Raw genomic sequence first — 288,358 nt, forward strand, 5'->3', positions numbered from 1 at the left:
ATGTAGATAATTTCTTTTAATAAAATAACGAAAAACCTTCTCAAAGATAAGTTCAACATGCTCGCATTCAATAAAAATCTCTAAAGCCTTCCGAGGTCGCCCTCCCCTCTTACCGAGTCGAAAGGCACTTTCACTTGAGGAATTCGACGATGGTGTGACGTCACTTTTGCGCAACGTGATGCAACCCGAACCAAATGAATATAATAATATGCATATGTCATATCTTACTTTATTAGATACATTCTTAATCTTACAAGATTATTCAAGGATCATATCTAAAGATTCAATAGACTTTCATTTGATTTAAATGTTCATCAGTTACTCCGTGTAGTATACTCATTTTTAAATTACCATATTTGATACTTGTAATTTGTTTTTTATTGTCCATTTTATTCTCTTTGTTGTGTTAGTCGAGTAGTAAATAAAAAGTTCGTTATATATGAATGGCCATTTATTTTGATGCAACATAATATTACATGATTCATAAAATCTACATTAGTTTGGTCCAATAACATTATTATGTACGCTGACTGCGTCGCATGCTTAAGATAGTAACTTAACCTATAACCCCATTAAACCAACACCATTCTAAATTATAAACTTTTTTACAATTTTACATCGGCGGACTACCGATGGAACTATTATTTTGTCCCGAATAAATACGAAGGAATACATGTCTATTTGGCACAAAATTTCAAAATTTTACATTCTTACAAGTCCAAATTGAACCGCCGCTGTTACAAGTTACTTACAAGTTACTAACTACACCTACATTGCAAGTGTCCCACATGTGCGCAAACACAAAAACACACCGTCAGTAACGACTCACGTGTCACGCAACATTTTTCTTAACAAAGCTAACGTCAATCGTTGCTTAAAATATAAAATAAAACAATTATTCTCGATTATAATAATGTTTTATAAATAATTAAAAAATTAATGAGAATTACCTCTTCATACTTAACCAACTCGAGCTTATGCTCAATTTTTTTTTTCACAAATTCGAACGTAATTATTTACATCGCTTAGTTATCTATAAGTTCATAGAACGTACTAGAAATATATCATAGATATATGGGATAAACATTACCAGCTTTCGACTGACGAACGAAAATCAATCATGAGAACTGATTACGAAACAAACAATGATGATCGTCGTCTAATCGCCGGTAAAAAAGAACTTAATACTATCTCAATCAATGCCTCCGTCCAATAGAATTCCAGAGAAAATTACCTTTCCCGAATTTTATGGAGGAGTGTTGATCGATGTTTTAGTCGCACCCTAGAACTGAAACATGTTCTTCGAGATGCTTTTAGAACATCGACAAACTCTAAAACTGCGTTGAATTTTACGTTACATCGCAAAACACAACCAGTTCCTCATTTTGTCCGCATTACCGCGGCTCTCACACGCCCTTATTTACAATAAATATTTACAAATAACTTATACTAAGTTATTTCGAAGTTCTTATAAGGAGTAAGGATGACAAAACTGGTAAACCAGCCTCTGACTCCTCTCAGTTTTCTTCATGATGCCTTTTTTGTAATACTGCCTTATACTTCTGGACAGTTTGTCGTAGTTCATCGCGGGCCTGTTTTTTCTCTTGCCCCACAGCCTGGCTACACGGACTGAATCTTCAATTTTGAATACTCCGTTACCTGTGAAACATGACATGAATTAACCATTTGTATATAGATAAACTATGATAATAAGGCTATTGTTTTGGTAAAACAAACGTGCAATACGTTATCAGATTGAGGTAAATTAACTTTCAAAATGGAAGTTTTAGGCTAACTGCCAAGTATTTTTAATCAAATAAATTTTCTAATATACAAACTATCGAATGACATTTGTATTGAGGTTACGTTTATTGTTTATGTAATATTAATATTATGCTTCGTTCTGATTAAATGACCCAGAATACACGAAGGACTAATCAAAATCCTATTCTCGTAACTATTGTAAGATTATTCCGCACAATCAATACAACTAAAATTACCATAATAACGCCGTTAATACCAAAAATAGACGTGTTAACAATAATAGCTGTAAATCTAGACGACGTATCAATAACGATAGTATATAGATTCAGTCACGAAGCAGAAAACTAACCTTTTGAGTATTTTATAGAGTACCTAACACAAGGCAAGTAAACGGCTCGTTCACCTTGGATTGAGAATGTCGCTATGGATATTTCAAGTAATATAAATACGAGAACACCTAACTAATATCAATGACTTCAGATGAACTGAACCATTTAAGGAATACCCAGTACCGATTCTGGGAATAATCAAAATACATCTGTAGATCATTTCTATGAATGTAGTATGTTAATTTAATTCAGTGAAAAACTAAATTGATTCAATATCAGCTTAATATTAAACTGAGATAATGTATGAAATTATGTTACGTGATGATTTGACTTGTTTCCGTGTTTTTTACCAATTAAAAGATATCAGTCAGCAAATTGCTGGTTTTATTATCGACTTGGAAACAATGTTAAACAAAGGAAACTACGACCCAAACGAGATAAAATATGCCATTACAATTTTATGTGGGTTTAATTGATTGGTGACGAATAACTTTTATACCATTTTTCGATATACATAGATGGATTTAATTAAATGTTCGATTTTAATATGAATAATAAGAAAATTGTCTTGAGGTTCCAACAATAAATCTATTTTTAATTATGTATCCAGCGTCTCATGATAAGTCTGATTCCCTAATATTATGAATTACGACTCAGAATGATTATGCTGATGAAAAATCGTAATGAAAAAAATTTAAACTTTTAATCTTTTAACTGAATTCTAATAAATATAATATATTTAAAGTTAAAGACGTAACTTACGAATCTAATTGTATTTCAATTGCATTAATACTTGATTTTATTACGGACGTCAAGTTTATTGCTTATAATCACAAATAAATCCTGTTTAGAAGTTTATGCATATAAATTATAAGAATCTGGTTTCTCCAGGTTTATAGCTATTCCTGCTTTTGTATTGTTATAAAACCACAATAGAATCTATAATTGAATCTAGTCAAACACGGATCTACATTTTTTACAAGGAAACAGAAAGTGTACGAACAATCGCAATCACTACTATGAAAATTAAATTAAATAATTCAATGTAAAGAAAATCCGCGAACAATTTAATAATTTATTTAGAATGCAACCTGTACTATCCACGTTTAATTATTCTTCCATAGAAGCAATGTTCTATCTAATTGCTATTCTGAATACTTCCATGAATTTGCATAGGTCGCTTAAACTCACTCCGAGTAGCATTGTAATTGTATTGTTTTATAGATTTACTAAGATATAAGTATCTATATTTTTTCTATTGACTAACTTAAACAGCTGCATATCATCAATTAAATAAAATGAATTAAATATTTTTATAGTGTAACATCTGATGCTTCGAATAGTACGTAAAGCTTCTGCTCCTAATTTTTGTTCAGTTGTTTTGGATCGGAATCCAGTCGTACTTTAAAGGTCAGACAATAGATATTTCACAATCTTTTGCTACGTAATATCGACTGCGTAGTTAGTATTTGATATTCGTTACAATTGATATTTTTTTGTCACAAATTCAATTAAAAAAGACGATTTTTTTTAAAGTTAAAGTCAACGTAAATATTCACATTTCAAGAGATAGAAATATTTTTCTACGTACGTTATCGCAGAGTTACAGTGTTAAGGTAATTACCGATATAACAATCTACATGAGTACTAACTAAATACTAATTTTAAAACATAAAGCAGGATGATTGGGCAACTTCAATCTATCAATCAACTAATTCATTGTAACTTGTAAAAAAAAGAGTTTGCGAATTATTTTATATCAATATTTTTTAGATTTTTATTTACATAATACAAAATATATATTCAATTCAGCCTTGTGGATTACACACAGTAGAGTTATTTGTAGTAACTTTTATTTTAATACCTTAGTCTAAAAAATATCTGCCAATATTTTCTTTAAAGGTTACTAGATAAGACCAAGTTTATTCGATATTTAAAAGAATAAGAATGTTTGTAAAAGACATTGATATATACTCACTTCGGTCTAACCACCGTATCGCGGATCCATGTATGTGAGGTGACGCTAGGAGCTCTTTCAGGAATTGCCAAAGGTGGATATGTGTGCTGCCTGTTTTCACCTTGCCTCCACCTTGAACTGCACTGGTTCCCGCTGATTCTGAGTCTTCATCTGCTTGCAAAATGACTGCTATTAGTAAAAGTATTCACATTACTTATATGTATATACAGATTAAATTTTAATATATAAGACTAGTGTATAAAAATGACCACATAGAATAGTGGCATGCCTGCTAATAGTATTGTCCAGTTGCAATTCGACTTTCGCCGATCGTCTGATCGAGAAATGAATCAACTCTCCTAATATCAGTGAGGCATTATAGGTGATTTAAATAAAAAAAAATATTTGTAGAATATTCTGGAAACAACCTGGATAAAATCAACCCGTTTTAGAGATAGCTTTCGGAGCTTATTCCACCACGCTTATTGACTGTGGTTTGGTAGTTATTTCAAAATATTTTTAAGAAGTGAATTAAACATTTATATTGCAATCATTAATAATCTTAATAATTAAATCATTAGCTGGCAAGTAATAGCTTAAAATCAATAAGATTTAATATCCTCAAACTTATACGTTGATTCAAGAGTACCTTTCGGTTACACAGCCTTACATAATAAACTTTCGTAAGACGTCATATTCACGCTAATGTATTGGAGTATTAATGTTTGAAATCATTCTTTATTTGGATACTTGAGACTAAAAATGGATAAGATACTAAAGATGGATAAGCTGTAGCGTCGATTTTTTTGCAGATATAATATTAAATATCTATCAATATTAGATTCCGATCTTTGCATATTCGTTATAGTTTTTAAAGCGCTTATAAAGCGCTTGGACTGACAATATTTCTCCAGTAGTATCAAAATAATGCGATATATAAAAATACTATAATATAAATTATCTCCAATCTGAAACTACAGTAAAATCATATTGAAGTTCCGTATCGATTGAATTTGTAATTTTTACGTGAATCCGTTATGAATGTTCATTGTCCATAGTGGCTTTATTATTTTTAGCATATTATATTACAAAATAATAATCTTCATTGTATAAAATAATATTACAATTAATAGACATGATTTAATTTTAAAATGTTTTCAATGATTAACATCACGAGTTCCGTAAACACATCTTTACCAATCAATATAATATATCATAAGTGCATTATTTATAAATGCATACGTATTTACTGTAACGTAACATACACAAATTAATGCGTTTATTTTTTTATACAACATAATTAATATGCTATTTTCGTCCACGGCCACCTTTCTGAAAAAAGGGAAGGCAACTGTTCTTAACATATAATAAAGCATAACTATATGTGCAATCAAAAGTACACTCTCCTATTTAAATGAGTAGGGGCACTATGAAATGGGTCACCTGATGGTAAGCAGCCACTAAGGTTCATAGACGTTGGTGCTATAAAAAATATTAAGCATTTCTTACATCGCCAATGCACCGCCATTCGCCAATCTTCAGAACTATGACGTCATGTCCTGCGTGCCTGTAGTTGCACTGGCTCTTTACGGTAGAATATGTGATGAGTGGAAAACCTACTCAGACGGGCTTGCACAAAGCCCTATCACAATAACTATATTCCTTCACTCTCATAACCCGATCGGTCGGGATAATTGACATAACTGGAAATTGTTCAGACGCAGGACTGGTTTTGCATGTTTCGCTAACAACGAGCTGACAACTGGAATTTGGGAAAGCCCTAAAAATGTTTTACTGTCCCGGACTAAATTGGGTCAAAGGATTTGCAACCTTATAATCTCGCCACTAAACTAACCAGACACCTAAAGTAGCGTGTATATGACCTTCGATTTGGGACGTATAAACCAACAGACTGTAAAACACTTACAGTAAACACAGTGGCTCAGATGCTATTTAAAGAGGCGAGTGATAAATTACAATTTTGATACAAACAGTTCTGTATCTTGTAATTTATACATATTCGCTATCTTTCTAGCGTTCAGAGTCAAATCGTGTAATGTTAATTAAGAATAATTTTGTTTTACAATTTATACTGGTTGTCCAAATAACATTTTAAACCTAAAACATGTTATCTAAGTTCAACCAATGTGAGTTTATCAATCTATTGATTAGATCTTTAACGAAACTGAACCAGTTTTTTTTAATATTTTCAAAAAACATTAATTTCATGTTTTCTTAAAAAAAATCTTCGACTATTTTAATATTTTAATGCTTAACTTAAGTAAAAATATTCTTTACCAAATACACAGGAAGATCCTATAGGTGAGTAAATTGTTTGATATAATAATACATCTCTAACTTTATAAGGCGTATCTTTTAGCTCATTAAACTCACCAACGCAAGAAATTACAACAATAATAACGCCTTCCTGTCGCATTCTAGATCAAAAGTACGTATCGTACGTATCAATTGGATTATATATACATTTTTATAATGTCAACAGTTTCATCTTGACCAATACATATTCGACCTTGCGGGTCCGGTGGCACAGCTCTCTGTATCTAGGTCTTCGAGAAATGTTATAAAAAGCTGGCTTGACGTATAAGGGCCTGCGTCGAGAGGAATAGAACTCATTGACTATGTGGTTGATAGTCTAACTGTATCTTTATATGCTCTTTAATTAATTTATAATATTTTTATATCCCATTGATTATGAGATAAAAATTGTGTGGTTTTTACGATGTGAAATATTATAATTCTTAATTATTTTCTTTTCTACGAACTCCAACAGTGTATGTGTAATAATTTCTTTTTATCCAAACAATTGACTGATTTGAATATATTTCGTCTAAACAAACTATTATTTACCAAACGTTTGTGTAGCTAACTTTATAAAGTATGACCTACACAATGTTTGGAATGCTGAACAGCTAGAGATAATTGCCCGTAGCTGTTTCCTGTGCTACTATCAATACTTTTTTTTTAAATGTCTGTCTGTTAACATCACTGATATACTCATTCTGTTAATTTAATAAGTTTTACGCCTCTAGTAATTTATCTTCGGAATTGACCGATTGAAATATGTACGTTTAAAAAACATTAATATTTTAAAGTTTTGTTAATAAAATAAGATAAATGTGAGTTTATTAATTAATATTGATATTTAAAATTTCGAATCGAGATAAGTCACTAATAAAATGTCATTTTGACATTAAGATCTTTAACGTGTCAATTTAATATAAGCATTTTATTATGTTTATGGGATTCTAGATAATTTCGAAGCTTTCCGCATTATCAATACACTGGTCGTCCTCTTTCTGTCTATCTACAATTCCCTCGTAAAGCAAGTGAATAGTTTCAACGTATAGCCTCACTAGGCCATATATCATTGAGTCGTTTGTCTCAATGTGGGACCTCGCATCGGCTAACGGTTATCACAATACAAGTTGATGCATTGCCGTCCTACATAGCATCGACGACTTTTGTGCTGTTTCATATTAACTATTGTTGAATTTTAAATGCCCATAAACAAGTAATATTATAGCTTATTCAATTGTTGGTTGAATTTGTAAATATCTTGAAATTAATGATTGGGTTAACTGTACCGGCATAGATACGATCAGTCTGGTGCATCGTTTCTAATTTAATTTAATTTTAATTAATTCTGTTTATATTTTAATCCATATTAACATTATAAAGTTAAATTTCGTTTGTTTGTATGTCCCCTACGTAATCTCCGGATCAAATGATCCAATCCTAAAAATGGTAGAAAGTACATTATTCCTGAGTGCTATAGGGTATAAATTCTGTTTATATCATACCATTTTCTTTATTCATAAATTGCACCCGTGTAAACTCGGGGCTGGTCGCTAGTTTACACATATATACATATGTGTAAACAGTCAACAGCCAAAACAATTAAGTTCCTTTTTCTCGACTATTTGTCACCGACTGATTTTTTTAAAATATATTGAATTTTAAAAATTGAATAGTGAACAAGCTTTCTTAACAAATTTAAGATATCGCTAGTACATATTAACTGGGTATATTGTGGTTGTACATTTTACTGCCTATATAATTATTGAATAATAACCAGCCATTCAACATTTATTTAATCGCCAATCAACAACGACAAATTATATAAATTATTGATAACTTATAAGAAATTCATATCTGTGCTTAATACTTAGCAAGATCACAAGTCTACCTTCTATTTAAAAAGAACAAAGGATGAAACAAAATGTTATCACATACCATCACTCATATCCTCAGGCGATGGTAGGCAAGGGGGGGCTGGTGTAGGAGAAGGTTGTTCATGTTCCACCCACTGACTCCTCCAGCTCTCGTGCCTTGCTGCTTTCCAAATCTCGAGCTGAGCGTACAGTGTGCTTCCGGCCTAAAACAATTGAATTTTGTTTAGTTAAAACAGTAACTAATATTTTATTTAAAATATGTTATGACGTTGTGTTTCATAGATATTGTTAAATAAAAAAAAGAAATGTTTAAGATATTATTTAAATTAATCAAATATAAATGCATATTATAAAGTACCAAAATTAGCGTTTGAAATATAACAAAAACTATTGAGCCATAATAACAAACACACATACTTATATAAAGATTCATTATTAATTTATAATAGCAATCATTATTATACATACCTATTTATTTTACAATAACCTACAGAACTCTCTCTGTGTGGACTTTGAGCGTACACACATGTAATTTGTTTACTAACTATTGCTGATTACATTTTCATTCATTTTCAAACGAAGAAGCAATTTTACTAATATCTTCAATTGAAATAACATGGAACCCCGTTTTGATGGCTTGGGATCGATTAGACTATTATCAAATATTATTATGACTAGAGAGACTCAGACTTATTAATCTTTATATTTCTTTTATATCTTGAACTCGTCTTGTTTACATCGATTTATGATTTGAAATCACAGATTGTTACAATTTGTATGCAAACATCGGTTGTAGCGATGTCGCGGAACTTTCATCGGCCTTGGAGAAAGTCGGAGCACTGACGCGTACGATGACAACTATCAAGCCGGGTGATTAGATTGAGAATACATCGTAACTACTGGAGTTACAAGAGTACTATAAAACTTAAGGACTAAAAAAACTAAATATGCCTGATATGTTGTACTTCATTTTTATGGATTAAAAAAATATATTAATAGAGCTCTAATAAGGTCTTCAAAATATAATAATCAATGTCGAATCGTTTTCGATTCATTCGAATAAATATCTTATCAAGCTTTTCAAATGGATTACGTGACTGTCAAGTACTAAATCTTTGTTTGATCAACTATAATGTTGAGTGCTTTAGAATAGAATCGCTACAATTGTTTCGCAACAAAGCAATTATATAAAACATAATTAAAGACTAAACGGTAGAAAGGTTTCTGCTGTTTTAATTATATTTAAACTGTCCTTTTACTCAGACGTGTACTTAAGCTTACTTTCCATTGTTAAAACAAAGCAAGACCGTGAAGACGTAACATAAAAAAAAACTGCATTTTGTGATCGCGTCGTATAAGAGCGTAATTGACGTCATACTATCCATGAATTAAGGCGAACAGTTATAACGAAATAATTTGATAACGCAATGATTGCGTTATGAGTTGAATAAATATTATCAAACTTACGTATGGGATTTCCAAAGTGCAATTACATTACGACTCAAGTTTTGTACTTATTACATAAAAGTTGCATAAACGTAACCCCTAAACGGATTTCCTTGTCGAGCGAGCCGTGAAGTCGCACTGCGAAAACTAGCTCGAATGCAATAAATAATTTAAATAAAGTGTTTAGTTATTTATTATTTAAAAATAAAAATATTAATTAGCTAAAAAAATTGACTTCAATATAATCTCTAAGATATTGAAAGTGACTAACAGAATTTTAAATTATGAACGCATCAAATATTCAGTCATCTCTATTTATGGCATACTTATATGTACATAGATGGAATTTTACTAAACTGTAAATAAAATTTTATTGGAGAAGAAATTTAACAATCAATATAAATGACGGTTCGTAATTTTTTAAGAACCTTACTACTTTATGATGTCGACTAACCTTAATAAGGTAGTCAAGCGTCTGTCAAAGCTCGATCGATGTTTTGTATTATTTTTATCTGTTATTCGGAAATAGATTCGGACAACTCTTAAATTGATGAAGATTCGGACAACTCTTAAATAGTTTTACACTAAAACACAATATATGTATCTAATTTGTATATTATATATATATCCGTACATAATAATGCAGTGAACACAAAAAATATAAACTTATTTTTGTTACTGCCTTCTTTATAATATACTTTCAAGATGTATCTTATTTGCCTGGTTTATAAGGTTAATAATTATGTAAAATCATAGTCATTGTTTATAGGAAGATCTCTACATAGAGGCTGAAAAAAGCTCAAAAACCTGCAATTTATACCACGATCAAAAATATAATCAAAAAATTCAAACACGCGGGCGACGACGTCGCGGTTTGTATTATAAAATACAAATATATCAAAGGAATATTTTGTTTACCAAAGCCGTTAATAAATAAACAAGTTATTATCAGCGTTCGAGTTTCGAACTATGTTTATCAGTGCCCTTAATCGCCCAGCAGGGTCACGTGATTAAAACTATTCCAAAATTAAACGAAATGTCAACATGACACTGATTAAAAACACGTTTACATTAAAACCGTCCTCGCTAAATCTTCAGAATGGACTTTGGATATACAGGTTGTACAATCGTTTTTGATTATGTTATAGAAACTCTAAAGGCTCATTCACACGAGGATTCTTTGTCGTATCGTAATTTTTCACGATTCGTGACTTATTTTTGACAGAGGGAATTGTTTATAAATGGCCATGTACACAAGAATCACGAAACCCATAAAATAATGGCTACGGCTTAAATTATTTGATCTTACGTTCGTCAATAAATACGAATCGCAATTTTTTGTGACGGATACACTGCTCCTGTTCTACCCAGAATTCATCCAGGACCGAACTCTGAATCCAGAATCGAGAATATCTATTCGAATATTTTGACCAATCGCATTGCCTGCAATGTAAACGTGCAACAGTCATGACGTATCGGTTTTTTTTGACAAATAATCAAAATAATGTCTGAATAATGACTTTTTCTTGTAATGGCCTAAAAGGCAGGTTGCCTTTTAGGCCATTATTATCCAGTAGACATACGCTGATTTTTATTCATCATCATTCATTCATCAATACAATCTTTACAATTTTTAATTGACATAATATATCATATAAGAAAACTATATTGACCTCGGTATTATTAATAACGTATGAATTTGTCAACAGAATATAGGATAAACAGATACCGTACTGTAAATCTATATACATATATAAATATATAAAAATGAAGAATTTGTTTGTTTGACCGTTCAGAACAGCTTTTTATTCCTATTAATTATTAAGATCAAAAATAATTTATTATATTTCCCTATTACTAAACATAACATTAATTATATTACATATAAATACAAATTTTAACATTTATGTATATTTTTAAAATAAAAAAAAAATAAAAACTTGTATTGTTACCATGTAAAATTTGGAACCTGAGACATAAAAACTGATCATTTAAAACAGAATAGCCGCGGGCTACAGATAATAAGATATTTATTGACTATACGATAAAGGTCAAAGAGACTCGTCATATAAATGATATTAAAAAGAAATTAATTGGCATTAGATTAATTTTATACGAAATGACTCATCATCAAGTTCACACGTGTCTAGTAAATTAATTTATATATGTATTATAGATTTCAATAGTATAATATATACTAATATGATAAATGAGAAAGTCACTCTGTCTGTCTGTTGCTTTTGCACGGCTTTGGTCGCTGAACTGAATTTGATGAAATTTGTTATGAAGCAAGCTTGAACTCCTTTATGCCTAACCTGGCGACTAACCTTTAAAACGGAAGTGAAACCACGGGCTGCAACTAGTATTAATTACGGCAAAAAAATATTGAAACTTCAACCACTGTTTCACTTCGAAATAGGAACAATTGAGCTATTTTGTGACAATTGAGCTATTTTGTAAATATGCTCCAAACCTTCTCCTCAAAGGGAGAGGAGGCCTTTGCCCAGCAGTGGGAAATTTACAGACTGCTAATGTAAGGTATGCATGTAATGTGACAATGGCTCACAACCATAAGACTAAATTAGCATAGCATTACTAAACTCAAAATCAAAAGCAACATGCGAACGGAAGCTCTCGTATTAATATATTATGTAAGGACACTTACTTGTGGTGCTCTTTGATTGAATTCGTCTTCAGTGAGCGCTATTAGTGCTGCGCCGTCCATTGCAAAGTATTCAGCAGGGACCATCGGCAAGTTGTAATGTTGGAGTGTAAACACGACCCACGATTTAACGTCACTTGTATTCCATTGCATTGGATCTGTTGAGAATTTTTTTATGTAGAACTATATCATTATAATAACTATTTCAATTAATGATCGCCATAAAAATATTTAAAGAAAAAAACTATCCTTTTTAGGTCATTTTGATTATCGGACTGGAAAATCGACCACCTGGTGGTAAGTGTATGGTAAGATGGTAAGTTAAACATTGGTTCCGTAAGTAATTTTAATCATTCCTCAAATCACCAATGCTACCAACCTTATGAATTGAAATGTTATGTCCCTTGTGCCTGTAGTTAGACTGAATCAAACACTCTTCAAATTGGAACACAACAATACTGAACATTGCTATTTGGTGGTAGAATATTCTGGTATTCAGACGGCTTATAAAAAGCCCGACCACCACGTAAAATTTAACATAAATTTGCTTATGCGAAAAATATGACATGATTTTATTTGCACAATGGATCGTCGATAGACGTATTAAAAAATGATCATTGCGTAATCAACCATTTTAATAAAGTTCTCAGAATCTATTTATAATCTTTATTTGCTGATGTAGTAGCTTAAGTTTCTACGAGGAAATACTTCATTTTTTTACCGTATTGCCGTAATGGTGACGACGTCATAGAGATTAATTATTCTGTCATAGGTTGGTCGTCGTGATTGTATCGCAGTGCCTACATTCTCACATGTTAGACATCATAGAAGAATGTTTATTACGGGACCGTTCACATATGTATGAATTGTATTTAAATGTTTAATAGTCAATGCACAAGTACGTGACTCACCTGGTGATATACCCAGTACGGTACAAGTATTGTCTACATCTCGCTTAGACTGTTCAATGGCCATTGTGAGCACGCGGTCTATGTCGGGCGCCACTAGAGCTTCGTCTCCGGCACCACCACTACTTTCTTCCATTTTGACACTTCCCAATTCTAACGGAATCGGTCTTAAATTAAGCCGCTTTTGGAATGACGTATCTTCCAGCGCTGATCGTAAAAGAATGTGATCTCTTGGCTCTTCGACTTCTATTTTAGGTGTTATGTAACTTTGTTGTACACTCTCTTGTAATATTTGATTCTCTTTCAGGAGCTCCTCGATATCTATATATTCTTCGTGTTGGGGTACGGGCGATGAGTATTGATTATGGCTACCGTACGATACACAAGAACCTGATGGCGATAATGGATAGGGTGACGCAAAGCCAGGAACTGATAATCTGTTTGGTTCCTCTTTGATAAATATCGGGGAGTATTGTAAAGAATTGTATGGGGAAGGAGGTTGGAGCGCCACAGTTGGTATTGATCCCTCGTCTGATGAGGGAGACGGAGTTGGATAACCTTCGAAATCGTACAGGCGTTCAAGGTAATTGTTATCTTCTGGATATGGTGGAGGTGGCTTAATATGTGTCGGAGGAGAGTGCAACATGGGTTCTGGTGGAGATTCGGCGCCGAGAAGGCGCAAAAGATGATGAATATCAGCGGGGGAAGTTGGTACCGCTCTCTCACCCTGGGACGCAGATGGGGGGCTGCACCCAGACCGGGGCACCGTCTGTGGCATCTGTGGACAAAGAAAAAAATTGTTAGATATAAATTAATATTACAAACATAAATTAAGAATGTACTACGCGTTTAAAATCTACGGAAAATCACAGCAATTCTATCTTGAATGATTGAGTTGATTCCATTAAACTAATCTTTGTTCTTCTCATATTTAGTAATTACATATATCTATGAATCCCTATATTTTGTTACATTAAACGTCACACTTAACACTTTAAAGTAATTAATTCTATCGATTGGATACTTATAATAATTTAAATTCAAGGTTCAATTTTTGATGAATAAAACGATGGTCAAATTTTATTAGTTGAAACCGTTTGAACGCTAAGATGCGAAGTTAGGTCAATCATTTGCGTCAAACTTAGCCTATGACGTGAAACCAGATGTCCTAAACAAAATATCCTCTACATTTTACGCTTTGTTTATTTATATAAACGTCAAAGTAATCTTAAATTAGAACTGACTCATTAGACGAAGCGAGATAAAAATAAACTGTCTAAATTTACATTATAGTACTAATGTACCCTATATTTATGCCCATTGCGATTTTTCGTCTCAACCACCTATATTTTTATAAATGCCTGGTAATGTGAGGAAGGCAAGAAAAATAACACTCACTCTCCACAGTGACAACCCCATCGTTGTTAGAACATCAGCTTACTCAGAAATTTTACGAATGCGTAATATTTCACTTAATCTCAATCACCTAACTTTTTATGATTGCCTGGTACTTTAAGTTAGTAAAAATGTCGAGCAAGAAAAATAGCACTCTCCACAGTGACAACCCCATTGTTGATAGAACAGCGGCTTACTGAGAAAATTTTCCTTTTCAATTCCAAAAGTAAGTGCAAGTTTAACCGGTCGGTTAAGGTAATCAAACGCAAAGTGTTTGCATGAATTATATCAGAACAATGATTTTCCCATGTGACATCTTGATAATTGCCTCACACAACGTGAGAACGTTCATACGATAAATTTACGCGTTTTATTCAAAGACAAGCTGCCTATGCAGCATTTTTCCCATTATCGACAAGAGATGCTTTGATTAACAATTTAAGATAAAATATATTCTACATTGACGTCATATTTAACCCCTATTAAGATTGCAAGACGCATATGCAGATAGCGTATTTATAAACGGTTCAAAGCGATTATTATGACATTTGTAATGTTTAAATTATCTTCTGAGAATTTTATTGTTAATTTATCTTAAACGATAGATACGATATCTCATCGCTGTCTTCAAGAAAATATATAAAAGGGAATAAAAGCACAATTTTTTTTTATGTTCAAATTCCATATACGTTTCAAGAAATGTAATAACTTTACTTAAGAAAAAATATTGATCGTCTGAAAGATTTATTAGTAAGTGATTGATTTTTTTTAATCCTTAAATATTGTATCATTCGAATGTCGAACTGGCCGCTCGTGTTACACAATTATATTTAATAAATAGATAAAAAACAACCTCATTTATAAATTACGCATTCGAGAGATAATTTATAGGCTTAAATATTTTTAAGGTCAGATGTCTGACTAGATATTTTAATGTCATTATTTAGAGCAGTGTATAAATCACGTGTCACGCTCAGCTCCGCCTCGCAGGCACAGGACCCCGCACACGGAAGTAGCCTGGTGTCTGCAATTGCGTCGAGCTCGAGCGACGAGTACTTCTCCCCGCCGACGTTGCCAACACCTGTACGTCGAGCGGGAAGACGCCGGCCACCGACGGGCTTGGGAGCCAGAGGCCAACCGGCCTCGAACGGGGTCCACGCTTCCGGTGGTGGTGTGCAGCGCATGCGATGGACACAACCCATTAATGAAAATGTCATGCGCGCATACTATGGGGCTACAGAGGGGGAACTAACCTCACGGCGTACCGTGTTAGGATGCTCTCTCTGTTTCAGGCGCTTGAACCAGCTATCAACGTCTCGGCTCAACGACTGTCGGATCAGGTGCGGGTCATTCTGCGTAACAACAGGCTGAGTGACACCGTGCTTGATCGGATTCGCTTAGAAATGTGTAATAGCGGTGTCACTTCCGCCCCGTCACAGCCCGTGGTTGATGGACCACTTCCTGCAACACCACAGGGCCCAGATCATGATGATGAGGGCGAGGGTGACATGGCTATTACAACAAGTAAGTACTGTGATCAACTGAGGAGCGCATTGGGGGATGCGATTCGAGAATATCGTAACACTGCTCGCGGATTATTTTGAGATCAGTGAAGATCTCGAAGATACGCACTCAATTCTGTTTTGTGCGTCTGTTGCAGCATGTCGTGTAGCCGGTGTTGTGTTAATGAGACCAGAGTGCTTATTGGAAAACTATATTGTTTTAAGGAAGGGAATACGCGTCCACGTGTAATGCGTTGGGTGGGGCGGGCGTTCTTGGGGACTGGTATCAGTCCACAAGAATATCCGTCCCATGTCGTGGAGCGTATTGACTTACTAAAACAAAAAGTTTATGCATGGGCGAGCCGCATCCGTCGGTACAGGCGGCGAGTGGACCGACGAGGACCTAAGGAGCTACTCCTCATTGATATGACCATTAGCCAACAGGTTCGTCGTTTTCCAAAGAGTCTGTCGACATGCTGGATAGATTACAAGAAGGCCTATGATTCCGTGCCGCATACATGGATTTTGAGGGTGCTGGAGTTGTATAAATTAGATACAACTCTATGTAGTTTCTTGACATCATGTATGGGGCAATGGCGGACAGTCCTTCGCTATCCAGGATGCCGAATGATTCATGGTAATGACGAACCGATAAGGATTGAGCGGGGAATATTCCAGGGCGATAGTTTGAGTCCATTGTGGTTTTGTTTAGCCTTGAACCCTCTAAGTACTCTGTTAGAGAGTTCAAGGTTAGGCTATTGTTTGTGGATTATTTATGTATGTATATTATCATTTAAGTTAAATATAATTACAGGGAATCGAAATTGTGACTCAAGGGGGAAATGGTGCTAACATTCCCGTCACCATTCCACGCGGTCTTAAATGGTAATACATACAACGTTTATATCGAAGTACATAGAGGACATAGAAAAGTTCATATTCATTTTGGATAGATAATTGCTTAAGTAAATGCTACGAAAACATCGATGACACTTAAATTATAAGTTTAGGTATTCGTCTATCGAATATTACACGTCAGTCCGATTATATTAATAAAAAAACGATATATGTAGTTTTAACTCAAGTTGTTAGGCATGCGGAAGTATTAGACATAGCAACGTGTATGAAAAGAATTTTGGGTTTGCACAATCGGAATCTAGGCGGAATAAATTCTTGTGCATATAATTAAAAGGCGTTTAGATCACGTGTATCATGAGCGAGAATCACGAGTTCTCTTGGTGGTAGGGCTTTGTGAAAAGCAAGTCATGTAGCCTTTCATCTTCAAATCATTACTTATCAAATATAACATAAGCACTGGGGACATAACATCTTAGTTACCAAGCAGTGCATTGGCAATGGTTAATATATCTTTCGTCTGAAATGTCCTTGGCAATGTAAGAAAGCCAAGTAAAGACAACGGAAAATACATGTGTTTAATGTCACATGTGTATTCACCATCCCATATTCGTGCAGATTGGTGGGATAACAGCGAGAAACCTTCGCCCAAAAAGGAGTTTGGCTTAGCCCGGTTGTGGTACATTCACATACTGTTACTCAGTAAAAATGATCAACTTAATAACAATTTTCATGTTTCAATGATATTGATAAGCCTGACTCTATTTATGCATCATCGTCAAATTTCAAAGTTAAGTTTCCGAACTTCCGTTGAAATTCGACTGCGGCTCTGACGTAATGTATATTGTGCTTGATTTTAGAGCAGACCAGGCATGCGCGTGATCAGACAGATCTCAGCCTTCTGTAACGATTTCGACAAGACCTTGGGTTTTTCACGAATGAGCTGTATTTAGACATTGTCGAAATATGTAACACGTGTAAAGATTTAGAAGTCATTTTCGACGTATTATATATTGTCTTTTATTTATTTCACAAATCTTACATAACAGTTTTCGCAATTCGTCTATTGAAAGTCAAATATTAAATTTAATGTTATTATCAGAAAGGGTAGCGCTTGATACGAAGTCTTTGTGCTAAACTTTTGCATAATACAACAATAGCCACACTAGTCTCGTTACGAGATGTCTCAGACAGATTAACTTAAATTGCCCATTAGTTTTGGCAGAACAGCGCCGATTTACAACCTTTATAGAACATCGTTCAAGCAAATTAGAACTCTATGTTCGATATAATAAAATTTACAATCTTTTACATCATAGTATTCGTAGTGTTTCAGTCTTTACTCCGTTTTACGACACTCAAATAAAGTTTGCAAAGCATTTAGAACATGTTTCGATCACAATAAATATAAGATGTTAAAAAATACAAAAAACAAATTGCCGGGAATCCCGCTAAGTTTGAGAATAATAAATTATAAAAATAACGACATGGACACCTTTAAAGTTAACTTAAGTCTAACTTTGATTTAACTTTCAAACATTTTAACACTGAAAGACTAATAAATGAATTAACCTTTAAATATTTTAAATTATAAAATACAATTTATGACACGATTTATTATCACCAGAAGTATAAATCATAAAAAATAAATTGCCGAACATCAAACACCGGTTTGAATATCGATATATTTTGATTGAATCGATATATCATAGATTAACTTCTCGATGTTGTTGCTGGAAGAAAATATCTTATCAATCGTAATCTAGTAACTCACATTAGGGTTCGCTCTTCAACGAAGAAAACAGTTCAATATCACTGATATTATTAAACAAAAATCCCCACTCACTCGAAATGTCAGCCGTGTCAGTGTTGAGCCTCTGTTGTTGCGTCCATGTTGGATTTTGAGGATAGGCTACACCGGCGACTGACTCGGCTGTTACTTAAGTTGAGGTTACGTAGTTTTTTTGGCCCATGACCGCGTGTGTACGGCGAGTAGATCACACAGCCACTGAGCTCTGCGTCCGCGCACACTGCCTTTGAATCAATGAAGGCCTGCGTCACGCCGGGAAATACGCTTCTAAACTAATATCGAACTTTAATAGTGTAATCTGAACAATACTACACCGTATACGTCATTATTCGTTTAATTATCGATGACGTTCATTTAAATAGAAATAAAAATGTAATTTGTACTGAATCATTTCCATTCAAACTATTCAATGATACCAATATAATTTTCGTTCTTCCTCTTTCCAACGCCTGAACCATTATTGATTGTTTATTATAAATTTCGCATTATATGCCAATATCTAAATGGTAACGGGAAATAATTATTTATTTGCATTTATTATATTTCCTGTTTATAAACTAAACAAGTCTTCGTTTATTTGATTGACAGGAAAATTGTAAACATAACAAAATAATAAATAAATTAAATAATTATTAGCGTTCAATAAATAATAATCCTTTTCCATATTGTACCTATATGGAAAAGAAATTATGCGTGAAATTTTATTTTATATATATTTTTTAATTTCATTTTAATTTTAACGTTAATTGTATGTTTATATATATATATTTTTAAATTACTTGACTGTTTTCTTCAGTAGTAACTACTAATCAAACCAAAGCCTTATGTGGACTTGATCGACTCACAAATGTCATTTCAAAAGTACTCGAAAGAGCCTACTCAAATAACATATTATTTGTATTGAATCACCGTTTATTAAGCAAATGAAGTTATTTGCTATGGCAAATAAAATTTAAGCTTATGTGATCGTTCCTATATTATTTACTGACTTCAAAATTGATGGCGCGGTTTTTAATGTATTTTGTCACCTTAACATAAAGGTAGAAAGTATATAAGCAAATAAAGGTGGTACTGTTACCAACGTGTACGTTTTTAACAATTTTATACAGTTCTTAATACATTACAAAAATAGTTTTAAAATAACAATAGTGGCTTCAACCCAAAGCATTCTTAAAGGACAACTGTATTTATCTGTTTTCCGACTAGAGATAATTATCTTTAACAAACAGTTTATGTAAATATAAAACACAGTTTAATTGAATAATGTTATATCGATTGATAATAAAACGAGATTATTGAATAAAATTATGTATCTAGTCACGTGATAATACCATTTAAATTCCATTAATTACTTATAAATTCAAACTGGTTATTCCTAAACGCCTGTATTATATTATTAATAAAGCTGAGCAAGACTTGAAAATCCCACAAAGGATCCTAGAATCATAATACCTAAGAACCATTATACAATTTCTAAGTATCTATATTAATCTGAGTGTATATATACACTTCATAACATATTCATAATATAACTGGTGTAGAACCATATATATACTTTTATCAAAGTAAAAATATACTTTCTTCAAGCAAGGCTGTCTGCGTAAGTACCTAGTAATCATAATCTATTCTGCCGCCAAGCACAAGGGCCATAACATCTCAGTTCCCAGCTTTGGTGGCCATTTTTTCTTAAGGACGCTAATATTTATGGAAAGTGGTGGCCACTTACAATCATGTGGCAATTAGCCAGTTCAACCTATACTTAAAATAAATATACTAAAAAAATCAACTGATACAGAATGAATATTTAAACTATTTACTAGTTTTCTCTTCGAACACGTTGCATAATAATAACATAAAAAGCCGTATAAAAATAAACAAAAGCTTCATAATGTCAATCGGATAAGTATTTTTTAATTAAATAATTTTTAAATAAATCATGATATTTTGAAATTTTCAGATCTTTAGGAATAACTTAATTACTTTCATTAACGAAAGAGAAATTGTCTTTAATATATGTATTAATAATTTTAAATAAAGTAACAACTATTATAAATATTATAAATCACGAATATTAAATGAATAAAGATTTAGATGAAGTATAGAAAAGCTAGACATAACATACCTGTGTTTAGGATATGACGTCAGACGTTATAGTTTTCTACAAAATTAGGTACATTTTTCTCTATCATAATCTACATAGTAGATTATTTTCACTTTATATCAGCGTGGCGTTAGTAACCGTTTTTATAGTTTAAGTATATGATAACATGTTATAAAATCACTTAGGTCAATGCTATTAACCAAATAAGACAATGATGACATACTGCTATATCTGGCGTCTATGTGTATTCTACTAAATATAATCCATATTATATAAGTTAACAAATTAATAATCCGATTCGATTTATTCTTGCGTTAGATAAGCGTAATCATTGTTGTAAATTTCGCCGTTAAAAAAAGTAGGTGTTGATGATTTTTATAAATATGTTGAAGATGACCAATTGACAGAAAATTATTTCAAAAACAGAACTTTATCCATTTGACAGTTAAAGAAAAACCAACGTAAAAATATAAAAACCAATACACTGTTATTTGTCAAGAAACAATGACGCCACGAGCCTTCATTTCATTCATAGTCTAATTATAAAACTGCCCAACACATACAAACATCTAATTACACACACAACCTCAGCTTTCATGTGACGTGAAACACGTGGGAAAAACTTTAGTTCGTGATATAATTGTTTACGGACACGACAACATGCTAAAAGAACTCAAACCCAATTGTATACAACGTAAAATGAACTCTATTTCAACGATAAGCAAAGCAAAATTTGATTAACGCGTTTTATATAATATATCATGAATATCATCCGTTCATCTTCATTGATATTCCTAGAATTATATGTGTACGTAATGTTTAGCATCGAGTAAAATCATCTCTTTTTTTACAATGATAGGAAAAAGGGTATGTTTTTGCGCGTCACGTACTTGTAAAATTTCAACACACATAAAAAAGACATCGACGAGCTTGCAAAAAGGCAAAAAGTGAAACACAAAAATAATAATTGTTGTAGATATAAATTTAATTCTTTAATAAATTTTATGTTTACTCATGAAATGACATTCTAAAATAATACAATTAATTCCAATGGAAAACGATGGTGGAATTATCTCCAAGCTTTTCTTTGCAGGACAAAATATCTTACACGGCAAAGCGATCTTGTATCACTTGATGTGATATCCTGCCTTTGTTTAAATAGATTATATGGATGTATTTATGAAATAAATTATTTTAAAATATATCGAAAAAAAATGATAAGTTATTGTACACTTGAGGTCAATTGAGGTTAAAGATATTATTTCAACAAACTGACAATGTAAGTAAAACAAATTATAAAATTATATCATTTGTAAAACAATACCGAACCTTATAATAATAATGTTTCAACGACCTTGAGCCAATGCAATATATAAAATCCAGAAATTTCCATTTAATACGTTAATATATAAGTTTGCCACAAGGGTATTATATAGGGTAGTTTATTACATTACGAGTTCACGGTACATTTTCAGTAAATATTTTGAAAATCGAGTGTTTTTCCGAAACTGTCACGTCATACAAAACTTTAGTTACTTATTATTTGTTTTTATCTTGCCGTAATTATAACCGTATTTGTTAAGATATATAATATTAAATAAAAACAATATTAAAGGCTACATTAATAAAATCAAGAACAAAAATATACTTTCTTCAAGTAGACTTGACCGTGTAGGAACCTAGCCATCATATTAAAAATATTATAGAATTTAATTTAATTTCGTTCGTTAGAGATAATCTACCTAAACTTGTCTTTGAAAATGACTTAATTTCTTAACAATAAAATTAAATTATAATTAACTATTTAATTTAATAGTTCACAGTAATATATTCATAGATATCGACGATTTATTTCATAACAACATAAACAACATTCAAAAACCCCTCACGCACATTCCATCACACGCAAAGATACTTATTATTGGATATTAAATTATCATTCAATGTTCCTATTCAACGAAGGGTCGAGAAAGGTTTGCTGAATCAAAAAGCAGCGCAGACGCACGTTTACAGAATCGCCAATAGATAAACATAATGCGTTATGTAATCGGAAATGCCATCTGACTAACGTGTGTTATTCTATTGGTCTCGTTGGTCTGATAGCTAGGTTTAATACAGCTTCAGAACTCGAGGTGCTGGATTCAAAAATTCAACAACAGTATTATTAATTTATTGATTCGAATACTATGCTTGTTAGGATTATGAGGCCCTAACTTTTTATAAGTACAGCGGATAAGGTCATAAGCTATTTTTAGTACTACACCTATTTATATAAGCAAAACAACGACACGCCCACTTTGCATTATAATGATACAACTACAAAAAAATAACATACAAAGCCTTTGAGATATTCATATTGTATTAAATAACTTTGCTATAATAATTAACATACAAGCTTTTATATTATAAAACAAGTTCACAGACTGAGCAATAGATTACCTGATGGTATGGTTAACATCGTTTATAGACATTGGCACCGTTATAATTGTTAAACATCTTACTTATGAAACATCCACATTAATACACCAAATAATTGAACGTGGCACGCCAATAAAATGTGATGTGATGGCAATATACCTTTAATTTTGTGTGTAGTAGGCCGACAAATTTTAACTAAAACTAACAAGCCATAAATACATAGCACGTGCATTCATATTTAAAATAAATTAATATTTAAAATTAATAACATTATTGCCGATTCTGTTGTACGCAATTTTTAAATGTAAGTATTAAGTATATTCGTATTCATTTCTCATTTACGGAGTTAAGAAAATCAAAATATTTTTTTATTCAAGTTCTCATAAAAGCACTTTTGAATCATGTTACAGTATTGATTTAAATGTAAAGCTACCACCAGTTTCAAAAGTAGATTCTACCGAGCAGAACCAGAAAATGGTATCTAGTCTTAATCCCGTCCAATTGATTTATATTTGATACATTGTACAACAGAAACTGCATAAATATTTATTTGCTTATTGTAAATGATTAAAAATTAAATAAAAATACCTGATGAAAATCTTTTGTACATATTTTGTATCTCCAGAATAGCATCATAACTCATTGGTAGAGAAATTAAACAATTTTAAAATCGACATAAATTAAATCTAATTATATTATATTAACAACACATTCGACGACATGCAACTAAAAATGTCGGATGGCACTTAGATTTTTTTTTTTTGTATTCACTATCAGAATTTATTCTAGAGTTTATCTGAGAGTTATCTCGGGAACAAAGTGCAGAGTTACTCGATAAGATAGCTTGACACCGCGCGTCACAGAAGACAATGTTATTAGTTTGACGTCAGCTAATCGTCGCGGATTAATATTTTTCGTATTGTATTTTCAAAAAAATATGTAACATAACATTAACCCTTTAGTAAAATCACTATATCTGTGTTTATGTTTAGCATAGTTGGTTTAATGGATAGATTATGAGAATATCCTCCTATCTAATAACCCGAGTACCTGGGTTCAATCTCGTGTTATGACAATAAAAAGTTTTTGAATTTTACTTTCAAGAACTTCTTAGTGGGAAGCCCTATGTTTGGTAGCCGGCAGTGCAGAATATAAATTGCACTCGTATCTTGGCAAATTTAGTTTAGGTTTCCTTGAGAATGGTCTTCGGGGCTGGAATTGGTCTGCGGGACACCATCATATATTAATTTTTATTTTTTTTTAATGTTTGTTTTATCTTGAAATTTAGTAAATACTCCTTAGGATGTTCTTTTTTTAAATACTATTAAGTTGTTTTCTTTTATTTTTGTAACACTTACTCCAAAGCCGTTTATTTACTCGATTTCAGTGTTTTTGTAAAACTGAAATTATTTTAAACCTACTCATGAACATGTTTGGGTCGCACTAGAAGTTTTTGTTTTTGAGATATATATATTTATATTTATTTAGCTTTTTTCATTTAGTATACGGCACATGGCTAAACAGAGTATATCAGCGATTATTTATGAACAAGCGTGAATTATTAATTTCTATGTTGTAATTATGTGAATACAATAAATATTAATATAATACAAATTTAAATAAAGAAACATTTTTAATTATACCTTAGTGCGAAGATACTTTTTAGAATGCTTTTAATTTAAACACAAATATAAAAGTTAAAACAGACAACAAGCTAGGAATTAACATTTAAATATGCTGCATAATTTATTTAAATTATGATAAAATCTAATAAAGGTAGGTATACATATATAAATACAAATAAACAAATACAGATATATATGTAATATGTAATGATTTATATAAAAAAACCTGATTCCTATATCGAATAATAGTATTATCTCATTTAACCAATTAAGAAACAATCTAAAGTTCTAATAAATTAAATTAACAAGTTTTTTTATCAAAAAATACAGATAAAAAATAACAATACGCTGACACGTGCCGTGTATAATTTCCAACGTTGCCTGTTTGTCTGTCATTGTAATAAAAAAATTATTACTATTGTATAGTTGTAATGACAATGCATATGACTTTAAAAATGTAAACCTCTTTCAAATATATATATCTAATATAATTATTAATTTCGTATTATTTCAAATATTCACAGCTTTGTTAATCTATAAAAAAAGGTAATCATATTTTATATTTGTATTAAGAGGCTTAAATAATCTTATTTGTTGTAAGATAAATGCGTAATCGTATTCAAACTTAGCTTAATCGGTCATTTGTTGGCACAAAGCTCAGTCCTCCGTCTGTAAGATCAAACAAAACAGGTCTTCAAGGCCCCTGGTTTTCCCGCTCACGGTGAAACAAGATGGCGTCTTATGTACGAGCATATAACGCCTTAACGAAAACCCATTGAATTTTAAATTCTATTTCTTTAGAGTTGGGCCTTTATTCGTTTGTATCGATATTACACTGCACGTATGCTATGAAAATTAAGTTTTTAAATATACATTTTATTTTAGTCATTATTTCTGTTTCATAAAGGTGTTTTTTCTATGTGTTTTTGGTGGTTTATTCGACTTAGCAACAGACTTTTATGAAAAGAATTATTTTTAAAATATTTTATGGCTTGTTTCAAATTAGGTATAGTCGATCATGGCGCCAAATTTATTTGTAATTATTTTTTAATGTTTTAATGAAGCAGAAATATTGGTATTTTAAATCAAGTTTTAGAATTCTTAACCTTTTCGATATCAATAATTAAGACTGAGATATTTATAGTTGTATGAGGATTTTTCTTTTAATTAATCTCTAATTTGATTGATGATGTAAAATAAATCTGAACGTTTCAACGTATCATCATCATCCTCCTGTCCTTATCCCTATTATACTTTGGGTCAGGGTCATCTTCTACCATACTTCTCTGTCGGACGTCATCTCACAAGTAACAATCTTTCTATCCATATCGTCTTTCAAACAATACATCGATCGTTTCTTTGGTCGTCCCCTACCTCTATATCCATCCACATCCATTCTCAAAACCTTTCTCACAACATGGTCCTCATTCCTCCGCATAACATGCCCATACCAAGCCCGTTTCCAGATAACTATTATATTTATACTATATCTTTTATTTTATTATTTAAATTAAATTAAAAATTATTTAATGACAATTATAAAAATATTTTACAGTAGGTACCAGTTACCATTCAGGTATATATATATATATAAACAAATCAAAGCATTTACCTTAACTAAATATTAATGAAAATTAATATATAAATATAGGAAATCATATAAGACAAAGGAACAGCAGACACTATTTGATATAGTTTAGTGCAGTTTCACAAGGTCGTTATACATACCTACCACGAATTAATATGACGCAAGTTCCTTTCACTCGTTCGATCAGTAACGCAACAATGTATACTAGAGAGTATGTACATGAGAACAATGATCATTTATTATAGTATTATTTTCGTATACGATATCCAGTGGAAAACTATAACCATCTCTTCCTTGCGTAGAGTTTTCTCGTAAAACTCAATTTAAACAATATGGTCTCTTTCGTACTAAATAAGCGTATTTTATTTTAATCTCAGAGTCTGGTTATAACCTAGAGTCTTATAGGATACTATCTCGAATTTGAACGACACAAACCGAAATATAAACAAATGTTCATGATAATTAATATTAATAATTGAGTGAATTTTATTTTATAAATAAACAAAAAATAATAGTATCTATAATATTTTAGAAATCAACTTAATATACAAATACATAATGTTATAATTGTTTAAAACAACAATAGCTGCAGCGGCTAATCACAATTATCTAAACAGGAGATAATTACGACATTGTGCGCACGATGCGTACGATGCGTCCGCGTGAACTCTATTTCTTCATCCATAGATGCTGAATAGATAAATTCATAAAGTAGATCATATGTATTTCATATGCACATGTAGTATCTTTTTATAATCTGTAAACGATATTGAATTAAAACTAGTGGAAATAATGAAGTCTAACAAAGAGTTCTATTGAAATAGTACCAATAAATCAATACATGAGATCTGTTACACGACCGGCTTCAGATGCTTTGGAAGGCACTAAAAAATTCTCGACTGAAAAACCCAATAATATAAAAAGAAAATTATGTTATCTACGAATGTCGGCGAATGTCTAATGAGGTAAAATTCCGCTATTATTATTTTTAGCGTTCACACGTCAATTGCTTTTAATGAAAAATTTTTTCGCCTCGGAATGAAAATGTTATCGATTATTTAACAATATCAAAAAATATAATGAACGAATGGTATATAGAAAAAAAGAATATGATTGCTAATGTAATATTAAATGTTAGGTGCACATGTTTTCGTTGTAATATCAAGTCGTACAAGAAAACATTAAAGCCATATAAATTTAAAACGGCACGCGAAGACTGGATGGATCGTATATCATGAAATTTGTGTTTGTTTTTTTTTTTATAAACGGTATCGCTGCAGTCTTGCACCCATTGCTGTTTTGAAAATTAATTTTGTCGAGGTATTTTGTTCTGCTACTTAATTTTATTTTGAGACAAGTATTTTTCCTCACGATATTCAACATAAATAAAGTATTTTAAAATTCAATGGTTACGTAAAAAAAATGTAAATCAAAGTCAAACAAGTTAATATTTCTGATATAGTCTTAAATTAAACTAATATCGTTTTGACCTCAAAAATCAAAGTTCCGAACGTAATAAAAACAAACGTGATCTTTTAATAAAATTACGCATTTTGCTATGTGTTGGAGTTGACTTGACTAAATGTGTTCATTTTATTCATTTCTGATTTACCTGTTAGGGCTTCGTATATTCGCAATATTGTGAATCATAGTCCGAGATGGAAATTCTAAAAGCCTTGCAAACTTGAAGAAGGCCGTTAGGAAATTTAAAACTTTTTTTTAAACAATGATGCAATTATATAAAAAAGTTACATTAATAATGTTTTAACAATGCACTTAATAATATTATTCCAAAAATAAAATTATCGCATTTTTATCGAGGATTAAATATTGATAGATTTTTCAAGTCTTGATTATTGATCTAAATTATGATATACATAATGATATTAAAAGACGTATCACAAATGAGTTCATCCGATAACATTTGAAAACTTTTTCTTATATTTTTATATGCAAGGAAAAAAATGTATGAATTTTCATATTTCGAACACCTTTTTTTGTTACCATTAACTAGTAACTTTATTTATGTGAATTATTTCGTAAAAAGGCGCAACTTTTTTGAATAATGTGATTTATTTTTTTGCATTTTAGAAATTATAATCGTATTCCAGAAGATAAAAAGTTGAGAAAAAAAAATAAAGGTATTTGTATTTTTTTATCGCTTATATATGTTGTTTAATACTTTTACTCCTGTATATAAAAACTCTCGAAATTTCTGACATTGTTCGGCTTATGAGTCATGCCGCATCCATATTCTTACATTAACTTAGACTCAGATCACGTAACTTAAACCAGAAGCGGTGTCCTCGACCCGAATAGAGACAAGTGAAAATCGGCTCGCGAACAATCGCCAAAATCTCTCTGACCGCTCACTGTTATGAAATATACGACACGTCTCATTGAATGATATTTTTTTAAACGTCTCCTTGGGTAAAACTTTTGTCACTGTATACGAATTTGTTTTGTCTATGAACTATTTGTTAGATAATATTTCTTAACAAATAACTTATGATTAATTCATTAATAAACAACATTGTACAACATATTAATGCCTAATTGCTCGTGATAATATACTAATTAAATATTAATTATAATAAAAACAGTGTTTAAACGTGAATTTAATCTTTATAATTAAGTTTAATTAGTGAAATTGGTGATCTATCGAGTTTCTTGTCGTCTTTTCTCGACATTTTACATTATGTACCGATTGAGGCTTATGTTTATTTATTTTGTAATATGACTTTCAAAAGTGTCTGACAGTCAATTTTGTACTAAATTTCTAGTAACTCTATAAGAGTAATACAAATAATAAAATCCATACAACACTAATTGCTTCAACACGAATGAGTGGTTCGTGTAATGTTCACTAGCATGAGAAAAGCATTTGAACTAGAACTCGGACACAGTTTTATAATCGCGGGAAAATATTTGAAACATTTTCATGCTCATTTTAAAATAGCGCACTGTCTGCGATTTGTAATTAATAAGCGTCTAAATAGAACAAATATAAAATGTATTCGTAGTGAAGTCTACTCCATTACTTTACTCCAATGCGGGTTTGAATATAAAATATTTGTTAGTTTTTATATGAAACATGCTTTCCCTCAAAAACAAACAAACGCTTCCAAATTTGAACTGAGCACAATCAGGTAAGATTCAAGTATTAAAACTATTGAGCCACCTGACAATTATGATGATGAACCGCTTTTATTATATTCTATACAACAATTTATATATTAACATCAAATTAGTTCTATCATTCTTAAAATATTCGTCCTAATAAAATTGACGACGAAAACGCTCTGAGGTCATTCTAAATAGTTTTACACTGAGTCTGAACTTTACACCCAATGACTAACATACGTTTAGATTCATTTGCATGTGTGTACTACAATCTAAGAGAAATTGTATAATTTAATTGCTATACGTTGCAATGTAATTTAAATTGTAGTTTATAAATGACATGCAATAAGATATTTTCATAGTATGAAATTATGAACTGTCTTTATAGTTAGTGTCTTTGTTTTTTGCTGTATAATATATAAGATAATAAAAAAAAACTCAAACTCAAACTCAATTTCCTTTATTCGATATAGAAGCATTACACTTACTTATTGATAGTCAAATTAAACACTAGCAACGGTTCGGAAAAGGAAACACCCCGACCTGAGAAGACCCGGCGAAAGAAACTCAGCGGGTCTTTTTATTTGTCAAACTAATTAAATACATATATTACACCCTACGCTCCATTCTCTTTACAAATAGTTTACTATTCGTAAATATTGAAAATAAATTGAATATTATAAGCCGATCTTAAAAGCTTTTATATTCTTTATTTCTATTAACTTGCAACGAAATAAATTATAATACTATAAACGACTTAAAGAGCCTCACATTGATTTAATCAACTATTAACGTATGACAAAGTAATATTAACAGGGTATTAATTTACATCTACAAGGCATTAAACAACAATAAAAATTAACCTATAAAAATTTATCACCTAGACATCTGCGAAATTTTGCAAAAAACTTAAAGTAGTAATCAAAGCCGTGTAGAAAAATGAACTTTAACACAACATGATAGAGTTGATATTCGTTTTGTTTGCTAGTAACTGGTTTGGGTAAACAACAAAGATATGGCCTTCAGTGCATGCTTCCGAGTTCTTAAGCTAAACGATCTGCCTACAAACTTAAGACTTGGAACGATACGGTAGCTTAAAAAAAAGATATCGGTTTTACTCGATACTTCGTATAAGGTGATTTAAAAGACCGAGACAAATGTGTCTTGGTCTTAAGTGTGTACTGCGTTGTTATTTTATTACTAGCATGCTTTTTATATCACGATAATTGGGATTTAATTCGTCACGTTGGACGTTGACTTTTAAATTTAATTTTTATATAATGTTGAGCATGAACTTTGAAAATTTTTCAAGGTCTGTTAATACTTAATGTGTTTTTAAAATCAGATTACTAAAGGCTTGATTTGTCTTCGTGTGTTATTTAATCATCGCTATACTTATAAATTACTATAACTAAGTGAGAAAAATATCGTTTTATGACGAAATAGTAACTAAACAGTAGGATAACTATATCCATAGATGAGTCTGCACGAAGCTGTCGAATGTCTTCAGATATTAAATTACTAAACACAATTGTAAAAAATTGAATAAGTTGAAACATTAGCAGGTTTGGATTACAGTGCGTTTTTTATTAATAAGTTCTTAATATACAGACACAAGAGATCAAATTAATTGATTGCGAGCAGTATGATTGATACAAATGTCGGAAGTTGTAATGAACGACGTACATAAATAGGGACCCTGAGATAAAGAATCAACATGAATTACAATTGTAAATAAAACGTAGTAACAAAACAATTGTTCTTTAACCGTTTTAACGAGTAGGCCCAAACAAATAGGACCCCTGGTGGTAAGTTACCTTCGCTTATTTACTTTACTTGGTGTTAAGGCAAGCCCGTTTGGGTAGATAAATACTCTTGTGTTCTAGTCTGTGACTGTAATTTGTTTATATTTTTATTATATATTATGTTTATATTTATATGTGGAAGTCATAGCAACTAAAGGAATTAATTTTAACAATTAAATTGGATTTAAACTAGTCGTCAATCGTAAATTTCTAACCTTTTGCGTGACTTTAATGTTTTATTTTTAGTACTCTCTCCTCATTAGTCATTTTAGAATTATTATTAAACATATTAAACACCTTATTTATTTCAAAGAATTTCTTGAAATAGATAAAGCTTAAATATATTAATATTTTATTCATCTCGAACTTACTTTTTACGATTAAAACGGCGTTACAAATATGATGAGATGCGCTAAATTTCAATCATTGGTCGTTATTTTGTACAATTTATTTTTATATTTAAATTGGCTACTTATCTGTAGAGGATAAATATAATACTGTGACGGTGTTTTGATGGAGTTCAATCGTTTTGAACGATGTTTATAAAAATTTTGAAACAAGAGATAATTTTATAACACTAATATGAGTCAAAACTATATAAACTAAATAATTAAGATAATATGCCTTTTATTTTTATTTCTAATAGTTAGCCTCCGTGGCAAAGACAATGTCCTGATTAACTAAACCTCTTATATGAGATTAAATTATATACTATGTTTAAGTTAAAATTCTTTTTGAAACAAAATGTATGCTGGGTAAGGTTGGTGCAATAAATACGTGTTTAAACAGTGGCACGCGTGTTAACGCTTTCACGAGTAATGGCGACTTGCAAACGTATATTAATGTGCCTTACTTTAATTGAGAGAAACAGAATAATCTATACATCATTATAATAAATCAAAAACAAGGCCATGCCTCTACTTAAACAATTTTATCGAGACTAAATACTATTCTTCCTTCTTCTGAATAGTCGTACTAATTCCTTTGTATACCATTTTTGACAGGACTGAACGAATTTCTATCTCTTTCTCTTGTGTGGAGTTGAAAAGGATAGCAAATCTCAGGATTAAAATTGTTTAAAATTCTTAATCAGTATTACGTATTCTTACGATTTTTATTTAAAAAAATTATCTTTAAGGTGAAAACTTTAAGAAAACCGACTCTAACGATAAAGCTGCAACCATTGACTTAGGTTGCGTATATTGGAATATAATAAAAAAATAAAATAAGTTATCCCGACTTTAAATGTAATTAGTAAAAACTACAATCATGTAGATATTATCTACATTTACACTGGTTTTCATTAAAAACTTGCTACCATAACGTGTCATAGTGTATTAATAAAAGTGATTGGTTTCTTTGTAAATATTACAGTATTTTATTAAATAATCAAAGGATTAAAAGTCAGTAATATAATCTTTAAAGAATTTTCTTATGAGATAGTAGATTTTATTTACAACTGTTTTTTTATAACTGTCATCTATCAAGACGGTAAAGTAATTTTCCTTAACACTTCTCGTTAAATTTATATTTGACAAGAAAAGCCTTATAAATGCTTTATAAAGTTTTATTACCGATACTGATTAGCAAGTGCTAGTCGGTCTCGTGGACTAATTTTCTTACAATAAATATGTCTTTAGAAATTTTGTACAATTAAAATTGTATTTTACAATATAAAAATTTTATCTACCATGTCGGAAAGGAACCGAGAGTCTGTTAAATATTTTATTTATTAAGAAAACTTAGTACAGAAATAAAAATTACAATTTAAAAAAATAAAAATTGAGATTATTGGTTTGGTCACGAGGTTTTAAAAAGTATAGCCATAGAATTGTAATTATATGTCAAACCAAACATAAAAAATGTTTTTTACACCTGAAAATATTTGCAGGTGTAAAAACTTAACCTAATTAGTATATACTAATTAGATATTGTTTTCGAGCAACGTATGTAGCAAAAAGGGTGATGAGAATAATATATTTTATAGATTTTATTTAATAAGTAGACACTAAAGTCAGCTCAAATGTTTTTGTTATATAAGTACGCATCGCAATTATCGGTATACTTCTATGGGATTTTTTAAATCTAAGCCTTAAATTTTAAGCAAAGTATTAATTGATAACTATGCTAACTAAGAAAATAATTATTGTTTAAAACTAAAATATTATATATAAACGCCATCCAAATAAAACATTTCTTATAAAATAATTAGTAATTTTTTTATATCATTCATGCTTAAAATAAATTTTGAATTAAGCCATTAAAAAGATAAATGTTTACATTCCATACATATTATATCAAGACCGATTTCGGCCATGGCGAATAATATCAAGGGAGCCTAGTAAACTACACAGGACATGATACTACATAATATATTTATATGTATATATATACTCTATTCTATAATTTTCATAATCCGACGGGACGGAATATCTATCACGGCCGGAACGAGTTCAGGGCATAACCATCGGCTCTACGTGCTTTCCAAGGCACGGGACACACACGAGATAAAGTCCATAAAGATAGATAGAAATAAAATAACATTATTTTTATTATTATTTCAATGTTTTTTTTTATAATCTCTATGTATTTATTTTTTGGTAAAGCCGAAATAGTCTAGTGGTTAGCATACGTACATCGTTACCGATGATTGCGGGTTCAATCATAGGCAAGCACCACTGAATTGTCACGTGCTTATTGCAATTTTTATTTATAATTCATCTCGTGCTCGGCGGTGAAGGAAAACATCGTGAGGAAACCTGCATGTGTCTAATTTCAACGAAATTATACCACATGTGAATCCACCAACCCGCATTGGAGCAGCTTGGTGGAATATGTTCCTAACCTTCTCCTCAAAAAAGAATGGACGCCTTAGCCCAGCAGTGGGAAATTTAAAGGCTGTCCATGTTGTTGTTGATGTATTTTTTATATTACAAAGTTGGAGAATTTGTAGAGGTGAAAACGCTAATATCAATAATTCCAGTCTATATATTGTTGTTTACGTTAGCTAGCCCAATTAATTCAGATGTTTATATGCTGTTTAACATCACGCCATGACTTTAACATACAAAGTCTATCCATTATAATCAATCAATTATTAAACACCATGTATAATCCAAATTTAACCTGAATACTGTATGACAACTAGTATTATTATTAAACTAATTCATTATCATTAATTTGACAACATTTATATGCAAAAAAAATATTATTAAAGTATGCGAAAATACTTTGAGAACTTGTATTTATTATATTACAATATGTCAAAACGAATTTATCATATTTTAACCATGGAAAAGTTTATTCGCAAATTCTTTATGATATAAATAGAAACTAACATTTCTGATGTTTTTTTTTTCGTTTTTGATTGAGCAATGACTGTGATCTCTTAAATAATAATCATATATTTGTGCGAGTATGTATGATTACATCAGAGAAATATTTCGCTATTTTTTTTAACTATTAATACCTTTTTAAATTAGATACTGCTCGGAAACAAACAAAGGTCTGATTTATGTAATAGAGTGTTGAGCAATTAATTCGAGCAAAACCGTATTCTAAATTTAAAATTCCTCACGATGTTTCGCAGGAACATTACAAAATATTTTAGCACAGATTAAAAATACATTAAGTTGTCGTTAAAACTTCAAAGTTATTATTCCTATCACATTTTCATGGAACATACACAATAAATACCAATGTATCTTCCAATATATTTGCCTCTCGTTTGCACTCTCGGTCTATACCAATGGATCTATCTCTTTCATAAATCATATTATTTGATAAGTTATCTTTTTGTTTGTTTCAATGAATTCGCTTCGACGATAATAATTAACTTACATCATCTCTTTTACGGTCTTTGTTATATGTTTTAATTATTATTGGTATTACAAAATATATATACATCCAATTTAAATATATAATAAATACTATCTCTACTTATGCAAATAAACAATTCCAATTAGTATCAAAGTTATCTTCGAAAGAAATGCTGGAGCTATCATGAAATATAACAATTATTAAAAATACGAAGTATTAATATACTGTTCCTCAGGGATTATTTCACGATTGAATTACATAGAGCAGAGATCTATTCGTGACAATTCGCACGCCGGTGTCAAAATACACATGTATTTACATCTAATAAAGCGATTACTAACAATGTCACAGCGACGGAGATGCACAATGAATATTTACAAACCAAAAGCTCTTTAAACGGTCCATGTGTTTGTATTATGAAAAACCATTCACGTTTTATGCAAATACGAGCGAGCGAGCGAAAACTAGAAAGTTTACTCCGACATGCGCGTACACTCACACAACCAAAGTAAACGTAAGAAAACATTTTTATATATATTATTTATAATTAAATTAATGATTTTAAATTATAAAATTTAATTCGAATAGAAAACTCACCGTCTCTGTCTCCTCGTTAAGATTATTCTCCCACAACATTTTCAACTCGAACAGTTCGCTCACTTCAATGATAAATGTTCAACAAAGTTAAGATTAATTAGTAATAAACGATTAGTCCATTTCCGCGCGCTCTATTTGCGAGAAAAATTGCATCCCGTTTATTTATTTAATGGGAAAATTCCCGGTGTGATGTACGCGACTGCTGCCGTGGCGATATCGGCGTTGTGTGCGCGTGCGCCGGTCGACGAGCGTTAACGAGAGGCAGCGATGATGCACGAAGTCACCCGACCGAACCGACCTACATTGTTCTACTTCGAAACGTTCCAAGTGGTCGAGCGTCGATTTTTTCTTCATTTTCCGATGAAATGCTGCCTATCTGTATAACTAGACAGTATAAAAACCGACTCGTTTTCCTATATATCTTTTTGTCTCGTTCACGAAGCGCTGAATAAATTTTCACTTTTATATTACACATATGAGTTTTCACACACACTTATACACAAGATCACAAATTTAGAAATCATTCCTGGCACATGATATATATTAATCTACCTATAATATCATGTGGTTACTTAGCGTTATAAAAATGTTTTAATTGGATAATTCTTTTTCTTTAAGTAAAGTAATACCCTGATAATACTAGACACAGATGAGATGGTAAGTAAGAAATATTCACAGCGAGACGTTGAGTTAACATGGATATAATTATAATTAAGGTTTCTATATACAAATATATATGTTTTTTAATTGTTTTTTTTTTTTTTTGTCCCTTAGCCTATTTATTGTACTATTATCACAATTTTCTTATACATACTCAAACTCATCTACTATCAAGTAAATAAAACATTTGCGTTATCTGTATTATTATTTTTTTTCTAATAGACTATTTTATTTTCAACTAGATCCAAAGTATGACAACAGAAAAAATATCAATCTGTTCGAAGGTCTTGTCGAGTATCTGAAAAAGAAGAAATTTTCTTCCCAGTTTTTATAATTTATATTAAAAAAAATTGAAATTAAATCTTAAAAGTTTCCATAGTGAATTTAAATAATAATCGTCAAAATTAGGAAAGGAAACCAGTTCATTGAAATATTCAAGTCTGATTATGAGACGTTCTGATAAATGTCAGTGATAATGGTAGCAAAAATAAAATTACAAAAAGAGTATGTTAAAACACGACAGCTTTTTAAAGTTAGTCTTTAATTTTTAAGTTGAGTATTTAAAAATTGACACGTTTCTTTAATTCACAATTAATGGCCGCTTTACATGAACACGTATTATTTAGTTATTAATAAAATTGTGGATAATATGATAATAGCTACAGAGACTCACACCAAATTCTTCTTGGTAAGTATATCCTATACCAGCGGTAGTTTGACATCAAATTTAATTTTATAGTGTCGATTCAAAGTCATTGTGTAACGAATGTACTTGAATTAATATAAGAGTAGAAAATAAAAAAAAATAATCAGTATATTGAGCCGAAATGGCCCAGTGGTTAGAACGCTTGCATCTTAACCGATGATTTCGGGTTCAAACCAAGGCAGGCACCACTGAATTTTCATGTGCTTAATTTGTGTTTATAATTAATCTCGTGCTCGGCGGTGAAGGAAAACATCGTAAGGAAAACTGCATGTGTCTAATTTCAACGAAATTCTGCCACATGTGTATTCCACCAAACAGCATTGGAGTAGCGTGGTGGAATATGCTCCAAACTTTCTCCTCAAAGGGAGAGGAGGCCTTAGCCCAGCAGTGGGAAATTTACAGGCTGCTAATGTAATGTAAAGTAAACATACTTTGAAATATTACGATATTAAAATTTGGAGTTCCCACGTTTGATGACCTTATCTTATATATAATGTGACACACAAACGATTAGTGCGAAGAACAAACACATACTCCTTGACTCTTCGATGTGACAACGAATGACGCTCCATAAGAAAAATGAAAAAAAAAGAGATGAAATTGCTTAATGGTAGAATGAACTCCAGCAGTCGCCATTGAATTTTCATGTGAATTTCGTGATTATAATTCAAGTTGTACTCGGTAAGGTAAATATCGTGAGGAGAACTGCATGTGTTAGATATAATCCTGTACGATTGTTCCTCGAACACGTATTGGCAATTTTAAAAATAAACCCCGACAAAAACAGAGTACGTAGCCTTAGCCAATATGAATGGTAAAAATAGAACAATTTTGGAAAAAAAACTGAAATTACTAGAATTTGTCAGATTTAAGTATTTTTATAACCTTTAAGTGGTATTGTTGAAAATTAAAGTTTATACACATTTTTATAATCGTAATTATAACAACATAAATCCCTTTAAATATATTCCAGCATCTTTATAATTTATGGCGATTTCGTAGGTTCGAAACATTTACTTAATACGTCCTAACCTTCAATCCTTTAGTCGAAGGAGTTACATTTTGCGCAATTATAAAATACGGCTGTAAATCAAGCTAGTCAAGTTAAATCGCAGCTAAAACCTTCTGACCAATAAATTAATATTAAATATATGGCATAACTATTTTCAAATCAGCTATAAATTCAAAAACTTACCTCTCAACAAAGTGTGGCTTAGGTTGATAGGTAACGATATATACTAGGAATGTGTCTACTATCTACATATATTTAATGCTATAAATTGTATATATTTAGTACATCTGCTTGTGTATTTTATATTTATTTCATTAGTATGTAATTAATCCTCTAGTTCTCGCTTGCGTTTTATGGGTTATTTGTCAGGTGTTGGCATAAAAAAGTAGCTCATTTCTGTCCTTGGGAGTCAAGATACATACGAAATTTAATCAAATTCGAAGTGACAGATAGACTAATCTTCACGATAAACTGTATTTCTATTGAATTGTATAATAGGTTTCATTGCATTTAAAAAAGCATGCTGAGAAGCCCCGATAACGTCGCTTATATTAAATCTTTACTATTACGATTAAATAATTATTTAAATAAGGAAGGTATTTGAGCTTATGGGCCATCGTATTGATGATTTTAAAGTCTAATCTGCAATTGCAGACGATAATAACCAGCAGGCTTCTAATTGAAGACTTGTATAAAAGTTTTGATGATATATTATAAGCTGTCTTTCATTTAAATATAACATTTATTTTATAAGTTAAATTTAAAAGTTTTGATAAAATATCAACTGTTTTCCAGTTAAATATAAAATTTATTTTATTAGTTAATATTTAGAAATTCAATTATTTTTATAGTTAATTCACTTAATAATAACGGTGGTGTCTTTCAGGCTGATATCAGCCATGGCCATTCTTAAGAGAGTGGATAACAGCGCACTGAATACGTTCGCAAACAAAAATGCATTCTCAGTCTCAGTTTTACGAAGCAAGGAAGTGTAAGCATTGTCAATTACATAACTTCTGATTGCTACTTCTTAGTAGCCTGATGCTCATAATAATTGCCCAATGACTTTTTAATACCTAACGCAACGATGTACTTGATAGGTACGTAAATAATCTGCCAATTAAAATTTTTATGTTTCTTGTGTTGAAATTGGCTAACTTACCCTTAAACTTATACTCGGGTTGGCTGACCCAATCTGCTGAACATAGGCATCCCAAAGCGCGCCAAATCTCCGAGTTCTCCATATTCCTCATCCGGTAAGTTAGTTTTTTTAAACAAAAATGTTTAGACAGACGATCAAATGGGTCACCTACTGGTAGTGATCACCACCGCCCATTAACATTGACGCTGTAAGAAATATTAACCATTCCTTGTATTGCCATTGCGCCGCGAAACTTAGGAATTAAGATATTATTTCCCTTGTACCTGTTACAATGGCTCACTCATCCGTCAACTTTGAACACAATAATACTAAGTATTGCTGTTTGTAGACTATACGAGACGAGCTTCCATAAAGCCATACCACCAAGTGATGCTATAAATTAATTCCTTATTGATATATTCATAGATAACACTTTGATCTGTCAAACTTAATATTTATAAGGAAAACGGAACGTTAATAATGTAGTCACCGGTACCTTGACCCATTTAATATAATCTTGTTAAATGAGTTAGACCTTTCTCTTTCATGACACATTTCATATAAAATGCGCCACAATTTAACCTTAAGCGTATACATATACATATATATATATATTCTTAATCATACATTGCATTACAAAATAAGTTATGAAATTACACTTAAGTTGACTAAGCTTCCTGATTGAGTCGAAGCATAAAGTGACAAAATTCAATCAATCAAAAGAAACACATGTGATGAGTTTTCTTAACAAATTAATTAGGGCTTATTATACTTAGAGAATTAAGATTTTCTGGGATAGTGAACAAAGTTTTCACTATCTCAGAAAGTGTTTATTCTCGTGTTAAGCGCTATAAAAATGTCTTATCTATTACTTAGCATTTTTTTTATGATATTGGTAGGAGATTGGGCAAGTGGACTACCTGATGTTAAGTGGTCACCACCGCATATATATATTGGTGCTGTATTAAGCATTCCTCGCTTCGCTAATGCGAAAATTGTATCTACTTTATTGTCCCTGAAAGTCTTCATTGAAAAAGTGGAAAGGAAGAAATACTTAAGCGCCAAAATGGTACTTTTTGAAATGAGATTTAAAATAAAAAATTAAAGCCCCATTCCCATTCGGAGATATCAACCATTTGCCTTATATCGACAGAGAAAATATGTTCGAAATGAGGTACTGCCGACCAAGACTGACAACAAACATCACCCGTGAGTTATCCTGTACGCACTGCAACCCCCTGGATGTCGCATACGCCGTTAGCGAGGTCTACCGTAGCATCTACTCTGCAAGCCCCGTCGTCCACTCCCTCAAAATGGAGAGATTCACTGACGCCAACATACCATCTGACAGGAGGAAAAGAAACTCCTGATGGACCAGGGATACGGAAAAGGCGAAGGGTCAAGTGTCATGATCATCCACGAATCTCAGGGACAGACCTACGGCGACGTTTTCATAGTCCAGTCGAAGAATGTGAGGGTCCGTATACATGAAAGTGTTCCTCCCGCAGTTGTGGCAATCACTAGACATACTAACACCTATAAAAAAAAAAATTTCAGTGTGGGCCATGTCTTCCAAGAAGACGACAAGCTCGAAGTCCAGCGAAGATCTGCTGATTTTCAGAATTTATAAAAGTAAAATGTAAAAAAAGGCACGGGCAACTGTGAGCCCGTGGATGTTGTTAATTAAATAAAAAAAAGCCCCATTCCTAAATGCACCGTTTTTCTTCTTCTTCTCACCGAAGATATATTTTCATTTCACAATTATAATATTCGTAAATATCATGATATATGATATACGTTCAACTACCAACAAATATATTAATACATTAATTTCTTTTGTCTGTCTGTCTCTCTGTCTGCCTGTTGCTCTTTCAAGGTCAAACAACTGAACCGAATTTGATGACATTTGGAGCTCGAACTCCAGGACGGACCACCACCAACCCCTCAACGAGAGCGAAACCGCGGGCGACAACTAGTAAAATATATACTTTCACAAGAAAAACCAACAAAAACATGGAAAATTTGAACAAGACATAATTCTTCACACTGAGACTAGCTCATTTTGCAATAAGTTCTCAATTCATGAGTCATTAATTCATAAAATATTACGGTCATAACAAAGTAATTACACAGTTAGGCAAGATAATGCCCGCGGTTACAGTTGCCGGTAAAACCCACTAAGCAATAATTTCGCTTTATAATAAAAGCTTAATTTTATTTGCAAGGTTAATTTTGTAATAAAGTCACAAACCACGACTTGACTAGCGTACTGGGTGAAGGAAGTGAACCGAAGTGACCCAGTAGATAGAACATCTTATTACTATTATTTTATACGGATATTATCCACAGAATTTTAATAATCGCGTACTTTGAAGCGATTAACGTATAATGAGCAAACGTATCTCTTCAAGGAGAGTATATATACTCTCCTGTAAAGGAGAGTAGCATTCCCAAGATTGGGATATTAATGACATTAAGTAAATAAAGAACAACTATTTTAATGCGTAAGAAAAATATATGAAGACCCCATATTTAAGCCATGATCATATCGATCGATTTAAATTAATTAAATGGTTCCTTCGCATATTCTCCTTCCTACATTGGTGGAAAAACTTGTAATTGTTTGACACTACTAAATTAGCGTAATTGTTATTATGTACTAATTTAACGGGCGCACCACACTCGTGGCAAGAGGACGAGACATCACGCCTGGCTATTCTATGCAGGTACCAAAACAGTCAACAGCTGTGTCCAGTAAGCACCCGCCCTAAATGTAAGCTAGCCACGTTTCCTTTCGACCCACGACATGGGTTGGGGGGAGGGCGTATAGCCTCCACTGTCGCCAGGCTTGCCGAGTGGGATCTCAAATCTTAATCCCACCTGCAAAGCAAGAGTCGCTGGGTTAGAGCCATGCTGTGATCTCCCAGTCCAGCTTTCATACCCCACACAATTAAACCTGGTTCAGATGGAGGACCAAAGGCTTTGTATACTTTTTGAGGCACAAAATAGTAAACACTAACTATTATCAAACACTGAACTGCTACTGTGAATTTTTTGACTCCAAATTAACTTAGTTTACTGACTTTTCCCGACATTGGATCCCAGCACCTAAAAATTTGCAGCCTCATAAGCTATATAGGAAACGAACGGTAAAGAGTAAAGTCCCTTTACCAGATATAAGAAAGAACAAAAATAACTATTGTGAAATAAAAAACAGTATCACTAAAATCAACAACTCACGCTTCTACGTAGAAACGAATAACCGGAACGTTAAAATTTTAAAACCATTCAAAGCCAATAAGCCATTTTAAAAATAGTCAACTAACAAATAGAAAAAAAGATAAAAACGTGAGACGTTCACAAAAGGTGGACTTTTTGTAACTAAAATTTTACTTGGCGGTAGGGCTTTGTGCAAGTACTTTGTGTACCGTCTGGGTTGGTACCACGCAGATAGGATCATCAGATCTTCTAACGCCAAATAACAATACTTAGTATTACTTTGATCCAGTTTGAGGGGTGAGTGAGTGGTATGACTACGGACACAAGGGATATATCACCTAACATTTTAGTTCCCAAGATTGGTGGCGCCTTGGTGTTATAAGGATGGGTTAATATTTCTTACAGTGAGATTGTCTATGAGCGGTGGTGATCACTAACCATCAGGTTGCCATCAGCCCGCCAGCCAAACTATAGCATAACATAATAAAAAATACAGCAGACGTCAAGAAACCGTAACATACAAAAGCTTACGTAAAAGATCTGTGTTATAAAAAGTAAATTAAATTTTCGAAATCAGCCAGAGTTCGGCTTCAAACAATTACGTTGTTTTATTGGTGCAATCATTAATCCTTATAGTCTGTTGCTTTGAGTAGTATTTATATAAAATAAACAAACATGTGAGAGAAGTGCTTTTTTTAATACGTACATACAATACATACATCTTTCTCTTTCTCTCTATTTCATTGCTTTCATATCTTTTGGGTAAAAAAAAATATCTTATATGTTTTAATCTCAATTCGCGTCCACTTAGTATTATCGATCGATTATCGAATCGACGCTTAGAAGTTTCGATCCCAAAAGGTCCACTTTTGAATAATTCTTTAATTAATTAATAAAAGTCAAAATTTTGGTTACTATAACTGCCGATCAATAGTAAACTCGTTGTCGAGATGAGATGAGAGAAAGAGATGATGGTCGCTTTTAATAGTTATTGTTATCAATTTAGTAAAACAACAGTTCTAAGCATCAGCTTCATTCATTAATTCACAATATCCTTCATTCATTTTATTGTTTGTAGGCACCAACGCAAGGCCGCCAGGGTATGACTACCCATCAGTTACTCAATTGTAAACAACAGTACTTTTACAAAATGTGTGTTTTATATTACGACGGTATAAAGAATGATTTAAACGCCTTATTATATATTTAAGTATATTTATTTGCAATTCCTTAATCTAATAATATAAACATGTAATAATGTTCATTTTATTTCATTCGTTGGAATGAACAGAAAGCTTTAATCCAAATCTTTACAGATGATGGAACACATTTTATGTAATCAAATGATCGCCTCAGATCATATTATAATTTTTATTTATCATATTTGAGATAAAAATTTCCCGCTGAGTTTAACCGGTTCTTCCCGGATCAGATATTTATTTTTCATTCCAAAGCGTTGGTACAGTTTCGACTACTATACTATAGCTGGATAATATATAAGTTTCACACTTTAAAATAATTAAACGAATATATCCAATCCTTCGAAATAATATTCTTCTCCATTATTTACTATTAAATTCAATTATTATTGATGAATAATATTTAGGTTTTCATAACTTTGAGTATTCTCACTTTGTTGATATATCTTTATAGCCTTGATATTAATAAGAATAGAACTGATTTAAATTTTAAAGGGCAAACACGGAAAGGTTGCCACGAAACATTTTCCCGGGTAGATTGTTTATTTCTTACGAGCATGTTGATAAATTATTGTAGACAAATACAGAAACCGGGTTATGTGTGATTCCTACCCACAAAAACCTGGCCGTCCTCGGCACGGATTGGAGAGGCTACGGGAACGTGTCGATATAACGCATCCACGGCCCACGTGCCCTCCTGTGCAGTACACCGCTCGTGGCTCGTGGCGATGGTGATCTTTCCCCCCGGCACTCCTCGCTAGTGCGTATAGCAGCACGAGGCCCGTCCCGGCTGCCGTCCTCCTCAGGGCCGTCTGTAATAGGAAACGTGAGGCCCCGACCTCACGCGTCCACGGCCTGAGGGCCACGTCCTATCTTTTCAGCCCCCGACGTCTCTGGGGCTGTGGGAGGGCCGAGTCGACGCCTTCACCGTCTCCACCGAGCAATACGAATGATAGGTACAGACGATAAAAATGATAGGGACATAGAGTTCCTAACATGCCCCTCCACCTCACACGCTTTTAAAACCGAAGCCAGAAATTATTAAAGCATATTCTATTCTATATAAATAATAAGACAATATTTAAATTAATTAAGCAACATTTAGTTAATATTACTACTGTATCAGTGGATGTTCAACTCATATGCCAACGGAACATGTGTTGTTTATTTATCAAATTTATTCTAAGAAGTGTCAACATCGTGTATTAAAGTACGTATTTGTTACAAGTTATCCTGTTATCGATCGATACATGAAATAACATTGACTTGACCACTACCACGGAACTTTTATTTATATAAAAAATTGTAATAAACAAAGAAGTTATATTAAATTAATTCTTATTAAAAGTTGAATTAATATTTAATAAAACGTGATTTGATTTTTTCTAATCATTTCAGAAGAAACCTCTTTAAACGTGTTCTTAAAACGTAAATAGTCATACTTCCTAGAATACAATTCACGAAATAGCTCCTGTAATATAAAAATATTTATAATGTCATTATCATTACAAAGTGTAAAACAAAGTCTGTCCCTATGTATGCTTAGATCCTTAAAATAACACGGATTTTGATGCGGTATTTTTTAATAGATACATTTATTCAATAGAAAGGTTCAATAGAAAATATATGTATAATACGTGCACAATATAGTAGAGAAACATGATAATTGATCATTTCAGAGTTTCCAAAGTTATATCGTCAATAAACATATTTTTTGCACTTACATTGCTAATGCTGGCTTAACCCTACGAAATAGATAAATTAGAGATAACCCACAATAACTATTTTTTATCCTTTACTTTTTACAAGAAATAATAGCTTATTTTCGAAGCGATTTTAAGCAGTACAGCATTCATCCTTATCCAATTAAGTATCTGAAATACATTATGCATGTAATATAGATCAATATGGCCCTGTACAAAATATAATTTAAATTAATATTTTCGAAGATATTACAAATTTAAAACGGAGGGACATAGCGGTTTGTATTGTCTAACGACTGAAAAACTGTGAACGCTGTAAGACATTCTGTAGTATATTTAGTGGCAGTGTAACAGATATACAAAATCACTCAACGCTGCGCTTCACTAATTACAAAAGTAATGACAATATATTTAACATACATTTTTAATTCAATCGAGTTTCAAAGGTAGAGACATAACGATTGAAACCCAAATTTCGTATGCATCCGTGACTTGATCCTTGTTAGTTACATTTACGTTTTAGGAAAAGCCCGTCGTAACTTGTATGCGAACGAAATAAACATTACATAATAATAACCTACCTTCGTCCGTCAATACACTGTTAGCCGTGAGATCTAGGCTGTTGAGTCCCTTTTGCCTATAAATACACCGACTCACTAACCTTTAAAACCGGAACTAAGCAATACAAAGTATTGTTCTGTTGTTGTTGGTGGTAGTGGTAACTGTAGTAAACGAGTGGTTAAGTGGATACTCAGGCATATTTAAACAGAGCTTTACCTTCAAAACCGCAAAATTAAAAATATATTTAAATCAAGTAGGTTCTTAAAAGTACTTTTGTATCGTAATTTTATATATAAAAAATAATATTAATATAAACTTTTTTATTTAGTAAACAAAACCAACTACATTTTTTTATGTTCATATTTAAATTTTCAAACAACTATTTTTTATTTATTTAGAAACAAAAAAAATTTGCTCTGTTTATCCACTGAACCAAATTTGATGAAATTTGGTATGAATCCAGAATGAACTAAAAGTAAAAGACATACTTTTTTATACCTAATACTTACCGACGAACTCGTTAAACGTCAGCAAAGCCGCGGGCGACAACTTTCGGTTCATAAATGATGGAGCTCGGAATCTGAAGTCGGTTATAAACGCTTAATAATAATGCATGTCTGTTTACGAAGTATACTCTTTGTAACGTATGTTGCTAAATTACTCATCGAATTATGCTGAAGCTTTGACGAGGTGTTAAAAAAAACATAACACGGATAGAATATTAAATAAAACTTATATTTAATAATTTACTTAAATAGAACTGTCTCTGAATGCTGATTCTATCAAGAACCGGCATCAATAACGATTATTAAATTACATAAGTATGCTAATTAAATGTTATCAAATTATTATACATATATCCTGCATGAAAATCAACGATTCAATTTGTGTTCTTGCGATCCCCAAAAAAGATTTTTAACAGACCTTTTGGGGCGCTTCACCGATGGTTGAGACATTTTATATATAATAGGTAAGGTTTAGTGTAGGTTTATAATAGTTAGGCGGACAGGCAAATGTTGGTAAGTGTTCACCACCACCCATGGACAATAGCATTATAAGAAATAGTAACCGTTCCTTACATCACACCAATACGTTATGTCCTTTGTGCCTGTAGTTAGGCTACATTTAAAATGTAATCGATCAATTGTTATCGATGATACTTCCGATTTAATTCTAGGGAAAAATATCGATATATTTCAGTCAAACCTATTTATTCTAAAAATAACTTCTATTTTTTTTTTGTGGCGTTTATTTTTGCCAAAAAGGCACAGATTATTTCGCCAATGTCACGTGCGAAACTTCTATCCCTATATACTAAGCAGATTGACAGCTGTCAAATACGTGACTATAAAAAATAATAATATGATGTATTAAAATAAATAAAATAATAATATTTTGTTATGTCAATTAGCCTTAAAGACATTTAAAAATAAACGTGCTTTGTGATATTTAAAGATATTAAAGATTAATTAATGACAACCTTAGTAGCTAAATTGTTGAGTAAGTTAAAAGAGAAGCTTTGTTTTTATTGGTTTTTAAGAAGTAAATCAATGTTCCTCAAATAAGATAGTTATGAACTAATAAACTAAAAATTTAACATATATTTCAACCTAGGCAATCGTCCATACAAAATTCAATAGTGTCCTTAATCGTATAATATAAAATAATTTTGACTACATTTTTTATAAGTAGAGTCTCAATTCGCACTTCCTTATTTCTTATAATAATACAGTTGAGTATCTGTCACAAAGGTTGCCTGAATGAGATAAGAGAAAAGACAGCCTTTGAACGCTTTTAAGCTGCTGTATATTCTACACTGTGATGATGTTTTGTTTTTATGTATAATTCAATTAAATATTACTTATACAGAAAGTAATTTTTAAAAACATTAGTTTGGTTTGGTTTTTACGTTTATGTTATTATGTTTAATTACGAGTATGTACTAGCATATCGTTTTTTATCGAACTAATGAAATCATCAAAAAATATAAAATTTGCATAATTAAATAATAATTATAAATTAATTAAAAAAATATGCATATTAAACAATCTGATAAAAGTGGAGATACATTTAAATTTGACCTTGATGATTTAAAAAAAAATAAAAACTTTAAGAAAAATATTATCTTCGGTACAGTTTTGTTTACAAAATAAAAAAAAAAACATAAATGCCACTATTGTCAATGAAGAGATTTATAAGTGTAATTGCGACCCGCCCCAGCTTCCCATTGGTGCAATTTATCAACAATAAAAATGAGAAGAAAAGATGATATGGAAGTGTTTATTTATAACGTTTATTAGTTTATTGGCACACAAAAATAAGTAAAGATAGATACACCAAAGGCACGGACAACATGTATAATATATGTATATTTTTATAATTGTGTCTCCACAGATGTGGTTGTAATAGCCGGTGATTGCGGGTGGCGGTCACTTTGCACCAATTCCTTTTCGAGCTTTATGTGTGTTTATAATATACTAGTGCTCGGCGTTAAAGAAACATATCGCCATTAAGCCACATATATATCCACCAACCCGGAGCAGTCCGGTGGAATAAACTCCACTTTGGTTCTTCTCCTCGAAATGAAAGAAGACTCCCAGTAGAGCGACATTTATGACATTTACGGGCATGTTTCTTTTAGGTAATTCAACTAATGGTATACATTTAATTTAATCAGATTTACATTATTTTAACATTTTTTCTTTATCTAATAGTTTTATGTTACTGATATAGATATATGAAATAAATAAAAAATATATACACGGTTCTGTATTCTCCGTACCACTTAGTGTCACATACATATTCAATTGAATTATAATTTCATATGTCCTGTTCGAAGTAATGAGATGATTACATAACTACTTTATTATTTAACTGCCTTAATAGTCAAGTGGGTAACTTAAACTTATAAGCGTCAGATATCGAGGTTCTAGTTCAGGTCGGGGTAATTACGAAGTCAGTAGGATTTTCTGTTGAAAATCTCTCTGAAGCAAACCGAAGTTGGGATTGCCGTACATTTGGCGAACACGTTAATTATGTCATGGAAAAAAAATGTAGTATTTTAATTTTTACAAGAACGTGGAATTCACGGTTGTCGCGTCAGTAGTCTGAATTTGAAGCGGCTGAAACTGCGAAGCGCATCTACTTACATTTTCATATCTGGTATAAGTCCTATGTATATTGCTTTAGCAGTATTTGATGTTATATATGGTAGTAACAGAAAAACTTACACAAAACATTACCATCAAATAAGTTATATTTATGAGGTATTAATATCTCTTTTATACTCAAGATTAAATTATTATTATTAACAATCACGAACATACGTTTGTAAATATACGGGTGCGGAGCATAGAGCAGCTCTCCGCCACGCTGCAGTCCTGTCTAGAAACGGACCCCTACAAACACACCTAAGTACAAATGTACAAAAACATACACAAAATCCTTCTAAAAAAGAGATACAAACTCTAGTCATATTAAAATGTGGAAATATATGAAAGAAGGAAGTACATGACGTACCTCGATACTTGAAGGTAAATTGACCTTCAGGGCATAGAACAAGGATTAACCAATAGTTACGTCTATCTTCTTCGAAATAGAACGATCGGTTTCCAAGATATGAATTGAACTATAGAAAATGTCAAGACCGTAAAGTGAATATAAATATTTTTCTACGACAACGTCAATTTTCAATGTCAGATACAAGCATGTTTAATGAGGCGTTAATTAAAGAATTTACATAATTTAAATAATAATTAATTTGGTACTGAAAATTTTATTGACAGTGATAAACTTATATCAAGTTTCCAACTTAGCGATATCAACATTCCTAGGACTAAGTAATTATTAATAATTTAAATTTAATATTAAATAATACATAAATAGGGCTTATTACTTGATAAAATAAATGTTAGTGATGTGGAAATTCGTCAAATACACATTCCACGTATCAAAATTAAAATAAATTATTTTAGTGTAATAGATTATTTTGTCACTCTTTCGTTCCCTACTGATTCATATCAGAATTGCAAGTTAGATCTCATTCCGAGTCCAGTAGTGCGATTCTGCAAAAACCACGTTAGGATTATAAACAGTTTTCATTTCTGAACTCATCTCGATACAATAAAAATTGAGCATTTAAAAAAATCAATGACGTCATAATTCATGCAAAATATGTTATAAATAATTTATTTTATAGTTTAAAATAATTTGTAACGCAAATTCAGACACATTTTATTAATATCTGTCTGAACATAGACTACCTTTGCATGAAATTTTGTAAAAAAAAATTATCAATGTCAACAAAAATGTTTAATATGTCAAGCAAAATAATTAAATTTTATCATTAAACCAAGAATTTAATTGAATCGAAAATTCTTTACTATTCTTAATTATTTCCGTTTGTTTTTATTATGAAACCCCGATGATGAAGTTAGTACCTATTTTTCTATATTTATTTTCTATGTTCGAAATTCAATAGAGCGAATGAAACCGATATAGTATAATTATATATTTTTTACGTTATATGGCCGCTACGCTGGTAATTAAATATATGCCTATGTAGATTCACTGTATTTTTAACGTATTTCGAATGCATCCTGAAGGTGCAACTGCTAATAAATTGTACTACATAATATACAACTACAACTTTGAGTGATCACTTTATCCTAAATTGGTTGATTCAAATCAATTTTCAGACATTCAGTATAGTATGTGGAAGGCCCACATATGTATGTAATATTTCACCTTTTTTTTATAATATGTTTAATATTATTTTTAATACTATTTTATTTATTTTAGGGATACCATTGATGCTGACAGCACACAAGCATGGCTGAAAAAATGTGAAAATAGAGGAACAGCATCTGGCACAGGAACATCAATTTTTTTAAAACATGATAATTTTAGCCCTACTAATCTGCTCTGCGAATTTTAAAATTTCTACACAAAACGGTCTAAATTTCGATGAGGGAGGAAAAAATATTTGGGATTTGAAATGAAACATTAAAAAATTATATACATATTGTTGTTTTAATAATAAACAACACAGTTTTTGTATATAGATATACACATTATTATTATTAAAGTCTTTTTTTATTACATTGTCGTTCAAATAAACAAAATATAAATATTACAGTTAGATATCTAGTTGTAAATAAATAATTATAATATTTTGTTATATTATTGACATTCTTTTTTAAGTAGTGTAAAGTAATTGACATTTAAAAATTCATTACACTGAATTTAAATAAATAATTGAACTACAAACATTTCTAATTAGGTATCTATTCATTTAATTATATATTTTTATATTAATAACATGTTTTTTAAAACAGTGTACATTAACTAACATTTAACAATTTATTGAATCCAGTATCTTTTTCTTCAATTTTAAAAGAAGATTCAATTCAAGTATTTACTTATTGCTCCAAAATCTTTACCATGTAGCATTTATTTGTCTGTGTAGTTTGTCATGGTGTTTGGTTGTAGTAAACTATATCTGTTTACCCATTATTTATATTTCATATATATACCTGTATATATTCTAGTAAGATATTGTTGACTTTAATGGGTATTGATTGGTAGCTGTAGCGTTATATAAATTTGCAATGCATCTGAAACAAAATTATAATAAATGGATATGTTAATTAGAAGGAACTAATTCCCTTAATATAAAAGCAATTATATGTTACAGAAAGATCTTTGTAAAATTGTAAACCTCAGATCAAGGCCTTAAAGTTTAATAGGTAAAGGTTTTTGTTCTTCTATATCTTTTATATCTCATTAGAACTTCATTGACAATGAATTCTTATTCATTCGTTACTGCAAGATAAATATGATTTCATTTGTTTTAATGATTAATAGTAAAATTTGCTTACTTATGTATACTTACGTTAGAAAAAACTCTTTCCGAGTGATAATATCATCCCAAGGTAGCTTTATTTGGTCCTCGAAAACGTTTTGAATAGATCACATATATTTACAGTTTTCACTTGAGCCTTCCGCCACATTATATCAACTTTTAATTTGACGTATTAAGTCGAAGTTAGTTTCATTTTTTAAAATCGAAATCGTGTTTGAGAATCGCAATTCATGTCAAATAATACAGTTCTCATTGAAAATTAGTTCGTATTACTTACAATCTCACAAAGTGGCGCTCGTATATCTTTAATTCGAGTTTCTGAATACCAAATATAGTTTTCATTAAAAATTTCACATGTGGAATCGAAATATGAGTTTCAGAATCACCTAGCAGATATTACATTTTCTGCCAGCAATTCAAGGTAGAGCGGTTGAAAAGGCAAAAAATATTATATGAAAACTATCGTAATTCCTTGAACTAACGAGAGTATAATGATAATACTGTGGTTTAATCACATCAACCTCAAGTCAATTTCAGTTTTTATAAGCCGATTTTTCTTGAATTATATGGCTTTAAGAATTATTTCCAAACGAATATGACCATATATAATTATGTAATTTAAAGGAAATAAAAAGTTGTCTTACGTTTTAAATTATGATAAATATCTAGTTCGACTACTTTTACGCATGTTTTAAACATAAGATGTAGAAGTATTTTATGTCTTGAAAGCAATAATTTTCATCTCAAAACAGGAATAGTATTTAATACATTAAAAGTGTTGTTATGTAATAATGATATTTACTTTTATCTAATCGTTCTACGTTTAATGTATATTATAACTAGCTATTACCCGCGGCTTTGCTCGCGTAGAATAAGAATATATTTACAAATTAACTTAAAATATTACGTTAATGTAAGACCTCTTTGTATGACACGTTGGTGTGTATTTCAGCCCTTAGGGTAGAATATCCAGAAACGCTTATCGTAAAATATCCAAAAACGCTTAAATGCGAATCAACTCATTTTTAATCGGTAGCCCAAAAATAAAATTTCTAGCTTCTTACTTCAAAATGACGGACTTCCAGACTAACCTGTATACAAAATGTCAACCTCTACTTTTTCCCTTTAGGCGTAAAAATTCAAGAAACGCTTAAATACGTATCTGCTCATTTTTAATCAGTAGCACAAAAATACAATTTGATGCTTCAACTTCAAAAATGACGGACTTCCAGACTTTCCTATATACGAAATGTCTACCCAATTTCTCTCCTTAGGCGTAAAATATCCAAAAACGCTTAAATACGAATGTACTCATTTTTAATCAGTAGCCCATAAATAAAGATTCATGCTTCTAACTTCAAAAATGACGGACTTCCAGACTAACCTATATAAGAAATGTCAACCCCTATTAAACCCCTTAGAGGTAGAATATCTGATTAAATACGTATTTCATCATTTTTAATCAGTTTCCCAAAAATTAAGTTAAGTGTATTTAGACATTGTACATATATGGAAGAAACTTTCATTCATCTTAATGTATTATATTTATGATTATATTTTATTTCACAGTAAAAGCCTGTAAATTTCTCACTGCTGGGCTAAGGCCTCCTCTCCCTTTGAGGAGAAGGGTTGCAGCATATTCCACCTCGCTGCTTTAATGCGGGTTGGTGGATACACATATGGCAGTATTTCGTTGAAATTAGACACATGCAGATTTCCTCACGATGTTTTCCTTCACTACCGAGCACGAGGTTAATTATAAACATAAAAAGCACATGAAAATTCAGTGGTTCAGCCTTGGTTTGAACCCGCAATCATCAGTCAAGATGCACGCGTTCTAACCACGGGGCCATCTCGGCTCTCTTTATTTATTTATTCAGTATCAATTATCTCTGTATTATCTATCTGTACAAGACTCGCCCTACATACCAAAAAACAACAATACTAAGCTGCTTCATGTTAGAATATCTGATAAGTAGGTGATGCCTACCCAGAAATTAAATTAAATATCGTTTCCTTAACTTTAGATTGGATTAACAGGAAAATAGATAGAAAAATAGAATAAGATATCTTCTTTTAATAAATAAAAAATCTCACCAGATTTGTTACGATTTGCCTTTAGATTATTTTATACAAATATTGTTTAGATTGAAGTGAAATTTGAAGTCATTTTACGTCTAGGTAACATTATAAGTGATTTTTTTAGGATATATACACTAGGATAAAATGTCTGATGATAATATCGACCATTTCTAATATAACTTAAATACGTTTGAAAAAATAGCTGTTATATTTTATAAATACGTAGCCTTCACATAATAACATTCAATTATTATTTTCTTAGAACATATCCCATATTTGTGGTTTTACATTCACAAAGCTCTTAACGAAGCAAAATACATTGCATAAGTGTTTGTATCTGTCTGTCAAATTTAATTAGAATCGGTTTATAATCAATACAAGAACTGGACTTTTAAATAATCGAGCAGAATTATTTATAAAACTTGTGTGAGACAAAAAAATGTTTATCTTGACAAAGTCGTTCATTCAAGGTCGTCTTGGAAAAAAATAATCAAATCAGAAACGAGTTAGCATTTGAATATTCTATTTTGGTTTCAATATTGTTAGACTAAGTTATGTTGTGCCCGATGCGATGTGGCAGTCACGGGACTCTATGGTAGATGTGAAAACTCGAAATTGGTTGTTATTGAAATAATTAAAGAAAACCTATTAATAAATATGTAGTAAATTTAATAAAGACAGTTTTTATATATCTCTCTCCTCTTCTGATAGGATAAGGTTAGGGTACTGTTAACTAAATTATTTATTCTACTAAATAGTAGTACTTTATACAGTTCGACTACGGTCTGAGCTTGTATAATTACAAGCGTCTTAAATCTTAATTCCTGTGGATGTTGGCTCTTAATGGTGTTAAAACTGTCTTTTATTTTTACTTAATGTTTCGTATTTAAGTTCCCTGTGCCATGTTCCACTTTTTTATGTCCTAACCTTTTAGTTTGACTTATGTCGATTCTAGGTTTTACTTTACGATATAGTAACATTTCACATCTATGAAAAAAATCAAAGGGAATCGATATTTTTTCTCCGCTCTTTTTAAAATAATGCAATAAAATAAAAATTTCTATACCGCTGTTGTGAACTTTAAAATAACAAAACGCTACTACTTTTTGTCCAACCCAATTAAGAAACATTCGTAGGTAATAGACATGATATTTTACATAATATGGCTATTAAAAGCTTATAAAACATTTTGCGAAATTAATCGTTTCATTTTTAAGTGAACATTAAAATTTAACGATGATACGTGGTACCTATGTACCTACTTACTTGGAATATAAAAATATATTATTTTGAATAGCAATGATAAAAGTGTAAAATTTTGTAAATTGCATATAATTTTAAACATCAATAAAAAGTATTAAATTCCCCTTAACGTGGTGTTATTCGTATTTGCTAAATTATACGCCTGCCAAAATTTTTTAGCAATTAATCTTTTTCGAAAAAATATTTTTCTAAGTAACAGGCGGTATATTTCATATATACTTATTGGTATAAAAAGGTCACTGAATCAAATAATTTAGATGATTAGGGAGAGCATTATTATACTAGCTACTTAAACTCTTCTGTGTGGCACAATACCTATAATGTCGATGGCGGTACCATTTTTTTATAATAATTCATTAACTTCATAAATGGGACAGGACTAATATATTTGCATCTTTTTTATTAAACACATAAATAAAAAAATTACGTTCTAATATTTTTAGTCCTATCAAATCATTAATAAATTAAAAGATTTTTTACCTATATGGAAGTAATAAAATCATATAATATCATATCTTATAATATTGATGGTCAAAGTAAAAATTGCCACCGGTTCGGAAAAGACAACATCTAAATCATAAGACTTCACTTAAAAGGTTTAGTCCTTCGTTTTAGAATTTTAAAAAATAAGGACTTTCTTTCGTTTATGGAGGCACCATTTGTTTTAGTGTGAATGACGGTCATATTACTAATTACAATTCCTTAAAATAATTTAAGCATAATTGTGCATTTAGCACAAGTGACAATACCATTAATATATATACTTAAAATCATACTTTAAATTACCCAATATGTTTTTGTTTTCGGAATGAATTTTGGATAAAGGTATTTTGCATTCAATATTTGCATAAGTCTTGTAAATTATTTATGAAATAAAACAATTTATTAATATCATAAATTAATTTATTTTGCATTTCTACCCTAAAACTAAGTTATATACACAATGCGCATTGTTTCGAAGGTTCGATATTTTTCGATAGTTTAGTATAAGTAGGAGTTTATACAAAAACCTAAATGAATGTACCCGAGCCTTAAAATCTAATTATTACAACAGGCAGTGATAAGCCATACAGCTTATTAAGTCTTAAAGATAAGTTAGAGAGTTTATTAAATTAAAGAGCTTATCTTTCTAAACCAAATCTCATAATATTTTATTTAAGACCACTGAGTGAACTCTTATAGCGATAGAAATAAATTACGTATAGTTAGATTATTATTATTAATTATTCCGGTTTCGATTACGATTTTTATCGAGGAATCCTCTATACATTTCTTTAACCCAATACGTCGCCAATAATTTTAATCAATACGTCGACGTCACGTACCGAAGTCGGATTAAAATGATACTAGTAAAAAAAATATAAATTCTTCTTTATAATTTATTTAGTAAAGAGGAGGAAGATTATTTTCAAGCAAAACTGATATTGGATCAAATACTACTACATAAACTTCAACAAACCGACTAAAATACTAAGCTATTATTTTGGTGCAACCTTTATTCATAAACTGAAAAACCGGAAATATTACAAATATTTATAGTTAAAACTTAAATTGACATTAGTTTAAATAAATAAAAGCAAGAGGAATGGACGATTTACCCAAGCACGTGCGTAAATGGCACATGTTTTTAGACTTAATATTAATTAATAGTCTTATTCTAACGCTTCTGTACATTAATGTGATAACGAATTTATTAATTTTATTACGGTCCGATCGCTAAGAGAATGCTTTCCTGACAGGTCCATGATAAAAACTATAACAAATTACAAAAATATCTGTGTTAATTTACACAAACGGTAGTTTGCACTAAATTTTATTTTAAATAAAGAAGAAATTTTTCTTTTTTTTTAAAAACAAAATTATGTCGACTGTTTATTACACGACTCCCCAAAAAGGAAGGGTTTTTAGTCTTCGTGGATGTATTTGAATTTTTTATTCAAGTATAACTCTGGACGTATGTGGTATGGTTAGAATACTCACATCAATCCGAGTGACATAGCTATATTTTTTTACTTTTTAGGTGTAGGCAGGGCATTAGTTTTTTTTTAGTTGACATAATCATAATTAGATATAATTATACTTTAGCGCGACATTTACAAGTGTTAAGTGAAATATTTGTTTAAAATCTTAATGTTAAACAAATAAAAATTCTAGTAAAAGCGATCTTTTTTTTCGTAATCGTATCAGGCATAACCGAGTGACTAGCCTCAGGGAAGCCTTCTCTTTGCGGAAGGTTTTAATCTAGGACTTTATACGCTACCTTTGTCTGAAGCTGCTCGTATTTTAAGCGGAAATCAAGCAATTAATCTGGATAAATTATTTATATTAAGTAAAGGCTACAGTCATTTAAATTATGAATTAAAAATATATTCGTTCGAATCGAATTTATTATGCTTTTTTAGTTCAAACGTTCAGAAATTTCTCGATCAATGTTTCGAATATATATAAAGTAAAATCATTCAAGATATACTACAGTGTAACAGAAGTAAAGTATTAATTCGTTCATTTTCGTCTGCAAGAAAATAAATAGTAAGAGATTTCTATAGTAAAGTAAAAGTTTCGATTTACTATAAGACTGACTTACATTCTACAAAATTCAATCAACGATGCGCCCCGAATTATAATGTTACTATAGTAACAATACATAACCAAGCAGTGTAATTAAAACAGCCACCTCTCTCTACACACTAAATAATAGATTCATATTTAACAACAAAAACTGTGAAATTAGAAAAAAAAACGTAAGAAACTATAGAAGAAAGTTGGCAGTTTCAATAATAATAAACAATTTTGGTTCCCTTGACTAACTGTATTGTTCAAACTCTAACAATAACCACTTCATTATCTATAACTTGACGTGAGGCTCCTAATTTATAGAAAATATTTACATTTGAGCACTCGCAACACATAGTGCATACTATGACACTTTCGGAAAAGTTTCGAGTTCATGGTTGTATTTATCCCGAGCCGTTTGTATACGCGTCCGAAGCTGCCCTCTGGCCTGCTCGTATGACACTTTGTACAGTTTGAGCAGCTCCCTGAAAACATAATTTATTAAATATTAAAATGGGTTATTTTTTTTAATCGAAACATGATATAACGGATTTTTTAGATCTTATTTAATGTCTAGGTCATAATAATTAATGTTCTTGGTATAATTCTGTTTTTTTTCTGCCACAATATAGCCTATAACATAGTATAAAGGTTTTTTCTTTTTATTTCAAATAACTTCAATAAAATTTACAAACTTAGATAGTTTACAAATTAATTGGATTATAGATTTTTTAAAGTTGATTAGTGTTATAATTTAGTTATTAATGATTTTCGTTATAATGAAGCCGATATTAAATCCCACTTACTAGAAAAATTTCCTAAGAATTCTGAAAATTGAGAGATATCTAAATATATAAATAATAATAATATTTATTAGTATATTCTGAACGTGATAATTATACCTGAATTGCGGCCCCCAAAAACTGTGAGAAAGCTCGAGTTACATTAATAGCCGCTGATACCAACTGCCCTCTGCCTGGGCCCTGTTCTGTTGTTACGGCACTAGGTGGTTCTAGAGGAATCTGATGATAAATAACAACAATTAATCAAGTAGATACACATTTATAATAATATCAGCACAAGGAAGCTAAGAGTTAAACATTTTTAGACCATCGAAATTAGAAATGATGAATGAAGTAAAATATATACACTCAAAGATAAATATAATGAAAATCACAATTAAAAAGTAACTTATGATAGTACTAAATATATACAGTATGTAGTGTTAGAGAAGCAAATGATAAAAGGGTGTGCAAGGAATATGAAGAATGCATGCAATAAGTGTCTTAATAAGGTTCGATGGAAATATAAGGAAGTTCTAAAGGTCTAAATCTCCAATAAAATTAGTTAAGGTAAATTTGACATGATAATTATTATTTTTTATAACGTATAAGTAAGTTTTAATTTAATGAGAATTATTTCTGCAAAATGAAGAAGTTTAAGAATATAAATTCTAAATATTACAGCTTAGAAAGATTGAATTGTAAGACATTGAAGTGTAGTTCTTCATTGAGCAGATCGACAGTTAGGAAACAGTTTCGAATGCAAGCTTAAAATTCTAAAGTTATTTTTTTTTTATATTGTATTAATTTTCAGGAACATTGATTACTCACCAACATTTACATTTACACAGACACTCACATTATTTACAGTATTACACAAAATTTTACTTAGAATAAGGTTAAATATATTACGATAAGTTACATACACCCGTTAATTTCGTTGTATTTTTTGTTCCATTAGACAATTCGACACGAATTAAAGTTCTGATTATTGACGGCACGATTTATTTTTCGATATAAATTGAATTCAACAACACCTTTTGAATAGAGATAGATGATTAAAAAATAAAATATGATACGTTTTTAAATTGTGCATTTCGGTGACATTAAAATAGTGCTTTGTCGTGGGTTAAATACGTATCCTAATTCGGTGATACATAAACTGTGTTAGTAACAATAAGACACTTAAGCGGTTCATCACGATTTATTAAGATTGTTGAATGTATTAAATATCTAAATAGGTATACATTATTTACAATAAACGTTATATATAAAAATAAAATATTGAGGTTTTCAAAATGTCTCTATATTTGAACAGCATATTACGAGCAAGTCTCGAAGGCGATTGAAAAATCCTTATCGGATAGCAAACAAAGCAGTTTTTTTTTATTGAATAAATACTTAATAATCTTAATATACAACTAATAATTACGAGATTCGCATTTGTCCCCGACATTTGTAATTATAGGGAAATGTTAGTTATTAACTAAGTTTTACAAACGCCTATAAGCGTCAGATGTGAATTGTTGGAATTTTTATCATACGCCCATCTCATCCCAAGATATGTACAAAAAAATCTCTACATATTTACAATTACAATCTGTACAAAACACAAAATAAAAAGTTTCCTTAGATTAAATTATAAATAGCTAACTACGAGTAAGGCAAATTTATCTTACGTATATAATTTAACCTAAGGCTATAGGATCCACCACCTCAACCCCAATCACACAACTTTAATAAAAGAGATGCGAAACCCACTCTATTTGATGTTGGCCTTTCGTCGGCATTACCAACGAAAGGCCCAGAGCCAAACCAGTTGACTCTGGAACTTGTTGCTGCAGATGGTGTTATAGAAGGTCTTGCTGATGGCGCAGGTCTCCTGTTAGGTCTTGCGACATCTGGACCAGGAGCTGTCTCTCTCCACTGTTGCCATAGCCACGCCAGGCCATCTAATACCGGCCTTCGTGGTGCTGGCGGTGGTGGAGGCGGCGTTGTTGTTCTCCTAGCTTTCGGCGTCACTACCACTTGGTTGAGTAAAGCCTACGATGTTACAGTTTAGCTATGATTTGCCCATAAAATTGATTAATTTGTTATAGAAAATAACGGAAATGCATCAAGTTTTAAAAATAGTTTTTAGAAGTAAAAGAATATTATTGAAGTAATTGTGTTAAGAAGCAGTAAGTTAAATAGTTTGCAATTCGTGTTATGTTCAAAATGATGGGGAAATTATTTTACTATTATATTAAATTAGATTGATTTCTATTTTAACTGTAAGGTATAGATGAGAAAATTAGAACTAACAGCTAGTCGAAGTTGCTCATCCAAAGAACTTGCCGTTGTTGGCCCAAATCCTTGTTCCTTAAGTAGTGCTGCCAGTAATGCATCATTGCTATTTCCAAATTCAGTGCTTAAAGAAATTGAAGATTTAGTTGCTTCAGAAACCATTCCAGCTGGCTGAGCTTGATTTAATAATTTTTTTAATGCCTCGTCAGATGATTGTCCTAAAAATATAATAAGTCATCATAATTTACATCAATTTCATTCGTTGTCATTAAATAAATACATGTGTATATATGAGTTAAGAAACCTGTAATTGCTATTTTACTCCTTTGCGTTGTGGTTTCTTGCGCATCTTGTAATTTTATCAAAGTTTGTAATAATTGCGCATCATCTTGTTCATTTTTTAGTTCATCTTTGACTGCAATTTTAGGTCCGTATGGTTTAGCAGTCGTCGAATCAATTGAAGCAGTAACAGGTCTCTGTATAAAAATATGTATTAAAACAACGAAACTAATACTTTTGTAACTAGTTGTATAAAAGTTGTATATTGTCCACAAGACTTGAAACTTACATTTGTATTTGTTAATGTGGGTATATTAAACTTAGATGGATCTTGACCGGTAGCTTTTAATAAAGCTTGTAAAAGTTTGGTATCTTGTTCAAACTGCTTGATATCTTCTTCTATCGAAGGTGTATTTAATGTGGAAGCTTCTGTAGTAGTCATTTTTGTAGTAGTGGTCATTAATCTAGCAGTCGTAGTGGTAGGTCTGTAAGTGGTAGTAGAAGTTTCAACCTTCTTGCCGGTCTGTATCTCATTTAAGCTTCTTTCTACGGCAAGCGCTATTACTCGATTAGCAAGAGCAGTTTCTGGATCCTCACCACTATTTTTTGCACTTAAAACGGATTTCTAAAAGAAAAAAGATTTTCTTAATTTTATTGGTATATTTTATCGAGGTCGAGAACAAAAAACTACAAAAATATTTATCACGACAATACTACCCAAACTTACCAAATTTTGCAAAAATTGCAAATCCTCTTCATCTGAAAAAGTTGACGTACTGGGCATCTCAGTTGTAACTTGAAATCTTGAATTTTTAGGGCGTCGCGTGGTTGTTGATACATCACCCACACTACGTACGGTTGTAGTGGATCTTACATTAAATGGTTGGAATGTTGTTGATATACCTATTTCTTCAGTTGTTTGTTGCTGCGGCTGTAATGTAGACACAGTAACAGTTTCTGGTGTAATAGCAGTGAAGACTGGCGATGGTCTCGTTGTAAATATAGGACGATCATTAACAGGAGTTGTGGGATTTGATTCTATAGATGTAGTTAAAGGGTTCGATGCAATTCTGACATTAGATGTTATCCCAGATATTATTGGTATGTTAGCGGTGTTTTGATTACCAGTAGCTTGCAATAAAGCTTGTAAAAGCCTTGTGTCTTCTTGCAATTTTCTTAAATCTTCATTATAAGATAACTCGCTTATTCTACCACTAGAAGTTGATTTCAATGTGGTTGTAATTAAAGGGATATTTGTAGTAGTACTTGTTGTAGTTGTAGTAGTAGTTGTAGGTGTAGTAGTAGTAGTAGTCGTAGGTGTAGTAGTAGTAGTAGTAGTAGTCGTAGGTATAGTAGTTGTTGTTCGCTGAGTGGTTGTTGGTTGGTCCGTTGTAGTTATTAACTTTGTTGTTATTGGAATCGAAGTTGTAGATGCTGTAACTTTCTTTGTGTTATCCAGATTTGGTAAATTTAGTTCTGCCGGATTACGTCCTGTGGCTAACAACAGGGCTTTGAGTAATTTTGTGTCTTCTTCAAATTGTCGAATATCATCTTCGATCGATCGTATTGTTGTACTGGATTGCTTATTTTCACTAGTTTTTTTATTAGCTATGTTTTGTGGACCACCTAACAAAATTGCTTGCAGCAACTTAGCGTTGTCATTTTGTTGATTATTGCTAAAATTATTTAAATTTTTAGGACTGCGTCCGATTTGTTGTAACAGCGACTGAAGTAGCTCAGCATCTTTTTGGTTAGAAGCCGCAGTTTCTAGGACATTAGCCGTAGGGGTCGTTATTGCCGCTGTAGATGGAAAACTTGTTGTTTGAAGAGTTGTAAGTAATGTTGTCGTTTCAGTAGATAAATTATCAGTTTCAGTAGTGACTGTAGTTGCAGGGGTAGTTAAAGGAATCGGTGTAGAAATTTCGTTCGCAGTTGCAAACATACTTCCTGCCATGTTTACAGTTGACGTAGTAATTTCTGGGGTAAGAGTTGTAGGTTTAGCTTCTATATTATTCATTACTATCGATAGTTCCGGAAAAATCGTAGTTGTATCGGAACTTTCATTTGATGTCATTGCAAAAATTGGTGTTGACGATGTTTGACCATTGGTACTTATGTCATTTTGGAGCGTTTGTGTATTTGAATTAGATGTAGTAACTTGCAACATTTCATTAAAAGTCGTTGTTTTTGGCATTTTTGTCGATGCAAGTTTTAAAACATTAGATTCTTGTGGCGATACAGTTACTTCGTCAATAGGTATAAATTTAAAAACTGTCTTTCCATTTCCATCATCAGGCTTTTCTGTGCGAATTTGTTTGGTCTGTAATAAGGTATATTCTAATTATTATAAATGTATTAATTCCATCCGATTTGTTGAAATAAATAAGAACTCTTTTTCTACAAGATACGAAGAACCCTCACCACTTACCTCTTTAAGTAGGTAATTTATTTTATATTTTACCACATGCAATATTTTTGTCTTATAAAATTAGAATATATTATTTATTACTAAAATACCAATCAGATTATCTATCTACTTTTAAATTAGTCGACTTCAAAAAGCTTTAGAAAATAAGTATGAGAATGTATTGTCAGTATTTATGTAATGATTATACCTCCGGATCGATATCCAGTGTTAATATTCTTGGTTCGCGAGTAGTACTTGTCATTGAGGATATGACCATCTCCTCTTTAGTGGCCGAAGATATGCTATTAAGCAGAATCTCATCGATAGAAGGTAACATTGTTGTTGTGCGTAAACTCAAAACATGCGAGGCAGTGCTTTTTTCAGCAGGCGGCTTATTTGTGGAGGTTGTTATACCCAATGAACTGCTATCTGTTATATTAAGTGCCGATGAAGATATCTGCAATTATGAAATAGAAAGTTAAGCCTTGCAATGTTATTTTGAGTGGGTGCAGGATGCATGCTCAGCTTACCATAGTACCAACACCATCCCTCTTGTGCCATCTCCACTATAAACAAGGCGCTGAAAAATAAGCTTCAAGCACAGCATTTAAGCTAAACAACATAAAATTAATACCGTAGTTTGTAGGTTATTTACAGTGTCGGTAGTTAATTGGTTTTCCGATCCGTTATTTGAGGTGTCGTTGGATGTCACAGTATTAGTGGATACTCGGATAGGGTTAGACTGCGGTCTGACAATGGCCGGAATGTTATGGATGGGGCTATATGGATTTCTTAAGCTCCATGGACTAATTGGTAGTATGTCAATTTTTTGCATGATTCGTGGTACTCTAGTTCCATTAGGAAATTTTCGTATTACTGTGTTATTTGGTAGTACGCCGTAAATGATGTATGGACTTGCTTCTGTTAATGTTTCCAATGGATCATCGTTAGGATTCTTACGTACCACTGTATTGTTAGGAAGTATTCCGAAAATTACATAATCTTTTTTCGGAATAGACGATGGAGTAGCGACGTTGATTTGATTACTTATCATATTTACATCATTTGATATTGTCTCATTGATAATTGCAACTATGGTTGTTGATTCAGTACCTGATATTGATGTAGTTTCTAAATTGTTTTCGGTCGTCGAGTCAATTTCTGTTGCTGATTCAATATTAGAAACAGTAGTAGTAGCTTCATTATTGCTCGACATTGTGGATGGAGTACTATCTGAACTAAATGTTGTTGTATCAGATATTTCAAGACTTCTTACAAAGCCTTCGGTCATTGTTGATTCATCACCATACTTAGGTGTAGTACTAAAGAAAGCGTCAGCTATATCAGGAGCAGTGTCAAAAGCCGTCGTTTCAATTTCTTGTAACATGGTAGAAGCAGTATCAAGTGACATAGGCGTAGTTGCCAGTGAAATATCAGCCATATTAGGTGGTGCATTTGAAAAGAAATTTTCAGTTGTAGTTATATCTATTGTATTTTGTGGTAAGGACAAGGAAGGATTTAAGGAAGAAGTAGTCATTTGAGTCTCAGTTGCTTCTGTTGAAGTCAGGTCGTTTTCGTTCTTGAAGTCGAGTGGACTAATTGTTGTTAAAGTCATTGTATTAACAATTTCTGACAAACGGTTTGAAAGAGAAATATTATTTGAATTTGTACTATTAATCAATTCAGTCAAAGGAGCATTAGCAATCTCATCATTATGATTTCGAATTATATCTTCGATCATTTTTAAAACTCTTGCTTTTTTCGATAGAATCCACAATTGAAGGCGTGATAATTGACTCGGGTCTTCTATATTATCTATATCTTCTAATTCTTTTATTTGCAAAGATGTCATTTGCATAGTCGGGTTTGATTGTGTTAAATTTATGCTTGAATTTTCTGTATTATTTACAGTAAAGTCATTAAATTCAAAATTAGTGAGGAATGGAACTAGAAAAGGTTTGTTAGTAAAATCACTATTTACACTTGAACTGAAACTTGTATCACTATTTGTTAAAATTGTTTCTATGCCTGAAGGAGTAACAGACATTTCATTATTCAATATTGCAGCAGTAGAAAGCTCAACATTTTTATTACTTTCAGTTGCTACAAATATTGGCATATCAGCAGTTACTAATGAAGATGTAGTAGTTAGTATTTCAGGCACAGATAAAATATTTGGATTCTGAAGTGTACTATTTACAGTAAGGGTTGTTTCTGTTGTTGTGATTAGTGAATCAGTGTTCATTCTCGTGTTATTTACAATACTCTCATTCCCTACATCTTGGAGGATATTTACAGGACGGATATTATCTGTATTTTCTATAACAATATTTTCAGTATCTCTAATATCTTCCAAACTGTAAGGAGTTGTATTTGGAACAAAGTCAATGTCGTCTTGCAATTTTAAAGGCTTATTTAATTTAGGAATTAGGGAATTTAATAATTTTACCATATCTACTGAAAGTCTAGATCTACTGTCCTCATCCATATTCGCAATAATGTTTTTGATATTATTTGAAAGCATGCTAGTTAGATCAGAAGAAACTAATTTATTATTAGATAATACAAGATCAGATACTGTATTATATACCATTGTTGAGCTGTCAGTCGTTGGTTGATTTGTAGTCATTACGGCAGTCGTTTTGTCTGTTGTTGGTGCAGTATCTGCGTATAATACTTTTATAGCAAATGGTTTTCTTGCAGATATGGGAGTACTAGGAGGAGGGGTAGGAGAAGAAAAATTCTGAGGTATGGTTACAGGAGTACTATCCCTGTCCTTCGTATTTTGTGATGGTGTAGTGATACCCCCAACCGAAATACGGTTAAACAAATCTTGTGTAGATTGTTCAGTACTTTGTACAGACTTAGCAACGGTGTTTACGTTATCCACTGACATAAATGTATCTTGACTCGTTGAGTCTTTGACACTATTTACATTAATATTGTTACTCACTCCGTCATTTATTTGCTTAACATCGTTATTAGTGCTTTGTTTTTGTAATACTTCAGTTGTTGAAGAAATACGAGGTCTAGGTGTAGACGTAAGTATTTCAGCTAAAGCGTCAAAAATTGATACTGTAACTGAAGGTGAATGATGTGACGCCTCAACATTCATGACTTGTAATGACTTGGCCAAGCTTTCGGAAAGTCTCAGGTCTGCAGAGGTTAATGGACTTCGTGACTTAGTAAAAGATATTGCGTTCATATCTGGCCCTATTTGTATTTCTTCTCCCTCTACCTGAAATAAGAAGTAATCTCACCCATAAATTTAGAAAAAGTGTCGTGAAAAATCGCAGCAATGTGGACTTGAAGGTGAGACAGTATCAGAAAAAATAGAAAATTGTGCGTAGACCAAAGCCTCTTTACTACTTTTGGATGTCATTAAAGAAAGTGAATGTTGCATGTAAACGTATTAAGCAAAACCCATTGTGAGTATTGAAACAATATTTTACATCAATACGATTTAATAGATTTTACTTAAAATTAAATACAATACTATTATTGATAATTTTGTTAAAGTGGTGCTATTTTGTTTTTGTAAGCATTTGCATTGTATATCTTGCACGACCATTTTCTTAAAAACAATAAAAAACTTATACAGTAATTATGTAATCATTGTTTGCTTCTCATTTTAGTATAGCTTAAATGCAATTTATAAATACGGCCTTAAACTATTATTTTTATTTTTTAAGAGCCTTATAAACCTAATTACAATAGTGTATTTGTAATGCCAGCATGATTGTGATGTAATGTTTAATCTAAATTATATGATTAACCGGTTCAAAAGCTGAATCGTGCATGCATGTCGGCGATGATGTATTTTGTCTTGACATCTGTTCTGTTGTAACATCGGTAAAGTCTTCTTCTTCGAACCACTTTGGCTCCTCTACAGACTTTGACAAAAGATGATCAGTCACGAAGAATTTCAGCCAAGCCTTTGGTAATGAAAATTATTGTTAAAATGTTGATGAAAGCATATAAGTTAAATTCATTTGTTACAAGCAATTTATATATTTTTTAATTTAGCAAATTATTTAATAATAATTTTGATTTTTTTCTCTTTAGGATCATTATCTCAGTTTCTCAAGCAGTAAAATATATATAGCTGTAAAATTACGCAGTGATATTGAAATGCATAAATGAAATATAATTATATTTAAAGTCAAAAAGCGATTTATTGTAATCATATTTACTATATTTTATAAAAAATATATTAAATATCAAATGAAGGTGATAATGAGTTGTGCAATATTATTAATGATATGATAGTCGTATTCATTTAATGTCCAGTTTCATAAAGGGGCTTTGTTTAAATTTATTTAACTGTATTAGGTCTTAATAAAACCAATAGTTTAACAACTGTTACCTTATGATATTGTTAAATATTGTAAAGTACATTTTCCTAAAAGTCACATTTTCCTACACATTATTGATTGAAGTAAGTACGTATATAAAAAACATAAAATTATACGTATAATACGTAAAAGAAGTCAACGTAAATATTTATCGAATTTAAAAGTATTTTTTCGCTAGTGTCGTAAATTAATCATTCTACTACAATAGTAGAATTTTAAAAATAGCACGTTCTTCATAATTCGTTTTGCGTTTCAGTTGTCATTGATTGTTTGTTTTTTTTAATTGTAAGTTGGTATAAGATTTTGATAATTTGTGGTGTTACTTACTGTAGATGGTGTAATTGTGGGTACAGTAGGCTTATAAAATGGTTTATCGAGGTATGACGCTCGATATTTCGAACTAAATTTATTTTTTTGTTTTTCAGGACCAGCTATTATCTGGAAAATATTGGATAAACCGTATACAATAAGTTATACATGAACACAACTCTAGAATACCATAGACACTAATATAAATATGTTAAATGTATACTTACGCCATTTGATGAAGCCTCCGTAGTCTTTGAAAAAGTATCACTATATTTCCTTGAATTTCTTTCTCTAGATTTCGAGGTCACAACTGAAATCTCCTCTCTAGGTTTTGATGATTTCCGACTATATTTTCTTGTTCGAATGTTTCTAATAAGGGGGGTAACTGTTGACTTTTCTTTGGACGATGTCGAAATATCATTATTATTGTCTTTGTAAGTGGCGTGATATTTTTGTGTTGTGCTTACAAAATTATTAATAAGTTTTTCATTTTCTACGGTCATACTTATTGTCTCATTTCCATTCAGTTCAGTTCCATTTTCTGAAGATTCTTTACTGTTGACAGTTATTATAAAGTTACGACTTTCTTGTTTGTTTGCATTGTCACTTACTTTAGGTGTACCATCAGTGTAAATTATAGGCAATTCGGCTGTATTTTCTACTTTCTTCTCTGCAATTGATATGTCTTCTGTTGTATTTTGTATACTTGAATCAGTCGTTGATGTTGTACTCAATCCGCCATTTCTTAGCCTCGAGTAGTAGGAAGTTCTCGGCAGCAACTGTTTCGATTTTAATATTGACTTTCCTTCATTATTTTTTGACGGATCAATTTTTATTGGAATTTCTGAATTGGCACTGACAGTTTTTGAAACATTTCTCCTTAAGTACAAAGATGAACGTAAAGCGGGTTTCTTAAAGGATATATTAGTATCATTGCTTTTACTCTGACTGGAATTTCCAATGTTTGATGCTTCAGTTGTAGTTAATTTCACTTTTCTTTGAAATTTATAAGTTCTATCGACGGACGGACTAAAAGAAGCTGTAGAGATGGTTGAAGTAGATAAAGTGTTTGATTTTTTGCTTCTTGGCTTAAACGATCCTCTTAGACGATATTCTACTGATTTAGGCTTCGGCTGTTCGGAAGTCGTTGTTATTATTACAGGTATATTTTCTTCAATTGGACTGTTACTGCTATTACCTTCCAAGTTTATTTTACTGCGTAGCTGAAAGTCAGGTGTTACATAATATTATATAAAATCGAATTTATTTCAAATAACTTGTAATTTGTTTAAGGATGAGAATGATGTACTTTTTGTAAGTATAAAAACGTGACATCGATTATTATTGGTATAATGCTGATTATTTTTAATGATGTTAATTAAACGAAAGTATGATATGCAAAACAATTAATGTAAGTAGTATTGTCATTCATTAAAAGCCAAATATGGTCTAATTTAATATTATTACCCGAGAATGTTTTTCTATATCAGGAGCCGTGATAATGGATTGTGAAGATGTTGTGTGAGTTTTAAAGACTTTTTGTGATGCTTTCACTGACAAACTCTCGCTGGGTGGAGAGCTGGCTTGTGTCTGAAATTTTTGTTTTTTGTTATTTGTATGTAATGTCTGCACAAACATGAGGTAAGTCCATGCGATTACCAAAATCTGTATGAATGAAAGTAGTGATTTAAATAATGTTTTGGTTTTTGATTACTTATACATTGTTAGTATGTGGAACAATGTTAGTGATATGAAACAAACAGAAATTCTGTTTTAAGTGCTTATTTATTGCAACTCGAACATGATATACAGTGATATTAATATGAGTGATATATATTAATTAATTAACCATACTTTACTTTTCTACTCACCGATGCATTCTTAGCTTGAATCAAAGCTTTAAAAGGTTCAGGATAGTTATCATCTTCTTTGATTTCATCTGATACTTTATTTTTTTGAGCGGTAAGTGGCGTTTTTCCTTTATTCCTTGAAACTGGACGTTTGACAACTTTTGTTGTTTTCAGAGTACTAGACTTTAAAGAAATTCTTTCTGTACTAGATCTTAAATTTTTTTCAGTTGTAGACCGTGAAAACGATTTTGATTCTGTCTGACTAGTAACATTTTCTCTAATTTGACTAGATTTCACTTCATTAGATGTTGCTATCCCTTCACCAGTTAAGTTTGTATCTGTTTCGGATTGCCTTGTTTTATATCTTAATTTCCTTGAGTTTCTTATGTCTTCAGTTCTTGCAGTAGTAGGTTCTTTAGGAGCAGTAGATAACGCATTAGCCGTTCCTGAAACATCTAAATCTAATGCCCGAACATTTGTTCGTGTATTAATACGTCCGCGACCTCTGGGGACGGTTACACTTTCAATTGTTCGAACAGTTGAACTTCTTCGTCGTATTTGTGAATTAAGTTCACCTACATCTTTTGATAATGTTTTTGTTATATCATTAAAAGCTATATCAGTGAAATCCTTTTGTATTTTGCCTATAGACGGTGAAGTAGTTAGCAAAGGAACCGGCATTGATTGTGCCGCAACATATCTGCTGGATTGTCGAGATCGACTTTTTGATTGATTTTCCCTATTGACTGTAGTATCAAAGTTCTCTTCGTTGACCACTGGCTTGCTACGCACCCGACTATTCGATCTTCTTGAATCAAATCTATCGCTTCTTTCAGGTTGGTTTTGAGATTTAATAGTAGTATAAGATGGAGACTCAGTAGGTCTGCTTCTACTTCTCGATCTTGAAATATCTCGTGGTTGAATTTCTTCTCGTCTTCTTGAAACTCGGGATCTAGACGTAGGAGATACATCTTCTGATTTATTTGAACTTGTAGGACTTCTATCGGGATTTGGAAGTCGTCTGCTGATACGCGATGTGCCTTCTACCTGAAATTAAAAGAGTTTTTATTATTGATTATTTAAAAGCTTTGAAAATTATTAATAATTAAAATATCATATTTTATTAAAAATAAAATTTTAAATGTTCGAGTATCTTATATACGCTCTCTACATATATATATATAAATATACATAACATAACTTATAAGCTTAACGAACAGAAATTATAAACTTAACGAAGTTCCTCGTACTGTTGATGAATTTTAATAATTTTGTTTACACTAAAGTAATAAGCGAGTTACTGATTGTGTGTACAAATTTTACACATGAAGGCACAGGAAACTATTGTACCGTATCAATGGTTTCAACAGCGCAAGTAAAACATCGGGCCAGAAAGCGGGCGATTAGATACGAAATATTTGCCCTAAAATGCGTTTAATTTAAGAACTCTAATTGATTTTGATCTAAGTTATATTTTTTATAATTAATATCAAGTATGTGAAAACAAAGAGTAGACAGAATATATCAAATTGTTGCCATATTAAATTTCTTGTAACAATAAAAAAATACGGGAGTAAAATGTAACAGGAATGAGTATTTTAGGTTGCCAGTTAAAAATATGTAATTATCATAAAGCACGCATTATAAATATACATTACTTAAAACGTGAACTACTACGATTTATTTACTTATTAATTCAAATAACCTTAAAAGGATCTTGATTTTTCAAAGTGTATTTTTATCGATTAATAAATTCAATTGAACTAAAATTGAAGCGTATATTTTATTTTCTTTTATGGCCCTACTTTTTAATATGTGTAAATAAACTTTGAATGACTCAATGACTGAAACGATTATATCAGTAAATTAACTGAAGTATTATGAAATAATTGAATGAATTAAATGCGTATTGTATATATTCTATAATAAACATATTTAAATTAAAACACAATGTACTGAGCACTTATGTCTCGGAATGTAGTAATTTACTATTGTTTTTTATAATTCATACATTCTTAATTCCTTTCACTTGCTTCCAACATACATAATTATAACACTATACTTCGAAATCTTAATAATAAAAATAATATTAACAAGAACTATACTGATAATGGTAATATTAATGTTTTATGATATTGAAATTCCTAAAATGTATTTTTGGATGGTGAAAGTGATTTTTCCTGTAATTGAAATCCTATTACCAATTTGATAAAAGCATTTTTCATATAATTAAAGTAAGTAAACTATTCTTTCAAATTAAAAACATAAATTCTTAAAAAAAAAAAAATTTTTAGAGTAATAGATAAAAAAATATTTAAATAAGATAGATAAGATATAACTGCTCTATTTTTTCAAAGTTCCGTTTTCTTTAAAGGCAAAAAGTGAAGGGCGACTTTATCTTAAAATCAAAGGTCGAAAGCTGTGACAGTTTATTAAGTATTAGTCTAGATAATGTTCTAGATTAAGTGTATATCTGAGCGCACCTGGTCCATATGTGTGCTAAGTAACGATTAATAACTTAAGTGAGTTGTTACTGTCTTGAGAGAAATTATGTTGCCAACGCCTGCGGTAGCGGTTACTAACTTGAACACTTTTTCATTATTCCATATTTCTCAACTAAGTGTTATTATCGGACCAATCTGTTATATAGGCTTCACGGATCTATATATTTATCTTAGTCTGTATCTCTTATGTATTTACCGCACATAGCTAAGCTTATCTGATTCTTTTTTAATTGATATTCTTGAATTTTAGATAATAACTTATACTCTTATGGGGAGGTTTTAAATTAAAATACGCACATACAAGCTAAGTGCTCAAATGGGCAGACCTAGGATTTTTACGTGGGCGTTACGTAGGCGCTTCGTCCACTATCGCACTTTTGACGTATGATTATTATTAATTAAACATACTGGTTTGGTCCGATTACAAAAAATTGCCAGCACGTACACTTAAATTGAAAATAATATTTAGTGACATAAATAGATATGTGTTGGTTTTTGGTGGAACTATAGTGGACTGAAACTGCAGTTCCCGAGGCTATAAAAGGGATAAAGTAATATATACCTACAATTTTATGTCTATTAACGCATATACGAACTTTGCCACTTTTTATATGAAAATGCAATGATCGAAAAATCGTATCGTACAATTTTTTAAAAAACTTCAAAACCGATGAAGATAACATAAACTGAAAACAAAAAAAAGCGGTGCTAATAACTGTATCTTTTTAAGTGGATTAAAAATAAAGACCGTCTGGGTAGGTACCACCCACTCATCACATATTCTACCACCAACCAATAGTACTCAATATTATTATGATCTGGTTAAAAGAACGAGTGACTTAGTATTACTACAGGTCCTTTTACCTGTAGTAATACTAACTAACTACATAACATTTTAGTTTAAAAGTATGGTGGCTCATTGGTCCTTTAAGGAATATCTAAGGCCATTTAGAATATATATAAATATGTACGAATAACACTAACTAGTAAATGTTCCAATGGCCCAACAGCAAAAACATCTTCACCCCTTAATAAGGCAGTTTTGAAAATATTCCACCAACCACCGTAGTCCCGTTATGTGATAGTGGATACACATGGGGCAAACTTTATCTGTTTTTGCACTATATTTTCCTTCACAGTAGAGCACGAGATGAGTAAAAATACTCAGTCAAAGTGCTCACCCCAGTTTGAGGTTTGAATCGCGATCATAACAACATCCACTAAAGTCAGCTCTTATGTATAATATTAATGTATTAACATGACTGTATCTGTAACACTTAGTTCAAAAAGTCAATCAATTCGCTCAATAAACAAAACTAATTAATTACAAATACCATTTAATAAATATCTAAAAGGCATACAAAGAACTACCATTAACAATAAACGCAACCATTTATCGTCTATTTGGAACACGTCAGTGTACAGTCAGAGACAAATATGCAAAATAAAAACTAGACACGAAAACTGAAGGTCAGCTTAGAAAAGCTATTGTAGATCACAATTTTTTAATAACATTATGTGTTTTACTGTACGTATCGCATAACGGGTCAGCTTATTTGCGTTACATTGGAATCAATCACTTCATTGCAATATTTTATAAATTCACGCCCGTGAAAAGTAAATTTATATTTACATTTATAATCGTTGAAGTGAATACTTATAAAGCGTAAACTTTACCGGCTGGCCTTTTTTACACGATAAATGTACAAATGTTGATTTGTCAAGAATTTGAAAACATTCAACTGTGACTAATTTCACGGAGTTAAATATTATTGGAGCGTTCATAAAATGATCAATAGGATATTTATGAGAGTATTTATTTTAAAATTAATATTTTGTATAAACACAAACATATAATTATAATAAAATTGTAATTATAAATACGACGTACACATAATATTATATCAAAATTGTACACAATCATAATTTGTACCGTAATTATGAAATTATGAAAATTTACTATTTATCAAGCAACGATTGTACAAATTACGGATGTTACGTTTTTGTTTTGGTACTAAAATCATATCTGTGATCAACTTAAGCTATTGTTAACAGTCATATTTTTTTTACGAACAATTAATCAAACAAATAAATTTAAAATTACTATAAGTATTTGAAACGGGATATTTACCATGTTTTTTATTTTTATTTGGTGGAGCTCGATATTTCGACATTATCTACGAATGTCTTGTTCACGAGACGGAATGAATGAATGAAAAATTTAAAATATTTTTTGTCTAAATCTAAATCATAATGAGTCAATGTGAGAAAAATCATTTAAAAATAAAATAAAGGAAGTGAGGATAGTAATTGTTTTATGAATCATATTATTGAAAGGCTTTGACATATTATGAAATATAAATAACTGTTATATATTTACATAATTAATCCAATATAATAATTGTCGATTGTGTTAAGCAACAAATAAGTAATCTAGATTAGTCATACACAATATTTTATTAAACCGATATACGAGACAATGTATTACGATTTGTTATTTATTTAAAGTGTGAAGAATATATCTAATAATTAAAAACTAATAAAATTATCTATGTTTTAATTCATTGTCTTTTATTAGTTCAACAATATTTGACAGTACGCCGGAAGGCTGTGTATGAGTAGGGCTTAGCCGGAGAACTCTATTCAAAATAAGTATATATTGAATTAACAGTTAAATAGTACTAATAACTTATTAATGATAATAATATAGGAAAAAACATATGTATACTACATGTAGAAACTTTAAAGTATTTCGTTAGATTTATTGAAGTTCGATGAAATCCAGACCAAACCAGTAAACACGAATGACCCTTGAAAACATATTTGTTATAAATAAACGAAAGTGAAAATATGATATGTAATATCATAAATATAATAAAATATAAATATAATATAAGATATTTTTTTATGGTATAGTTTGTCGGATGAGCAAATGGGCCACCTGATTGTAAGTGGTCATCACCGCCCATAGACAATGGCGCTGTAAGAAATATTAATCATTCCTTACATCGCCAATGCGCCACCAAGCTTGGGAACTAAGATGTTATGTCCCTTGTGCCTGTAGTTGCACTGTCACTCATCCTTCAAACCGGAACACAAAAATATTGGGTACTGCTTGGCGTTAAGATATCCCTATTAAGTACTAAAATTATAAAAAAGTAAAAATAAAGTTTGTTTAATATTTGATTGAAATAGTGTTTAACACGTATCAATACTTAAACTTTTCGACCACGGCTAAATCTAGGCTGCAATTAATTATGCAACTGTATATGTGACGCAATGATATCTGTGTCCACTCCTAACTGTAACTGTACATAATTTTAACAGTATTGTCTGTTCATAATGTTCATGTGTTTTCGAAAAGATTTATTTTAAATTATAAAAGAAAAAAAAAACGATATTTAATTTCTTTCTCACACATATCCAGAAGAAACGACAGTCGAATTAAATAAACTCTTTTTTTTTTTTTAATATTGGACAACATCACATACATTACTCTGATCCCAATGTAAGTAGCTAACGCACTCATGTTATGGAATATCAGAAGTAACGACGGTACCACATACACCCAGACCCAAGACAATATAGAAAACTAATGAACTTTTTCTACATCGACTCGGCCGGGACTAGAATCGAACCCGAGACCTCGGAGTGGCGTACCCATGAAAACCGGTGTACACACTACTCGACCACGGAGGTCGTCTGATTTATCGAATATGATATTGATGTTCAAAGAACGAAAAATATAGCAAAATGAACAAATGTCTGATTTCAAAGCCAACGTGGCCAACAAAATTTAATTAATAAGCCTGATTGACAGAAATATGTCGTTACTATATCTCGTTTCAATGATTATTATTTGCGAGAGTGTAGGTCACACTAAAATACAATGTCGGATAATGAGCCTCAAGCTAAACTTAAGATCGATGCTCTAACGCATGAATATAAATCGCATTTGAATTTATTTAAATAATTTAATCATATAAGTTAATCTATATATATAAACGCATGTTTCTTTGTTTGTCGTATGCAATCGTAAATCATTCCGATTGTAATGAATGATGATAATTTAACTTGAGTGAATAGATCTCTATAGCTGTTGTTGTTCTGTCATAGTAGCATCAATTATAAAAGTTGGTGCTAAATAAAATTGAATAATAATGACCAAAAATAACATAGAAGAATAACATAGATTAAAAACAAAATTATTTTTGTGGAATGTAACGTAATCATTACGTAACATTAGTAAGTATAAAACAGAGTCGCTTACCGATGTCTGTCAGTCCCTGTTTATACTTAGATCTTTTTATAGATAGAGTGATTCAAGAAGAAGGTTTATATGCATAATACATGTACAATATAATAGAGAAACACCGATAATTTTAGAGGTTTCTAATGTGATGTCGTAAATAAACACATTTTTTGCGCTTACATTGCAAACGCTGGCTGAACCCTACAAGGTAGATCAAAATAATGTACTACAGTATTGTACACCTTAAAAAGGTCTACAAAAAAAATCCGCGATGGTATATGTCTATGTGTCTGTCTATAACACACAATAACTATTTTATATCCGTTGCTTTTTACGAGAAATAATGGCTTATTTTCGAAGCGATTTTAAGCAACACAGCATAGACATAACGGTTTTTATTGTCTAATGACTGAAAAACTGTGAACGTTGTATATAGAGACATACTGTAGTATATTTAGTATCAGCATTGCACCCGAGCGAAGCCGGGGCGGGTCGCTAGTGTTGGATAAAAAAAGAGTCACTCTTACCTGATGTTATTTTAAGTCTCGATTTGGATCAAAACTCTTAAAAAATAGTTACTTTTTACACCTTTCACCGTTTAAGTGTAATTCACTTCATAAATATAACTTATGACTTTGGTTTTTAAAACACCTTTTTCGAAAAACAACCGATTAATATTTTTTATTAAAAGAACATGGCAACTATAAAATATTAGTAAAGTACTTTAAGTGGCTTACATCCTGTCTAAATTAAAATTATATTGCAATTGGTGTCACTCCCAAGCTGGCAGTCGTTTTAAAGAGTGTAGGCCGAATTGCATTATAATATTGAGGTGACCGTCCACTAAATAATCACGTAAATAGCAAAGCGTTAAATATTAAAAAAAAACTTATGGTGATTATATTTTTGCGACAATATTTTTTTTTGAAACATTGAAATTACCTTACCGTTCATGGATCATAAGTTGTATTTATTGTACAAATTAGATGGCTTGTTTATTATGTATATTAAAACATGACATAGGTACCTATAATAAAATATATCATATGGCTGTATATCCGGAGGTCTTAGGCAAAAATTCTGGGTTCTACCAATAGTCATTGAATATTTCTATCAGGTTATTCCGACTAGCATTCCAAAATTTGGAATTACGCACAATGAAGTACTACGCGTATTTTGCGCAATGTGCAATTTTCCGTTAAGATTAGCCGCCGTGACCGAAATCGAACCCGGACATCATCATCATCATTAGTCTGTACTTATAATACACTTATACATAAATCGTTTTATACATTTCTTACAAAAATCCATATAGAATATAATTATATCATAGTACGTATACTCAAATCATATATCAAAGTTATATCGTATATAAAAGTTAGTTCGTCTGTAAACGGAAAAGTTATATATTTCATAATATTGTTACGCTATATTAATTGAACACCAGAGGATAAAGCCTGTTTCGCCTCGGGTAAAACCTGCAACGTCACGTGTCACCTGACGAGAAGCCTTCGTATGAAATGTAGGGTGTGTATCGAGTAAAGGGCGAAAATTAAAACGGATCACGTTCTCAATGATTAAATGATGAATTAAATTCTAAAATAGTATCTAGTGCGTTGAACTTGTATAATTTATTAACACAGAAAATGATATGATATAAATATTATTTATAGCTTATTGCACTCGGGAATAATGTAGCTTTATGCCAGCGATACTTTTTTTTTAATTGAATATTTATTTCCGAAGAATACTACATACAAACAAATTTTACCTCTTTTTAATACTAGTATAGATTTTCACTAAGTATTTATATCTTTATTGGTCCAATGACTGGTAAACTTATTAGAAACGGAGATTTAGGATTCAAAACAGGACAAGCGCCTCTAAGTTTCTTATACAGAAATTGTACTTATAATCTGTTGTTCGGATAATCGTTTATTTATTAAAAGATAATATTATAAAGATAACTGTATCATTAAAAATAATAATATTCTGCCCGATGTTTATTGGTCAATACGCACTAAACATGCGTAGTACTAAAGCCATATAACTTCTACTTAGTACTAGTCGGGAGATCTTGGTCCGGGAGCGTAAAGTTTAAGGCTGTGACTTTAGCAGTTTATTTTTCTATTGTATTTCTAAAACATTCCTATACAATTATACTTTGATAATTGTTATAATTATAAATAGATAATTATCGTTTTAATTGTCACACTACTCACACGTCCTTGCTCGCCTTTCACCCCTGACAACGCTGATAATAACCTTTGTTCTTGTCAAGGCATTTACAACATTATCCGTGAACAGTAGTCGAAATATTAAAACTGGACTGAACCGGATACAGTGTCTTTCTTTACTATTGGTCGAACTGAATGGCGGTACCGCTGCAAGGTATAAACAGCGTCTTATATTTACTAACGTCTGCATAAACCATTCCAGTATTAGATTTATTATTGAATTTTTATAAACAGTACATTATAATAAAAACAAAAGTTTTATTGCAATACAGTGTACCAAAATATTAAAACAAATCTGATTTTAAATATTACAGGTATTATCGGTTGATATTATTTGGCATGCGTATCCGCCATTCCACGTAGAAGTTACCTCTCTTGGTGAATTAAATCATCTCATGGAGAAGTGACGCTGTCTGTTTTTTTTTTTCATTTATACCTTTGTCTAAAACATAAAAACGTAAGTAAGCTTACGTTTTCCTTAACGTGTGCTAAAAATATTTTATCTTTGGCTATATTTTGATAAAAAAAATATATATAATGTTTTCAAAAATTCAAATTAAATCTTAAAATACTCTCTACATTACGAAACAAAAGCCCCTGTTTCTCTGTTATAGGTTAATTCTCATATGACACATGACAGCAGTCAGTCACGAATCCGCCTTGATAGTACTTACGTAGATTAAATTGGTATAAATATAATTAATTATTTATATATTCGTTTACGTAATTTTAATTTATCAATATAACTAGTATACATTATTATTAATGTATTGTTGTAACAATAAGTTGTGATTATCGTGTGGTACTATACACTATATATGCTATACCTACATATTTACCTATCGGCGGACAGGGAAATGATCCACCTGGTAATAAGTAGTCACAATCGCCCATAGACAATAGCGCTCTAAGAAGTATATTGCCAAAGCGCCACCAACATTGGGACCAAGTTGTTATAGTGCCTGTAGTTCACTAGCTCACTCGTCATTTAAACCGGAACACAACAATACAAAGTATTGCTGTTCAGCAGTGGAATATGTGATGAGTGACTATAGGTGGCAACAAAATATATGTATCAATGTTGGTATTAAGAGGTATATTGTAATACCTCGACGTTCTGAAACAGCGCCATATGGTATCCGTAGTAAAACCCGTTCACGTATTATTCATGTTTTTCATGTAACACAATACTAAAAAATCGGAATAAGTACTAACATATGGGGCAGTGGGTTCAATGAACTGCATTTATATACACATCTATAAAGTAAATGAATTTAATAATATAAATATGTTTAATTTAAATTTAGTACTCATTCAAAAATCTATACAAAATTTCGTATAATATGTATATAAACATTATTATGAATTATTACGAAAGTAAACTCTTTATCTATTATTTGAGCCGAGATGGCCCAATGGTTAGAACTCGTCCATCTTAACCGATGATTTCGGGATCAAACCCAGGCAAGCACCAATGAATTTTCATATGCTTAATTTGTGTTTATAATTCGTCTCGTGCTCGGAACAAATATGCTCCAAACCTTCTTCTCAAAGGGAGACGAGGTCTTAGCCCAGCAATGGGAAATTTACAGGCTGTTAATGTAATGTAATGTAAATTCTTTATCAGTTAATATTAAATAAATTTAAAAAAAAATGCAGTGATCGTTTTATAAATGACACTTGATACTTCAGCATAAAAAACATGGTGATCTTTCAAAGGTCTGTTGTTATGTAGACGACACTTTTTTCAGGCGAGATAACCGTCTTAAATTATAATATATTTAATATTATAAACAAAGTTTCGAGTTGCACATTACTCGATAGGCTGATCACGAAGAAATTTAATACTAGAATACCAAATTTCAAGATCTTTGATACATATAAATGTTCGTTACAGTCTATTAAAGCAATCGATTAAACGCATGCAAAGCCATGATGAAGTGTACACATCGTTTTTATTTTATTATTTAAAGTAGGTAGACAAAATGGTAAACGATCCTGATGATAAGTGATTACCACCGTAGACATTGGCACTTTAAGGAATATTGATAAATACTTCAAACCTTAACACAACAATATTAAATAATCAGTTGGCGGTAGAATATAATTATATTGGTAAATCTTCCATCAACCTGTAAACATGTTCTTTATATATTGATCGCAATATGCGCTTAAAAGTATTAACTTTATATAATAGACGTCTAACGTAATCACTGCAAAGTATTGAATTCTGAAAATATAATGGTAGCACTTAAATCTGTACTAATTTTAAGGTTCGAACACCTGCGTGACCAATCGAAGCGAAAGTGACGATGATACCGTGGTCAGTAGTGCGACACTAAATGTTATAACAATATTAAAGGGATTATGGAGCTGTTGCTTGGAAGGAATTAACTACGTTTTTTTCATCTAAAATACTGTCCTGTTTAAATGACAATCAAACCCAAATACAAAGCGGGAAGCAACGTCATTTCTAATTTTGTAAGCTTAACAAAAATGCTATAAAGATAAAGATAGCGCCGTAAATAGACTACAACTTTTGTTATTACGTTTTAGATCTATTTTCATTATTGGACTAGAATACCTTCAGCCGTTGCGCGATATCTTAATTGTCATTTTCAATAAAAATACATACATATATATATATAACGCCTTTTATCTATATCACTGCACTTGTAATTAAAAAAAATAACAAACATTTAATTCTTATTTACAAGTATTTTTTATTAAGTCAGAAAAAAAAATTAAGTAAAAACTTTATAAAATTTAGAGAAAAAACAGTTGTATAGAAATGAGAATTATTTCGGTTAAATATGTCAGCAAGCGGCTTGTGTTGAGTAAGATTGTTAATAAGTCGACTTTTTGCCCGTGGTACAAGGGACAAAAGAAAAAATATATATTAAATATGTTATAAGAAAATATTTATAAAATATATTTATAAAAATAAATTTCTTTCAGATAAACATTGCTGATGAAAAATGTATTTTTTATGACATTCCAAGTGTCAAATTAATCATTCCTTATGGGGCTACCAACCTTTTAAATTGAGATGCTATGTCCTTTGTGACTGTAGTTACATTAGCTCACTCAACCGTTAAACCGGAAAACAAAAATACTAAGTATTGCTGCTCGACGGTTGAATATATGATGGTGCCTTTTCAGATGGACTCACTTAAAGCCATATGACGAAGTGTGTTAAAATTTTCAATAAACGAAACAAACATAAATCATTTTTAGCGGTAACTATTAAAATTTATTATAAATTACTGCTTATAATTATGAAACAAAAAAATATGAACGCGAATAGGGAGACATACTTAATTGCTAATTCACAATGCATCAGCGCGGTGAAATAAATTCTTATCTTTATGTGTAACATTAACACTTAAAATATTTATCTATTTATAGTACCTCACCTAAAGAAAAAGTAGTTTTTCCTTATAACTTGCAACAATCGCTGTTGTGGCGGTAGCAAATAAGTTGTTTTGCTTTACGTAATTCAAATGATACAATTCTTAGGAGCTCTAGGCTAATTGTTAAATATGTAATTGCAATGTTATAAAACTAAAAGCGTTTTGGTTGAGAGGCCGAAACAATAGAATTATTGTATTGCCCATTCCATTTTTAAATTAACTGTGATTTTATTAAAAATGATTTTGAACTGTCAAAATGCAATCAAGATTTTGGCTCAGGTTAATTAAATCTTAAAACTAAAATAAACTAATAAATCTTCATTCAAATCGTCCTACGAGTACGGCGGGCACTTTCATATTGTCATTTATAAATATTTATTAAATATAAAACTTCATCGGTTTAGTAGGTCGTCTTTTCCGCGAACACCGACAAAAAAATTTGTAGTTTCTATTAATGAACACCTAAATATTTATATTGTTGTTGAAAAGCTTTTGTATTAATTGCAGGGATTGTAGGTATTTTTTGCGAGATAGACTTCGAGGAAAGGTCGTGACCCTGCGAGTTCTTTCCAACAACGACCAAACCACAATAAATATTAGACAATACAAATTCTCGGCTAATGTGTGTAACACGTTCGTATGTGAAAGAAAGGAATCTCGTGCACGATGGTACGAGCAATTTAAAATGTTACTTATTAGTGATCTGGGAAATGTATTTGCTGTATAGTCTTCTATATTTAGCATTCGTCCGTCATTTGCAAGGAATTTTTTACAGACCTAATCCAGGTACAGCAGGTTTTATAACTGATCTAACCTTCAAGTGTTTTATGCGTCAATGCATATCAATAAAACTTATCTAATATAAACCGTACATAAAGGTTTTGATAAAAAAAGTTTCAGAGTAGAGAGGTTCTTTTTCAAATCATTTAAAAATAAATATAAACAAAATTAATAGAATATTTTTTTTGGTTTCATGTCATGATTAAAGACGTCCTTGAATAATATAAAATTTAAAACAACTTATAGTTAAGGTAATACAAGACTAAAACCCACACACAATCCAAAAGGTACAACGTCAACATCAACAAGCTAATTATTAATAAGACTACAAAATATATATATATATATATATATAAACCAAAAATTTCCATAACTTTATTTAAAGTTTTTAATAAATAATTATTATATAAACATAAAACTACCAAGCTTAAACTCAAAGAAAGGTTTTATTGTCAGTGTCATGACCGCTTGGAATAGGAGAATGCCATCAGTATTTCCAATCCTCTGGGTGAAAAGTAAGCCTCCTGACACCAGTGGACGCAATGGGACGAAGTGTATTTATATATAAGGACTTTAATTTGCCTGCGTATACATAAACATATATATATATATACATGTATAAATAACCCTTATTTTAATATAACTGACATGTTACACTGGTATCTCTAGATTCTATCTAATATCCATTAGACTAAATTTGCTGGCATAGCAGCTCATTAAAAATATTGATCATAACATTCAGTGTAAAAGTTGATGCTGAATGACATGAAAAAAGATTACATCGCCGCTCTAATTCGTGACTAAATTCGAGCATTTTAGACACACGCCATATTAAATGTATTGAGAAATCAATCAAGAACTAGTGTTACCTATCGTCTGGGCTGACGATCACACCGTTGTGTAACTCTATGATATATTATATCCATTATAATTTATTATATAACTCACCAGATAATCTGTAATGTTTGAACTATATTACTTAGACGACTAATGACTTGTATTGCTCTTAATACAAAAGGTCATAACACGAACTAGGTTACATTAAATATATAGTCGAATAGAATGTAATGAGGCGAATTTTTATTTAATTTAATAATGGACATATCTCACCGCCAAGGTAACGAACTCAGTCGTATAAAAATTAGGATGTAAGTTTTGTTTTAATATAAAAAAACTGTAATTGAAAACGCAATAATCTTGTATAGTTTTTTTAAATGAAACCAAAATTATTATATTAGTATACAGTATGTTACGTACCAGAAATAATTAAAGCATCCACAATACCAAAACAGACAATCCATCTATTACACAATTTTTAAATCATACTAACAATAAGTTCTGAAATTCAACAATAGCTCTAATTAGCAACACTCGATGACAAAAACAATTCACTAATATGTTTTCGTTCGGCTCTGTGAAGGTTCTGGTACATAAGTTTATGCAACTTTCTTGGTCAGAAGCAACAGTTTTTAAAAGCAAAACTGGTATTGCTTCATCAGGTACAGAAAAGGTATGCAAAATTATTTTTGAAATGAATAAGAATTTTACGTTTCTCGACGACATTCCTGTGTAAATATAGCCGTTTTATAATTTGATCTTGTAATGCAATTGCATGCAAGTAGAGATACACGTAATGAAAACACGTATGAATCTGTCGTTTGTTCGTTCTACAGATCAAAAATATATCTGTGTTTACATTAGTCTGTATCATAATCGTCGTATCATAATTTATATGTACATTTTTTTGTCCGTAAAATGAAATGTCAAACATTATTTTGTAAAAAGAATCTCGCTATTAAATAACGTTTATGACGTATTCGTTTGAAGTCAATTTTACTTAAATATATACACAAATTAATAATAAAGCAATTTTACTTAAATATATACACAAATTAATAATAAAAGCTTACAGTGTCCGATAACCTTGTTGCGTCAAAAACTTTTTACACGTTTGTTACACGTAGCCGATGCATTCAAATTCGACCTTGAAATATTACTCTCATTATATATTTCTTAAATATGTTTCACTGACTGATTCAGATTAAAGAGTCCTTTGACTGTTTTATCTGTCACAGAAATTTACATAACAAAAGTTTTGATGAATTTATTAATTTCAAAATGGCCAAGCGATTAAGGTGCGCAAATTTTAACCGACTATGTGCAACAAGAGACCGGTGATAAAGAAAAATGTCGTGAGGAAACCGACAAACGTATAAAAATCTACTATCTTGTGTATCAAGCAACCCGCTTTAGAGCACCATAGTGGAACAAACCTTAAAAATCAGTAGAGAAGCCGATACGAAAAGTGGGACATTTACTCAATTAACATAGATAAAATAAACTAAATTGCATACAAAAATAACGAAAAACGCTCAATTAGACCGAACGAAACGGGATTTTGCCTTCGATTGTTAATAAAAAAAAAGAACTTTTATAAAACTACACGCACACTACTATGAGTAAACAAGTTACATGATCGAGTTATTTGCTTCCGTCATTACCAACCATGGGTCGGTTTGTATCACGCATTGTGTAGGTAAAGTCGAGAATTTTTAAACAAAAAAATAAGATTTATCTCTTCCTGTTAAATCTGTAAAATGGTTCTTGATATGGAGGGATGTTATGGATATGTCATTTCGGATCTGGATAAGGATACGGATATATGGATAATATTTTACCGGTTGCAGATACGGTCACGAAATTATTTCGGATTATCCGATTGTTTCGGTTACGGATATTAGATTAATTAGAAATTGTAAACAAAAAAAATTACATGATCTCAATTTGCCTTTATCTCTAGGCTGTTATCTACTATTAGGTATAATCACAAAAAATACATTTATTTTAGAATACAATTAGCTAATCTCTTTAAGTATAACACTATGCAAAAACAAAATTATATTAAAAAAAATTTAATCGGTTTCGGTTACGGATTCATTTTTATTTCGGATATCCGATTGTTTCGGTTACGGTTACGGAGCTCCATAACATCCCTGGAATGGATAAGGGGTATTCTTTCAGCGATATATTTCATTTTGAGCATCTAGAGTCCTCTTTAAATTCGAAAAATATTTTTGGGTTTAAACCCGGACAAACACTAGATTTTCATGGAGTTATTTTGAATTTGTAATTTGTCTACTGCTTAGCGGTGTAAGAAAAAAATCTGATAAAACCTGGATATTGTGTGCTGGATGTCAATCCCTCGTGTACAACGCGTTTGGAATTAGAGTGAGCTGTTATCTTCTCCTCAAATTAATGGAGATGGGAGGACACGCTTTATTTACTTTTACTGTTATTTGAAAGTTTTAAATAAAAGAAAAATTAAGGTAAAGAGCAAAACGATAAATTAGTTGATCTAATGAAGTGCCACACGGAAAATATAATGCATTAAAATATTATTGAAGCATCATTAAAGCGGTTTTATTTTTAAGTTTATATGGATTCTTGTGTAAGCGAAAGTGGGCCGGTTTTATATCACTTTCATACTAAACCTGCTGACTTTCATCTTAAATGTAACATTACAAGATTTGCTTCAAGTGACAAGGTCAAGCGATTTAAGTTGAACGGCTTGAGCTTAGCTCTGATTTGCATTCAGCCTAAAGCACAACAAGCGCCCGGATGAAAGCAGTGTTCTGACGATCTCATCTGACATACCACAGGCCACCCCCTCATAGATTTATTATGTTGTTGTTGATGAATACTGGTTCAGTGGATGGATAAATTTAAAAATCATAGAGTCGGGGCGTTTCATCCGACGAAACGCACCCCAAAGCGCGGCGCCAAAATATCTGAGACTATCACGGTTTTAGATCTTTGTACTTAGGGTGAGACGATCTGTCTGTCAGCAACACTATGAGCCAGTGTCATTGCAATCACAAGAAACATAACAAATTATTAGACCATGTGAGAAATCCCTTCCAAACATGTATCTAATGCCTTGTGAACGTCTCGTTGTGAAAAGTAATTTTATTTTCTTGTTTTACATATTCGAAGTATAATTACATTAAATTTTATTGTATAAATAGTCATTTAAAAAGTAATGAATGATATCATATGCTGAAAGAGAGAACTTGGTTGAAGTAATAATTATTAAAAAAAATCTACTGTTTGAAATTGGCGCACGTTTTCTCTGCTTTAAAAAGCTTTGCCCGTGACTTATACCATGCCTGGCATATAAACTGCCCAAGGTTATTCACCGAAAGTGTCAACCATTCTCAGTGTCAAAGATAAAGCTAAGTACTACAACATATATTACAACATAATATATTGCGGAATATACTTAATTAATACTTGTGTAGCAACATGAATGCTGCTTATACAAAACCTGATGGGTTACAATACGATAAAACTTATTGTTTATGTGTCTAACGCTAAATATTGTTCACGTGTTTAATAAATCAAATATAAGGTAACTAATATTGAGTGGTTTCCTGTAAACGGAATTAAGAAATCAACGAACGTCACTGCGTTTTTATAAATAATAATTTATGAACTGCTGAATATTGAGCAGGATATCGATACATATAATGTATGATCAGATATATTGACACGTCTATCTTTTTTTTTATCTTTTGTAAATAGCCTATAAATTTTTCGCTGCAATGTATAGACGGCAAAGATATTATCTACTATATATTAAAGCGTTTACAAGCTGGTCTACTGCGGGTTGTTCGAAATAGCTTAATTTCACATATTTTATCCACCGGTCCATATCAACTGCTGTATAGTATGTACAGATATACCGCAATGAATTCGTAAATATGCTAAAAATCACTGGAACATTCAAGTGAATTAAGAGCGCTTATTACAATAGCCGCTTGTCCATTTCTGTCATTTTTAAGATTGTGTGCGTGTATAGCTGCGTATGTGTGTATAAGCACAACTACTATAGTCAAGCCAATGAATATAAAGCATCTTGATACTATTAAATGATTACTTCCTTATATATTTTCTATGGATTTTATTTTCAATTGTATACAAAATAAAATTACATACAAATCATAATAAATTATTGAAATAATTATAATATATTAGATACACACACAGTTAATATATAAAAATGAAAGAATTTAGCAAATATTAAAATCGATTGTCACTCATAGTAACCAAAAATTTTACGGTGAGACTAAAATTTTTTACAGCACTGAAAAAAGAATTGGCTTTAAGAAAAATCTCGTTAAAACGGCTAATTCAGCATTAACGCTCTTAAGCCAGTTAAGTATCTCCTTTTTACCAGGATACGTCTTTTACCGATAGAGGGATAAATCCCGGATCTATCTTTCGATAAATTTTCAGTAGATGCCGTAAGCTTGGAGGTCAGTAGTCTTAACAATTACATGACTCGGACAGCACTGCCGTCCAGTTTGAGGACGTAGAGAGTGATTATTGTATTGTTTGATATTAACAAATATCAATTTTAAAAATTACTTAAAAACCATATAAAAGCATGATTTCCATAATAAAAGCCGGCGGGCGTTTGAAAGATGCGATCCTTAGTGAAAGGTTTGATTTCATCTGAGTATACTCCAAGGATGCTTGATGAGTATTGCCACATTAACGGTATGCGTTCATCAGAGAATGGATCGTAAAATTACAATCAACGAAAATTGTTACAATAATCACATTTATAAAACTAGTTGCTGCACCCGTTTCTACATTGATATGGACTGTTTATATTTTAAATGTATTAAAAATGAATGTAATATATAACTGGATAGATAATTTATCTGGCCACACATATTACTTGGAATCCTTATTATAATTTTTAAACTGATTCTTAGGTACAGTCCAGTGAAACAGGCTTCTTAAAAATATTAAATTACAATGTGTTTAAAGGAAATATTCTATTTGATTTTAAAGACTCTTATTAGGACTCATCTTTGAGTAAAAAATGATGATATCACAGAAAACATGTCATTGGAGCGTGACACTCTCGTATACATAAAAATTCAGAGGGAAATCTCAAGAATACGTCAGATTATATCTGAAGTGTTTTGTCACGCTTTGCTGATGTAGATATCGCGTTTAGCGACTCTCACGTGAAATTGTGATAATACACAACAAAATACAGTTATTAAAATAAACATGACGTTTGACAGCGAAATTGTTTAAACAAATAATGAAAGAGTTTAATAAAGGACAATTAAAAATCTATAAATAAAATTACTGAACAAATCATGTTCACGTTTAATGGTGGGACCAATCATTTTGCCAGAACTTTGGCTTCCTTCGAAGGCAATTTATTTATTCGTGAAAAATTAACGAGTCGAGTCAAAAACGTCGTCTGACGCAGATTTTTTTTCCACTGGTGACTCTAAAATTGTAAACCGATGTCTATTATTTAAACTGTATTTTGAGTAAATTCATTTTGAGATAAGATCGACTTAAGACAGACTACGTAAGTAGTATACAAAAATATATATATCATCCAATATAACCATTTCATAAAAATATTTTTAATCAAAATATGTCCTTCATAATCATGGGAAACTTATTTCATAATCAGTTGAAAGTTATGCCCTACACACACTAGTGGAAATTAAATATCAAATGAACGACACAACGTGCTACGTATGCATTTACATAAATAATTGGAAGCAAGAACGTTTAAAATTCTACTTGCACTTTCCTGAAAATAATACAATTGTCTTCAGAAGAGTTTCATCAACCGCTCAATCGAACAAATAAACTTTGACAAGTTTCGTTACCAATACATATCATTACCTACTTGAAATTCTTAAGTAAAAATTCTCTTATACCCAAAAATTGTTCATTACGGAACACTTGCATACGCAATATAGTAACCGCATAGATTAGTGCTTACATAACGTCGTGTCTAGACCGAGATTTTTATATATTTGCATCGAAACTTGTTAAGCGGATCTAGGTCGAAACGGAACGTCCTTTGTTAATTTTACAATACATATTGAGTAATAGGATGGCAATTAGTATTCTTTCGGTATCATCAATACGCTATGTTGCTAAGTTATTGTTCCAGAGTTGAATAGAGTATGTATGTATTGAGAAATCTATATACAGACTGAAAAATCAAATCAGTACTTTTGCAATTACTCGCTTTAAACTTATTTATTAAATCTTCTGGTATATATCAGGTACAATTTTAAATTTATACGTCTTAACTTTAACATATATTAAGAAGAGATATCAAGATCTTAGAATTATGTGTTTTAGAATTTCTTCTTAAACACGAATATTCATTATCAATTAATGTACTTTCTAGTAAGAGTGTTATATCTGTATTATTTATTAAATAAATAATCTTACTCTATTTTCGTATCTAATGAGAAATTTTATGAGTATAGACGTTTAAGTTTGGTGTGGACGTAGTCACGCTTTAAATCTGGGCGGATTTTGGTAAAGTTTAAATTTATAATCAATTAATTTTATCAATTTTAATTTCATGTTATTAAAATTGAATTATATTTTACCACACATTTAGAAACATATTTCGATTGCCTAAACATTACGACACATTTAAGACATAAGAATTATAATTATCTCCTAATATTATTATATTGCAACATACCCAAGATATTAAATAATCAATAGTTGCATAAATGCATATGAAGCATAGAAAAAACTGGTTTAATTGTTTCCTTAAACTTGGCCTTCCATATATAATTATGAATATTTAAATTATAGAAACAGAACTGGTCACATAAAAACCAATAATAAATACAATATTTAAATATAATTTCTAATAATACTGAAATAATCTTACTGAGATTACTCCTCGACCCTTCTATGAATTATTTAGAATTGGCATTCCATTAAAAGCAAATCTACCGTTAGAGTTCATGACATTATAATTATAATAATTGATTATTCCAATGCGTCCGTGATGGGATTTTAACATGACATAACGTTCACCAAAGTCTTCTCAATATTTGTGATAATAACGTAAAATAATCCTCTATCTATATGTATCTATAGATACAGGATTAACATATTCATCTATATATAACGTATTTTTGTGCTGCATACATACGTTAACCATTGGCGATTCAATCGCGTGCAGTGCAGTGCGTGCAGGTTTCCTACCATTAAAATACAATGGTGCGCGAGTCGTATCGACTAGCTATTTAAACAAAAAATTAAAAAAAAGCACTGTAACGCATGCCGGCATTATCTAGGCTGCGAATTCCGAGGTCCCGACTTAGTGACGTCATCACTGTCATGCTATCTTGGCGAAAATTTCGGATCTTTTCTAGGATTTATATTAAAAAACGCAGCATGTGTCTATGCTATTATATCTTTAATTTCTACTAGTACTAATTCCATAGGAATTTAGATCATCGAACCTAAACTCAATATGATATGCAATCGAATTGCATTGTACACTTTACTTTACATTAAATATAAAAGATGAGTAACGTTATCGTAAAACTAATCACATATCTTATTTCCATTATTAATCGTCAAATGTAAGACGTCCAGATGAATTCGACACAGTTCTAAATTAACCATTAAACTCTATGCCCAATCTAGCGTAGCTAAGCCGTGTTGAAACCGTACCGCACACAATAATCGTAACAAGTCTTTTATAGTTGAATAGTAGGTTAATACATGTGCAGGCGTATCAGATTTAACGGTAATGTATTTGAAGATCCACCTTATTCAACCGTCATCAACTTAATCTATACATATAATAAAATTGGAGTGTCTGCTTGTAATATTAAAATAATCGCTTTTAACTAAATGCATATGTACGGTACACGGTACGTATACAAATATATATATTTTTTCACTTTTTGTGTGTATATCTGTCTGTCTATTTGTGCCGGCTAATCTCTGGAATGGCTAGACCGATTTTGACGGGACTTTCACTGGCAGAAAGATAATGTAATAAGCAGTAACTTAGGCTACAACAATAAATTTTTTGTTAAATTCAAACGCACTCGAAGTCGCGGGCACAACTAGTGATACATATAATTCAAACTATCCTCAAGATATCATGCAGTTCAATATGAAAAAAACATTAATGTCATTAATAAAAAACACATACCTGTCATTCAATTATAATTGATGATGTCGTCATGACCGATTTCGGCCACGGAGACCAGTAAACTACGCAGGGCACATATAGTGCACAAGTGTGGGCGTAAACAGGTGCACTAATCCCTAACTCTCATAATCCGATGAGATCAGGCGCAGAACCAACGGCTTTACACACACACACACACATAAACATTTCCAACTTCCAGGATCCGGGGTACAGATTAATTTTCGACAGAAAAATTACATATAGAGTTTGAACCCAGGACCTCGGGATTTGAGACCTTATATCTTGCCAGACCAACGAGGCAGTCAAGTGTAATCATATTTAAACTTAATATTTATCTTTGTCAATATATGTATGTACATGAAAGTTAGTTTTTTTAAGTTTATTGAATTCTATTACCTACTTAATATCAGACACTTGATAATTAGTAATGATTAAATATCTCTACATAGTATAATTCGAAGTCGGTTCCCGTCGTCTGTAAAGTTAAATATTTTAAACGAATTAACGGATTTCATCAATAAACAGATTGATTCATCCAGATCCAGAGGAAGGTTTCTATGTATAGCACATATATAATATTATGGTAGAAAAACGCTGGGAATTACACTTTTTCTTGCCTTTTTATGTTTCTTTAATCTAAAAAAAAATATATAGAACCTTATTGTACTTGTGTGAATAAAAAAATAAATATTAATAAAACAAAAATCGCTACACAGAAATATTAGCAATCACAATTTTTTTATTTTGATTATTACATATATAAAAATAAAAAAATAATAAAATTTACGAATTATAAAAAATACACGTCGTCTGGCTGGATTTTCGCGTATGAATGATAAAAAAGCGCGTTAGTATCCGTTGATTTTAATACAGAATACATTAATTTAATCGCTAATATTTAAGCTGTTCAACTTAGTCGGTTTTCCCATTTGGGTTGACATTACAGACTACATTTTGGTACTACACTAGATTTTGGTTAATTTGAACTATAAAAAGACAATTTAAAAGTGCTTATCACAGCCTCCTTAAAGTGAAAGAAAGAAAAATAACAGGCTTAATGTCTTATTACGTTATGAGCGAATAATAGTTGCGATTAAATATAGTCGATTTTAATCGTAAGTTTTTACTTATAGCATTATAAATTGATAGATTGAACAACTATCAATTTGGTGGTAGGGCTTTGTGGAAGCCCGTTTGGGTAAGAACCACCCGCTTTTTAAATATTCTACCGCCAAAGAGCAATACTTAGTATTGTTTTGGAGGGTGGGTGAGCAAGTGTAATTAATTACAGGCAAGAGGAACATAACTTCTTCTTCAAGTTGATGGCATTTCGTACAACGCCGATATCTCGTAGGTGGTATCATTAGGTGATCATATATATATATATATATATATATTTATATATATATATATGATACTTGTTACAGTTTATTATATCGTAGGATGAAGTAATTTAGATCATCGCCATGGCTGATCATGCATTACTGTTAACACATATTGTAGCGATGTCACCATCCACGCATAATACTTGTGTAATAAGTACATTCACTTTCGTTGGAAGGTTCACGACCTATGACAGATGAACAGCTACTCAGCGATCTGTATCAATTAGGTAATTAAATAAATTCGATATCTAAGCTTATTTTATTGAAACTAACCTGTCTTCCAGTGATTCGAATCATGAATTAGAATATTGAAAATAATTTGAACATAATCGACTATTATTAAATTAGGTGTTATGACGTATTTACAATACGTATTGGTCAAAGATGACCTACAAATATTCCTTCTATGATATTTAAAACGCGTCCCCCCACGATATACCATATTTGCGCTCACTCATAAGGCACTTTACTAAAAATTAATATATCATTTCATTTATGGACGTAAACACTGACTCACTGTGCTGCCCACAAGCAGAAGATCAAAAATAGACGTTAAGATGACAAAACCGTTTATATAATTAGCCTTTAATCCATTTGGACACTTGACAAATATAATGCTGATGCGCGCACCAATTTGAGAACTAAGAACCTACTTAACATAAAATGAACATCATCTTACATCAACTTTGACATAAACGCTATTTTTAATGAATAAATTTGGTGTTTTGTTTTGACTATAAAATAAAAAAAATAATAGTTAATCAAAAGACTTTTAAGGCTGCAGATGTCCTAGGCTTAAACACAAGGTTTAGCCAATAATGTTCCTGGGTTTTTCTGTCAACAAATTAACAGCACAAAGCCTACACTTGGAACCAAAGTAATTCACGCCTGATCTGTTGACTATGTAACCGAAAATAAGCGTGCCAATGGTTGAGCATTTATTTGTGCCGTATAATATCTTCTTTTTATCGTATAATTTATCTTCGTGGTATTTTGAATAAAGAAGTTCAGTATTAGAGGCTTTAATGAAAATCAAATGCAGTCTAAATAAAACTTAATCTAACATCTATATACATAACGATATCTTTTTCTTTCTGCGTCAATCACGTGAAAACTACAAAACTCATCAATATGACCATAATCGTAAATGTTTATAAGCTAATAAGCCGAGATGGCCCAGTGGTTAGAACGCGTGCATCTTAACCGATGATTTCGGGTTCAAATCCAGGCAGGCACCACTGAATTTACATGTGCTTAATTTGTTTATAATTCATCTCGTGCTCGGCGGTGAAGGAAAACATCGTGAGGAAACCTGCATGTGTCTAATTTCAACGAAATTCTGCCACATGTGTATTCCACCAACCCGCATTGGATCAGCGTGGTGGAATATGCTCCTAACCTTCTCCTCAACGGGAGAGGAGGCCTTAGCCCAGCAGTGAGAAATTTACAGGCTGATTATGTTTTATGTTTATGTAATGAGGTACTTTTTTTAAATCTGTTTTTCAAACCCCTTTTTTAATTTATTGATTAACAAAGCGGTCTGTTATAATAAATAGCGATATTCCAAAGGTGAGTGAGTTTATTTGTTACTCTTTCAAATCTGAAATACTCTTCAGATCATCATGAAGTCATCATACACGTTGTCAGCGGTACTGTAAATTACACAAGCTACCGAATACCTGCAAATATTTCCGATGCGATATTTCCTCAAATATTACACTAAACTGAGTATACGTGTGTTGAGTAAGGCAGGTTCTTAGTTAAGTTCTATTATAGTAATAGTTACTTATTAAACCACGGGGTTAAAGATGTAATTAGTTTTATAATTATAACACTATTCCGTTTTACTTCACAACAGAAAATATAGACTAATGACACGTTTCGATCTTTATATAACAAAATGTTATTAAGCAATAAGTTTATGTAAAGATATATTTTTTTTATTGATTTCTTTTTCGTGTCATTTCGTTTCCGCGAAATACGAAGTCACATTTCGTATCCGTAAATGAACATTCATATGTATGTCTTCTATGAATATTTCATAGGAAATAGCGGAAGCAATAATACATTTCATGTTACGAATAAATATCCAATAATATCGCGAATACATTTAAAATTTATTACATTAGTTTAATTTGTTGTTTTGGTGCTAAAGAAAAACATCATGAAATCTGCGTGTGTCTGATGAAAACCTGCCAGTTTTGTATTCATCAATCAGAAATGGAGCGGAGTGGTAGGAGGACCTAGCCCTGCAGTTGGATATTCACAGGATAGAACTTTATTTCTTTGCTTTTAATTTGTCAAATTAAAAAAAATAATTAAGATAATGCTCTTCTTTGCCTCATCATGCCTTGTTATAAGTTAATTGAGCCATTTCCTGTTGTTCTAAAATAACTTTACTGTTACAAAATAATTTATGTCACACATTATATCAGTACCAAATTAACTTAACTAACTTTTGCTATAGTTTATTTTTAATTTAAATATTTATTTCATAAATGAATGATTATTATTTTCAAGTAATTAAATTCAGTCAGTATTTTTATTTTGACGACGAAGGGACGCGAAGAACCCGCAAAAGAATAGTAAGGTTTAATAAGTCGCTACCCTGTTCAATAAGAGGCGAGACAGCCTTCCCCGACAGGGGAATATTTCGGACTGTTACTACTGTGTACAAATTATTTGATAATAATAAAATAAAATAATAACAGAACACAATAACTATAACGTATCATAAATATTACATAAAATAAAAATGTATTACATATGTAACGTAATCAAATTTATATATATATCGAAAGTTGCATTTAAAACTCTTTCGCTTATACGGAAGTGATCTATTGAATAGAGTTGGTTAGAAGATTTATTATACAATCCCTTCTAATAACATCAAGTGATAGGATCGTCTGAGGACCCATTACGTTATGCTCAAAATGTTTTGAAAGTAACTGGATAACTCGCATGCAATTGTGACCTTTCCGCGCATCCGCTAAGTGCTAAAGCCGCTTCTGCGAGTAATTGTTACGTATTACGTTATTATATTTATTAGTTTAGAATTATATTTACTACTAGTCATTTTATTAATAAAGGAATGGTAAGGGAAATGTCAAATATATGCTATAAAATTAATAGATGTTTTTTTCTTTGTAACGCTAAACTGAATAATTCACTAAAACAAAGTACATAAAACTTATGTTTTGGAGAATATTTTAGTAACATAACGTAACTTGTCGTCGCCTGTGGCTTCACTTGCGTTTAAGGGATTAGGCATTAAAAAGCAGCCCATGTAATTCCATGGGGTTCAAAGCTTGCTTTATAGCAAATTTTATCAAATTCAGTTTGGCCGTGTAGTGTAACAGCCGTACAGACAGACATAGATTCAGATTTACTTTCAGTTTACGCTTCGCACTTTCACCCGCCATAAGTTTAGACTTATAACGTGACAATAGTGAATATTCGTGTATTAAATAAACGAAAAAGTATTAATCACATAAATTTCATAACAAAAAAAATATTCGCCCTGCTATTTTATTTGTGCTATTATTTAATTATACGCACACACATGCGGTGTGCTCAAGTCCATAATAATCACTTAATATAATTATGTCTAAGACTATGAGAAAAAAAACTATCTTTAAATTAATCCAAAGTAATAAATAAAAATGACTTAAAAAATTTGCTTAAATACACTTACAAATGAAATTAAGATGCCTCTATTAAGTCCAGTACAGAAAAAAACACGATATTCGATTCATAAAGAAAAAGAAAACTCGAATAATAAGTACAAAAGAATTGAGACCTTAACCTTTTTTGAAGACGGTTAAAAATTGAACGCCAATCAGACTCTGCATTCTTCATTTGCACGTATTCTTATGCATTTATATAACCTTTTATAAGCAAATTGAATGTGGTATTATGCAAACCGTTTTATATAAAAAATAATTGTTTCTAATGTATCTGATTGCGATTTTTTTTAATAACGTTCGTGACCTAATGTTCTATTTTTAAATACACATCTTTAAATACTAGCATTTAGAATGTACTCTGACAGATCTTAAATTTTTATTCGCGATATGATCACCTATATAAATTACAACCGTTAATTTAGATTTGTAAATCGCATTGAGAATTATATTTTGAGGATATCGCTTATTTATTTATAATATGTATTATAATTGTGCAGGTTTTAAATATATTCATCCATTCGTTATGAGACTACAGCTAGCTTAATAATATACACTGAGGTATTAGAGGCGATACTCATGTATATATTTGAAATACTAAATAAAAAAAATAACTTCCCATAACTGGTCACATGAAGGTTTCTTCAAGATGTTTTCCTTCACCGCCGAGCATGAGATGAATTATGAAGACAAATTAGGCACACGAAAATTCAGTGATACTTGCCTGGGCTAGAACCCGTAATCCTCGGTTAAGATACATGCATTCTAACCACTAGGCCAACACGGCTACTATTTTTTTGTTTATTTAATAAGTGGTAGTTATAAAGATATATTATATATTAACGGCCTTATTTGTTAGCGGATGTTTAGTTAAGCACGGATACATCTCATTCTGTTGTCTCACATATATATACTCTTTATATTTTATAGTAATTTACTTTTATATTTACTTTACTTTTTTCAGTTACTTTTAATAATTTACCGTTCCTTAGTTTTACACAAAAATAAACGATAAGATAGGATCGTAAACAAAAGCAAGAATCGTTCGAAATGTTAACAACACTAAATAGTTCGGTAAGTTCCAGAAATCAGAAAACTTATTTATTATTTTACCTCACTGCATCTGTGAGGGTTGGTAAAAAAACTTAGAATAAGATAGAATTTCATCCTATACATTAAGTTACCTGTTTCGTTGTTTTAATTAACTGCATACAACACATAAATAAACACATTAAAACACCCTCAGATATGTACCCGCGAGCTTTAGATAAGATTCAAGTGTTTTATTCAACAGTCCTTGACTCATAATAAACTTTTGTACAAGTATATTAAAAGATGAGCTAGTTTATATTAGACGTTGCGCATCATAACGTTTAATTGATCAAAACGACCTCACGCTTTTAATTAAAATTTATGGAACGGTCACGTCTGAAACGACTTTAATTATTGGAATACCTGAGGGTTCACAACCTCGGACGATAGAAAGGAGATGGTCATCAATCAGAACAAGGACTGAGATGCGTGAGAAACGTTTAAAAATGTGAATTGCATATTTAAAATCTGAACACTATCAACATGTCTATAAGAAGGTCGTATCAATTTTAATATTATCATCAGTTTTAAATATCTTAATGGTTAATGTCTTAATCATGATATTATAATTGTTAAGGAGTTGCGAGTATTTTTCTTAAATTATATTCTTAGTTTTTTTAATCAAATATTTGTACGTAATGAAATATTTTATTTTCAAAAAATGAAAATATATATTCCTGAAAGAATTTGAGTTGTGCTTCTTTAAATGTTATACCTTTCTTTAATTATATTCTTATTTTTAATAATTATACTCTATTTCAACCATAACAGGAAAAAAGCCAAATAAACAAACATTTGACAGCAAATTGACGCGATATCATTGCTTGAGAGCTTGATTGATCTATGATATTCACTATGAATTTGCGAGAAAAATGGCGTTTTGAACGTCGACGAAACTGATGAAATTCCGATAAGGAATTTTGTATCTAATATTTGTATTAAATAAGTAGTTAAGTGTAATAGTGTTGTATTATAAATAAAGGTATATTAATCATAAACTCTTAGTAGTGAACAAAATAGCGGAGTTATTAGCAAATCGTATAAAATACGTAAATCTAACGTTTGTTTACCTTTTTTCCTATTTCCATTGGAATAATATATATCTACGTCAAATGCAATATTAGATATCGTTCTTAAAAATTAGTTGCATATCTATATTAAAAAATAACGGCCACTTGGAATATATATAGATGAAGAAGTAGCATTAGTACCGAAACACTGGATTTTACTGCTTAGTAGGAAGTTTTTGACAGAAAAGTTCTTGAGTCGCGACTAGGAACCGAACGACGTTGCGTGGGCAAGTCCCCTATAAGGTGAACGGATAACTTGTCAGGGTCACGGGAAGTCGCTAGATTCGGGTAGCACAAGACCGGCCGATGTGGAAATCCTTGAGGAAACTTTGATGCAGCAGTGTAAAGAACACTTGAATTCTTACGATTTGGTTTCACAAGAAAATTAGGATGGTCAGGGATTTTAGTACCGGAATTCGATTTATGAAATCTTTTGACGGTTATTACATAACATTATATACGTACTCTTTCCTTACAATTATATCTAAGCGGAAAATCACAATCAACCAACTCAGTTGAGAATTGATTACACCGACGCGTGTTTCCGTGAAATTCATTGCATTAGAAAAAAAGGGCGTAAAATCTTAAATTTACACACATTGCGTAAGTAATGCGGAATTACGATCTCGTGGGTATAGCTGCTAACTTATATATCCGGCTGAATATCATACTAGCCCGAGTTTGGATTTCGAGATAGTTCAATCAAAGCCAATTTATTTATTTAGTATTACCAACATGACAAACATTAATAATTAGAAATGAACATTATAGACATTATAATGTTATAGATATATCTAACATTTGCCATATTTATTGGCAAACACGACATACAAGAGACAATATCTTAAATGATAATTAAAACTATTATATAATTATAATTTAAAACGCAAGTGGTTTACAATAAGAAATGTCCTATTGAAATATTCTTTGTAGTAGAATGTTAAAGGTTTAATAAAACTAAAACTTGCTCTCTCCGCCGTGTCGGATTGCAACCGTCGACTTCGACAATGCGAGATATCTGGTGTACAGGAAAACAAATCTTTTTCGATATTTAGCCAAACCGCACTCATGCACTTTGTGTTAGTAGAATACAAAAACGGTTAAAGGACAATCAGTACGTTTCCATTGCATTCCATGAGGTATTTTCTAATATTAGGGACCGTCGTTGAAATTCGGGTAGAAGGATTTATTTAATGCGTAATAAAAGCCTTGACAGGTTTTACACTAAGGTCAAAATATTATGAAGTAAATTTAACTTACATATATTTGCTCCGTATATGTACCTACCTTATATAATAAAACCTTCAAAGGGCGCTGTCTGTATTTTTTGCTGTACTTTAGTTAAAGTAACTCCATTCGATACTAGCTTCTAATAAACATAGTCCATACAGTATATAAAGTACATTTGACGTATGGGTATTCGTGTTTTGTTTTAAATTAGCTTTCTTTGTGTGTGTGTTCCGCGTATCTATATGTAAATATTTATATTAATACGAAAATTATGCAGGTTTATGAAATTTGGCACACTTAACCACTTTTATGGAGAAGGAATGCAGATAGCTATTATTTTTACAAAATATGCGTTATACTTACAATATATTAATTTAGTAACAATTACACATAAAACCAGACGCTATACACACACACACACACACATATTTAATATTAAAATTAGTTAACATTCATATACACGTCTCGTGTCAAAGTTAAAAATCACTGTTTTTTTTTTATACCGTCAAGATGAGCCTCATTTTCCTGTCATTCGAATCAATATATCTTATATTTTTAAATTCGACTAATGTGCAACCTACTAGTTAACAAACACGCGACGCAGATTTTAAATTAGTTTCCGAAATCTGTACTGTATTTTCATACACCCACCCACAAACGCATATAGCACGCGAGGAACGCCTGTATTTCACTACTGTCTTTGTGTTAACTCACCAATTTATTATTAAGTAAAAATGATTGAACCCTTTGTATCAACTGATACACAATTACCTTAACGTAAATAATGACAGACTGTAACGGTGTAGAATTTTTTCCGCCTAGTTTTAAAGTAATCGTATATAATTACTAAGACTTTCAGCTTAGTTGGCGAGTGCCGTCTCAGGGTCAATTTAATATACTATAGTGTAACTAGAGTAATTCAGTTACTACTCCCAACTAAATATATATCAATTATCGGCGTAATTATTACGTATAAACGTAAACGCGCTTGTTTAACGCGTGAATAGTTACGCGTTGATTTCACTCTTTCTGGCATTGGTAACTTGAAATTCGAAAGAAAGAGACAAAACATTGTATGATTTCATATTTGCACATAATTTCACATTCGTTTTTAACGTTTAGTAAAAAATACACGTGTATTATACGAAAGAAACATTTTAGCAATACAACCTTGCAAGTGCAATATCCTTATTGATTAAAAAAAAAATCATAACTTAACGCTGACATCGTATAACCAGTAAATTATATTCCAAATGTCATTTATAAAGTGACAAAAACTTCAATTAAATTCCATGTACGTACGTCTTTTTATAATTACATAATGACATTCACATGGCCAACTACCATTTAAAGATAAAAAAAACTTGTCCCACATCAATCTCGAAACATCCAGATTATATTTTTAAAGTTCACTTGTTGGTCTAGATACCTTTAAAAATTCACCTTCAGTTAAAACATGTCACATCCCAAGTTATATTAAAGTCCGGTTACTACATATTAAAAAAACCAATTCGTTTTGGTTACAGACAGCAGAATGATCTAAATGACACTTACTCAAACAGATAATAGTTTTTCATTAATTTACGCTTATCATTATTTTTACTAGATAGGGCTTTGTGAATATCTGTTTAGGTACTCATCACATATTCTACCGCTAAACATCAATACTATATTGTTGTGTTCCAGTTCTAATGATGAGTGAGCCAATATAACTAGAGACTTCTAGAGGTCTTGGGAAAAAATCTTCGACTTAAGGACTGGCTAACATTTCTTACAGTGCCAACGCCACATGCAGTATAGACATTAAAAAATTAATGAATACTTGCTTTATATACAAATTTTTTGTAACAAATAAAATTCATTTCAATAGTATTTTCTATTTTACGTTCTTTAAATTATTGAAATAATTGCAAAATTATGTTATAAAGTCGTACAGTCTTCGAAAAATTGTTACAAGTTTACGTACTTTTAAAAAATACAACGAATTAGTGTAATTTTTTCCTCTATTATATTTTACTCATCCATTTGTAATTGTATCAGAGTACTAAGAGGTCAACCCACAATGTCATCTCTCCTTCCATCGCCAACCACTAAAGTAACTATATAATACGTTATTAATTACAGTCCACGCTCTAATGATCTTAATTGAAATAAATTATCCATAAGGTTGTCTCTGTATGACATTTGTAATTTAATACAGACCGCAAACTTTATTAATAGCAAGACGCCACGGCCCTTCATTAAAATATGCGTTGCGGTGCATTTTCATCCAATAATGATACAATAAATACATAATATTATTTAGAAGGCCGGAACGTGTTATGATAAATGATTGAAACGATTGCTTGATTCCAAATTCAAATATTTTAACAGCATCGGCAAGTTTTTCGACTAAACTTGCACGGTGGCTCTCACTTTACTCATTACGATACAAATGACATACGAGTGCATGAAATGTGAATGATTATTTTAACATTTATTAGATATCTAACTTCAGTATACAGTCCCTTAAAAATGATAATATAAAAAAACGACTAAAATTTGGAAATCTAAACTCTTTTCAAATAAACCTCGCTTTAAAAGTTTTCATCTATTTTGGAACATAATAATGTCTTTAAATATAAGTTTTTGAACTGTAATAAAACAATGTTCCAACTATAAAAATACAGATTATCTATAAATGGTATTTACCAATATAAAACAAACATATTAAATACATTGTAACTTGTATATTAAGACCAGAGATAAAAAATTAAAAATAAATTGATGAATTTAATTCAATGTATAATTTGTTAAGAATATGTTCGAATATTAAAACTTTACATCTCTTTCGATTATCAAAGACAACTGAAAATAACGGTCTTAAAGTTATTAGGCGACAATTTAGTCCTTCGAGTCAGTTAATATGTGGTTTGAAATTAATACAACAGGAATTTTGCATAAAATTTTTCCCTCCATTAATTACGGAATTTCAGCAAGGTATAGCTTGTTGGCTAACCTTACGTAACGTGATTTAAACATATTTAAATAATCGGTAAAACCTTTTTACGTAAACTTTATATTTATTAAATGCAAACAAAATAGGTTATACAAAATATGTGATTTTGTTAAAGGAAACATACATTACTTTGTTTTCTATATTTTATTTCAGGAGTTACTTTAACGAGTCCATTTATTTAAAAAAAAAATAGTTAACAACTCGTAATTATATATTTATATTTTTAACTCTCAAAGTTGAACATACTGAAGTAGTATTGATTCAACTGCCTTTTTTATTTATGAAAATTAATTATAATTATATAAGATATTTTTTAAATTTATAACCGTAAATATTTATAAAAAAAAACGATTGCTTATTACGTAATAAATATATTAATTTAAACCAAATTTATGTAGTTCTTAAATAAATTAATCAAATATCGAAATGAATTCCATTGCGTAACCAAATTCAAAGGAAGTAAATGCTAGAACACGTTCAAATTAAGATTCATATTAATCAACGTTACCGAGGAGGTGGCGATGGTCACAAAAAGAAGAGTAGTTGTCCTCGCGCAAAGATCACTTGTTCTCGCACTTCCCTGCTCTGATTATATCTATCACGGTTCTAGGACACACCGAAATTATTTACATAGAACTAGCGACCAACTCCGGGTTCGCACGATTGTATTTTATTTATAATGGGGAGGCAGATTAGCAAATGGGCCACCTGATGGTAAGCAGTGAGCACTGCCCAGCAATGTTTGTAGACATACTAATTAATTTATATACTTTTAAATTAATAATTATTACAATACTTTTACTCGTTTCGGTATAGCGATTGATTATCGACGATAATATTAGCGTCACGGACTTTGCTACAGGTCTGTTTAAGAATTAACAATAGTAAATATTTTCAGACATTTTTTTTAAAACATTTATTTTAAAATAATTGAGCAAATATTCAACAAAGACAGATGCAATGGTGAACTTCAATTTGTATCAGTATAGATGCATTATTGTAATAAATGTTGCAAAATTTACACCTTGGGTAACAAATCAATTTAAATTTGAATAAACAAAAAGATAAGAGAGAATTGTATCAATGTATTTATGATTTAAAAAAACGTTACTAAAATTTAAACGCAAACCAAGTCTGTTATATTGTGATGATGATAAACAGTATATTTCAGTTAATTTAAGGAAATAACTTGTTTCATATGTTGAAATTGATGTTAAAATTATTTTTTATATATAAAATTGTGTTCTTCTTTTCAAAATCATAATTTTACTTAAAAAATATTTAGGCTGAGACTAAGTTCTCAGTGTAAATATATTTAAACACAAAATAAATAATTCACTGTACAAAATTTCTTAACATCATTATAGATGCTCAGCTGCAATAGAGCCTTCATATTAATAAATTGAGAAGTAGACTATAGTTTAGTCTACTTATCAATTTTAGACTGATTATACCCGCGTAGAGGTTCAAAAAGTTTGAGCATATTTGTAGTAAAGGTATTCAATGATCTTTTTATGACAATATTGTTGTGTCAAGAGTCAGTGAAATACGGTTAAAGGCTAAATTACAAATCGCACATGACCTGGGCTAACGTGAGAACTTTACAAATAGCTCTTAAACTGGCCCCTACGGCTATAACCTAAATAACATAATATGCGTCCGTACGCGGCTTTAAAATCAATTATACTGCTAAGATTTAGACGTAGTTCCATTAATAACGCTTGTAATTAGTAACACGTTTCAACCGGGACAGTTTTTCTGTAATACAAAATTATATATTTATTTATTTTAATTAAATACAAAGTACTAAGATATCGTTGAAACAATATTTTCATTAAAAATATATAAAATTATTTATACGTGAACTGCGTCAAACTTAGTACGTTACTTTTCAAGTATATAACTACACAAAATAAAGAAATATACTCTAATTATTGCCTACTATAAAACCAATTTATAAACCAATAAATTGAAAGGCAATGTTATTTTAAAACAAATGTTTATTAAAGTAAACTAGTAAATTAAACCGACTATCATTATTAAATGTCAAGGGAATGTAACGCTGATGAAAATAAACTAGATCAGATATAATACTAACAATTCAAAGGTTAAACAGTTAAATTGACATAGAAACAAATGGTCGCACAGTTACTGCTCTTTTAAAAGCGGACTGGAGTTAAACTAACTATGGTCGATACATTTCATCATTACTAACTTATTAAACCACAAATTCAATATTTTCATTCTTAACTTGAAATGAAATCAATATATTCTTTAATCAAGTACTCACAATAACATGTTTGAATCGTCATGCCAACCGAATCAAATATAAAGATACCGCCGGTTCGGAAAGTAGATTCTACCGAGAAGAAGCGGCAAGAAACTCAGTAGTTACTTTTTGTGTGAATGCACATGTTGCAGCACATGCAGGTGTCTGGGCCTGGGCCATCTTGGCTAATTATGTAGAATTAAATACACAGATGTATTAGTATATTTTTATCCAAATTACATCTGAACTAGAGCAGTAACAACAATAGTCAATATATATTTAATGAGTTCTTATAAGTTATAAATATGTTTTTTTTTTCTTTTGATTATTTTCAACTAATATTATTTTCAGGTATGTATATTGATACATTTATTTTACGCTTTCATAAAATGAATTACAAATTTGTCATATATACAAATTAACGAATTAAATTATACTATTTATGAATCCATTGATTTTAATCTTATTTATAATTTTAAATTTGGAAATAGTCCAGTACGATGGTTGATATCTGTATTTAATTCTTGATAAAATACCGTTTAAATTTTATTATTTTATATATTTTGGTCTTTTATTGACTTGTAATTTCTCGATATTATTTTTTTGAAATGCACGCGTAATACGTGTTGAAGATTCTTAACTGATACATACAAAAACGAGATGTTTACAGACAGTAAATAAGCAATCATTACAATGAAGACCAAATAGAGTTCCAGTATCGTCAAAGTACAAAAAACGACATATTTTTTATTAAAGCATGTTAAAGAAGGTCGTACTTATCTCTTTTCAATATGTCAAAAGCATCGCCTTGTACTAGTTTTTATGTTAACAGGAAAAGTTAAAAGTTTCAGCTCCACGTACAAATGGTTAAGTGATATTTCATATGTCAAAATGTGACATTTACCAAGTCATGACTTTTAAAGAGCTTATGTTCTTAATCTTCTGTAAGATCTTTAATTCAAACGTGAAATGTAACAATTTTGTTGACAATATAAAGATACACATTAAGCCACGTTTACACGAGTCTATTTAAGTCGATCTGTATCGACTGATTTATTTTTCTCTATAAGGTCTTAATAATTTTACCTTTTTAAATTAATAAGTCGCTATTAAAAATATTTTAATAATTAAGTATTAACCCAGTTCTTACATATTACATTTAAAAATGGAACTGCTAAATAATATAAGCGTTCAGAAATTATTTTCCCAAAATGAATACGTCATTTGTTATTAATCGTTATTTAATTTATTAAAATATGAGTTCATTAATGAAATAAATTACCAAATAAATAAATATTTAATTATTTTTTGCATGTATTCAGTGTCTTAAATGTCCCTTTTATAAATTAGTACGAGATTTAATTTTAAATAGCGACACTTTCGGTACAGAATAGTGCACTACTGAAACCATTATCAATATATTTTTTGAAATTAGATAAAGGTCTTTATAAGAGTTATCACATAAGTTTACAAAGAAAAAAACAAAGTACAAGAAAAAAAAAGTTTGTTTCAAAGTTTGTTTGTTGTACAAAGTTACACAAACATTATTAATTTTAAAAGTAATTACTAGTATTATATTATTAAGTATTTTTATAGTTATATATTAATATATATTATATATATGATTAATATATAACATATTTTATATATTAACGTGAAACTATTTTTCGATCACATGTTTATAATTAAGCTAGAACTAATTTAACCGAAACTAGTTTGAGCTCGATCCTACTTTTTAGGGTTCCGTAGCCAAAAGGGTAAAACGGACCCGATTACTCCTGAGACTCCGCTGTCCGTTCCTCTGTCACCAGACTGTATTGAGACATGAACCGTGATAATTAGACGCTTGAAATTTTCACAGATAATATATTTCTTTAACCGCTACAACATTAAATCATGAAAAATAGAATCAAATAAATATTTAAGGGGGCTCCCATACAACAGACATATGTTTTTGCCGTTTTTATAAACAATGGTACGAAACCCTTCGTGCGCAAGATCACCCGCACTTGGCTGGTTTATGTATTTTTATTTTACATACATGACAATTTAATTGAATATATAGAGATCCATAATATGAATGCTAGCGTTCTTTCCGCAATCTAAAGTTTTAATCTGTTTCTATATTCATTTCATAAACTGAGCGTTTTAATGGAAAATAATATATATATAACTTCACGCCAAGAACTTTTTTTATAGTGTAGATCGATGAGTGACTAGTTTTTATTCACTCATAGACCTTAACTATAAATCAACTCTTTAATAAAGTAAATATATACGTTATGTTTAAGCCGGATCAAGAGACACGCTTCCTCATTCATTCATTCTAAGACTGCTACGTTCTACTGAATAACGCCCACTGACGGTGACACTTTTGTTTAGCACATGAAAAGATGTTCGCGGAAATAATATAAGATTTGATATGATAATGCAAATAAAGTCACAATGTGAAAAAGCAAAGCAATTTTCAAATTTTCCATGCAAAAATAAAATTGCGTATTTTTTTCAAAATAATATTTCACAATTATTTAAATTCATCGTTTCTTAACAATTGAAGTATTTAATTTGAATAAATAACTTGAAAACGCGTGACCATTTATTTTTAATAGAATCGTTGACTTGCATTGGTTAAGATGTAAATATTTTTATTAGTAACTGATATTACTTAAGCTGTACCGATAACGGATTTACCCGCGTTAACGTTTCGCAAATGATACTGAGTACATATATATATGCCGGTGATAAAACAAGGATTTTACGTAAAGTCTGAGTAAGCGGCTTTCGTAATAGAAAATTACGTTTAAGGACTCCTACATACAAATTGTGACACCTGTTGACCAAGTAATAAATTGCGATTTTTGTGTACATATTCGATCGTTTACTGTTTAAGTATTTTCATCGATCACCTGCCCAAATGACTAGAATGTTTAATATCATTTAAACTTTATTCTATTCTATGATGTTATATTTTTTATTTACAAGCCCTTCAGGTATTCTCGTATATTTTTCTTTGACGTGTTACGTTTTTCAGAATATTTTGTAAGGCATGATTAGAATTCTGTTATAGAATGTGAAATGTGCTATAAACTTAAATAATACACATTCAATATATAAATAAATTAACAAATATATAATTTTGTTGAACGAAGACTGAGTGACTTGGCTGGGGCAGTGACGTCACCGGACAGACGACGTAGCATAAGAAAATATATGACACGCGGGCGGCGAGGCGGCCATCTTTAGTTGAAATAAGAGATAGAATTAAATAGTCCTTAATGTTTTTCTCATTATATAGAATATAATTATAACTTTATTAACTAATGAGTACTTCCGTATAGTTTTTCAATATTTTAGTGAATGGAAGATTATAATATATTTATTTATAGAACACTTTTACGCAATACCCTAAATGTTAATAATAAATACATGTAATTTTTTATTACACTGACCACTCCTGAGGCATATTAACCTTTCTTCGATTGGCTATTGACTAAGATTTTTATTTAGTACCCAATATTTACCAACCTATTTATCGTTTTGTGACATTTAATAAAAAATAACTATCGGTCCACGCAACAGCATCGCGATCACAACGTTTGACATTTCCGTATTAACACATTAAGATTGTTATCATAAGGAACATTTCGATGGAACGAGATCACTTATTAAATTCTATTAAGGTATTTTAACATTACAAGGTAAGTTGCTTTTAAGTTTGTTTTTAAATATCAACAAATATTATTCAGTTCGCCAATTTAATATGTACCAGTTTAAATGATACACAATGTTTTGTTTTCTTCATTTGAATGTCAAATTACAGATGACAGAAATGGTTAGTGTTCTTACTAAGTTCTATAGAAAGCTTATGAGTAAAACCTTTAATGTTCCAATCGAATTAATTGTCATCAAAAAACGTCACAATATATCCAAAAAAAAAAAAAAATGAAAAAATTTAACCGATGCTATTTTCTACTTTCAGTTTCACTATTAGTAAATTGGTCTACTTGGTGGTAGGGCTTTGTGCAAGCCCGTCTGGGTAGGTACCACCCACTCATCAGATATTCTACCGCCAAACAGCAGTACTCAGTATTGTTGTGTCCCGGTTTGAAGGGTGAGTGAGCCAGTGTAACTACAGGCACAAGGGACGTAACATCCCGAGGTTGCTAGAGCATTGGTGATTACATCACCAATGCGCTACCAACCTGGGATGGTTAATATTTCTTACAACGCCATTTTCTATGGGCGGTGGTGACCACATAGATCATCAGGTGGCCGATTTGCTCGTCCGCCAACCGAAATCACAAAAAAAGAAGGTTATCATGATGTTTCAACATTGAAAGAAGAAATTTAATTTATATTTAAATTAAAGATGACGATTTCAAATCCATGTAAACAAAACTAACTTTCCACGTTTTAATTAATGAAGGACAACAATATAAGGAAACAGATCGTGTTGGATTTATTGCCGCAATTATTAACAAACAATAAAATAATATAGTAAACAACCAGTACCAAAATGTTCGGTAACAAGAGATGACGTTTGCTCGACAGAAGGACATTTAAATTTTCACTATTTTAATGTTACTATGATTAAATTCAATAGTTATAAACTAATCGAATGCGAAGTCTTTAATAATATAACTTATAAAAAACTTACTGGTCGCAATAAAAGTAATGCTGTAATTACCTGAAACAGAAAATATAAATTAATTAATCACACAAGTGTTTCGATTTTCGTACAGTTTCTAAATGAAAAAACAAGAAAAACTAAATCATTCACTGGTTTTTATAAAGTAAAAAATTAACGCATAACATTTATCGAAAATTATTTACTATTACAAAGTCACACGGAAAATGTTATAAGATTTGAAACTTGTTTACGATATTAATTTTAAACCTTTTTCGCATTAAGCCAGTAGGCGTTTTAACGCGGGTAAAAACCAATCTAGAGACAATTTCGCTCTAAAAGGACAAGGTAAGCAAGCGCAAACTTGCTTATTATACTCGTAACAACCTTTAATTACAACCGAGTTGTAATTTTCCTTACTGTAAGGAAACAAGACAGATGTTATGATTTACTTTGGAAATTTAACTCAAAAAATTGTAGCCATTACCTTCAAACGTATTTATGTTGAAGTGTTTATAATTTAATAAATATTAAGTATAATATAACTATAAAATTGAATGTTTATTAATTTCTATAATCTAATATTAAATGTATCAAAAAATTTACAGTTGTTATAAACAATGACATTTGTTATAAACATAAGTCACGCTGTTTAACGCGGACAGGGCCCCGATTCTGTACGCCACCGCAGTACTTTAATAAAATACGTGAACAAACGTCGTTCTCCGAATACTTTTTATAATAAAGATTATTTTAATATTATAATTTATTTCCATCCACTATAATAAATTTAAATTCTATAATTAAATAAATTTATATATCAAAAAAAAATTAATATAAAAAAACGACCTACAAAAATATTTTATTCATTGAAACCTGCTAAAATATTGATGTAGTAACACTATTCAATGTCACGCGTCGTTGCTTACGCGTATTTTATTTTACGAAAGTACTTTTTGTGAAAGTAAATTCAATATGATTTCTTAACTAATAAAATTTCGATATAGATGTAAATAATGACTTAGTTAATTCAGTATTGTTGCGCTTTACTGAGCATTTGGAGATCAATTTGTATGTAAATTTTTTTCTTTTCGTATAACACTTTCAACTATAAACTTAATTTATTTATTAGGAAAATGTATCTATTGCGGTGAAAATATATTATCCCTATCTAATTTTAGTGCACGCGTTTATTTATATTTTATACACATATGCAAAGTACATGCGTACATGCACAAATAAATATTTTATAGTTTTATTTGATACTGGTTTGAACTGGATTCTACCGAAAACAATCGGAATTTTGTCATTTTAATTTGAAATACATATTTGATTAAAACGTACCAAATCAGCATTTTATTATTTAGTTTTTATCAACACGCTTAACAAGCACATTCAAATACTATTATTACTAATGAATACAACGACTTCTATTTCATCCACATATATGTTTTTAAAGGTCCTACTAATACTAATCCGATATAAAGCTGCGCATGTCAAATTCCTGCGAAAAAACCCCGCGCCATTTAAATATTATTGAGATTTTCCCAAGAAGAAAAATGACTTATATGCCTCCGGGACAACATAAAGTCGCTGGTTCTGTATTTGATCTCCGTCTGTGTTGATTTAACGCCCGTCGGATTATGAAAGTTAGGTGGAGGAATTTTATCTATACAGCATTTTCCCTTACGCTCTTACACTAATATATATCTAATATAACAATTGAAAACCGACTTTCTTTTATGTGCCATTTCAATAAGTTCAGGCTTATAATCGAGGTAAAAACTACCGCTATATATTTATCTATATTTCACGTTTCCGAAAATTAAACCTTAACTTCAACGAAATAAAGATTAGGACGAATAAAAACAAATAGCGTACTTATGTTTTTATAATGTTACAGGTATTGGTTGATTTCCGCGAGTCCGTAGATTTATTCGAACAAAAAACTCAACATTGCAATTATCGACGTTAATTTCATAAAAACTGGTTAATAATAGACACGATATTGTTCTAATGTATCCTTCAGTACCCTTTTATAATTTAGATAATAACTCTAGACAATATAGTATATCAAAGCTAACAACAGACTATAGCATAAGAATTAACAATGTTTTTGTTTAGTTTTTACGTCTCAGTTGGCACAACTTAAAGACCACAACTGTATTTAAATTTAAGATTTGTTACCATTTTTATACTAATACATTTAATTTGGTTGACAAGAAAAAAATAAAAGCTAATAGAGAGACTATTTTAACTGCATGCAAATAAATAATATTACAATAAAGTAAAAATAATTATCATGATAAATCTTATCCTATAAATATTTTAACACTCAATCAAAAACATTCACAATATAAATTTAAAATGAAATAAAGATCGTTAAATAAGGCAAACTGTAAAGTTGTCTATTTCGAGAAATTTGACACGTAATTGGCGGCTAGCGAGCAACTTCATCGTGAAGTTTTCATGTCACCCTATGTTGTGCATCATAAAAATTAACTCTCATCTTTTTTCATAAAGCGCCAAAAGAAGTATAATAACTTCAATAAAACGGCATTGAATATACAGCGCCATCTATGTTGGCCGCTCAGAAATTATTACCGAAACGCTTTGCAGATAACAGTTTTAGAGGCTTGATATATAAATATACAGCAATGCATATCTATATTTAAAAATAAGTAAATAATTCACAATCAACTTTAAACCTGAATTCGACTCCTTCCTGCCTCGAGTAACGTGATAGAATAAACTCCAAACCTTCTCCTATAAGTAAGAGAAGACCTTATACCATTTGTGTAGCGTTTACGTTATATTACAGTCATTAAACAATAGTACATAAATAAACGTAAGTAATTCTCTAATATTTCAACGTGTCGTAATCTATTATTTAGTTATCTTCTATCAAGAATAGTATTTTTCTATTAATCTCCCTTTCACTTGTATATTGTGACATTTATGGCATAATTTAAAACATAATAGCAAATGAACACAAAGTTTTGTAAAATCTAAACATAGATCAAGTCGTGTTATTAAATCCTACCTCAAAAATTATATTGTAAAATGTTATATATTTAATTATAAATTTGAAGGTATGAACGTTCTATTATTTAATCCTACAATTTCGATAATTTAATTTCAAACCTTGCTTTGTTCGGAAATAATTTGTAAGGACGTGAAGTTAGTGTACAGTACAGTCTAACTCTTAAGTTTAAATCATCTTTATATTTTCAATTTAATCCAATCATATACTTAATGGCTTTTAAGTAAGTTAAGTGGTCTGATTTTTGTACATAAATCGTTGTTACTTTAGTTAAAACATTTTTTGTTCATTTATTTTTATACTAGCTGTGCCTGCTGCACTACCCGCGCAATATTTATTAAACTTTATATTTAGCACACAAACTGTTGTCCTCCATTTTACTCCCTGACTGGCTGAATATGTCCTTCTCCGGGACTCGAAATTATCTTCATAGCAAATTCCATCTAAATCGGTTCAGGGGTTTGATAGGTAACAGACGGACTTACATTGGCATTTATAATATTACAACTGTCAATATAGATAAGTAACTCTTTAAAACGGTATTGAAGAAAAGTGACTACAACATTTTGTTCTTAAGCTTGAGTTAATTAAAGATCTAAATATAAATTAATGTACAGAGCAAAGAGAGTATTACTTTTTATAAATTAATTAGAAAATTAACATTAAAACTATTTAATAAAATGAGAATGTTAAACGTTTATGTCTTATCACAATTATTTATTTCGTTCGATGGCTTATTTTGGAACAATCTTTGAGCTATAAATAAATATGTAATACAAACCCCTAATAAATATAACTGTTAGGAAGGAAACAATAACCAAAGTGAATGTATTTTTATTACCTGATTTTAACCCTAGTTAGGGCAATACAGTGTTGCATAGCTTGTCATGGCTTGTTGAAACACAGTCTTTTGATTTACATTTATTTGAATGCAGTCATTATCAATAAGTTCAATCAAGCAATCACTTTATACACATAAACAAAGAAGTACGAAATGTACAATATTACCTTCTTACTGCGTTATTACTTCAAGGTTCATAATTATTTTATAATATTTTTACTTAATTCCGAACAAAAGATACAATTATCATTATATACAATCGAATTCAATTAACTTATAACGGTTATTCGAAATCAAATACTAAATCTTAAGTAATCAACCTTTAAGGGGATAATATGTAATTTATTTAATGCGATATTTATTATGAGCTCAATAAAGTGATCGATTTAATCCGTATTGTAATAATTATATTTTATATAGAATTATAATGTTGGTTCATTATTTCATTTGCTTTAAGTGAGTGAAAAAATATTTTAATAATATTTGTTTACGTATAAAATGAAAGCCGAGATCTTCCAGTCAATAGCATACATGAGTATGAAAATTAAAAACCACGCAGTTCTCGTGCCTTGTAAACGACTAAATTGTGTTCATAATGTCCGTGAGCAGCGTCATGAAATAAGTTTAAGTCTTCTCAGCATGAGAGGTAGTCTTGCCTTACAATAATTCTCTGTGGTTTCGTGGTTTTTGAATTTTGATAATTGCTCACTTTCTAATCATCTGCGAATAATGATTGTGACATTAAGTCAAAAAAAATGAATGGTTGAAATAAAGCTGTGATAACTTATCTCTATTTTTAAAAGAGAAATAACAGCAACAATGACAGATACTATGTTGAGCGTATCTATATATACATGTATAGCTCCATGTAAATCAACGTGCCTCGTTCACTTGAGTGTGTTCGATCCTTAAAGCTTCTAGTATATAACTTCGTATAAGTTAATACAATAATGATTTAAAACCATTACATTGTGAACGTTGTCTGGTCCGGTCCATTTCTGTTCAAGGTCTGTCAGATTGACGCTAATATCTGTCATGCGGGGTTTTCACAGATGAAAGGATTTGTTTGATACTAATTGTTTGTAATTAATAAGTTTCGTAAACAACTTTACATTCAAGCTTATGAAAAGAATATATTATAAATATGTAAAAAAATTGGTATAGAAATAACTAATTATGTAATCAAAACTAGTACTTTGTGTACATTGATTCGTAATTTTGTAAGATTAATGAAAGGAATCGATCTTTGTAGTAAGTCGTAATAGATAATTCAATGAATTTTAAATTAAATTTTATATTGTGTAGGTATATGAGGATATAACAATAACTTTTAAGTTTGCGTAAATCCCGTAATATGTGTACTATATTTAGGCCATAGACTACCTTTTAAGCAGAAACCAAAACAACCGAAAAATATTAATTATTTATTTGAGTAAATATTATAATCATTTATACCAAAAGATAATACTTTCATTGAATCATTAATGTTTATCCTGTCATAATATTTTTAAAGTAAACGCTATCTAACAGCCTTTAAATTTGTTATCTATGACCCCGTTGCCAACAATTTAAGTAAATATTTTATTTAATAAATTAGTTACGATTACCGAAAGTTTTTTTTTGAAATAAAAACGAAACATAATACTTGTCGAAGGTCACGGAGGCAAATTAATGACGTCATTAATTTAATATTTCGATCCGAGTGGACAAGGTATTGTAAAAATAGTAAGCAGCGGTACTAATGTCGATTAGATTCGCCGCGACCCATGACCCCGCCACTGAAACCTTATCTGTTTTGTAACATCGCACCGTGATTGTTTTGACCTATATCGCTAATGGATGTACAGTCAGACAAAGAAGTTTTATACATATCCATGAAAAGTAATGATTTTTTTTTAGTTGAGAACCATAATAAGATCAATTTTAATATACATGCTTCTTATATTCAACAAAGCATAATAAACTGCGGTTTAATTTATTAATATCGTTTTATTAGTTATTCAAATCTCTAATTATCATTTATTTAGAAGTAAAAGCTTTTATAAAATTTATACCAGAAGTTCTAAATGAATAATATGATTATCCCACAGATAGTTAATACATCTACATTTTATTTAAGGTTATTTAAATATGCTGCTCCAATACGTGGTGACAGCACAGCAAAGAAAATTCAGAACACAAATGAAATAAATGAAAATTCGAATTGAACTTAAACCCGAAATATTCGCCATCACATCTCAATACATTTAGAAGTACTATCTCTATCATTCTGTATTTATAATTTCTCTTTTTTTTAATTTCTCTTTTTTATTTTACAAATACAAAGTAATACAAATAAATATTTTTTGTATTTTTAGGATTATATTTATCTTGGGTACTTTAAAAACATACTCGTACTAATCGGGTTACAGTTATGGGACACAAATGACAAGATAATGATACCATTAATAAGATAACTAATTCGGTAAGCAATAAAATGAATCTATGATAACTATACGTTCTTCAAATGAAATTTAATTTAAATAATGAATAAGATAAATCGAATTCGAAAATGAATAATTTAAATCTTCAAACATTCATCTCAAATTGATAAGATTGGTATACACTTCTAAAATGTATTACGTAAAACCAAGTGAATGCACTATACATTCACATTTAACCGACTTCACAACATCTGTGTCAATACGCATTTAATGAGTTTATTATCATTAAATTTTAATTTCAAATATTCGCATAGTTTTTACACTAAGTTTTTTCCTCATTATATCGGTTGCAATTCACTATTTTAATATATTTTTACCTCTAAATTTAGAGACCTTTGCTATGAGAATGATACGCTGGAAAATGAAAAAATAATAATAATAATAATAATTGCGATTTTAATTTGAAAAGTAACTGAACCGAATTTCTTTATTAATAATTATAAATAAGAATTTTTATTCGATTAGTAACATATAACGTAGAATTAACGCGATAGGATCTTAGACTATGTCTCTAAAAAACAAATTTAAAATAAAATCACAAGTAATGAAAATAACTCAATAATACATTTTCTTATTATTGTAACGAGGATTTCATTAGCGATATTCATTCTGAAATTTGCAAAATATTTGTTTTCTATTGCAACTAAACGTACGACAGCATATAATGTTATTCCAATTATACTGATGTTTCGCTCCCATGTGTCATTTCAGTAGTAATAGTTTAAATAGCCTTTAAAGCAACTTAAATATTTTATCAATTTATAATAATGAGTATATTACATAATGTTTGATTTTTTACCGTCGTTGTAAGTGACTTGTAGATTAATATGATAAAAAAATTATTATAAATAAAGAAATAAAAATATGTAGAGATAGATAAAAGTCTGTATGAAAAACTATAGAGTAGTATTTGCGGTAGACAAGGTATTCTAGTACCCTTTAAGTTTGAAGCGTCACTTATTTACGACTAGGCTCCTTTCATTCTTTACTCAAATAAAATTCATATCCACTTGGCATGCGCAATCTTATACCGGTTTCTCGTTAAGTAAACTATTTGAATACAGATTTCAATGTATGATAGTATTCTAACATAATATATATGCAGCCTTGTTACAATTTTACTATAATTTAAAATGTTGCAAAGTGTAAACATTATCGTTGACAAAAGACTTACCTTGTATCGGTTGAGATGAATAACATCTCGATATTTGAAATATCTTTAATAACTTTGACAGTGATTGAATATTCTAGAAAAATACTCTAGATAAATGTTTTTAAAAATAAGATTGAAAAGCGTGTCACAGGTACAAATTACACAAATATTTCCGAAATAATTTTATATGACGCAGACTTTTAAGGTTTAATATTATGGCTAAGTACCGTCCATGATTTTTTCAAGTGTATACACGCAATAAAGCAGACAGGAGTGGAGTTGTCATCCGTTTGTTGCAACCGCTTTATACACAAAGGCGGCCACTGAGTTTAGAGTGCCAAAATACATACAATACGATTGCAATCTCTATTTTCCTTGCTTGAATATAAGAAGATCAACACTAAATCACTGAATTATTATTCGTAAACTGCGACAGAGATCTGTTTTGATCGAAGTATAAAGTCAATCGACATTTGTATCTTTTATGGCTGCGTTAATAGTTTATAAATATAATTACATCGTAAATATGAAAGTCAGCACGTACTTAAACTACATGAATTGAAATTTCCATTGAAAATACCTGCCTTAAAATAAAAATAGTGATATGATGAAAGTTCATATTCAACTTCTATAGAAAAGATTATCGTTCTATCTGGAATGCAATTAGAGGCGTGATGCGAATACTAATCATATTGTAATGCACTTTCTCACTGCTGGCTGAGTTTAGCGGCTCGACCATAATATGATCTTAAGTGTTCATGACATAATTCATTACAATATAATTTCATATTTTACGCTCAAAAAAAAATCATACTTTATTTTCAGCTTAACTTGGTGATAATGCTTTGTGATATTCTACCGCCAAAGAGCAATCCTATATTGTATGAAAGATTGAGTGAGCTAGTGGATATAATGTCTTAGTTTGACAGTACTATGAAGTTGTTTTTCTTTAACAATGGAATCACATTCATATACAGTTCATTGAATAAATAAAAACCATTGCAATTGTTTGATAATCACGATAGAATTGAATCAAACAGCGCAATTATTAATCTTTGTGGCTCGACTAAAATTATCTTTCTCCTATATTTAAGATTTTCCTTATTTTAATGAAATAATAATAAAATACTTGCAATACAAAATCATAATCATAATAGTACTTAAATTTACTTTAATTAGATTTAGATATTTTATGCACTGAATATATCGCGGTTACAGAATCTTTGCCAATAGTTGCACATGTAATATTAACATTCAGACCGGTAACTTCGTGTTTTAAGGCCATAGGATCACTATATTATATGAAAACACTTGTTGCATATAAAAGACTTTAACGCGCTCCGTTGCTGGCGTCGAGTAAGTAGGCGGTGAAAGTAATGATATTAACCTAAAGTTGTAGGAGAAGTACATCAGAAACGATTAATTATTATAATAAACATAATGTTAAATTGGTACAAATATATTTATATATAGATATAGATATATAGCTTTAGAGTATTATTATTTATGCCTATTTCCAGCAGTGGACGAATATGTGCTGATGATGATGATTGTAATGATGTTTAATATTTTTTTGATTAATATATACTAATGTTATAAATGCGAAAGTAGCTCTGTCTGTCTGTCTGTTAGGCTTTCATGGCTAAACCACTATACTAAACTTATGAAATTTGGTACGTAGCAAGCTTTTAACTGAGTACACATTTACTACTGTAACTATATAATATAAATATTAAGGCTAAATACGTTTATATCTTTCAAAATCGTATTATCTGTTGACTTATAAAAAATATATATTTATATGTTTAAAGTTCCTTGTTCGTATTTTTTATGTATAGTCTATCATTTCACACAATCTGTTTTTGCAGTCCTTTGGAATTTAGAGGTAAACTTGTACATATAAGCTGGTATTATGAACATAAACGTTGTTTCGATGTTATAAAATATATCGTAACACTCTTTGTAAACTAACAATATAAGAGGATCATACCTAATACTAAAAAAATATTATTTTACCTTATATCAAAATATTCTATATTCAAGTAAAAGCAAGGCACTTTTCGATCGTCATGTTACAGTATCGATATGAGTTTAGTCATTTTAAATTCAATTTTCAAATGTAAACGCAAACATAATACGTTATACCCAATTACCAATCTGCCCATCTGTTTAAAAAAAAACGGACTTTGTATTTATCGGAATTGTATACAATTGTGTAAATTCTCTTAAATAATGTTATCGTAAATAAAAATCATATTACTTTTAAATACTGAATCTAGACAGATCTAGATACAATTTCGAAATTAAATTTTAGAGTATGTCGAATAGATTTTTGTAATATTATTTTGATAAACGAGAAGAATACTTTATCTAGATAAATAAGTTACTCATAAAAAATCTCTCGTTAAAACTATTAGTTGCAAATCAGCAATAACTGCGAGTAAGCGGAGCGGAAAGATAGTGAATGACCTTGCGAGTTGCGAGTCGCGTACAGAATATCGTACCGAGTCTCAGAAACCGTATATGGATGCATGTTATCATTTAATTTTATAAGACTCGGTAATAAGTATCAGTCCCTCTCATATATGATTTTTTATTAATGTTATTGGCTGTGGTTGTCAATATACAGGCTAATATGATTGCATCTTTAAATATATAATGAATACTATCTGAATTTGTCTTACGTAAAAATAAATCATAATGATAATTAATAATTACGTTGTTTTATAAAAAAATTACATCAATTTATAATAAATAAAATACAAAATTTATTCATATTGTGTACTTAAAATAAATCTTATCTCTTGCAAGGGATATAAACGAAATATCAGAATCATAGAGTCATAGAATCTTTGTGAACTTCGACACGTCAACTGTGATTGACTATTGATGGAAATATTTTTTATTGACTAAACACTAAATATTTTTAGTTTAAAATTTACTAATTAAAAAATTTAAATTGAAATTAAACTTAAAATAAATATAATTAACAGCTCACCATAAATAAGACGCACAAAAGATTACGGATATATTCGTAATTTACTTTCTAATTAAACCTTTTACGCAACCCGTGGTTTGAGTTAATCCGCTAAGAGTTGCTTCTTTATTTATAATTTGCTAATTTAAAATGAAATATATAATTCTACCTATCTATACACCTACTTATTTAATATAATAATAGTAACAGGCTGTAAATTTCCCACTGCTGGACTTACGCCTCCTCTCCTTTTGAGGAGAAGGTTAGGAGCATATTATACCACGCTGCTTTAATGCGGGTTGGTGGATTCACATGTGGCAGAATTTCGTTGAAAATACACACATGCAAGTTTCGTCACGATGTTTTTCTTCACAAATTAAGCACATAAAAATGTAATGGTGCTTGCCTGGATTTGAACCTGCAATCATCGGCTAAGATGTACGCGTTCTAACCACTGGGCCATCTCAGCTCTCTATCACACCTATATAGTTTTGAGTGTGTAATTAAAACATACAATGAGCCATAATTTAGCTTCGACGCTCAGACTGAGGATCGAGGTTCGCCTGAAAGAGCTATTATTTCATGTGGCGAATTACATATTAAAAAAATCCATCGATATTATATTTAAACGATAAAAATCCATATTTGTGAACGTACTCGTTTAATATCAGGCAGGATATATAATATAAATTGAACTGTATTTCATTGTTATAATTTTGCATAACAAATGTTGGAGGAGAGTAATAACCGACTAGCTCCCCGGTTTTTCTCGGTAGAGTCTACATTCCGAACCGATACATAGCTTTGCATTTAATATAATCCTATAAAATGACTATTCTAAATTTATTGTACAAGTTTACTTGAATAAAATATATTTTTATCGATTGAATGACTTTATACGTCTTAATGCATCTAGTTTACTTATTTCTATGTTTAACCTACAGCTTCCAAAATTCTAATCGATGTCAAATGAACTAATTTGGTTTTAATCTGAACGCTCATTCGTCGTTGGCTGGAACTGAGTAACATTTTGTCGTTCCCAATGATAATTATTGACAAACGTTTGATTTATCAATAACCACAGGTTCAATTACCGTTATTTATAAATATTTGTATTGACCATACAATAGTATAGGGGTACAAAATACGATATCATAATTGATGCTACTTCTTTACTGATTAAAAAGCTAAGTATTTTTCTTTAACAATATAATTATTAAATGTTTAAGTTTAAATTTGTTTTTCAAGAACACTCTAACTTAAAATTTCGCCATCAATCATTAAAAAACCTTAATGAACAAACAAAAACTATGAAGCTGACAATTATCTAGTAAATTTGACATTGACCACTTTATTCTCGAACCGAATATCTCGGAGTAAAAACGCAAATAATATCTGGTGTGCAATCTGATTCGTTCCAATGGCTGTTACAGAATCGATTCGGTGTCGAACGATTTTGCGGAAAATATCGATGATATAACTCGATATTACTGTTAATTGAATCGAGAAATAGTTTATGTGATATAACTAGCAGACAGTGTATTTATTAAATATATATATTATTTTTTTTAGAATAAATAATAAAATCGAATATATTTAAATCTGAATACAACATCGATTACCTTCATAGATAGACAATGAAATAGCTATAATGATACATATACAGCTATGATATTTTAATTACATTATTAAATATAACCATATAATTCTAAATATATCAAAAATTATTAAATATGAACAACACGAATCTATTTATAATTTTATAAGTTTGTATGGGGCAAGGCAATAAATTCTAAACTACTACGATTTTATCAATTATTTCTACGTTCTATAGGGTGTTTATTGTGGACAGTTATAAACTAATTCGACTCTATAAGCGGCTAAAGTAATTGAATATAAAAGAAAAAGACGTTTATTATTATAGCTTATTACAAGTATATACGAGCACAAAAAGCAAATTTAAAGTTTATGTAACAGTGCAATAACTTCTTACAGCTAAAATCTCATTAGAGCTACTTAAGTTTTTGTGTTTATAAATGAATATTAAAGGAATATAATCTTCGGATTAATCTTTCAAATATGATGAATTGAGACGAAATAACAAAATTCGAATTAATTTACCAAATGATAATAACATAACAAACTATGTTAAAAAAAACTTTATTTTCATAGTTGCGTAATATCGTAATTCACAATAGAACCCGACACGAGTCGTTAACACCTAGAACTTTATTAAAATCGTTTATATTATATCTTACACCCTGATCTAATATATCAATTTAAGTTTCCTTTGTACTATAATTCTTTGTAGATAATAGATAGCATTGTTCTTTAGTTAGATCAGATATTAGGGCAATAGAGTCCCAAGGTCGGCTGCGAAGGCCGATGGTAAAAAGGAAATGATATTTGACAATACAATTCAACAATAGAATACAGTCTATTAATATAAGATGTGTGTTAAAAAGTATAGAAATATCAAACGAAGCTCTAGGACTATATGTCTAGACCAACATAAGATACTTCACAATAAATCCGACGGACTCGATCTAGTTACAATATCTTTAATATTTATTAAAAAAAACTTAACATTAACAAGTAATATCAATTGACAAATATTATTTAATGCAAGCTTTTGCGCAAATATTTAACTTATTCTGTAATATATAATGTAGAACGAGAGTTCTGTATATATAGATATAATGATAAAAAAATATCAGCTTAAATATTCGTAAACACGTGTAACTTTATATCTAGACTAGAGCATGATTAATTCTGATTAAACTTGATTTCATCGACTACAGTAAATAAAATTTATATTTTTGTCATATACCAAGTTTTCATAAGTTTTGTATTGCAAATATAACACGTAAAACATTTAAATGTTAGCCGATGAAATCTTCACATACCACAAGTTGCGATATACCATCAATAGCATATTATTGCCAGCTATAAATATAAAACACGTCTAGAACATTTAGTTATTATGAAAATTGTATATGAATCTGAAATACCGTCGTCTACCTTTATATTATGAACTCAAATAAATGCCTTTATTTTATTTATTTACATTTATAAAAAAAAAATCGTTTTATACAATCGTATTTGTGGCTAAATTTACTTCAATAGCAGAATGATTGCTAATTAATTACGACTCTATTATGACTTTGTCAAGGAATTAACAATATACGTACATAATGTGTCATTATACTTCGAACAGCACACCATGACATCTGTTAACATCATTATGTTATCAGAATTAATTGTGTAATTCATTTGTTTACAATAATTTGTGCTCAATTATATTATACAATAGATAATCTACTGACGTTTTTCATTGCGTGCATATTTTCAGCGTCAAACGCATCTCTAGACGATATCACGAAGGTTATAAATTTTATGCAACATGCCATTATGGAAAGTGCGGTTAATGCACGTGTAATAATTTGATGTGATCAAGAGGTCAATGGCCTTTATATAGAATATATACAAAATCTCGTGATATAACTTTACAGGGGGTCATTTCGCGGAATCAGATTTTGCTATAAACATTCGCTATTATGTAAACGTAATATTCGATTTGTAATACGAATAATTTTAGTGCTCATTTTACTATGAATAATAATATTTTACGTATTATGTAATGACGAGTATTTTCGTTGTTTCGTTTCTGTCGATTATACAAAAACTCTGTTTTATTTTAAACGAAAGGTCATTACCCGGTAATCTAATATATAATCTCCTGTGCATTCGTAGAAGTATAATTCTTATACTTTATAATTAATCATCCTTATACTTATACAAATGCACAGGAAATAATATGGTGCGCAAATAAGTACAAACAGATTCAGTGCTGTCTCTATTCCGTCAGTAATACATACTAACGCGTTTTCCGAGGTATAGATACTGTACTAATTTCCTAAACCCTAAAGTAAGAAGTTTTGTAGGAAAAAGCTAACACTATTTATAGTCACCGTTCGGTATTTAAGTCTTGACCCTCGAAAGACAATACTATATGAGCTACCCAATAAAGTAATGAAATAGAAAACGTCGCTAACAGTGAAAATATCAATATACATATATTGTTTGAAAAATCAGGTGTTTCAGTAGCCCATCTTCCTAGTCTATAAAAAGTAATCAGATATAATACCTTTTTTATGTTGAGTAATTAAATAAGAATAATATTAAAATAATCAATGAAGATACGCGTAAATAGTAGCAGACCGGAAGCGTGACTAATGTGGACCGTCGGAGATCCCCGGTGAAGTTACGTGACGTTACGTTGACTACTTAGAAAGTGAACACAATTAATTCGAACCAATACAGATAATTCGAAACGCTGGAGTACGATAAGTAAAAAATATGATATGACAATAAACTTTGATAATTTATAATAAGTTATTTGACTGGTTTTTAAAATCCGTTTTATATTATTTAGTAGAGGTTAAGGAACCCAGTAAAAGTTGTGTTTTTTTTAATTCTAGTGCATATTTGCTGAAAAATATCAAATTAAAAATTCAATATTTAAATAGCGCGCGAAAATTGTGATTTGTGAGTGAAAAAGTGTATTGTAATCTGTGGCACATATAATCCACATACAGTATTCAAACGAGGTTAACAAGTAAGTGACGTCATCATAAACCCGACCAATCAGGAGCGTTTTATGTCACGTGACAAACATTTAAAAAAATGCATTTCTATTTATGGATTTAATAAATAACCATTGTTAATCTCATAATATATAAAGATTACAATAATTGATACTTTATTTTTCGCATTGTCAAACAGCCTATTGTAATCGATTATATACAAACAAACCAGGTCTCTTACTCTTTGTAAAACCTTAAGTTTGGTTATATAGTATATAATAGCCATTTAAATTAATTTAAAATGATTTAATTTTCATGTGTATTGATGTACGAATAAGCCGTGAGATCAGATTAATGGTTTAACATTGTAAAAAAGCTCCTAATTATTATTTATATTTATAGAAATGTAATTTTTTAAAACATATTTGACTATTTCATACAATGAAATAAGGAGAGAATTAAATTATTTTTATAAAACATATGAATGTATTATTTTTATTTCAATTTATTACGACCACTTATAAATAAGTAGTTAGTCAATTAAATTCGCTTCCGTTAACCATAAACCGTTAAAGCCTATTAGTCGATTTGTCTACTCATGCTATTAATGATCACATACAACGATTTTATGTAACAGTTTTACCACTTAGCAGCTACGTATTGTATGACGGATTTCGGTATGAGAGGTGACTTTCATAGTGTAAATAAAGAAGATTACTTACTTATAATAAACAAATATATTCGTTAAATTTTATTTTATTTCTTAGATTTTTAAGTATGCTTTATATTCACTGATTTCTGAACACACTTGTGTTTTTTTTTTTTTTTAATTGAATGAAGAAGTTATTAAAGACGTTTAGTGCGTTCCGAAATATAGAATCTCGTTTTTTTTTTTTTTTTATAATTGCCTGTCGTCGTATGTGTTAAATATAAAAGAAAGGCAACATTCGTGCATTAATCGACCATGATATTTAGCGCTAATTAGTTCTTATTTTATTTTTCAAGAATAAATATCAAGTATCAAATGATCTTTAAGCGGCTGGTCCACGATGCGACAACCTTGGCTGTTCAACAATAAAACAAAATCAAGATAGACCTGCGTCAATCACTCGTTCTAGATAGACTTCTTTTGTGCGATCTAGTTGAATAATTCGTAGCGTTGACTTCTAACGACATATTCAAACGATATCATCGCGTCTAATCGCTTTGTATAATGACAGCCGTGTTCAAATTGAAAAAACGCGAGATAACTGAAACAATGAAATTATATATGATTTGGTTTTGTTTTCAAGTTGACATAAGTTTCAATTGTTAGAAAGTATAATGAAACCATCAAGCTTGGTACTCAGTTTATTTTTAGACCACACGGGACAAAATCGCATTAAAGAATTTTGATCTATAAGAGTTTCGACTATAGTCAATTTCAAGAACCAGCCACGCGATCTAGAACCTATGCTATATATACAGATGTGTGAATATCTCACTATCGTTATCCGATACGACGTATGCGTTAAAAAAATAAGCGCATGACCAAAAGCATCTCTTTTTATTGGCTCAACCTGGGATTGAAGCCCTTTTTTAACCTTCAGACTTATAAGCTAGAGTAGACCAATGACTAGATTTATGAAGATCGAAATGCCTGTCTGTTCTACATATACTGCACATCTTATATACTATACATACATCTAATAAACTCCTCGTAATTACCATTCAAATTATTCCATTGCCTTTTCATTAATTACTCCTGTATCGATGACTAAATTCCAGTGAAGTTTTGAAAGAAATCGAATTAGAATTACGAGCAAATATTTCTGACGTTTCAATTTTGCACTGTTTGCGTTTTTGATTGATTTGTAAATATCTTAAACACAAAATCATTTATTTTATTGTTTCAGTCAAGGTATTAAGTAATATTTTGCCTTACCTGTGCGGTGCGAATGGCACTGGTCACCACTACCAGCAGCAGTAGCGCGAATGCGCTCCACCACACACCTCGCATCCTCGTTAATCTGAAAGAAAATATTTTTTTTATAATTTTATATGTAAACATTTAATTTATCGATTGAATTATTTATTAATTGTTTATAATTAACATAATGTTGTGTTATAATTAATAAGACAGTAACTGGTATTTCTTGTCCGTTCTTCTAAACCACTTTTAGCATAAGTAGTTCACGATTTATTCATTGATTTGTTAATTGAATATTCAAAAGAGTTTCTTAGGGTCTTCTCGTTTTTATTTTCCATAATACGATAGGTATTAATACATAAATACGTATTCTTACAACAACATATTATTTAACAAACTTTACTACGAGTTTGTTGTTATTATTTTTTTATATATAGATAACATTGCTCGAGTAACTTCGTAAAGGATTTTTTTCTCTGAATTAATTTTATCAATGTGGTTCCCATTGACTTGAGCCCTATCTTTATCTTTGGTGGAAGGGCTTTGTGCAAACTCTTCAGGGTAAGTACCACCCGCTCATCAAATAATCTACTGTCAAACAGAAGTTCTCTGTAATTTTGTGTTCCGGATTGAATGGTGAATGAGGCAGTGCAACAACATGGACAAGGGCCCTTTGGTGTTTTAGGGAATCGCTAAAGTACATATATTTAATTTATCCCGTTGAACAAGAGTGTTATTACTGTTTCAGTCTGTATAATTTTCATAGTAAACTAAAAAGATTTTTGTGTATAATACAAAAGTAATGTTTAACTATAATGAAATCTAAATATCAGGTACTGTCAAATATTTACTTTTAATTGGTTATTAAAGTAATATTTTCACCAGAATTCTTTCGTGAAAATATTCTCACATGTTTAAGAAAAGTAAGAGTATGTTAGTGTTACCGCTGGGCTAAAACCTCCTATTCTGTTAATTAGAAAGTTTCAAGTTTATCTACCACACTGCTTCAAAGGATTTATGCATACCCATGTGAAATATTTCATCCATCCGAAGCTCTCATGTTTTAATTCACTACAAGGTTCATTAAAAAAAATAATTAAACACATGAAAACTCAATGTTGCTAGCCTGATTTTGCCAGCTATCTATCTCAAGTCTTAATTTAGTTCAATGATATAAATGCTGTTCTGTTTTAACGGTACAAACAAATCAACCGGCTTACTCGTCTTAAGAATGAATACTTTCACTATCAAAATATACGAGCAACGTCACTCTCACTCAATTATTATATTAAATTACTGTGCATCTGTCATTCTGTTAAGTTAAATTATGATCGAATTTGTGTACCGGTTCCTCACTAATTGAGTAATAGACAACGTTGACAGTTAAACCAGTGGAATTATGAAAGTGTAGTAAAACCTTACAACTTTTTTGAAGAAAATTTATCTAATATTTTTGTCCATAATATTTGTTTTTTTACTTCTATCAAATTAAATTCACGAATATTCAGTATTGATATTCTTATTTTGAATGAGTTAAATTACAAATATAAGATTTTTTATGTATGATTATACGAAACGGATAATGTAATAATAATTATAGAAGCTTTAAAATTAACTAATCAAAAGTGAATTGAGAAAATAATGTCATTGAACAAATTATCGATTACGTTAATTCTTCTCGATAGTATAGGCAAAAACTTAGAAAAGTCGTTCACGCGACGTTCGGAACGCGTGAGTACACTTGCAACACTTTCGCCGGCCACTGACCACCCCCGATGCCATGTAGAGCGGTGACGTGGCTGATGTAATGCTCTCATTGTTTACAACGCAACATATCGTCCTTATTCCTTCATTTTTTTCCGATATTTGCAATACAATAAATAACCTAGCGATAAAAAATTTGACGAAACATTTGTAACACTTTGCATGTTGTGTTCATAGCGAAATACGTGTTTACAAGTTTACGCTCTAGTCCCGTTTATAATGATGTTTCTTGTTAGAAGTTTTCAGACCTTGAATTATTATTATACATGGTGACATTTAACGTTTTTCTAGCACGAGTTTTCTAATATAACTAAGTTAAGTATTCATTTCACTCATAACTCGCTATACACTATTTTGAATAAATATAGCTTATTAGACTTCTTCACTTGTCCAATAAAAATTTAAGAAATTATCTCGTTCTCGGCAATAAAGGAAGACATCGTGAGATAACCTCCATTTGTCGCCTTATGTACAGCCTACATACAGCTCACCTTAACGAGACAGGTCTTTGTTCAATAGCGCTACAGTTTTATTACAAATATATTATTAAAAAAATATATTTATTTATAAATAAGTATTTGCTCTAAAGATCGGAAGCAATTATTAAGTCTAAAATACGATAATTGTTACTTTTAAAGGTTGCAAGTAACTTTCACCGATTTTCCATATTCTGTTTCATATGTAATGGCGCATTAAGAGTGACGTACGCCGCGCACCATTTCCTTTGAGCTATTTCACCTTTTATGCCTTTATGGTAACTGTTGCATAGTATGTTCAGTTGAACGTCTTAAACACTAATTTGTTTACGATTCACAATTGATTGCGTTAGTTTAGTGGTTGGCATATTATAGCGCAGATCGTGATCTTCTGGGTTCAAACATAGAGTCATTAAATAAGGTTTTTGTACCCAAAATCTTGAGTTGGTAATGTTGACCTATAATCTCCAGTGGTGTTAAATTATCATCTCAAGGCGGCTTGACACATTGACTAAGTTTTTAGCTTACTACGAGCTACTTAGTATAAATCATATGATGATTCAAATTGTTATTATTAGATCCAAAAATGATTTATTTATTTCGCATCATTTACTTTTTTTATAATTATTTAAGTATTTCCAAGTCTTCATATTTTACCTTAGTTCTATTACTATATATATAATATACATATTTCTGTGATATTCGGGTATATAATCATTGTTTATGCCATGAAACGACTTTTTAGTAACGGCAATTTGTGGTTATTTGTAATTTGTCTTACTAATTGGAAATCGTTGTCTTATAAATCATATTCTTTAATCTCATCCATTAATAATAAAACATAAATAACATCACAGTTTAATTAGTGAAATTTTGATAAACATTCAACGAGAGGAAATCAAACTTCATTTCTGTAAGTCAAGATTATGATGTTAAGGTTAGACGCTCGTTTAGAAATCAAGATCTTCTTGGCTGACTTATACGGCATCAAGTAGATGACGTGATGAATTACTGCGAAGAAAAAACTATTTCGCTGGCTGCGCTTAATTAATCAACGAGCGTTGACTCTTATTACGTATGTTAATTTATAATCAACTGCTAATTCTATATAAATATGTAAATATATTCTATGTAAATTCTTAAGTAAGATATATTTAACTGATGAAGACGTTCGCTTACAAAGTTCCAAATAGATTTGAAATTAAATTTAATATAAACTTTAACTTAGAGTTGCAATGTTATTATGTAAGAACTCAGTTTGTATATCTTCATTGTTTATATTATATTTTGATACTTTTATTCTTTAAATACTATAATTGTTTCGGACAGTATCGCATACAGTTATTGTAGAATATGTCCTACGGCTATTTTAGAATTACTTCATGATTTCTCAATAGAGCATCTATAAAAAGTAATCGTAAGTAGAGTATGATTTCAGAATCATTTCGTATTTTATATTATAACATTGTTTAATTGCGATATTCCATAATATAAAACTATAATCGACGTTGTGTGTTTGTATATAATGTTTGGTAATACTGTATTTTTTAATTATTTTTTTTAATTAAGTTGATTAACTGTTAATCTGATAAGTTGGCCACCTGATAGATTTAATCAAAATTGTGAACTAAGAAGTAGCATCTCCAATGCCTGTTAATACACTGGCTCACTCACCCTTTAAGACGAAATACAAATAAAACAAAAATAACTGTTTAACAGTAGACTAAATGATAAATGGTAACAGCTATTCATACTGATTTACGCGAAGCGACTAGCAAGTAAATCTTTAAAATGATAAAACACACTCGTGTATAAGATAATCTAATTAAACATGTACTAAGCCGTGGGTAATATCCGCCGAAAGTGAAGAAAGTCGAACAATGCTGTTACGAAACGTCTTTCCTAAAGCACTAAATGCAAATAAAATTTCGAATGTTGAGATAAAAATTAAACGTAAACTCATTGTACTGAATTCATCATAACGTTACACACTAATGTTGTGTACCTTTTTTATACGGTTGCATATTACTTTGTATAAATTTTTCCGATTAAAAATATTTTTATATTATATATGTTTGTTACTGTTTGTACATTGATTAAAATTAGTATGAAGCAAGTTCGAAACCTAAGGAAGGACAGGCTTTTTATGCTTAACACCTAATGACAAGCTACTCAAACGCGAGAAAAGCCGCGGGCGACAACTAGTTTAGAATAATCATTAAAACATATATTCCAATAAAATGTACACTTGTAAGTTATTTATTACCTAATGTTTGAATATACAGTATTTTTATTTGTATCTAAGGTGATTAATCAATCATTTGTCATGGGCCTGTTTGTTTGGATACCAACCATGGATATGGATGATTTATTTTACTAATTGTGGTTGTGAAATTTCATATATGTGAAATATTTCTGTGTAATTAAATTGATTAATTATTTTGAAATAGCCTTAATTTCTTCAGACGTACTTAATAAAACTGACGTTTTAAAATGGAATTCAATTAACACGTTGCATTGTATTCATTTCACGTGTTTTCTCACAGTCTATTAGTTCTTGTATCAATTAATTACTGACAAATGGCTGAAAATTAAATAACTTTCTAGAACATTTTAACAATTTGTTATTTTTATTGAATAATTATTTATGAGAAAGTTTCTGTTTGTTAATACAACGCGCAATTTTTAATACAGCAAAATAAAGAGATAAAATGAGCTTTTACATAATTAGGATATTAAAATAATATGTTTTATTATGCTCTGAAAACTATTTATGTTTCTGGTGTGAGATTATTAAATTATTCTTGTTCATTTATATTAATAATACCTTTCTAGCTTTACTGGTTTCACAATTCATTCATTCGTCATGTGTTCTTATTTTAAATACGGTATTCTTATTGGCCATTATTTAAAGTAATATAGTAAGTCTATTCTTATTTAAATTCACCCCAGTTTACATAAACGTCAGACGGTTTTGGAAGAACTTTCCCCATTAGTTTTAACCGTCTAAACTACTTTGGAGGTTCATTCATAAACAAAAAAGGAAGTATTAAAAATATCGCAATCGAATAGACTCACTTTTAAGTTCCCGTTATCCTTACTAAATTTACTTACTTACGGCATTTGGATTAGAAATACCTCATATTACAGGATTGCTATATTTAATATTTCTATAATAGATTGTTGCTCGTCCCGACTTCGTCCGGGTGCATCAGAGTGCCACCTGCCGGGACTAAATTCATCAACCACTTCGGTCCAACCCAAATACCTATCAAATATTCAGTGTGAAGTATACAATTTTATAACTTTAAAATGCGAATTTATCTGTACAGTAAGCTCTTTGCATTATTCATTGCATCTAGAGAAACCCGTCTAGTATTGCGTGTATTTTGTCCATGAAGACTGTACTTCCAAAACCCATCATAAAGTGTGTACGAAAAAAATATCTACCTACAAATTAATTGCTCATAAATATTACACAATCGATTCAGAAGCCATTTCGTGACAACTGACACGCAACACTGGGATCCGTACTATCGTACAATATGTCATTTTAACTACTTAATCAAATATACCGCGATTGTTTCTTGCTATGTTAATGATCGCAATTTTCTTACAATCCGTTGATGCGTTTCGTTATATTCACTCAAATATAAGCTATATGCTAGAGAATATAAATGCTAGAATCGTTTGCATGTTTAATTGATGTTTCATACAAACTTGACGTATGATACTAAATTTAAGTATCGAAATATACATGATGGTTTCTAAAATGGAAACTTTAATAATTCATCTGATATTACCATTACCATTTTATCTTAAACAAAAGCCTTATTATGAATTGACGTGGATTTATATATACGACAAAGTTGTATTTGCTTTTGATGATAACAGAGTCGATGTTTGCACGTCTTACGATACTTTCCCAGTAAAATATTTGTCAAGTAACAAACACAGGTTTTTAAGCCAGGAAACTACAGACAATAAAACAATATAGTCATTGTTTTGTCGTTAATTTATGATAATTACAGAAAAATTTATCATCAACGAAAAAAAAAAATCTTTTATATCTTCCAACTTTTTACTCTTGTAAGTTTATTGGGTGTGATGGCACTGTTCTCTTATAAGTATTATTGGCATCATTAAAGATTGTAGGTTTGTGCGATGAAATTATACAATGACTGTTATGGCCTGGTGAGCCTAGTGATTAGTTTATGAGGCCCAGCATATCCCGAGGACCAGGGTTCAAACCTCGGAAAAAAAGTTAATGGATCTCTCTGTCGTTGTACATGATAATTTATAAATGTGTTATTGTATGGTGCACATGCTATATGTCCTACAATTATCTTAGCCGAAATCGGTGATGAGGATCCATCAACTCTTTTTTTTTTACATTGGGATTTTTTTTTATATTATATTTTCATAACGACTGTCAACCCTACGTCAGACACATCAGACGTACCTTGGCCGAAATGTCTTCAACATGAAATTGCTGACAATAAAATTGATGGTATGCAATTATTATTGGCATTTAAAGCCTTGGACTTAATCACCGATCTAAAACTAACAACATCACATATATTTTAATCTAATAATAGTATATAAATAATTTACGAAATGACTTATAACACAGACACATTTTCTTATTTCTTAGATGAAATCAATTTATTGTTGAATAAAAATAGATCGTTAGTATGAGAAAAAAACTGCGTAAGAAAAATTAGAAAAAATGTGAACCAGATAAATTGAAAATGAACAAATATTTAACATTTCATTTCATTTAAACTTTATCTCATACGAACACAATACGTCAAAATAGCACAGATTGATAACTTGTAAGGGTTTCTTTACCATAAGACTCATTGTAATTTTAACTCTGATCTCAGAGACTCATATTATCAAAAGTGAAATATGAAAGCGTGGCTCAGTCACATTTATGCTGTCACCGACTGTCTATAGTTGTCAGCTGTCGTGCCCACATTTTAATGATGGCAACATACAAATATAAATTGCTAGATGAAACCCCGGGTTCGCTCGGATGAAATAAATAAAATGAAACAAATGCTGTTTATCATTTACTAAAAGAATATTTTGGATAAGATCCCATCGAGTTTGCCGTACATTATACCCCTGCACGTAATTATTATTTGGAACACAGTTTCTGATCGCACCCGTAAACGTCAAACATGGTCGCCCGTTGAACTGTCATGTCATTGAATTTAATAACGAAATATCTCGATATATTATCGATATAAGATTTTCAATTAAAATGGTTATTTTTATTACTATAAGTATTTAAAACGGGATATTTACCATGTTTTTTATTTTTATTTGGTGGATATTTGGACTTTCATTAAATATCGAGATTCATAATGTCGAAATATCGAGCTCCATCAAATAAAAATAAAAAACATGGTAAATATCCCGTTTTAAATACTTGAAGTAATATATTATCGATTCAAAAATATGTTTTTAACGATCTATAATTGTGGATGGGTTTCTATCGGGTATCTAATATAAATTTTGAGCTAGATTCAGCCAATAAGATTTATAATTAATGTTTTCTTGTATATCCGCCACCTTGAACGAGTTATCAAATTACTCTATTTACGTGAGATTTTTCTTAATTGTTTTTAATTTTATCTTATCTTTTATACGGATGCTGTTTGGTTAATTTAAAAAAATATGTATTAATTAGCTTATATTAATTAAATAAGATAAGCAATGCTCACTGAATGTTTTCAACGATTTTACCCGCAAGCAACTAAATTTACAGTTTCAATTCAGGATATACGCTAGATCCTGGATTGGGTAACCGTTTCAATCATCATTAAAATATATTTACTAGCTTAAAGTTAATGCGTGTACCAAGAATGTGTTTAGGTGTACCTTAAAGAATTTCTTATACTCATTAAGAGGTGAGACTTTAAATATAGTTATATTTGACATATTTTGTGTATTAAAGAATAAAAAGATTTATATGTTAATAATAATCATACACGCCAACTAATGTAATCGATAAGTTACCCTAAACGTAGTTTTTAATCGTAGGAACAGAAAAAAAAAATGGAATCGAACAAAATCTTTTTGAGGCAAAATGTAAAATTAAAACCCCTTTAGAATCAACAAATTTCATATTTTTAAAATATGTATGCATACTACATGACATACATACATGACTATTATATATTTATACATACAAAGTAAATAAACCTTGTAAGTGAGTTGATTACAGGAATCGAATATTTACATAAATCTACAACATGAATTGTATTTCATTTAAACAATAAATGGTTAGTGCTTATTAAAATCTAAGGTCGACTATTGCTTGACAATAGAATATCTTCCTGTTACATTGTATTTGAAAATATTCCATTAACTAACATAGAATTATAGTCCGTGAGATAACATTGTTATGCGGATTCATCTGAGCTTACATTAAAATTTATTAAGACGCTGAATCTAAATAGCTGTTTGACCGACATTGTGTAACTCAAAGAAATATTGTTCGCATTATATTCAGACTTCCGTAGAGAATCAATTAAACTTTGCAGTTCTAACATAATTTAAACGGGAAAAATGTTATAGTCAAAATTAAAATCACAATCTTGATTCAAAAAACAAATCCAGAAATCAGACGTAGACAACAATAACAGTAAATAAAAGTGCGATCAACGAAGCCACTCTACAAACACAAATTTTCTACTCGTTGATTTGATGTTTTATGCGTGTATCCTTTAATATATTTGACGTAATCTATACTAATATTTTAAATGCGAATGAAATTATGTCTGTTAACTCTTCGCGTTTATACTGCTGAGCTGATTTAGATGAAATTTGGTTTGGAGATATATTTAGTCCTGGAGAAGGATAGGCTACTTTTTTTAATTCACCCCTCGATGGCGTGAAATGGGAGGTAACGGTTTCTGTGCTTTAGGTATTTTTTTATAAATTACTCAAGTAAAACCGTTGATAGAGCTAGTCAATAATATACGATCAACATTTAAATTTTCGAATTTAGAATTTGTTCTTATGAATTAAACAAAACGGCTTGAATACCCAACCCATGATTATATCTGTACTGTAATTTTTATTCATTTGTCATAAAAAAATACACAGTTCAGAATCTACGTTCGTATGTAAGCAAAGGCTTTGATCTATAATAGAATCTGTTATCTTTTATCTTTACTTAATAATAAATACTGTTACAATTTCTTCTCAAGCAATAATACTTTCGTACATATGATTGTACTCTATCGCAGCAATTATAACTTTTTTACTGTTTTGCATAAAACAGATCTTATTTTATTCCGCCGTTCACTTTCGCTTTGAATGCGCTATTATTGAATAACCGGTCACTTTAAAATTAAATATTTTAGTTTTGAAATTTTATAACAGCACTAAAACTTAACATAGTAAATTGACCTTTGAAACATAATCTAAGAATAATAATAAATTATGTATCCGAAATTAATTTTAATTTAAAATATACTATCAAAATTAATTTAGATGAATAAAATAGGACAAAATTAACGATGGCCTACAATAAAACTTTTTTATTATTATTAACATTATTGCCTTAACTAAATATAAATAAGAATTATAAATAGTTAGTAGTTAAATGGTGGTAAGAACGCTAGCAGCATTCAATTTCAATTCCGATCCTCTGGGCAAAATAATGAAACAGCCCTCCTGTCACCAGTGGAGGCAATAAAACATTAACCGAGAACTGTTTCAAATTTTGTATAAGAGTAACCTTCAATTGTTTTGATGAAACATAATTGAAGATTTCATATTGTTTCCATTATATAGCTTTCTGTCAGATATTCCCACGATTCGTTTACAATTGTTCCTTTATTGAGCTTCAAAGTTTACAATTCAACTTTTACAATGCGAAGATAAAATTAATGTACGTTATTATTTAAAAAAAAAAAAGATAGATATTAATAATGATCATAATCACTAATCCTACTAAAATTACATTGAGTGTTTTATAGGACCCTATATGTGTATGGGTAAAGTAACAGTCTGTACGTGTCTCACGGCTGGACTAAGGCATCCTCTTACTTACACCACTCTGCTCCTGGAGGTGGGTGGATGTATGTGACCGAAACTCATCTGCCACATGCAGGTTTGCTCACGATATTTCCAGGTGCAGGAGCACCGTTAAGAACGAAATGAATTATAAACATAAATTAAGCACATAAGCACAGTGCTTGCCCTGGCGTGAACTCAGAATTATCGGTTAAGATTCACGTCTTCTAACTACACACCACCACGGCTGAAATTTATTTTTAACTTAGTATAATTATCAAATAAATAACATAATCAATATTAAAACCTTTCTAAATATGTTTATACCCGTTTCATACATTTCGGAAATGTTAATCAATATTTGAAAGCACACATGAGATAAAACATTAATCGTGATAGTAACCAGTCGCAATCGGAGAGATCACTCGGCCTATTACTGGTTATAATTAGATTAATATTAAAAATTCGAAAGTATCTTAGGCTGTCTGTTTGTTACTTCATAATTAAAGCGCTGGCCCACACTAAATTCACATAGGTATAGAAAAAAATATAGGTGTGTATGTAGTCGGTATTTTTCGTATAGAACGTTTAAGAATATAATATAGCAACAATTGGATATGATACATTCAAGAACACACTTTTAAATTATTATAATAATAAAGTTAAAAAAAATAGATTAGTAAGATATAAACCTAACGTTCTATCTAATTTATCCAATGACTGTCAAAAAAGAAGAGAAGAAAAGATCGCTATGCCAACAAAACGGTATTTATACATTTTTTTTTACATTACATTAACCGCCTGTAAATTTCCCACTGCTGGGCTTAGGCCTCCTCTCCCTTTGGGGAGAAGATTTGGAGCATATTCCACCAAGCTGCTCCAATGCGAGTTGGTGGAATACATATGTGGCAGTTTTTCGTTGAAATTAGACACATGCAGGTTTCCTCACGATGTTTTCCTTCACTGCCGAGCACGAGATGAATTATAAACACAAATTAAACACATGAAAATTCAGTGGTGGTTGCCTGGGTTTGAACCCTAAATCATCGGTTACGATGCACGCGTTCTAACCACTGGGCCATCTCGGCTCTCATTTCATTTATACATATACAAACTTTATTATAGGTGAAGTTCCGTTATCTATCTAAGTATGGTTCGTTTTTCTAATACAATAAACATATTCCGATTTTTACTTTTTGTGTTTCTTGCAAACGGTATAGGTATCCCTATTCGGCGAAAACGCGGTTACCTCTTGTATTATTTTAATAGAATATAAATTTGACTGATTACAGTACAAACCGACATTAACAGTGTCTATAACTTCATAACGTCGAAAAGTTTTCACACGCACCTATTGACTTAATCGATTACGTTCATTGTGTAATAATTACCATACCGTTGTGTATTCTTCACGTTCACGGCCGTTTGACTTTACGAAGTGTGGACGCTAAACGATTTCAAATAGCATAATATTTGTATGTTAAACGAATAACACGTGTGAATTATTGAAATTGTCACATTGATTATGTAGACCATGTTAAATGTAACATGGTAATATCCCACTGCTGGGCAAAAGCTACCTTTTGTGGAACTTATTTTACCATGCAATGCTAATCCAATGTGATTTATGTGGATAAAAACGTGACAAATTTTCATTGATATATGCATATTGATCACGAAATGAATTATAAACAAAGGAAAACTCAGTTGTTGCCAGTGGTTATTGAACTTGGCTGGATTTAAAACTTGGTGTTCGGAAAAGTTGGTTGAAATAACTTGGCACCTCGGTTTAGATTCACTACTCTCACCACCGGATGATCTCTGCTCTATTTATTTGTAGTATTTGTGTGTGGAAGTTAAACTATTTCATACATAATATTTTGAATTTTAAATAATAATATAAGCATGGAAATTTTATAGTAAAGTAAGATATAAATATCAAAAGGTGAAATTTAAAGTCGTAACAAACGTATGTTTTTGAATGTGTTGGTTAAACTTATTTTTTATATCAATTATGTTATTAGCGCACATAGTACTGTGCAGTGCCGAGGGGCACAAATTATGAGTCACGCCACCACCGAGTGCACAGGAATTCGCTCAAGACTTACTTTCTAAAGCGACTGCCTTACTTCAACATATCAATGACACTTTCGCTAGTAATACCAACGTAATAGCCACTCAGAGAGCATTAAATACTTTACAAATAAAATTTTACTTACAAATACGAATACTATAATTCTTGAAAATAGGAATTATAAAAATATTTTTTTTATCTATTTTTCTTGACTAGATCTTTACATTAGTACTAGCGACCTTCCACGGATGCGTACGGGTAAAATTTATTAATGGAAAATAATATTATATTATATTTTGTAATCTATACACTAAGGAACAATGAACACAGCTTTCTACCAGTGAAACAATTTATAATTATATTTATAATGTAGTTAATATAGGTTTTTTTTTTTTTTATATTATTATAGAGCTTAGTCATCAATTTGACTATATTAATATAGGTTGCTTATTACAAAACAAATCTAGAGTGAGAAAATATATCAAGTAATTTCTTTAAAAAATAGGTCCGACACATTTAAGATAAAAAAAAACTATTTAAAGCACTTTGCAACGATGCCAATGTTTTGGTCCTGTACTCTAAGTATCAAAAAATTTACCATTCAAGAAATATTGTCTGATCAACATTTATGATAATCTATCACGGTGACCTTGACCACACTGTGAGATCCTCTCCTCCAACAAAAGACCTTGACTTCAAATCAAAATACTCTATTGTACACCATTGAATCTTACATAGATATCAAAAATGCACAAGAGACGACCTTATCTATCAAACAGCGATTTCTTAGGGCAACCTTATGAAACAGAATTAAAAAAGATGGGCGTGTACATAAAACAGATAAACATAATATATCAATAATATCCTTAAAATAAATGATCGTACAGTAATAATTATATAGATACACACGCATACATATGTATATATGTATGCACATAATTAGATACTTGATATCTAACATTAATAACAAAATATCATATCATAAAACGGACATCAGAGCATCAATTACTTCATCCTCGTGGATAGCTTAGAAACATACTTTCCCGGGTTTGATATTAAAATGATAATCTAAGTTAAATGCTTAGTCATATCTAGATTTCAGTTATCCATATCGACAAACAGGTTATACGATCTACTTTCTAAATGATTGCCAATGCAGTTGCCACTTGACCCACATTTGTGTCTAAATTGTGAGCTATATTAATGATTGTTTCCAAAATAAATAAAGATTTTATTGAATCAACATCGCGAAAACAAGTCCAGTGCACACCGAGTTGAGAAATACGAGACAAATTCTCATTTTTCATAAGAACTTGTCTAGACATTTTGTATAAATAAAATACCTGTATTCTATGTTTTCAATATTAATATATTTTTATGCGATAATAATTATCGCATAAAACTACATGTAGCGTGTTTAAAAGTATAAAATAAGGTAAAGGAATTTACACCGTCATCTGTTATTCGATGATCACAATCATATTGTGTTATATAATTTTATCCAATTTTAACTTGAGGGCCGATACTGTAAATTTTTTATACACCTGATGGTATATGGCCACCAGTGTCACCACCGCCCGCAGACAATGGCGCTGTAAGAAATATTAACCATTCCTTACATAGCCAATGTGCCACCAACCTTGAAAACTAACATGTTGTCCCTTGCCTTATGTTGCCTGTAGTTACACTTTATAATTGAGTACTACTGTTTGGCGGTAGAATATCTGATGAGTGGCTGTTACCTACCCAGACAGTTAACAAAAAATACTAACTTCAATTAACTTTATAAATATATCTTTAATATCATCATATAATAGATGAGGACAGATATTTTAATACGTAGCTCTTAATATAGTATGGATTTCAAAATTCAATAGTACTGTAATTTTAATTTATAACAATATAATCGCTCTATAAGCACATTTTGAAAACTTTAAAATCTCGCATCATTTTCTTCTCAGTAAAATATATTAAAATTTAATACCAGTTCATTTGAAAGAATTTATCAACAAATTAATCATTTGTAGTCACTAAGAACACATAATACAAATATTTTCATTTATTCATACAAAAACTATAAATTGTGGTACTGAAATTGACTCCGATTTCGATAAAAAAAAAATGATGCTTAAATATATTTTTTATCTAAATTATTATTTTATACTTATCAAATTAATAATGTTAAATACCATTATCATTGCATATTAGATATGTTATGTTTTAATCTGTTCTATATATTGAATAAGCGTAGATATATGGTTGATGGTTTTGTCATAAACGTCAGTCAGCATCCGTATACATGTAACCAAATCACTCGTATGGTTGGTAACCAGCTCTTCGATGCGTAAACATTTTGCAGCACTGAACCCGGATAGTGGTTCTGTTCTGTTAGCGTTATATAATAAGATGATGAGTATGTACTAGAACGAACAGATTAAGTGCATCCGTCATGGAATATGATGTCCTCATAACATAAATTCTTTACATTTTCTCTTTCCAAAAATATAGGAAATATTCAATGTAACGTTAACTTTGAGATTAGTTTAACGTTCAACACCATTACGTGATGTTGCTCGATTTTCGTTGGATAGAGATGTGTTATGTTATGTCAGGAACCAGTAACAAGGTAACGTGTATGTGAAGCTCCGATAGCCGAGGTCTTGTTGTGGATATAAGGATGGTTAATGAATATGATTACTTACAGTGCAAATATTTATGATATCGGATGACAGCTAACACGTAAAAGGTATTTGAGTTAAATTGTATGAATTTATTACCAACGTTGAAATGCTTTGATTATTAATAAAACTACTAACTATTGTAATTTTAAAAAAACGAATGATATTTTAATATGTTCCAAATAATACACAAACCTCCCTTAGTCCGATTAGGTAAAGGCGTCTTTTCCAAAATCTCATTAAATTCTTTAAAAGTTTAGTACTGAGTAAGATAATGAGATCACTATGTCATTGTATAATATAATTTACAATTTTTCTTATAATTAGGTAATTTTAACAAAAATAAAATTTAGCAAAATTACGTTAAGCTTTCTGTATTTTTTTTTAGCAAAACATAGTTTTAACATCGCCATATAAAAGACTTCAACGTGTTACTTACACTGAACATATTTTGTACAAAAGTATTTGACTTGCAAAAGGCTCATTTCGTTATTATTTATTTAAACCTATCGCCATCATGATTTGAATAGAAAATATTTAATCAAAGATTCCTCAAAAAAATATGCAGACCAACCGAAAGTTTCTTGCGTAAGTTTTTCACATTCTTCATTGTGTAGCATGGAAATTATATCGTTAAGTTTATTATTAATAATTAACTCCTAATGATATTTTAATATTTACGTCGTACATACGTTATATTTGTTACTATATAAATATTAACTTAACTTAACCCTACCAAAAATACATACATTAAAAACTAAAAACAATACTCAAAGTGAAATTTGAAATTAGATGTTTTATATTTATTTAATAATTAATAGGCTGTCCATCCATCATCTGATAATAAATAGTCAACATCAACCATAGACATTGGCGCTGAAAGAAATATTAATCATTCCACATCACTGATATAAAACTAAGAAGTTACATCTGTAATTAGCAACACCAACTCGCTAACCCTTTAAACTGGAAGACAACAGTAAGTGGTATCTACCTACTTGGTAAACGGACTGGCACAAACTCTACCACCTAATTAAGATGTTTATTATATATAAAATAATTTATAGTCTTAGTAAGTATAGTAAAGACACACCTGGCAAATTTACCTTGTTCTTTGGTCTGAGCTATACACACACTCATGAACACTTTCGTTGTAACCGCAGCTTCAATAAGAAAATATTTTATCGCTATAAACCCAATAATGTGCAAATAAATTTCGGTCCTTGCATTATGGAAATGAAGCCTCTATACTAATATATTAAGAATCACTATCGCATGCAGTCCCTACAAGGACGTAGGTACTTTCACTAGCAATCACGTCGTTAAGTTGAAGCCTTTCTTTTAGTGAATACAAATTTTGGTATTTTATATAATGTTTAGTCTGAAATTCGAAATTTAAAAATTTATAAGATATTTCAAATCATGACTCATGTCGCCTGAGAAAGATGATAATTGGGATGATTTGGAATTTATATAATGGGATTTTTTTAAACATTATAAACAAAACAATTTGTTACGTCTTCATGTACTGAGGCTATAAAATAAATACTTTTGTTAACAGCATTAACAGACTGATATTTGAATTGTGATTTAAACGTCTATTCTACAGGTGTTCAAATTAATTAATATTATCCAGTAATTTTTTTGCTTTGACTATCAATAAGTAAGTAATGCTTCTAAGTTAAATAAATTAATTTGAGTTTGTGAGTAGTTCTACTAAATATTATATTAGTATCATTTTTTTTTTTTGTTTTTTACTGTCCAACAGCTGGACAAAGGCCCCGCTCCTTTTTAAATAGAGAATAGAAGGGTTGGAGCTCCACGAGGTTACTCCACGACGCTGCTCCAATGGTGGATGCATCACGACGTTTTCCTTCAAAACAGAGCACGGGCGGAATTGTCATATTATTTTAATTTGTTGCCTTGAATATTATATGGTAATTTGTAACATAATATTAAATAAAAACAACAAACAATTAAAAATATATGATTTATTTTATTTTTACACCGAAAACGTTTGGGGAAGGAAGTTATCGCTCTACATAATAAATAACAAATCAGGTTTGTTCTTCAGTAATAAACAGGAAGTAGAATGAAGACAAAAATATTAAAAAATGCTTTAAAAACATAGGAGCCTCAAATAGCCAAACAGCTTACGAGCCGTCTATAAATCTGATCGTCGGCGTCGTAGGTTCCAGATAATCAATACCTTGGGGTATTTCTTCTCAATACTAGCAAAACTTCGAGCAATAATAAAAGTAATTATTAAAAAAAAAACATATACAATATAAATATATTATAAAATATATTAAAAATGATATACAAGACAAAATAATAATAATCTTATTCTGACGTTAATAAAATCGTTTAATCAAAATAAACATAAAATTTGTAACAAATCAATACTTCCTATAAATATTTATTCAATCGTTTTAATGAATAATTAAAGCTATCGGCCGCGTGTTGGACTTCCGTTTTTTGTTAGTAGTAACGGTTGACATTTCTCTTTACTCAATAATTCTAAACAGACCCGCATTCTTAGTTACACACAGATAATATTGATGTATAATTACTTTTTTTTTATTATAGCAAACTTTGTCTGTCACATTCAGTCCTTGTTACTTATATAGATATATTTATTTAATTTGTTTATTTTTATTATGTGCTTTACAATTACAAATAAGTTTTTAAGCCCCAAAATTCTGTTATTGAGATTTACTTTATATATTTTTTAAATAATTTTATTGAACATGGTTTTCATGGGATTACTAATAAGACAATTTCCGTAATGAAAGCTTTTTATATGAGTGAATATGACAACGTACCTATAGCTTTTGAGTTGTTGAGTTGTTGAGTTGTTGAGGGGTGAAATAAACAAATATAATATATTCAATAGTTACAATATAATGGCCGCCCTCACATTCAATGGGAATGAAATTACAAATATTATATATTTCAAATAAATTTGTAAAGAGCCTCAGCAGTCAGTATTAACTTTTAATTTTTAATATTATAGTACAGAAATAGGGATAAAGATTTTTCTTAATAACTCGCGACTTAGTATATTTGGAAATTCAAATTATATAGAGTGATCAATTTATTTATATCCATAATAATTACACTATTCTCATTGACGTAATTGTCATCCGCAAGTAAATATATTGTAACATAACGCTGGTTAAGCGTCATCAAAAAACGACAATAGCCAATCTATTATGGTTACAGTAATCGTGTCCAAAATAAGGGTTTGAAAGCGCTTTTGAAATCACTAACAAATGCACCGTACAAATCGAGTTGCAAAGTCGATATCAGGTTTGTTTAGTAACTTGCCCCTACCATATCAATTGTTTTTTGTGTGGTCATTTTCAGCAATCAAGAACCGGATGCAGAATATGGAATACAATTGTTAAAGGAAATTTGGTTTCAAAGAAGTGTGTATAGATAATACTTATTTAATTGGACAATAATTTTTGTAACTGGAAAGTTTTCCTTAATGCTGTGAAAAGTTCAAGTATGGATGTAATTTGTGTTAATGTTTTATTGATTACTACGGATACAATTGAAGCGTAATATTCGTTAATTATCTGTGCTTACCTTGCGTTTAATATTTGAAGCAACATGAAAAAAACAAACCCGTAAAAATACATTATATAATTTCGACACGTTGGCTTATTTAAAGGAACGGAAATCTCAGTTTGATATAGCTTTATCTTAAAGTAAAATTAAATCAGTTTAGTCGTGACTGCGGCCACACTCATGGTCGACTATTTAGAAAGCGTAAGATACGATTTTAACTCTTATTGAGTAACGACTAGAGGCTAGTCAGTAATTACGACAAATAAAATTATGCAAAATATCAACACCGCATTCTAAAACTTACCTTTGTTAATGTTCGAGTATTTTTACTTCAGCATAAAACAAAAAATCACTAATTTATTTATTTGAAATTCACCATCGTTCCTGGCACTTTGAAATAACACCTGTGTCACTTTTGATTTAGAAAAAAAAACACGTCACACAAACCCGCCAATTAAAAACGTCATTTTCAAATTTGCGCTCAAAAACCGATCTTTGTCGACCAAATAGATGTCAACGGCCGCGATGCAATCCGCGCACTGTCAGCGCAAGTGTCGCTAAGTTTTGGCGTTTTACGCGCGAGTGCACATTTAATACAATCGAATAAAATTTATTTGTCGGCTTCTGAACGCAAATTTGAAATGTGGCGGGAACTGTGCGTACGTCGGACGTGCGTTGCTTCGTTGTATACGCGAGGAACGGTCGGTGCGCGAGTAGCGACTGCGGTCACTTTTGCTCTCACGACACTCTCTGCCCACCTGGCGTGTATTGGACGTATTATTAACCGTGATATTTACACCGCCACCCTAATTTGACCCACGCTTTTACAGTGACCACCCTACCTAACTGACCTGAAAGAGATCAATTTGGATTGGTCATTCGCATTATATACATATATGTTGGCTAAAGCAACTTGCGTTCACATTTACGCATGCTTTCAGCTTTAGTTAGTCAGATAGTAACAATTATATAATTCATAAAGCTTCCAAAGTTCCAATACTTAATCAGTTGTTTATAAAGTTGTTTATAAAAAAAAACTTGCAAAAGTTGAATGAAAAGTTTTTGATTTTAAAGTTTATTTACACGAGGTACATAAACACAGTATATATTTTTTTTAATGTAGGACAAAAGTGAAACGGCCAGTGGTATGTAACAAAGCGCTGTAAATAAAGTCCCACAACTTGGTTAGAAGTTCTCTTGAGGAAAAGATTTAAAGCTTAAGCGCTGCTCAGGTTCAATGTGGATTGCTTGATACACATGATTTTCATGATGGTGGTAGGTTTTCATTCGCCACGTGTAGTTTTCTAAGGTTGTTTTCCTTCACGTTTTAGAAAAAGATGAATAAACACAAGTTAAGCAAATCAAAATTAGCATTGCCCGGGTTCTAACCCGAAATATTTGGTTAAGATTTACGTGTTCTAACTTAATTATGCCATTTCGGCTCCTACTAACAGAAGAAATGATTTTACCAGAGAAAGAGTGTTCTATGAAACGTTGAAAACCAGCACGCCGCTCTACTGCGTCTTGGTGGATATAAATGTGGCAGAATGTCACATAATGTCCACAGAAGTTATATACGCCGATGAGTATGAAAGATATTATGAACACAAATTGGGTCTTCGAGAACTGAGTGATACTTGCGCCGATTTCACTCGTGATTTTCGCTTAAGACCGTACTGTCACTGAAATATCGCTTTTCGTTTTATTATATAAGCTATTTATTAAGAATAATATAGTGTATGTATATTTATAATAGTTATATATTTTTTTCGTTATTTATGGATTAACTATAAAGTAAACAAAAACTCTATGACTCATTTTTTACGGCATAGGTAGGCGATCGTGCAAATGGGCCACCTGATGGTAAGCAACAATGCCAATAAACTATGGCGCCTCGAATCCATTCATCCCCAATACGCCACCGACCTTGGAAATTAAGATGTTATGTCCCTCGAATGTTCCCTCGATTAAGATGCCTATAGTTACACTGGTTCACTCACCCTTCAAATGTAACAAACCGTACAAAGTATTGCTGCTTGGCGGTAGAATATATGGTGAGTGGGTGGGACCTACCCAGACAGGCTTGGACAAAGCCCTATCACCAAAACATTTTTTATATGTCAATCGTCACATTTAACTAATAAATAATTCTATGAGTTGACGCACTCGATCGCACATTTAGGTGACTCTGTATAAAGTTGTTGTCACTTAAGTGAACATTTATGGCATAGTGCTCTCAATTTAAGTATAATAATAGATCGCGCTCAGGTCTTATCGGAAAAAATAGCGTTGCAATCACGATTTTTTTTTTTTTATGTTAGATGTGGCAAACCTGATGGAAAGTGACTACCACCGCCCATGGACATCTGCAACACCGGGGGGCTTGCAGGTGCGTTGCCGGCCTTTCAGGAGAGAGTACGCTCTTTTCTTGAAGGTTCCCAAGTCGTATCGGTTCGGAAAAACCGCCGGCGAAAGCTGGTTCCACAGAGTGGTTGCTAAATGATAATTAATTATTTTTTCATTTTAATTAAAAGAGAATTAATTTTAAATCCGAGCCTGGTTATTAAAGTATTCTGTATTCAAGAAGGCTGATAAAATCACTTTTAATTCGTCATATCGTCGAAGTACCGGCTAGAAACTCAGTAGTTACTCTTTTCCATCATTTTAATTACAGAGTATGACAGTAAAGTACAATTAAATTTCTACATATCCTGCCTAAAGTAACAGACTGTTAGTATCCCGCTGCTGGGCTAAAACTTCAACTTCCTTTGACGAGAAGGTTTTGAGCTTATTTACAACGCTACTCCAATGCGGGATGGTGGATGAACATATGGTAGAATTTTATTGAAATAAGACCGATGCAGGTGTCATCACAATGTTTCCTTCATTGCCGTGCCGAGATGAATTACAATCACATATTAAGCATATGAAAATTCAGTGGTACTTATTTGGGTTCGAACCTGCAATTATCTGTTAAGATACACGCGTCTTAACCACTGAGCCATATCAGCTCTATAATAGAAAATCTCTTTGATAGAAAACTACAAATAAAGTCTAACAATATAAAAAATGAAATCTGAAATTTAAACTTGTATTGAACCTCATTTTTCAATGTTTTTTGAACAAGAGCTTTAAATATTTTAATATGCAAATTTAAAAATAACTGTGTAATCTTATATAGAAATGAATACCGTGTCCCAGAAAGGATGTATTAACTTAGCAAAGGTGGAAACTAGGTGTTATTAGTTTATCTTTCCTCCTCGCGTCTATACAATGACTGATGGCGAGAAAATATTATAAAAATGCATGTTTGCTTGCATGTGCATGTGCTAGTAAAAAGAGATCACCAATCAGTAGTAAGATATTTTTTATAGTATAGGAAGTGGTCACTACCGTCTATTGCCATAGGTGCTGTAAGAAATTAACCATTCCTGACAAAGCCAATACCCCACTAAGCTTGGGAGCTAAGGTGTTATATCCTTTGTCCTTGTAGTTAAACTGGCTCTCTCATTCTTCAAACCGGAACACATAATTCCTCAGTATTGCTGTTTGGCGGCAGAACATCTGATGACTGTATTTGCTCAGACGGACTTGTACAAAGCCCTACCTCTAAGTAAAAGTAAAAATGATTACAAGTTGATACTGTAATAGTATAACTTATATAAAAAAACAAACCATTACGTTTAAAGCTACTGGATTCCTAAATATTAGTACTACATACGGTGATCTTAGTGCTTACGTCATTTATAAACTGGCGATTTCTAACTACAAATCATTCGGTTATGAATAAAATGCAATATTTTAAAAATAAACTTCTAATATTTTTGAAACATTAGAAAATTTACATTTTTAGTGTTACATGAGCTTAAGAGAAACTAATGTAATTTCGTAATTTCCGTTCATCTGTTTGTAAAGCCATTGCATACGTAGCTAAAATTTGGCACAGTTACGAATAATAGAACTGTTAGACAACTACAAAGTTCTAAACGAAAATGATCTTTTATTTAATTCTAACTCTTTTTAACCGTTCTCAAAAATAATGAAGCGATTGTGTGGTCGGGATCGTTTTTTTATTTTAAATGGAGGCAATGCCAGATTTACACAAAGCACTGACAAGTTTCGATACAATTTTTTTAAATAAATAAAATGGCTCACTTACATATGATACAATTATAATTAATTATTTATATTTAGGAATTATTAATATGAAAATATAGTGTTTTTCTTATAATTTTTTACTACCCATTTTGCCGTCCTAGGCACTAGGCCCGAATGTGTTAGTGTAAATCCAGCGTTTTGTCGATTATATTTACAAATGTGCCCGACATTTGTACCACGATTACTCGAAGAGGGCTTGAATGATTTAAGTTTCATACATTTATACTAGGTCCTCAAGTAGTCCATATTATTTTTCATTGATGATATAATATAACTCAGTTCAAACACTTAACAATTATTTAAAAAAATAAAACAATATACCGTCAAAGTATACACTGACGCAAGTCTAGTTAGTACACATGGTTTTTCCCGATATGGTAAGTCTTGCGTCAAAAACCAGAGGCTAAACAAGGAGGCTAGGACACCTCGGAAACTACATCAATATATTCGTCCAGTTGATAATTATACATTTTCGATTGATTAAGCGGTTTTTTAAAATCGCTATTCATACGAAAGAAACGCACCGCACTTAGAATCACTCTAGATTAAAAATAACGTTAAGAATCCCTACAATATAATCATTTAAACGAAACTACTAAATACCACAGAGTGTCGGCATTTTTTCTATGGTTCAAAAGATTGCAATTTCACATCAATATTCAAAAAGCCAGTAGTATCGCAAGAACAGCCTTCAAAATAGCATTTATAGGTTAAAAAATGATTGAGAAACACTCAATCGAAAAATGTTGAGTGGTTTTGCTGTATATACGTTTTTTTGCACTATTTTTTTATCTACGTGGTCTTGTAACTTCAATAAAAATGTGAATTAATCAATAGTATTATTCAATTAACATAATCAGCAACAACCTAAAATGCGAACTAAACGTACTATATCGCTAATTTTTATCTTCAGAAAACATTTAAAATTGTTAAGAGCTTTTATGTCGGATTAGCCGTTTAAATGGATCGTGAGCCAAATATTTATAAATAACTTAAAATCTTAAATAAACCTTACTGATATTTGACAAATTATTTGTTAAATATGCATGTTTTAAAACAATATCATTTCAGTGTAAATTGAACGCTGTTTTATTCATAATAATGATAACATAACATAAAATAATCAGCCTGTAAATTTCCCACTGCTGGGCTAAGGCCTCCTCTCCCGTTGAGGAGAAGGTATGGAGCATATTCCACCACGCTGCTCCAATGCGGGTTGGTGGAATACACATGTGGCAGAATTTCGTTGAAATTAGACACATGCAGGTTTCCTCACGATGTTTTCCTTCACCGCCGAACACGAGATGAATTATAAACAAATTAAGCACATGTAAATTCAGTGGTGCCTGCCTGGGTTTGAACCCGAAATCATCGGTTAAGATGCACGCGTTCTAACCACTGGGCCATCTCGGGCATAATAATGAGTTGTATGTTATTTCTGTTATGACTACATAAACGAGCAGATTGGATTCTTTAGAATATTTCGATAAAAAAATGTATATAGGAAAACATTTTTTTTGTTTTTTGGGAAAAAAGGCTTGAAAATCAAGATTCAAACTTCAAGCTATTTTTACAAAACTTCTTCGTTAACCGAACAAATACTTATGCAATTATAAAGTTTGTCTTTGATTACTGAAAAAATATATTTGTTTTATTTAAATAAGATTAATGACCTATTGTTATTTTTTTTTCATTACTTATCATTATTGAAAATATACAACGCCAAAATTGGCATACCGCGCCGAACGCTCACAGAAGAAGGACCTATCGCCGTGCTAACTCACACATACACAATTATTTTGTACGTAAACTGCCTCTCGGTGCAGGTATAGCGCGGCTAAAACGTTTTGATCTGAAGTATTTTTTTCTTACTTATATAAACTTATTCAACTATAAAAGAAATATATTTCTGCTGTCAGTGATTTATTAAGTGAGCGTTAATATGAGCTGAAATTTAATTAAGACACTATTATATAAGACAATATTTTTCATTATAATATATTGAATTGTATCAAATTTTAAATACTTAATCGAATTCAGTTGTTTCTTTAAAGAAATAGAATAAAATCCATGAAGATCTACATTGAAGATAGAGTAATAAACATGTATCATACCTACCTATGTTAAGAAAAATATATGTTATTACCTAGGAAGAGTTTATTATCATAAAGCTAAATTATCCAGATTGGTTCAGCCTTTTCCGACTCTTTTGAAGTCGGTAAAAAGGTTTAGTATGACTAAGTTAAATATTTTCTGAAAATTATGATATATATATTTGCTATATTTGAATTACACATAATTGCTATAATACTTCCAAAGGCACATAGCTAGCATATTATAACACCAAAAATATATTATTAAACATCGGTAAAAATATTAGTATTTTTCATAGATATTATTTTATGTATTTTTAATTTGATTATTATATTTTGGTTAATTCTTGGATTTTTCGTTTAATAATGTTTCCGAACACAAGTGTCACTTTGACAGCATCATTGATATAATTGCTCAACAGAGTTCGTCAACAATTTACATTTCATTCCAACTTAATTCATTTTTTCGGTATTGTTTTTTTTAAAGTCTTAATTAATTAATCAATCGGTTATTAATAAACAGCTCATCCCACTTATTAAACAATTTCTTATTTTTACTCGTCTGCCTTCATATGATATGTATGTGAGTGTCTTTATTTCATAATAACTTTTAAATGCATGGAAAAGTGAAACATAAGCTATACATATATATATTTAAATCGATATCATGCCTGTATGGCTCAACAAATATTTTAAATTGTAAAAAAAATACGTTTATTCAGTTGTATCTAGTTACATTACATTTGTGTTAAATGGTAGTCATATTTCTCTTTTTATTTAATAATTATCTATTATCTTTGTTCCTTTTTATAACATATATATATTATAGATGAGTAAGATTTGTCACACATACAAAACTCAACTTTTAATCATTTATCGCATATTGTTGAGAAACACTGACTACACTTCATAATGTGTGATACGTCATCGACTTACGTCATTATTCAGTTCATTCACAGAGGCCTTGTAATGGCCTTAACAAATATAGTTTTTACACAGAAAAACCTTGTACCTATAAGTAATTAAATGAATGATTCAAACAATAAGCATTCAAATTATTACAAGTTCTTAGATCAGTCTGATTTACTCATGATTAACAAATAAAGTAATACAGTAAATCAAGAAACTACAACGAATTTGTACGTAAAGTTTTGTAAGTACAGTTTTTATTTTACTTTAAATCAAAACCTTGGTTCAGCCTTCAATCAACCGTGTAAAACCGTCTCCGACGAAATCGTTTTCCTTCAAAGATAGTCAATTTGATTTCACTGTTTGACCGATTTTTACGAACGCCGTAAAACAACTGAAAATCGACTCGAGTGCTATCTTATCAACGTAGATTATGTATACAAGTGTTAAATTTATTCTGTGTAATGGCCAGAACATTACATATCAGCGACCTAACGGGTACCGTGAAGTGAAAACAGATTTAATAGACGAAAACTCAAGAAAACGTATGGAACGTAGCGAATTATCACTCAGTTTTCATAATCTTATTAAAAGAGGTAGTGGATGTGAAGTGTTTTAGTGTCTGTTTTCTGATTGTTTATGCAGAAGAGTCGGTAGAGTGTGATGAGTGAAAAGGGTTACGCAAACACAATATTTTGACACAAAAATTAATGTGGTATTGTACTAATGTTATGTGCACATAAAATAATTTGTCTTTAGATTACATGAGAACAATCGTAGACTAATTACACACAAGTATGTTAAGAAATTAAAGTGTATTCATTCTTAATAATATCTTATGTGATATTATATGATACTTGAAAACCTTCATAAAATAACATACCCTAGCAGTTATAATTTATGATATTATTTTATTGTGACATTTAATTTGGACGTTCAAGTTAGTTTAAGCTAAAAATTTATAAATAAATAGGACCCAACACATATATAACTGAATGAAACACTTTTTAATATAGATTTAAGTGTTGCTAATTAATAATGATAATAAACAAAAATACAATAACAACATAAAATTACATTTATCTTTATTTCTTTTATTCAATTGTAAAGGCTAAGCCACATATTACCAGTAGAATGTTAAAAAGATTAAATAAGAACAAGTTCCGAACAAGTCTTTCTAATGTTATGAAAGCAGTTAGTTGATTAGGTAATTTCAAAACAACTTTGGTACGTTAAAGGAAAACCAACATATTATTTGCTTACTAGTTTAAGTTAGTTAAAAAGACTAACATTAAGTCAATTATAGTAAAAAAAAAAAACAAAAGAAATTTGAATTATATTATATGACTTATTAGAAGTGCTAACAAGGACTAAAAATAGCATTAATCAACTCAAATATATAAATATATTTTTTCTTATTGTGACTGCTCTTACTAATTTGTGCATTGTACAATGTGTTTTTCTGTTAATTCTATATCAGGGTTTCCTCACATGTTGTGTAATTGAATATAAATAAAATTAGTTATACAATTATTGCAATATGTTATACGAAATTGACCAAGAGTTTATAGGAATTGACTGCATTATGTTATATTTATCTTATAAGTTTACAAACAGATTATAATGAAAAACATTTTTAGATGAGGAACTCTACGGGTACACAAACTACGGTATGGAAACGCCAACACCTTCAACGACGCCTGGGGACTGTTTGCAAGGAATATTTCAAAATCTGGATTCCCTGACACCCACTGGTGTGGACTCTGACTTTGACGAGAGTCTTGCCGTTCCAGAATCTTTGTCAGTCATTGATGTAGATAAGATAAACAGCAAAGAGGAAACGGACGCTTCAGGTTAGTTAACTCTACGATAATATTACCGTGTGTTGCTTTGTCTCATTTTCTAATAAAGATAGAATGACATGAAGATGTTCTTAAAGTAAAGCAAGTATAATTAGTTTTATGTTTTAATTTGACGGACTACAAAATGGGTCAAAGGTAAATTGTCACAATTGGTAATAGACTGGGTCGATATATATAGGTATATTGGCAAGAAATATTGAGCATTTCTGGTAACACCAATCCTGGAGAACTATGATGTCCTTGTGAAATATAAATTTGGTACGATTGAAGTTCAAAGAATGTGAATGATAAATAATTCATTATTAGTTATAGAATTAATTGATTTTAAAGGAGGATACATTGTCTATAATAGTCGATGTAATTTGCTTTGTGAAAATAACTATCTGCATCTAAACTGGTGTTCGCTTTACCTTAAATTTTTCTATAAAATACCTGGTTGATAAAGTGTATTTTGATATATCAAAATTTATGATAACCAACAAATTAATTAATAACTGTTCTTCGTAAGTTTTTTTTTAATCTATGTTACTAAATAAAAAAACATACTGTAAAAGGGGGAGACACAATTAACTTTTTGGCTTGCACATTATTTTTTTTTTATTAATTTCATTTGCATTCCATGTGATTGTCTTTATAAAAGTTACTTATTTATTTTTATAAGTTACAATACAATCATTCAATGAGTCACAATTTGAATCATAATCATTTTATCATAAAACTTTATTAATAATATTAACGTTATCTAGATTATTAGATTTCGCATATCAATGTTTTGTTTGATCAGTAACTTTTAAAATATATTAAAATTGTGTAAAAATGTAGTCGTCACGGGAATCCCGACAAACGTCATCAAAATTGATAGTTATTGAAATACACCATTATATAGTATAAAACAAAGACGCTTACCACTGTCTGTCTGTCCCTGTGTATGCTTAGATCTTTAAAGTTACACAACGGATTTTGACGCGGTTTTTTATAACAGTTAGAGTGATTCAAGAGGAAGGTTTATATGTATAATACATACACAATATAGTAGAGAAACACTGATAATTTAAGAGGTTTTTTATGTGAAGTCGTAAATAAATACATTTTTTTGCACTTTCATTGCGAACGCTGGCAGAAACGTACAAGGTAGATCAAAATAATGTACTAAAGTATTGTGCACCTTAAAAAGGTCTACAAATCGCTCAGGGATAACTCACAATAACCATTTTATATCCTTTACTTTTTATGAGAAATAATGGCTTATTTTCGAAGCGATTTTAAGCAATACAACATAAATCCTTACCCAATAAAGTACCTACCTTACCCTATAATACATTGTGCATTTCATATAGATCAATATGGCCCTTTCTGAATACATATGGAGTGTATTTAGTATCAGTATTCTTTATCTTAGTTAGTCTCGTAGCAGTACTTACTAGAAGACAAGTGGTCCGTCAGTACTGTGCGAATAAAGGTGCAGATAGATTGTTTGTCTCTATATTGATTTCAATCGTAATATCTATTTATAAATAAGCAAAGACAAAACAGTTCAAATGTCTTCTCTGTTTATCAACCTATTTTAATTTTTTGGTTTGTTGTTATCAATAAATATATATATATTCGAAATATGCAAATTCATTCAAAAGCGTGGAGTTAATACCTGTTGACTTCCAGGCAGGATATATTACATACATATATAATTGTATTTTAATAACATGACTGTTTTTTTGAAATGTTGAAAAAGAGTAACTACTGAGTTTCTGCCGGTTCTCGGTAGAATCTACATTCCGAAGCGGTGGTAGCTTCACTTAATATACTTAGTTTGTTAAATGACGATTCAAAATTGCTTCTAAAAGCTTACTTGAATAAAGTATAATTTGATTTGACATAAACGTTTACTCTGGAGGAACTCTAGTTTATTTAATTCTCTTTTTTAACATAAAGGAAACTGAACTCTTAATATTATCTGCACAAATTCGCGAATCTATATCAAAACCGTAATACTTACTGCCTACTTGAATAAATAATATTTTGATTGGAGTTGATCTCTCTTTCCGGCGTCCATAAATATTGCAGGGTTTATGTTTTTAAAGAATACAAGATTAGTATTTTCGTTCGATATCGATACCAGATCCAGTATGGAATAATAAAACCTTAATCTTTTATATTTCTATTGCATGTTGTGGTTGTAAAATATTAATAAAAACTAAATGAGTTTCTGATAAAAAGTCTTTATTGATGGTTTTTTATTTAGTAATATGTTGATTTCAAAGTAGAGAAAGAACTTGAACTATACGTGAACCATAGTTCATTTATATATGTGCGAATCGTGAGTTTTTTTTTAAATATACTATCTATTCGTAATATAAACTCGTATGTCACGTACTGCTGCTGATTATTTTACGCGTTCTCGTTATATCTACTTAGTATATAATTTTATGTATTTTTAAATATCTCTTAAACTAATTATATTAGGCCAAATTGTAAAGCTTACTTTTTTCTTATGGAAACTGCATAAATTGTGTAAGTTGGTAATCTTGATATTTTTTTTTTCTTTATGTTACAAAATGTTATCCAAAATAATATTTATGGTCTTAATCCTTAAAATTACCAAAGCAACAATCGCTTCTTATTCAAGACCCAACTGATTGCCTGATATTCGATTCGTAGCAGTATATCTCTCCCGCAGACTGACATTCGATTATTGTATATTAATACTAGCTGAACCTACAGCTTTACCCGCGCGAAATTTATAACACAAACTTCTAACTCCCGTTTTACCAAGTTAGTGTTGGAGTTTCGTAAAATTCTTGGTGAACATCTGCACCATATAAGGACCATACCTTCCAAATTTTAAGTTCGTATGTGTTATAGTTTCTGAGATTTCGTGATTAATCAGTGCGTGGTATTTCGCTTTTATATATTAGTTTACAAAAGAGTTCAAATTTGATAATTAGAACCGGTCATTATGCCCTCTCCTCCTACATACAAACAAACAATTTTAACCTCTTCACATATACATAAGTTCCTACCTTTGTTTATTGACATTATTTATACCCATTAAATCTGATTATGATTTTCATCGGGTTATAAGTGAGGTAATTGCTGATGCAACTGCTATGTTTCAAATCTCGCATATGTTTATTATAATATTTCGTGCGCAATAACTAGTCTTCTTACACTTAACATGGCCGTGAGACGCGTTTAACAGAACATCTATATGTTCTGTAAGCTGAGTCTATACTCAGCTATTATATTTCTCTCTTAGTTAATTCCTGGACCTTTACAGGTCAATATTTCTTTGATGACATATGCAAGTCGTAATCGTAACTCGTATGCATTTGTAATTCAATCATCCTATTGATATTAACTTCAAAAACATGTTAATACTTTACCGATACGAATACTAATTTAACAGATAACTTATCCACGAGACAACAAATTAATTGTCGTAGATTAGAAATCTAGGTATTTTCTCAACATTTTATCTAATTTATATTTTCCACCTTTTAAAAGAAAATATTTTACTAGCATTTACTTTATCATAAAAAGTATACGCCATCTTACCTTTACAATAATTTACAAACAGACTAGTATTACATCAAAATAATAAGATATACTGATTATTACGCCAGACCTTCATGATAGACTACACTTGCAAAACCAAGATACCGAATCAAAATACAGGAAATTATATAAATTCGATTCTTGTTCATCGGCCACTACGAAACTCTGTGATCGGAAATACGATTACAAAGGCCGACTCTGCGAAAAATGCCTATGTAGGTAACTATTGGTCTGAATTGTTATCGCACTTTTCGGTAGTAAAACAAATCGTTAAATATAAAATATTTCAAATGAATAAATAATATATTCTGATTTATTAATTTATTGTTTTATATTATTGTAGGAAAACTGTACATGGCTGTTTTCTTCAAATCCATACCGGAATAAGTTTAGTTACAGCTTTTGTTAATTAATTTAGTTACAGTTTTTGTACTAAAGATAATTAGAAAAAATTATGCCAGCTAGACTCAGCGTGGGTCACTTGGGATAAAAGGAATATTTGAAAATTCAACGCATTATAATTTATCTTATTAAATATTTAAATTTAGGCGCCACTGACGATTCAAAGATTGTATATTTAATTATTTAGTAAACCGTTCACTAGGCCGATGTAACTAAGTTTCTATAAAAAAATTAAGTGGGTACATCACCAAATTTCCAGCTACACGTGGATATTGTATATATCTAAGGGAACATGCATGCCATCCTTGGAGTTGCACCAGCAACTATCTGGACACACTCAACCAGGAAACTGCAGCCGTCCACACTTAATATTTCAAATCCATGTGGTGGGTAAAAAACAAAAAAAAAAACCTCCTGCTATACGAAATATACAGGTTCAATAATCAAGTAAATAACCAAGAGATAAAGACCTTTAACGAGGAATGTAAGCAGTAATTTACCTTCTGGAGGTTTAAAGTCCTGCTTACTTTAAATGACGATTTCAACTGTGGAGAAACATTCCAATGGGTCAAAAATCACTGTAAATCACAAATTAAACATGACTACGACTTTCTGAATTGCAAACCAACGCATTTAAGCAAAAACAAGAATTAAAGACTTTATTTTATAGGTCGGTAGAAATATGTTGTATAAAGTTTTTATCAAACTTCAAAACTCCATTATAAATATATTCTGAAAAGATATATGCTGTTAAAGCACTAAACTAATAATCAATCACAAATTAAGAAACTCAACTATTAACGTAACTCACCGATATATTCAGTATATCGAATTTGTAATTTGAACCGAAGATGTAAAATGGCAAAAAGAACGAAATCGAAAGTTCTTGAAAGATTGCGGGAGTGTGGCCAGCATCACCACCAAAAATAAATGGAAATTATATCCATATTTAAATCAAAGAAATAATTATTGAATAATTATTTTATTTAATAAGAGCCAATTATAAGGCAAAATAAATCTGTCATAATAAATTTCCGACACTTTCAAACAAATACTAATCCTTTATTGGATGACAGCTAATAAATTAATCTGAAACGATGCAAAATGACTTCCAACAAATACAACAAACGAATTAGATAATAAAATCTAATTTTAATAATTATTTCACTGCACTTTTTTTATATTTAAATTCAAAGAATAATAAATATAATTTATTTTATTATTTAAATTCAAAGAAAATGCCAAAATGATGTATTGAGCTAGCAATACCGATATATGGGAAGTGGAAAATGGGTTAACGGCACGGATTTTAGCGAATTGACACTTTTGTGACGTTTTATATTATTTAAAAAAAAAAGTTAAAATTATAAAAATAATTTTTAATGTAACAAAATGTAAAATCTGTTAGTCTCAGCTCAAAGTTTATGTGTAGTTAATTTTGGAATGGTAACAAAGTGTAAACAATATACCGACCTTGACTTATGTAAATATTTCTGAACTTTGGCTTTCATGTAAAAACACTTAATGAATAAAATTAACATGTTTTAACAACATAGATATATTATTTCAAAAAATATGACTTAAAATTGTCTTAAAACAATATCCAAGAAATGTAGAAGGACCTGAAGCTATACTGAATCTAACGAAAAAGAATTACCAATAGTTTTACTCGTACATGAATAAAAAATATATAATAAAAATGTAAATTAACAAACAACAGTAATGAAACGAGACGACTAATTAGGCTTTTACGGCGTCACGTTCAATATTTGTAGATAAAGATCATCAATGTGTTCATTTAATAAATTTGACCAAAATTATTCTAGAATGTTCTTCATTATACATATAAATTGCAAATATTTTTTTTTATAAAACGATACCTTTTAACTTCAGGATGGTAGTAAGTTACAAAGATAAATTATATCCATACATACTTATAAAATAATAGCAGACTAGTTTTTTCCTGGGTGTTATTCGCAGGTAATGGGTATAAAGGTAGCCCATATCCGCCGAGATGGCCCAGTGGTTAGAACGCGTGCATCTTAACCGATGATTTCGGGTTCAAACTCAGGCAGGCACTACTGAATTTTCATGTGTTTAATTTGTGTTTATAATTCATCTCGTGCTCGGCGGTGAAGGAAAACATCGTGAGGAAACCTGCATTGGTCTAATTTCAATGAAATTCAGCCACATGTGTATTCCGCCAACCCGCATTGGAGCAGCGTGGTGGAATATGCTCCAAACCTTCTCCTCAAAGGGAGAGGAGGCCTTTAGCCCAGCAATGGGAAATTTACAGGCTGCTAATGCTAAAAAAAAAATATCATACCTTAATGTCTTCTTGGGTCCGAAGCTTGCTTCATACCAAATTCGCTTTAGTGTTTTAGCCGAGAAAGCGAAACAGACAAACTCACAGACAGTTACATTTATCATATGAGTATATACAGATAAATTAAAACTTTGCTCTAGATATTTTAGTTACCTAAAAGTACAGAAACATTGATGACCGCATATATCTATATATCTGTCTTTTTCAGATAAGGGATGTCAATTTCCATATATGTATATAAATATAACGATAACTTATCAATTTATGTCATAAAGCTCTAATCCTTGTAAAAACATGAATTTAAGCGTTTTATTGCGTATATTTTGATCTAAGTAGTAGAATATATAATATATTTTCTTTGATTATTATTTGTATATCTATGTACTTCTACATAGACCGTCAACGCTGAGGATGTGTCGGAAAACAGCCAACAGCCACTAAGTTCACGCACACTAGTAAAGTAGTATGACGGCCGGCGAGTGTCAAGCGTAGCTGTCAACCAAGATAATAAAATTAGCTCATTCGTTTAAGTGTCTTTATAGTGCGACACTCAATCTACAATAGAGAATAAATAAACATTTCAAATTCAACGTTAATTAGGAATTTAAGCCGAGATGGCCCAGTGGTTACAACGCGTGCATCTGAGCGGATGATTACGGTTACAAACCCAGGCACACCGAATTTGCATGTGCTTAATTAGTGTTTATAATTCATCTCGTGCTCGGCGTTGAAAGAAAAACATCGTAACGAATCACAATAAAACATCTCCTGCATGTGTCTAATTGCAATGAAACAGGCCACATTGGATACACCTACTTGCATTAGAGCAGCGTGGTGGAATTAGCATCAAACCTCTTGAAAGGGAGAGCAGGCCTTAGCTCAACAGTGGGACGTGTACAGGCTGTTTGTTACTTTTACTTTTTACTAAACTGTACCGGAAACACAAACGACCCGATTGCAAAAAACGTCCCATAAAAAAATGTTTATATAACCTTACCCTTGATCTGCGCAACTTCCAGCTGCAGCAATCAGTCAACATATATTTAACACCGAGTGACTGCGAGGTCTCATCTATACATAGTATAAAACAAAGTCGCTTTCTCTCTCCCTATGTCCCTTTGTACGCTTAAATCTTTAAAACTACGCAACGGATTTTGATGCGTTTTTTTTTAATAGATAGAGTGATTCGAGATGAAGGTTTTTGTATATAATACATAGACAAAATAGTTAAGTAATACTGATAATTTTATAAGTTTCTAATGTGATGTCGTAAATTTATATTTTTTTTGCGTTTACATTGTAAACGCTGTCTGAACCCTACTAGATAGATGAAAATAATGTAATACAGAATTATTCACCTCAAAAATGTCTACAAAAAAGTCCGCGATGGTATGTGTCTATCTGTAAGTGATAACCCACAATAAATTTTTTTTGTCTAAGGGGAGAAATAGAGTTTGACATACAGGTTAGTCTGGAAATCCGTCATTTTGAAGTTAGAAGCATGAAATTTTATTTTTGGGCTACCGATTAAAAATGAGTTGATTCACATTTAAGCGTTTTAACTTTCAGAAAATAATAAAACATAACATAATAACATAACATAATCAGCCTGTAAATTTCCCACTGCTGGGCTAAGGCCTCCTCTCCCGTTGAGGAGAAGGTATGGAGCATATTCCACCACGCTGCTCCAATGCGGGTTGGTGGAATACACATGTGGCAGAATTTCGTTGAAATTAGACACATGCAGGTTTCCTCACGATGTTTTCCTTCACCGCCGAGCACGAGATGAATTATAAACAAATTAAGCACATGTAAATTCAGTGGTGCCTGCCTGGGCTTGAACCCGAAATCATCGGTTAAGATGCACGCGTTCTAACCCTAAAATCTCGGCTCGAATAATAATAATTATATTAATTACTAAATTTCTTGCCGGTTATTCTGGGTAAAATATACATTCCTCAACTGTGGTAACTTTAAAATTTACTTTTGTATTGACAAATCAGAATTTCGCACAAGAACCGACTTGAATAAAGTATATTTGATATAGAAATGATTCCAAAGAGTATAACTCTCTGTCTGGTAATTACGTTGACTTTCGACGTAAGTCACTCGTCCTCGTGATTGCGAACACGATCGTAAAATGTTAGTTCAATCAACGTTTAGTAATCGCATTTTTGTTTATATTCCAGCTCCCCGAGCAACTGCAGTGCCATATAAAGCCATTCACGCTTCTCCAATTAAATTTAATTCAGTACATAGAAAAGTGTTCATACCGGGTGTTGAAATAAAGGTCAGATTCGTGGAGAACGAAAGAAGCGTGACAACACATTTACTCAACCCTAATCTGTAAGTATTAAACCATTCTAATATACCTAATAGAAATATACAGATAAAAAATATACTAAATAGTTTATTTTTAATCTGTATATTTAAATTTCCAGTGTTCCGGTTTGAAGATTGAATGAGCCACTGTAACTAGAGTCATAGAGCATTACATTTTAGTTTGCAAGGTTGATGGGGCATTTGTTGTATAAAAAATTGTTAAAATTTCATACGGCGCCAATGTATATGTTCAGTAGTGACCATTTACGATCAGGTTCCCCCTTTGACCATCAACATTCAACATTCTGTTGTAAATTTTAATTTTAGAGTAATTCATTTATGTTTATATAACGTGTATATATCAAAGACATTATTTTAAGGATAAAACAAAACCAATACTATAAATGAGTCTAAATATACTACAAATACATAAATTTAGAGACTATATTTTTTTGTTCAAATATATTGACTTACAAAATTAGATTCGTATATATATTTTTTAAACAATTTATGATATATATCATCTATATTCATATAATAGCATTAAAGTCTTACATAATATTAAATCTCTTAAACAAATACTCGAGCGATATCCTCGTCCTGCTAGGATATTGTGCTAATTGTTTTCTATCGTAACGATTACTCATAATATACAACAAACACTATGTTAGTATTTGCCATAAATAGATTCGCTTTAACAATTAACGTCAGCTAATAGATCAACCACCTATTTATGAGGAATTCATTGTTATAGAACGAATTGTTACCATTTAAAAACCTATTAGGTCATTAGTCACTCAAGTTAAACTATCGTTAGCTAAATTAACAGCAACGATCTCGTTTCCTGCCGTCCGTTTTGGTATAACAATAAAATATGTTTTCGTCGAATTGAAAGTAAAAAAAACTTCAATAAAGATGTATTGCGTTGCAACCTTAAATCGCCAATGCGCCTCAGATTTTGGGAAATAAGATGTTATGTCCCTGTACATGTAGTTATTGTTATAGCCTTTAAACCAGAAGACCATAATACTAAGTATTGCTGTTGGGGATAGAATATCTGATGAGTGGTATATATCCAGACGGGCTTGAAAAAACAAAACCCTTTCATCAAGTGAATCTTGTAAATTTAGATGTAATATAATAATCAAAAACTTCATTTAATCTACATTATGCATGCGTGTCCGTAATAAAAAACACAATGGTTATTATAATTTAAAAATATATATTAATAAGCGAAGCGAAACAAACCATACGTCCCACTGCTGGGACATTGTCTTTTCTCAAGGAGAAGAGAGAAGGTGTACACGCGGTCATCTCCCGTTTCGGACATTATTTTCCATATATGTGTATGTATAGCTGAACATTTATGATCAATGACATACCGTAATATATCCTCAGCGTATTTACAGGATAGTGTATTTTTAAACCGTAAATGCACAATTATGACGAAATAAAGTTTCGTGTTTGTTAATCAAATCATTCGATTGTTATCAAAACAAAGAAAAGTTATCAATCGATATTTATATATCGATGTATATCAGTAATAGCGATATTTAGTGATTTTTTCTTTTCACTTCAATGCTAAGTTTGCCAGTAATTTGACATTTCTCTTTATTTTTTTTAGATATACGATAAACCTCCAGCATGGCGACTTCACTTGGACGATTAAAAAGCGCTACAAACACATTCTATATCTACATCAACAGCTGTCGTTATACAGGGCAACTCTCAAAATACCCTTTCCCACCAAAACCCACAAGTCGAGACGAGCTAGTTTTAAGAATACAGTGGATACCGAAGAGAAGGCAGAAAAAGTGGTATTACAGGCCGTTCCAAGGAGTAATTCTAAGCGACGGGAAGGCAGACCTAGAAAGCGGAAAGGAGCCCTGCCAAGGTAAAATTTTGTAATTTTTGTATGTAAAGGTGCGTCTCCACTAGTGCCAAGCGTTGTACGTACGTAAGGCCTCAGCTACCTTAATGACATTGTCGGTCTAATTCAAAGGACGCACTCAAAAACGCCATCGCCATGCCCAGTGATTTTCTTTTCGTATCCAATGCGGCCGGTGCTTAAGTTCTTGTAGTAGTAATTATAAAATAAAAACAACGATAAGTTAACTTGATTGAGATTGCTTTGTGGTAATCGTTTCCGAAAATGGAAAAGATAAACAAAACCGACGATGATGGGATTCCTTTATAATTTGAGATGTATTCATAACTACAAAAACAGCAATTAAACTGTATCGAAGAGTTATGTTCAATTATGAGTTATTGTCTTGTTTGACTACTAATTAAATTACTCATGCGTATCCATCTGGCGTACTGTCAAAATAAAACAGATACTATATAGATCTAGTCAAAGATAAAGATTGACACTTATAGCCTATTCCACTCTAAAGGAATGAAGATAAACACCTTAGATTTACGTATCACATGCGATTTGCCCATAGCTCAGCTATATTGTGCACTAATCAGAATTCTCGTTTAAAATCTCTTTGTATATAATACAACAGTCTGTAATACATACAACACTATTTCACTTAATATCGATTTTAATTTTACTCAAAAAGTTCCGATAACAGCTTAGTCGACGTTCAAAACGCTATTTATTCGCAAAACCATAGTGATGAAAATATCATAGATTATTCAAGCTCGCGACCAATGATATCGAGTCAATTTGATGTCAAATGTTGTTTATTTGGCTTCTGTCCTCGTGTGGTTGAAATAGACTATATTTTTATTGTAAATAGCGAAATGTGACCTGAGGCCCAAAAAAAAATCAAAATTAAATGAGTATAGCAATGGGCGTTGCTTACACGATCACAGCTCGCAGTGGAAGGGCGCCTTAATATGTCATCGTTCTTTTGTTACAATCACTAAATATAATGTCCCTTGTCAGAGATTAGATAATGTGTCTTATATTCGATAGATAAATCATTCAAAGTGAAATCGTGTTTACTGATTTGTTATTATCGGATGTATAAAAATAAAGTTTAAATTGCAGCTCGTTAATGTAGCACTGGTAACCGTAAGCTTGGCTTTGTTTTTAAAAGATTGACGCATTAATCTTATTATAAATGGGAAAGTAACTCGGTCTGTCTATCGTCTCTCGGCATCGCTCGCTCTCTATATATTGGTGTTCATTGTTTTGGCGGTTTGTCGTCAGGTGTTAGACAGAGAAGGATAGATAGAAGCCCTCGAAAGAGCAACAGAGACAGATGGAGTTAATTTCGCTTTTGTAATATTATTATAGGTTACAGACAGGTATTTATATATACGGATATTTTTTTGTCGTTACGTTTTGCCTTTTTTATAGTTTAATGGTATAATTGTACTATCAAGTTTATATATCAAATTTCTGCAATGTTAGCATTATGACGTAAAACTTATCATAATCAAATGAATGAATTAGACACGGTCTTATTGGTTGCTTGTACCATTTTTTTACCATATCACAGTTGAAATCGAAAGGAAGGCAAGTATCATTATGAAAATCAAAGAATAAAGGTACTTATCTACACTCTACGGAAAAAAAACATAAGACTAGAGAGATATGTACAAGATAAACACTATAGTGGTAGGTTCTTGCGGTTTGGGGGTAGAATATAGAATGAATCGGTGGCTATCCTGACCAGATTGTACGAAACCCGCATAAAGTTGACACATCAATCACACCAGAAGCCCATACTCTCGTAACGATATATATTGTAAGCGTAAATATTTATTTTATTGGGTTATATAATTGGTAACTCACAAATATATATGGCTAATTCACAGATTCCCTCGGAAACCAGAAGTGATGGTGACATACGAAGGAATACAGTTGCGTATGAAACAACTCGAGGAATACCTCTTCAATCTACTAAATATATCCATATACAGGAATCATCACGAGACAGTGAGTTCGATATAATGATTTCCGTCTGAAAGTTGTAACACGTGAATTTTATCTGATGATTGCAAAAACGGGCATTCGTTACTGAATTTTCTTGTCCTTAAAGTGCTTGTGAAGGAAAACATTGTAAGAACCCTGCATTACGTCTCAAACTCTACCACGAATGTATCTACTTGTCTGCATTGGAGCAGCGTAGTGGAATGAGCAGAGACCTTCTCCACAAAATGAGCGGAGGACTTGGCTCAGCCAAAGCAGATATCAAAGATATATCCTGTATTAATATTTCTCACGCAGCGAGCTTTTTGATTCCAAACGTACTTCAATAATAACTTACTGTTATGCATTATTTTTAATATATCAAATCAAATTCGTTTATTCAATGGAGAAGTATTACACTTAATTGATTTTCAAATAAAACACTATGATAGGTTCGGAAAAGATTATTTCTTTTTTTTTTTTCGGAAAAGATTTTCCATAACAAGCTTTAGGTGCTTACATTGGGATTAGAGTAATGTATGTGATGTTGTCCAATATTAATAAAAAAAAAACTTAGCCTGAAGGCGATCGTTTTATTCCCAAGATATGCTGTCAACCATGAACTTACTAATTGTATAAAAAACTTTTGCACACACGCGTTCTTTAACTGGGATCCTGTTGTAGAACCATGTGCACTTCCCCACGAAATAGTTACTGTTTCTTTAGATATTGGAAGCGTTAATTAATCCAACTTTTATATTTGGTAGGTGAAATTTCTCGAAGTTTCTAACATTTCGTTCATATCAGAACTGGGTACGAAAGGCAAGGAGGGAATTATACAGAAGCGGACCGGCTCGACTCGGCCCGGTCAAGCTGGATGCAATTGCTTCGGACTCCTGGGCAATATGGTGTGTGTCAGGTTGGTTGTAACATAATTTTGGAATTGTTAATATCATCATCATATTTGTAACCATGCTGGTGCGATTTTCTGTAATACCGTCTAACCTACCCAGGTTAGGTTAGCACCTACTATTCCGACACGATCTACCGCCGATCAACAATTAGTATTGTTGACTCATTGATGTTATAAAAAAATTGTTAATATTTCTTAACGCGACAATCTCACGGGGCGATGGTAACTACTTACCGTCATGTGGCTCATTTGACCATCCGCCTAATTTACTTTGTAAAATAAATGGTACTATTTTCAATCTACGTTAATTTCTGCAATTCCAAATGTCTAAATTAATTCTTACGAAAAATCTCCTTCCAGGTGTAATTATTTCTGCACGGGGTTAGTGTGTGCGAAATGGCAGGACAGATGGTTGTTCGTGAAAGATACGTTCTTCGGGTACATTCGGCCTAGCGACGGCGTCATTAAGGGCATTATGTTGTTCGATCAAGGGTAAGTCGTATATTTTGTTTAAGTATGAGCTGAATTAAAGACCATGATGATGAGAGGGGTATATGTTACACTTCATATTTGGTTCCGCACAATTTCTTAATAATAAAAGCTGGTATTGACTTCGATTACTTCGTGGGATACAATACTAAAATTTATACTAATTTTATAACTCTTTCATGGCCACTGAACAGAATCTGATGAAATTTGGTATGAAGCAAACTTCAACTCCAAGAAAGGACTTGGGCTACTTTTTTATTTCTAGCACCTGATTTACCTCCCCCTAAAATGCGAACAAAGCCGCGAGCGACAACTAGTTTCGTATATATTTAATTGAATACTAGCTAAATAAGAAAATCATAGTCCGACAAGAGTGGTAGGAGCAAACTACAGTTTTTGTTACATCTTAGTAAAGCTTCGTTTACAATAGTATATTATATAATACTGGGGGGGGACTTCGCACGCGTGCCATCATTAAAAAATGATATGATGTATATATAATTGATGCCCAATAGAGCTCAGGAATAATGTAGCTTAGTGGTACTGAAACAAATATAAAGTTGGATCACTAGTTGCAGAGATTATAATTTTTTTTTTTTGAACATTGATACTGAAGTTATTGTATGTGTGTAATATGAATTTGAATGAAATAACTAATTCCACTGTTTTATTTTACGCAGCACGTAACTGGTGAGTACAGCGGTGTGAATAACGTTTTGTTAATAATAAAATGGTTTTGGTTATAATGTTAACTTAATTTTATACCGATTTTTTATAATCATTCATAAAATAACAAATTTAATAGAAATAATCTAACCAAAACAAAAAAGATTAATCATTCATACATAATAAATCGTCGCTACCATGATCAATTCATTTCTAAGGTTCGAAGTGTCGAGCGGTTTGTATTCAACGGGATTGAACAAAGGCCTACAAATCCTGAACCAGAGCAGGCAGATGGTGATCAAGTGCTGGACTAAGAGGAAGAGTAAGGAGTGGATGCATTATCTGAAGTCTGTTGCCAATCAAACCGGTATGAACTAGTTATCAATCTTGACGTATTACATTTTCTTCACGATTCGCACACAACAACTCCAACGACGCTTTGTCCCTTGTGACAGTGATTATACCGCTTTCCTCTCCCTAGGTGCTGATACGCAATACATTGTATTGCTTAGGGGTTAAAATAATTGAAGATTACCTTCCCGGGCGGACATTTACAAGTCCCACCAATTGACAAATCGTTTTTTAAGGCCGATGGTGTCTGCCCTAACTATCAACTCTCCCCTTGACGTCCTTAAAGATAGTTAATAACAATAAATATATGCAATTTTTTTTAATAAACCTAAAAACCTTAGCACTTCCAAAATGTTTTTTAAATAACTTCAATGTTAAAATTTGTGGTTATATTAAATTTCAAGAAAGAAAATAAGAAAAAACATGTCAAAGTTCACGATATAAAAATTATGAAACAACAGATTAAATCAAATCAAATCGAAATATTCTTTATTTAAGTAGGCTCATATGAGAACTTTTGAATCGTCATGTTACATTGTAGAATTAAATTAAAACAACCGGTTCGGATAGTAGATTCTACCGAGATTAACCGGCTTAGAAATCAACAAATACTAAGTCCACGCTTTTTTATCATTAATATAATCTTGTATCTATTTTCTCCTGGTGTCTATTCCACTTGATTGCCACCGTATAAAATAATAATATATTCTTCTAAACGTGTATTAAAAGTATTGGTTTTATTTTCAGCTCGGGACTTTACTTACCCCAACGTCCATCACTCGTTCGCCCCCCCTCGGGCGGCCACTCCGGTGGCCACTCTAGTCGACGGCTCGGAGTATCTATCGGCCGTAGCCGACGCCATGGAGCTGGCTAGGGAGGAGATATTCATAGCCGATTGGTGGCTCAGCCCTGAAATATATATGAAGAGACCGGCCCTGAATGGAGATTACTGGAGGCTGGATACCATTTTGAAAAGGAAGGCGGTAAGATCTTCTATAATTTATACCTTGTATTCAGTGCTATTTAGAGAAGGCTTTTCGCTGAACGCTATCGTTTAATATAGTTCAACAATGTGATAACGACTCTACTAGTATAATATCACTATAATGATGATGCACATTATTATATATTTTAAACAATAGGAACTACAGTAGAACCTCTATAAGTCGAACTTCAAGGGAGACCCTAAAAAATTCGAGTTATAGAGTTTTCGACTTATAGAGAATTTCGCCTCAGGCAGATTTTGATTCGACATAAAGAGGTTCGTTCTTATAAATTTTGAGTTAGAGAGGTAAAATAAATAAAAATTAAAGTTGCAGAGGTGACACATATTATTATTTATTATTTGTATATAATCAACAATATTTCAAAATATCCTTAAAATACAAAAATATGGCATTAATATAAGTCGGTAATATTTTTTTTGCTTTAGATAATTCATTCATTCAAACTAATTCTGACAATATTCACTGCAAATGACTTGTGCTTCGCTAAAATTCAAATGAAATTAAAACTAATAAAATGCAACACCTGACACCAAGCAAGCAAACACGTGTTAACGTTAGTCATAAATTCATGGTTATTCTATTCATTGTATACTCCTCTAAATTGGTTTCTAAAAACAATTGTGTGCTTACACCGTCGGCGAATTCTTAAAGTTGGTAACTTATTTTTTTTTTTTTCGAACTAAAGAGGTAATAATTCAAATAATGGAGTAAAATAAAACATTGCTATATTCGAGATATAGAGGTAAAATTTAATTTTTCGAGTTATGGAGGGAAAATATGTACCAAAATGGTTTGGAGGGACTTACTGATTATTTCGACTAATAGAGGGATGAGATTTCGAGTAAGAGGTTTTGGTGTTTGGAGGGAAGGGAACAGAATATTTTTTCGAGATTTGGAGGTTTTCAACTTATCGAAGTTTGACTTAACGAGGTTCTACTGTATACGAATATTTTTGTTACTTTTCAATTGTTGTTACTTTTGTATGCTTCGTTAGACTGTTACACATTTTGTGTTCTCAGTAAATAATGTAATTCGTATGAGAAGAAATTCATTTGTAAACTGGCTCACTTGTCTACATAAAAAAAAAAAAAATCAACTAGATTTGATCCGTCTGTTATAACGAGTGACTTCTTCGAATTATAATACAATAGTTAGCCCTTAGTGTTTAAGTCTCAATATCAAATATGTGTGGTTCAATGCACATAATATGTTGATGTTCCGACAGGCACAAGGCGTGAAGGTGTTCGTGATGCTGTACAAAGAAGTGGAGATGGCACTGGGTATCAACAGTTTCTACAGTAAAAGTAGATTAGCTAGTGAAAACATTAAGGTATTATTTCTTAAGTGTTTGTGTTGCCATATCGATAAATTTATTATTTATCAAATTTACAATAGCATAAATATTCTTTTTAAAATAGGCTTTTGCAAGCACTTCTGAAAGTTTATATTAATTAGAGAATTTAGGGGAAAATTAATTCGACGCGGTTGGAGTCGCGAGGAAATTTATATTTAGAATATCGTGGGATAGTTAGAATAGATTTTAATACGTTACACATTTTATTTGAATTTATAAAGAAGCAATTGTTACAATGTTACTTTACTTATGCATATTTTAAACTAAACTAAAATTTTGGTACAAAAAAGTATACGGTCAATTTAGGTCCCTACCTTTATCTTTTTTACCCTTTGGTTGCTGCGATTCAATAAACTTACTTTACAAATATAAATGGTGCAGCTATTAAAACGGTTTCATCTTAAAATCTTGTAATTATAGAAATATAAATTAATTACTTCAGGTTTTCCGACATCCAGACCACGCAAAAGGTGGAGTGCTCTTCTGGGCTCATCACGAGAAAATCGTTGTTATCGACCAAACTGTTGCGTTTGTGGGCGGCATCGACCTGTGCTATGGGAGATGGGACGACCATAAGCACAGGTAAAATATATACATATATAAGAAATATATAATTAATCTTAATTACTTTTGATAAATAATATGTATATAATACTTCTATCAATGGTATTGCTCATATGTTTTTATACAAATAAAATAATACTAATATTTTATCTTAATTAATTTAACATTTATTTTAAACCAACTCGTAATGGAGCAACATGGCTCAATAAACTCCAAAGCTAAGAGAATATCATTGCCCAGCCGTGGGATGTCACACGGGAACATGTTACATTTTTACAGTCCATCATCCTTAATATTCTTAACGAATAATGCGACGGTTAATTTTTGAAGCCATAATTAAGAACTGATTCTTTGTTCAAACTTACAGACTAACCGACCTCGGCAACATATCGCAACCGAAGACCTTGATAAAAACCAAGAAGAAAACCTCGAGTTCCCCCGGCGGGGGATTGTACGTGAATTACGGGAACGGATTGGAAGCCGCGATCGAATTGGCCAAGTCTTCGAAAGATGTCGTTATTGGTCTCAACATGTAAGTTTTTTTAAGAACCGGCAAATAGACAACCTAGTGGCAAGAGGTCACCACTAAAAAAATAACGCCACTAACCCTAAGAACTGAGATGTAATGTCCCTTGTGCCTGTAGTTACACTGGACTTATTGAACATATGATAAATGATGACGTTTAATGAACTCGCTTCTATAGTAATACTAGTTGGTTTGCGTCGTTTCACGCGTGTTAAATGTTTTTGCTCCAAGTTTTAGAGATATGCTATATAGTTTTCTCAATAAATGGGCTATTTAAGTGTGCAAATTACATATTTGGCGAGTTGACATTATTATTGGGTTCCATAACTCGTGGTGTTAAAAGGAAAAGTGGATTGTATGTAAATATGTATAATTGTATGATTTTCTGTACAAAGAAATTGTCGCTTACGCTTCGCGTACGCTTCCTTCAATGTTGAGTTGACGACTCAACAGTTACCAACCCTAACAGTAACCTATTAGTAGTAGTACTGTTATGTAAATGTGTTATAAGACATTTAATTTGTAATTTAATGCCTCTGCTGGGCTAAGGCCACCTCTCCTCTTTGAAAAGAAGGTTTAGAGCTTATTACACCACGCTTCTCCGATTGTGAATAGGAATACGTGCCAGATTTTCATGACAAACAAATCCAGGTATCGTTAGTTAATTAATTAAACGTCGATTGAGATTTACGTATTCTAATCACGGCCCAGTTAAGCTAATAATAATTACGAATTTTTACAGACCGTTCCAAGAAGAAGAAAAAGCAGAAAGTACAGAGGATGAAACGAAATCAGAAGAAGACACATCAAAACCCGAACCTGTCCTAGAAGTGGGTGATCAATTATTACAAATAGGAACAAGAAGAGATTCGAATTATGACAGCGATGGACTTAAACGAAACGTTCTAGACAAAATAACGGACAGAGGAAAAGATTTTATCAGTATTATATACCCACCGTACGAGGAGGAGAGAAATGAACAGAAATTTGATGATTCTGAAAGAAAGAAAGCAGAGAAATACGCTAGGTCAAACGACGAAATACTTCTCACCGATGGCATTAAGCCTAGGTCGCCTAGTGAACCTACGCCCTTAGCTCAAGTAGTCGAAGGGAGGGTGATAACGGAAAGTACGAAAAAAGCATTAGATGACATAGAAGGGAACTCGAAGTTGTGGATAGGGAAGGACTACGTCAATTTCATAGTTAAGGATTTTAATACGTTGGAACTACCTTTTGTTGGTAAGTACTATTTTTAAGATGGTTTGATGATGTGACACAAAAATCCGTAGATTTTAATTCATGATTATCACAGAACATCTTCTATTTTTAGTACCATTGTCAAGATTGTGGGCTGATTATAGATTAAATAAATATGTGATTCAAATTCAGGGAAGTTTCATCTAGATATTTGAATGGATAAAATCTTAAGTTTATTTTTGAAAATTATTTTTGGGGAAAAAGGTCGCAAGCCTCCATATAAGATATAACTCAACATATTACAAGTCATATAAATTAATGAAAGAAGTAGTCGTTTATTGGTGGGCGGGCTTTGTCCAAAATACTCCGAGCAGGCACCACCCACTCATCTGATATTCTGTCGCCAAACAGGCGTACTCGGTACTGTCGCGTCCCGACTCGGGGGGGGGCGGGGTTATGGGAGCGAGCCAGTGTAACTACAGACACGAGCGACATAACATCTTATAGTACCCAAGGTCGGTGGCCCATCTAATTGAAAGAATAGTCCCGAGTCCGCAGTAATGAGCAAGTGCCCCGCGCAGACCTGGTGGACCGCAACACGACGCCGCGCATGCCGTGGCACGACGCGGGCGCGCTGCTGGCCGGCGCCGCCGCGCGCGACGTGGCGCGACACTTCGTGCAGCGCTGGAACGCCATCAAGCTGGAGAAGGCCAGGTAGCGCCGCCAGCGGGGGGGGGACGGTGGCCATCCTTGCGGGCCGGACTTGCCTCGTTTCAAATTTCATTAAATACAGAAGGAGTTGCTTTCGCATTTACAATATTGCTAGCCGAGGGCGCGGATTTTGTACCCGCCCGAAATTAATAAAACTTTATAGCACACAAACCATCGATCACCCATCCCGTCCGGACGTCCACCTCCCTTTTCACATCCTTGAGGGAAGATTTTCGTGATTGAAACTAACTGACTTTCTCCAGTTTCTCAGTCATTAGACAATACAAACCGCTATGTCCCTGCGTTTTAAATCTGTAATATCTTCGAAAATATTCATTTAAATTATTTACTGTAGGGTCATATTGATCTATATTACATACACAATGTATTTAGGATGCTTAATTGGATGAGGATTAATAGTGTATTGCCTAAAATCTCTTCGAAAATAAACCATTATTTCTCGTAAAAAGTAAAAGATAAAAAATGGTTATTGTGGGTCATACAAAAATTGTCATGGACAATCTCAACATAATTTTTCACCAAATAATATACGTCTTTTATTTTAAACAGGCAAAATACGAACTACCCGTATCTGGTGCCGAAGACATACAGCGATATCAAGCCGTTACAAGGCTTGGAACAAGTTCTCAATATCGAAATGATTAACACTTCCTGTCAGGTCAGTATCAGTTCGTCATTGTCTGTGCCTATTATAAAAAAAAAAACTACTTCAATAATAAATTAGTTCAAATTTATTATATAAAAAAATACTTTTTATGAATTAAATGTTTTACATTATATATTAATAAAATATTAAAATTAATAAAATAATGCAATAACCAATTTCGTATGATCTGCTGTAAGCTACCCAATTTCTCCAAAGACATTAATTCGTTATGTTTAATTCAATAATAATTTGCCATTCAAAAATTCATAAATATTATATTCTATTAATATCGTAAGTTATAATTAAGCATACGCGTAATAGATGGCGCTAGTGTACTCTTGAATCGCGGTATAGTTTCGCTCACATCAACATCATACTCACCCATACTGATTTTGCTTTGCGCATCCGATCACTAGATGGCGTTGTATTAATCCTAGATCACGCAATAGTTTTGTTTAATAATTTATACAATACATTTCTTTACTTTAATAAAGTTCGAGTTTTATCAACAGTGTGGAGTTTTAATTTAAAAGTGCAAGTAAGGACACGTTAAATAATCTCCATCAACTCTTTGCTCTTCAGGTGTTACGTAGTGTGTCGAGCTGGTCCTGTGGGTTCCTGGACCCCGACACGGTGGAGCAAAGCATACACGAGGCTTACGTCGACACCATCACGCGCGCACAATACTATGTATACATCGAGAATCAATTCTTCATCACTCTCTCCAGATCCAGCCTCACCGTCAGGAACCAGGTCTGTATGAAAAAACCCTTTATGAAGTTTTCGTAAATAAAAATCTTTAGGAACACAAGTGCTGTTCTTATATGTCCCGCAGTTGGATATAAAATATCTTTTCCCGTGATCTGTTTATCGTTAACGAAGCTCCTTTTTGAGTTTGTTTCATATGTATGATACAAAGCGCCATGTAAAAGTTTATTCACGCCGAGCGCTATATGAGTAACGCTGGGCTGGCACACCACGCTGCTCTAATGCGGGTTGGTGCATACACGTGTAGCAGAATTTCATTGAGATTATACAAATGCAGGTTTCCTTACGATGTTATCCTTTACCGCTAGACACGAGATGAATTACACACACAAATGAAGCACATGAAATTTCAGTAGTACTTGCCTGGGTTTGAACTCGGAATCATCGTTTAAGTTGCACGCGTTGTAACCACTGGGCCATCTCGGCTTATTCACTAAATTATTTGTGAACATTATATTAAACGCGAAAGGGATTAAACCTGTATCGTTAAATCCCCGTGTTAAATTTGAACTATTTAACTTTATATAAATATTTTTAGATAAGCGAAGCGTTGTACAACCGTATAATGCGAGCACATCGCGCCAAGGAATCGTTCCGCGTGTTCGTGGTGATGCCGCTCCTGCCGGGGTTCGAGGGGGAGGTGGGGGGGCCCTCGGGGACGTCCCTGCACGCGGTCACGCATTGGAACTATCAGAGTATATGCAGGTGTGTAATCATATACATTATATCCCAATTTTTGATTTTGGAGTTAAGTTTATTTAAGTTTACAAGTCTTACTCCCATCAAATTCGTGTTGTTTCAGCATGAAAAGTACAAAACCCTATTATTATAGTCTGTTTAAATATCATTGCGTTAAGTATTGAGACTTAAAAATATATTCAGTGCAACCACAGGCACAAGAAACACAACATCTTAGTTCCCATGGTCACAGGCGCTTTGCTGATGTAAGGAATGGAATATTTCTTACGGCGTAAATGTTTATGAGTTATGGTTGCTACTTACCATCAGGAGACCCATTTGCCTGTACTATTTAAATAAAAAAACAATAATTACTTTTTAACATTACCATTGCAACTAGTATATTGTGCTATTAAACTGTAATTAAAAGGATATTTTTAGTCGAAGCTAGATTTAACTGAAACTAGCCGATTAGTATTTGATCCGAATGGGTGATGATGTGTATATAAGTAAGAAAACCTCTTCCAAAATATCGAAGATTGATATTTCAGTCAGTGTACACATACTTTGGATTGTCACATAGCTCTTGACTGTTTTGTATATATGTATATCTATTTGCTAACTATACCAAGCTGTTTTGTCTATCGTATTAAATAAATAAATGTAATTACATAATAAAACACAATATTATTCAATTACTTTCCGCAGAAGTCGAGAGGCAATCATCACCCGTCTGTACGAGGCGGGTGTAGAGGATCCGTTTGAGTACATTACTTTCCACGGTCTCCGGACACATTCAATATTAGACGGAGAACCGGTCACTGAGCTGGTGTACGTACATTCGAAGCTACTGATCGCTGATGATAGATTTGTCATATGTGGGAGTGCCAACATCAACGACAGGTCCATGATTGGTAAACGGGACTCAGAAATTGCAGTGCTTCTACAGGTAAGCGTAGTTTATAGTTGAATTAGTATGATTGTCATTTTACACGCGTTAATTTGCGTTTACTTTTTACTGGTGCGGGTTAACTTAATTTGAAACCAATTAAATTTAATTGAAACCTTACACACTTTTAGTGCCGGTGAAAATGTATATTAAAGTACTACATTTTATTAAATAAAAGGCATATTTTTTAAATATGCTGTCAATCATTTCGGTGACGTCATATTGGTGAAAACAACAGTCTTGTATGTATGTACGACCGCTACAAATATTTAGCGTTTTTTGGGAAAATAATGAATTACAACCAAACTGTTTATCAAAGTGCCAGATCATATTGGAATTAGGAATGTTTTGTTGAAACTCGCAAAACGAAATTTTTATCAACTAAAAGTCGGTAGTATTTATGTGGGGATCATTTCTATGTTAGTAAAACCCCTTATTAAAATACTTTGTCCTTCTTCCTGTATATGTATAAATAAAAGGGATGATAACATAACCTACAATTACTATGAAAGTTTATATGTATAACTGTTTACACTGAACTGACAGTTTTTGCCTGTATGACGTCATACCATGGTGGCTCGTGTTTTAGGTCACAGATTAAAAATTACGACTTTTAATATTAATATAATAAAACAATAATGTGCTTTTATGATTCAAAATCAGATTATTTAAGTATTTATACATTTTTATTTTGATATTTTATTTTTCACTACCGAAAGTACCCTCTTGAGACGATACTAAAATTTAATACAAGTAATTTTATTCCCAATCGCCATTGTCTTAAGAAGTTTAAATATAAAATAACCACAATTTGTTTGTATAGGATGAACAATTCGAAGACGGTATAATGAACGGGAAACCGTTTCCATGCGGTCGGTTGGCCGGCGCTCTCAGGAAGCGTCTGTTTCGGGAACACTTGGGGTTGATGGAAGAGGATGTGATCAAACTGAGCGTCAATCTGGACGACCCGTGCTGCGATCAGTTCTATAACAGAATATGGAAAGCCACTTCGAAACGGAACACTGATATTTATGAAGAAGTATGAATGTATTTTCTTATTTAATTTTTAAGCTATTTTAGAGCCTAAAATAGTTTAATAACGAGTATTTAAATTAAACAAATACTGTTGAAAATCAACTAAATAAGAACACAGGGTTTACATTTCATCCAATTATAAGAAGCTAAACTGTCATTTGTTTTAAAAAAAAATCTTAATAATATGTCTCTTAGGATAATATCTCCAGACAATAATTTTGCAATCACACATATTTATAAGTACAAAGTTTAGTTTACTAATCAACAAGAAATGTTTAACTTCGAAAGTAAATAGTAATGTATTTTAAATCAAATGTCTAAAGCCGTTGTTACCTTTCCAGGTTTTTCACACAATTCCAACAGACTCGGTGCACACATTCGCCGAGCTGAAGAAATACAACGAAGAGAACAACGAAACACTCTGGCACAAAGACCCGGCCCTCGCGAACAGGAAAATAGACCTTATACAGGGCTATCTCGTCGACATGCCACTACAATTCCTTTGCAACGAAACATTAACACCGAGAAACACTTCTATGGAGGGTATTTTGCCGACCTCTCTCTGGACTTAATTGAATAAAAGTTGCCAGTGGCAAAAAATACTTATTATTAATAATTTAAAATGTAAAGAATCAGAACAAAATACATGTTTTGGATGTCTACAAAACTAATACATATGTATATAAATAATATTGGATTTGCCAAATCTTAAACCAGAAAGCAATTAGTTGCGTCTCAATAATTATTTAGAAAATTCATACCATCGTGTAATTTGCAGCTTAAAGCATTAATTGCTAAATAAATAGTCGTAATATGTGGTTCTAACAATGTTTACGTAACGCGTGCTTTGTCTCTTTCCTTGAGATTAAAATATTTTTACATTGTTTTTGTTAATAATTTATGTTGTAATATTTTTTTTTAGAAATCTTTTTAATACCCATGTTACTATCTTCATTTCTGTAATCGTCCATTAACTAATTCTATAATTATTTTTAAATTGAAACTCTGGAATTAATATGTTAAATAGTTATAATGCTTTAAATTATTTGAATCTTCATATTTAATTCATTTTTATTTCTTAATATTATTTATAGTCATAATATGATATATTTATAAACTAATAATATATAATCATATGAGATAATTATTATAGATTTACTCTTCTAGTGTATAATTTGACAAAATACAAACCAATGAACTCAACTTTGTACAATATGTAACTTCACATTCCAATTTACACATTATACTCATACAAAACATTACAAATGAAAAATGAAATGAATACTTTTATATTTGACGTGATATAATACTTTGTACTAATTATGATGTTGATTTATATATCAACATATGTAAATAAGGTGTATGTATATAGCCATACACGTATTGGCTCACGTAACTTTCAATGAAAGATATTAAAAACATAATAATTTTGATTCCATTATTGGTAAGGCAAATAAACAAACAGTACCTAATGATAAAGTAAGGTTAATAGAATTTGGCAATGTTTTGAATATTTCTTATACCGTCACCATCCATGCAAATATTCTAGCACACGGCTATAGGATCTTAGATGTCATGTACCTTGTCAGTTGATAATTCACTCATTCTTTAAAGTGAAACTTGAAAATAAAAACACTTCAAATAAATTAATCAGTTTTAATGTAAAGGTTAAATATAATCTTTGTTTTAGACATTCGTTTTACTATATCAGACTTCTTTTGTCATGTTACATATTCCATAGATGGATAATTATTTTCTTTTATACAATTGTCAACAGTTATTTCCATTCCATTTTTAAATTTATGCACAAATTATATTCAAATGTTATTTTATTTTATGATTTGGTAAATTATAAATTACCTGAGCTTAATAGCCTGTCATATATGAAGCAATTTTCTTCTATGTCGTAAGAGCCAAGGCCACTTATTTTTTTAATTAATTTAATATGTAAAATATTCATAAAAAAAAACCCTTGTAAATGACAGTCACAAAACATAATTGTAATATAAGAAAGAACGTTATCTATATATAAAACGTTTAAATGTAATTTGTGTGCTATACATTATGCTATCTACCTCAAATTAGACTAATATACTGAAATAATACTATAAAATTTCATTGAATATTATCCAATAAATAGAGTTTTATACTGTTTTCTTGAGTCGCGTGTCGATCTTAAATATTATTTATTATTTTCGGTGTAATAAAGGTTCCTTTTACCTAATGTTTAAGAACAAAAGTTAATGCTTTATAAGCTACGCATCAGAGTTTTTTTTTCTTCAACTTGTTATCATATATATTTTTTGAATATTTGGTTATGTTAATACTTAAAAGGTTTTATAGAAAAACAGGGACTAACTATTCTTGTAAAGCAAGTTTGAAGAATTTAACAATACTTTCTATATGAAAATACAAGTATTAATTAATCTAAAAACAAAGTTCTCTGTTTGATCCATACGTTTATTTAGTTGTGAAAAAAAACCACTAACTGACTCATCACGAGAACTCCGAAACTACAGGTTTAAAGCATGAGATTAAATTTCTAAGTAGGTATAGGTTTTTAAAAAGTTAACTTCAATAGGAGTGAAAACTACGAATGAATTTTACTCCTACTAAGTCGGTATGGAAATTAAGTTTTTATATACTTTTTTTTTGTAGTTGTCTATATACCTATGGGAAAGTTAAGGAACATAAAAACAGAGTATTTTTCTTTTTAGGAAAGGAAGTATTGCTATTATTATTGTTTTATATTTATTATATACTTAATTAAATTGTAATATATAGTAACAAGATTTAATAGTATATTTTCATTACCAGACTATTGAATGTGTATAGATGTTGTGATCTAATAAATATTTTTATAAAATAAATGTTTCCTTTACTAAAATATACCTCACATCGTATGATTCATTAAAGAAATTTAAGTGTTCTAAAATTTCTACGACACTTTTAGATTAGAGTAAATTTTATTTATTTGTTAAAACAAACATACCATATTTAATCATACTTAGTATCAAATTTACTTATAAAAGTAGGTAACTCGCACAAGCCAATTAGTAATGCTTAGAATTATTATTTAAAAACAATTGGTAGATTTTTGACAATCTAAAGGCAAGAGTAATGGATTTATATTTAATAAAGATTTTGACTATAAAAGGCGGCCCATTTTACAGTCTGCCTTCCTATTTACGATAAAAATCATTCTCAATCCCATTTTCAAGTGTTCTCTAAAAATATTCTAATTAGTAAAATACATTAAGATGATGCAGTAGAGTAGTAACAGCGTTAGATGTCCCACAGTTGAGTAAAAACTTCTCTAGTCGAGAGGAGGTTTGAAGCATATACAACATATATCAACTCGCTGCTACAATTTATTTTGGTAGATTTGCAGTATCCCGATTTCTTATAATGTATATTTCTATAACTCTCGGTAAAGGTTGTCTATAAGAGATTCCTTATCATCATCATCATCATTACATAGTATAAAACAAAGTCGCTTACCGCTGTTTGTACCTATGTTTGCTTACATCTTTCAAATTACACAACGGATTTTGATGCATTTTCTTTTATAGATAAATTCGTTCAAGAGAAAGCTTTATATAATACAGGCATAATATAGTAGAGAAACACTGATCATTTTAGAGGTTTCGGAAGTGAGGTCTTAAATAAACACAATTTTTGCGCTTACATGGCAAACGCTGATTGAATCCTACGATAGATAAAAATGTTATGTACTACAGTATTGTACACCTTAAAAAGGTCTACAAAAAAGTCAGGGATAACCCACAATAACCATTTTTTATCCTTTACTTTTTACGAGAAATAATGGCTTATTTTAGATTCGATTTTAAGCAATACAGCATTAATTCTTATCCAATAAAGTACCTTAAATACATTGACCTCAATATGGCCCTTTACAGCATGTAATTTAAATTAATATTTTCGAAGATATTACAGATTTAAAACGCAGGGACATTACGGTTCCTATTGTCTAATGACAAAAAAGCTGTGAAGTTGTGAACGTTGTAAGACATTCTGTAGTATACCTATTTAATATCAGCCATGGTGACAGTGAAGTACAAAAGATAGCAAAACATATTTGTATGGAAACTAGCACCATCTAACATACTACAAGGCGCGTCTTCTAAGCCACATAAAAACGCTTAAATTACACTAGATGTCGCTATAGAGCCTGATCTTTAATTCTTTTATTTTTTTTATTATTTTTAAATTTTAAATATCCAAATTGAGCAAATCAATATAAAAAATTGTTTATAAAGTAAAATTAAAGTCATTGTACAATTAACTATGAATAAATTTATTCGAGATCACAATTTTAAAATGGCAGTACTATGTGATGTGTTGAAGTTCAAAACTATATGAACGTTAGAAAAGTTTGAAATTTAAATTATTCTTGTCGAGTTCGTTCGTGTTTTGTGCGTGCGTTGTTTTCTCTGCTTTGATATACATTTTCACTTTTATTTTGACCTTGGCGTGTTTTACGGACTGTGATAGTGCTGCTTTCTTTGATATTTGACGGACTCGTACTCCTCACTTGATCAACCCCGGCAAAGATTTTAGACTGATGATGATCGTGAAGATACCGAAAAGCCCATGATCTAACTGTTATTTTGGGTGTGACGCAGAAGGTAAGTAATACATTAAAAATTATTAATATGTCCAAAGGACAACTGTTGTTGTCCTGTCATTTTATTTAAAAACTTTCCGCCTTTCCTTGCTTCCTTTTTTATATATTTAGTCGATGTTTCTTCTAAATTCATTTGTATAAACTAATGACTAAATAAGAGCCGATTATCGTTGGTTCTCAAGTATTCCATTAAATATTTTATCATATTTTTTAATTTTTTTACTTTTACCTTTTTTGTAAATTTATATCAGTATACTTGGCATGTAGGTATTATGAATTTTATCATGTTTAACTAAACCATCTGGCTTTTATACAAATATTAAATTTCAGGTCCACTGCATCATTTCCCTAAGCCTCAAAAATATGTAGAAAGGTTTGAAATCTGGAAAACAGTGTTAGAGAATAACACTACAGAAAATGGAAATATGTACATCTATAACCAATGATCATAATGAGAGTATGCAATAAACCTTTTGAAAATTATTACATATCACCAAGCAACAGGCTAACAAGAAATGTTATTCCAGCTCTGTATATTAAGAAAGGTGAGAGTCGGTTGACATACTTATCAATATCATTTTATCAGTCATTCACATAATTAGAGAATCAAAACAATTTATTAATTTAACTCAACTCTATAAAAAATCCTTCTTTATTGATCTTAGCTATAGAAATGCAAGAATAGATTTAAATGCATGCTATACAAGACGTAGGTAACTTATAGTACATTCAGTGGTGTACTTGTATCCCTTTTAATGATATCTATTAATATTATAAAGACAAAAGATTTGTATTTTTGTTTGGATGGATTTGGATGACATTTGGCACACGGATAGCTTATAACCAGTATAAAAATGTAGGCAACTCATTGTTCCAACAAAAAATGTCCACCCACATAAAGCTGCTACAAGATTATATGCAAGACAATTTTTATTTGTACCATGAATCACATCTCAAGACTTTATATAAAAATATTACTTGTAGAGAAAAATTATAACATAATTTTTGTTGTTACAGATGATATGTCTATTAGTGCATCAACATCCACAGAAATATCTATTGAGACAGGTACTGCAGTTTTGATGGATCAGGCTACTAAAAAAAATAAAAATTACTAAAAACTTAATAAATTGCAGGTGTGATTTCTCAATCCTTACTTGTAGTAACTATAAATTGATATTAGTTAATTATTTAATAATTTATCAATTAATTTAATAGTCAATAGTTGGTGTAAACGGGTTAATAGAATTTTAACAGACAAAAATGTAGATTTTGACAACACTGATAAAATAAAATTACAAGCTTTCAATTACAACAAAAGTCACAGGAAACAAAAGTAATTATAGCTTATGTTTTCTATATTCATATCTGTATAGTTCATATTCTACCTTATTATAATTTATTATTTAATTATATTTTTAACTAAGCAATCAACAATTACCAACTTGTGTAATTTAGTAATGTAAGTAAACATAAATAATGTGATTTTCGTAATTGTATGGACATTGTATGGTGCGAGTGACACACCATCATTTTAAGTAACACTATGGTTGTTACAGAAATGTAGCTTATGGGGTATACTTTTTAAGATATAGAGTGACCAATTTGTTGAAGAATTGTTTAGACTTAATTAATTTCTAAGCATTTTATAAATGTAAAAACTTAATTAATCATGTATGCATAAAGAAAAATACTGAACAATAAAAAAATATTCTACCTTTTTACAATTGTTTATATTCAAAATATCTTATACAACATGTAAAAGTTCTACTAAACCAGAAAACACAATGTGATACATTTCTTATCAATTTTTGTTTTTCTGTTTTACTAAATCCTTTACACAACCTCCCTCGAAGTAAATAAAAAGTAATTATAATTTAATATATATATACACACACGCTCTAAGAAACCAGCGCCACCTAGTGCAGAGGGCGGGTAATAATAAATAGCTGATTCGGTTGTGTCGCATCTATTTCAGTATAAATGTATTATCTATGTCGCTGGTATAGTAATAAAGTTGTCGTTGTACAGTCTTTCTGTTTACCTTTTTTATGTGAGCCGTAATTTTTGTTTAATTAGATGCTTGTTAGCCAAACAATTAATATGAAATTGTAATGACATCTACCGGATAATTATTTACCTCTTTAGTGCTTTTGTTATGGTGACAGAACCATCTACTCGAAATGTTCTGCTACTTTACAAGAGACAACTTAAATATGTACCAACAGATGACGCTAGTGATTTATATGGTAATAAAAGCAAAAATCGAAAATATAAATAAATTAAAATACATTAAAATATTTAAAAAAAAAAGACTGCTTTTAATGTTTAATTTTCAAATAAATAGGAGTTTTGTTATTAATTCACGCTAAAATTCGAAGAAATATTTCCTTACACATTAACACTTAGAAAAAATAATAATGTTATGGTACTTTTACTTAACAGGGCGCCAAAACTCAAAGTCAAAACCTTAAAACATACTGATTGTATACTCTCTAAAAGTTTTCATTGCATTTTTTTTGGTTCATATCAGTTATGGAGACCCTAGGTTATTCAATAAAAGATTAAGTAGGTAATTAACTTCTTATTGGATAACTGTAACCTAAACGTTATTTTATAACTGTCCGTTTTAACACAGATTAAGTACCTATAAGATTATATTTATTTATTTTTTATATATGTATATATGTACTTCTTATTTAAATTTTATAAAATAATAATTCAATATTTGTTACACACATACTTATGTGTGTAACATATATTGAATTATTATTTTCTACTAAGTTTAACTGTTTTATTTACTTGTAAAAAAAAACTGTAGATTAGTATTTGTTACTTAGTTGAATATATGTATTCGTAACCTTTAAACCTGAAAAAAAATACATATTGTAAAAGTTATACATATACATCCGATCCCATGTGCGAATAAATTGCTTACATACTTGATATAATATCTACTAAGTAATACATGCAATTAAAATGCCAACGAACCCAAGACAGAAACTATCAATTAAGATTTAGGCTCAATTAACTTTTTTTATCGGAACTGATACAAAAAAATATGATAGGTATATGTTTGCCAAACTTACACTTAACGTGTTTTAACCAAAAATATATTTATAGAGCTAAAGGATTTATGGTCAAAAATATTTTACCAATATTTTCATTTACCTACTTATCTATTTCCGATCGTTGAGATTTTTATAATGAAATCACTTCAAGGGATTGCTCAATTTTGGAAATGCCTTATTAAATTAGTGCTCTTAAAAAGCATGTGTTTTGTTTTCGTCCGGATAAAGAATCCTGGACATATTAGAGGCCTAGAGGGTGAAACGTGTCATTAATTTTGGTGCACTTGTTTCTTAGTATGGCGTCCTTTTGTGTGTGTAAGTGCGTTTGTGTGCCTGGTCATTACGCTGCATTATTTGTTACGTTTAGGGCTGGGATGGGCCTGTCCCTATCGCCGTCGAGTCCTACGCTCCCTTCCGCGAGTATTTGAATAGGCTCGCGCGTTGCGTAACGCGCGGCCAATGACAGAGCCCCTGCACATGCACGGGGCGGAGCCGTTACGTCACCGCGTTCTGCCTCCGCCGGCCGCGCAGCCGCCGTGACGTCACACAGTCTTTGCCCCGCGCCTGCAGCGACCACAGCGCCCATGCGGCCCGTGGCGCCGCATCGAAACTCGCGACAAAACACTCGTGCGCTCAAAGATGGCGGATGGGTCGCCCGAAGACCGCGCCGGCCCGTTTCAAATGAACAATTTAACTTTTTCCGCGGCCAACCCGTCACATAGTGACACAAAACAGTGTAGTGGGCAAACTTTAGAAGGTGGTAGATTAAAGTTATCGTTCTACACTGAACTGGATACGAGTGAATCGTGTGAGAATAGTGAGACGCGCGGCGTGGTCGCGGATCGTTCCGTGGCGACCGTAACAAGAGATTCCCGAAAAACACCCGGTTCGAACATCGATGATGGCGACGATAGGAAGAGGCGGTGCTTTGACAGATATGATAGCTCCGAATCTTCAGACAGGTGAGTTAAAATAATTCTGCGTTGTTTTTATTTATTACAATTTTGTTTTGATTGTGTCAAAATTTCAAGAGTCAATGCTCTAGTGACCGCAGACTGTTTTGCCGATTTCGATGTCATGGCCATCGCCAGTAACTCATGTTGCTAGGCCTATTCGGTTGAATGCCCTCTGCGTAGATGCTGATCGGCGATTCAAATATCTAAGCATTAAATTGAATTGCTTTTTATAAAAGTTCAGTGTTTAAAATACGAACTTTACTCAACGATTATTACTTGCTTCCTCAGCCGTAACATAATACGTAATTAGCAGTCAAGCTAAAGTCGTCTCATGCTTTTCGACAGTCCAAACTTAATCAGTTAAGACCATTAGATAAAAGATAAATTCTGAATTCATATATTAAATAACAAAAGTGGTTTTTTGCGGCAATTCGTATTCTTAATGTAATGAGTATAAAATAAATTATTTACATTTTATCACAATTATAAATGGAATATGTATTGAAGTTTGTTTCATGAAATTTTGGTTGTTATCACAGTATCCTACGATCTGCGCCCACGACTATGATCGAATGTCGTTCAACATGTCGGAACATTTTCATAGTTATCCGGGGTATCTATTACATTTCTCGTGTCATCTCATTAAAATCGATTAATCAGTTTCGCGTGCGTACCAAACGATTTATTACTAATCTAAATCGACTTATCACTAGTATATGTAAATATTTTAGATTATTTATGATATATCTACGTAGAGTGTAGCAGTATGAACCAACATTATTATCTTGGTGTGCGTGACAGCTAGGCTTGACATTCACCATACATCATCCCACTTTACTACAACTGTTCAATTGTTGGCCACTATTTTTTTTCGTCGCATTCTTAGGTTTGACAAACTAATACAAATATTATTATATCCATATATTTTTATCAATTTGCCATACACAAAATCAATAACAACTCAACTAACACTTCAAACAATGTTTAATAATCAAATTTGTAATAAATATCTGAAATTAATGTGGAGGTTATTAGGTCTGTACAAACTGACTTTTCAAGGTGTTCATTTTGAACTTGACTTTATTAAGTCTAGTCACTATCAAAGTATGACATAAAACATTGATATGATAAAAAGTTATCTCTTTGTCTTTAGGCAAATATGTTATCATTGTTATGTAATGGTAAATTAAATGATAAAAATAGTTATATATAAAAAAAGGTCATAAAATTTACTTTTTGTAAATACAGAAACAGTGTATGTTTTTTTTATAGACAAACATTATTTATATCTATTCCCCTGACGCTTTAATACTATCACATTAAACATGCAATGCTTTGTGCATAAATGTAAAAAGTTATCTCTGTATCTAGTATTTTCTTTTTATTAACATTGATTTATTTAATTGGTACATTAAAATAAAAATACAATTTATTTTATTATACTCAGTTTAACATAACTATAATTTTAATGATGAGATCTTGTTTATTTTGGTTTCAATTGTTCTTTTTTCGGTTCTAATTGTTTCAGTATTATATTCATATTCAAATAACATGTACATTAAAGAGATATTTATGATAATATGTCTAATAAGAATTATTTTTCAAATCATATGTTTGCAAAGCATGCTATAAATTTAACTGCTACGTTTTGAGTGTCAATCTCAAAAAATATATTGAAACATAAAAACTTGTATCATGATTGTATAATTATATGATTAATATATTAAACGGAAAAAATCACCATTAAACAGCGAGTTATTAAATAGATTTGAAGTTCCATTTCTGCGTTCAACTGATACTGCATTAGATAATTTCTGAAGTGGGCATATGTAGGTCACCCATTATAACTTGATAAACATTGTCGGTGTGCTAGGCGCGGTTAGGGCGTGGGTTTTTGTTCATCTGACGTTGTTTATTACTACAACGTATTTTTATTGTAGCCGGTCAATGAATTTTTACTATTATTCAGTTATGGACATTTATGTTTCTAATGAAATTACATTTTCGATTTTAAGTTATAAATTCGTCTGGACGACGTAATTGGTGCTAGTGATGGATTTGCTTTGAGTATTTCGTCGACAATTTTTTTCTTTAATTCTCAATACTCTTTACTTTTTATAAATTGTAAATAGTCCTAGGTATTAAATATGTAGCGTGCATTTTATATCCAATCAATTATTTTTAAGTATATCGGGGTATTTAAATTAAAACAAACAATTGAAATTATGTTTTATTCATTATGCTCATTACATGATATATTTATTTTTTTATATATTGTTTAATTCTTCCATATAATATGTACACGCAAACAAACATACACAAATTATATTAGAATTGCTGATCTACAGGTAGCTTTAATGGTTCATAGTTTTTTATAATAAGTGTATACGTGTACATTCATATGTATTTCTAGAAAACTACAAGCACAAAATATTATTGCATATTTTGGTACTTTCAATATCCTTACATAACGAAATTGTAATTAAAGGGTTACTACCTGTTTTCCTCTTACTGACGTCAATTAAGTTTCTGTTATGACATAGGTTCTGCCAAATTTAATAACATAAAATCCGTCCACTGACCGTCATTAAGCACTGAACATCCAAACAAAACACCAAAAATATTACTTACATAATGTCATGTACTTGTGTCAAACGTTAATGAGATAGATCTATAAATTGAAATTCTATATATCTGGTACTCTACATGTTATATATAAAAGATTATTAGTCTGGAAATATCCAACGAATAGGCTAAGTACTCAAAAGAAACAATATATTTATTTATCGTGCATTTAAAATATGAAAGTTTTAAAATTAAAAGATAAGTCATAAGTACAGTGTTTATCGAATTGTTTGACTACATCACCCACCACCACCACACCACTGAGATATATTATAATATCAAAATAACCAAAGTTTCGCTGGTCCGATTAGAATCTATGTGACCTATTGTGAAGATCATCCTCCTATCCACTTTGCTAAGGCGGCTCGGACATGATGTAAATCATAATCAAATTTATTTCAATAAAAGATATATTGCTTTGAAAATTGCTTAACCGAAATATATATTGATAATTTTGTCGACACCTGTATAATACGTATCGTTTGTTCTATAATTAAATATTTGAAGATCTAGTATCTTATATTTTTAAGCGATAAATATAATTAAACGATTAAATTTGGTCAAGTTCATTGCTAATCATTATACATAACGGATACATATAAATGAAATCAAATATATAGCCTGTAGTTGGTTAAAAAAATAAACCAAGTTCATGAGTTTAATATTTTTGGGTTTTTTATTCCCTATCTAGTAACTAGGTAACGATAATAATAAACTATCATCGTCGATTTAAAATGTGTACTATGTGTTATCTACAGTTCAACCCGTGTATGATAAGAATACACTTGATCTACTTGATAGTTTACATCTTATCACAACGAAACACTACTCATATCAAACAGTATCGAAAACTAATAACAAAATCGGTCAACATTATGCCCACGACCCACGGACACGATCATATCAGGTATATCTAGCTAAAAGTTAGCATTATCTATTTAAAATGTAATACATGAGTAAAAACTTGTGTATGAAATGAGGCGTAAGTAGGAATAAAATTTTTCACTGATGTAGGTATAAAATGTGAAGCAGTATTCGAAAACTCAACTTGAATTTAATTATTAACTTCATTCGTTTTCCTAAACACATTTTCATAACTGGCGCGAAAGTTAAACAAGTGACTTTGAGTACAAAACGAAGAATGGGTTTTGTTAGTAGTGGGTTCGCGCTAAGCCACGAAGGGTGAGCCGTAAAATAAAAAGTTAGGAGGTCTAACCGGGCACGGCGGGGGACGACGAACGGGTTCCCGGCAGCGTGGCCGTATGTAGCCGGCATTTTTTGTTTAATAAAATAACGATAGAGCAAAACATTGGAATAATTCACTTGTATCTATGTTTTTTTTTATCGGGTGAAACCGTAATATGGGTCATTAATTTCTTCTACATACGTAATTGGAAGTATAACCGACTTACATGTGATATTATAAAACTCATGAATTAATAAATAAAAAATGTTGTTATTAAAACGTAACAAAAAATTGTTATACATTTGTTTTGGTTTTATGTTTTTTATTTTATTATGCATCCGTAAAACAAAGCTGATATACAAAAATAAACGTTCCTTAAGAACGCATTGCGGGGCTTGGATGTGAGCCATGAAAACATTGCGGTGGAATACTTACCGTGTGGTTGACTCCGAGACGGTTACACGAACTGTGACGGTCATTAACTGGTCGTTATAGAAAAAGTGAGCAAGATTTCATTGCGTGCAGATGCTGTGAGTCTGTTGTGTACGTATAATGGAATAAAGAGCTTTAGATCGAGTAAGGTTTCTTATTTTACATCAATATTTGTTTTAACTGCGATGGAGTGAAATAATTATTCATCAATACAATGCAGTTTTTTGGAGTTATTAGTGGTAAAATTTATACATGTTTTTATTTTAGAAACTTGATGTTTTTATTTTGTTCCATTTTTAAACAATTTGAGTTTCGTAAATAAAATATTTTTGTAATATTTTTAAAGTTTAAATTTCAACTTTTTGCAACCCAATTTTCTCTTGGTATCAAGACGGCTACATACCTTTGTGAGGTCGAACCGGTCGCACCCCCCTCTCCCTGCTGTCATTAGAAGTGTGCGCGGGCGCATTGGCCCGACTGTGGTGCATGCCCCGACGAGCCCGGGAAATGTAGTGGACGTGATTCGCTTTGGAAACGATCTTTTTTTACTTGCACTGTAGATGTTTGTGATGTATTATGTCAACTTTAAGACTATATGTATGTATATGGTCATCGCACTAGTCGATTCAACCATATGTAGATATTATGAAATATATAGTTACGGATAGCATTTTCTTATGTTACAATTCAGTACATAATTTATTTACATTGAAGGTAAATATTGAGTCCGAAAATGAAAAGGATTTGTAGAAATGTTAAAATTAAATATTTTATCGATACAAACATAGATAAATACACACACTAAATTCGTTTCATATTTGCAGTTTTTAAATTAGAATTACATGTAAAATGAACTATACCGCAGAATATAATCGCAGGTATAGTCAAAAAAAATTACCTCAATATCGGCAAACGGGCGTCACAGCTCGTTTTGAATACGATTCCACTTTCGAAAATCTGGCATTATTCCAATTATAAACTTGATCTCGTTAAAGTGACTGCACCATTTAGTTAATTGTCGTAGTTTGTAACGCTTATTTACATGTTATCTTCATTGTTTACCACTATACATAATTATTATTAAGTATTATTATTTTTAACTTTAAGTATTTAATAGAAGTAAAACAGTAGGGTTTATCCACACATTCAATTTATTTAAACATATTTGACTACAGTAAAATATCACCAAGGAGCTAACCCATTGAGAACCATATGATGAGCAAAAGAGGTTTTATAAAATAGTATGTATTTTTGTTTGTTTTTAACATTGTTTAAAGCATATTAATTTAATATGTGTTATATTATAATTAATTAGCCATATATTGAAAATGATTAGTTTCTTAACAAATTTAACATAAACTAATAACATCACAATTAAGGGTATCAGAGTCGAGTCAAACAAGCACGAGAATTTCAAACAATTTGGAACAAGCGGCTACATTTTTGATACAACTAACTTATACAATATTTGGTTAAAAAAATTATACATTTTAGTGGTGATTGTTTGTTTCTCTAAATACTTGAATTAAGTTCATATTAATTGAAATGTTATTACCTAATAAAGGTAAAGCTTTAAAAATAAATTATAAATTAATTTTTGCTAAGATATTTTTATTTCATCATTTTGCAAACGGTACATTTATTATAAATTTGTTTGTGTATTTTTATTGTTGAACGTTGTAATTGCTGTAAAAACAATTCGTTTTGATGAGTTTGCATCGAACTTGTTTGTCCTAAATTCTAATTCGTTGTAATATTATAAAGCTTAATACATTATACATGGTTTGTTATATTAATCAGTCTAAATTTCTCATTACATCGCTATTTCTTTACAAATATTTTATATACGCATAGACTGTTAAATTAAAAAAAATTATATTGTTATATTTTTAAGAACTAAAATTGCACCGCTAATTCGATCATAGTGCATTTATCGTAGCTCAATGTAAATGGAATTGAAAACGGCATTAATCATTACTTTAAAATAACTCATCTATAAATAACAATATTCAACAAGATCATCTATACGAGATATAGGTTAAATAGTAATTTAATAGATAATGTTATATAGTCTATGTTAAAGCTATTCTCATACTGATGATTATAAAATGTAATGTAACATTGGATGAAGCTCCGGACAGGTAGGAACTGACTCACTCAGTCCGAGATGGTCGTTCAACCGGCTGTGTTGTTTATTTATATTTTTATTGTGGGTATTTGACGCGTGCGCTGTCATAAACCATTATTTGATCGGGCATAAAGTAAGACTTAAGGATAAAAAAAAATCATCCAAGTTTCGGTGTCATCTCAGAACAGGTTTTTATAAAAGTGTCGTGTTCAATTTTCGTTATTAAACAATTCGTCTTTATTTTTGTATTCCCAAATATCAATTTGGCTTGTCCGTTGTTTTCCTATTTATGGTATTTAATTACAAAATAACATTATTGATAGACAAATGTTAAAATGTATGTAGCAATCATTTTTCAATAAACGATCACCTAGGAGATATTTTAACTCAACTGCTATCGCTGAGCTAAATAAATAGTACTGAAGCCGTAACCTTGTTCATTATTTTAAAATATTTTCCCTTTCTGAAACTACTGGTTCGAATTACAATTTTCATTGCACTTGTGTTTATTTTGAGCCTTTTTTTTAATAACACCTGCAATTTTTTTTACCCCGTTTATAAAAATATACAATTTCGCGAACTTCACCATAAATATTTCAAGTATTCAACAAAAAATATCAATATTTCATCGTTCAAATTGGTTCAGCCACTACTTAAGTCATCATTTAGTTTTAATAAATAAACATATTATAAAGATGTCCATCTAACCGATGGATTTTGGTCGATTTCAGTTTCATGTTATACGTAATTTGTTTAAGGTACCTAAAAAAGACAAACAAAACAAAATCTCGTCCTTTTAAAATGGCAGTACAAACAGCGGGTTATATTTTGTAAACAAAACATTCGAATCGAATCGAGAACAACCGGTCGCATGCTGGACGAAATTGAACGATCTTCGTCCTAATCATTCTAGCTAACGGTATCTAATATGTTAGTATACAAAGTCAAGTTACGAGGCAGGAGTCACGCGAGACCGCTGTATGTGGAATGTGAATAGCCTTGGAATATAAGTTCTAGATTCTGCGTGCCGCGGCTGGATTTATAAGGTCTAGATGCGACTGCTATAAGGTATCCCATTTAACTCTAATTTATACAAGATCGATGATTGGTTCGTTGAAGGATGCGAAATTCTGAAGTTTGTGATTAAATTGATCGAAATTCGCTGGCAAATTTTGGCAGTGGTTTCATAAAGCTTAAATGTTTGTTTCGGTATTTACGTATCTTAGATCAGTATGAGTATGTAAATTCATATAAATATGTATTTTGAATAACGCATAGCCAAGAAATTAGCTCATAGCTATTCTGGTTATTTAGAGTACTTTATATTCCGAGACAAATAAAAAGTCGCACTTAATATTTAAAAAATAATCTCCACACCCAGGAGCGATTCAAAGGAAGTCGCGGAAACCGCTAATGGACAATATATGGTAATATTCAATTTATAGCTACAGTTACGGAATGAATAAAACAGAATTGAATAACGAAAAAAATATAGAGATTCCACATCTTGTAAAATAATATACTTTAGGTACTACTAGAGATTAGCTACGACAATAGAGTCTGTGTCATTCTTAAAACTAAATGCTTTCCTTGATGGGAAATATCTTAAATGTTGTTTTGATTACAAACAAACATAAAAAACTCTTACCTTTTATAGTATCGGTGTAATCATATGATTTAAATAATATCTTATTCAAAACGAATTGCGAATAATTCAGAAAAGTTATTGAACAGAATTGCTTTTATTGTGTACCGTTTGTTTATACAAGTTTATAAGAAACCTGAATGCTTCGAACGTTCATTCATCAAAGTATAAAAAGTTTTACTTGTACAATTCCGTATTAATAAGCGTTTAACCAACAGTGTATAGAGAACGCCAGTCTGCATACTATCAAATAGAACTGTGAACTTTTTCACATACAAAGGTTTAATATTATTAAATAAAAGATCTGTTTTACGATGGACTATTTCTTATGAAATAATGATAGTTGACCGTGAAAGAATCCGTTATGTAATAAAAATTTAACTGGTATTAATAATACGGACACATCTTTTATTCAAAGCAGCATTATCTTAGTGTTAATGTGTGGTACGATTTTTATTAGCGTGAGTGTCATTGTTATATATAAAACAAAACTATAAAAACTCGGTACTATTATAGTACCGTATTACCACATTTCAAATACTTCACTTTGGTTGTTTATTTTAAAATAGTCCTAATATGATAATAAAAAAAAGAAATAGGAAAGCGTAATGATGATTTCTTTGTTCAAATTATACTAAATACTGAAAAAAAAAACAATTCGAATGTTTTATTGAAATCTATCGATTCCATATCACAATCAACTTGATTCGTTTGGTTCGTATGACATAAATAATAGTAATAACAAGCTAAAATATATTTATCTGAATTTTGATATTTCTTTGTTTACATATTCTTTTAAACGAAATCCTATATACTTTTACACCCACGGTACATTTGCGCTGCAGAGAATCACAGTTGAAAAAAAAAGCACTTTATTAATGCAGATGTCATCTTGTTTGCGGGGATATGATAATATCGTATTAATGTGTGGACTCTTATTAAATCCATATTCGATATCTGAGAAATAGCCTTGAAGAAAGCCTTTATTCGAGTTCTGAGCATTTTTATTTTTAGTACAAATTTTATAGACTACATATAAAAAATATAATATGAATGAAACTGTCCATAACTACGACTACGTCCTACGACGTGACGAGGATATATTTTTGTACACATTTGGATTTCAATATGCAATTGTCACGGGACTCGCAGCAGGTGTGAAACCTGGATATTAAAGGTTATTTAAACAATAAATGAATATGGAGTTCCTAAACTAAATAAAAATGCTTTTTCGATGATAAAGTAGGTATTATATTTTTCTTTTTATTATAATAATATGGAACGAGGAACAAAAGCATACAAGTACTCACCACCAGTGCACGCCATTAGATGTTTTATATAGAGAAAACCTTGAATATATTGGCGAAACATTGACCATTTGTCGCTTCTAGCAAAAAGATAACATTTCTTCATCGCCAACTATGGAACCAAATTTAAATCTATTGGAACTTAAAATACTGTCCTCTGTGCCTATATCTGTCTCACTCACCCTTCATCTAAATATATAGCAATAGAAAGAGAAATGAAATTGTGAAAGTGTTGCCGTTCAATGGTAGAATATGAGTGAATTAGTATACCTACCAACTAGAATGTCAAAGCACCTAATATTATAATCAAGATAATTAAATTTAAACACGATTGTTAAAGCGATCGTCTGTAAAGTCTGCAGATAAATGACGGAATGTGATGCAATCAAACATAACAATTACTATTATTTCAGTTATAAATAACAAACAAAGAGAGTAAAGCAAATAAGTCGTGCGTATCGTTGCTCGTAATCAATAAATACCAGATTTTTTTTATTGCATATACTCTTTACAAAAACTATCAATCGATAAAAACATATTATTGTTACTCTTCGACTCCGCTATTCATTTCCATTTCTTTAATGTTAAACTTAAGCGTTAAATTGCAGACTATTATATGAAAACGATTAATATGAATATAAAACTCGTGTGAAATATTCGAAAGTACTAGTGCAAATTATAAAGAGAAAATGGTAATTTTTATTTTCAGTAAACGTTTACAATAAACATGTGATTAGTTTTGATAAGGATTCATATTGTGGATCAAATATTTTGACCTAAACTTATCAGCAAGTGGGTGAAAGTCAAGTAGGTTAGCGTTAGTTTAAGCTGAAGTAAATATCTTAACCATTGCGCCAGAATATGCGCCGAATTGTCCGAATCCCTATACATAGAACGCAGCAATAAACCACCGAAATTACGAAGTGAAAAAAAAATTGTGAAAATAAAAGATCGATAGTAGTATAATAAACACGTATCTTTCAAATTTGCTGAAAAATTGTTCCAGGAAATATTAAAATAGGATCACCTAAATTAATGGAATAAAGTTTATTTTTAACATCCAAATTGGTCCAGACGTTTATTGAGCAATGGACATAAAAAACACGCGGCACGCATGTACCCTCCTTTTTTGATTAATTTGGTTTTGAGAAATCGTTTAAGAATAAGCACGTAACTAATTGTATACCAATAATCGTTGTTTATATCTAGTGCTTGAAAACTTATGAGTAGTATATACTAATTTGGTTTTTTTGCATGTGCAACTTAATCAGTACGATCGTGTATAAAGTTTTAATTAATGGCAGAAAATTTGCGCTCTCGCGATGTCACTAAGTACATATTAACTTCTTGGTTTTTGTATTTAGCGCAAAAAAACCTTGATACGATGTGACATTTACCTTACATTTAATATTAAAATTCATTACTATGTAGCTTGATTTTGTCTCAATGAAACTTAAAACCCTTAAGCGCGAGACGTACCGAGATGTGTCGTGAAGCCTTTTTTGTTTCGCCAACGCTTCGTCGGCCCCACTGTCTATTAAATTAACACAGAAGTGTTTGTACTGTGCGAGTGTGCGTCTTTATCGTTACACACGAAATGCGTGTTTTGAATACATAAAATAAAAATAAAGGTCAAAGTGTCAATACCTGGAAGGTATTTACAAATATTCATGGCCTGGGGTTAAAAGTTCAAAATATAATTGAGTTAATATACAAGCTACGAATGTTTTATTTGTATTTAATAGCCTGTTAAACAAAACTTTCTTTAACACTTGCTCAGGAAATATATGTGGTGAAACAATAAACACATGTCATGTTTCTGAATTAAGTTCCTCATTAATATTATAACTTGGAAAGTGTGTCTGTTAGCTTTTGTATGCTGCTGAACTGTACTGTTTGAATTCTAGACAACTGATTGGGAGCGAATTAATGCTTAAATACTAGAATTATAACGATTGTGTGTCTTGCAAATACGTCACATTGACATTAACAATCTGTAAATTTCCCACTGCTGGGTTAAGGCCTCCTTTCCTTTTGAGAAGAAGGTTTGGAGCATATTTCACAACGCTGCTCCAATGCGGGTTGGTGGATACACATGTGGCAGAATTTCGTTGAAATAAGACACATGCAGGTTTCCTCACGATGTTTTCCTTCATCGCTGAGCACGAGCTGAATTATAGACACAAATTAAGCACATTCATGCAATTCAGTGGTGCTTGCCTGGGTTAGAACCCGCAATCATCTGTTAAGATGCACGCGTTCTAACCACTGGGCCATCTCGACTATTTATAGCAAATGTGTGTTTGAAGTTTAATATGACTAATTGTTACTTGATTTAGGGGTTGGTCGTCAGGTGCAAGGCATAAATAAGTAGCCTGTGCATCCTTGGAGTTCAAGCTAGCGTCCTACCAAATTTCATGAAATTCGACTCAATGTTTGGTCATGAAAGTCCAACAGACAGACAGACAAAGTTACTTTCGCATTTATAATATAGATGTAGAATATTTAAAATGGTACTAATTTAGTTCAAAAGAAATATATCGTAATCGCGTATTCCTTGCATTAGATAATTACTGTAATAAATATTGTACTAATTGACAAATACAATTTATTTGAATTCAATTAAAAGGCTATTGCTGTCGTCGCCACTTATAATGTCGTATTTATATAAATAAAGATGAAAATATTTGAAACATCGTTGAAACATTTAATGTCGTCACAAATAAACTATTGCAATTCAAAATATCGCAACTAAATTGATCAAGAAAAACGAAACTTATGCGCAGCTGCCCCTGGCCTACACCTGCCTTACTCGGTATCATGTCACCTTTGACATTCGTAGCGAAGTGTATGACCACACAACGTTCATAACAAAGCACCCGACCTTGGTACCTACCGCACAATAATACGGCACATTTTAGCGTAAAAAACGGCACAAAAGACATTTGACTCTGATACATCCAGTGTATATTTTACGGCATACTTCTATTGACTGCGCATTAATTCCAATTATTATCCATATTACTTTCAGGACGTTGGTATGTTTAAAGACATACTTTATCTCCGTTCAATGCACTCTGTTGACATTTTGATTGTTTACTTTCATTTATGTATTTCTCAGTTATATGTATTTATCATTTCTATAAATGAATTATTCTTTAAAACGACAGGAATAGATCTCGAGATTAGCTCGAATCTCACTCGATTGGAATTGGTATTTGAAATATATATATATTAACTTAAAAAATTGATAAGATAAATTCATATTCAGTGTATTTCATCAGAATTATCTTTAAGATAATTGCTTGCGATAACTATAAATTAATTATAGATAGCGCTAAATCTTTCGGGAAATTTGTTTAAATACAAATTAGATATTATAATACTTTTTTATTGTTTTTTTATAAGAAAAAAAGATTACAGAATTCCTTGAAATTACACTATTTAATCGTGAACGTCAACTTGTAAGGGAATATAATTTTATATGCATTAATAACAATTATTTTTTATGATCGTGTGTCGATGCAAGGATAAGAAAAATTATTGATATCTTTGAAATCGCTGTTATGTTCGAAAGTTTATAAAATAATTTTATTTTCATTTACATAACAATATGGAATTAACGATAATATACAAATATGTAATGGTCTTATATTCAAATACCGGACTAGACTTCTGCGGGTTAATGGGTAATATTTTATAATAATAAACTCATTTTAATTCTATACAATCAAGGTTTTTTTCATGTAGAATTGTTAATTAATAAAACATCTCTATTAGTAATGTTTAAATAACCCACGCATGATACTTCAAACATTGAAGTCATAACTGCACGCAGCTTGAGGTAGCTATTAAGAAAATCGTAATGTACATAAAGTTAAAACTTAAACAACAATATTATACATATGCAGTTAAAATAAATCTAAACTTAGAAGCATTTGGTATGTTATTAATTAATTATCAAAATGATATATTATATATGTAGAAAATATGAGAACATATTACCAAGACATTTTTGAATTAAACTTAAAAAGCTTATAACTTCGTTTTAAAAATTATTTATTAATAATGATTTCATAAAACTGTTCACTTCAAATACAATATACTAATTGATAGAAGCCTTGTTACACAATGAATGTGATCGATCCTCTGACAAACAATGTGTTGAAAGAAAAATGTATTAGCCCTTGTCTAAAACATTCGAAGGGTCCCTTCGAACACGCCCTCTTCGGCGATTGCGTCGGAAGCAGTAGAAATGCAGCGGGATTATGCAGCAATCTGCCGAGGGGCTGCCAACCCCAAAGCAACGTATCGTGTTGCCAGGATTAATTGGTGTTTACCCCGGACCTCGGGATGAATATCCTCGAATCATATCACGCGAAATTAGTAACGGTTGTAATGCAAAATTAATAATTAAAGTGAACATCATACGGAGGCGCGATTTGTGGTCGGATCGAGGACTCTCCTGATAAGGGCTCTCGGCGGTAATAAGAAACAGCCAATAAATCAGCTTTACATTCGAACTTAGGCTTACTTTGCCTATTTATCGATTTTCGTCCAAAATATTTAGTTACCATTTATACATTAATTTTTATTACTCTCAAGATATAGCTACTAGCTAAAAAAGTTACATAAGTATGTAAATTACAAATATAAATAATGGTAAGGTTGGTTGGTAAGTACAAAATAAACACAAAATATTCAACGAAGTAAAATTCATTAATAAAATATACTTTGAAATAGTTGCTTTTTTTCTAAATTTCTTCAGATAGAAACTTACAATGTAAAAAATGGGTCCTTTTGTTACAGTAACATATGATCTAATAAGACAATTTTCAAAAAAAAATTGGGTAAAATGAGCAATATAATTTCATAGATTATTATACTTTTAATTTTAAAACATAATTAATTGATTGCTTTTGTTTCACAGGAAGTGAAAATAAGTTTTGTGAATAGTAAACTATTGTTAAAACTGCTTTTAAACGCTAGTTAAAATAAACAAATGAAATAGCTGTAGTTGCCAGTAATGTATTTGTAAGTCGAAACTCGTCACGGAAGAATTAAAAACAAATCAATAATGTAGACATTGGGAATGGCTGGTTGCATACTAGACGAGAAGCCGGTAGAGGAATGCTATTGGACAGTACGACGACGTTCATCTTGATAGATGGGGTCCAATAAATTGTTGACTTGCTTACCTACCTACGAACGTGAGCCCTTGTGACTTGTGAGCCCTGACGCTTAAATGATTATTAATATTACTTTACTATTGAAATATGAACGATATTCTGACCTAAAATAAAGTTTATTTTTTTTTACAAATTCACGTTTTGGTAATTAATTCCGATAATTTTTCAAGATCAAACGTCTCGCGAAACAACATTAATATTTTTTTAAGCTAAATTCGTCTATTCTCATTACTTTATATGACTTATGTTTATTTTATTTTTGTATGATCTTGTTTCATTTGGTTTATCATAAAATCTTATATGATAAATATACACACATCGATATTTTATTTTTAACAATAGTTACTAATTATAATTTTTTTAATTAAGAATGTTATAATCTGCTACCGGGATCATTACTACACGTGAATAGAGGATCCTATAGACGGATTCTCTAAATGTTCTGTCTCAGCTAGTCCCGCGTCCAATAGCAATTTCCCGGCGGGATGTTCGAATGGAATTCGGAAGACGCTGTCTGATCTCATGGTCCGTTGCGAACTATTCGAGAGAACGAATTTAAACGCGTATTATGTAATTTTAACTAAATTTTATTTTGTATAGTTTTATATAATTGAGTTTTTTGTTTCGACCATAAAAATGATTTTATAAATGTTTGCATGTTGAATAAATACAAATGTTCTCGAACGTTCTTTAGATCCGTGTAACCTACCAAAACTTTAATATAGGTATAGTACGATACCTAGCTACAGCCATTACAATTTCGTAGTTAAAAAGGAAAGTTAACGCTGAACTAGATTACAATTCCAATTACGTCGTAAATGTTAATTTTCAAAGCTGGCCACAAAATCCAGGCACGCGGTTTTCGCTCTGTGGTTACGGAATTCGCATGCCTTTCCTAATAGCTGAATAAATATTAGATATTTTTAGTTCTTGTTACTATGTTTTTTTGCGTAACACGCAAGGCTCATTTGAAGAACTATTTAGATTGTTATAAGAAACGTAATCGTATGTAATTTCTTAAATCATATATGTACGTGTTGCAACAGACCAGTCTTTATACTTACTTCTCACCAACATTACTGTCAATATTAACGTTCGAAAATAGGATAATAATACGGTAATATACAATGTTACGATGTATGTATTTACGTCTTATATTCCAGGGCATATTCTACAATTCATAGCCCAAATTGTTCAATATGTCAAGACTCCGCCAGACCTTCACTTATAAGGTGCAATGAGACTGTTATGCGAAGATAAACTATGATAGAGAAGTATGCATGCATGTCAAAGAAAATAATTCAAAGTTTATTTCATTATTCTGCTTTATTGGGCGTTGCCAGATTTATTTGTCACATTAAAAGCTTCCTGATATTTTTTTCTGTTCAGCGCAACACAAATTAGTACCTACTTCAAAAACTCAATAGAACTTGTACGGATTTAAACCTGCGTCGTTTGATTTTTCCATTGCTTTGTCTTCTCTCTGGGCGACATTTGATTATTGGATTTTAGTGAATGGTCGCTTATTCATTGATATATATGCTTACATCTAAAATAGGTTATATATAATTACAATATACTATTTTTTGGACAATTACCTATATTATTACATTCAATTACTTTTGTCTCCCAGTTAAGTGTAAAGCTTGTTTTGAGTATTACAAGGGATCGAACCTCTGCCTTTCACATTTAGGCAAACCGTATACCATTGAGCTATTGTGGCCTAATACAATATTTATGTTAACGGTCGACATAGAAACTACAAGAAATAACATATATTTGTATGTATGCATTAGCTCTATCAGTTAGATTAATGAAATCAAGTCTAATAATCACTTGTGTACCTATGTATCAAAAATCAAAGATCACCGAACATGCATACTTCTAGTATGCCAAAATTAAAATCTTGAGATGTTGAAATAGGTAAATAAAATAAATATGTATCGATCTCATTGTATTTTAAAAGTATATTTATAAAAAGCTAAAGTTATTGATAAAAAGTGCCCATATAAAGACTCAAAGGTCATCGAAGTTTTTATAGTTATCTTAAATAGCGTTATATATTAATTAATGAAATGTTCGCACTTTTGTCTTCACTAAATCCGCTAACGCAAAATTAATAAATAATTTATTCATTTAATGATTAATTCAGATTGTTGCAATACTTTTTTAATTGAATTTGAGTTGAATTTATTAGTACGATGAAGCCGAAACGAGACCATCTTTGTCGACCGATGAAAAAATATGCCGTTACAAAACCTATGTAGGTATATTTGAAACGAGTAAATAATTTCAAAAACAAACGTATTTGCGGAATATCATTGCGACAATTCAATGACTTACTTGTGCGAAGCACACGAGTTAAGACCGAGAGGGCATAAGTCCACATCAATATTTCATGGGCCCCTGAAACCCGATTCGGGAGGCACGGAGCTACCTAAATGGAATGGTAATATGTCCGTCTCGTGTAAATTACCCGCTTCGACTTCACGTCGCTTTACCGGACGTTTTTGTTTTGTTGTCCTCGTGAAATATTAATTGGTGTCCTCCTTTGTATGGAGTGGCACGTGTCATATGTTGTGTTCTGATTAATAATTGTATGTGACGAATAATTAATTGCGGAAATTTTAATTAACAGATTAAATGACGTTCGTTATTTATTTTTTTCAAATAGTGATAACTAAGCTTTGCCTCGCACACGCAAAAACAGAACGAAGCTTCATTTTTGTTGTATGTGAAGCAAAATGCGGTAGGCTTTTTTAATCGATTTCCCGAGTGATCGATGTTCTTATTGGTTATAAACAATAGACGTAATATAGAACGTGAATAAAAAGAAATGAAACGATTAACCTGTAAGTATTTCAATTTCGAATACGTATTTATCGAATTGTTAATCGATTTTATTAATTGCTATCAAATCGTTGATATATTACTCGGTCGGCATCTATAAAATGTACTGTTTCAAAGACCCTATCGTTTCGTACCATCGATATGCAAAACCCTCAAATAAATCAGCAGTAAGTAACATCTGCGGCCGTTCCGTGATTTTATTAAATTCCACGATTAAATAGCCGCGGGTAACGAAATGTTTCGATATTATCGCGATATCTCGACACCTCGGCGCACCTCTCACCCAGTTTATAATTACGAGTTCACCGTACAACTTCCCCTCTTCCTTTACGTGTTTTTGTTGCTTTTAAACCATGACCGTTTTTATCCAATACGACACAATAAAGCCAAAAATATTACCCCTGTTACTAACATACGATTAAGTAAACTTACATGCTAAATTGAATTTAAAATGATAAGATGACTTAAATTATTTTAATAAGAATGTTAGTTTTGCATAGCGTTTTCCCATTATTTAAAAAGTAAAACCCAATTGCACAATTACACAAAAGAAGGTTAAACTGTAACTTAAGTAGTTTCACTGATTATTAGCATATATTTTTATAATAATAAAGTGGTTGTAAAACTAATAGATACCTACTTGATTTGTTCTGCCTATTTATTAACCAAATTACTAGAACTGAGAACACGTGGACGTACATGTTTCATCAATAATTATGTGTTTTTAGTACCTTGTCACCTCGGCTCGAATTAATTTTAATTACATAATTAACTTAAAAAATCAACTAGTATAAGTTTTGACATATTCAAATTACTTGCCTTCGCTGCCAATAAATAATAGTTTCCTATTCAGGTATATAATAAATTCTAATTAAATTCAGTTAACGAAAATATTATCTTAACGTTAATCTAAATTTCCAATTGACCTGTCTATAGCTAAGTTCACTTCGTTAACTAAGCTAGCAACCTAGCCAAGTTATTAAGGCCACACAAGCTAGTTGAGTTTCATTTAAGCCTACACTGAAAATGTATTGCTATAAAATTAAACTAATCTTTTACTCATCTATATTACTACGATACAACAGAAAAGTTTTTTTTTTAAATCTGCTTAAAGGTTGTCTCTAATGAAAAAAAATCCTTGCGTGACATAGCCCATTGAGAAAGGCTATATAGACTTATGCCGTTTTACGCGAGTGAAACCGTGCGGAGCAGCTAGTAAAATATTAGTAGTGTGTTGTCTATATCAGATAATTTCAGGGATAAAGCATTATATACGTTAACTTAACATACGAGTATTGTTATTATTTATTTTCTCGCTTAGTTTCTTTCGCTGGTTCTTCTAAGATCTGAAGTGAGTTCTTCCGAACCGGGATTAGATTTTTGAAAATCAACACTTTGCGACAAATTATAAGTCTTCTTTTTATTTTAATTTTTCCATTAATGTTTAATGGAAAAATTAAAATAAAAAGTAATCTTAAATTTATTATATATCTATCATTTTAAAATCAAATACGAATAGAAATACGCATAAAATGATATTTCTAAAACTTATGATAAAAACATAACAATAAGTTATTACAGAACGATAGACGTTCGCGAACGCAAGCTGCAATCGTTCGTAAAATGGTTTTAAACAATGTGTCAGTTTCATGTTGCTCGTTAAATGCGACTGCTGACAGCTAATGCTTGTACACGTATCTTATTCATGGGAATCATTAAGTCCAGTAGAATTGGAGCAGTCGATTTAATAGAACGCCATCTCTATCTTCTCAATATTATCAAACAAGACGGTGTCATAATAAAAGCATTCCCAACAGAGTAACAAGCCAATTGAAGTTTCGTTATTGAATTGCTACTCAGTTGTTGACAATCTTTAAATTTATGAAAATAATGTCCAAATTAGGGCCTGTTTTTTCTTTTAATGTTTTACTGCGTTTATACAATGCATTTTACTCACAGTCAGCACGAAGGTGCTTTCAGTCCTGGCTGAACGTAGAATAATCTTTCCCACCCTTAACTAAAACAAAAAGATTAATATATAACACTAACATAAAATAATTCTCGGATAAAGCACCTCTTATACAAAACAAGCTGGACACGTCAAAGCCCAAGAAAGGTCTAACGTCGACGACCGATTGCACCTGTCATTTCTTCTTTTTAATTTTTTATATGAGTACCTAAGGCTAATGTCAGTTGCGATTAAATAACCAACATTGCATAGCTATTTTATAAAGCAATAACTTGTCTTTAAGCTATTTATTGCAATTCACGTCGTTTTTCTTGAAACGTATAATTTAACTGGTGTTTTTAAAATATTTCTTAGCTGTTTTATAAAATTAAAAATTACTCGCACGATCGACATTATAAGTTCTACTTTAAAAAAAATCTTTAATCGTGCTATTAAAATTGAATAATATGCTTTTGAACGTGTAAACTTAAACCACGAACGTTTATTTTCTAGGTTTTTATAACCATTATGTAAACCAACCTTCATGTAAATAAACGTCAGTTTTAATATATTTTAAACAATCGATTTTATATTTTAAATCGCAGCCCTTGGTATATAAGGTTTTTATATCAATGTGTCAATAGAATTTACTACGATGTCTCTGAATATATGATTTTAACTATTAGGTATATATTAATAGTGAAGAAAGATAGAAAAGATGTGCCAAGTTTAGTTATTTGCCATTATGTCCATGTGCGTGGGTATATTTATATTCGCCTGAATAAAAAATCACCCAGTATAGAAAAAAATATTGCTCGAATTGTTACTAGTTTATCACTTACATTATGTTATTACATTAAAAGGCTGTCAATTTATTAATGTCCTAATAAAAGGGCACGTAAAAAAATATAGTTGAATTTGCGCCCACACAACCCTTTCACCTTTGGGTTATCAAGTTAACGTTGAACATAATATCCCTGTAGGTGTTGAGAACAGCTGCTTTATCGACAGTGAAACATTGTTGCTGATAAAATTATCGATATTCAATGATAAATGATTATTAGTTCTTTGAAAAAAAAAATGTGCATCGTATTTATATTAACAGTAGCGCACAGGAAAGGTTCCATTATGTTGAATTTATTTGTCCTAATGAGACAAATCATATGCTCGTGTAAGTACCTAGCTAATATCAAAATATAATTGTTATATATATATATATATATATATATTTCAACTTATCTCCCTCATCTACAATTATCTTTTTTGTTACTTATTAATATATAATAAAGGAATGAATTTAAATATAATAAACATGTTATTTATGATATTAAAATAATAATAAAGAAAGAATAATTATTAATATGACTAAATTTGGTCAGTGGGATTATAAAGTTGAGTATAATTGACGTATCGCTTAATTAGTGTTGTTTTTATTGGTCGTCTTGTGTAATCATCGGGGCAGATGTGGCGCCACGGGGGAGAAATGTCACGACTCCACTTATTATATGTTCGGGCAAAGCGTCCCTCGATGAACTCATTGTGCTCGCTTCGGTCCACAATGAGGGTTCGCCTGACAACATTAATGTGTATCGATCCAGACGGCGCGAAGCATCAGAAATGCAGAGTTCGTTAGTTAATTGTTAGCAACGGGATTTCATATATACAAATATGATCGATCGGAACGGAGCTGATGACGGCCACGACAGCCGTAACGGATGTTTTTGATTTTGATTACAAATACAACATCATCAAAGGCTCTTTACGCTTTCAAATGAATAAATCAAACAAAGTGATTTAGCCTTTAAATACATAATAAAGTTACTTTCTCGTTAAACACAAGTACAAAACATTAAATATAAAATTAAAAAGGCAACGTGTGTACGATTGCACATTTCATAGCATCATTTCGATTTATTCGTGTTTTTGCTGCGGGTGCGACATTAATATGCATTCGAGGCGCGTGCCGGCGGTCAGCTGTTGTTCTATGCGGCCGCGAGCCGGAGCGGCAAGCTGCGCTCCGTAAAAGGAAACAAGACCCACTCGCGGATGGATTACGACGATTACACCGCAATTATCCGAGCGAGCGAAGCTGCCTACGTAACGTTAAACCACTTTCGCGATCTTTGTTCCGACGTCCGCGACATTGACCTCGCAATCGAACTACTTATGTAATTTTCGGCTCCTGTCAATGGCCATGGCCTTCGCGCATTTATGTTCAGGCGCTGCCTTGCTTGCGTCATACATCACTCGTTTATTATATCGATGATTTACTAGACAGACTATTATATATAACGCCTCATCAATGTCACATATATAAATAGATAGCTCATATATTAAATAATACACCAATACAAATGAGGTACACAACTAAGCAGTCGTTTTATTTTTATTTGTGTAAATTTACGAAGAAAATTTCTTTTATATTATTAATTAAGGTTGCAATTGTAATTCCAATTACTGGATATCATATTATCGATCAAGAAGCGAGGCACGTATCTGTAAGATGTGTATCGTAAATCAAGTTATGATATCGAATAGTTCTGAGTTCTGGTACTCTGAACTTTATTAATAAATTAGAAGTTTATATTTTATTTATTTATTTGGTTTATTAACAATCGTTCACACTAAAACATAAAGAAAAGGAAATATTAGTAAATTAAAAAAGCTGAATTTAGTCTTTAATTATAAGTAAACACATAGGTACTAAAACATATACTTAAATAATATAACAAAATGAAATATTAAAAAAATAAAAGAAAATGATTATTAAAACTGAATCAAGTTACATTGATAACATAAAATGTACCACCTTAATTTTTGGAGAAGAATGTTTTTGTCGTCAATTTTACTATTGAGTATTTTGTATAAAAATTGCATTCAAAAAGTTCCCTGCGTTTCTCTAATTGTAGCATTTGAAAGTATGATAATCTTTTACAACAACATTCTTAATTTCTGCTAGCCTTCCCAATATAGAACCTTTTTTGAATGCGTTCTTATCTCAGTATGTGCGTTGCATAATGAGGCAACAGAGCTATATTCAATGATACTTCTCACTAAACTGCTATAAAGAAGGTTTTTGGTTTTTATTTGAGAATCTTGCATATCTTAATACAAAAACATCCTAGACGCTTTTTACATCTTTTTACGCTAGTCACATTTTCAATGCGAGGAATAAATGTCAATTTTGTATTAAAAATTACCTCCAGTTCAAAAAAATGTTTATTTATTATTATATAAATTATAATGTAATTTAACTTAACATAAAAATCTTTGGATTGTTTTTTTCTCCCCAAACAACTAGATTTCTAGATGTTTCTCTGAATGTGCACAGTCGTCCTAGAAAGCATTAAATCAGGAGTACCTTAAAACGTATGGACACTTAAAACAATAGGAGTTTTCATTTATAAATATATTAAATAATATAGGACCAAAGTGTGAACGATGATATCGCCAGAAAAAAATTTACAACCGATTTACATCTACGAAAAAGGAACGCTTATTTAGATAAGAGCTCAGCCAGTTCAAAAGCGGCCCAATAAATCGCGATGCCTTTAATTTGAACACTATAATGTCACGAGGTACACTGTCAAATGCTTTATTTATTTTTATCGACATTTTTATTTACTGTATTTATAAAAGTTTCAGTAAAAGTTACCGAATACCTTAGTACCTTAAACCTAAAATCGCTCAATATCAAAAATATCATTTTTAAAATATAAACAATTTTGTCACTATTATTTTTTTGAAGAAAAGGAAGTTAATATTTAATTAAAAATGCGAAAGAAGCATTTAAAAAGTCAAATTTTCTTCATTGTAACTGTATCCGCAACACCCTCGCGAGTCTCTGATTGATAAACCTCAACTCTGAAGTTATAACCTTAAGATACAAAATAACAAACTCCTACTACCAACAAATAATAAATGTAGATTAATAATATCTATAGTCTACCTGAAAATTTAGTCCTGTAATTAGACTGGTCGTAACGATGCGGGCTCCATATTCGGGTGCTTAAGGATACATGAAACTTTAATTATGTATATTCAAGGAGGTAGACGCCTAAGTCACTCGAGACGTCTGGCCGCGCCAATACAATTTGCCCGTGGTTGCGCTGCCACTAGCGCGATATAATTTGCTCACAAGCTATTAAGGTTGTTAACGAATTTAAAACTGATCTCTGTACCTGGCCGGATACCATAGGTTAAACGCTTTGCTTACAATATCTTCTAAAGTACTAACATTGAGAAAAGAAAAAAAAAAATTGCCATGGCACGTATAGTCAACCATCAATTTGTTTTAGACAAAATTCCTATCAGATATAAAAGGTGATGATTTTATTAAACTCGATATAGTAGTGATACTATAAATCAACGCGTGTGAAGCTGAAGTTATGCATATTTTATGCAAACATTATGTTGTATTTTATATTTGGCCATTACATCGAAAAAGAGAAAACGAAATCAATCCTTGGAAGTAAATTTATTCACAGTAGCGAACGCAATTTGTTTACAGGAGATTTATCGCCTCGGTCAATTTATGAAACGAGTAAATCTTCGATCGATAATAATTCGACCGAATATTTTATACTATACGAATTATCATATTGTAAAACATCTTGCACCTGTCTCGGATATCTTGAATGAACATCATACATGTCTTTACGTCCATAAAATAATCATTATCAAAGTTTATTGACACGATATTGTGAACGTTACGAACGCCTCGAGGACTTTAAAGAAAGTCAAAATTTACAGGACTTGTAAAAAAGCACGCATTCGACTAAATATTTTTCAGTTATTTATTTGATAATGCAAGTCATGTGCAGGTAAATACGATTGAATATGCGATATGAAATATGTTTAATGTATTAGTATCGTGAAACAAGTTAATAACAGCGGGTATTCGTGTCTAATGATACCCGCTGCTCGGGTACTGCAGTGGACTTAGTTGTTATTTCTAAATATAGATTTATTATGAATAGTAACCTGTTTCGATTTAAATTATGGAATATTAAATGTTCATAGTTATTATTATTTCCTCGAAACACTCACAAGAAATGACATATATTATTTATTTTATTGGAAGTAGAATTTTGGTCATTTTCGTCAGGTCACTTTATTATTACCATATTATTATGTTTATGTAACCTTTTGCGTCTAAGAAATATACAATTTATTCGAAAAATTTGGTTAATTAAAATGTACCTATTTTATTCCATAGTTGCACTCCAAAATTGGCTAGACAGAATAAAAAAAAATGCTAGCCGATGAGTACGGAGTAGCGCCACAAATAAAATTCTCAGTTGGTCAAATTATGAGATGATATACGACGCAAGAAATATATCGTATATCATCTCATAATTTGAAGACAGTTAGTCTACACTTGTAAGTCATATTATATGTGTAAATGTTTACTGTATTTTTCTGTTACAAGTTAAGAATATTCTAAAGTGCAACTTAATTACATCACAAACCTATATACGCAAAGATTTCCGCATACACCCTAGCTTATTGAATACCAACCCGGGAGCAAGTTCGCAACTTCCCAACGGGCAACATTTAGACTGAATTAAGTGCACTTAATCGTCGGCGCAGGCGCTCCGCCTGGGGGGAGCACAATTTGCCCGCAGAACCCGTATTATAATGCCAACTTTAAACTTATACCTATTCGTTTGTAAAACTTAAAACTTAGAAGTTGTTTCAAAGTCAAATAATTCAAAGGTATCTTCTTTTAAAAATTGGCAGCGACGACTGGCAAACTTAGATATTAATTAGATAAAATTCTACGATTACGTACAGAAATAGATTTTTATGCAAAAAAATGGTGTCGGTAACCGAGTCATTTCATTGTCTTAAGCATGAAATATTAACCCAATGCTATACTAAAATGTTGCGCAATAATAACACAATAATATTTTAATAACAGAAATAATATTTCTCTTCGTGGGTAAGTATGAAAGTTTTTATAAATAATTTATTTAATTGTCATGTCTATAAAATAAACGTGCAGAGTGCAGTGTCAGTAATATTATTTTTACGTCGGAAATGGTAGTTTTGTTGCTGTTTAGTATGAAGGAAATTTGAATTAATCTATTTGTTCTCCCCCTTGTTAATAAATGTAGTGTTGATTCAATTCAATGGTTCGACGTCCAGCGCGCACAAAATTTCGGCATTTGACATGCGAATTGGCTTCGTTAAAGCGCGACCTGTTGTTTATTTTCAATAACACTTAACGAACCGCGTATGTCATAACAGTTGCACCGACTTTCTCATTTCCGACAGCATTGACGCCCACCTTTTAGGCCCGAGGCCTCTGTTATTTTTTCTTATAAAATACCGGCTCGAGGTGCGTGTTCTTTTGTGGATGTTTCCCTCACAATGGGCCGGTTTCATTATGCAAGGCAAAAAGGAACGAAACAGATGTACGCTCGTGGTACGTTCACGGGTTGAATAATAGTCACGAACACTGCCCATCGATCCAATGCTGTCGTCTTTTGTATGAACCATAGGTAAGTGATACCTGCTTATATTAATGAATTAATCAAGGCAAGATATTCTATAATAGTATAAGATTTAACGTTAAGTAGAGAAACGTTCTGTCTCATTAACAAACCAAGGAAGCATTTACCATAACATAGCGGTAAAGGAATTAGCGACAAAAACACAAAGAGGTCCGCCCAGCCCATCATTATGGTTGGCCAGATTATTACGTGAAACAAACGCTCGTATTATATCGTCATAGTGACTATATTTGATTGACGAGAGGTATCATTTGATAAGAACGGCTGGCTCCCGACTGACGCGCGACCATCGCGTGCGTGCGCGCCTTCTGCTGAGCGGACGTGGTGAAATTATCGTACTTACCAACCATCATTTTAACTTGTTTCGTTCTAAGAGTTTTAAATTTCATACACATTTAATTTTATTGAGATATTTTTATACATTAAATTTCAAAATCAAAGGTATCCGTCCCGTGTGTGACTTCAAATATTGTGGCTAAAAAGTCCATTGTATTTCGGAGCACTCCTCCAAATACGATTGAATATAAGTCAATTTATTATTGAGCACTATAATAGAGGCTAATTTCATTCCATTATTGAAACTTAAAAAAATTTTGAAAGCAATTATTTCTCAATTCAATACATGGTCTAATATTATTAAAAAAACACACTGTGATAATGACAATTTGAAGGAATCGCACTTCAAAATAGAACGAGAAAAAGTATCGTTTATAAAAAGGGCACCCTTATAGTTCATCTATAATATGATAATTGTTGAGATTTTTTTAATTTGAATACAAAATAAAACCCCTTTATAAAGTACCCACGCATGTGTGCTCTCAATCTGTATAGGATCTTTTAAATGCCACTGGCGTACATAACTGACACGAGGGCAATTTCAGTGCATTATTATTATTACAAGCCAGGTTTTTTAAAGGCTTAATATAAAAACTGATAAAGGTAGATAATGATATCGATGATCACCTGAGATATCAATTTGATTTTCTATCGAGCAGAAAATTTAGCTAACAGGATTTAGCTAATTGGATTGTTAAAAATGGTCTGACTAATGTGACATTGTGAGGGTCGCAGGTGCAAGAATATAGGCGTAACCTTTACAACAGCTGTTCCATGAAGGAAATGACTACACGCCCGATCGAACTGACGAGGCTCTTAATCTATTTCTATGTTATAAATTACTTTAAGACTACCTACACATGCTGTAAATAATAGTCTCAGTGTGTTTTATTAGTTTATAATAAAAATAAGTCTGAAGTGGGCAGCTGCGGGTGACTATATTGTTATTAAAGGGAGCTGTAATGCACTCGCTTGCAATGTTTACCCGAGCTGACCACGCACCGCAGTATAAATGGGACTAATACCGTTGGGATCTCCAGCATCGCTCGCCCAAAGCCATTTGAATATTAATACGTCGGTTATATTCGTATAGGCGTAATGGTTTATGCATATATTATGTGTTAAAAGCTTATAAATAATCATATCGCACTGATTGTATCTCATTTCTGTTAACAATATTTTTCAGTACATCTTCAAGTATGACTTCGTTATATTTACACTTGCAAACACTTCAATAAAATAATTTTGATTGTGTTTCTTTCAAATCACCCACGCCTGCTATTTGTGATAAGGAAAACCTCCTTACGTCTTCTATCCTTGAAACTCTCAAAATCCTTTGATAAATTACTATTTCATCTCTGGATTCGAATTCGCGTGAAACTTTTCGAATTCCCCTCCGTTTTTAGGGGCCGTCCGAGGGCGTGAGAACGGTAATCCAGGCCTCGTCCCTGCTGGACAGTTGTCGGGACTCGGGATTTTTAATTTGGAAGCCTCCCGCTGCGAACGGATTATCAGTACGGGAGTTGCAATTAGTCAGGCGCGTTGCGGTCTCTCTTCGTGTAACCAAAAGAGGAATATATTATTTTTATTACATTTTCAACTTTAAGGCTTATGTAATAAGAGTGCAGATAGCGAATATACTAGAAATAATTCAGAGTATATAATTATACTTAGAATATTCAAGAACTAATTTAGGCGACCGCCGCCGATCCTTCATCGGGAAGTTGAGTCGACATAGATTTTCAGATTAGGAATTTCAGATAAGTGTAACTACGATTTAGTTTTTAAATGTTTCATACTAATTTTATTTATATAGACTTTTCACTCGAATTGTACTAGCGAAGGGTGCTTTATTATATTTCGCAACGAGCGCTCGTCATGAATTGGTGAACATCAAAGCTAAACGACGCCTCGTGGGAATGTCGCGGCGGGTTAACTCGTATATTCTGTTTTTTCATTTTTTGCTCGTTCGTAAGCGACTGCGAAGCCTGCCGCCGCCGCTAGATTATGAGATTATTGCTGCACTCCGACTCGTTATCTTGTTATATTGCGTTGATTGTTTCTCTTTAGTGGTTTGTGCAACGATTCCGTTACTGTTTTACCTTTTATATAGCTATTCAATCACTGCTTTGAATCCACAATAGTGTTCTTTGCATCGCAAACATATTATGTTTCTCTTGGCGTAGTTACAATGTGGTTACTTATCCATAAAAGATACTATATGTATTTATTATTTAGGTAAACCAACAAAACAAACACATAAATACTGAACTTAAGTAATCACTTAATTTCAGTTATTCAAAGGTCAATACGACATGTAACTATGTATTGTATATAATATACAATGCGAAGTGACTTAATAATTGTAAACAACTCTAAATGGTTTATACGAAAATAGCATAAATTAAATAATAAAGTGAGTATTAAGGATATTAAACTATTAAGCATGATATTATGCCAGAGTACACTGACTGCGTTAATATACCTAATCGGCTATATCTCTTTAAATGCTAAGATGATGTAAGTATTGTATAAATCAGATTATAATTATTTTGTTATCGGAAGAATATATATAATATATTGTAAGAATAGTGCCTGGATATAGTTCTTGAATAAAACTATTCATTTTAATTGAGTGAATAAGTAATACATAAGTCGCATCGAAGTGACGTTTATTTACGCTCAAACACGACATATGAATTCTTTTCATAGAGCAACTTCGCGTCGTGTCTACGTCACTCATTCATTATACGATAACATGTGTAGCCTACTAGCGTGTACGCAACAATGGTTATGCTAATCGCCCGTTGAGATTGCGATTAAATAATAACTCCGCCCGTCCCGTCCGCCCGTGTGCACTTGCCCGATCGATATAGGGCCATCTGCTCTGTTCCCGTGAACCTTGTTATTATAGAAAAACTATATCGATTCTGTGCACTCGTAGGTGCGGTCATCTATTTTGAACGTTAGTATTTATACTTTCTATTTTTAATGTTTTTTGTTCTATTAAGTAATCCCATTACCGATATAAAGTTTATTCATTTTATAACCGACTCGCCAGTTATTCTACCGCCAAATAGAATAACGTTGTATAGTTGTGTTTGTGTTTGCATGGTGAATAAATCCGTGGCACTATATCTATAACAGATATAACACCTTAGATCCCGACATTGGTGGCGCAACAGTGCAAAAAATTATACTTTTCTTAGTGTATTTGTAGAAGATTGCCACTTATTTCCAATAGGGCCATTTGTTTGTTCCTAAAATAAATTTAAAAAAAATGTTGGTTCGACTCGATCAACGTGAATTGATACAATGTTTCTTTACTTTAAAGTATAAAATTAATAGGTACATAATGGTAAGAAACCAAATGGAAATGGGCAAAAATTTTACGATAGTGTTTTAAAACATTCCTATTAAAATATATATTAAATATCCACCAATATTTGTTTAAAAGCATACAGTCATAAATTAGTTTTTTCTCGAACGTTATCTTTTACGTCTGACGTCACTACTAGTTTACAAGGTTTTTTTTTTAAATTTTATTTGCTCCAATGTCAAGAGATATGATCCATAAAAAGTTCAGATGATATCAAAACTTTTCATATATCAGTACTTAATAAATTTCGCACACAATAAATTCGTCCCTTCAATGTGCCGCTCACAAGAGCTCAATATTGCATTAATGAGGGATCCGAACAATGCTATTTAATTTTGAACTAAAAGAGTCGAGTGTTATTTTCTACCATATTAAAGTTTCACCGCGATGGTTACTATTTCGTTTGCGATAAGGATGAAATTAGTTTATACGATGATAGATGCGCGATTGTAATTTTATACATGACAAGGGTTGCTTGCAAGTCGGGGGTGGCACGTGCGTACGCATTTTGGGTATTACCAAAATAAATAGCAGCAAGTTATGCCTTCGTTTTGTTTTCCTTCAGAGGTTCTCACGCTTTGTTTGCTTCTATATCTTGCCCCATCTTCAATTATGTCGATCATTCGTGAAAATTTTGACATAATTTTTTATCTGGGTTACGATCACTTCAATATTTTAATTGTGTTGTTATACGTTTTTTTTAATGTGATTTTATTTAATTGCATTCTTTGGTTACCGCATATATAATTACTATCGACAAAACAAGCTAAAAAGTTTTAAATAATCATTAAAATAGTGCAAACAAAATAAACAACATGTGTTTCAAAACTTTGGGCGTAGATGTTAAATATATATTTAAAATCGTAAGAAGGTCGTAACTGCGATAATGCCTACAAAGAATAGAAGAGTTAACCATCAAGAACGTGTAAGTAGCACGGAGAAGGCGGGTGGTAACGTGGAAGATGGCCGTGTTATATTCACGCGCCTTGGGTGACACGTTAAGCCGTTGGTCGTGCGCCTGAACTATCCGGTCGTGTCAGATTTCCGTCCCATCGAATTATGAGAGTGAGGGAGTAGAGAGTGCTGTGTCTGCACCGTGATACCTCCTACGCAGTTACTCTCCGTTGAGATGGTCGCTTCAGTCGGAATCGGTCGGACATAATCCTCATTAAATATATCCAAATATTTGTGGCTAACCTATTGTACACAAAATCTGAACTAAATTAATTCGATACACCACATATGAAAAAGTAAAAATATATTTAGTTTTGTAATATTATTAGTACTGTATAATTGAGATTTGGTATAAAAACAAACACCAAAAATGTTTTAACCATACCACTAAAAAAATACTATGTGCATAAAATGAAAGGATCTTATGCCAGTGGACATAACGTGAATTAGCATAATCCGAAATGGATGCACGTGTTACGCACGCGACTGTGTTACATTCAAAACAACCCTTTAAAATGTTCATTGTGCTCTCGGCTATGTTGATTTGAACCATTCTTTGTCGGATGACGAAATGCAAGCAACGCAGATAGGGTCGTGGAAGCTGATCGACCATTTAAATGCCACATTTCATTAGATATATAGAAAAAACTGTTCACACAAGATAAAAACGAAATCGTAAAGCTTATGTGACTGGTGTAAATATTGCGGGTTACGGTCTTATTGTTTTAAGCAATATATACTTATATTTTCAGTTATTATATTATTAATATTACACACGACTTATATTTAAAGACTTAATGTTGAAAAGTTCTTTATTATGAATTCATATTTAAACTCAAGTACTAATTCAGGTATTAAATATATAGATTAATTCCATTGAGAGTTATTGTAGTCAATAGTTAAGCAAGAGTTTATCGATGTTATCAAATATAATAGTAATATATTATAAGCAAGTAATATAGAGTAAAAAACAAATAAAATTGATTTGTAGATATAGATACAGTTACTAATGAAACTCGTATACATTCTAATTTTATCTTAATTCATCGAAGCTATTTAATTAATACGCATGACGAAAAATAATTTATATACAAACATAGATCGCTAAGACAATAAAATTTAATGTCCATTTCTTTACATAATGTTCAAGTTAGAGATTTTTTCAAAACAAATATACCAAAAGTAAAGTTATAATAGATTAAAACCTCATAAAAAAGTTATTTCACTATTTATGTATGGTTGAGTAAGTAAAAATTTTACTTACTTTCCAATACGTTTTACTAAGAAACAGTCGAAGCGTGAAGTTATTTCAGAGTTTTCGTATTTGGTATTTTTTCAATGGTGAAAATAACTCAAATTCATGTCATCGCACTCTGGTGGTAAGTTCCCTAGTTATGCAAATTATTTAAAACTGCCCGCCAACGGAACTGTTAACTTTCTGGGCATTCTTGGCTGGCTTTATTTACATGACCCTAGATTTGTGTCCAAGGCCCTGGGATATTTAGCCCTATACATACATATAAACTCGCTACTAAATCGACGCTGCGGATGAACAGTACAGTATAATACTGCTAGTAAAGTGTGTGTGTATTACACATAGAAATATTCCAAAATGTTATTAGAGATCTGTATGTGATAATATACATATGTAGTTAATTAAACTAACATTTTTAAACTTTGTGACATTTGATAAAGTGAGGATAGATTGAAACAAAAAGTTAGCTGTTTGGTCTTAATTTATTGAAGTACACGTGTATCAATCGAAAGTGTTCCCAACACATATTTTATTCATAGACTTTGACAAGCTCCTGTTAAGTTCCCACTATGTTTTTCGTTTTAAATATGAAACGAATTAAATCAAAATTACATTGGTTTTTTGGTGGCGTAAACCATATCACCTGCATATAGAAAATCTCCATCACTAACAGAAACATGTATGTTTTTGTATTGTTATTATTGACTATGGGCTCTTACTCGCTTGACTACAATTATTGCATAGAAGATAATTATTTATATAAATATAAACTTTTGTTGAATTTGGTACACTAACATAAATTAAATGTAAACTATTGGTATAATAAACAATGTACCCCACACTTCTGTGACATCATATTTCATTTGTTTAGCAATGAATTGCAATCGAATTCAGATATATGTCTAGACATTAACACCAAACTATTCTATTTTGAAACGATTCTAGCCCATGAATAAGAAGGTAAAGATGCATATTACGAGGCATTCACGTCACAAAACAATCTATTGAAATGAAGCAGATTACTGTTTTCAGAGTACCTACATTTGCGAACATAACATATGGTACATTTGTCAATTGTTTATAGGATTTGAACAAGCTGAGTAACGGGCCCGGCAAACATAATACAAGAGTCAATTCTCGATACATTGATTATATTAATCCATTCAAATATACATCTTATATCGAGGGATTTAAATATCAAAATTCTACGGGTATAAATATGCTTTTGTCGTTAGGTTAGTCAACCATCGCAATGTTTGTTCAAGGACCACGTTGTCCTAGGTTGTTTCTTCGATTAGAATGTCCTATGGACTAAATTATATACCTCGGGTTTACGTGAACAACGCTGAACGCAAATGTCGTGATGTATGAAATGGTTATAGTCTTCAAAATTGCCCATTCACGTCCGCCCTACGATCTGAAATTATGTTCTTAAGAATATAAGTTACGAAACATGTTTTATCCTATAAGTTTGTTGTATAATAAAAATGTTTTATTTATCATAATAGGAATTTGATTAACGTGTTATTTGCTTTCAGTAAATGTTTATTATTCAATTATATACGTTTGAAAGTGAAGTTAGAGTTAATTAACCATGTATTTCATAACATAATTTAAACTTTGATATTTACATACAATGTTGCAATAGTTGAATCACTTTAATATAATTACTTTGGAGAAAGGATTCGCTCTGAAATTCTATATCACAAAATAGTATTTGTAAATAACGTATTTTAAATTGGCTTTGAAAAGGTTTTTTTGAATACACACTACATTCAATAATAATTGTATCTACTTTAAAAAAACCGACTCTTAACAAAAAAATAAACACAATAAGTTATAAAGCGAAGATTTTTTTCAAATCGATTATTTAAAAGGAAGTGCGAGAAAATGTTTTGTCAATTTTTCGTAGATCCCGCGCAATAGCCCGTGGCGGTTATTGTGTGACGCGGGTCTGGACCCCACCCTGCCTGTTCACACACCGCCCCTTTTCTGTGCCACAGAATAGATTTACCCTAGAAGTGATTTTTTGTAACTTTACCGTAGCTTGCAAAAAAATAAAATCGAGTAGTGTAATTCGATAAGTTTTAAATATTTTTAATCGAAATTATTATTAAACTCATTTTTAAAGAAAAGATTACAGCGATGAATATAATTTAAACCCTATGCTTTCAAGATATGTTTATTTCAACCCTTTCGATGAATGATAAACTGATGATTATCTTTGCTGATACGAAACCTACAGATGTTAAGTTTATGAAAATAAAACAATACGATGTCCTATCCAGATGTTGTATTTTTTGGCGACCCTTGCGTATTCGCATATTAGGTTAGCAGGACCCAATGTCGATAGGGTGAGCCGAGGGTGCTATCGGCCTCTATCGATCACTTGTTGTTTGATTGATAGTGTCTAATCGCGTTTGCTACCTTTCCAAACATTAATGAGCGCATCTGTCGTTATTCTTAAGTAAAATTATTTGTGAACTAACTATTTCTATTTTTCTTATACAAATTGGGAATTTGTTACGAAATTGTATGGTTTCTGCTGTGTCATTCTGGGGTTCCATATTTGCTACTAAAATTTTATATAACATTATCACTCGTTAGTTTAGTGGCTTGCTTATAAGGCTGCCAAACGAAGTTCTGGATTCTAAATTCTGAACGAGCCATAAAAAAAATGTTAGAAGATTACATCTGCCCTAACATTTAAAACTAATAAATGTGGTCTTCCGAAAGTTGTATTGTTAATATTTGCTAAGGTTTAATTGCAAATTTTATAATTAAAACATCAAAAAATCGTCAATGTGTTGGTTTGTAAACGTTTCGAACACGTACGCGATCTAACCGTCCCGTAACCCTTAGCAACAAAGGTTTGTAATAATACAATGTTGGATAGGTTTCCTACTTCAATTACTGTAATAACTAGGCATTGTGCTCGTTATTCACGCCCTAACCCGTAAACTCACTTGACTTTGAAATTTTTAATTACGCTTTGTGCTATTCCAATCTAGTGTGCCTAATGAATTTGACGCTATAGCTTTTAAAATCCCCACGGTCTGGGTGCTATTGTGAAAATTAAAGTCTTTTTTAAACTTTATTGTATATAGCACTAACGAAATATTCAATATATTATGTTTGTAATACAAAGTTTATAAAACAATACGGTATTGTGACAATATTTTACTTTTTACATTTTAAGAATACGTTTTAAAACCATGAATTGAATGAATGAAAAAAAATCTTTGAGTAAAAATCATCTTTCATCTTAGTTGATTAAAAATAATTACATTATTATATTAAGGAAAAGCCTATTTTCTAAAGCATAAATCAAGGTGAGCATTTTAAAAGTTTTATCATTAATCAGTTTGGACTCAGCTGCGTAAATCCCTCCCGGTACAGAAGTAAGGAAGTGGCGACGGGAGAGACAATATATGATAAATTCTGTTGTGTAGACACCACGCTCTTGATACTTAGACTTAAAGACGTTTATACCTTGCGCTTCGGCTTAATAAGAGTATATTGCTCGCCGAAAGGATAATACCAAAATTGCTAGGGTTGTCTTTGATTTTTCTCATGTTCAATTTAATATTTTTAATAACAACAATCACTCCCAATGTTTTTAACTATGAACTATATTATTATATATTATATTAGTATATTAGTAATATGATATATCCGTGTTACAGAAATTAAAAGACTTATGTTAATCAAATGTATTTATAACTTAATAACAATCCTGATTGTATATTTGAATAAAGTTCAACATAATTTACCTAATACACGATGAATTGTTAAATTGATACAATTTTATTCAGCTCATTAATAAATAAATAAATCGTTCCGACCTACGCAACGCAATCACACTAATCACCACGTAAGGCTTATCGGAAGCGTTTAATTCTCATACGCCCGAAGCGACAACCCTAATCCGCTGCGGGCCGATCGCTCATTAATCACGGCCGCCTGTAATTGCCGCGCCCGCGCCGGCGCACAACGACCCTAATTTGATTTTACAGCATAGAAATGATGCACCGTCCAAAACGACCTCAAAACGTCCCGTGATTCGCGTGCCTTGTTTTGTTTTGCGTCTACGTGTGCAAGTCGCCTTTTTTATCCTGATTTGAAGGTGACATTACCGTCGTCTAGTCTAGTCTATCTTAGAACTTGATAGTTGTTTACTTTGAATTATTATCGACTAACCAAAAAATACCTATGTATGTATTAATTAAATATATTCTAGATAGGTTACGTTTGTTTACTTTATATAATAATTCTAAACACTTTTATATTTTCATTAGCTATATGCCTACGTGACTCTAATTAGTATTCTCCACAGAATATTGAGGCAATGAAGTAATAAAATGGTCCATAAAACATCTCTGCACTTTCAAAAGGTATCGTTATGAACAAGTTCAAAACTTGAAAGGAACATTAAAATTCCAAGTGCTCTTGGTTTCATGTACGATATGTGCACTTTAATATAGTTAGTGAAATGAATACCAAGTGCATATAAGTCAATTATATTTTACCACACAAACCATGAACAGATCAAAATGGCGTAAAATTGACTCAGGCTAATGGGATAACAATAATCTTTGATGTTAACAAAATAAATAAACAGGGAATGACTAGTGGTGGGTATAAGGTCCATTTTATTACCACTATTACAGGTGTTACGAGCATACTTACCAGTGGCTCACTACGCGTACTGTTTAGAGAGAACGGTTCGGAGTAGCAGTCGATTAAACTTTAATGGTTACCCATGACGAACAAACATCTAAGTATCTTAATATACCATACTGCATTATTAATTTCAGTAACACGAGAAACACGTTTAGTTTACCGGTAACAAGTTGCGATAATGTTGGTTGCAAAATGTTCCGATGCAGTGATGGTATTCTAAAAGACAGGTTCGCCTTGGAGCCGATGCAATCTATTGAATGCTGCAACGTAACTTAGATTTATAGTTTTGTTATACTCTTTAACTACTTCTAATTTGCGTAGGATATTTCGATTTTGAAATATTTAAACGTTTTGCTATTACGAAAATTTCATATCATTTCTTGATTCACATGTAATGGAAAGTCAATGACGAAAACAGTGTACAATATATCATCCGTATAGTTTTTCCTTCAAACTTCATTAAAAACACAAATAAAGCACGTTCTTACACATTCAAACACTAATATCGCTAGTCTGAGATTGAACCGATGATCTTTATTTGTTTTCAATTGTTCTATCCACTGAACCCACTGGGATCTTGCAGAAGTAAATTTACTTATATAAAAATATATGTTATAAATATTTTTTCTTGTTTTTGTCATATACTGCAAACTTAAGTTAGCAATTGTGATTGTAATGATTGTAGGGCAAATTAATAAAGTAGAATGAATGAAATGTAATGTATTTAAAGCATTTTTGGTGATTTAATTTTATTATTATATATGTATTAAGATCAGTGAATGGGCCACCTGATGGTACATAGTCAATATCGAATAATGGCGCTGTAAGAAATATTAACCATTTATTTTATCGCCAATACCGCGATACCCTGGGGAACTTAGATGTTATGTCCCTTATCCGTGTAGCTTAAGCATAATTCTGAGTACTGCTGTTTGGCAGTAGACTATCTGAACAGTGGGTGGTACACAAACGAGCTTGCACAAAGACCTATCGCCAAGTAAAATAAATGTAATAAAAACTAATTAACATGAATTATAGTCAGTCATTAAAATACCAATGTATGCGATGTTTGGATTAACTTGAAGACATTTCAACCGTTTATACAAGATTAGAATCTATTACTTACATCAACTCAGTTCATCTCTAATCTCTAATCTAATACGCAATTTATAATTAATCGTAACAGATGTATTTGGTGTCTCCGGAATTACAAAAGCGTTAGTAAAGAGCGTAAATTTCTTTATCAATTGATTTTCCTTTCCATAAAGTTTGTTTAATGCGATTTATCAAAGCCGCACCTTTTGCATCACCTGCTCCGAAAACCGGACTCTATAAATAATGAAAAACCTGTCCATACCCCATGGCATTAGGGGAAAGTGTCTCGTGCCATACGAAATGTGTCATATTGTCTATAGAACGACGTTCAACGGAATTGTAATTATATTACGTAAAATATGTTTTTATTAATAACTGGTCTTTTATCATGTAAGGCTCAGGCAATGCTCGTGTGAAATCAGTCAGTGGAACGTAAATAAAATTAGTCTATTTTAGTTTATTAGGTATTTATTAGATTATTATTATGAATATACCTACCTATACTGAAAATAAATACATTTTACCAAGTGACTACTAAAACTGTCTAGAATATATAGTGGTCACCACTTCCGATAAACATCGGTACTTTAAGAATAATTAATTATTCTTCATATCAGCAAATCGCCATCAACCTTGGGGACTAAGATGTTATGCATGTCCTGTGCATGTAGTTGACTGGCTCACTCATCCTTCAAACCGGAACACAATTGTACTGTAATATGTATTCTAGTATACCTATGTAACTTGTCGATGTTCATGTGTGCGTAGTTTGTATATATGAATTTTGAATTCGGAACAAAAATGTATGTGTAAGAAAACATTGTGACATATACATGTCTTTAATTAAATAAATAAAAAAAAAACGAATCCATTACTTCTAGAAACTATCTAGTAATCTTTTCATTAAGAGGACAGGTCTTGGCCTAGCGCGGAAATTATTTCCCCATTTCTTGTCACAGGTTATCTTCAACTAATATCTTGTAAAGAAAGAATCTATAATATTCTGTTATATAATTTGATTTATCTGTGAGAAAATTTTACAATCTATTGATCTTATTATAATCAAACAAGGCTGATAATCTTTTTGCTTATTCTCATAGCTTTCATTCAGTTAAGCTTTTTATGAGTTTTTACTTCACATTTTATATTTAAATTTATATATATTAAAGGGAAAAATCTACTTGAAAGTTATTTTAAACATAGTTATATATTACTTTTATAAATCATATAAGAATAAAATACCATCTTAAATATATATCAAAGCTGAAAGCTCATATCTTTGAATAGAAAATGAATGGCTTTTTTCCTCATTTGATGATTGTCAAGTTACCAGAATTAACTTCGAGAACTAATGAACTTGTTACGGTGATATATCACACGTGGAATCTTTTTTGGTATATTTAAGAGCAGCTATTAATTAAACGAACAAGATAGGCAAGATACAACATTTTTCTTAAACACCTTCAAAAATATGTAATGTTTTTAAATATTAAATGGAGCTCTGGGTCTTGTAAAAAGGATAAAACATTCGCGAAACAGTTTTATCTGTAAATTTTTTTTTAATGTTTTTTTTTTATATATACAATCACAATACTATTTATTATACTATTTCCATTTCTTTATTTTCTCGATGACAGTTCTAATTTGATAGTTGTAGTGTTGTGACCAAATAAGTAATGATATCGATCGCATATATTTATTATATTATAATTTTTTATTTAAATAAAGATTACCTGTCGTTATAATTATTTTGTATCATTTTCAAGTACCTAACTTATACCTACTTATTTTACAACAGCTTCCAAAATTTTAAAGAAGTTGGCATTATCAATCAAAAATTAATACATGTAACATCTTTTAATGAAATATAATATTAGTTAAAAAAATTGTACAAAAGTATCCGGCAGTAGTATAGTTTCTTACTTTTTGTAAAAAAATATCGGGTCTGTTATCGTGTTACGTTTATCGATATAGCTCCATCCCTATCAGTTTCTTCGACTCTGATATAACCTTGTACGTGTGTAAACGTCATATTTTTATAAAATAATGCATACATAATTTAAAAAAGACGGTCGTTCCAAGTTTTCACAGGAGCTGTCATCGAGAAAATAAAGATATTGAAATAGTATAGTCCTGTGTTAGTCGTCAAAACCAAATTCAAATGGAATACACAAATACAGGTACAACACCTAAGAAAATATCGAATTGATTGTTTTGTTTTTTACATGCTTTGTTATCTTGGTCGATATTCAAGCAACACTATTTTTGGTATTATGAACATCACGTCAGATCATAGATAATTTAGGATATGAGTATTAAAATAGATCCATTCTTATCTTATCCTATTAGATAATATTTCTTACACGTGCTTCTATAAGTATCGAACTATCGTCCGTTCTTTATTATGCTTATCTTATTATTCTTTTAAATATATTATATCTTTATTATTCTTAATAAATAAATGATTTATTAAATGACGATCATTTTTAGATAATAGGAATAGCAAATTTGAATGAGAATGAGCCAGTTTCATTAAACATTTAGGCTAACTGTGGTACAAATACCTGTTATACGTTAAACTACATTAGCTTTTGTACTGGCAGTGCGAGCCGGTCCGCTGCCTGAATACTAAACAGTTTGTTCAACAAATCCCCGCTGTTTCTGATGTCCTAATGTGATTTCACTAAATTATCGTTCCTACTGCTGATAGTTAGACGTGGTCGTTTGTTATTCATTTATTTTATTGATTAATTATTATTATTTATTCTTCGCAGGTAAAACAGATTGGTGTCACAAAACTTTTCGTAAGTAAAAATTTATAAATATGTTGGCTTTATTTGGCCACAACAAATCTGATTTTTTCGGAAACTGATCACAAAAAGTTGAAGTCAATGCTCTAAATTAATTTATGCGTTTCAAAGACTTAGTTGAAAAAATCGGATTAGGTGTCTGTGCCTTGCATCGATGCATCACGAGGTGGCGCGGCTAATCGGAGCCGAGGTCAATGGCAGGCAGGTAACGAAGATTTTTTTGTCGCGATGGGTCTCCGCGCGGTCGCATTCCGCCTGCGCCCTTCGCTACCGGATCTAATGTTGCACGTTGTTAAAAATACGACTTTTAATTCTCGTTTTTATTAACTAATTGATCAACATTTTTATAGAAATATCACATGGACTTTTTTATATTTAATACCTATTTCTGGTTTAATTTAAATTGTACTTAAATTATATTATTAAATGTTTATATTACAACACGATCTTAGGTGCATATACTCTATGAATATAATATACCTGTTAAAATTGCGTCACCCTATAAAATAGCGAAGGAAAGAGGTCAGAGAACTAGGCGTCGCCCACACCACGACCGATAGTCGATGTTCCCACCGCGCCGGACGGAAATAGTGTTCATAGACGATTCACTACGACGATTACTCACTCCGTGTACCGTGTGAAGCGAGATTCTACACTCCATTCACAAATACGATCTGTTACAATTACCAACTCACCTATACACAGTTGCGTCACACGCTATGGTCGTACCGTCGTATCGCCTCTTAGGTAATAAACTAGCAACTATGATTTCATTTCTAATTCAAATTGGACTATCGTATAATTCATAAGGGAACGTAGTATTCGGATTCTGAATTTTCTTGGATGGTATCATTAGCAAACCTGATCTGTCTCAAAACTGATCGGCAACTGCATTTTTAATTATTCTGAATGTATCAATTTATAATGAACATTAAATACTTTATTACTAAAACATACTAATTTACGAATTATGTTTATTGATAAAACCGAGATAAAAATAAACCAACGAATAATATAAATCCAATAGCTAAAGCGACACTTGAATTATATTATTTTTACTCTGAACCTACCGATAATGTTCACCTAAATGGCTCATTTAAGATTCAAGCGTCAGTTTTTATTTGTAACTGTCATGTTAAATTATTTAATTATACACGCCACATATTGGTTTCGTGATTTATTACAATATTTTGTTTGCCACGATACTCAAATGGACTATAGAAATACCATTTTAAAAATATTTTTTATAAACAACGGATTATTTATAAAAGCTTCGATATGTTTACTTCCCAATAAGAAATTAATTATTTTTATTGTAATGCCAAATGCGTGTTCGTGCAAATGCATATAGTCTTTACAGTTTTTTATCTTAATCTCCCATCTGACGTGCGATAACGAAAATTTTAATAGCTCAGTGAGGGGTCACGGTCTGCGTTGTTATAATTACATTTTGAATTCAAATATAGTTTGGCAGTGCAAAAACTGCATGATCATGTTTTGACGTTTGAGTTTAGAGTATTTATAATTGGCGACGTATGTACGTCCAAAATGTTTCTCTTTATCTGCATTTTGCGTTTTATTTTCTTCAAAACTGTTACTCGCTTCTCTTTTATTAAAACTGCTCGTATTATTAGCTTTGTTTTTTTTCCGCATTTTCATTCGAGTAATGTTATGGACGACTAACAAACTGGTTACTCAGTAAAATTAAACTTGAATTTAACCTACATTTTACGACCGATCCATATTTGTTTTATATTTTGCTGCCGTGTTTGTGTGGTTGACTGCAGCGATGCAATGCCGTTGACCTTTGCTTTGTTTTACATCCGGTTTTATCAACAGGAGGCTTGCTAAAATATTATTGGTCTATTATATCTTAGCAATTAGACTTTCATTATGATTCAACACATACAAAGAAGATATTCGAATGAATTCATAAAAATGTTAAATTTAGATATTTTATATATATTTACGGTCTTATTCATAATAAGTTATCGGAGGTTTAAAACATCGCTAAAAGTAGATTGTCAAAAAGTGTTATTCATAATCGTTCGATAACACTAAAACGTTCGATAAACCTCCGATAAAGTGTCTTTGATTTATACAAGCCAAGACCCTACTATAAACCTTCGATAAACGTATATTAGCAAGAAACATGGCCGATTTTGATCAGCTGACGTTTGCAATGACATTTGATTTCTAATACATATCTGACATCGCAATTTTTGTTAAAATAAATCTTACGTATTTTCCTAAATATGCAAGCATTACAAGCCCTGGAAAGTATTGCGGTCGTTGAAAATGATGTCATTAATCGGCGCAGAAAAGTGTATCGGTCAAGAGGGAATCCATTTTCTTTGGACGATGAAGAATTCCGGAAACGATATCGGTTTTCAAATAAAACGGCTACTTTTATTATAAATTTAGTCCGGGAAGACTTTAAGCTGAGCGCTAAAGGTTGTGGAACCTCACCAGAGTTGCAAGTATTGACGGCAATAAGATGTTGGGGACGTCGTGAGGTATGCGAACTTATACATAATGTTCATCCTTTTCATTATTCATGTTTATTATGTTATTAATGTTGGAAGTTTTTCTTTTATGTTATAAAATCTAAAGTCAGGATTGTTGTAGGTGACCTGTGATGCTAGTCTGCGCATCAGAGACATAGTTGCAAGGTGGCGAGGAAGCACTCATGATGCACGGATATTTAACGAATCCGTCCTTAGAGAACGCTTTGAAGCAGGGGAGTTTAGAGGAAGATTGCTAGGTGACTCTGGATACAGACTAGAGCCATATTTGTTTACTCCGATATTAAATCCACATAACCATGCTGAACAAAATTATAATGAGGCACATATTGCAACAAGAAATGTTGTAGAACGTTGTTTTGGTGTATGGAAACAGCGCTTTCAATGTCTGCTCCATGGCATGCCAATGAAATTTGGCAATACAGCCCAGTAACATGGACTCGAACCATAGGCGAGATAGAAATGCTGCAATCTTGCAAGCTTATATTCAAGGCACTTCGATGAATAAACTTCTCCTCGCTTGCAGGTAAATGCTTAAAAAAAACAAAATAAGATTTATATTTAAAAATTTAATTGCCCATTTTTTTTTTATAATATTCTATTTTGTTTTTTAATAATTCTGCCTCTAACTTTAAATTATCTGTTTAATTTTTTCATTTTCAATTTGTATTTTGTGCAGTTCCCTCCTGCATTCCATTTCACAAGCAGCAATTTGTTCTGCAGGTGAACCAACTTGACTTGTGGTACTGAAACACTGCAATAAGAGAACATAAACATTGAATGCTAAGTTCAATATTACAACATCTTTTTCTTGATATGAAACTACTTTTATATACATTTTTCTTAATTTTTCTAGGTTTTGAACCCAGAGAGTTTGGAGATGGTGGATCCAATACTGGTGAGCTTGAAGGCATTGGCGGAAGTGGTGCCTCTGCATTATATACATTAATACTTATCTGAAAATATGTAAATGTTTTAATAAATAATAATTTGTGTATATTAATACTTGTTGATTTGCAGGATGTTGATTTTTGTTGGTTGCAGGGAGGATATATTATATATAATAACTTTGTATTTTAAAATGTTGAAAAAGAGTAACTACTGAGTTTCTTGCCGGTTCTTCTCAGTTGAATCTACATTCCGAACCGGTGGTAGCTTTACTTAATATAGTTTGTAAAATCACATTTCAAAAATACTTGTACAAGCTTACTTGAATAAAATATTTTATTGATTTTGATTTTATTAAACTTATACAATAACATAAATTGTTTTGTTTTCTTTTCCAAACTCATTCTAAAACAAATATGACTAAATCAATTGATTCCACTACTACATCCATAATAAACATTTGTGAATTACACTTACCATATCATTTAATTTTGAAGAAGTGGAGGGATGTAACATGCACTTTCAGTACATTAGAATTCGTGTCGGTGTTCTTATTTTCGATAGCACGAACTCTCTCCTTCACCAGATCTTTTAAAATAATCTTAAGAAGCAAAAACAGTAAATGTTACAAATGCATGCGTGAAAATTACAGTGCAAAATTGTAGACTTGCAAATATAATAAAACTGTTACACTAACCTTATCTTCTTCTACCCAATTTTCACTTCTCTGTCTTTTGTTGGTATTAATTTTACTCATTTTTAATTATAAATATTACGTATACGTAGTGAAAGATGCAATGTTTGACAAAAGATGCATTTTTTTTAAAATTCGTATCTGTCCACAGATTAAAAACTCGTTGAAACTATTTTCTACCATTCACATTTTACCATTTTTTTACCGAATGGCAATATTATGTACAATAACGGCATTATAGTTATCGGAGGTTTATCGAACGATTATGAATAAAGATTTTTATCGAACGTTTGATAGGCTTAAATGACGTTTTAACTAATATAGGTTTATACCTTCGATAAGTGTTTCATTATGAATAAGACCGTTAGAATACTACTATTATGTATGTTTACATTAAATATACTCATTTTTTATATGATAAACTTTTCGTTTTACTAATCATTATCGTTTCAATCTAACTCGTATTTTACAGTTTCACATGGCCCTTGAGAATACTAACAACGTACAGTCAAAATATTACGTAAGATTTTGTTAGCACTCATTGTCTTCAAGTGGTTGTTTAAGTTGCTGAAATATATAACTTGACGTGATGTTTGAACAGTCACGCACTTTAAAAAGTAACTTTAAGTGAGTGTAAGTAAACCTTACCGTACGAAATGTGGAAGTTATTTCAACTTTAAACAAACATCTATTTTTAAATTTCGACGATCTTTTGTTGTATTTAATTTACAATAGCATTACTGTAACCATATATTTTTAATCTCTGTTTAGTTTTGAATCAACCGAGCGCGGATGTAATAATTTGATTTTATCTTTAAAAATACTTAATGTATATTTAATGTAGTGTTTTTATATACATTCTGTTTATTTAAAAATGAGAAGGTGTCTGACGTTAATCCTATATATAAATCCAACACTCAAACATCAAAATCAACGTCTTCTTAATTAACCTTATTACAAAAACAGTGCTTCTTTTGAAAGTATAACTGTAATAATATAAAAAAAATTTAATGTTATAAAATCAGTAAATCTTAAAGTAAAAGTTTCGTTGTATTGAAACGAAGGTAACTTTCCTTGCTGACAAATAAATCACATAAATTTAACATGTAATTTAAATCAATATCGAATCTCTCGTAGTTACTTGGTCTAAGACAACTTTACATTAAACTTGTTCGTGAGCTGGTGTTTACTTTTAAACTTCAAGATACGGGATTAAGTTTCGAGATGAACACTTGGTCTAAGTAATTTCTTTAATACATTGTTTCATATAAAATTTTTCTTTTTATATAAAAACTGTATGAACTCGGACTAAAGAGATATATGGACGGTTTGTACTAAAAAAATATTGTAGAAGACACTTTATAAGTTAATTTTTATATATTTTTTTTATTTAATTTTAGGAAGACAAGACCAAATGAGGTCATATTATACTATGTGGTCTTCGCTCTCGGAACCTTACTAAATTATAGAATTATAAATCTTATGCTTCTACCGTCGTCAACCAAAGAATGTTATGCCACTTATGCCCCTTGTGTCAGTAATATCACTGACTCACTCTGACGATAGAATAACTACTGAGTTTGGTGTTCCCAACCGAACACCACAAAGCCCTACCAGGAAAAATAAAACTAAAGATAATAATGAAATTATTATTATTAAAAAATACAAAATAGGAATCATTGTTACTTGCTGAGAGTCTAAAGCATTAACAACGCGCATCAAGTTTACGATGCTGTTGGTTACACTGGCGATGATCTCAGAAACAAAGGGTGAGTGGTGGTAAATAAGTGGTTTTACGGCGTATACGTGGCTCGAGACTGACCTTGACAATATGAACAGTCATTTTAACTGCATTGTTCATATCGATGAAGATGAAGGGATTGCATTGTCGTTGCCTTGACATGTATCCGATGTTTATCGTGAATTTGATTTTGCTTAAGATTCTATGTAATTTATGGTATTTACGCTCCAATAGAAGTGGTAGTCTGCTATGTAATTTACATCTGAACTTTACACATAAAGACTAATTCTTTGTTTCGAAAAATAATAATACAATAATTTAATTAAGGTCTAAACTAGAGTCACCAAACGTTGAAATAATATTACTGTATGAAACATGGTTAGGTTATAAAAAAATGACATTAACATTGTTAGTTATAAAATATCAAAACAACGGATGGGATACTTTAAGTCAGTTCTCTTATAGTTAAGCTTAAAAAGTTTACTTGTTTCAAAAAACACAGTCGATAACTTCACATAGAAGTACTCGTTAAAACCAACGATATAGTATATTAATTTTTAAATTGACTAAAACATATTTTGGTCAGTATCGTTCGCCAGATGTCTCCTCTCCACTACTTCCCTTTATCTATCTATCTATCTATAATTCCGCGACCCCGCAATTTTATTATTCGTCCTCATTGATTTACAGCGCTCCTACTGCGTCCCTTCATCGGAACGTCCTTTTGTTTCAAACGATCAAGTTTTTCTAAAGGGCTTTGTTTTAACATTTCTTTGGAAATTTTGTTGAGCCGTAAAATAAATATTTCGCCTTTACAGCTCCCTGCCTTTTGTCTGTCGATATTTAGAATCTATTATGTTATGTATGATAATGGAGAACATTTTAAGCTAGGATAAACATCAAAGAAAATGTTTGTTGGTTTACGACGCGTCTTTTATTACTGTTCCGAACCGTGATCGGTTATAGAAATACAAGGGGTCATTGTTTGCCAGCAGTAAACTTATTATATCGCTGTAAAATTCTATATACTTTCTGTTCGATATTTTGTTTTCTAGAATAAAAATAGAACTATGTACTATTTACCTATCAATATTTCCTTTAAAAGATAGAATATCCTAACTGTATATAATTCAACATGTTTATAATAGAAGAGCATCGGTAAGATGCTGAGGTGAAAGCCTGAGCTTACTGCGATGAAGGATTTGTAGCCATTTCGCCCTTATGTCATTGCGGGTAAGAGTAAAACAGATTGCAAAATTTCGTTCCATTTATAAAAAATATATTTTCGTCTTATTTTTTCCTTCGTTATGATGGTTAAAAATTAGGCATCAAGAACACAGTTTCACAGTTGTATGTGGGACTTATATCTAATACCAAGACTACAAAAGGTACCACTATAACATGACATTGGTCTCAATGTAGTAAAATGTCGTACATTCTCATCTTTTTTTTGTCATAGGACTAGATCCATACAGTTTACTTAGTGACTTCTCTATAGCTATCATTTTGTTTCGTTTCGTTTTTGTTTTTTGTTGACCCGCATGAATAATAATTAAATTGTTGGATCAGTTTATTTCATGACGACAATTATACAGTTTTTCAGATTTTATTTATAAAACTTAATAAATCCCCTTTTTTTCTTTGATTAAAGAGCTTGGTTACAAATGACTATGACGCTCTATACGTCTTTCTTGACCAGGAAACTGGGCTTGAGCTGGATCATCTTGCCCTCATACCCAGTAATTAACCTTCATGTAATAATAACACATTATGAAATAAAATAGTGATAAATTTTAATAACAAAATGTAACTAATACTGCAAAATCAAGTACAAATACAGTAAAAGTTTAACTAACCGCTTCATACTAAGTGAACGGAACCGCAGATGCAGTGTTCATTAGCTATTTTACGAGATGGCCGACTTGTACACGGACATAGAACAGATATTATTATGACTATATAAGTATGTACTGTATACAGCCTACAGTCTCAAAATAACTTCAAAAATAAACTTAGTTTCTCTGTGTATTATATTTACGCAATTTGTTATACATACATTTATTTTGACTATATATATATGTATATATATTTGGTATAAAAAAGGATGGACAGTGTAGAGATGATAGGAAGTAAAAAACAATGCAACATCACTATTTAAGTGAATTGAAGTATTGATTTAAAATAGAAATTTAAGTTAGTCATGTCGTTTGTTATATTCTATTAATAACTTGATATAGAACTATTCAATCAAGAAGGCGCGCCCCTCCTAGTTTAATTATCGTTTTTCGTTAGTATGAGTGACGTTCGTGCTTACGAGATGTCTTAGTGTGTGTGAGACGATGAACAAAACTACAACATTTTTTTTTTTTATTCCTTTTACCTTTGTTTTTAGGTTAACGCAAGAGAATAGATTTGATTTGATGTATATGAATAGAACTTGTTTGTCTAGCGTCCATGTCATTTCTATCCCCTTTGTATTCACTATTCTGTACCTAAAGGCACCAGATACAATTCTTGGCTGAATTGAACTCAAACAGTTTGCGGTTGCTCTGACAATGTCCAGACTATTTGCGATTGTACTCCTCGTTATTATTGTGATTGGTTCGCTCTAAGATATCGGTCAATGTGTTGACGGTGTTGAGAGAAAGTTGTTTTTGTTCGTGTTAGTACCGTGTTAGGAAATAAATTATTTTATGACTATTGTAAATTATGGTGCGTGTTAAATTCTATTTGTATGATTTGCTTTTGTATCTTAACAATAACTAAATTGTTATGTCGTTTAGAAAATAATAGGCAAACTGAGGTGGCCTAGTGATTAGGGATGTCTTAACTGATAGCAGCGGGATTTAAATCAAACAAGCACCAATTTATGGACGAATTTATATTTACGATTTAAAAACATCGTGCTATAAACTTGCATGTTTTGATTTTATCTTAACATAGGTGTATACCAATATGAACTGAAGTGGCATAAAATATTAGGATCTTGTTTTGCTTAAAAAGATGAGACATTTCTTTATTTTTATAAAAGTAGCTTGATCAATTAAGTTATAGGTATTAGAGGCTTGGTCAATAAGTATTATCTTTGAATATATTCTAAAAAATTGACAATGCTTAATATAGATAAACTAAAATATGTTTGTCGTTTGAAATTAAATAAAAACTATTTATTCGTCAAGTGAATATTAAAAAGTTAATTATCAATAACGTGGCAAATAATACATTCTTACCTGTATCTAACACTGAGTGCAGTGGTGCAGTTATAAGCTATTATATCATAACTCATAGCAAAAACGATTGGAATTTGCCAATTGAGTCGGAACGGACTCGTGTTGCGCCATCTTCCTCTATACGTGTACTGACAGCGACCACAATCACCTCCGTTATAACCCGCATCGTATTTCTAGTGCTGGCAGTTTTATATGACATTTAAATACAGTTCAAGGAATAGTTTCATTTAAAAAAATCTAACCATGAAAACTTAACTAATATTCTCTATAGAAGTAAAGCGGTCGTAAGATTTTATAATTCTTAGTCTCTTAATCTCACCGAAAAATGTACTTGGTTTGGGAAATTAATGTTATCGAAAACTCTCGGCTGTTATTCTCGAAAAAGAAATAGACTAAAACTCCGTGAAAGAAAACGAAATTCGACCTAGTAAACCTTGAAAACAACTCGAAACAAGTCCATCAAAGTTTTCTGCGGAGGTTGTATTACATAAAATTCAAACTTTGCAGTTGAAGACATAGAACGTTGATGTTTTGTAATACTTACATCATTTAACTTTGAAAATTAACAAATCCTTGAAACGGTCAGTTGTTCACTTACACGTGCTTCCTTCAACTTTACTTTTCTGATCTAACAGTATTGAAACAGAGTGATGTTTCTTCTTAAACTTGTAAGGGTTAATAATTGTCACATTAAAAAATTATCTAACTCTGAACATGTGTAGGTCTGTACCCAGTGGGCATAGCTCGCGAAAGCGGGTATTTTGGTCCATGGCCGGCGTTGTAGGTCGGCGAATGCAAGGCCCGCTGTTGCAATAATGCAGTTGCACTAAGGCTACCTATTTCTATTAGAACGTTCTCGAATCCACTTCCAAGGCCTCGCCTGCTTTGTATTTTAACCCCTTCGACATGGCTTAGGAGTTTTCAGCTCTTTAAGTTGGGGTAATATTTTTTTTTTTTTACGAAAAGTGAAAAATTAATCGGTAGATATTTTTCTTTCTATTTTGTTAGTACTGATTATTACCAATCATCACCAATGTAATGTCAACAACATAGTTCCTACTGATGATGTAAAGGAAAGTGATAAAATGTATTTGATTGTCCCGGTCGTTGATGGTTTCATCTAAAAGGTATTCCACATTAAAAACTAGATTTCCATAAGCGGTACTCCGTGGATAGCCATATGTACATAGTAAAGAACATTTGAATTCAACTGCCGTAAAGAGACGCCGATTACATTCCATATCCTTTCATAAAATAGTTAAATACGGTTTCAATAGATTATTACTTAGAACTGTAGACATCTTTACATTCAAACTGGACTGTCATTGAGTGAAAAACTAGGGTGAATGTATCGACTATACATTCACGAGTCTAATCGATCGCCACATAGGATGGAAGCAACATTGTGCCACTGGATTATAGACCTTCTCCACCGCTGTCGGTATCCAAGGACATTTAAACAGCTCCCAAGGGCCTTCACTTTAAGTTTGCCATATAGTAATAATAATGTTAAAAGTATTGATAAAAAAGGCATATTAATCAATAAAAGTATGTATTATAATTTATGATAAAAAAGCAAGGAGTAAGTATACATTGATTTTTATGTTTACGATTGATAATGTCGATTCATTTCCAGTCGATGTAATTTATGACTTTAACGATATACCTATTCAACGAATTGATAATTTGTTGCATAATAACTGTGTCATAACTGGAATAGAGAAACGTATAAAATATACAATTGTCTATAAAATCAGATGGTGGGGAAGTTGATATTATTAAATGTCGGTTGCATTTATCTGACAATCGTGGGTTATAATAATCTGTTGTATTACTAAAGGGAAACGAGATATATTATTACATGTTTTCACGTTGAAGTTATGTTGTTGTGGAAATAGTTAAGTGTTGTCGGTTATGTCATTTGTTAATTAGGCTGATTGATTTAAAAAGCTCAATATTGATCATACACTGCAAGCATCTCTACTATAGAATTATCAGCGGCTTGTTGATTAGCAATGTCTTGCTTGTTACTGAATGAACTATGTTGTTACACGCACAAGGCTGCCAACCTGATGGAAATTAATACAACGCTTTATGTATATTTATATTCAAAAATTGGTATTACGAATTTCTACCACAGGCGATACTATTAGATATTTTATTACTTGCCAATTTTTAAATACCTATTTTAGTTAATTTATGTGACTTTAAACTGTGTTAAATATTATCCCTATTTGTGTTAATTACATAATAAACAAATATAAGTTATAATTATAACAATAGTCATTATTAATACATACGAAATTGCCATGTAAATCGCCTTGTTTATCAACTATCGTATCAGCAGGAGGCGACTTAATTAAGCTCAGAGTACATTCCGTCCGGAGTAAACGCTCGTTGATTCATCCTATTATTCAAAGACAATTAGACTGGGTACTGCAACCTTGATTGAAAATATAATGCACTCGCAATAAGTTTTTTTTTGACGATTCATATTTCCTATGTGCTTTCGTTAGGTTGGGTTTTTAGAAATATTTTTTATGTCATCAATAACTAATGAGTTTCTTTTAAATTTAGAAATAGATTAAAACAAATATAAAAATTCGATGGATTTCTTATTTCGATATTTCTCGCTTCGTATCCCGTGTTTTTCTTCTCGCATAGTATAAAATGATGTGCAAAATTACTAAGGTTAAACGCGTTACATTTGTTTTTAATAAGTATCGAAACGTTTCTTGTAAACATTTGAGCAATAATTATCCTAGATTTATTTGCCATTAAGTAGAATAGTGTCAACTGTAATATATGTACGTTGTAAATATACCGAAGCCTATTTATTTATTAAATACGGAAGCGTCACACTATAATCACCGTTACACTAGTATCACCGATTTAAAAAAGAAATAGGTATCTCAAGCCTGAAAAAACCAGCGTAAGAAATTCAAAGGAATTATATTATATTCGTTTTTCTCATTAAAAAGGTGGTTCACGATGCAAAGAAATACTTTGTATATTTGTTTTAAGTGGCCGCAATGCGATCTATTCATTCTCAAGGTGTGTTATGGGGAAAGCCGTTAGTCTTAAACTGTCCCTAAGCAAAGACATGATTCCAACATTTTTTACCCTTTAAAAATTTTACGTTTTCTAGGATCCTGTCGTAAAAGCATATACATATTTATTTGATATACATATTTATGCACATACACACAACCATTTAGATACATGTAGTATGTCATATTTTATATGTTTTGAATATGAATAACATAAACCATATATTAGGGCGACAATATATCAAGGTAAATGTTTAAAGAAAGTGGTAATAGTATTTAAATTTATGTTATTTGAGTGCTATTCAAGCAGCAGGTGCTATCAATAAAATATACGTATGAAATTTTAAAATCAGTAGGCATAATCACGCAATTTTTATAACTACCATAAATGATGAAGGTGATGGCAGTATTAACACTAAATCAATTTATGTATATAATATATTTGTTCGAACTATCACATTATACATCTATAGAACATCCGCACCTGTTAATACCGGTTAATGTTCCTTAAAAGCACGTTTTTAATCGTTTTTTTAATTACCTAAGAATTTATCGCCAACGTAATTAATTGTAATTACTCATTTATTTCACTTACACCCCATTGATCTGCGTCATAAATGTATTATACGTGTAATTGAAGTGTTGTATCGAACGATACAAGGTGTTACTGATTGGGTTAAGTACAATTTAATTTTATTACTGTTTGTAGGAGCCTTTGTGGATATGTTGACTGCGACACTCACTTCACAATCAGCACTACTAATCTACATTGGTGTGTGTGGGTTGAAATATAAGTAACAGATAAAATAATTCTCCTGTTCGAATTTTGATTCAGCCAACTGCACAACAGATATAAAGTGCACAAGTGTTCTCTCTCTCCAATAGTCCGATAGAGCGGCAATCCGAGGAGGAACTTCCGAAGCACAGGAATTAAATATCGCTAACTTTCTAACTGTGAAATGCTACTGAGAATTTCTCGTCATAAATATACAATAGTTTATATTATTCGAATCACAAATGTTGGATATTCAGTAAAGTATTGCTAATTCAATCCAATGACAGCTTCGACCGTTTAACTAGGTTTCGTCCTATAAACTGCCTACATATTATCATAAAACAACTTTCTCAATCATTCCTTTGACCTTTCACAAAATAACATAAAATGTACATTTATAATTACCATTCATTATCATAAGTCATTAAAACATGCAAATATTATGCACTGTTTAAATTACTGAAGGCACTGACCTAAGATGTTATTTGTTTACATCACACAAGTGACCGACGTTCGATATACAGCTCTTAATTATATGTAGGTAAGTGTACTTTTGTAAATACAACGTTAATACAACTTATCGTGTACGAAATTAGGAAACTGTTACTATTGATTTGTAATAACTCACACCTTTAACGATCGCAAAATTAAACTGTTTTTAAATGCATGAATAATCTATAAAAACTGTACTTTTCTTTATTTTTATATATCCGTTTTATAGCAAAGAAATAAGTAAAACGTACAATTATCTTCATAAAAACAACAACATCATAGCGTCATTAATATATACCATATATATAATAAAAACTACACGATGTAAATTCTTTAATTAAAACGGCTAACTGATACATTTCAAAGAACAAGTCATCCGTGACAGGCAACAGGAGCAATGCAAATACAGGACAAGTGATATTTTATTTATATATTTAAATATTGCACAAATAACAAGCCAATTATGCTTAAAGCTTACATGAAAAGTTAAAAAATGTGCAAAAGCTACAAAATATATACATAATTATACATACATAAGTACATATATTATAAATAAAAATATAATGTAAACTAGTTTCCGCCCGTGTTTTATTGTTGATATCTTGTGTTAACTACACAAGAGAAGATTTGTAAATGTAACGAACAAACTCACTTTTGCATTTATGTGTAATATTAGTTAGTGTTAACTCGATAATAATAATATCGACTACGACGATCGTAGTAGGAGCTTCTTTTATGACTTAGATCGTTGCACTCAAGCATATGATCAAAGTTTGAAGGCGTGAGCTGGCACAAAGCCTTCCAGTATAATGATAGTGGTACTTGGAAACTACGTGGGCGAGGGCCTAATTTATGGAATGCTCCAACCGCATATGAAGTTCTTATGAGTCGGAGGGATTTTATCCGAATTTATTTTGCTATTGGAACTTGGTGTATTGTTTTAGCGAGCCTCTTAACGCATTTTTGATAGAATGTTATTCCTTACATAAATAATTCTAATTCACAAATAAAATATTAATACATTTTTACATTTAAGGTTCATCTATACGGATCAGATATATAGAGATAAACGTAATATTAAATAAAATATAAACTAATTATAACTTATGTAATTGTTAGCTAAAACCAGAACAAATACTAATTGTACTCCCCTAAAGTGAAGATTACATAAACCATTAGATATTTTAATTGACAATTTGGCCATCAATTTGATTAAGCTTTCCATTTAAATTCTACAATTGAAGACAATGGGGGATATTTTTTAACCAGGACTATGTCGAAATGTACCTACAAACAGGTACCTACATATCTAAATGGTTGTCTGCTCATATTCTAATAAGAGTGAAGTGCAAATTATTTTCTAGAATTAATTGAAAGACGATGTCCGAATAAACTGCATTCAAATTGCCTACTTATAATGGTCAAATGTGATAAAACGTATGAAGTGCTATTTATGGATTACAAGCATGCGCTCGAAGCGAAGAACAGTTACGCTGAATATTATAACATTTATCATCAATTTCATAAACAAGCGTATCTGAAATCAAAGTTTCACCAACAGTTAGCCAAACGGCGATATCGGTCGACACTTCAGATGTTTGTTAGCAAACTACGGTTCGGATAAACAAAGGATATTGAAATGTTTACCTCAGTCCCTTGCGGCTTGCGCAACAACACTTTATGCAACTTCGGTAGCCGGGCTATCTATACCAGAACAAAAGATCCTTGCTTTCAGCAGAACGACAAGATGATCTTGAGACGTAATGGCTCTTCCTTAACTGGTCTCTCGACTTGGTCGACTAATAACATAAAACTCGCGCCTTGAGATTTACCTACTTCCCGTAGTGTTTAACTGCTTCTGAAATCTTATGTTTATTTACTTGGTAAAAACAATTGTACTTTTTATTACGTTTTGCTAATGAACGGCTTGATGGAAAAGTTTTATTTTCACCATTAAACACTGATTCGCTGAGTCTATCGTATTATGTCATTGTCTTTAATGACACCAGCTTATTCATCATAAAAAATAACTGAGCCTGCAGAAGCTCTACGCCTAGTTAAATCGATTCGAATATATTCATCGTAGTCTCCATACTACATAGTCCAAGAGTGGTCGCGGTATCTAAATATAGTGTAACAATAGTGTAATATAATGCAAGTAGGGAAGGGAGTGCATTCGTTCGGGGTCCGGCCGGTCATCGTACTGCGCCACGTCGTGTTCGTGTCGCGGTCGGGTGACGGCGATGCTTATCGGCCTACAATTAAAACGTATCGCGACCTGTTGCTTCTTCCCCACTCAGTCCGCTCCATTGGATTCCGACATTTTCAATCGGGATTTATTGACTTCTCACCTCAAATAATTTAAATTTTCAAATATTGAAAATGTTAAATTTTTAAGTAAGGTATTATTATAAGGGTATATTTAAATGTCTATTATATTATATTACGATGTGTTAAATGGTTTAGAATAAGCGGTTACGTTATGTCAAGTTCATATAAAGAACTTGTTTGTAAATAGAAGATGTCATAATAGAATAATCGATACGCAACACCCACTTCAATACAATTGTTTACTACATACGATCTCGATAGCACGTGCTTTCCAATAAAAACTTTGGAGGTCAAGTGTAGTAGGCGTATTTATATCGAAACGAGGCTAGGTGCCGCGTCTGTGGGGGCGGTCATTAACTGGGTCGCGCGGGGACAAAGACCCCGGTCGGGGGAGGCTGAGGGAGGTTTCGCTTTCCTCCCCCGCGCCTTGCTCGCTACCACTCGTCTGAGTTCGGTTTCCGCGAAACACCCCGATCTTTCCGCGAACTAAAATTGCCTCAAAGACTGTAAGAGACTTCACGATAAATGTTTGCTCTTCGCGCTCTCAATGCGGGCGTCCACCTCAAGGGGATTAATTTAGAAGTTTCAAAGCATTAATTTTCGCCAGTTTTCCCTTTTTGCGGCGTTATAAGGAAACTGGTAGATTAGAACGTCGAAAAGATTAGGTAAGTCGTGATTTTCGGCATCTGTTTATCAGTAAAGTAAATGTGAACCTTATTATTCGAAGGCAATGTCGGTTCAACGCAAGGGCGATGAGAATAAATTTATGAATATTTATAATGCAAATCGGCGACGTAATGACGCAGTCGCGACATCGACCTGACGTTAGCAGGAAATAAGTGTCGGGTTCCTAAAGTATTGAGGCCACTGACGAATCGACGATTATCAGAACCTTTAATACGTATTTACATATATGACCGGTCAATAACATTTTTATTATATTTTAATATTTTGGTCCCTATCTTTAGTTGTTTAATTTGTTTAATTAATGACTTGTAATTAATACCTTCCAAATATTGACTATATCGTTATTTAAGTGGATATTTCGTTTCATCTACATCCATATTACAGAGAATTTAAATAAAATTGTACGCGGATCAACTCAAAGAAGTTTTTCGCAAATGATTGCACATGATTAATAAACCAAATACACTTAATATCGTTTTAAAAACAAGAATAGTATTTTTTCGAGTATTTTTTAAATAAGTTACTATACATGAGATCAAAAAGCAAAGGGATTTACGTGCTTTCCAAAGCACAGGTGTGTAAACACTTTAAACTTCTGTGCTCCGGGTCGCTAATGAGAATTTCGACTGAAAAATTCAATGACTTTCTACTGACTAGACCCGAGATACTGGGCCACTCGACCAGCAGGCAGACAATAAGTCAAATCTCAAAGTAATAAATTATTTGTCTCATTATGAATGCTTAATGAAAGCAATGAAATGTTTCATATTCCATTTAAAAAGCCTATTTCCTAATTGAGGCGTGATTTATCACTATTGCTATGATTTACACTAAGAAGAGCTATAACTTGACGTACAAAATATCGTAAATGTTGATTTATTAGCATATGTTTGTATGAACTGGGTTATGACAAAGACCGCAGCTATTTAAAATAGCGAAAAAAAAACTCTGGGTTAATGCACGCTCGGTATATTTATGTTTACTTATTGTAGATATAAAAATGTGGTAAATAATCTCGCTTAGCTGGAAATGCACTCAACTGGACGTAGGTAATTATTGTCTTCACTCGTAAATTTAGATCGTACCTTACATTCTTGAGATTTTTATAACGTATGTATAATTACTATACGTCATGTATTATATATAAAACTATGAAATATGAAAAGCGTCCGTGACAGTTTGTTGAAATATGTTTATTGACTCAAAGAAACTAGGGTAATTCTCTCGGACTAGTAGCATATTCGTTGACTGAAGATACGTGTTATCAAAATTACGTCACACAATGTATCACATTGCACAATTAATTTATGTGACATTGCGCAAAAAACGATTTTTTTTTTTTTTATTTTGGTTGTTCTGATAAAAGTTCTACACGATTCACAAGCGCTAATAGATTTAGGATACGACCCAGTATTTTTACGAATTTACGAAATGTTTATCGATGAATTTAATAACCCGTTTAATAATTATTTTAATGTTCAAATATTTGACGCTATATCCAGTAATTATTTGTGTGTGCACGTTTGCGAGCGTGTATGTGTACTCGACTGAACACACTGCAATTGAACTCAGTGCCACACAATTGAAATTGCTCGTACAAGACCATCTTAAACAAAATCGAATGCTGTCTAAAACATATTTAAATACATACGCCTTGTTTACAGTTAGCCCACTTCCGCGACAGTGAGCAGGAAAGTGGGCAGCGCCAGTATGTAAATAAGTAAGTACCTCTTGCGTTCGAGGCTGCAAGAGAAATATTTTTCGGGAGTAAATACGCCAATGCGACGAGTAATTGAAGTGGATGAATTGTAAACGTGATATTCCACATGCATCTTTCTCTTCGTACAATAGCAACCAAACTCAAATAAAATGACAAGTACATTTATTTATGCTATTTGTCTCGATATTGATGTGAAATTGCATCTTCCTTTGTGCTAGCGATTAATCAACGACCGCCTGTCGTCTGTTAAGTGTACGATCAAGGAGCACGATTCGAATAGATGCGTCATCGTTACTTAGATTGACTTTTTTTTCAACTTGTACCAAAATTATGCTTACATAACATCAACAATATGGCTAACACTTACAATATTTCACTATATATATGAATTGTTTATTTCCTTAAGATAGATCTTTTGTTATCAGTGCTAATAAAAATAAAAATTCCATAGCTTCTATATTACGTATGCTTATACATTATGTAATATGTAAACTGGCTAGTTATAATTTTGTACGATCTTAATTTGATAAAAATTTGCCTCCTTCGTAACATAAAGATCCTCTGCTATTACGTGACAAGCAGATAATATATGTACGTAATTAAATGATAAACTTGTGTTAATATGATAAGACCTACGTTTTTGGATTAAGCAAATTATTCAAATTCAATTTAAATTGTCATTACTGATTACTTAGACAAGCTACAATATTAATGTTAGTAATCTCGGGTCGAGTCCTTGGCACGGCTGTTGCACACGTGTGGTTCTATTTATTCGAACACAACACGACTTTTGAAACTATACGACTATTTTGACACCGTGAATATGTTTCGATTAAAGATAATTCTGTAATATATTTCGTAGGAGTCTTAAAGGTAATTCATTTGCATTTGAATTAGAACAAGATATTAATAAGGTAATATATGCTTGAAACATTAATCTGCACATTACAACTGAATAGTGTTTACTTATTCTCTCACTGACAGTGACAAAGAATTATAAATTTAGTTCCTTGCAATGTCTTGCCAAAATGGTTTAAAATAACAACAAAATATATTATAGTTTTGGATTGATTCCTGATCCTTCCAGTGGCTATATATCACTCGTCTACGTCGGATGACGCGTTCGGCCAATAGTAGTGGCGTGGTGTAGGTCAGTGATCGCGAAACGTTGATTGTCTGCCCGACGGGTGAGTGCCACTCGTTTTCAACACATCGTGTTTCTTTATATCTATGTACAATTACCGGTGCGAGTGGATATGCGGATATACGTATTGCATGAAGAATTGCACGTGCTTTTTCTGACTCGTTTTTATTTCTATAGATAATAGCGAGTATCGTGTATGCAATTTTTCAATAAAAACGCTTTGCCTCGTGTACGTTGTGCTTTTGTTCGTCTGTATTCTATCAATTAATGTAATTAAATATTCAGTAGTAAGATATTTTATATTAACCCTGATTGTACATTTAACTCGTGGAACTCTTGTTCCTAGCAAATTTTGCTAAGCTATCGTAGCTTCGAGATAAAACGAGTATGTATTTGTATATTATACTAAATTTCTGAATTAAAGATAATTGTAATCGAGGATTCAATAATTAATAATTACTTTGTATGTCCCAAATACATATAAATTAAAAATAATCTAAAATTAATTATATTTTTAAAAACACTTTATAAATAATGTTTTACTTCAACATTAAGATTTTTGTAACGCAGTAGTCGACAACTAAACGATAGTGTAATCTCTAATAATACCGACGCAAGTGATCTGTGCTCAGAGAGCTATTTCATAATACCCTGTAACACTATCACAACTACGGTCGACTACCATCAGCGCCTTTATCGCATGCTTTATAGTTCACGAGACGAAGCGATTTTACTAAATAGTTTAATTTTAGACTACTATGCTTTAATACGAAACTTCTTTGGTTATAAATAGCTGTTAAGTTTTTTAAATAAAACAATTCAAATAAAGAATCCGAATGGTTCTCTTCATACTTTCATCGCACCTACACAATGCGGATTACATTTTACTTTATTCAAGTAGGCTTTATACGAGCACTTTTGAATCGTCATTTAACAAACTATATTAAGTAAACCTACCACTGATTCGGAATGTATATTCTACCGAGAAGAACCGGTAAGAAACTCAGTAGTTACTCTTTTTCAACATCTAAAAGTACAGTCATGTTAGTTAAATACAATTATATATGTATGTTATATATTCTGCCTGGAAGTCAACAAGCATTAACTCCACGCTTGTGATTACATTGTGATTATTACAGTATTTACTTCTCTTTCTTTAATAATTACAATTAATACAGGACACGTATTAATGAATTCATTTTGAAAAGTTTGTAATAAAACAAAATATATTATTATTTTTTTAATACGCACCAAGTATTTTCCGTTATAAATAAACGCTGAGCGCCTACATTTCAGACGGGGTCAATAATTGAACCATGCGTTATCTATTCCACGCAAGTGTGAAATGTTTATGGTTCGGTTTTCGATAGTGTATCTCAAATAAACCAGCCTCGCCTCTCGGTTTCGTATGACGCCTATTAATTATGTATCCAATGATACGGCGAGCGTTCATATGCATACGATGCCCACTTGATAAATTACTATTTAAAAGAATTATCACCAACATGATACGTGAAATAAAGAAATAAATATCGATTGAAAACAAGGTTATTTATTCTAGGAATGAGCTTGACTCAGTGCATAGAAAAAGCGTTATTAACAATGTATGGTGGAAGGTTATGGTCACATAAGAAACCTATGTATTAACTAGCCAAGTGAACTAATTTATCAGTTTATATTTAAATATACTATTATATATTATAATTTATATATATATTTATAGTGTATTACCATTATAAGTATGGCGACTATCTCACGCCTATTTTGTAAACTGTTCATTTTACAATTATTAATGTTTGTCATGATGATCCTTAATAAACAAATAATGTTGCTGATCATTTGTCTTTGCCTATATTTAAATATAAGCTGATAAATTAGTTCATACTACTACTAGATAGGTACCTATATAACACTACTAAAATCTATATGATAATGAAAGGTAATAACTTAAAAAACGTCTTCATATTTTATGGGCTAGTAACATAGTCTTAAAATCTTAAAATATAACGCCCTAAAATTAGAATATATATTTAAGAATATGTACTCTATGAACATATACTCTGTAATCGTAGGCAGGGGGGGGGCTATCTGTAACAATGTTGTAAGTTTGATACATTGGTTTATACGTTGTATCAAGTCACCAAGATACAATAGGTGGTGCTACTAGGCGGCCATAAACGCCCATAAAATTTACACCCTCTGGAGATAGTAACACAAGGAGGTGCTAATTCTAGTACCGAACCGGTTGTAGAATTTTGACACTTAATAAGACAGCTTAATACTTTAAAACTAAATGATTGAACTTATATAGCCTGGTCATATTGTCACAGTGAAATTTAATGACGTTATTTATGTGGTGAGGGAGCGAAGGGCATTACCGATAAGAACATGGTAGCTCGCAGATTTGCGTGGTGTTGAGTAGATGTATCTGAGGTTATCGCTCTTGCGAGCTTATTGTATCGTTAAACTACTCACAAAAATCTTACACTGCAAATACAAAAATAGTTCTGTGTTCTTTTAATTATTATATAATTTAAATCAATGTTCTTCTATATCGATTCAATTTTCGTGTTCTAAATTTGTGTCAATAATTAACATCGTATTTGGCGGTGAAAGTGGACATGTAAAAATATGTGTATATATTTTGATAAGGTATATTGCAATACAGTATTGCAATTTAAATTCCTTCTCATTAATAAAGGATAGAATCTTTGACTGACAATAATGAATTCTTATAAAAGAATTATATTTGCTGTTACTTTAGTTTTTCGCTGTTTAGATTACTTTCAATTTGTACGTTAGAATATTTTGATACTTCATGGTACCGAGAAAGACTAAAATTTAAACAAATTATGAAACGTACAGTTTAAGCTTAAAGATTACGTAATCTTTCATATTTTCACCAATTATTTATATTTTTTACGTATGACTACGACACCACTTTATGAGATAGGCGGACGACCAAATCGGCCACGTGACTGTAAGAGATCACCACTGGCCGTGGACACAGGCGCTTTAAGAAATATTAATCATTGGGAGCTAAGATGTTAGGTCTCTTGTGCCAGTAGTTACAATGGCTCAATCACCCGAACAGGAACACAGCAATAGTATACGAGTATATTGAAATTTGACTACATACAGTCCACATAAATTTAAGTACTGTACGATTACTTCACTTTAACAAGAAGATATTTTAGTATTCATTTTAAAGCAGCGCAATATAGTTTTATAACCTGAATATTAAATCTGCAGGTATGGTAGACTATACTGAGATTGCAGAATCTATAAGCGACTTCTATATATTTACGATGGAAAGTTATAATGGGCCAGCGGTATATCTGATGTAGTTACGAGCTTATTAGCTAGTTAAATACCTTCCACGCAATTACTTGCGTTATTGTGACAAGAACGTATTATAATAACAAACAAATATTGGTATCTATAAGATATATATCCATCTCTTTCTTAACTTTGAATATTATCAAAAGTAAAAGTATAGCGACAGGCAGTCTAGCCTTAGCTTAGATTAATAGCTGAGTAAAAGATTAAGAGCTTGTTAAACTACGCCGTTTTAATATGGGTTGGTAAATACACTTGTGGCAGAATTTCACTCTACACGAAATGAAACACAAATAAAGACAATAAATACCAAGTACTGTTTACCTGGACTTAAACCCACTATTTTCTGTGCAAATTCACATTTCAAGTCACTGAGTCATCACGACTATATTCTATTAGTATCTGTAATTAAAAGATCAAGGTTAAATTTGATCCTTATTAACCTTACCAAGTCTTACCAAGTTGAGCTTTTTACCGTTTAAGGACAAGGAAGTGTATCTTCTTTTTCTAGATACATTAATTTATAAAAGAGAACAAATCATCAGTGTATGGCATCGTTTTAAAGACTAAATTAGGTCTGATTAATAACTCGAAATAACTGGGGTCTTAACCAGCCTAATACAAGCATGTATGCAGAGCGATTGCTATCTGATCTTTCGGAGCCATTAACAACCTCGTAACATAAATACTCGGCTAATGAATTACCTGAGCTTTACCGATAAACAGATGTTAACGACGATACCACGACATCGACAGCTAAGCATGTCTTCGATTTACAGAGGGGGCAAAGATACAAGAAATCGGTACGAGTAACCAAACATGAGTAACGTAACCAGTTACAAATTTAGGTCAACTTTACTGAATCAGCGCAACGTTTTGACTTATGTATATATCTTGTAGATCTGTTCATTCACCAAGACGCGCGTCTCCACGTTAAAATATCGGCGTGAATATAATCTATTTAGTATCTTTTTTGCTGTCTTTATTCTTACTTTAGTAATGTCACGCAGTCTAAGACATTTTTCATACAAACGCACGCCGATAATTTAACGAGGAGGGGCGCACCTTCGTGAGTGAATAGATCTATACTATTGAAATCCATTGCGAGACTGTCTCTCTCTCTCTCTGTAGATGTGAACGTGATTACGTCTGTAGCCTAACTGTTTTACGATAAGACCTTAAACAAAAAGATATATCATTTTTGGATATAAGTACACATAATAGGAATATTTACAAATAAAACAAATATTATAACGTCAATAGCTCAACGGAATATGCTTTGCCAAGCGAAGTCACGATCGTAGGTTCGACATGATCAGTTGGATTATTGTCATCTCCACTTCTATAACCAAGCTTCAAGCTTAGCTGGATAGTAAAAGAGGAAAATAGATAACTACTTACAAACAGCTGTTTCTAGAATACTTGTAAATTATTTGTTTTGGTATTATATTGAACAGGTAAATACAGCTTTCGGTTAGGATTAACATATACAGAATGAAAAGATTTATAGGTACAATCAATATTAATCAAAGAGGTCTTAGATATTTGAAACTAAAATCACTTAAGCCATTTTTAAATGATACTTAGAGTCAAGTTCAAGATACGGTATGAGTGTATGGTATGCGTATATGTAAATAAAAAAGCTTTAGGCTATTCATAAGTAAGATCGCTTTGTTCTTTTTTTGACATTCAAAATGCAACCCAAACTTATCGTCATAGAACTCAAGTTAGACTGATTTAAAATGTTTCGAAGCGTAAACAAAAAGTGACTTTCAGTTTTTTGCACAGTCCCTAACTGTACTGATTGCATTTGGTATATAAATCATTTGTAAAAATAAGACGATATTTAGTTTTAAAATAATATTCTTGTAATTTTGGAAAAAAAGTATTCGTATTGACTGTATTATTATTTATTGTCACAAAAATATTTATATATTTAAACGAACATACATTAGAGAAAAATAAGTATAATATATAAAATGTATAATTTATATTAATTTTTTCCAATATTTTTAAATAAATATAATTTGATTAATTGCGTATATTGCGTATACTTTATGTATATTAGAAATATTTACTATATATTTATCGATATTTTTATGTGTATATAAACTTGCTGGACTTTCAAGCAATATCCCGGGAACTGTGTAAATGCACACTACAACATTCAATAGAACCGCTCTTCGCATGATAAAATATTCTTGGTCTTAAGCTTTGTGTGTGCAGCTTAGTTTTATAATATGCTTAAATAATATATTCAAAGCATACGGGTAGATTGATGTCAGTGTTATCTTTTAGATCTGTTGCTTTGGTGCCAATAACCCTTCCAATTAAAGTTGCACCGCGATGCAAAATACCGTTATGCAATAACTGCTCACTTAAATTGAACGGTTCGCTTTATCGTTATTTCGAGGTGTGAGCCAAGTGCCGTTGAATTTTCTATGCATCATTTCTTTTTTAATCGAGATGCGTGTCAAAGGTAATTATGGCTTTTAACATTCGTTTGAAAATCGGTATGATTTTTGTAAACGATACTTAGAAATTATCGAATTACTAAATTAAGTATTTCTTATAGGCATTCATGACCATTTTGTACCCTTTTGTACCATTTTGTCGAAATATCTTGTATATGGTATGGTTAGTAACGAGAAGTCCAATATTAAGCTATCGCATTGCCGTCAGACATCTATCATCTATCTCAATTCGTACACATATGTATATTCATTTTTTATTGAAAACATGGCATATGGCAATTTATACTTAAATATAGCTGTCATTCATCATGATCTTAGTTTTATAGCAAACAGAATTAGGTCAATGACGTTAGAAATCAATATAGAAAGTAATTTTCTGTTTTTGATCGGCAGTACTACTTACAAATCGGTTAAGGGCACTTCTCCACATACCCTTTGACTTGCTATATCTGGAAAAAGAAAACTCAGTTATGCTTTCGATTAAGTTATGTGATTTTATTATATACCTACAAAACTCATAACTTTCACCTTGATTAAAAATTACTTTGGATGTACCTATAACTATTGCTCATCCCCGAATATTTCACAACATATTCTTTGCTATGCCAAGGTGTCTTGGAGAACAATGCAAAATGTTTGATAATGACAGATTTGAATAGCTGTTATTTAAAATTGATTCACGACGCTAGTTGTGACAACTTTGTATTATTATGGTACATCACTATATTTTACTTTCTCAATAATAACGTACTTCCTAGTCTTTACCTATCAAAAATATGATTAAGAGTACAAACGATATGGTTGTAATTTAAGCTTCTAAAAATTCTGATTATTGGTTTCCTATTACGCTTCTTAGGCCTTCTTGCATCGTTGCAACAAAAACTGTTTCGCCGCGTCGGGGATCAAATGGGGCGAGTTTCGGGTGCGGGGAGCGCGGGCTGCGGGAACAATGCGGCCGTATCGATCCACCCTCGTACCGTGATGCCGTCTACTCGACACGCACGCCGCACGCCTCCGCGCGCTCTATGCGCGCCTGGTACTTTTGCTTTCGACAGTCAGCAATGCTAAAAAAAATCGCCGCGCACGCAAGTGATGCGATAATATTTAATAACTTTAAAAAAAAGTAACTGACACACAAACGCAAAATCCATGCAAAATTAAAACTACTGAAATGTAAATAGGAAATAAGATAAATTATGTACCTATAAGTTTGTCTTACTCGTCTTAATATTGAAAAAAAAAGGAACAGTGCTATACTGATAGTACACATAATACATGTATATTGAAAGTAAATAACTGCTAAATTGCTAAGTAAATGGAGCAGAGCAGTGTCTGTCCCCACAAGATTAGAATCTCGATAAGTGTCCGTATCAATTACATACGCGAACGGCATTCGGAGCCAAAGGCGGCCTCAAGGGAGCTGATATCAAAATCGGCAAACTGAACTGGAGTAACAGTGCTTTGTAACAAATCTCTCGAGATCAGGTTAACAAGTTCCCTTATCGCAGCTTAATTACTGCACAATTAAGTCTGAAATTTACTCGGTCTATAAATAACACAACTCAAAAAGAAGTGGTAATTACTCGTCTATGCTCTTACCTTGCTTCACAAACTGGATAAATATTATAATAATATTAATAAATAAGATCGTTAAATCGAAATTACTTTTAGTTAGGAATTAAAGCAACATTGTTCTTACAAAGTCATGGTCGTATTTGTCTTTCATTGCTAAAAATAATAATATACCTACCTTTGAAGAATACCTACCTAGTGAAACCTAATAATACCGGTTACGCGGTACGTGACGCGTGCCGACTAATGAGTTTTCGGTGAAAGCTGCACGCGAAGAAATGCGGCTCAAGCCAACATCGATAATTACAACCTTGAAATAATATAACGACTCATGAATCAATTACTGTAACATAGGCTCGAAATCCACAGAAGTGTCTGAAAGATGGATTAAAATAACCAACAACCCTTGTACTTACTAACTCTGGTATAATCCAAAAGATTCCATAAATCGAATGGAGTAATTATTACTTTATTATTATTCGCTAGCGTTTTAACGGTTGGTCGTCTGGTGATATACATAAAAACCCTATGTCCTTCCTTGGAGTTCAAGCTTACTTCATACCAAATTTCATCAAATTCGGTTCAGTAGTTTAACCAAAGTAGTTTAACAACAGACAGACAGAGTTGCTTTCGCATTTATAATGTTAGTATAGTTATATTTTTCATCACATAAATTGTAAAATATTTTGGTTTGCACGCTATCTTATTGAAAAGACATTTTACGTACTATCAAGTTCATGCTTTTCCTAAGTAAAACAAATTCCGTTCGCCAATGGATAAGCAATACCGATGATGTCGATGCATAATTACGAAACATTTGAAAGTCGATAAAAAATCGTTTGACGACGTCGCTACATGTGGCATTCCCAGTACGGCTCTGAACACCACGTGAAGATGATCTTTATTTATATTTTTATGGCAGTCGCATGTAACAAAATGTAATAAAAATGTTTTCGTTTCATTAAAGGCAAACAAGCGTAACTGACTGTTTGCCTTGCTTAAATAATTTCCAATACATATTTCGTTACTTATACAGTATATTAAATACCGCAGTGCATACTCAACTCCACATAACTTTAATTATTTTCTTGTTCGTAACTTTTTAAAATTAATTGAAATCATAACGAAGTTGAAATCACGTTCTTTAAATTCGTACTTCGACAACGTGCATTAAGTTTTCCTTTTTATTGCCGTTGCGTGTCTTTTGTTATAAGCTATCCTTTATAGCCTAGCCTTTATCAGCGGCTTCGTCTGCGCTTTTATTTAGCTTAGCACTTAAAATTAGTTTTCCAAGGTTTCCGCTCATCAATGAGACCAAAACAATTCGTTTAAACAAGGAACCATTGAAGTCACATTAAAAATGTATCCTCGTTATTAGATATTATAAATTTCCAACAACCATTCAGCGATTTTATTACCCAAACATATTTGCAATTTAAAAGAAATATGGTTTAATTATTACTTCTCCGTGCTAAGTTTAAAGTTATTGTTTTAAAAAAAAACGTAATGTTTTCCACATTAAGTTTTAAATAATATAAAAGAGCTAAAAAGGTAATCAGCAAGATTTTTGAGCAAAAAACGGTATATTTCTTATACATATATTACTTTGGTAACGAAATAAATTTTATCGTTAAATATGATTGTTTGCATGATAATGGCATTATGTCTTTTGGTATTAGATACATACACAACCTTTTTTTTTTTTTATTTTACGAGGAGGAAATGCATTTACGCATGCCGCCCGGTCGGGGAACCGGGACGGGTATGTGGGACTCAACCGGGGCCTAATGCCCTGTCATACCCACTAAAATCTCCTCGGGTTTCCACCGCACCGCATAATGGTGGGGCTACGGGAACGCCATGGCTTACCACCGCGGCCCCGCCTGCGGCGGCCACAGTAAAGCGGCCAAATAAATGAATGCGCGCCTTCCTCCGCTGCCTCCGTCCCGTTAACGTAACGGACACCCCCGAGTCCGCCACTGGAGGCCGGGCGCCAAGGGCTGACGCCCTGCGGCGGATAGGATGACTGGCTCCGCCGCTAACCACCGATGCACGACCACACCTCCGACGCTCATAACGAGCCCCCCCCCCCCCCCTTCTTGCCAACGAGGTCGCTCACACAGTCCACTCCGCTGGTCGGAGAAGTACCAGGAGCGACCCCGCGGCATCCCTCCGCGTCAGTCTTAGCCGTGGCCGACGAGCAAGCTCAAGCCGGCCCCGTTGCCCAGGGTGCGCCACGAGGAGGCGACTGACATGCACCCCAGATACATACACAACCTCAATTACATATTTTATGTCATAACCAAATATCACATAATCGCCGTAAAATAATAAAATATGTGGATACTAGCTGCGGGTTTATCCACAAAACAAACTTGCTCAGGATGATATGGAACTAGCTATGTTAGGAGTATCTTTGAAGACGTATGGCCATTGGACCAGATGAGTTCCGGGAGTGGAGAATATGAATCAGCCAACGCTGCGTAAGGGCCTCTCCAGCCAGATGCGATGTATCATACATTATAGGTTATATTCCAAGATATTTGGGTTTTGTGAAGTGCCTGGTGTAAGATAATATTTTGTACAGTTGATTAACTAATTTGATTTGAGTATTAATTTCTTATTTAATAAAAATTTCAAAATTCATATTTAAATGATACCATTTGAGGCTTAAGTAAAAATAGTCGCATATTTATTTGAATGTATAAAAGAGTGATTTATTTTCAATCCATCACTCGGGCAGCTATCGTTCCGTCACTATGTGCGTTAACGCTTTGTCGATGACTAACAGCCGTCCAGAAACTATTTCTGTTTTTTGCTCGCAAGTCCCTTTCAACACACATTTCGTTTTATTGTTGTTGATTGAAATATTTACAGCCCTTTTGCTCGTTAACCTCTTTAAAAATGTTTCAACGATAAAAAGAATAGAATCGATAACCATTAATAACAATGGATTATGCAATATAAACAAATATGTTCAAAATGACATAAGACGATTGAAACATTTGCTACTTCATCAAATAAATCAAAGATAGTTTAACAAAATCATTCTCTAACTATAATAAAACCGGACAGCATTATTATTATTATTTTTTGTTTACAATAGACGAGCAATGCATTCAACGCTTTTACTGTACATTCGTAGTTAAAACCTTTCAATTAGCGCATCGCAAGCTGCCTCAGTGTTTGGCGTTTCAATTTTAAAAGGTACTCTAAACTCTTTGACGGGGCCAAACTTAACATTCTCGGCATACCGCGGAAGCGTGAGCTCCCATAGGCTTTCTCTCTCCCGTGTGTTCAACCCCTTTGTCATGTAATCCCACTTGATTGATAAGCTTAGGCACTGGCGTCAAATAGTGTGCGGATAATTGTTTTAATTATTTCTCAGTTTATACTGTCATTAAGTCAATTTGGTTTTTTGAGCGTTTATAGAAGATACGAGATTCACGAGACCATTCTCGAAATATTTGAACATTAAATTAACATAACAGTAGCATTCCTTTACGCAATGTTTGTCATATTAACCAAAATGAAAGATATTTATATTACAAGTAGGTTTTAAAAAATATACTGACATAATGGGGTTAGCGAAAATATCTACCTAATTTCGTTTTTTTATATAATTCTTTAGACTTTAGTCTTGTTATATAAATCGAATAGAAATAGATTCACCTCAATTTGGAACCTCCTTTGGAAGAAATGATTTGCAAGTAAATTGTCATCGATATGAACAAGGATACCTGAGACTTCGAGGTTACCGCTGTTAACTTACGATGTTCGCTATCAGAGCCGTTCCGCTCAATTAGCCGCGCTCGCCACTGCGCCGCCTGCACGCCGCTCCACAGATGCGCGTTGTCGGCCGTTGTCGGCCGCTTTGATTAAACTTTGATTGCGATTTGCGGCACGTCACTCACGCCCCTGAGTCAGGATCCCGCCAGTTCGCGTATTCCCATCCGATAGACGAGGTGACCCTGTAATTGACATTTACAACGTTCCATATCCTTCCGCCGAATTGAATTTATTGTTTTACCCTTTTGTTTTATTTTTAAAATATTTTAAATGGATACCGAGACATTCATCCGTGTTATGTATGTATTATAAATAAGTGGCTTAGTAGATATAATAGAATGCATTCTATAAATCAGTGTTATTTCGTTATATGTAATTGTATTTTATTTTTTAATATAGATTTATGTCTAAAATTAAAATCTCACAATTTACAGCTGTCGCGTTTTATTTGTGGAGACTAAAATATGAATTAATACAACAAAAAAAAAACATAGGCCTTTAATTTTTATTATATTTTTCTAAATTCTAATACACATTAGCTCTCACAAAGTATTAATTCGACTAGGGAAAGCTTTAAAACGAAAATATAAATTATTACCCAATTCCAGTAACATAGCAACAACGTTTCGAAATTTGCTCCCCCAAGTCAACGTGAAAGTTTGGGAAACTTAGTCTTATGCCACAGCCACTTGCAACTTTCTACAACTTGATGTAACGCTCGGGATATGAGGAGCCACCGACCTGTAAACAATAAATATTAGCTATTGCTAGCAAACGCGTTGAAATTTAAAGTGATAAATAAGATTTTAAATTTCGATTAAAATTTTAAATCTGCATATTATTTATTTTCTTAAAACAACATAACATGCTATAATGATACTATAAAGCACTAATAATAAAAATTAACGTTTCGAAAATAAAACATCGTTAAATATCGGCGCCCTTAACTACCTATACATTAATTAATTCGTCGACGGAATGACACCGAGTAGCGCTCAATAAAAATAGCTTAAACATTGTTGTTTTTTAAGCTCACCCACAGTGTGCTTGATTATTTCGTTTGGTATTACGAAGCATGTGCATCATAACAAATAATTAATTAACCTATTCATCGATACTTACTAAATTTTTGAATACTATCAGAATTGAATGTGCGCATAACTCTCAACAGATTAACATGTTATCGTGAATGCTTAATTTCGATGCTTTATTGTTTCCGGACTGTGTTGTGACAGATGGCATTCGAATATTGATAAATTAATGATATGCATTAATGAATACACTACTCGTAGGTTTATTTTGTTAAAGCAATATCACCTTTATTTGTAGAGATTTACAGCTTCTAGGATTCGGTATCCCATCTGTTGATTCGTAGAAGTCCGTGTCGCCGGTTATTTTTACTTTTACGAGTTTGTTCCCTTTTACCCCTCGCTCTCATCCCGTGCCCTTCAACCCCGCTGCCTACAATGTGACGGGTCTCACGTAGGCGATATTAAAAAATGTTCAATCTTATCATAGTTTTTCTTTAGAATTACTGATTTTAATATTATTAACGTAATATTCTCAGTTATCGCCGACTGAATTATATACGATATGTGTAGGTACTTCTAATTTAAGACATTTTGTAGATGATGACGTTATTTAAATTAAATGATGTCGAATTGTTACATACTTAACAGTATATTCTATTTATTAACCGAATCAACATAAAACGAAATTAGAAATAAAAGTATAAAAAACATGTTCGGATAATGCAAATTCACATATGTTTTCCTAAAATTTTCAATAATGGTTGTAATCGAATTTCGACCATTAGTTAATTAAATTATGCCGTGATTCGGTCTTTACATACTTAACAACGTGTTACTAAGTTCGTGACATTCCAGTATTTCAAATTCCACATTATCATAAATTTATCAGTTATAAAAAAAACAGTCAAGCTTAAAAAAATTAGCTCATTCGTTCAAGTGCTATTATGTAAGATGCGAAAATTTATTATTAATATGTATGTTATTTTAGCGATTCGTTAGCCCTTAACATTTTCGCTGTCATTGTTATGTTGGTTAGCTTTACACGTGTTCTTTTTTGTACGACAGACAACTGAATTATTCAACACGACACAAGACCTCTGTGTAACAATAATAATTTGGTCTGACGTATTTTATATAAAACGTTATCAAAGGACTTTCATCCTTATTTAATATTTAAATAAAATATGTGAAGGCGATTTTTAAACAAATTATCTAAAATAAACAATTTATTTTGAGAAAATAAACTTTTATTTATATATAATTACACTAATTGTTAATTTTATCTTTGTATCATAAACGAAAATTCGGCTTCTTGTTTCTAAGTCACCGATACACTAACTCTAATGATTTAATAATGAATAAAAATGTTCGATACTCTCAAGTCCACTTAATGAAGGCAATCTATTTAAACTAGGTACATGTAACATCACAAGGTCCCCCACGCACTGCATCGCGCGTCGGGCGGCGTGCGGCGTGCGGTGTGCGGTGTAATCGTAATGGACAATTATTTCGACAGTCGCTCTCACGCGTGGCTCGTGCTCGTGCGTGCCCGCTATTATTACAAGATGCGTGTGTCAGTCATGTGGTACGTATGGAAGTGATGAGCGACTGGCGCATTCTATACTAGATTTATAAGTCTATTGGGTAGTTTACAGTTAATTCACGATTTTTAATGGAATAACCTGTATTTCTTAACATAAACCTACACGATTATTGATCCATATATATACATATTATAAATCAAGTTTTTTTTATTGCTACAATTACGTATTAATAATTCATTATTCTCAATTAAAATATGAAATAAGCATTTTTAAGAGACAATGATTTCCGCTTTATCGTAATCCTTACACCGCACAGCTAGGTCGATAAGGCCATGTGTGCAGCCTCCGCGGGAGTCCGCCCCCCCTCGCCGACTATTTTCATTTATCACTCGAGATACTTAACCTTATTGTACGGATAGTAGCGTCTGTGCTTTATAACAATTCCTTTAATATTTATATAATTTGTTACAGTATGTTGTAAAATATAGTAAGTTTTGCTTTGTAATTGCCACGATATCAGTGAGTAGCGAACGACCTTGATCTTGAAATAGTCCTCAACAACTTCTTAAATAGGTATGTCGTAGAATTAAAACTTGTTCCCATTTCATAAGCGTGGGAATTAATTAGTATAAATTATTTTTTCACAGAATAATTAAAATTAATTATACTCGTTTGGAAATTAAATCTGACTGTGTGACTTTAGTTTAATATTAAATTTAAAGAGATGATTGTTATTTTATATAAAATACACCAAAACCAAGCGATACCTTCATAATTCCATTATTTACGTAATAAAGATACGTACAGAATATTTTGAAAACATTTCAATTTGGCAGGTTTTGTTTTACATAGAATAAAATAAGTTTACGATGTATTAATAGGTTACTTAAAACATGTGAATCATTTAAAAAATTACGGCTACATAACTGGTGTTAGTTATTGTTCAGATCGTCAGGGTGGGTCTGTCAAATCACAACAGGCAGTTTATTGATCGCTACAGCTAGTAAATCTAATAAAGTTTTTTGTTGGACGCGAAACGAATGAGGTAAAACGTGTTTGAAATAGACAGGGGATTAAGTATCCCCTCGCGATCACTCGAGGGGAGTAAAAGTAGTGCGCAGTTATAGGGTTATATGCCAGTGCGTGCTCCGGGCATAGTCTCGCGGATCAATTACACAGAGATCGATTTCTTTTGTGAAGAAAAATGAAGCTCTCGTAGGAGGCGAGCAAACAGTGACGGTAAACACTCAGGTAGGAACAGCTGGTTGGGTAGCATTGTGCGCCTCTACCTGGTCGGAGCGGCAGCGCCGCGCTGCACCGATGTCCTGTGCTATATTAAGTCGTAAGTAGCGACGAACTTGTTGGTTTAGGACAAACTAATATAACTGCAACGATTTTGACGTCGAGACGGCCTACGTATCTCTGAATATCTTGAGCTGAGATCTATTGGGCAAACTTACTAAACCGCCGTGGCTTAGACTCGACGACATACAAATAGAGTAGAAAATGTTGCTGCCATTCCAGCCAACATTCCGTAGTCGAGATTTTTAAACATATTTACCGTGGTGTTGCCAAGTATTTTTGGTATCTCCATAATTAATGCAATAATTGTTGACTATAGTTATAATGGCATACAATTTAGTTACAAAAAATTCATAAACATGTTCTTTCAAACAGAACCTTATTAATAAATTATATGGAATTAAAATAAACCAGTACTTCTTAGATAATTTGTATGATATAAATCAATATAACACAACTTTCAAGTAGTAATATGAAGATTTAATTGCTTTTAATAACACGTCATGTCGGTGAACGTGTAGAGCGGTTGTTTACGCCACCAACAAAGGTATAATGAGGGCTTTCAGCGGATTCGTGGTATGCGCAACAATAACAGATGAGCTAGAATAGCGCGTGATGCGATTACGCCTTTGTACGGAACATCGCATCGGGCTTCGGGGAAATGGAAAACGTAATGAACTGAAACTGATGATATTAATTAGTGCATCATACAACAAATCAGAAACAAAACAGCGATTAATGCGTATTTACCCAATCACTGTTGCCTATTAAATAATTTGTGTTAGAATATTTAACGGGAATGAGCTACCAGATTACATTGAATATCAAATAAACTTTATAACGTGTCTTTATTCTGAATATAAAGTACTTAGCCTATATATGAGAATAATAACGTCGATCATTTTTTACATTTCTGCGTGAATGAAGAACAAGGTATATTTAAACTAATTCGAAAATCATTGACTTCAGGCTCATTTTACATCATTAGTATTGCATGACATTTTGTTCATGTATAAGATCAATTTGTTACCTATTCTTGGTACGTCATAGGTCATATATAATAACATAATATGTAATGTTCAATTAATCGCATTCAAACATCGAAAATTACAGTCTCTTGTATGTTGAATTCCAAGAAAGATGATTATTAAAATTGCTTCATTTCAAAATTTATAAGCGATCCTAGACCATATTATATTCTAGGTATAAATATAAATAACCAATATCAAAAATATTTCCACTGGCGCTCGAATACTGGCTTCAGCATTTTTGAACAGTTTTGTCACAATCTGAAAACTGCGACAGAATCATACCTTTAGGTACGTTGAAAGAATCGCAATTTCAAAATAGAAACCAATCAATAATTTAATACAATAATTACTCTTCGAGTAAGTTAACACTTTGCCTATTGAATATAGTAATGTTTTGTATGATTTTTTGGTAAACTTTGTACATAAAAAACAGTCCCCTAGGCATAGTTCCCTGTCGTTTTGTGACACAGGGACTATTCTATGCCACAGGGAATTGATTTATTTTCTGACAATGACAGTTGGCAATTATTTTCTATAATTTTTACGAATATATAGTCGTTCTTGTGAGTTGGGGAAGTGCTTGGGGAATCACGATGCTACCTAATATGGGAAGAAATTTAACAGAATCGGTGGTAGCTGAATTTGTAAACTAAGAATTCTTCTATATTATCAATATGTATTAATATTATAAAGAGATAAAATTTGTTAGTTGTATGTAGGGGTTCATCTCAGGAACTATTTAAAAAAAAATGTTTTCATTGGTAGAATTTTACATTTTTCCTGAGCGCTATGAGGTTAAATTGTAATTATATCGTATCAATTTCTTTATTAATAAAATGTACGTGTGCGTAGCCAAGGCGGATCACTAGTTACGTGTATTATTGATAAAACGAAAGAGAAAATTCAAGAAATTACGATTACTTTCATTGTGTGTATATACGCACATATATGGGTCCGCGTCTTTAGGAGCATCAATACCTACCGTAAATGCATTCTGCATTACAGTAAAGAGAATATTAAAAACGGGCGGATATATGATCAGAGAGAAGAAAGGTCTGAATATTGGTAGCATTAGTAGGGCTTCATGCAAGCCCGGCTTGGTGGGTAGTATCCAATAACAAGTTATTTTACCGCTTAACATCAATATTACGTATTTCAGTGTTCCGTTTGAAGTGTGAGTACATATTGTGGCACGTGTTATTATAGGCGCAAGAGATATTAACATCTTAGATCGCATGGTTGAAGGAGCATTGATAGTGTGAGGTGTGACTTAAACTTCTTATAGTGCCAGTGCTAGCCAATGTTTGCACAGGCGTACTAAAGCATTAAGAACAATAATACAATTGTGTTTCATTCAGTATTTATTAACTTATTTCCAAATATAATTCATTAATTACATTAATTTATTAATAAATACACATAATATTTTTGGGTTATATCAAAAATAAAGATATTTTAATACATATTTTGAAATAATTTATTATTTCTTATAATACCCCTGGATGTAACAGTACCATGTCTGCTGTCATTTGTATTGTGGGTTTCGCGCGGGTGCTACTTTGTACATTTGTAACAAAGTCTGATGTTAATAGCGGCCATTTCTCTAATCATAAACGTCCGCCTACAGCCTCCACGGACACACCAACCACGCTATTACGTCTACGAATGACAGGGTTGATAACGACTAATAAACTTTTCGTTTTTGCCCAACTATTAAATTTTTATCAAAATCAGGTATTGGTTTTCTGTTTGTTATTGTGTAAACCACAATATCTATGGACAAAATATTTAGCTAAGCCAATTTAGTACTTCACAATGAACAACATTTGTTTTATCATTAAAAAAAAAAATTGTACCGAATAATGGTTTCAAAAAATTAATAAACGTACAAAGAGTGTTCCTTCGGTGCATATGTTGTTTTGTTAACGAATGCGAATACTAATTACGTTTGCGACAGAAAGAGGCTTTAAAAAATGATTTTTAAATTAACTTTAATTATATTTAAACTTATTACAAATTAATCCTACGACCGGTGATTCCACTTCAAAATGGGAATATGGGATAATCGTTCTTACAATTTTATTATTAAAAATGACTATGTAAAATTGTTACATAATATATCATTGACAATTTAATACATCAAATATAATTCAATAGGAATGTAACATCGGCGTTCTTCATTTGATATTTATATGTAATTTACTATTAAATATTATTATTTATAACATTTTGTTTAGAATTGTCATATTTCACATAAACGAGTGAATCGATAGCATTATCAACACTTGCGTTATCACTGGCAAGGGCAATCGTGCGAATATCACGATATGAAACGATTAAATGAACATTTACCTTACTTTAGGTCTCCACATGATTTTATCGGGTAGGCTTTTTTTATCTCGAGATAAATTCGCCTGAAGGTCGCGATAACGATCATTGTTTGCTAATAATTGCTCGTGGTGGTGTCTGTTATATCATTCGTGGATTAGCGGAAACGTATAATGTACTATAAATAGGTTTTCGTTTTTAAATCAATATTTATGATCATAGCATTAATTTTAATTGATTTCAAATTGTGTTATACATTTATAATTGTTGCGTTGGCGTTGTTTTATTTTTTTATTTTAAACAAAATAAACATAAAAAACTTCATTCAATAGATACATGTGATTGAAATTAAACTTCTTCAGTTTCTACCAACGATTCATTTTGAGACGTTACATACAAAATGTTTTACTCGACCTTTAAAATACGATATCAATTGCCAAAAGTATTGATCCGTATCGAACTTTGTATGCGAGTTAATATACGTTTATTAATTGCTGAATTCGATTTATATGATAAAAATGTACCAATAAAATTCTATCTATCTGAGAGACCGGAGATTATTCTGATAATTAATACCTATATCTTCTGGGAATAGCAAAAAAATATCCATATGAAGTATCATTGAGAAACTAATGAAACGAATCTGATTATTTAATTATGTATAATTTTATCATTGGTTACGTGTAAATAAATAAAAGCACAATAGATCGTATATATTTACGATTGTTCATAATCGTGTGTTTTGTCTACAGGTACGTAGCGGAATGGATGCACGTTGCACGGCCGAGTCCCGAGCTCCGTGGGAACGCGACGCGGCGGTTACCTGTTCCTAGTGTTGCAGAACACTGGCTATCGGCTGAGGTCGATCATACTTGTCGACACAACTCGGCAAGCGTCGCTCGGAAGGCTATGATGTGATCTATACTACTACTGGTCTATTATTAAATGTAATATCGAATTAATACATAATAATTTATAACCAGCAATACGTATTCTATGGCGGTTCTAGTTTCTTGTGTAAATATATAGATCCTAGAAAGAAAATATCGATGCTAAAATACATACCTATACTTATTAGTTTAATATAGTATTGAACTGCTAGGTACATATCCATATTTCATTTAACTTTCATTCCAGTGACCATTTCATGACCTAATTTGATTATTGTATTTTTAAACTTTTATTTTCGAAGTAAAATAGAATGTTATCTCAACTTTTTACCAAAGTATTTACGCACGCTGCTAATGTAAAAGGATATAATGTATTTAATATTTGCTTAATCATAACTTCTTATCACATAATGACTAAATATAAAAACAATGAATCTTGAATCTGAAGTGGGGAACAGTTCACGCAATATTGACCGCAGTGAGCAATTCTCGGTTAATGCAATGACTACTAGCTTATTTTGAATGGAATTTATACGTCCAAGCTCACTTCAATTATTTATTCTTGATCTGGATTTGAAAAGATCAAAACAAGACACCAATGTGGCATATTTATTACTCGCTTTACAGAAGATTAAGGAATGATCTTAAGCAGAGTCATAGTATAAATAATTATTTAAATAGAAATACACGCAGTCTCTTATGTAGAATATAAAGATTATATGTAAATAACTCTTTATTTTTAGAAGATTTTAGTAAGAATCAAAATTAGGATTATATTGCAGATTTGAAGTATTTATATATGAATTAGAGTATGGTATTGACATTCCGCCCGCTTAACCGGCTACTTAATGTCGAACTATAATGACAGATTTAGTATGGCAATTCAAAGCTTTGAGTATGAAAATTGTCGTGAAGAATACATTACATATTATGCTATATCTAACTTTCCATACTACGAAATAATTGTGCGCAATGTTAGTCGACATTTAAAGTTAAAAAAATATTTATTTTGTGTTTGTATTAATCTTGAGTGCGTTCTTCCTGTCTCGTTTATTCTTTAGACTATAAAATTAATAATTGTATCCACGCCTCGTATACGCCATAAGAGATCAAAGGTGCACTAAACTTGCTTCCATCGGCATAAAGTTACTCTACGTGTGACGATGGATCGACCACAATACTAACGATTTCTACAATCCCTATTTCTTACAACATAAAGACTATATTGCATCATAATAATACGGCTGCGTGGCTTACCGTGTATGTTAGCCTCATTTGAACTCGCTTCAAGTTGCGTAGGTTTGGTAAAAAGTTTTTATATACGCATCGGTCGAAACCACTAGTTCGATGTTTAAACAGCTGATATTGTCATCTTACGTGTGGGCCGATTTACATTTTTATTATTAGTATATAATGTGATATTTTATATGAAAATAACTTCGATTGTCGCTAGACATGTCTACGAAGAAGAATCAATATTTTGAAGTTAAATAAATGTATCAAGAGGGAAAAAAACGTCTTTTTTACATAATTATAGTTAAAATTATCTTTCTATATAAAAGGTAATACAAATCTAAAGATTAACAATATTGTAATAAAAATAAGAATTAGTGTTTTCTTATGACGGCTCGTACTTAGAAACGGAGGTCGGATTTTATTACTGTTACTGAGCTTTTCCGAGAAAGTTTTTATTGTACTAAGGTGATTAAGTATTATTATCTTTTAAAGTCCAAGAAAAGTATGCGGTGATATCGCTGACAGTCGCCACTTTTAATTACAGCCCAAACTTTGAAACTAATCAACTAGCGTATCTGAATAAATTACGTGAGTTTCGTTTCAATTTGAAAACTTTAGTATCTAATGTAAACTTAGTCTTTGTAACGAAAACTTGAAACGATTTTGAAAATTTCGCTTTAAACAATTATTGAAGAAATCTGAGCATCCCTAATTCTCTTAATCCTAAATAATCGAAACTGTATTGGATCCGTATCCGTTTAATTTCTTACAATTCAGATGACTTTACATTCTTAAATTCCAACATCGAAGTCGAATCAAGTAAATTGCCTATCTGCCCACTTCACCCGTTGTAATGGATTTGTCAACAAGTAACTCAATACGCTGAATTGAATTACAGAGACCCACTGCGTTTGCACACTTTAAATATGTATTTTATAATTGGATATCCCACGTGAAGGGTTCGACGGAATAATGGAACGTTGCCACGATCGACTTCGCTTTGTTCCTGTACACTTGGATTGTGTCTTTTTAAACTTTTATATTTGTTCTTATTAATTAATTACTTTGTTTACAATAAATTTAAAAGTATTATGAGGTTTAAGAAATTGTCCGGCTTGAAGGACCAAACAACTTTTTGTTTCAATTATAGCGTTTTAAAATAAAACAAACAAACCTTTGCATAGAACTACGGCACAGTTGCAGCTTATAAATAGGGCAGTGCATGAGAGTACATTTCCGGCGCAGCCCGCATCTTTGTCGGGACCGCCTCTGTTATCTTGCATATACCGACAAGAGTTCGTAATTACACTCAGTGGTTTCGCTTCGCAATACCGTTAGACTTTTTGCTATTCATAAAACTGATACGTTTTCGTCGTAGAAAAAAATTGCTTGCTTTGTCGGCATTTCATTGTCTTAAATAATATAATTGTCGTCTTTACATTGTATTGCTGTTTTATCATATACTTGTAATATTTTTAAATACATAAGAACTTGATAGTATAGCGTGTGAGAAGATCACTTTTCTTGTCTAAAGTTTCTTAAGTAATAAAGACAATATATGCACACTTCAGTTAAAATATTTCATGCGATAATATTTTACAATTGTTTTTATGATTTACAATAATACCCTCAACGATTTACTAAGTGACTGTCGTATTCAGTGCTCGCAAATTGAATTGTCGAAGATAAATATTTTATACATACAGCATATATCAAAAAAAGTCTACGGGAATGAAAACCACCTTTTTACCCTAGAGGTTATTCTGGCCAAAGTACTGCGAATATTCAAATTCCACCTACGATCGTCCCTAAATCCGTTTATCGTCGGCGCAGAAGAAAAGGCTTTGGGAACTTTTTTGCACGTTTTTTGTCGCCCTTTCCTCGTGTTAATGCCTGTTGCAAGATTTATCACTTCGGCCGTAGTGCGCGACCGATCCAGTCTAACTCGTTGCCACTAATTAATTTAAACGTGTTTTGTAAGTATATTGCAAAGTATAAATTGTGTTGTGTTATACAATTACACATTCTCAGAGAACACCGATAAAAGTGGAAATGGTTACATTTTGAATTATTCTTCGATTTCCACTCGACTTTATTTATTGTTTAGATTATCCAAAATAATAATATTTAAGATAAGTTAGTTTTGAATATTTTAAGAAACCTTCACACTTCAACAAAATACCACAATCGAAATTACCATTCTTCCCATGACAACGGACGTCTACGTTAAAAACGCTAGTTATTCTCGAATCCGGGTCACATCGCGTCAGGCCGCAGCCCAACGCAACGTCGCGTCATTGCGTGCCCGCGGACCACTTGTACGTACTTACGTATCATTATCTAATCACTGTAGCGCGACAGCGCTTCAACATGTTCAATATAATAAGGCTGTAAGAATTATCACGTTTTTTTTTTCTTAAAAAATTATAAATGATCATATTTTGTTTAATGCTGTGTGACCTTCAAAGATTTGTTTAAAAGCTATCAGATTAATAGATACAGCAAATAAAACTGTAATAGATTAAGAATCACGGAAATTATTTACTTAGATATTTATGTTTATTAGTTGATGATAATGTCAAAATACCTTGTTCTAATTGTATAGTCGACACATGTCTATGAATTGATTTTTAGAAAAAAATGAAGAGATTTTTATCCGTTCGAATTCAGTCAGAATTCGTTAAATATTAAATTAACCATAATGCAGCGCTTTTAACGCTTGAAACATGATGAAAATATACCTATTTATTTATAGTGACCGATTGATTGGTAAATTGTGGCCTTCTCGCTGTCATCACGCGTCTTCCGCTGACTGCTCTTTTGAATATCCTAATTAACTAGACCTAGACGAGGTTATGAGATGTTACAATTTACTATCTACTACGTAAATTGTAAGTCTTGGTTTTTAGAATAGTAAGCAGTACGTTTCATTTCTCAAATAACATTTATTGCTACTTATAAGTAAAACTATGAACACAACAATGTTGTAGTCCCTTCATTGCCAGTACTAAATATTTTTGTCGGTACTGCTACAGTGCTAATTGAATGTGAAAATTATTATGTTTAGTTCTCTACTAGACTACATCCTGAGGTCAGCATGATTGTGTAATTAACATATCCTTGGTGTGTGGGCGAATTTGCAAAACTGGAAAGGCTTAAATAAAAACTTGTTCAATAAAGCAAAGGAAAAGATCAATAGAGTTTCCGTTTATCCCTTTAGAATGGAATCTTGCGTGAATTGTAAAATATGCAACGCTACGTATGGAGAGTGCGAAGTAAGCTTCTAAATCTATCAATATTTCAAAGAAATGACATTCTAATCGCTACACGGGTCCCCAGTCCATAAATATTCTAAAAGGCGCGTAGAAAGAGATATTCCACGGGATATGAAATCGAGTGAGCGTTTGTAGGTCAGAGTGAGCGAGAGGTTGAATGTAGTGCTGCAGCTCAGTGCCGCCTTCCGGCGCGGCGCTCCCTCCTGACTTTGAAATTCAGAGATCTTACGGAAGACACTGCGGGTGATTTTCCGCCCCCTCGAATCCTGACTGCCCGGCTACTGACATCAAAGTGCAAAATTTTATTATTACGTTACGAACAGGCTGATGGAAAAGCACTTCTCTCGACTACCGGTTCTTGGATTAAATCCGGTGTTTATAAAATAAGTATATAGAAAACTCTAGTAAGTTTAATTAGTTTTTGTTGTAGGTACCTACTGCTAAAAGGAAAATTGGTGTTACTTTGTGTTCAAGTTTCTCACTTCAGAATATAAATTTTCCATTTGTCGCATTTAGAGAAAATATTTATACACCTATATGTATGTTTGTTGGTTTATCATTAAAAAAAAATATATTCAGCTTAGTTTATTATCATTGATATAACAACAAGACATAGATACATGTGTTTTGCACAAAAATATGTAAATAATCATTCAAATAAATAATAATGCAGCCCATACATAACTAATATTAAAAATCCGCACCATGAAACGTTCAATTGTGTGTCAGCAAGAGGCATCGCCCAAAAGGGCAAGAAAGGACGGCGCGGGCGTCGCTCCCGCAGCTGACGGGCCCGCGACGCAGTGATTGCTTAGCACGATAAAACGCCTCAATGAAATATAGCGGCTAATAAAGTAACGCACAAGATCTGTATTTTTGTTATGCTTTATTGTTTCTGCTTCGATAGTCAAGTGGCTATCTTAAGGCTGCCGATCTAGTCGGGTCAATAAAAATATTGGGTTTCCCTGTTAGCCCAGAGGTTGACAATGATAACCGACGTACCTTGGAAAGCACGTTAGCTTTACTCCTGCGCTTAAACTCTCACTCAGGTCGAATAGGATTTTTATCCCATCAGATTATGTGAGTGTGAAGAATATCATTATTATTATTATTATCTAACGACGAGAGACATAAATAGAAAACGTGAGCAATGTTACTAACACGCAAACAGAAATATGAGTAGTGTTATTATTATTAACGATCGAGTGTACTCGAATGGATTACCTCGTAGAATCACCGATGCAGATATCGCGAATGAGTAACACGTGTAAACAAAATAAACGATGTGAACCTATCTGCCGCACCAGACGTACATAGAAACACACTCAGGGTCCGGTCAGTCTGAGTTTGATAAATGTACGCGAGAACTTCGCAACGATTCCTCTCTTTGTACCTCATATGCGGGATGTAGGAAATATGAATATAATGAGAAAAAATGACATCACTAAAAGCATTGAAGGACATTTCTTAAAAAAAGGAAGTAAGGCGCACATTTACGGAGGATGACCACGTTTACTGTCTAGCTATTTACTGTGTATTATCGTACGTTAGATTTTTTGCACTATATACCAGCATATTTTAATTAATTTGTACTCTTCACCGTTTTTTTAATATGATCTAAACTTATCTCTTCTAGACATAGAAGAGATGATGAGACGCTACATAAGACGCTTTCTAATCGTACATATTTCTTAAAGAACTAAATAAGCATGTCTGTATTTTTTTAAGATTTATGTGTTATATGAAAACTTTGTCAAAGTTATTGGATAGGTAAAGTACTTATTTTATATTCTCATCAGTTTCAATCATCTGCCTTTGTAATCAAACCGTATGGTTCATTAATCCAAGCTAACATGTTACTGAATCGACCTTGAGACGTTGCTAAGGTTGTACGCTTTGTATAAAAAGTAAAAACCAATCACCTCATCGCATGAAGGACAGGTTATAGGCAGATTGATCTAAGCATGATGTATTGATGACGTTTTAATATAGACTAGTTTCCGCTCGCGGTTTCGCCCTCGTGTTAGAGAGGGGTGGGGAGAGTCAAGAGTTAGATGCCCTATGTCCTTTTATGTCAACTTGAATGTAAGATTTCATGATGATCGGATGACTAGTTCAAACTCAAACTAACAAACAAATTCACTTTCGCATTTATGATATTTGTTAGGATTGACAAACATAGTAAAGAAAAATATTTATATAATATATTACATGTGTGTTTAATTACACACACATACATGTCATATATTAATATTTTTCTTTGTTTCTTCATGCGCCTATATATACATATAATTACATATTATTCGTCCCAAATTAATCAAGTCAAAAAATGTAAATACCAGGTACCCATTTCATCGTTTTCTTAGAAAAAAAATAAAGTAATTTAAGTACGTACCTACCGGTGTGTCGATTGACATAACTCATACCTAATCGAACGAATCTTACATGTACATTTAAATGTTCTATTATTTTAAATATAATATCACATGCGTTGATATTTTTTTGTAAATTTTCAATTGTCTTCAAATAATAATAGGAAAACATAAAAAAATTAAGGAAATTTCACATTACTTCTAGTATGAAAATGTGTTCACATTATAGTTTAGACTTTAACACAACTAGTTAAGGGCGTATTATGATATTGGTTTATTTAATAGCTCACAATCGTAACTTTGTATTCCATTATCTAAAAGATACCGGAGACCGAGTCGCCACAAAGCGACGCGGTGAGTGCCGAGAATACGCAAACAGGTGTCGACTCCGAGGTTATATTTGCATATAAATAGAGTTCCTGCTTAACTGTAACACTGCCTCGTCTCTTTCTCTCTTACTTTTCATTTATTACGTTAGAGGAGGGCAGGATGTTACGCCTCCTTGCACGCACTGTACGATAGCCACTCCAGGAGATTCTATTTATGTACGATGATGTAACATAGGCAATAGACTGGGCAAATAATTACAATCGAATATACTATTGTTTAATACATTTGAAATACTACAGTGGAAATATATGTCATGATATTATATATCTTGTAATAATTTACACGTGACATTTTTGAAATTAATTATAGTACGAATCCCCTTTTAACAAATCAAATTGAACATTAATAATTATTAGGATTACTCTTACCGCGTTTGTACATTCGTGGTCAAGCAGGAATCCCTGGGCTTATCGCGAAGCGCAAGTTTTTCTAGTAGGGAAAGGGAAGCTATTACAATGCGCAACCGTAACCGGTTGGAGCGAAGCAGCTAGGAAGTCGTCCTGGTATTCCATGGTCTTTGCCCCTGTCTTGTGTATGAGTCGTATAGATAAAAAATAGTAATGCGTGATATTATGTTTTATGTAATCATAATGTTTTAAAGATATAATTGTAAATAATATCAAAGTGATTAGCAAGCGGTTGTATATTAAGACGGGTCCGTTATTCTTCCGTTAGCTGTTTTTATGCATCGTCTATTACATTTTAAGAGCGCTAACTTAGTGCGTGACCCGTCTGCGTAGGCGCAGGTGACATGCGAACTGTTCATTTTTTAGACAAGCAACATGAGTGGTACGTAACTAGTTCTGTTATCTGAGACCCCTGTTATATGAATTCATCTTTTTTTCGGAACGTTTTCTATTTGTTCCGTCGGGCCCTTTTTTTGCTGGGTTGCACCGCCCGTCTTCGAAGGTTCGGAGCGTTTTTACTCGGGCACGGGGGAGGTATAGTGGGAGGGGGGTCGCGGCCCGTCCCCTCCCCTCCGGTCGGGCCGTCCTTGGCCCGAGCATTCACCTTGGCGCGCTGCGCTGCCGCACCACAGGTAACAAAGTTCCGCGAACTGCGTGATTTCTATGGCTGTCCGCCGAAAGTGGATCTTGAAGTAGGCATCTCTGGACCCAGTCGTCCGACGCTAATATTACCGGGAATACTGTAATGAAATACTTCAGAATACTCTAATACTTAGACCTCCAGCCATGCAAAGTCTCTTGTACTTTTTACAGTATCTAATGTCCTATACGTAGATAGAGAACATGATCCTTGGCGGACGGAAGCTGTTCGACGTGGTGGTCTCGTGGCACAATTCTCTCAATATTATTTAAGTTTGCATCCTCCCTGCGTAGATTTTTTGTTTTATTTGGGTCAATTCTTAAAATACTAGTCTCCCATATGCGACGACTCAATAACTAATCATCACAACATATTGATTGATAGTTCTATTTATAAAGCATTTTCTTGTATTATTTAAATAAAATAATAATAAGTCTTTTTCTATATTCAGTTAACTATCTAATCTAGAAGTGTACTTCCAGTTAAGCAATTGAATTTGACTGTAGTCAAAGTCATACTTTTCTATGAATTCAGACGTGAGTTTTACATTTCTCGGAACTAAGTGAGATAACATTCCACTTTAAGTTTCTTAAAATTCTGATTAATGTTAAAGATTACTTTAACGTAAGGGGTAGACGATTATTTTATTCTAAATTAGACGCAATGGCTTCGTTTTTAAAAACATTTAATGAATTCTGGATTCTACACTTATAGCTTTTTATTATCGTTTGGTCAAGTCGTTGATTTACTGCAAGTCGTATTTGTGGCTTACAGAATGGTGAACTGAATAGGTACTTTACCCAAGATATAGGCGTTTTAGTACTTTTTGTGCTGCCAATAGGGTCGTTAACCTGGCTTGTCATATCAATCACGACATTGTCCCAGTCTTAGCACATGGTAAATAGGAATTTAAAATTTAATTCTCCATTTATTGCTGCTTAAATTTAGATTTGAACACAGTCAATAGACTTACTTTATGGAAATTGGCTGGACCATCAGAAGTCCTGAAACGCGACGGTCGTAATCTTATCGCATTAGAGGCCGGACATAGGAAGGGCATTAAATTTGAACGATCGTCGTGAAGCAGCGGGCACAGCGAACGCGCCTGAAACCGGTCGGCCGTCCGTAAATAATGGATTAGAGGTGGGGTGAGGGGCGAGGCGGGGGGTGTGGCGCACGCACCGGCTGCGCGCGCGGGAGCGAGGGGCAGTGAGGAAGAGGGGCGCGGGTCGAGGGGACTGCGCCTCCCGTCAGCTGTTGCGCGCCCGGGACCGCGGCGCACTGCCGAGTACCGCCAATGCATCGGCGTTCATAGCGCACGCCGCCCGTCTAGCGACCCGACCGTATAACAGTGCTATAGTGTGTGCAGTGACATCCGAGTGTACAGCGACAGTGTGATCGATCATGTGTGTGTGATGGCAAGGATGTGCAGTGCTCACGTATCCAGGAGCTGACCGCAGCGCTGGGCGATGCGAAGTGATGTTACGACATCGACCGAGGTGATTATCCCGGAGCCTAAAACACCATGCATGAACGTCGCTTCCGAAGCGATCGTTGCCCGATTCCCCGCCATGAGTTGGTTGCCATTGGTAAGCAACGCCTAAACGATATATGAATTTAGCGCTTTTTGGATATAGCGCAAAAAATACCACTTCGACGGGCGCAACGAAAATCTTTTTTGTTGCATCGCAACAATGATGTCGCCCTTTAACTTAGGGGAACTTATTGTGAATTAGACGCAGACGGCAGTTTTTTTAGACCCTTTGGTATTTTTTCGTGATTTTGTTTTTTTTTTTAAATATGAACACGATTTTTAATATTAATTCTACCCTCCGATACAAGTTTGTTTGTATAACCATTTGTGAAGGTATATATTTATACGTTACCAACATTAGAATAACTAATTAATGTTCTCTATTTTTAAATTCAATAAATAGATTTTAGCATTAAAAAAAAGCTTTACAAAATTAAATTTTTATTAAAAACATTTCATTCATCATCATCATCATCATCATCAGCCCGCATTCGTCCACTGCTGAACATAGGCCTCTCCAAATGCACGCCACTGTGGTTTTTCTTCGGCAACTCGCATCCAGCTCCTGCCAGCCGTCTTGCGCAAATAAAAATAAACGTTGGGAGGATAATCATTATTCAAATTTACATAAAACAAACGAAAATATATAACGAAAACACTAATTTTAATAAATTAAAAATATTTATGAGTTAATTAAAAATTATATCCATCGTAACAAACTTATTGTTGTTTTTTAATAACTTATTTGTTTAATATGATACAAAAAACAGAAAACAGGTATATATATATATATATATATATAACAGTCAAGGTCTATGTGAGAATCCTGAATATGTTCACATAGAAGTTACAAAAAATAAACAATAATACTTAAGCAATATATAATATAAACAGTAAAAACATAAACCAGATTACATAAATATTACATTTATAGTTAAAATCAAGGGCAATATATAAATTAGTATATATATAAAGAAATATGAAACAGTTTTAAGACATTCAAGAAATACAGTTTTGAATCTGTTCTGTTAAAATATCAATATTACAAGTCATCAGAATAAGATAATTATATAAACTGCACACACGAACGACAGGATTGTAAAAGGTCGTGTCATTCTTGTGCATATCAAAGACAAAGGGTTTAGGATATCTTAATATATAATTATAATAATAATATTGATCAACGAGAACAAGATAAAATAATAAATGTAGTAACAAAAATAAACGAAATAGTTACTAATTATGTATATAAAAAACTTCGATTCTCAATTGAAAGGCAGTAATACAATAAAAATAAATCATGTATATATTGTAACTGGACAGAATGAATTAATTGATATTCTTAATCTACGTTATAATTAAGTGTTACTCTGAATCTGCATCATCAGTTCGAAGTACATGTTTCTGATAAGCCGATAGTTGTATTTGTGCATGTTTCTATTCCTGTTCTTGTATCGCCATCGGCGACAATAATTGCTATATGTTATTCCACTCTCGTTCGACAGCCCGCACGCTCCCATGAGTTAAAGGTCCAAGGCAGGTGCAGTTAGCACCTTGTGCTAAACCTTCCGGTTTTGTCCATAGAATATTTTATTTACACATTATCGTTATTCACCTACGTCTTAGATAGCGTATAAGTGTAGTATGGTATTATCACCTACTCACAAGTCATTGCTAGTGGATCCTTCTTAGGAAGTCATTGAAATTCTCGACGGTATCTTTTACTCGTCATCATATCCTTGCGGATACGTAATGACGCATTTTGCTGTTACGAGAATTCTTTTGAGACTTTAGAGTGACTTGTTTGTGTATAGTTTTAAAAACGGAATAAGTGATTCCTTCACTAGTTGTGTATTTAATATATATAATTATGATTGCAACCGCTCTCTGTCCCAATAGCTCATTAACGCTCCACCTTTGAATAAAGATTTCTCTTTTCTATAAGAAGCTGGATTCAGAGCTAAATCTGCCTCTTAGCTTTATAATTGCGACCTGACGGGACTCAGAACGTTCTGTGATTACCTCCATAACAAAACACGTTATAAAATAGAAGAAATATTTTACACGTGAAAAGAAGTGCTTGCCCGAGTTTCACATAATTAAATCATTCGACTCGGACGAAATATATAATTAATATTTTGTTCAATATGTTGATTGTATTCGTTTTATTTATAATTTGTGATTGCAGTTGCGGGTATTTTAAAAGGATAATTCAAACAGATGTTTCATATTATGCTGTAGTATCCCTTTGAAGTTGGTAATAATAGTGGTATCATTATCGTTCATTGCTCATATTGTGTTGCTTCTTCAAAATTGTGAATAAGCTGATTTGCTTTAACATTTTGAATGTGATTTTATTCTATGACACGGCGCTTATAATAAATTACTCGTGCTAATGATTCATCCATTAGTGTATTAATGAAAACTTGTTTTGTTGAGACGATAACAAAAAAAAATACTTTTCTAGACATTAAAAAATTGTTGACATTCAAAAAACACCTCATCAAATTTCATTGATATTTTGATTTTATAAATGCAGCAACTGCTACTATTTGTAATAATTAATTTGCCTTAATACACCAGTTTTCTTATTCTGATTATTTCACTATCGCATATTTGTATTGCTTTATATAATTGCATATTGCTTAGAATATTAACGACAAAGGAATTTGATTTTTTTTATTTCTAAAATAAGTGTACTTATTATATATATATATTAACATTAGACGCGTTTTACTAAAAGGCTTTTTTATTTGTGTGAGTAAACATTTTATTTTAATAACGATTATTATATACCACTATAATATATATATTCTATCACTATACTACAGTACATATCATAGATAAAAGCAACGTTTAAAGGATATACAGTGGAAGTGTGTGAGATAGGTACTTTTAAATCACAAAAATGTTAAGAAAAAGTATGACTTGTGTTTAATTTATATTTTGAGTAATAGTAATATTTCAATAAACACAATTGCTTTCAATTAGTTACCTATCTCCCATGTCTCCGGCGGTCTGCTGACTGCGTTGACATGCATCGGGGGCATAACTTGATTTAAAAGCAATTTCGACGACTGCGCCTCATTTCCGTGCCAAATGAACGTCTATCTAAACATTTCACATTATTATCATTTGAACGTGTAATAAAATATAAGATCATTCACGATTTTTTTCAATCGTCTATGTTTAAGCCTAAGCACCATAGGATTATAGTTGGTTTTCTATGTATTCTATCTATAAAGTGTAATTTTAAGTGAGGGACAGTTCGAAGACTTGGTGTTATTACCGTTTATGTTTTATCATTGTCTTGTTTGTCATTACCATTCACACACTCTAATTACGAGTGTTGTGTAGCAAACAAGTCGATTACATCATACCACTTATGTCTATTACGCTGCGCTCATAGCTGGAAGTTGTGGAAGTTTCAGTACCGATCGTTTCTCGTATTCGTTCCGATATTGTCAAGCGGTACCTATATGCATTAGTCGTCTTAGGTTTTATATAATTTTGAATAGACTTAATGAGTTGTACACATCGGATACAATAATATTACTGTCAACAGTAAACGATAAGGGACGCATATTAATAAAAAATCGACAAACGACCAACACTTTTGTTACGGAATGTTGTATTGTATCTGACCTTAAAATATTTAATTAAATTATTATTTAGTTAAGAATAAAGTTTTGTACGGACTCCTTAGTTTTGAACTATCAAAGTTTGTTTTGTTTTTTCAGTGAGACGTTTCAGTGAGACAATTTAATTGTCGCGACTGTATTTTCGTTGACAGGCGCCGTATAAAAAGTAGGAAATTAGTCGCCTGTCGGACGACTTGTCCGAGGATTTTTTGGACGCTGGACAAATCGTTTCCCGACACGACTATACCAACCGGTTCATGGTTACGTGTGAACTTATTGATCCGTTATCGACTCTATTATTCACTAACGAATAAAATACGTATACATATATATTATTTTTTTCTACTAATATTTTTATTGTTTTTTAAATGTGTGTGGGTTTTATATTCAACCGTTTACATTTTTATGACTGCTTGAAACTTGTTTTCATTTAATATTACACAAGCTCATAATTGCCTAAACTGAAATTGTGGTAAATTCTAGTATTGATTGCTTATTGGAATGTGAAATATGTATTCAGATATTATTACTTATTAAGGTAAGTTGACAAAATATATAAACGATAAAGGAAACACGATAAAACTTGATTTCGATTTAAAAAAAAAATACTCATTTGCGCTAGAGCGCTTGTGTGTACAAAGTTGAATTAATATTCTTATAAAAACTACTTTAACTTTAGTACAAGCCCACTTTGTGACTTATAAATATCAGACAATAGTTTTAAAGATAAACTTAAACACAATTATGCTTATGTCGTCCTACCTGCGGCCGCGGCGGCCAATAAACATATTATAACGCACAAGTGTGTGCGCAGACTCTTTTCTCTCACTCACATAATTCAATCTGACACAACCAGAAAGAGTTCAGCAGCAAGACCAACGGATTTACGTGCTTTCCGAGGCATGGTAGTACACACTTCCAATTCCCAGACTCCGGACTGTTAGTGAAATTGACCCGCCCCGATCTGCGGCCTTAGCCTACCCACTTGACCAACGAAGCACTCAACACAACACCAACCGAACGGATGGTTGTTCTTAGTTTAGTTGCAGTTTAAATAATATTCAATAACGAAAATCAATATTATCATTAGCTGGATAATTAAGAATAAGATTATTTATTTATTTTACTTATTTCGTTATTGCAATGAAGAAATAAACAATTACTATAAAATTTTCACCAAACATATAAATAAGGTATCAGCGTGTGTCTAAATATACGATGATATATACGAGATACATACATTTCAAATATCAGTATTATCATTTAAAGTTTTCAAGGTTTCTTGATTTGACAGAACAAATAAATTATGTTATCTAAACAAATTTAAATATTAAATAAGATCTCTTCTCATATATAATGTATTTATTTATCAATAGAAAGATATCATACACGCATAACGATGGGAACTAAAATACAACTCCATATATGTAACAAAAAACTATTTACATACATAAAATTGTTATAGTTGTAATGCATATTAAAGCATTTCTCTTATTATGCACCTTGTAAACAACGCCCCGTCGAGTTAACGAGCGTGTAATAAAAAGTAATACATTTGAGAAATTGCTTCTAACACATAAATCGTAGAACAATGTGAATTACATAAAGATTAACTGTATAAGACTTCAGTATGTAAAGTTTGTTATAATACTAACTGGTATTTAAATATTTTGAACACTAAATTGAAATCGATTCGTAAAACGAGATAATAATTTGTTTATTTAATCGAAGACGAGTAAATAAGATTCCTCTCATATAATTTTATGAGAAGCAGCACTGGACACGCAGGTACTCTATGAATAATCAAGTCTTAGATAATATAAATATTCTTTTAGCTTAACATTACTTTAATATTATGTATATTACTAACTTATTTCCGCTCGATTATGTAAATGCTATAATGATAATAAAGCAAGTGCATTTCAAAGAGGCCGAAACAACCGCGCCGTATGCGTAACGGCATGCGGGAAATGCGCGTGTGTTTAACCGTGTATAAAGATGTGTCGTGTTTAGATGAGGCGAGCAGCTCCGTAGGAATAACATTCAGCGGGTCGTACCTATTGCACACATCGTAACTAACGGACTTATCGCACTGACCGCTGTAAAGCGCTTTAACGCACAGGTCTGGGCACACGATACTAATTCAAATATAATTTTAAAGTCTGGTTAACTCGAAAACGCTTGTCTATATTACGTGAGATAAATAACAAACAGCGATGGATTAAAATAAATCCTTAACAGCGTCTGTGTTTACCGATTACCAATAACTTCGACATTCATTCAACTGGCTCATATTACTATAATTATGTAACTCAGAATACTAATTATGATTAAGATTAATATAGATAAGATAAACGCTTAATATTGAAATAAATATTATAATTGATTGATATAATATGCAAAAGTATCAAGGTTTTCCAGTCAAGTTTCAATGCCGGGTCACGGACTGACGACGCCGCGTGATCTTGAAAGGTTTTATAATTCTTTTCGGTACGGTCATTGCGAGAAGTGTCGGTCGCGGGCGTTCACCTCGATCCGCATTCAATAGCATCTCGGCTCGTGGGACATTCGCTAAAAATACGTGCAACGACGCGCCGCGCATTATAATACGTTTACGAGATCAGAGCTAGGACGGCGACGCGAGCGTATGGCACGACGCGACGTCGAGTTCGTGGATCTCAAGGAATGGTTACCCGAAAATTGTATGACGAATAATTGACGGGCTCATTATAAATCCTATACAAATATAATAACTTTAACCGAAACGAGCCTCGATGTTTTATTATTTTCATTTCTAATATTCAGGATTTGCAAATATAATTTTCTCTTAAAGATTTATGTATTTTTGTCTGATATCAAAAACCGACCGAAATTTTTACTAAAAAGGTTTCGAGGCACCATAACCAGTTATATGTTAGGTATTACTCCGATAAATGCATATCGAATCCTGTAAGTACAACATTGATCGTACCAGTTTAAAACTTTAATGTAGTTAGAAGTAAAACACTAAATTGGAATTTAATTTTAAATTAAAATCGATTAAAATGTATTAAATATTGTTGTAAACATAGTAAACGTTGACGCACCATTATCAACTGAGCGTTGTATAAACACTATTACGTGGACAGTTTTCATACGTTATTATTGTTATCGCGTTATTCATACAAGATCTGTTTGTTGTAGCGGAAGTGAGACAGGTCCGCGCTTTAATTATGTAACTCATCGAGTCGTGTCATAGTGAATATATCTTCGAGTTGCGATGAACGATGTACATTGATCTTTTAATAGATTATATCTGTAGAAGACTGTTTCAATAGTCTGTCGTTGTTAAACTTTTGAATAAATAATATCAGACAATTTATCACAAGTTTGTGTTGCTAATTTGTTAATTTAGTTCTATTTGTATCTATAAGGAAACTGAGTTGAAGTGAACATTGTTATAATTATTTTTTCATATAGATAAGCTAAATTTTCGTATTTTTTAATTTATGTATATATTTTGACGGGATATCATTGTGTACTACTCAGTGCGCTATCAGCGCCTGTCAAGTATCACCCGTTTAAATCCCTGATGTGAAAGACGTTATTCTGTCTAAACATCGAGTTATTTGTGAGCTAAGTTTTACTGTTACGTTAGTTTATCTGAGTTCAAAGGGTTAAGTCCTCATTTAATCTCTCGCCCAGTGTGTTTTTGCTTTTACAACTATAGGAAATGTAAATTTAAATTAATGCGTTGTTGCTATCGAAGTGAATGTATTAAATCCAGTCCTGCGACGAGGTGTTTCAAGTCAGGAAGAGAACAGTTAAGCTAAGCCCGTATAATGTCTTCCTTTAAAACTTACTCGGTAGTTTTGTTTAATTTACGTCACCTAAGAAAATAAACGGCGTCCCGCTTCTGAGGCGTCACATCCTCATATTTTTCAAATTTAAAATAGCTGTTATAGCTGTTGGATGTTTTTGATGTTAAAATAATAATTATACTTTGTTTGTCTTATCCACATTGCCACATTGTAAATGGATTGAATAAGTTGTGTGTTTTTTGATTCTTCAAAGTAAATTTATTTTAAAAATATTTCTTTTTAATACTTGTTTACAATACAAGAGGCATTCAGCTGAATGTAATTGAAATAATCTTTAAATTCGACTTAGTAAAGTAGTCTTGCCTAATAAGTATTAAATTTAATTAATTTTAATTTACTTAAATTGTTGTAAAAGGGTTAGTTACTCTTACTCATGAGTTTATATAACCGAGTCTCTCGGTTCTTCTCGGTGGCATCTATATATTCCGCATTGGTGGTAGCATTACGTTTAATGTATTACTGTAATATACCAATTTGAAAATGCTTATACGAACCTTCTTAAATAAATAATGTTTTGATTTTCGTTTTTGTATTAAATATTATATTATTAGTGTTTTTTTTAAATATCTGTAAGTGTTTTTAAGATTAAAAGTTCAAGTGTAACGTTGTTATAATAAATTGAATTGATAATTCTAACGAGGCAATTAAACATCAAAAGTAATTTACCGTGACCAATATATACGTATCGAGCGCCTTTGCATGCTCGGATATGTTAAGTTAATGAGAGATGGTATCAGCGACACAGTCGTGTGAAGTCTGATCATGGGGGTAATTTGTGGTGTTTCAACGAACCCTGAATCCCGGCCCGCATGCCATTGTCCGGCACAATGGACTTTTGAAGCTCGACCGCATTGATTTTACAACTGAAATGCTTAATTTGTCGGCTGAGTTATAAGATGTATGTAGTGAATGTTCTGACGTTTATTCAAAATAAAGTAGTGTGATTTATGTATGTATGCGTATTTATTTTTTATTCGCGTATAATACAGTCTGTATTTGTGTGCATGTATGTTAGCACTTAGTCCCTAATCGTGTCAACTAACTTATCACAAAAGTGTCATTTGATTCGCAGATTAGTTATAATAAAATTGACATGGACGACGTCATAATGTATTACGTATTTAACATGGTAGATAATTACTACTATATTAATATACACGTAAACATACTTTTTTAAGGTTTCTTGTAGAGAATTTTAAATGTAACAATATATCAGTAGTTACTTTTTCACTTTAATAATTTACTCATAAAAGTTTCCTGATGCAAGAGCGTATTATTTGCGTTTTTAAAATATAGCAAAGTATTGCTTGTAAGTTTGTAGCAGTTCAATGACCCCGAGCCCGCATGCTATTATCTAACACCAAGGGGTTATATTGGAGTTGTAGTGAGCGACCGCATTGATTTTATAACTGACGTGAGTTTGACGAGTCTTCGTGGAGTGGTTGTGGGCCGTTCGGTAGTTTCGCAGGCATTCAAGGGGTTGATAGATTTGATTGGATTCATTGTGAATGCAGTAACGTGGAAGACGATAAAGGCATTAGATATTTGTCATGCGTACCTCGTAGCTTTGCATGACGTTAAGGTATTTATTATCCGCGATCACGTTGATTTGATGTTTCAAAAATAGTTTTAATATATTTATATTCTTTAACATTTCTTTTTTTCGCGGGCATTGAAGTGTCGTTCCTTGAGAACCATTATTCTAATTAAGTAAAATTTTGCGTCAAAATCTTAGCATCAAAAATCATGTTTATATTATCACTCAGGCATCATAGATAGCATCGCATGTTCCAAAGTTCAGTTTTATCTTATCTTTTTATCTCAGCGGTCGCTTCAAGAGTTGTTCGACTGAGCTTCGTTCGCAATAATTTTTCCTGACCTTCTTGCCTGACCTTAGCACGCTTATCTGATGAGTCAACTATTATATTAGTGTGCCATGAAGGAAATTATAGTAGCAATATTATAATGGACAACATTTCTATGATAAGCAAGTCTGGCAAACTTTGCTTTAATATTAAATATTTAATACAATAAATGGATTCTGTGAGTCAATAAATTTATTACTGATGGTGTTATTCCTAAGGCCTGAAATGTTGCAGGCACGTGGATTGAAGTTAAATTATCAGTGATTGAGTAATGTAATAAAGGGACATGCAGTTCTTTGAAGATAAATCCTTCGCTGAACAGATCGTATTATCGTCTGCGTAGGAAACTCGCTGAAAACACCCATATCATACAAACTGTCCAAATCGTATATGACTGAAATAGGTGATTGCCGATAGTGTAGGTATATAAAAAATAAATTATTATTTTTGATTTAAAACGTAATTAACGACAACGATTTTAATAATTCCAACTATATCAAAATGCAAGTCATTGTGCAAGTGAGTTTAGGGCGAGTACTATGCGCCGACGCAAACGCGTGCGTTCACTTTCACCCGCCCCCGCTTTTTGTGTCACAACTCGGGTCGTGTCGTGTTCGTTATATATTTCGATAACTTTTTATAACAAGACTTAAGAATACAATGTCTATTTTAGCTATCTTATTAAAAATATCTGTGTCTTAAATTATAGTTTCGCAATGAAATTTTTATAAAGTAAGGACACTTTTATAGTAGTGTCCAACTTTACATAATAATTGTCCGAAAAGATTTGTTTGATTTAACTATTATTATTATTGGTAATTTAATCGTTTTACGACTTTCCCTTAAAACGACGAATTAATGAAACATGACATATTGTAAAACTAAGCACCGATAAAAAATGTTAAAAGTTATATAATTTCAAGTCTTATTACTTATTAAAAATTTCCACTCGTTAATTCCGAATAATCGCTAAAGCGTCCCCGTCAAGTACAATTACCATCAGATTACAGATAACAATATTATAATAAAAATAATATAACGATGGTGTGTACGACTACGAATACGCTCCGGTTTTGTTAAGGAAGCACGTGGTCACACTGAGCCTGCATGTTAATTATACGCCGGATGTACACTTCCTCTAATCCAAACGCGACTGTACCGCGACAACGCCCGAAAAATATTTACATCTCTTTTAACCGAATTACGGAGAAATGAATAAAAAAAACGAAGGATCATATTTTATTACATAGGATTATATTTGTACCAAGTGTCATATCTTTGAAAGGATTGATTAAAAATTTCCGCCATGAAATCGGAGTGACGTTCGAATTTTGTTAACCTAGCTAAATTTGCTAACACTTGACTGTTATTGTATCGGACTTTATATAAATAATGATTTTTTAGATATATGATGTATGTCGAATATGTTAAAAATCTTGTATCAGCTGTAATATGTACGTATAACGAAAAAAAAATAGTATAAAAGGGTCATAATTATTATTTCTAAAAAATAATGCAACAGAATCACACCGTTTTGTCATACCGGTGTACTCGCACCCTAACAATATTTTTCGCGTTCGCATCACTTGATCGCGCAGGTGTGTTCGATGCTTTACCATTATCTCACTCAAATATTATTATTACATGTAACCAAATCGTCCACTTAGGGTTTCCATTACACTTTAGTGGACAAAAAAGATTAAAACTAAAATACACAATAAAACATCATAATAAAAACACGTCCGGCCGACAAGACAAGTTTTAATTGAACACTTGAACGTTTAATACGTGGAAACTAATAATAAACTTTATAATTAAAATAAAAACGACTCTTTATTAAAGAAATGTTATAATGATTACGAATAATTCGTAGTGATTGACATTCATAAAAAC

The 288,358-nt window shown here is 31.6% G+C and overlaps 4 protein-coding genes across 27 annotated transcripts in view; 2 read left to right on the top strand and 2 right to left on the bottom strand.

The window, feature by feature from the left end:
- Positions 1–433: 433 nt before the first annotated feature.
- Positions 434–36,169, bottom strand: LOC113397142 (DNA-binding protein D-ETS-4). 5 transcript variants are annotated; one of them, XM_026635338.2, is made up of 6 exons: positions 35,898–36,169; positions 13,263–14,037; positions 12,355–12,509; positions 8,305–8,446; positions 4,072–4,239; positions 434–1,659 (listed from the first exon to the last, which is right to left on the bottom strand). In XM_026635338.2, the coding sequence occupies exons 1-6, from the start codon at positions 35,934–35,936 to the stop codon at positions 1,469–1,471; spliced, it is 1,470 nt and encodes a 489-aa protein (XP_026491123.1). In that variant the 5' UTR covers positions 35,937–36,169; the 3' UTR covers positions 434–1,468. The 5 variants fall into 5 exon arrangements, with proteins under 5 accessions (XP_026491123.1, XP_026491122.1, XP_026491124.1 ...); XM_026635337.2 differs by lacking the exon at positions 35,898–36,169 and adding an exon at positions 23,929–24,061; XM_026635339.2 differs by lacking the exon at positions 35,898–36,169 and adding an exon at positions 23,929–24,058 and having other exon boundaries at positions 4,072–4,221.
- A 21,659-nt stretch (positions 36,170–57,828) lies between these two features.
- LOC113397144 (mucin-2-like) lies at positions 57,829–147,071 on the bottom strand. Of its 17 annotated transcripts, none has more exons than XM_026635358.2 (16): positions 146,950–147,071; positions 146,591–146,690; positions 127,700–127,784; positions 70,149–71,174; positions 69,745–69,867; positions 68,505–69,500; positions 68,296–68,406; positions 66,567–66,851; positions 63,822–64,070; positions 61,934–63,526; positions 61,496–61,831; positions 61,232–61,403; positions 60,946–61,145; positions 60,403–60,684; positions 58,762–58,881; positions 57,829–58,344 (listed from the first exon to the last, which is right to left on the bottom strand). In XM_026635358.2, the coding sequence occupies exons 3-16, from the start codon at positions 127,772–127,774 to the stop codon at positions 58,264–58,266; spliced, it is 5,649 nt and encodes a 1,882-aa protein (XP_026491143.2). In that variant the 5' UTR covers positions 127,775–127,784; positions 146,591–146,690; positions 146,950–147,071; the 3' UTR covers positions 57,829–58,263. The 17 variants fall into 17 exon arrangements, with proteins under 17 accessions (XP_026491143.2, XP_026491142.2, XP_026491138.2 ...); XM_026635357.2 differs by having other exon boundaries at positions 66,204–66,851; XM_026635353.2 differs by having other exon boundaries at positions 64,578–66,851.
- Positions 147,072–153,472: 6,401 nt separating this feature from the next.
- Pld (Phospholipase D) lies at positions 153,473–180,506 on the top strand. 2 transcript variants are annotated; one of them, XM_026635747.2, is made up of 20 exons: positions 153,473–153,690; positions 155,087–155,299; positions 163,778–163,934; positions 165,535–165,804; positions 167,685–167,805; positions 168,546–168,697; positions 169,052–169,183; positions 170,065–170,213; positions 170,945–171,180; positions 172,430–172,534; positions 173,001–173,140; positions 173,490–173,654; positions 174,391–174,887; positions 175,427–175,559; positions 176,127–176,235; positions 176,806–176,976; positions 177,530–177,696; positions 178,378–178,618; positions 179,442–179,657; positions 179,995–180,504. In XM_026635747.2, the coding sequence occupies exons 2-20, from the start codon at positions 155,119–155,121 to the stop codon at positions 180,223–180,225; spliced, it is 3,573 nt and encodes a 1,190-aa protein (XP_026491532.2). In that variant the 5' UTR covers positions 153,473–153,690; positions 155,087–155,118; the 3' UTR covers positions 180,226–180,504. The 2 variants fall into 2 exon arrangements, with proteins under 2 accessions (XP_026491532.2, XP_026491531.2); XM_026635746.2 differs by lacking the exon at positions 153,473–153,690 and adding an exon at positions 153,801–154,042 and having other exon boundaries at positions 179,995–180,506.
- A 7,412-nt stretch (positions 180,507–187,918) lies between these two features.
- Jing (jing) overlaps positions 187,919–288,358 on the top strand; it is a 128,347-nt gene continuing 27,907 nt past the window's right edge. The window contains exon 1 of one of the 3 annotated variants that reach the window (XM_064219655.1): positions 187,919–188,334. In XM_064219655.1, coding sequence (XP_064075725.1) covers positions 188,012–188,334 — 323 coding nt within the window. In that variant the 5' untranslated portion in view covers positions 187,919–188,011. Of the gene's footprint in view, positions 188,335–276,808; positions 277,155–288,358 lie in introns of those variants that run through there. The other 2 variants (XM_064219668.1, XM_064219662.1) reach the window with 2 other exon arrangements.

The sequence above is a fragment of the Vanessa tameamea genome, chromosome 3 (assembly GCF_037043105.1).
Source record: "Vanessa tameamea isolate UH-Manoa-2023 chromosome 3, ilVanTame1 primary haplotype, whole genome shotgun sequence".
In the NCBI taxonomy this organism is placed as follows: Eukaryota; Metazoa; Arthropoda; class Insecta; order Lepidoptera; family Nymphalidae; genus Vanessa; species Vanessa tameamea.

Bases quoted from the DNA above. Each gene is read 5' to 3' on its own strand.
- LOC113397142 (XM_026635337.2), bottom strand. From the start codon at position 23,976: ATGATGCTATTCTGGAGATACAAAATATGTACAAAAGATTTTCATCAG. The intron at 8,447-12,354 runs GTAAGTGTCCTT...CAATTGTTTTAG, and splicing joins TCAATCAAAGAGCACCACAA to GCCGGAAGCACACTGTACGC. The intron at 1,660-4,071 runs GTGAGTATATAT...CATGTTTCACAG, and splicing joins GATACGGTGGTTAGACCGAA to GTAACGGAGTATTCAAAATT.
- LOC113397144 (XM_026635343.2), bottom strand. From the start codon at position 127,774: ATGCGAGGTGTGTGGTGGAGCGCATTCGCGCTACTGCTGCTGGTAGTG. The intron at 66,852-68,295 runs GTAAGTAACACC...TTCTTATTTCAG, and splicing joins CCACAATTACACCATCTACA to GTAGAGGGAGAAGAAATACA. The intron at 61,146-61,231 runs GTTTCTTAACTC...TTATATTTTTAG, and splicing joins GAGTAAAATAGCAATTACAG to GACAATCATCTGACGAGGCA.
- Pld (XM_026635746.2), top strand. From the start codon at position 153,880: ATGTATACAAGTGTTAAATTTATTCTGTGTAATGGCCAGAACATTACA. The intron at 167,806-168,545 runs GTGAGTTCGATA...TATATTTGGTAG, and splicing joins ACAGGAATCATCACGAGACA to GTGAAATTTCTCGAAGTTTC. The intron at 173,141-173,489 runs GTAAAATATATA...TCAAACTTACAG, and splicing joins TGGGACGACCATAAGCACAG to ACTAACCGACCTCGGCAACA.